Here is a 245,478-nt window from a genome sequence, read left to right as displayed (position 1 = left end):
TTCGACTTATAAAAAGCCTTCGTCGGACTGGTTCCTGACCAAAACTGAAAAACACAGCTTATATACACTGACATACAGAGGAGAAACATTCTTTAGCAAACATAAATGTAATTAGATGCCTTAAATCGGGAAACATGAGACTAACACAAGAAACTAAGTTTATACATTGGTTCAAAACTGTAGAAGTTGGTTTAAACAAGGACTCTAACTTCTTGTGCTGGTACGATGGGTTTTAAATGCCACAATTCTTTACATTTAAATTTTTCTATCTTTTCATTCATTTTTGTGCCATATGCTGTGTAAGATGGAATTCACTGTCACTATTCATTTTATTTGCTTTCAGGTGCTGGCTTTAAATGCCACAATTCTCTTAAGCTTAGAATTAATGGTGCATGTAACCAGGCCAGTCACCATTTGAATTCGGAATTTACGATGTCTCCCCATCACCAGAGTCTGCTTTATGTCATGTTGAGGATTCTATTGATCTTATCAGTTTAGATAGGATGCCTGGGAAAGCCTCCTCAGTAACAGTTAAGGCATCTAATTACATTTATGTTTGCTAAAGAATGTTTCTCCTCTGTATGTCAGTGTATATAAGCTGTGTTTTTCAGTTTTGGTCAGGAACCAGTCCGACGAAGGCTTTTTATAAGTCGAAAGCTCACTGTTTATCCATCTCTAAGTTAGCCAATAAATGGTATCATCCTGATTCAAAACTTCTTGCTCCTAATAATGAACTTAGGATGTTTGAGACCCTATACTACGCCTCTCCCAGGCCTAAAGGTCTTATCTCCTTGCTTTATGCCCTTTTGCTTAGGCGAAACTCTGATGAGAAAATGTAATACATGAGAGCTTGGGAACAGGAGTTCGGTATTCAGATTTCACAATCGGATTGGTTGATTTCCTGGGCCTCAATTTCTAAGGTGGTCAAATCTAATATTGTTAAAGACACTGCAGTCAAGCTCCTCTTTCGAAGGTATTATACCCCTGCTAAGTTACATAAATTTTACCTTACTGTATCTGCTGACTGCTTCCGTACTTGTGGAGCTATAGGTAAACTTGTACATGTTTTTTGGGAATGCCCCAAGGCCAGTTGATAGAAAAAGATGTTCTAACTCTGCCCATACTTCTTAGTCATTTCTGCCTTTTGGGTACTCTGTTTCACCTAAACTGGCTGCCTCCGTATCCCTCTAACAAACAATGCCAGTTTCCAAACTTCTGGGTTGTTGCTCTGCCTCTTATACTTTAAATCGGGATTGTCACCATAAAAATCAAAGTACAACAGCAACTGGTCTGAGTGTGTTAAGTGATATAGATGGTAATCCTGCATTCAAAACTTTTTCTGCTGTCATTGTTTGGAGTTATCACATACCTTAGGAGCACTGACCCTTTAATTGCCATTGCCAAACAGTTGCATGCTGGGGGGTATTTTTAGCTATAAAATATTCCATCTCATCCCTGTATTTCCCCCTCGTAATGACATAAGACAGTGCACTTCCTAGTATAGACCTCAGTGGAAGTGTCTGAAGACTCTGGGAGAAGGGCAGATAATGAAGACACAATTAGCAAGAGGAGAAAAAAAAAGAGTGAGGGAGGAGATAAGGTCAGGAGGTCAAAGTTAACCAAGATGGAAACTGCCTAAAACAGGATTTTCTGCTTTTCCTTTATAAAATTCACAGGAATCATAATGTGGACAGTGCTGCAATACATCTGTTATGTAAGTAGAACTAGTATTTATCTACATATATGTGTTTTTTTTATTTCTAGGTTAGCATGGGTGTCACTTGTTCTTTAAGTATCTGTCCCAGAATGAGTATACAGATCAGAAGTTTTGACTCTGGTGCAACTCCCCTGACTCCATGCCTGTTACAGGTGTGTGACTCAAAAACAACTACACCTGGCTGTCATGCTGAGCTTTAGGCTTTAAAGACATCTTGAGCTGCCATACATCACAGGGCTGCATGTCCAATGCCCAACACTAACCCTACCCCCCACCCTATGCACAACACTGCCCCCCCCCCCCCACACACACACACACACAGTGCTGGAACAGGTCTATAGGAAAGCATGCGTTCTTTCAACATGCCCATTGGTCAGCTGTTCTCTGCTCTGCAGAATGGTCCAGCAGTGGACCTAGTTTAAACGGAGCCTCTGTGTACCAGAAGACTAACACCACGAAAATCAATCTACATGATTGAACAAGCTTGTGTTTTATTCAGTTTGTTCACTTATATTGAGGCCCCCTTGTTCAGGTCTTTGGTTTTCCTCCATAATTTCAACTTATGTTAATAGACAAACTCCATTTTAAAATGAATCTGGTGGTTTAATAACAGACAGACAAGAGTTACAATTTGCACCCAAGTTGAATAGTTGGTAAAACTTTTTTTTTATAACATATACCTTTTTTATTAAATATGTAAAAAGATAAAACGCAAGTTATTCACATATTCATAGACAAAAAAGCTACTCTATCATGCGACAAGTTGTGTGGATGGCAGAATGAGTGTGATACATCCAAATAAGACTCCTTCCATCTAATCAGGACTTCATTACCTGTCTATTTATATTTAACAATACATATGTGTACATTCCTTTCAGTTTACATTTCATATAGAACTTTTTTTTTTTATGATGTGCTACCCAGTAAAAGAAATAAAAGAACATAAGGACATACTGAAAGAATGAGGATTTGTTACACATTAAATATACAGCAGTACAATCCACAGAAGACTGTCTCACTTCATTGTCAGTTTCTAACTCAATTTCTCAACTTCTCATGGCTGGTGTAAAATATTCACATCTTTACTGTGTTCATTCCAAATTCCACCTAAATACACAACCTTAGAGCAGCAATTTCAGGGACAGAACATGGTAGAATTCTCAGTTCACCTCATAAATTGGCATCTGCGATGTCTCTCATATAAGCTGCATTATTAGTGATAACCATTTAGTAAACCAGTTTTACTAATTAGTCTCCCACTCACATGACTTTGTTCAGCCAACAAAACAACCTGTAATATCATTGTAGAGCACTGCTGTGCAATAAACAATAACCAATCACAGGCCAAAATGTAAATAAAACAACATTTGCTCCTTTTGCATTTCATCTAATTGGGTAAGTATTTTCAAAGAAGGATAGTAGCCACCGGCAAACATTTTTTCTAAATGTTAAAATTGTTAAAAGTGATTATTTGGCTCCTTGCCAATAAATTTAACTACTTCTTTGTCACTGAAAACAGGCTCCACCCCTCGCCCTGCCAAGTGACGTGTTGGCCAATAACATTTCTTACAAAAGATTTGGAATACCCATATCCAATAATATTAAAACGGGAGTCACATAATGGTAATATTTATATCAGGTGATCGATGTCAAGAAACAGGTTTGCATCTGTAGCAGCAAGGAGACTTTCCTAGTATACTGGGAAGGTGTCGCTTGACTCCTTACCAGTTCACCAGGTAGACCCTACATGGTAAAATGGAATGCCTCTAAGCAATTTTCTTTATCTTCCCATTTGCCAGATCTGCTGCCAAACCCAGTTTCAGGAGTAATTGGCTCAACATTAGATTTGGCTAGAACTGTGTTTGGTAGTTTTAGGTTATTGCACAACATGTTTTGCACCGTCCTCAGAAAAGACCCGCCATTTCTTCCTAAACTGTGTGTAGACAACAATGCACTTTAAAGCTGCTGGACTAAGTTTCAATCCCTTTGATACGCCATTAGTTATTAGAGGTAGTATATGCATGGGAAAGAATACATTGTAAATGTTGATAGTATATGCTACAGCTCATTAATACTGCATTCAGATAACTATAGTGCACTACTATTGCCTTGTAAAAAAAAAAAAGCCGCATGATATTGCTACTGATATAAATATTAATTACAGTTTGAACACTAAGCCAAGTGAGATGTGTCTTTGTAGAGGCCTTTTTAGTGTACTGCGTTGTGTCTCCCGTTATTATAGTGCCGTGATTACCGTTTTCTTGAGGGACCCTGACAGTGAAGAATGGTGATTTTTGTCACTATGTGGTCAAGCTTTGTGTCATCAGAACAAAGATTTTGTAACATACAGACCGGTTTTCATGAAGATCTCACAAAACAGCGTTCACCTTGTACATAGATGGCAAATGTCCACAATATGGGCATAAGATGAGCACCCTGCTTGACCCAATAGCGGCACTTACCTAGCTATATTCTAAACAAAAATTAACCTGCTAGGTGAACTGCAATTGGCAACTTTGCAATTCAGCAACAAAATAGAAATGCAGTAAACACTTAAAAAAAATATTAATATGCATTTTTATCAAAAAGAAAAACAAAACAAAAGCAAAATAAAAAGCTATATGTCCTGGAGGGTGTCACAATTAGGAGTATAGTATTTGCAGTTCCCAGATTAAAGGCAGCTTACTGCATAGAACAATCCCCATGTTATGGAAGACCTAGAAAGCAAATACTTTTCCTTGCTAGAGTCAACTGAACTAACTGAAGATTGGTTGGAAAGGAGAGTTGGGTTGTTGCCCGTAGCAACTAACCAGATACCTCCTAGTGCAGGAAGTGGAGAGATGTAACCTGATTGGTAGTTGCTGGCAACAGCTCTACTTCACTGTGCTCCCATGTGTTTGTTCTTCTGCACTGCATACTGATAGGGAAATCAGTAAATATTCATATAACATATTCAATGTACATTTTGGTGGACACAGAACTGCATATTGACTATATGCACCCTAAAGAGATAGCATGACTTTTATTTCACAAGTGTACTGTACATACAAAAGGGAAAACACTATCAACCCTTCTAATTCAGATAAACATCTTCTCATCTGCTTTCTAGTCCTCCTCTCTGCTCAGCCCAATAGGGTTATAAAGGATAAAAATGTATATTTTTATGACCTTTCACTGTTACATTCGTGAAACGTGGAAGTGACATTTCCTAATCATGAAATGACTATATAAATATTGTACGATATTACAGTTAGAAGCAAGCAGTTGGAAAACAAGGAGATAGCCCACTTACAAATAAATAAAAAAATATGGGAAAAAAAAATTCTGAAAACAATCTGAAAACAGTCAAGTGGTACAAGCTGCTGCCGAGTAGCCCCACAGTTTCTCAGTTTTTCTTGGGCTGGGATACAATGTCTGTAAACACGTCTTGGGGAAGGAACTGGTACAGAATGCAGTGGTTGGCTGGCGCTCACTATAGTACATAACATGGTAAGGGTGTGCCGAGTGTGACTGGCCACACATTGCTCTCCTGGAAGAAAGTCCCACGTGAAATGACAACAGTGAGGGGGATGCACGGATCAAGGGTCAGTACTCGTCCTGCTGCTGTGGATCCTCCTGAACGTGGTCATTCTCATCACCATCATGGTGGTCTGTGTGGCCTTCCTGCAATTAAACACAGATTATACAGTTACAGTTCACATCTTTACTCAGATTTAATATCATTGGTTTTCTGTGGACAATGCCGCGATGGCGTAATTACTACGCTATGGCATAATGTTCTAAGGTAGAGGGAGAGGAGTCATGTCTGTTTATAATAGCTTTGGCATCGGAGCTTAAAGGGTGTCTGAACTCTGGATATCGTAAAAACAAAAGGAATGGGTATGTTATTCTTACACATGGTAAAACACATACTTTACTTTGTAAATGTACAGCACCATTCACTGGTTAATGCCGCTTCATCCCTCGTTGAGTCTGCACAACACTAGGGAAATGGATGTGATGACTTAGCTCTTCTACTGCCAAGTCCGTGAGGTATGTACATCATGGCAGCCATGGAATCAGCTAGAGAACAGTACAGTGAGGTATGTACACCATGGCAGTTATGGAATCAGCCAGAGAACAGTACAGTGAGGTATGTACACCATGGCAGCCATGGAATCAGCCAGAGAACAGTACAGTGAGGTATGTACACCATGGCAGTCATGGAATCAGCCAGAGAACAGTACAGTGAGGTATGTACACCATGGCAGTAATGGAATCAGCCAGAGAACAGTACAGTGAGGTATGTACACCATGGCAGTAATGGAATCAGCCAGAGAACAGTACAGTGAGGTATGTACACCATGGCAGCCATGGAATCGGCCAGAGAACAGTACAGAGAGGTATGTACACCATGGCAGTCATGGAATCTGGCAGAGAACAGTACAGTGAGGTATGTACACCATGGCAGTAATGGAATCTGGCAGAGAACAGTACAGTGAGGTATATACACCATGGCAGTAATGGAATCATTTTTATTGATGGGCAGATTTTGTTTTTAAATGAATGCCCAGATTTGTTTTTCAATAAAACTTCAAGCAGGTGCTGCTGTACATAGAAGAGGAAGCAGCACAGGACCCATATACCATATCTGGATAAGGGGTGGAATGAACAAAAGGAATGATGGTCCTGTTGAGCTTTGACAGCAGTTGCATGCTCTGCTATGGTTATACTTATATTCTTGTCCAAAACATATTGCTAAAAAACTGCTGGAGTCTTCAGTTTCCAAAGGTAATAAAACTAGCTATATGGCGACATCTAGTGATCAGAGGAAGTAATGCAGTTTACAGACAGCGCCTGTTGGGTTACACACAAAACTGAATAGACTAAAATCTGAAAGTTAAATAACTTCCATCTTGTTCACTGGAAGATTTTTGTGTGAGATTCTGTAAATACTTTAGAAAAGCCAGTCTGATGCTCTTAGGTTAAAAGCATGGTAGGTAATGAGCATAGCACACAGTTCATAACTATACATAATACAGGGAAGTACTTACAGCTCTGATGTGAAACATCTGTGCATCCAAAACCGTATACAAATCATGTTCTGTGCAACAAACATGAAAAATTCAGAAGCCTGAACATGATTGAGTATTTTTCAGACTCAAGATAAAGGTGTGGAAACCCCTTCTCTGCCCTCATCCTCTCAGATGATCAGTAGGTCTCTGTATGTTAACATATATATGCTCACTCTTTCCATGTGGCCAGGCAACAATTAGCAGCAGCAGTCATCGCTATAGCCAGATATTTTGATGTATAAGTATTTGCAGGCTTCATACATGCTAAACTGGACATTTCTAATTTTGGTTGTGCATTTTTTTATTTTTATTTTTTCCCCCCATCGTATGCGCTTCTCATATGTAGGTTGTAATCTTTAGTCACACATCTTGGTTCAAACATAAATCTTTACATTTCCGGTCCTATCAGTTTTCTATTACGTTTACATGACAGGATTGGAACTGCACACCTTTTATGTGTGAACACAGCCATAAGAAACTTATACAAAACTGACAGGACTCAACTGAAAATGTACACTTTTTTGTGTGAACTGAGCCATAGAAAAACTCATACAAAACTGATGTCAACTGTCAAAAACTGACAGGACAGGACGCATAGATGAAATAAAGGTGCCTGGAAAGAAAGGTGCAGGGGATTGCTGCTATTTTACTACTGCTAAACCTAACTCTAACACATAACCCCACCCCTCAGTGGTGCCTAACCCTAACCCCCCTGGTGGTTCCCAACCCTAATACCCCCCCCCCCTGGGTGATGCCTAACCCTAACCCCCCCGCCCCAAAACCTTAACCTCCCCCCACCAGACTTAAAGCATAAGTAGGAGGCGCCCAATAAACGGCAAGCATTGCAAATATCTGCACCCAGAGATGCCCAATAAAGTTGGGGGCGTTGGGGATTTGTGGAAATGAAAATTGTGGCATTGCCGGTAATTAGGCACCTCTTGGCACCAAAATGTAACATGTTCGCTGCAGTGTAAAAGCCACAATTTGTGGCAAAATGGTAAATTTCAGCGCCCACAGGCACCAGATAGCAGGCCATGGGCCCAAATTTCTATTGTTCTGACGCTAATCACAGTTTTTATCATAGGCACTTATGGCAGCGCCTTTTTTCCATAAGGACTCCTGCACCCTTTTTACCTGATATGGGACAGGACACCTTTTATGCGTGCACTCAAATGCATTACCCAGTTTGTTTTCTGAATATACTGTAAACACTCCTAACTTCCTATAATAGCTAGAACAATAGGAATCAGGATAGTGGGGAGTGCCAGTAGTGAGATAGTTTTTTTTTTTTTGTTTTGTTTTTTTAAATTTGTACGGTGACTGGTCTACAGTTTAAAAGGAAGTATTTATGGCAGATTATGAAATGAGAGAGGCGCAGTGAGGACACAGGAGAGTCTGACCATAATCACAAATACATATATGATATATAATCATTTCATCTGGGTAATTAGGAGAGGACTGAATTTAGATTTCAAAAAGCACAAAGCCCCACTTGTATACTAGATGATTGTTTTCAAAAGCCCATGTCCTTGTACCAGGTCACAGCTCAGCAGTGATGGCCAAATCCAGAGGTATTTTATTATCTGGACAGAGAAGAATCTTCAGCTGAGGAGAATAATCTGCCCTCCAGCACAACAGGACTGTCTTCCAGCAGCAAGATTATAGTTACTGTATAATGGGGAGGATCTGGCCACGCGATGGAATTCAGGTTCCAGCCTCATTCAGAAGGGAATAACTTGCTTTACACCATCTTTCATGTACAAAAAAGCCTTATTTTTTGGGGGGTTTTGTGGAATTACTAATAAAAAAAAAAAGACTATTAAAAGCACAGACTAAAAGTTTTAAATCAGACTGTATACAGTGTAACTGGTAATGACTGGTTATAGGCTTTCTATGCAGATGTTTTCATATACAGCTGCACAGATATAGCTATGACTGCATGTCAGGGGATACACTAGAATGTATACAGTTGGCTATTGTACTCATAGATCAATTTGTCACGTGAATGTAAATTATGTAGTCCAGTTTAAGGCTGTGGAGAAGATCCCAAAACATACTTTTTTTATCAAACTTTAAAGCAAAACCGGAAGCGAGAGGTGTATGGAGGGGCGTTGCAGGGGGAAGCCCCAGGTAAGTCCAAATTGCGATTTTAGGCAGAGCTCAGGGCCCCTTTAAGTGTGTATGGCTAAACGTATCTGAGGCAGAATATCAGGACGACAGCGAGGCTATTGGTATTGTTAGGAAATATGTATGGCAGCCTTCGTATCCCTCTCACTTCAGGTTCCCTTTAAGTTGCTTCAAGCAATACCTTTAATGAAAAACTGCAGGTTTTTGAAATCTCGCAACAAAACAAAGTTTCCTCTTTAAGCATAATAGATAACGGGATGTTACAAACACAAATTTATGTGTAACAAAATTATCTAGTCATGAAAGGTAATACCTAAAACAACTTATTTCGTTTTGACAAAACATATGTTTGTATGATCAATCTAAACGGTAAATAATTATATAAGACCCCTGCTAGGCAATGTTAATATGCCCACCATAAAATGTATTTAGCATAAAAAAAAAAAAAAAACAACAACTGTTGCACAGGAAAATCCAGTAGAGGCTTGGTCATAGCACACTGTATAGAGATTAATTAACTGCTGACTTGATTGTGTGTGGCCACAAATGTATTCCTGTGCACCGCCCAGTACAAGTGCTGCACGTCACATGATGTGTCATTAGGTGCGATAATGCAGAGCCATCTGGGAGAGTGTGGCACAAGACTTGAATGCACAACGTGAGATCATCCTTTGTATCAGTGAACAGGCTGCTTTCACCATCACTGATGGTCATGAATATTCATATCAGATCATTTTACGACAGAACTCTGCAGCCACTATAATCTGTGTTGTCTACACAAGCTCCTACCAAGCTACTACCTTAAGGGCTGGTTCAGACGGACGTCTGCGTGGCGTCGCGTCTGGGGGCGTTGCGGCGGCTGCGCGGTCAGGCTTTTAGTAGCCTTCGGTCGCGTCGTGATGCGGTCGCGTTTTTTTCTTCCCCTAGGGGAACATTAGCCGTCGCGGTTGGCCGCTCCCTGGAAGCAACATGTCGCTTCCAGGGGCAGCCCGAACGCTCGCGAAAATCAGGACCTGAACGCCGTGTTCGGGTAAAAGCGCGCAAAAGCTCGGTGTAAACGCTCCCACTCGAATGGGAGCATTTACCGCGACGTTCCGAACACTTGCGGTAAACGCTCCGCAAGCGTCCGTCTGAACCAGCCCTTAAGGAGAAATTATTTTATTAAATAAACCCCCCCCCTCCTTTTTTTATTCTATTTTAATTGCCCGCAGTTCTGATTTAAAGCCCAGGGTCGGGGTTGCGTTTAATGCATATAACACTTTTTAATACTGACAAAATAGAATGTGCATTTTAAATTTATCTGCAACAATTATCCAAATTGCAACATAAAAAAATGGATATACCTAATGCAGTGGAGCACAGGTTTCCAGCTACTTACCACCACCAGACTGGCAGTAACTTGGCTCCCTACTTCTCTGCAGTCAAAACTCAGCCCAGCCTTCAGTCGCTTGGTAACCGCAGTGAGAGTCCACATAACATAAGGGCAGGTAAGACAAATTTGTGCCACAGTGATGCCTCCCTAATGTCTAACACTATTCTATGGCCTATAGATATACAATTAGCCACTAGATAAGGGTGGCTGCAGCAAAGATTGCAGTCTTACTTGTTGCTACATGGACCACATTACTTTTGAGGGCCAAGTTTCATTTCCTAGGGCTGGTAGTAGAAGAAAAACAGTAGAAACCTGTTACAATTATAAGCAGCCACTCACCTGGTCATCTGTAGAATACAAGACGTCCATTAGCCGCTGTACAAGGTCATCACCTTCTTGACCATGTTCCTGGCAGAGAAGTTCAATTTCCCTTAACTTTCCAAAGTAGAAGTCTCGTTCTTTTTCCACCCCCTCAAGGGCAAGCTTTAATGAATGCACCTGGAATTAGGTGAAAAAAGATGATTGGGAATCTGGAGTTTTGCTTTAGCTTAGATCTATCAGTCTCCCTACTGCTGGAAAGGCGATTATAAGGTAACCATTAACCGTACCATTTTTCCTTCAGATTTGATCATTTGACGCAATTTGAATGATCATAACTAATCAGAAGGCAATTATCAATTGTTCATCAATGGAATCATGGATCATAAAATCCAAGTTTTGGATTGATTTTTTTTCCCCCTTTTCCAATCAACCACAGAATCGTATCACGTAGATTTTCACTACAAACAGCACAGTTTTCTATACAATTTGGTCATAGAAAGTGTGTCAAAAGAACAAATCTGAAGGAAACATTGTACCCTTAATGGGCACCTTTACAGAGATGGACCAAAATGCACTACAGAGAAGATGCTCATCTTTGTATAGCTGTGGTTTCATCAAACTCATGAGACAACTGACCCTTCCAAAAATGTACACACTTGAAATACCAAGAAGTTTTGAATCAGGATAATACCATTTACTGACCAACTTAAAGGGAACCTAAACAGAGGGATATGGATGTTTCCTCTTAAACAATACCAGTTGCCTGGCTGTCCTGCTGATCTCTTTGGCTGCAGTAGTGGCTGAATCACAGACCTGAAATAAGAATGCAGCTAATCCAGTCTGACTTCAGTCAGAGCACCTGATCTGCATGCTTGTTGAGGGGCTGTGGCTGAAAGCATTAGAGACACAGGATCAGCAGGAGAGTCAGGCAACTGGTATTATTGTAAAAGGATAAATCCATATCCTTCTCAGTTTAGGTTCCCTTTTAAATAATAAGAGTAAGCAAGCTTTGGGCTGTGTAGCCTTCATCAGACTCAATCCTGAGATGGTTGAGTCTGACGAAGGCTACACAGCCCAAAGCTTGCTTACTCCTGTTCTTTTAAGTTAGTAAATAGTTTCATCCTGAATCAAATAGTCTTGATTTTATTTATGGCTAACATGGTACAATACTCTACTACTATAGAAATACATTATTTATACAAAGATTTTCTGGATTCTGAACAGTTTCCTTTCACAAAAACGAAAGAACTTCCAATCTCTTAATCAGGACTATTTTTATTCGCCAAGCACGGCTGGACTTGTATTAGGCACAATACAAGACTCAAGTATGATATAGGACACACAATATACAACAGAGTAACACATTCACAAATACAGCAGAGTGGCACAACAACACAATATATGGCAGTGTAAATGCCAAAAAGCCCTCTTACTAAAAAAAAAAAAAAAAGCTATGCTAAATATAATTTTGTTTTCTTTAAAAAAATAAAAATCCAAATCCACTTACCTGGGGCTTCCTCCAGCCCGTGGCAGGCAGGAGGTACCCTCGGCGCCGCTCCGCAGGCTCCCGGTCTCCTCCGGCGGCGCACCCGACCTGGCCAGGCCGGCTGCCAGGTTGGGCTTCTTGTGTGCTCCAAGATGCGCCTCACGGCGGCGCGCTGACGTCATCGCCTGCACAGTACAGCCCGGAGGACGTCTGATGACGTCAGCGCGCCACCGTGAGGCGCAATTTGGAGCACACAAGAAGCTCGACCTGGCAGCCGGCCTGGCCAGGTCGAGTGCGCCACCGGAGGAGACCGGGAGCCTGCGGAGCGGCGCCAAGGGCACCTCCTTCCTGCCACGGGCTGGAGGAAGCCCCAGGTAAGTGGATTTGGATTTTTATTTTTTTTAAGACAGACCGTGAACCTTCCCTTTAAACAGAAGGTATTTGCAATAATTCAGCTTTAAAGGGAACCTAAACTGAGAAGGATATGGATTTTTCCTTTTAAAATAATACCAGTTGCCTGACTCTCCTGCTCTGTCTCTAATGCTTTCAGCCACAGCCCCTGAACAAGCATGCAGATCAGGTGCTCTGACTGAAGTCAGACTGTATTAGCTGCATGCTTGTTTCAGGTGTGTGATTCAGCCACTGCTGCAGCTAAAGAGATCAGCAGGACTGCCAGGCAACTGGTATTGTTTAAAAGGAAACATTCCTATCCCTCTCAGTTTAGGTTCCCTTTAAAGTCTCTTTTGGCCCCTTATACTCTCCTAGTGTTTCTGGGTCACCATATCTGGACATTCATATGTAATAAAGGCATATTTTAAAGACTAAACTGAAGAACCCTGCTTGTACTCAGGCCAGGTTTTCCGGTCTGCAATCTGGAAGGATTTAGGCCTCTCATGTTGCTGTACAAGTTCTGTAGGTAAGAAGCCTTTCCATTTAGGACTATAGAAGGTGAATTACCTGCTCATTAAGATGTGCAACTTGTGATTCCAAATCTTTGTCACTTTTTCCTGAAGAACTGGGAGCTGCTTTCTTTGCAGATGATGGGCGAGATGATGTGGAACCTGGTTTTGAGATTGGACTTGGTTTTGATGCTCCTGAAATAAACACAAACAGTTATTGCAATGCATTACAGAAAAGAAATCAATTACAAATACTAGCACGTAAAACTTTTTGTTACCTATAAAAATGTGCTCATTAGCGGATACCTGTTTTTCATACATACAAAGAAGCTCCATGTAATGATTCCTTGCATATTTGGCATGACTGGTATCCACCAATACAGCACCGAGTAACTCCACCTTCCATGTTTATAGATTACAAAACATATCTTTCACAGTATATACTCTTCCTGGTAGGAGCAAGCAACCAATGGATCTTCCTTTGCTGCAAACTAATTGTTGTTTTATAAGAAAATTAAATTACAATGTGGCTTGAATAACCATGACCATTATTTATTAGTCTGTGCTGCAATTCATAGAAGCCAAAACGTTTGATCAGCAGGAAACAATGGGTTCGATACACAAAAAAACCCTAGGAAAGCTATGCATGCGCCATCATGCAACATAGCGTGCCTTCCTTAGTTACACGCGATGCTTACATAGCAACACGCGCGCATTTAAATGCCAGCCACTGCTGTGAAGTGTCATGACCTCCATACTTCATTAGCGCAGCTCCTACTATGTTAATTAACAGTTACTATGTTACTGTTGCTGTCACTTTTTATGACGGCAGAGCTCTGTGAGACGGTCAGACGCCAATTTCATTGGCTCTTGACACCGTCAAATGTAAGCAACTCCCATTGTCTTACATTGATCACACGGTCAGGAGCCAATGAAAGCGGCTTCTGACCAGCTCACATAGCTCTGCAGTCATAGAGATGGCAGAGTGGGGGGGCCTGAGGAGATGGATGTGCGGCGTGGACATCGGTAACGGATAGGTGTGGTGATTCATCGGTGTTCGGTACCAGCAGTCTCTGGTCCTTAAGGGGGCAGAGACCGTTGGTACTGAAGTGGTTAAAGGAGCGTGCATGGCCGCGCATAGCATGCATAGCGCTTCTAGGTTGTTTTTATTTTGTGTAAGTCAAGCCCAAAGTGCCTGAAGGAACATGCAAACTGGCTGCTAGGAGTACCATCAGCACATTAGTATTTTTAGTGTTTAAATGTTGAAGGATTCACATGCTGAAACTCAGGAGGGCCAGAAAAATGCATCTTAAGACTGAAAGAGAAGAGTATTTATTTTTCTATCATTGATTGGACTTCATTTACAGAGGTTCTCTCAGCTGGGAAATCATTAATAGAGTTTAAACAGCTAAACTGGCCTTCATTTATAAAACAAATTGTGTACATATGCATGTGTTCACAATTTTTACCTGGATCATGGCAGGACCAGTTAGGGCTACAGCTAGTGAATGAGAAGGTTGTGTGGTTATGTGATGCACCCACAAATAACAATGGCTTCTAAATTCATGTCAGGATTGCAGCACCACTTATATTTTCACACGATCTCCAACCCAAGACAATCTGATTGCAAGTGGATGGTTTAGGATTTCAAAGCTTAATGCACATCTCCCCAGCCACCAGCATGCATGAAGACACAGTGTGGTTGGTTGGTAGGATCGTGTACAACTAAACTGCCGCTTGTTAAAATGGGCTTCGGGTGTTGATGCAGAATGTTGGCAAAAAAAGCTGAACCATGGCACGCATTAAATTCCATACAATCAATGTCTGGAGCTCAGCTATATTATAGCCAAGCCTCAGTGCAGAGATCTAGAGCTGGTTAAATATATAAGAGCCGAGCCCCAACACCTACATCAAGAGCTCGGCTGTATAGTTTAGCTGAACCCCAGCGCCTGTTAAATATCTTGAAATGGAGCTCAGCTATTTAGCAGCCAAGCCCTGACACCTCAGCCACACATGGGCTTTATAGCTGGGACCAATTATTCTGTAGGATCATTTCACAGAGTGTCCTTGATTACCTCTCCAGTTGTATGTGCTCTGTCACATACAGGGCAAGGGAAAGCCAGCTCCGGTTCATCCATATGCTCAAGGCAAATCTCTAGAGAAATTCCCTGACTTGTTCCTTCAGAAGCTACAGAAGCTCTAGTTTAGTGTTTCAGAACAACGTATAGGGCCTGTTTGTAGAAGAACTGTGGTTTCTCCTGGAGGATTGGAACAACCAACTTGCCATATTCCTCAAACTGTGTGCAAATTCACCTGGGAGAACTGATGTGCTTTAAAAGTAAAAGGAAATTACGGTAATGTTGAAGCTCCTGTCAAACAACGTACATTGCCTAGTTGTTCTGCTAACTCTCTGCCTACAATACTGCAAGTCACAGATCCAGAATAAGTACGCAAGTCAAGTTCTGTAACTTATGTTTGGCCAGAAAAATTATTCCTTGCCCTATTTTGGAAAAGCTTTCTCACGGCATAGTTTGTCTCACGAGTGCCTGCACAGTACTGCATATCTAAAACATTTCCATTAACTGAATGGCAGAACTTGCTGCCTTCTGTAGCAATGGGAATAGTCACATGATCATTTAAGCAGCCACCAGGAACATTTGGTGACTTCTTATATCTCAAATTAGAAGCTGGTTAATTAAAAAACATACACTACAAACAAATTATTAGTATAAAGACGGTGTTTTCCCCAGAAGTTTTTTCCAGCAGGGTGGAATGATATAGTAGCTGGGTGTCATGAAAAAGTAGCCGGGTGGGGCGAGATGAGAGAATGCAGGGCCGGTGCTTCTGTGTGCAACTCTGCTAACATAATAGGAGGAGGTGAGCCGATTACAGCCGGGTGCTCACCAAAACTAGCAGGGTGGAGCACCCGGCTAGAAGATCCTGGGGAGAACACTGTAAAAATATCTTAAACTGACTGCTGAAAATAAAGTAAAAAGCCTATGTACATTATGCAGTGTTATTAAGCACACTCCATGTAGTACAGAACTTTTGTTTATTTGGGTGAAGAAAGTGGTAGCTTTGCTTTAAGCACAATTACTATAAATGTAATCTCTGCTCAGACTAGTGCTAAGCTGCTACAAGCTTAGTGACCCGCTACCCACAGCCTTCACTGGCACTCAAAGCAATGAAAAACGATTACTGGTTAGTCGTCACGGGCAGATTGCGCTTTGTCTGAAAGAAATGAGGGCAGGAACCTAGCTTACGGTCTGAGCACAGGCAAGACTGCCCAGCACATGTATTCTCATTAACATCCTCTGTGCTCAGCAATGCATCCCACTACATCTGGCTATTTCCTCACATCTCTTTTGATGTTGGGTAATGTTACATTTGGAAATTAAAACATGAACGTGAAATACGTTTTGTGGCTGCGCTCAGGGCTTTCCGAAGCTCAAGGGAAAACCTGACCTTAAAAGAAACCTCTTCATTTTGAAAATGTGTTAAGCACAGAAGAGGCATGTATATATTCCTTTAGTAGGACTGCAGTCAGACATTATGTTTAATAAGAAAATCCATGAGCTGGATTGTAGTAGCCCCTGGCAGCCAGTTGGATTTTACTTTGCAGCAATGCATTGTTTTACAGTTTATTCTCTGATTGGCTGCTATGGGTTATACTGTAGTGGCCATCAACCTTTTAATTTGGCTAATAGAGTTGCTTTAATGCACTGAAATTAATACACATTTTACTGAATTTCATCTCACTGCACAAGTGGCAACAATGAAAATTACCCAATATGACTATCAACATTCTGCTGTTACGTAGCTTAGATTAGCATATACACATACATATCAGAGATGGATAAAGGGGTTTGATATTTGATGCCCAGTGGCAGGTAATACATTTCCTCACCGCCAGTGTGGGCAGACAGTAATGATCAGGCATGAAGATGTAATCTTTGCCTAGTCAAAAAACTGTAATCCCTATGTGTCCCAGTGAAAGGGATTTCCAATCACAGACACCCATCTTTAAAGGTGCGTACACACCTGTGATGTATGTCGCCCATCGGGTATCAGGACCTGATCCCCCTAGGGCGACATTGCAAAGCCAGCCAGTACATACACGCGTGCCAGCTGTGTAGTTGACAATGCGTACTGTTGTGGTGCATGCCTGATCTCACGCAGCGGGCAGGGGAGTGGCTTCTTCAAAGGAGTTAGCCATCCATCAGGTGAGTTGATCCGCCAGGTGGATCACATGCGGGTTGGAGTCAGGGCTGCTGTACACATGCTTGATTATCGGCTTGAGTCGATTGTTATCAGCCACCTCAGCTGACTTCAGTCAAGCGTGTGTAGCTGGGGACACTAAACGCAATAAGAAAAGAGAGGGGTGTGTGGGTGTGTGTGTGTGTGTGTGTCTCATGTATGCAGTTTCAGAGCAAAAGATAAATTACACTGAAACCAGTCATGTAGCAGTCATAAGATAGCCATCTGTAAGATGTTTTTATGTTTCCTTTACGTCTTAGGATTTAGACATTGGTTCACTTTAAGTGGTGTAGATAAACCAACTATTCTTCCAATTTAGACATTCTCACGGGGTGCAGAGACCCAAACACACAGGGCTTTCTGCCAACATTATTTTTCCCTTTTAAGCAGTAGGTGGCTATTTTTAGCAATGCTTTAATGCAGTGGCATTTTCCAGACACTGAGTCATCCTTCTCCCACACTATACCTTTGGTGAGGGAAAAGAACACTGTACCCATCTTCAGAAAAATAATCTCCCAGCGCACAGCAAGAGAAGAATTTGTTCTATAACTGACCTCTGTATGGCCTAGTGCACACCAGAGCGGTTCTGCTGCGGTTTGCGATCCGCTTTCGGGTGCGGATCCGCCAGGGTAATGTATTTCAATGGGCTGGTGCACACCAGAGCGGGAGGCATTTTGCAGAAACGCATACTCCCGGGCTGCTGCAGATTTTGGATTGCGGATGCGTTTCTGCCTCAGTGTTAAGTATAGGAAAACCGCAAACCGCTCTGAAAAACGGCACTTCAGAGCGGTTTGCCAGGCGTTTTTGTTATAGTAGCTGTTCAGTAACAGCTTTACTGTAACAATACATGAAATCTACTATACCAAAACCGCTACACAAAACCGCAAAACGCTAGCTGAAACGCTGCAGAAAAAGAAGAAAAAGCGTTTCAAAATCTGCTAGCATTTTGCGGATCTGCTAGCGGTTTTTGGTGTGCACCAGGCCTATGTGATCTTTACAGAAAAAGTCAGTTACTAATTTATACAATCTTAAGTGTTAAGCTAGGGAATGAACGTAACAAGAAGAAGATACACAACATAAAAAGATATTCGCTAGGTCTGACCACTTTCACTAGCCTGGATTACAACGGGTCTCTGTCTCTGTGATGGATGATGCCAGTTCTCCATGCCACCACAGACAGATCTTCACCACTGGGATACTGCAAGAAATACTGCACTAGACTAGTGATACTGCAAGAAATACTGCACTAGACTAGTGATACTGCAAGAGATACTGCACTAGACTAGTGATACTGCAAGAGATACTGCACTAGACTAGTGATACTGCAAGAGATACTGCACTAGACTAGACTCAGCATTTTATAATTAAAAGAGTACCCAAAGGTTGGTGAAAAGTACTATCAAATTTATTTTGAGTATATTCTTGCTTACTGGCGGCTTAAAAGGCATTTTATGACAAGTTGTGAAAATATCACCTAGGAGAAAACTCAGGAGAAAGGGTTAATTGCACATGGGCGAAATAATTGTATCCGTAGGAGTAATCCTAACCAGAACTTTGCTGGAGTCTCCGAATCTTCTTTTGGGTTTAAGGGTTGACAATCTCAGTCTGGAGTCTGAGCCATGTTTAACATCACACATTCTTGCTGATCATTTATCTCCTACATGGAGAGGTGATGAATTACTGAACTTTTATTCACCAGGCTGCTATCAGGACAGCCACACAAATGTTTCTGATGGCTTCAAATACATAAAAGAGGGCTACAACTGCAGTCTGACTGTAAACAAAAAAAAGTGAACCCAGGCTAGTTCTAAGTAGGACTAGCAATATACAGTAGAGTCCCAGTTAACTAAGAACCCGCACCTACAGCAGGCCATACATGCCTCTTTCCCACTAATGCAGAGCAGCGTGCAGCACAAAACACATACCAGTGCTTCAGGCACCATCCTCTTCAGTTCTTGCAGATGCCAGCTGATCTGTCGCATCCGCCTTAGGCTTTTGATGGGTCACCTGACATGCATCAGGTCATGTGCATGCATTGGGAGCCATACAGAGGATGCAGCAGAGCAGCCGGCAGCTGTAAGACGTGAAGAGGACCGATGTCCGGAGCTCTGGTATGCATTTTCCCCTGTGAGGGCATCTGCATTAATGGGAGAGAGGGCTCTGCAGAGGGTAAATTGCCACACTGAGGCCCCAGTTTTTTGAGCAACTAGAATTACACATACAGTGGAGGAAATAATTATTTGACCCCTCACTGATTTTGTAAGTTTGTCCAATGACAAAGAAATGAAAAGTCTCAGAACAGTATCATTTCAATGGTAGGTTTATTTTAACAGTGGCAGATAGCACATCAAAAGGAAAATCGAAAAAATAACCTTAAATAAAAGATAGCAACTGATTTGCATTTCATTGAGTGAAATAAGTTTTTGAACCTCTACCAACCATTAAGAGTTCTGGCTCCCACAGAGTGGTTAGACACGTCTACTCAATTAGTCACCCTCATTAAGGACACCTGTCTTAACTAGTCACCTGTATAAAAGACACCTGTCCACAGAATCAATCAATCAAGCAGACTCCAAACTCTCCAACATGGGAAAGACCAAAGAGCTGTCCAAGGATGTCAGAGACAAAATTGTAGACCTGCACAAGGCTGGAATGGGCTACAAAACCATTAGCAAGAAGCTGGGAGAGAAGGTGACAACTGTTGGTGCGATTGTTCGAAAATGGAAGGAGCACAAAATGACCATCAATCGACCTCGCTCTGGGGCTCCACGCAAGATCTCACCTCGTGGGGTGTCAATGGTTCTGAGAAAGGTGAAAAAGCATCCTAGAACTACACGGGAGGAGTTAGTGAATGACCTCAAATTAGCAGGGACCACAGTCACCAAGAAAACCATTGGAGACACATTACACCGCAATGGATTAAAATCCTGCAGGGCTCGCAAGGTCCCCCTGCTCAAGAAGGCACATGTGCAGGCCCGTCTGAAGTTTGCCAATGAACACCTGAATGATTCTGTGAGTGACTGGGAGAAGGTGCTGTGGTCTGATGAGACCAACATAGAGCTCTTTGGCATTAACTCAACTCGCTGTGTTTGGAGGAAGAAAAATGCTGCCTATGACCCCCAAAACACCGTCCCCACCGTCAAGCCTGGGGGTGGAAACATTTTGCTTTGGGGGTGTTTTTCTGCTAAGGGCACAGGACAACTTAATCGCATTAACGGGAAAATGGACGGAGCCATGTATCGTGAAATCCTGAAAGACAACCTCCTTCCCTCTGCCAGGAAACTGAAAATGGGTCGTGGATGGGTGTTCCAGCACGACAATGACCCAAAACATACAGCAAAGGCAACAAAGGAGTGGCTCAAGAAGAAGCACATTAAGGTCATGGAGTGGCCTAGTCAGTCTGCGGACCTTAATCCAATAGAAAACCTATGGAGGGAGCTCAAGCTCAGAGTTGCACAGAGACAGCCTCGAAACCTTAGGGATTTAGAGATGATTTGCAAAGAGGAGTGCACCAACATTCCTGCTAAAATGTGTGCAAACTTGGTCATCAATTGCAAGAAACGTTTGACCTCTGTGCTTGCAAACAAGGGTTTTTCCACTAAGTATTAAGTCTTTTATTGTTAGAGGGTTCAAAAACTTATTTCACTCAATGAAATGCAAATCAGTTGCTATCTTTTATTTAAGGTTATTTTTTTTCGATTTTCCTTTTGATGTGCTATCTGCCACTGTTAAAATAAACCTACCATTGAAATGATACTGTTCTGAGACTTCATTTCTTTGTCATTGGACAAACTTACAAAATCAGTGAGGGGTCAAATAATTATTTCCTCCACTGTATCTGGCAACAGGCAATCCCTGTCTCTACCAGATAACAGAGATTCTATTGCATGTTCATGTATTTGTCATATCACTTCAGGTACCCTTTAAGCTTGGCAACCTTGGGTGACATCAGGACAGGAACAGAGCATTCTATTGAGCAGATTGCACATGCACATTCCTTTAACATGTACCCAGCTCTAGGAGAAAGAAATACGTTAGGAATGACTGGGAATTGTAAGGTACCTCGTAGAACAAAAACCTTCAATTTAAGATCTACTTGTTTTAAAAGGAGAAATGCATAATTATGAGATATGTGGAATTAAATTTCAGACAAGTGTCTTACAGCTAAGGCTTTACACTCTATATGAATGTTCAGAATTCTCATGTCTTGTACAGAATTCTGCCAAAATGATTTCCTTCATAGAAGACAATACACAGGATCTGTAACAGCCCCACTAATGCCAGGCTGCCTACAGTCATGATGGCTATAGCTAATAGCTAAGACCTGCACTCTCACAAGAAGAAAGTGATGCATGTAATTGGAACTGGAGCCTGACAGGCTAACAGTATTAATGATTCAGGAATCACAGATGTTAATTTAATTCTGTTAAACAGTGAAAGTCAGAATTGCTATGGAAACAGTTTCTTTCAAGATATGAAGTCTTATTAACCCAATTAAATGTGTATTCAGTGAATGTACAATTTAAAGGTTTCAAGACCCTTGCATTATTTTTTGTTTCTTTGCTAAAGCCAAACTACACACAACCTAACTGTCAATTATTGGCTTATGAAAAAGTGGAATACACCACCTTTGAACGCACCAACATTAACGCACCAAGAGGGCTTGTGGTAGCAGAGTTCCCCAACTCAGTCCTCTAGGCCCACCAACAGTACATGTTTTGCAGGAAATCACACACAATCACAGGTGGGGTAATTAGTGTTGCAGTAGAGCTGATTAACTACCTCTGTGGATTTCTACAAAACATGCCTTGAGGACAGGGTTGAGGAACACTGTGGTAGAGCATTTATACAGTGAGCCTGATTTGCTATGGTTCTCCTAAACTGGTGATAAATGTTATTAAATCCAGATCAGTGTTTCGGGATCATCTATATCCTCTGGCAATTTGACAGTGTTTTCTTTATTTAAAAAAAAAAAAAAAATCTATATCATAAGGTCAATGAGCATAGAATGGATGCAGATGGATTCACTTCACAGAAATCCGAACAAACTAGTGAGTAAAGAAAGATTTCATAGGCAGAGGCCTTCAAATACCTTTTTATTACTTTGCTAAAGCTGAAGTACAAGGCATAGTGACATTGTGTCCAACCTTATGTCTCACCCTGGAGGAAGCTGAATGGCTGCGCGTTCTAAAGCCAAGAAAGGCAACTAAGGAAGACCTTACTGTTATGGCAAGGTCAGCAAAGCACAATAACAGAGGAAGCTAACACATCTGAAAGGAAAATGTATATAAATTATAATAAATATATATATATATATATATATATATATATATATATATATATATATATATATATATATATATATATATACACACACACACACACACACACACACACACACACACACACAGTGTTCTCCCCAGAGCCTTTTACCAGGGCTGGCCGCCCGGGTCATCTTCCCCGAGCGCCGGGCTGATAGTATCAGCATTCTGTGTGCTCATTAGTGAACAGCAGCGACTGTCTCATTGCAGCCAGCTGCTGTCACTCAGGGACGCTGCCTCCGCCCTCCTCCTCAGCTCCCGGCAGTTGTGTGGAGGGGCGGGGAGTGCAGGTGACGTCACGCAGCTCAGTTGAGCAGAATATCTGAGAGGAAGGGACTGGGAGAAGATGCGTGGCTCAGTTCTCTGTGGAATGTTTAGCCAGACGGTCCTGTCCTCCTCATCTCCCTGTATTCATCCCGCTGCCAGCCATTGCATGTTTGTGTGCGTCTTGCTGGCTGCTGCTGAAGGAGGGGGGATGCTTGACCCTTTGACCTCCTGATTGCCCTGCCCTGAGACCGAGTCCCACGGGCTCTGACTGATGCCAGAAGTGTCACAGGTGTGAGGGAGCTGCAGCTTGAGGGGGAGATAGGAGATGGTCACAGACTCGCAGGGCAAAGCCAGACAGCAGCAGAGTGATTAGTGAGACACCCTGGCCCCTTGACAAACATACACCCAGCTATATTCCGTGTGACTGACTAAATTTGAAAATGAAACTACCAAGATTTTTTTCCCATGTTTCCTATATACATGGGTAGTGTAAGAGGGGATATCTGGTGCCATAGCATGATATTCATAAGCTGCCTGCTTATTAATATCATGCCATGGCCCAGAAATCCTCTTTTCCACACTAGGACCACCCAGGTATATATGAAAAGCTGCTAGTTTCATTATCAAATCAGTTAAAGAGTAGTTAAAACTTTAAAAGACACTAATAAAAGAAAATGGCCAGCTACTAACCTGGGGCTTCTTCCAGCCCCTAAAGTTGTTCTTATTGCTTGCAGTCATTCCGGGCTGCTTTGTTCCTCTGCTGACCCCTCTGAACTCTGCATGCGTGGCCACTTGCCACTTACCTCATCCATAATGTTCCCGTGACCGGTAGCATGCTGCACTTGCACAGTAACTAAAAATTGCTACTGTGCATGTGCAAAACGCTCCCACCCACAAGAGCATGATCGAGGAGGTGCGGTGATAAGGAACACAGCAGCTTGGAATGGCGGTGAGGGAGCAGGAGGTGATTTCTGTACAAAAGACAGAGCCTATCCTGTCACTTTAAAGGTGTGTGTGTGGGGGGGGGGGGGGGGGGGGGAGTGATTCCCCACCTAGTAGCACCCAGAGTGTCCATCCCCACCCGGCCACTTTTTCATACCACCCGGCTAGAAAAAAATTCTGTGGAAAACACTGTGTGTGTGTGTGTGTGTGTGAGTGTGTGTGTGTGTGTGTGTGTGTGTGTGAGTGTGTGTGTGAGTGTGTGTGTGAGTGTGTGTGTGTGTGAGTGTGTGTGAGTGTGTGTGTGAGTGTGTGTGAGTGAGTGTGTGAGTGAGTGTGTGAGTGAGTGTGTGAGTGAGTGTGTGAGTGAGTGTGTGTGTGAGTGTGTGTGTGAGTGTGTGTGTGAGTGTGTGTGTGAGTGTGTGTGTGAGTGAGTGTGTGAGTGAGTGTGTGAGTGAGTGTGTGAGTGAGTGTGTGAGTGAGTGTGTGAGTGAGTGTGTGAGTGAGTGTGTGTGTGAGTGAGTGAGTGTGTGAGTGAGTGTGTGAGTGAGTGAGTGTGTGAGTGTGTGAGTGAGTGTGTATGTATGTGTGTGTGTATATAGATACACACACACACACACACACACACACACACACACACACACACACACACACACACACACACACACACACACACGGCACTTACAAAAGAGCAAAAAACAAAAACGAGCATCCAGGCAGTGGTGAAGTGGTGGCAGTGGTGGTACACGGACACCTGGGGGTACTTGGACTGGTTTTGGAAGATATGTTAACTGATCACAGTCAATCTTTTTAAATTAATTTGGAGGTTTAAAATCTATAGCAGGGGAGAACCCCGATTCAGAATAAAAAACTACATATGAGAATTTTTCATTGAAATAAATTATTAAGTGCTCATTTAAGTTTGCTTTTGCATTTCAGAGAGAAGTGGACTGCTTGTTTGGCCATAAAATGGAGCTTCTTAGAAAACGTAATGGATCAAGAAATGGACTATTAGTGTCTAAATTAACCAATGAGAGAGGAAGAACAACAATATCAGTTGTCTGTGATTGCCAAAAGAGGAAATTCAAAATGTCACTATGAAGTTCCTCACATAATTCTTGGTCAAATAGCGTATATTGGGTGAAGACATCCAATTTTGGACCACTGGAGCAGTTTCATGAACTTTTCAGTGGCAGTGCTGTAGACCGTACTATACAATAGTTGTAGGAAATATTACGGTAATTATTGTTGCATCTAAAGACAGCATCAGAGAGGAAGAGCCCCAGGCTGCAGCATTGTGCAAGTGGCAGTCTTATTACTTACTACTGCATCGTACAACATAAAGCTACAAGTGGTGGCAGCACAATCCATATTAGACATTACCATTTACTTGTTCTACCATTAATTGACTAGTATCCCTCCCCCTTTTTAGTTTTACCTTTTGTAAATCTTTCATATAGACTTCTAATCAGAACATCACATCATCCACTTACTCACCTTCATGTCATTTTGTCTCTTTTCAAACGTTGCTAATAAAAAATATGCGCCAATTTCCTGCGATCAGCAAAACAGGATGTACAGTGTATAGTATATATAATAGAACAATGTTTCTCTCTAAAAGTCCTGAAAAACTTATGAAGGGTTAGTTATATTCAGGACTTCATTTTGTAAATAGTTTTGTTCATTTAACTTTCACTAACAAATGAGACGCTCCATACTGGTGTATTTATGCTGCTTATCACAGGAAACATGTTAGAACTAGAAGGCGTCATTTGCAAGGTGTTACAAAGGGACAGCTATTCTCCTGTGCGATTTTAAACATTACCTTAGCTTATTAAGCAGCTCATTGAAGTCCCGTTCAATCAAGTCATCCCTGATAGAAAGTACGGTATATATAAAAAGTTCTAGATTTACAACACACATCCTGACTGCCAACTATAATAGGTCAAGTAATTTAAATGAAAAACAGCCCATGATCTGTTACTATCCAGAAGTGAATTATCTTATTGAGCATGGTCAGCAGCAATGTATAAAGCACAAGAATGCATTAACTGCTGTTGGACAGGCACTTTGTATCTGGACAAGTTCCAGTTCACATGACTGTATGCTTTTTATACGATTACCTCAGACACTAAGGTATGTGTAACTAGTTCTTTCCCACCATCTCCAAAACCCCCAATTATTCTGTTCAACTAAAAATATACATCTGACATGGTGATAAAGTAAACTATAACCCTGCTGAGCTAGGATGGGGCACGGAGGCTGGCCATTTTTTTGTTTCATTTTTGGTGTTTTAATTAGGTTAAAAGATACATACTTTATAATAAAATGAAAACCTAATTCATTCAAGCTAATATAAAGATGAAATGATGTAGTGTGCCTCAAAGAAACATTAAACTAATGTATACCATGCAGGATTAATGAGTCCATGTTTGCACTATTCCTTTCAACTGCAGTGAGTCGCCCCCCCTCCCCCCAGTTAAATTGGTAGGGAAACCCAGACATACCCTAACTACATCACACAGAGACTTGTCGGACTCTGCACCAATCTCAACAATATGAGAAGTATGATGTGGTGGCAAATATAATCTGGTTCCAGACTCAACTCTACTGAAAACCTAACAACATTTTCTACTTTAAGCATAAGACAAGTTTGATTTAATTCAATAAAAAAAAAATTCCAAGAGCACTGTAATAATTTTTTTTTTTTTTGATAGGCCTTTTTTGGAGTTCTGACTTGCATCATACAACTCAGTTTGGTCTGGTACACCGTATATACGCAGTACAGTGAGACATTCAGGACAGGGGTTATACATATCACACCGAGTGTAAAAGTCCCAGTTTTGTTCATACATTAAAAGTAGTTTATTTTCTTTAACTATAGAACTACAACTATCTTGAACACAGTGTTTCCTAAACATAACCGGATGCATAAGGCTTGTGAATAACATGGAATCTTGATTGTACTCATAAATGTAGTGATCGAGTACTAAAGGTAGCAGATTAGTGACCTGGCCACACGTGGCACATCATTGACATTTTTTTTTTTTTTGTGAGGAGTTTTTTTGTAGCTTCTAACCCACTGTGGTGAATAGGTAAGGGGTCATAAATTACCGTTTTATTTTCTATTAACTAGGGTGGAGTGGTTATTTAGTCAATCCATTACTAAGAGAGAGCACCATATGTGCCCACTCTATTATCCCCGCAATGAAAGCAATGTGACTTGGTTATAGCTCTGGTGAGGATGTAACATGCTTGCCAACTCCCCCTCCCCCCCTTCCTCCTGGCTACCCAAACTGCATGGATGGAAAAGGCGCTAATAAGGCCATGCAGAAAGGAGGCAATCTTTTTACACTTTATAATTTCATCATGAAGTTGCAATGCCATTTAATAACCATTTTTCCTTGACAATGTATGGTTAAAAAGTAGCACCAGATACGCAATAGCTGTAGCTATTGCATGTAGCAGAAAGTTCTACAGCAATGGCCTGGATATAATTCATATATATTACCAAAGTGGCATTGAGGGTACGCTCATGGTACTCATTTGTTAATAAATGCATGACTGGGATTTTTTTTCCCCCAATCGTGTGTCATCACCACTTTACATGGGAAAAAATAAATAAACCACCATCTAAAGTAGATTTCTGAAAGCTTGATTTAGGTACCCATAATGTGCTTTAACCCCCCTGGCGGTATGAAAAATTCCGCCAGGGGGCAGCGCAGCAGTTTTTTTTTTTTTAAATCATGTAGCGAGCCCAGGACTCGCTACATGATAGCCGCTGCTCAGCCGCTGTGACACGGGATTTCCTGGAGGGCTTCCCCCGTCGCCATGGCGACGGGGCGGGATGACGTCACCGACGTCAGGACGTCATTGGGAGTCCCGATCCACCCCTCGGCGCTGCCTGGCACTGATTGGCCAGGCAGCGCACGGGGTCTGGGGGGGGGGCCCACGCGCCGCAACGGATAGCGGAGATCGGGCGCGGGCCGGGGGCGATCAGTGTCCTGGCGCAGCTAGCAAAGTGCTAGCTGCGTCCAGCAAAAAAAAATTATGTATCCTGCTTTGGGGTCATGGCTTCGTCTTCCCGGAGGCGTTTGTGTGACCAGGAGCTGCTGGATGTCCTGGAGGGAAGAGACCGTGAGGAGGAGCTCGTTGAGGAGTCTACGGACAGCGAGGTTCCCGGTGACCTGTCTTCGTAGTCGGAGAGCAGTGACAGTGAAACAGAGGAGCCAGTGAGTGTCTCACGCACTTGGTGTGAGCTGGAGAGCCCCACTCAAGCTCCGCCACCCAGGTTCCCTTTCACAGACGCACCTGGGCAGAAGATCGCATGCGACCACACTCCGCTGTCCTACCTGGAGCTATTTCTTACCGATGAGGTCATCCGGAAGATCGTGGAGGAGACCAATCGGTATGCAGCGCAGCAGCAGGAGGCTGCTTCTCTACCCAGGTTCTCTCGGAGCCGGAAGTGGGAACCGGTCACCTGTGAGGATATCTGGGTGTTCCTGGGTCTCATCATCCTCCAGGGATTTGTCGGTAAGCCGCTGCAGAAGTGGTACTGGACCACAAACAAGATCCTCAGTACCCCTTTCTTTGGATCCGTTATGACCGAGCCCCGCTTCACCCTCATCATGAAGTACCTTCACTTCAGCAACGATGAGTTTGATGAGGCCATCCACACCGCTCCCAAGCTGAAGAAAATTTGGGAGATCAGCTGATTGTTGCTAATTTCAAGGCTGTGTACGTTCCGGAGAGAGACATCACCGTGGGCGAGAGCCTCATGGCGTACAAGGGGAGACTGAGCTGGGTGCAATTTATTGCATCCAAAAGGGCACGCTTTGGGGTGAAGTCCTTTATGCTGTGTCAGGCAAAGAATGGCTACATATGGAACTCTGTGATATACACAGGTAAAGGCACAAAGTTTGCACCTCAGTACAGGGAGTTTGGGTGTGCTACCTCCTCTGTGCTAACACTTATTGAGCCTTTGCTGGATCAGGGGTACTGCCTTACGACGGACAATTTTTATAGCTCCCCGGAACTATTTGGCCACCTGATCCAGCACAAGATAGATGCATTTGGTACGGTGAGGGCTAACCATCGCCATATGCCATCGGCCTTTACTGCCAGGAAGCTGAAGAAGGGGGAGGTTGTTGCCTGGCAGAAGGGCAAAATTATGTCTCTGAGGTGGAAGGACAAGCGGGATGTGTGCATCCTCAGCACTGCGCACAATGCAGAGATTGTCCGCACCACTACCAGGAGTCGACAGGAGGTTGAGAAGCCCAAAGCCATCTTGGATTACAACGAAACGATGCGGAGTGTGGACAGGGCTGATGGGGCAATGTCTTTTTATCCCGCTGTCCGCAAACAGCAGCAGAAATACTACAAGAACATTTTCCGCCACCTGCTGGAACAGTGTTTATGGAACTCTTATGTGCTATACAAAGAAAAGAGCGACAGTCCTGTGCCCCACCACAACTTTATCTGGAAGCTTACAGAAGCCATCTGTGTGAAACACCCCCCACAGGAGTCAGCAGCTAGACCGGGGCGCAGGACGTCATACGTCGTGAACCTGGCACGACTTTCTGGACGCCACTTTCCTGAACATTTGCCACTGACCGCACTGAAACAAGCCCCTACAAGGAGGTGCGTGGTCTGCTGCAATGAAAAGGGCAAAGACGGCAAAAAAATGCGAAAGGAGACCCGTGTCTATTGCCCGGACTGTGATGTAGCACTTTGTGCAATACCATGCTTCAAAGTGTTTCATACAAAGGAGGTGTTTTAGGAGTATCTGTACTGTATTTTTTATCTCTTCCTTAAATATTTATTTCTGCTTATTTCTGCATATTTCTGCATTGATTAAAAATGCAAGCTATTTCTGTTTGTCATTAATACATTTTATTTTTGACAAGAATTTGTGTTTGACACTTTTATTATACTCATAATGTATACTAAACTCTTGCTTGACCCATTTTGGTAAGTTACAGGAAAAAGGTTCTGAAAATTAATTGTACCACTTTTTGCACGGAAATCCTGGGGAATCAGAACGCTGAGGTGTTTAAAAAAAACCAAAACAAAACAAAAAAACCACACTGAAACTTCCTGACTTGATTAGCCACTTCGGTACCAGCAGCCTCTGCCCCCTTAAGGACCAGAGGCTGCTGGTACGCTAAAACGCTGCATCCCAACGAATCGCCTAAAAAATCCGCCAGTCACGCCGATCTGTCCCCGCCGCAGGCTGCGCTCTTGGCCGTCTCTATGACAGCAGAGCGCTGTGCGCCGGTCAGGAGCCGCTTTCATTGGCTCCTGACCCTGTCACTCAATGTAAGCCAATGAGATTGGCTTACAGGAATGACAGGGCCAGGAGCCAATGAAAACGGTTCCTGCCCGGCTCACAGTGCTCTGCCGAGGGCTGCTAATTGCGGCGGGTGGAAAGTGGCGAGGGCGGCGGTGTCAGGCGGGGACGCGCTGTGAATGGGACGTACAGTTTACATCCAGTCAGAACCGCAGCGCCACCCGCCCGACGTAGATTTATACTGCGGCGGTCCTCACCTGAGGATTACAGAACCTGAGGAACTCTAAACTATATGTGCTATGATGTGACAGTCTATGAAAACCCTGAATTCCAGGAAGAATGGTCATCAGGCACTCCTGCATCAAGGCACCCCTTGGAGGTAATGCACAGCCTTCCCAGCTGTGACATCAAGAAAGAAGAGGTTATGAAAATTATGCTTGGTGGATAATAAAGTGAGATAGTGTTGTCCTGAGAGGCATTAAAAAGTTGCTAATCCAGATAAGTTTATTCTAATGACACCTTTTCCCCTCTGTCAGAGATGGAGCAATTTGGAATGAATTTAACAGTCCAGCTGAATTGACCAGCATTATCCAATTAAGTTCTTCATTATTCAAAAACATTTAAACTATTCAAGTTTGAATTACAAGTTTCATGAACACAACTCTCTTGTGAATTTGTGGAGGAAAATGATCGGCCTCATGACTTATTGCAGTAATGTTTTAAGACAAAGCTTCCTTTCTCATGTTGCTAAGTAATATGGGGCCCAATGTAATGCCATTAGGATTCCTTGAAAGAGACTCCACCACACTAATAAACAAGGAGGCCCGAAAAAAAATTGCAGTTTGTTAGTAAATGCATTGGTTAGTGAAGACACCAGAAATATGCTTTTGCTGTGGTTTCTCTAATCTCTGCATAGTACTATACAGGGATCCTCAGCAAAACACAGCTGCAAAACTGCTGCATGTGCTCCCCATTGGTTCATTAAACTGACCAATGGGGAAGTCATATGTCACGTTGTACAACTTCTCTTTGACTGGATTCGGAGCAGTTTCCTGGGGATTTTAGGACTTCAGATGGAGTTCCAGGTCAAAGGTGGATACTATGAATAATTAGTCACATTATTCAGTGTACTCTGCAAAATGCTACTAAAAAGGTGAGTACTATATATACAAATAATTAGAACTTTCTCAATCACTTATATTACAAGTCTGGTGCATACACAACTTTCATATCACAATAGGTACTAGCAACTAGAGATGACCAAAAAAAGGGAATATTGTTTACAGTTTGATTAAAATTTAGTTGTACTGAATGCAATTTGGAGCAGAGCCAATTCAAACCAGCAGCAATAGAACGGGCCAATTCAAGGCTGCACACAAATAGCAACAAAATGTGCATCAACTCTGATAATGAGAGTTTCTTTGATCATCTCTGCTAAAAATATCAGCATACATTTAAAATGGACGTGGGCGAATTTGGGCATCTGTAACGTGCATGTGTAACCACTGACCGGTAGTGTATAAACCAGCAATGTGTATGTGCTACAGTGCTGCAATCTTTCACCCCACATTACAGGGTAATTGCTGGGTACACACTATGAGATTTTCGATTACTTCCAACATGTCCGATCTGCTTTCCGAGCATTTTCCAATTGATTTTCTATTGAAGTGAACGGAAATCGATCGGAAAATGCTCGGAAATCAATCGGAAAGCAGATTGGACATGTTGGAAATAATCGATCTGACAGTAAATCAGCAAGAAAGTCTCATAGTGAGTACCCAGCATTAAATCAACTGTACATGTTCTGGATCAGCAACATCCAAAATAATATATCAATCAGTAACAAGGTCTCTTATTAAACTGACAAATATAACTATTATTTTGCTGAACTGAAAACGTACACAAATTTCCCATTCACAGTTTGACGGGGTGACATAATAGAACTATTATATAACTGGTATATTATATAACAGGTATAACTGAAGAGACCGTGGCCCTTATCCTTTTTTTCTCTGAGTTTTCTCCCAGGAGATCATTTTTTATCTTAAAAGAGGCACTCCAGTGAAAATAACGTAATGATAAAAAAGTGCTTGACTTGTACAATAATTATGTATAAATGATTTAGTCAGTGTTTGGCCATTGTAAAATCTTTCCTCTCCCTGATTAACATTCTGACATTTATCACATGGTGACATTTTTTTACTGCCGGCAGGTGAAGTCAGTGGAAGTAGCTGCTGATTGCTTCTTTGGCAGTTGGAAAAAGCTGTTATTTCCTGCAATGCAACAAGGCTCCCACAGTGTGATGCCAGCACCTCAGTGCTGTGAGGTGCTGACATCACACTGTGGGAGGGGCTTCACTACATTATCAGCCATACAGAGCCCCCTGATGATCCGTTTGATAAAAGGAATAGATTTCTCATGGGAAAGGGGGTATCAGCCACTGATAGGGATGAAGTTCAATTCTTGGTTACGGTTTCTCTTTAACTAAACATTTTCAGTATGTTCTTGCGTGTTTAAAGCTTTAAATATATGTTATTGCTAAGGCTGTAAAATATCTCCTTGAAGAAAAGTGAATAGGATATTGACCTGTGTCTCTGCAGTCTGTTTATACTGCATTGTATCGGTGTGAATAAGCAGTGTGAAAATAATAATTTTCCTCCTAAGCTTTCCCATAGATCATCATTTTTCATCTTCTGTTTGGAATAACTTTTCAGCACTCTCCTATTGAAAAAGCAACAACAAGCAGATGAAGTCGTATGGTCAAAATTATTCTGAGTATTTTCTTGCTTGACACCTTAAACGGCATTTTATTGATAATGTGAGAAAACTTAAGAGGAAAAGTGTATTGAAAGGAGCAACCACTGCTGGTTGCTAAGTAATGATAATATCTGTCCCACAAACCTAGGGTGGTGAAATGATCTGCTATAGTTGGTGGTGAGGAATGTCCCTACCTAGGAATTTTTTCTTCCTTTCCTTTCAGTAAAACACTCACTGGTAAACTTTTACACCATATTGTTTTATGCCCGATTAAATAAAGCATTTTTTCCTTATTTGACATTGTGTGGACTAGCCCTTCACTCTTTGCCATTGTGGGCCCGAGCAGCCCGATTCCTGCACTCGATAGGATCTGAGTTAGAGTGGAATACCACCTACTTTGTCATATTGCTATACCAGCAAGACTGATTATTCCAACAATCTGATAGCACAGGAAATGCAAGTATGCAAGAATCGGCACAAAAAATAAACTTAACAAAATGCACCAAGTTCCTGACTTTGATGAGGGGTTATATGAGGATGAGAGACCCTGAGGAACTGTAAGCTATATGTGCCGTGACATGACAGTCTATAGAGGGACTTTACTGAAATTCCATCCATTTCAAGGAGGGATTGTGCTTGCAGCAACATACATTCTTCAGACATTATCACTCACATGCAATTCCAGGCCCAATGGCAAAAAAGCACATGGCTAATTTTAGACAGCTCTGTACCACTGAGTGCCCTTCTACAAACCAGCAAAAATATGTCCTTGTGAAGGTCTCTAGTTTCAGTTCAATAATTCATTACAATAAAGCCTAATGTTTGATCACAGTTTGATTAATGTTTGAAGTAAGAGGTTTTCTGCTTTTGATCCCAGCCATACCTGCTGTTGGAGAATTGGCATGATGAGACTTTTTTGGCAGGTTGAAGATCTGTTCTCCGGGGTCTGGGGGTGGGAGGGCATCCTGCCCTTGCCTGGCTTCCATGGGGTCATACTCCTTCCCATCGTAATTGGCATCAAAGAACTTCTTAAACCACTGAATGAAATCCAGGTTGTCTTGGAACCGTCCTTTAACTAGCTTTTCCACTGGGATTACCTAGACAGAAACCAGCAATGAGTCAGTTGCAAGTTAATATTCCTTTTAAAGAGCTGTTATCAATTACATTTAAACAGCAAGGTGAAATAAAGAAAATAAGGGCAGCAATAGGCATACATGTCCCTTCTTGCCCCCTCAAGAAAATGTACACATCACAATAAAAAATCCTTTCAGTTAAAGTGGATGAGAAATGCGATTTAAGGCCTGCACCCACTTTGTATTTTTTAAAGCATTTTTTCCGACAACCGGTTATTTCTTGAGCGATGAACGATCGTTTCTACGATCTTGCATTATGGATACAGACCACGATTATGGAGGCTTAGCGATGTGCAGTGATAACGACTATCACGGTGGATCGGCTCTTTAGGATCCACAACAACTCCCGCGCAAAGTACTGTAATTGTTTGTACTCTTGTTTGCGCCCATGTTGTGCTGTTGCGTATACTCGCCGACAGGACTCGCCAACTGGGGAGCACTCATCGTCGTGGGACATCACTGGGATCCATCTTCCTGGGTCACGAGAGGAGTATTCAGCTTAACACTACTACTATCAGTTTGTGTTGCGGTTTGTGCTCAGCAGTATTAGAGCTCAAATAGCATGTTTTCCAGTAATATAATCCACAAGTGGCTAAAGCGCACACACACACCTGCATCACATGCAGCAATAAAAACACTAATGCTATTTAAAATGGAGAATCTTTGCAGAACACTGCAACATTTTGCCATTACAAGGAGTTCTCCATGGTATGCTGGTTTGGACAAAATACTGCAGCTATTTATAAACTAAGCAAGCAGGACGAGGGGATATTCTTACAACAATTAGTGTTCGATTGTGTCAGGATTTTTAATAGATTGGATTTTAGCCTGGTCACAAAGAAAGCAACAATGTCCTATTTCTGTGACTAGTGATATATATAAAAAAACAAAAAAAAACAGTGTACCAGAAGACAGCAGACAAAACACTATTAGTTATCGTCTATGTGCTAGATAACAGAAGAGCCATGTTAGCAAGCGATATTGCCACATATCAGCAAGCAGTGTATATTTTGGGATTACAGGCCGAGTAGTAAGCAAGCTTATCTGCTCATTATGTCACAATATATTTATATGATGAGAACCCCATGGAAATACTAAATTTAAACATATGTCCCTGATTGCCGATGCGCTGTAATACACAATGTAAATATAATGCATTATCTAGTTTTCCCATATCCAGCTTTCCCTACTAACTAGGGTCTCAATGTGTGGAAGGTGTACCCCAGGGGTACTTCTAATGGGTACAGGGGGTATGTGGGATTGATATATTTAAGTATAACATTTAGCATTTCAGAAAATGACAAAACCTATATAAACAGCACCAGACTAGTAATAAATAAAAAGCAATAAAGTAATAAAAAGCAATAGTAAATGCTTGGAAACTGTTTCAAAACCATTACCGTATATTACTTTTAAACATATCTGTATCAAGGGGTACTTGAGAATTATTACCATACCAGGAGATACTTGGCCAGCAAAGGCTTTAAAAGGGGTACCATACACATGAAATGTTCAAGCGGGATTGTCAGCCATAAACTCACATTCCATTTACCCACTGCTCCGTAATTACAGTATGTAGTCTACATCCTGACCCTGCATTGCAAGCATTCCAATATAATCATATATGTTTCTGCTGTAATGAATCTTATCTCAGTCAGCCTGACCCTATTATCATACATTGCTGAGGGGAGAGAGGGAAGCTTGTTATCTCTCCTCCCACATTCCTGCACCTAGCTGATTGGCTGGGAGCAGTTCAGTGTGACAGGAGGCTGAGAAGGGAAATACACTTTACCCCTCTGCAGAAGCTGCTGAAATATGATCTATGCTGTGCTCAAATTTGTTTACAAAGTAAGGCAGGAAATGACAGCAGTCTTCGCTTCAGACAGCAGCAGTAAAGATGGAAAATGCCTAGAACAGTTTTGTTTTTGTTTACTATGTAAAATTCACTGAAATAAAAATGTGGACAGTACAATACATATGTTAAGTAGAACAAGTATTTATCTACTTATATTTGTGTTTTTTATTGCTCAGATAGTATGGCTGTCCCTGTTGCTTTAAGAAACACTACCCTACTAGATACAACAAACATTAACAAAAAAAGAAAGACCTAATACTGAGAAATGCGAGCACTTGGGAAATGACTTTAGGACCTTAAAGCACACAGTTACTGCATCTTCATTTTTAATTATAAGAAATAAAATAAAAAAACATTTGTAAAAAGGGTAATCAGACTTGAAAAACTGGAAGCTGACTAAAAAGTGGCTAGTGAGTTAAATCCCAAATAGTTTCACAAATAAAGGCTGAGGATATAGAACTTTGAAAAGATGAGGCAGGGAACTCCGCTGCAAAGGATCAAGCTAAAATTGAGATTTTAACCACTTCACACCTAGGCCTGTTTTCCCTTTATGATGTTTTTTACCTATGTCCAGATTTAATCAGCACAAAGTATCACTTCGTATGGGGTTTTTTTTTCTAGGACAAACTAGACTTTCTTTCTGATGCTTTTTTTTACCCAGGAATTATTGTGACACATTTTAAAGGGAAAACTCGGTTTGCATTCATTATTGCTTTAAATAAAAAGTGCTAATATAAGACGTGCTATGATAAAAAAAACAAGAACAAAAAAAAAAAAAACTGAATTTGGCTATTGATACCCATTTATCATAAAATTTAAGTTCTGCTACAATATATGGTGATATCTGATTTTAAAATAAAGGTATGGTTTTCTGTATTAGGTACTTGTTTTTCCTGGTACTGCAATCAATCATAAAATCAGGTCTAAATTTAAAAAGGGACTGTGAGGGGTGTGTCGCTTGCTGTTTTGCCTTGAATGTCATATTAGGCAGTTATGGGTGGATGAACCTCACCCCATTTCTGCTCACACACCTCTGATCTGTAAAGGCCCATACACACGGGCTACAAATGTTGCTGGAAACACATGGTGCGCGCATGTTGTGGCAACAGGTCCTCCATGTGTATGAGGCGCGCGCAAGCAACTGTTGCTAATCAGAGCTGTCTCCAGGCGATTGACTTGTTCAATCCCCGGCAATAGCTGTTGCAGCAACCGTCCCTAGTCTCAAGTCGGTGCGGTCCTGTGTATGCTAGTCTCTAGCAACTCTTGTGAGTCCGACAGTTAATTGAACCTGCGACAGAAGTTGCTGAGCAACAGTTTCCGCTATGTTGCAGACAGGTTGTTGCCGCGTGTATACAATAGTTGCTTGTATACAACTGTTGTTGCTGGAGACTTTCAACTGTTGCTTGTCTCTATGCAACTGCAGACATCCGTGCCTCGTGTGTATGTAGCTTAACAAGGCACGTAAGTAAAGCAGAGTTGCTCATCTGTCTCTTCTGTGCTGTGGCTGGAGAGCAGATGGACAGGCTTCACTTCTCCCTTATTTAGACTGGTGCACTCCCTCCCTGCTTTCAGCATGATCAATGACTAGAAGTCATTGCTATGGGATCTTACAGTAATGAATCACTTGTTTTATACACATCAGATAAGCAGACTCCAGGAGAGCTGACTAACTGCTTTACTATACATACATAAAAACTGGCTGCTGTAAATGTATGTTTTCCATTTAAAGTGGAAGGGTTTGAGCTTCTGTCAGATTTATATTGCTGTATGAGTTTTACTTGGAAAAAACTCCTCCCTTCACCTCCCAGTGAGAGGGTCACAGTGAACAGAACAAGGAAATAAGAAGAAATCGCTCCACTCTGGTCACAGACAACAAGTAATAACTTATTAAAAAAACAAAAAACAACACTATGTTTTTATATTTATAAGGGGTGCCCGGTAAAATGGGAGCAAGGAAATCACAATAGAGTAGCAGCAGAAACTGACCGTCAGCAGCACCAGACTATGACACAGGAAAACAAGGCGGCAACCTAGCCAGTCTAGTAAATAAAATGTAATGATGCAAAAATGGTTTATGTACATACAATATCCACTGCGGAAAAAAAAACCCCAAAACCATGCCCGTGAAATGAAGCTATAAAATGTTCTCCAAAAATTCTGTTTACTTAAAATCGGCTGAACTGTATTTGATATGAGCCAACAAAAACACTATGTGCAGAATGCACTAACCAATATCTGATAATCAGATTTAAGCCAACTAAATGATACTTTGATGAATGGCTATACTTGACTGGTTTATAAGAGGTTGATACTGGAGAGGTGGGAGGTCAGCCACCCTGGGGAGGTGTTAAGCCACTGCATATGGGTGAAGATACTGCAACTACGCTGATGGCTTTGCACAGAGTTTGACACGTATTACTGCACTATATAACAGAGGGCAATGACTGTGTAAGTATAGTCAACATACTACATTTGGCTTGTTTAGTTCACACAGTATAATGAAACTACAGGTTCCCTTTAACAAGAACTGCATATTAATGGCCTGTCTGGTAAAAAGCCGATTCCTCTTTTCTTATTTGTGGGAGAAAGGTTTCCTGTGCCCTTACTGAGATGCAGATCCTAGTGAAAGAATAAGTTATAACTACATGAATAATATTTAGCACTGTCATTCATCTTCAAAAGAGAACCTTACATTTCACCATGCAAAATATTCTCATTCCAGATGAGGGAAACTAGGATTCCTATGACCACTATGATTCATGCTTTGCTATCTTATTTGTAGAAGGAAGCAGGATGTATGCTAGTAAAGGACACTTCCTCTTATCGGTCTTCAGCCACAAGCTTCTGTGTGCTACTATAATGGAGTTTCAAGCCCATCTAAACTATTAAGAAAAAAAAAAGAAAACAAAAAACACTGCAAAGACAGTCAACAATGAACTGTATCCAGATAACTTTAAAGGGAACCTTAACTGTAAAAAACATAAAAATGAGTTTTACTTACCTGGGGCATCTACCAGCCCCCTGCAGCCATCCTGTGCCCTCGCAGTCACTCATTCCTCCTCTGGTCCCCCGCTGCCAGCTAGTTTTGTTTCTGCCGACTGGGAGTCGGCCAGCCGCCATGCGTACGTTTTTACGCATAAAATTTTACGCATTGCAACTGTAACGCGTAAAAATGTACTTGTTGATGTCTGTAATAGCTTCCTGCACCAGCAGGGATGCGTAAAAACGTACGCATGGCGGCCGCCCGACTCCCAGTCGGCAAAAACGAAATTAGCTGGCAGCGGGGGACCAGAGGAGCCATGAGTGACTGCGAGGGCACAGGATGGCTGCAGGGGGCTGGTAGATGCCCCAGGTAAGTAAAACTTTTTTTTTTACAGTTAAGGTTCCCTTTAAGGTTTCCATTAAAGAGGATCTGTACTCTAACATTTTTGCAGCAAAAAGCATACCATTCTATTCATTATGTTCTCCTGGGCCCCTCTGTGCTGTTTCTGCCACTCTCTGCTGCAATCCTGGCTTGTAATTAACAGTTTTAGGCAGTGTTTACAAACAAACTAACCAGCTTCTGATAGGCTCACATAAGCACCCCTGGAGGGGGTGTGTATAGCTTCTACCAATCACAAGCAACCCTGCACATTCCACACATTCCAGCTTTAGCCCGACTGTGCCGACAGAAGGAAACAGATTAGATCATATAACAGAGATAACACAGCCACTGTGCAATTAGGAAAAGCTGCAGTAAGCCAGAGCACATTAGAACAGGCAAAGGAACTTATAGTAAGGAAGAACTAAGGCTGAAAAGTTTGTTACAGAGTTTCTTTAAAGATCCAATTTCCTCTCTGATAGATTGAATATCATTGTTGGTACTGATCGAGAATGAATAAAGACTTCGTGATCATTCCATTGATTCATTGTTTGGATGAACTCCTCTGCCATTCATCAGATTGATTAAGTTTTCCTTGCCATTTGTGGACCCAACCGGCAGGCACGTGCAGAGAAAGGGGGGGGGGGGGAGTGGAACTGGGGGGGCTCTGGGTGTTCAAGCACCCCCCTTTTTAAATCCCCATAAAGAGGCCCTTTTGGCTGCAAAACTAAGCTCCACCTCAGAACATGATAAGCTCTGCCCCCTTCCAATTGGAAGACCTGCCAACACCCGCAGGGAGCTCCTCCTCATCTGGGACACTTTGGAGTAAAGAAGTCCCATACAAGAATCCTAGTGTAACCATCCCCACAGCTGTGTGGGAGCAAGTAAGATGGTGTCTCTCTGACAGCAGTGACCTCTCCCTCAACCTTGCACCCGAAGGGACCTCTCCCTACACCTAGGACACATACTGACTTCTCCCTCCCCAGCATTAGCACTTCAATGATTCTCCCTCCCCAAGAACCCACACTGACCTCTCCCTCCCACAGCACCCACATTGACCACATTTACCTCTTCCAGCACCTAATCTGACCTCACTTGCATTTATTGGACTGGTCGGTTGATTGTTCAGGAAATGTAATCATTAATGGGCGCCTTTAGGGAATTTACTACAAGACATAATACCTAAATTACATTCTGATATAAGACATTTTTTAGAGCTGCTTGGCATAAAACGGACAATGCAGTGTCAAATGCCTAACTGACTTGTCAAAAAGAGACAACTAATCACTGCTCTGTAGTAAGCCAGAAAACACTACATACAGGGCCCTTTTCATCTAAACACATCCTATGTGAATAAGAAGTACTCCATGAAAATCCGATCACATTGCAAGTTACATGTGAACATGCTGTCCACCTGCAACAGTCCACCAAGAGACCCCCACAGATGAGTGTTGGAATTTCTGAGCCATGGATGCTCATGTAGTACTCCCGGGTTCCAGGTCTACACAATGCTTCTCATACCTGAAAACTTTCCTTTCTATCCAGCCATTGCCAGCTTTCAGAGAATTTTCCTATAAATTATTGTATATTTTGTCTCTTGTCTAGCCCTGGGACTCTCCCTTTATAGAACTCAGTGATCATTATGTAGAACTAGACTATTGCTGTCACTTTTTGGTGGGGACTCCAATATCCCCCCTCCCTCCCCCCAGAAATACATCCTGGGAGTGGTAACACAGTTTGCCTCAGCTCAGGAAGTTGAGAGGTTTGCTAGGTGGGCAATGTTTAGCTTGAATAGAATAGGAACCCCGCTAACAGTGATTGTATCTTTTGGGGGATTTTACCACAAATTCCAGATACATTTAAAAGAACATTACAGGTACCTCTCAGTATACTTATTAATCATTACTGTAGCCAGGGCCGGGCCAAGGCAGAGGCGAGCAAGGCTGCAGCCTCAGGGTGCAGTGTAAGAGGGGGCACACAAATCACTCAGCTATAATTTCCCTATTGTGTTTGAAGCAGAGAGAAATACTAAAAGGGGATACATGGCAGTGACTGCAAGCCAGATAACTAGAGATTAAAGAATACCCGAAGTGACATGTGACATGATGAGATAGACAGTGCCTAGCACGCAAATAACTATGCTGTGTTCCTTCTTTTCTTTCTCTGTCTGAAAAAGTTAAATATCAGGTATGTAAGTGGCTGACTCAGTCCTGACTCAGACAGGAAGTGACTGCAGTGTGACCCTCACTGATAAGAAATTCCCCTTTTTATCGCTTTTTTGCTCTCAGAAGCCATTTTCTGCTAGGAAAGTGTTTTATAGTTGGAATTTCTTATCAGTGAGGGTCACAATGTATTCACTTCCTGTCTGAGTCAGGACTGAGTCAGCCACTTACATACCTGATATTTAACTTTTTCAGGCAGAGAAAGAAAAAAAGGAACAACATAGTTATTTGTGTGCTAGGCACTATACATACACATGTCTATATCATCATGTCACTTCGAGTATCCTTTAAGGTGTTGGGGGTCCTGGAATGCCTATTTTTCTAATATCAATCAGTGTGTGACGGCTGGGGTGGGGGGACACATTTTGGCGTCTCAGCCTTGGGTGCTGGAGGACTTTGCCCTGGCTCTGAGTGTAGCCTTTAATAAAACAGGAATTAATTATACAACCACTGACAAAAAAAAAAAAAAAAGCAATTATAGACCCTATAAAGGTCTAATATCTTTTAAATACTGGACTATAAATCCTTTCCAGAACACAGGAAATTCCAATTAGACTTGCCGAGCATCTTGTTCTGATCTGAGAACTTTAGACCACCACCTTGCTGTAGGAGCCGTCACAGAAATCCCTGCGGTAACTATGTGAGTAATCTGTGCTACCAGACTACAGACTACTACAGGGGAAGCAGTCCTTGGGGCACAAAGCCATGCCAATGTTTAGGATGGATTGTAAAAAGGGAAATTTGTTCTACTTGAGTAATTGGGATGATCAATGAAATGCACATATCTCCGAGTTCATGCAGATTAATGTAAATTTTTATGCATATATTTGCATAACGTTTTACATAAATCTGCATGAACTCAGAAATATTTGCATCTCAATCATCCCTATTGATGAACCACACCATTCCTGATTAAGTGCCATCAAATAATTTGCGCTGTGCCAAAAATTTGTGAGGCGCTTGAGGACTGGGGTTGGCCAGCCTTGACCTATAGTGATGCCACTCCCAAACCATGCAGCACAGAATCATCCTGCTTATGAAGAAGGGTACTTTGCTCCAGAAAGATTTTTGCTAGGCATTAAAAGATACATTTGTACAATACCTGGGATCGCAGTGCTGCAACATAAGATTGCTATCCACTAGATATGACCATTCTCAGAAACTAGGCCTGCTTCTGTTTTAGTCAATTGTCTTAAATCTTTAAACACACAGCAAGAGAGAAGGAATAAGACTTTTAGTGTAGCAATGTCCTACCTTATCGACATTCATTCTTTTAAATGAGGCTTGAAGAAGTTTGAAATTGTGAATGTACTCATGCTCCAGCTTGGCTTGAAATTTGACCTTCTTTAGACTTATGCACCCTGGGAAGAGCATGTCCATGAATTGGCAATAGGCAGCACCTGCGGAGAGAAGCCAGAAGAGTCATGCGATTGCAGTACTACCAGACTGGAACACAAGAATACAGTCATCACAAAGCAATATTTATAGAGAGTAACAGCAAATTGAAGGTTCAGTATAGCCATATGATCTCTATGCATACTATGCTACTAAATAATAAAACTTTTCACAGCGATTTTTTTAAATGGTAAAGAAAAAACTGATAAGTAGTTTGCAGACTACAGCACTCAGAGGTCTGGGACCCTCTTGCAAAACGCTCTAATAAATGCTGCCCTTTTTAGAGAGGGATTTTTCCACTAAAAAGCAAAATAGTTTATACAAATGCATTTAATTTAAAAACAAAAACACACATGTGAGGTGAAAGATGACAAGCACTATTAGATTAGGGTAGAGTAGGTTCTGCCCTAGAGTCATCTACCTTGGTGTTGGTGGGCAGGTTTAAAATCTTTTGACCGAAGATCTTTGGGTTATCTGCAGCACTTAAAGGATACACAAGGCAAATGGAAGAGAAACGCTTTACTCACCTGGGCCTTCTTCCAGCCCTCAGCAGTCTAACCAATCCAGCTCCAAAATTCGGCTGTGCTTGAGGCTGCCCATGTCCCTGTTACAAAATAGGACAGCAGTGGCCTCGAGCATGGCGGAACTTTGAAGCTGGAACGGTTAGACTGCTAGGTGCTGGAAGAAGCCACAGGTGAGTAAAGCATTTCTCTGCTTTTTATCTTATGTAGCCTTAAAGGTGCCCATACACTTGCCAATTTTGCCCAGCAGATACAATCAAAAAAATGATACTGTGTAAAGCCCCCTTCTTACAACACAAGGGGAATAACAGGGCTATCGGTTATATAGAACTCTTGGTGTTCCAGCACGTTAGGATTAATTACTATAAAAATATCAAAGCGCTATAGCTAGTTAATTGAGTCCAAGTCCGTGCGGAGTGCTATTTGAGGTTACATGCAAGACAAAGGTGGGAAGCGAAGGTGACTTAAAGGGATATCACTAAAGTGACACCAGGATCCTGAAGCACCAAGGCTCCTGGATTTGTGCATGATTGGCCAGTCTAGCACTGGTCAATACATCTGGTGAGTCTGAATGCTGTTGGGTATCCATGGTGGAGGTGATATACTGGGTCAAGACACTGTACATGTGGACTGTTTATAATACCAGGATGTGTGCTTAAAGTTTTTATACTACGTTAGGATTAATGAATCCAAACCATGAAGCCTCGGGTACCTTTAAATTGCTGCCATTCTTGCACTGTTAATGGCAAAGGCCTCAAACCTGGTACAGATGGTCATTGGGTGACTGGGGTTCAAATTCCGAAAATGGGGTGGAGCCACAAATCAGATTTGTTTCATTTCAATGGGAAAATACACAATTGGTGCCAAGGACCACAAAGCTCATAAACTTGGTCAGAGTGACTGTGTGTCAAGTTTAGAAAAAGTAGGCGGAGCAAACAACCAAATACTTACCCAGGCGCGCACACACGCGCACACACACACACACACACACACTATTGGGGGACCACTAGATGACGAGAGAATACCACTGGGGGACCACTAGATCAGGAAATGTTATGGAGGGATGGACCACTAGATGACCAGGAAATACTATGCGGGGTGGGGGGACCACTAGGCTATCAGGGACTCCCATCCAACCTGGAATCAGGACAGCCAGCCTGTCCAGCAGTAAGCCAGCCCAGCACAGCACGCTAGGCAGGTAACTCTGCCTAGTTATGTTTAAGGGACACTGCCTACTTATGATACGTAGCATATTTGTTTTTTTGGGGTGTTCATGGAGAGGGTGCTTCATCCAATATTTTGCTGAGCAGGACTACTTAGACTGCTGCTAAGGTCATGTAAATTTGGCTCCACCCATGGCCGCACCTACGTTCTGGTGCCTGGTCACGTTCATATTTCGGCGTAGGGGTGCCTAAAAGTACCCCAGATCTTTGGATCCTAGCAATGCCCCTGCCAATATCATACAGATAGGTTTTCCCCAAGACTACAATAGGAATATATGACAATGGATGACTATGGTAGGTATTATTAGACTGAGGGACAGTTTGTGACATGAATGTATACACCATGTCAAACACTACAGCTGTCAGCGCTACGTAAATACACAATACTAATAATAATAAAGCTCCTGTCACAATTCTACACCATAAAACAGAATGCTGCTGTCTCAGCTCCTGTCACAATTAAATTACTATAGCAGTGTTCAGTATGGGAACTTTATGACTCATATTTTCCTCCACTTCCAGTTGTAAATTCCAGAAAAGCTAAGCTCCCATTGCTGAGTGAGAACAGTCCTCGTGTACCACATTCAGGGACTCATGAAAAACAGACGGAGGAGAGACACACCATCTGTCTCTGTTGTAGACAATGAAGGGGCTCCTTTTCTTATACATAGTGTGATACTAGTGTGGCTGCTGCCCACTAATGTAAGAACTCAGCACAAGTACAAGAAATAAATTAGTACACCAGTGATTATACTTTCAATGGAACTCACAAATGTCCGTTGTCACACACACCGAGGAGAGAGACAGCAGACACATACTTCCTCTGAATTACACATGGATAAGAAATGCAAATCTCAAAAATGAAAATCAGACAGGCTAGGCATATTTTTTGTACAAGTTCACTTAAAGCTGGGCCTATCATAAACACATTGTTTTTGCTGTTACACTACAAATATAAAGTGAACTTGCGGTGTAAGAAGTATGGAGGCTGCTTTATCTGTTACCATGCCTGGCTGTGCCACAAGTCCTTTGACCCTAATACTTTCAGCAGGGCTGTGGAGTCAGTACAAAAATCTTCCAACTACAACTCCGACTCCTCGGTTTATGAAACCACTGACTCAAACTCTGACTCTAGGTACCCAAAATGGCTCAGACTCTTTAGTCTAATACTTACCAGGGCTGTGGATTTTGTACAAAATCATCCGACCCCGACTCCTCAGTTTATGAAATCACCGACTCCAACTCAGACTACCCAAAATTGCTCCGACTCCTTGACTCCAACTCCAGAGCCCTGACTTTCAGCCATTGGTCCAGAATGAGCATGCAGATCAGGTTCTCTGAGTAAGGCCTCTTGTACACTACATGTGATTCTGATTTTTTATAAGATCAGATTTTTGCGTCAGATCAAAAAAAATGTAATTGAAATAAAAAATTGGATCGTATAAAAAAACAAAAAAACTGGAATTGCATGTAGTGTGCAAGAGGCCTAAGTTTATCACTAATCGCATGCTTGTGTCAGGTGCTATTCTGACACTACGAGCAAGATCGAGCAGGACAGCCAGGCAAATGGCATTAACAGATATAGATTAAAAAAAATGCAATACTTAATTTACCTGGAGCTTCCTCCAGCCCCCCGTAGCCCATGAGGTCCCTCGACATCCTCTGGGTCCCCTCAGTTCTCCTGCTGGCACCTCAGTTAGCGAGTCAGTCCGCCTGGCTCAATCACGTGCCTGTAACCGTGTTCTGTGCTTGTGCGGGCTACAGGGGCTGGAGGAAGCTCCAGGTAGGTTCAGTATTGCATTTTTGAGGTCTGTTCAGGGTCACTTTAATAGGGGGAAAAAATATGTCAGCCTCCATATCTCACTGCAGAGTCAGGGCACGTTTAAGCTGGGCACATATAGTCAGGTACAGTCCTGCCCTTTGTCTTCATTTTATAGAGAAAAAAAAAATATAGCTGGAACCCTTTCACCCCTTTGTTAGCCTAAATAATACTGAAGTTGGCAAGACTAAAGATGGCACATAGATTTTTCCAGCAGATTTGATCAAACAGCATCAATCAGAACATTGATCGATTTGCTGTAAAAAAAAAAAAAAAACCTCTTCAAATTATAAGGTGGAAACTTTTGGTCATTCAGACACAAAGGGGTAGTTCAACATAGCGTATCAAACAGTTGTAGTTCAACAGATTTTCAATAGATTACATGGTGAAATCTATTGAAAAATCTTTGTGCAGGGCATGCGGGGATCCGATCCCTCTTTAGTTAATCCCGCTCTGATCTGAATTTGATTAGCTTGCCACAATGGGTGGCAATATAAACGTGTATGGAAACCTTAATTCCGTAGCAGTTCAGAAGCATAAATAAGGTATGCTACAGCAGTAAAACCATAAAACCACTGGCTACTTTGTCACAATGACCTCTATCAGGTGATGGATGTAATAAGCAGCAAGTAAATCATCAGTTTTTGAAAAATGGTGTATAAGTATCTGTGCAGCTCTGGCAAGGACCAAGTGGGAATGGATAAAAAAAGTAAAGAACTCCTCTTCAAAGAGTGTATGTGGTTTTACTGTGTAATGCCTCGTACACATGCCCCACTTAAGTCGGCTGAGGGGGCTGATGGCAACTGCCTCAATGGATAATCAGGCGTGTGTACAGCACCTAGCAAACCCCAGCCCGCGAGCGATCCGCTGGGCAGATCCTCTCAACTCCAGCTACGCCGATTCCCCCGCCGATCCCATTGTTCCCACTGCTCCCCCGTCCACCATGTAACATCAAAAGGTATGTACACACATTTAAACTGATCCTAAAGGGACATGTAACATAAGATAAACGTGTATGTATAGTCCCAATCGAAATTAGAATTAGCCCGTGTGTAGCCCTTGTTTTTTTCTCTTTTTAAAGCCCTATACACACGCTTGATTAAAGTTGGCTGAAGTGGCCGATAATGACCACCTCAGACAATCACAAAACAATAAAGAATTGCACACCACTGTGGAGGTGCTGGACCGGTGTAAAATGCAATACAATCCAAAAGGTCCGCACACTCAATGAACCAAGTTCCAGATTTATTCGAGTATTGTGACACAAATCCACTCCATACACCAACGAGTCGTTTCGGGGCCCCGTAGGGTCCCCTTTGTCAAGACAACAAGATACATTCTGTATCTTGTTGCCTTGACAAAGGGGACCCTACAGGGCCCCGAAACGACTCGGTGTATGGAGTGGATTTGTGTCACGATGCTTTAATAAATCTGGAACTTGGTTCATTGAGTGTGCAGACCTTTTGGATTCTATCAGACAATAATCAGGCATGTGTTCACTAGTCCGCAACCTGCAAACGACCCGCTTGGCTGTTCAACTCACCCAAGTGACAGCCAATTCTTTTGATCATGCTGCTTCCCTGCATCACGTCACAGACGTGCTGCTCTGTTGTCCATCTGCCTACTCATATTGCAAGAGAGAGTGTTCCCAGCCACACACACAGCTGACCACTGTATGTGCAGCCCGGCCCAGCGATGTCACCCAAGGGATCAGGTCCCAATCCCGGACTGGCAACATCCATCAACAGTGTTTATGCATCTTTAGACAGGGTTTACACTTAACAGGATCATATATGTTTTCCCTGCATGCAAATCCGCATTAGAACTGACAGTTTATGTAAATGAATGGGCTTGTTCACAACTAATGCAATTCCTTTACATGGGAAAACACATACATCATGCAGCAGTACTTTACACACCGCTTTCTCATTTATAATAGCTATTAAAGCGGATCCGAGATGAAAAACTAACTATAACAAGTAACTTGTCTATATATCTTATGTACAGTTTAGATGGTTTAAACAGCAAATCTGTCTGCATACTGCTTTAATAGAACATGATTATTTCTTCCTGTGATACAATGACAGCAGCCATGTTGTTTGTAAACATTACACAGAGGCAGGCTTACCTGCACCATCAGCTCTCAGACTGAAAAAAACCTAATCCCCCCTCCTCCTCCACGCCTATGAAATCTCTGGCTAGTAATACCTCCCCCTCCTCCTGCCCAGACTGAGCTCCCATGAGCCCTTGCTACTGCCGAGGCTTTCTGAAAACTGTGGGTGGGGCTTATTTCGTTTATAGGGAATTAGAGTATTAAAACAAAAACAAAAAAGTATTTGGCTTGAGGAATGCCCTATAAACAATAGGAAAGGAACACAATTATGCAATGTGTAAAAGTTCATCTCGGATCCACTTTAAGCAAAATGTCACACATTGTAACAGAGACAACCATGTAAGATGTATGGGAAAATTACATCTTACATGGTGTGTAGTGTGTTGTCTGGACACTACAAGCGTGAACCCTGTCTAGGTGTTATGAATCCAGGACACAAATGTCTCTTAAGTAAACGGTCGGTAGAGTAAAACTCCTGCATCGCTGAGAAACAATTCTAAGCAAAGCAGGATCATCCACTAGGCAACCTAGGCAAGTACCTGGGCCTAGTGAGTTTCAAGGGGACCACCTGCCACCTTCTTTGGTCTCTCTTTACTTCAGCTTACCAAAAGGACCACAAGGGGGCCGCAAATCTACTACCTTGCCTTGGGCCTCATTACATCTTAACCCGTCTCTGCTTCTAAGTGCAGGGAACAGAAAAAGTTCAATAGTTCAAGATTTCTCTTGCCCAAGGACACTTTACTAAATAGGTACTGCCAGGATCCCAACCCTAGTTTCCTGCAGCAGAGGAGGTGCTCTTAACCAGTACACTACCCAGCCACATTTTAAACACATTGAATGGGGCAGAGCTGCAGACTGTGTTCTAACACAGCTCCGCAACACATAAGTGGGAACATCTTGCATTGCTCTCTGTACAATGTATGATATCCTTGCATATAGCAAAGTCTACATCTGCCCAGCAACATATACACTAAGAACAAACCTAAACTTAATTTATAAAGTAAACATACTACCAATGGCTTTGTAATCCTGAGAATGTTATTCAATCCATTATATTAGTGCAGAATGGTGTATGGATATAGTTAGAGACAATCATGATTGTGGTAGAAAAATGTACACAAAGAAAAATTGAGATACCAATATGATGAATCACAGAGCTTAGAGAACCTCCTTTTCCTTTATAGTCATCAACCGAAAGAGAGCCAGGCAACCCATACCCGATAGCTCTATCTCTGTAATATAGTGATTTGTTTAAAGTGACTCTAACAAAAATTACAACGTTTTTTCTACCATCCTACAAGTTCCTAAACCTATTCTAATCTGTTCTGGCTCACTGCAGCACTTTGTACTATCACAGTCTCTGTAATAAATCAATGTATCTTTCCCCTGTCAGACTTGTCAGCCTGTGTCTGGAAGGCTGCCAACTCTTCCGTGCTGGTCTGTTCCTCTATGCACACTCCAGTGTGTGTTTGATTTACATAAGCCAGCAGCTTCTCTGCTATCTTATCAGTGATAGAAGAGAGCTGGATAAAAATCCTCCTCTGTTAGGCTGTGAAAGTAGCTGGCTGACACATACTGAGGAATTACAAACACAGGCACAGGCAGAGCTGTCTGCAGGAAGCCTGTAATGTTCAGTGCATGAGAGAAGAAGGGGACAGAAGGTAAACACACAAATGATCTTTTGAGATTCAAATGGAAAGCTGTATATAGCCTGCTTGTGTATGGATGTATTTTCTATGTGTGGACATATTGTACATCAATCTACTTCCTGTTTTGGTGGCCATTTTGTTTGTTTATAAACAAAACTTTTAAAAACTGTTTTGACTACTTATAATGCGGCGGGGAGCGGCGAAATTGTGACAGAGGGTAATAGGAGATGTCCCCTAACACACTGGTATGTTTACTTTTGTGCAATTTTAACAATACAGATTCTCTTTAAAGAGACTCTAACAATTTTAAGCCTTATTTCTTTTATCCTATAAGTTCCTATACCTGTTCTAATGTGGTCTGTCTTACTGCAGCCTTTCCTAGTTGCACAGTGGCTGTATTATCTTTGTTATATAATCTAATCTTCTTTCCTTTGACGGCTTTGTCAGGCTCAGGCAGAAATGTGCGGCTCTGCTTGTGATAGGATAGAAGCTATACACACCCTCTTCATGCCCCCTGCCTGCTCTGTATGAATCACAGACTGAGCTCTTCTGAGCCTATCACAAGCTGGTTAGCAGCAATGTCTTGTTTGTAAACACTGCCTAAAACTGGCAATTACAAGCCGGGATTGCAGCAGGGAGTGGCAGAAACAGCACAGAGGGGCCCAGGAGAACATAATGAATAGAATGGTATGCTTTTTATTGTAAGAATTTTAGAGTACAGATTCACTTTAATAACTCCATCACTTACATATCGGACTAACTCTTGCTGTGTTCTTGAATTTAAGAGAGTTGGAATATATAGCATCTATCTGGACTCCCGTTTATTAAAAGTCATGCAGAACACTCTCCTAAGGCAGTCCCAGTCTAGAATAACTACAGCAGGAGACGTGAGATACCAAGATGAGAGGAGGACAGTCAGAGACTATGGTAGAGATGATCTCTCCAGATCAAACCAATGATATCACTTTGCTTGTGGTGGTTCTGGTTGCTCCCTCTGGCCACAGCATTGTTTTGTGACAGCTTTTCTATTATAAAGCATGTAAAGCTGTGCACAAAGCAGCTTGTAAGTGACAATCCGCCCCTCAAGCTGTGAGAAAGCAGCTGGAGCACATTTAGAGTAAATTCTAGCTGCTAACATCTAGGCTTTCAGCGCTCAGAACAAGATTATTCACCTTCCGGTACCAGGGATGAATGAGTTAGTTTGTGTATGGTTATTTGGAGAGCCTGCACTCAGCTTTTGGATAGGCAACGCAGGTGCTTTGGCAATACTGACGATTTCTAATGTAACAACAACAACTATAATAATAATATTTATATAGCCCTTTTCTCCCTGGGGACGCAAAGCGCTGTGACCCTGCATTATGTAGTCTCAAAGGCTAGGGAAAAGAGGTGAGTTTTTAGCCTTTTTTTAAAGCTGTCCAGAGAAGGAGCCTCTCGTACTGATTGTGGAAGTGAGTTCCATAGAGTAGGGGCTGAATAGGAAAAGGCCCGAGCACCAAATGTTAAGTGTGTCCTGGAAATAACCAGCTTCATCTTGTTGGCAGAGCAGAGGGTGCATGGAGGGGCATAAAGTTCCAATAGATCCGCTATGTATTTGGGTCCCATGTGGTGTAGAGCCTTGAATGTCAGCAGGCAGATCTTAGAATGGATTCTCCATTTTACTGGCAACCAGTGAAGAGTTAGCAGTACTGGGGAGATGTGCGAGCTGCGGGGGGCATTGGCTAGGAGCCTGGCTGCAGCATTCTGTACTAGCTGTAAGGGGCGCAGAACGTTTTCTGTAGGTCCGATGAACAGGGCGTTGCAGTAGTCTAGGCGGGAGGATACAAATGCATGAGCCAGGGCAGGTAGGTCTTCAGCTGGGATAAGGTGTTTGATTTTCGCTATATTTCTTAGATGGAAGAAGGAAGACTTGACGACAGCTGATACCTGCTGTCTGAGTTTTAGATTTCCATCCAGGATAACCCCAAGGTTTCGCACAGAGTCTTTATACTGTACAGTATCTCCCCCAATTGCTAGTTTGAGTTGGTGAGCGTTTTGAACTTTATCCATCATGTGTGGACCACCTACCACCAACACCTCTGTTTTGTCAGAGTTCAGCCTCAGCCAGCTGGTGTTCATCCAATTTTGTAAATCCACTAGACACGCATTTATGGATGCTGATGGGTCTTGGGTGCCAGGCTTGAAGGACAGATACAGTTGTGTGTCATCTGCATAACAATGGTATCCTAGGCCATAGTTCTAGATTATTTAGAAAGGTGCTAACATAGGAAAGGGGGGGGGGGTAATGTTTGGGGGGTGCAGAAGGTTGTGATGGAAGGTTATGATGGGGGGGGGGTATTGAAGGAAGGGGGGTATAGAAGAAGGAAGGGGGTGGGGTGGAGGTGTATTGTGTTGGGAGTTTAATAGTATGCATGACAAGGTTATGGATTGGTGTCAGGAAATGGTCAACATTGGGAAAAAGGAAGGAAAGGGGGGCGGATAATATTAAGCAGGTAGGTTAGAGTTATTAGAAATTATTCAAGATACCCTCTTTTACTTTAATTATCCCAGTTTCAGCATCAGAAACACTTCCTATATCTATATATTGCTGTATATCAGTATGTAACCTCAGAGATTCACTTGCCTGGGACTTCTCCCAGCTCCCCTGCAGCTGTCCTGTCCTGCGCTTGTACTCAAAGATCCTCTGGTCCCCTGCTGCAGCTGTTTCTTCACCGCTGACAAGTTGACCACTGCGCAGTGGAGGCGACCAACAAAAGAGAAAGTAAGCCGCGGTGGGGGCCCGGCGGATCATTCCAGATATGCGCCAGCATAGGACTGCTGCAGGGGGCTAGCAGGAGCCTCAGGTAGGTGAAACTTTTTTTTTTTTACGCGATCTTCAGGTCCACTTTAAGCTATGCAAAGCATTTTGGGAGACCAGGTATTATTTCCACTGGCTTGGGAACACAGAGTAAACAAACATTCCGTAGCAATGCGTCTGACAGCAGTAAAGCGGTTACCGTGAAAAAGGTTAGAATGTACAACATGATGAGAAAAGACTTTACACTGGGCAGACATTGACTAAATAATTTATAAATAAATAAAGCAATTTTATTTATTACTTCAGTACAATTTTTCCTTAAAGGGAACCTGAACTGAGTACAATAATTTAAAATAAACACATGATTTATCTCCTCTCAGAATCTCACCATTTTCTTCTCACAGTGATCCCTTCCAGTTCTGACAATATTTTGTCAGAACTGAAATATACCAGTTGCTATCAGTTGTAGATCAACTGCTATCAGTTACAACTGATGTGCAAGGAAGGTAATGTTCATGTTATCCCTATGGCTCAAGTGGGCGATGTTACAGTTTAACAGTGTGCTGACCAGGAAGCTGTTATGGGGTAATGGCCATTTTCAAAATAGAGGTTGGAGAATTCCATTGATTACAGTGGACAAACAGGACGCGGGAGAGGAGAAAGATTGATGAGTAGACTACACAGGAGGTGAGTATGACCTGTGTATGTTTATTTTGACTTTTAATTTTCAGTTCAGGTTCTCTTTAAAGGCCAGCGTTTTTCATGTACACTTTACCTTCAAACTCCAACTGCAGACAAAGAAATAAGTGAACCCTCATGACTGTTTCTAAATTCTGAGTCCTGGACAGTGCATCTTGTGCCAGTGTTAATCGTGCACTGGCAATTTCTTCAACTTATTCAGCACTGCTCTTCATAACACAGCTATATACTTTGCGCACACTGCAGATGACTGAAATGATGGTTTGTGGTGCTTTTGGGTGACAAACATGAACATGCAAGTTTTGAGTGCCGAAAATGCAGGGGTTCTACATCAATATAAAGTGGGACACCACATGCTTGTCCAGTAATCAATTATTTAAAGGGACACTGTAGGGGGGGGGGGGGGTGTCGCCTGAAGATGGGATGGCCTGAATGGAGTTCAAGAGCTTGACAGCAGTATAGGGGACGAATAGTAAACTGTCACCTAAAACACTCATAGGATCATTTCAGGTGAAAAATAACTTCGTAGTTACGAAGCTGTTGCCAATTTCCAGATTAAAAACAAACAAACATAAATACATATAAATACCAGGAAAATAGCATAATTTACTATGGTTGAGTATCATATTGGCTTACATCTGCAGCTGTGAAGATGGAATGCTATAACAGATAACTTCTTTGGAAATTTAAATCTGACCACAACTATTATTCATGATGGAATATTTACTTTGACCTTTAATTTGCTTGGCAGTGTACATAAGCCTGCTGGTTATAATAAAGTGAGGGTGAAAGGAATACAACTGCAGCCAGAAATTTTCCCAAAACCAGGTTTTTGCAAACCATACACAATTAATAAATAAGGATAATATTTGTGGGAGCGTTTTTAAAACAAAACATCTGGGTTAAAGGTTCCATAACAATTTTATTTTTAGCTCAAAATAGAGTGGGGGAGGATTAAAACCCGTCAGAATTGTTTGCAGCCAGTTTCCGCGTACTTCCCACCCTAGAGGCACAAATAGAAATGCGAAGAAAATCTACCTGAAGGGGGAAGGAGTAGGGTAACTCTGGATTGCTGCATCTGACACAGACATATTCAGTGAAACGTGTACACCAAGGTCCTCCTGTAGCATCAACTGTAAAGTTATCATATTGACACCACAGCCTGTTAGCATACATTTAGATGCACCACGTTAAATTGGGCGCAAGATCTACCCAATAGTAGAATATGTGAAAGAGTGTGTGTGCTTAAAGGGAACCTAAACTGAGAAGGATGTGGATTTTTCCTTTTAAAATAATACCAGTTGCCTGACTCTCCTGCTGATCCTGTGTCTCTAATACTTTTAGCCACAGCCCCTCAACAAGCATGCAGATCAGGTGCTCTGACTGAAATCAGACTGGATTAGCTGCATGCTTGTTTCAGGTGAGTGATTCAGCCACTATTGCAGCCACAGAGATCAGGCAACTGGTATAATTTAAAAGGAAACATCCATATCCCTCTCAGTTAAGGTTCCCTTTAAGAGCCACAACATTCCTTATGAAAAGCCATACAAACACATGGCACATTAAAAAAAAAAAAAACAGTATTAAAGGAAGGTAATAGTGCTTATAGGGAACAACACATACCTTAAACTTTCCATGTACTTCTAAGCGTTCTGAAAATGTATTAACCCTCCTGGCGGTCTATTAGAAACCGCCAGGGGGCAGCGCATGCACTATTTTTGAATTTTTTTTAAATCATGATAGCTGCTGTACAGCGGCATCCCCCCGCTTCGATCGCCTTCAGCGATCTTTGATCAGGAAATCCCGTTCAAAGAACGGGATTTCCTGAAGGGCTTCCCCCGTCGCCATGGAGACAATTACGTTACCGATGTCATGGACGTCGTGACGTCTAAGGGAGTACCGATCCACCCCTCAGCGCTGCCTGGCACTGATTGGCCAGGCAGCGCACGGGGTCTGGGGGGGGTCGGCACGCCGCGGTGCTAGCGGCGATCTTGCGCAGAGCGGCGGTGATCGGAATGCACACGCAGCTAGCAAAGTGCTAGCTGCGTGTTACAAAAACAAAATGATGCAAATCGGCCCAGCAGGGCCTGAGAAATCCTCCTGCGCGGCATAGCCCGAGCTCAGCTCGGGCTTACCGCCAGGAAGGTTAATGTCGGGCTCTGATGCATAATTATAAGGATCACTCCTGTCGGTTGCAGTAGAGCTGCAACCGAGCAGTTTGATTTGGTTTCTCTGCCTTCATTTTGGTTGCTTAGTTTTGATTGCATTCACAACGAGTCTCATTGCAATCTGCAGTCACTCTGCAGTTCAGAGTAGCTCAGGATGTTGTCATGAATTCACCTATGGCTTGCTACAGTTGAACTGCAGCCAGACACCTGTGGATTTCTTACATGCATGTGGTTGCATAATCTGGCATGCATTTGTAATGAGAGTTCCTTCCATTCACAGGCAGCTTTGTAGCCTTCAATCAGTCTACACAAGATTGTGTGATTACCATTCAGCTGCGTAGGAATTGGCTGATGTCCATAGAAAAGCCTGCTTCCCCTCTCAGACCTGCCCCGACATAGCGTTCAGCTTAGCCAAAGTTGATTGCTGGGTTCCTGGTGTGAAAGTTGCATTGTATTGCATTACCCGCGGGGGTACAGTGAAGTATTTTCCCATCCTAGTTATGTTCCCGTGGACATGACTGTAGCAGTGGTTGCTATTAACAACAATAACAATATTATTTATATAGCGCTGTTCTCCCTGGGGACTCAAAGCGCTGTGACCCTGCATTATGCAGTCTCAAAGGCTAGGGAAAAGGTGAGTTTTTAGCCTTTTTTTTTTTAAAAGCTTTCCAGAGAAGGAGCCTCTCGTACTGATTGTGGAAGCGAGTTCCATAGAGTAGGGGCTGCATAGGAAAAGGCCCTAGCACCAAATTAAGTGTATCCTGGGAATAACCAGCTTCATCTTGTTGGCAGAGCGGAGAGTGCGTGGAGGGGCATAAAGTTCCAATAGATCGGCTATGTATTTGGGTCCCATGTGGTGTAGAGCGTTGAATGTCAGCAGGCAGATCTTAAAATTTATTCTCCGTTTTACTGGCAACCAGTGAAGAGTTTTCAGTACTGGGGTGATGTGTAAGCTGTGGGGGGCATTGCCTAGGAATCTGGCTGCAGCATTCTGTACTAGTAAGGGGTGCAGTTACGCTCCTACTTGTTTGTCTTGTCCGTGTCAGCGTGGATGTTTGCTATCGCTGGGGCAGCGATTAGATTGGCAAGCATTCCGTCTGTCTGTCTTTATTACTCAGTGTGCTGGACATCAGAGGCTCAGTGCTGCGGTCGCACTGAGCAACCATTGTGTCTTGTTAGCTGGAAAGCATTCCATCTGTCTGTCTTGGTAATCAGTGTTGTGAACATCAGATGCTCAGTGCTGCGGTTGCACTGAGCAACCATTCTTGTTCATTTGTGGCAGTTATCGGAAGCTCAGAGCTGCTGTCGCTCTGAGCAATCTTGCTCCCTTGTTCATAGCTCCTAGTGTGATCTGTGTAACTTCCTCTACAAAAGCATTCTGCTCTACTACCCAGTTGCATAGTCTTGTTTGCTCTGGTGGAACTCTGGCTTTCTCAGCCTCAGTCGCTATACTTTGCACGTTAAGACCTGGGGGTAACCGAAGTCAGGAGACATATTCAGTGTCTTGTTCAAGTGGGCGCTTGTCTATAGGTGAAGATGTGGGCCGAGCTCAGAGCTACGGCACTAGATTGGGGTACAGTGACTGAAAGAAAGCAGGAGATCTGCCAGGCATTACAAAATATAATGCACTTGCATAGTTATCCCCTTTTTGAAATGTCGTGTTGACACGGTATGTTACTGTATGAACTGTTAACCAGGTGCCAACACTGAATGTAAAGCAGCAACAGTGTGTGCTACTTAGCATAGGCCACCAAAAGCCACCTTGCTAGAAAATAACTATATAAATGTTCTGTTCTGAAAATTCTGGAATATTGTTCTATGGATGTAGGAGTCCAAAACTCAATTATTTGGACAACCAGAACAGAGGACATGTTTGGCATAAAGTGACATAGAAGCGGAAAAAAAACATGATATAAGTAATTGTATGTGTAGTACGAATAAGGAATAGAACATTAGTAGCAAAGAAATCCGTCTCATTTTTATTTTCAGTTATATAGCATTTTATATAGCATTGCATCATATTGTCATATTTGCAGTTTGCTCTGTCTTATAGTTTAAAATACAGAGTGTGGTTTGCAGAGCTGATGACCCTTTGAACGTCTCTTCTCACTGAACCTTATCTGAAGCTGTCGGTCACTGTTTCTTAGATGTACAGTGCTCCAGAAATCAATTGGTCGTGGAGCTCAGATAAGCTCTTTTGCATAGATAACTGAAGTAAAATTGAACTCTTCTTGTACTAGAAACAATATATAGACGTGTTTCTTTGCCATTAAAGGGTGTACAGATCTGGAGTCCTTCCTTCACTTGGGAAGTGTGGTCCCCTTTTCTGTTGAGAGGGAAGACCGGGAACCCAATAGTGCAGTATCGTTAGTGTCGCCTGATGGCTTGATTTCAGAAAAGTGAATACTCACTGTTATAATTTAAGTAGGCCTCAGTTATTTGGCCTGAGTTTAGGTAAAAGGCTTGGTTTGCAGAATATACCTTTAAGACTGGTTTCTCGCAGAAGCGATGATACAGTCAGTTACCAGGAATATGACCCTGGTGAAAGGGCATAGGTCTGAGCTGCCACAGTCGACAGAAAGGTAAACATAGCCAATATTTACCAAACATGGCATTCCTTGTATGTAGGTTAGAAAGCACTCGGAATATTAATTAAGTAGGTGTGTGTCATGACACCACAAGGGGTCTGAGACAATTGTAGGTTTGGGGGGATGGCTCAGATGATGTCCCATTTAACTCTTTGGTGACCGGTATTAAAGGGGGTCACAGGCTGAAGAAAGACACTTCTCTTTGCTGGCTTTCAACAACCTTTTACTCTTATTTATGTTTTGTCATTTTATAGAACTGTATGCTGCATAGAGGACACCTGATTCCATGCAAGGGAATCAAGAAGCTGCAACACAAAAGACTTACTACAGAATAACCTGCTTGGCTAAAGATGTAACAAACTGTATCGGTATATCTGTTTACTGAATAAACACCTGAAACTTTGAAGACGCCTAAGAAGTTCTATCTCCTATACTGCTTGCTGTGCTGAGAGTCGAGTTCTCACACTTCCTGTGAGTTGCAGCTCTAAGGAGTTGCTGGTGCCGAACAAATGTGTTGTGTTGTTGCCCATAGCAACCAACATATAGTTTCTTACACTCACAAACATGGGTTGCAGTCCTGCAACCACCATATAGGCCTGCGGGAAAAAAACGTTCCCGCTCGGTATCCCAGACTGTTCAGGAGCCGGGCGGTCACATTCCTCTTCGGGTCCTCTACTCGTGAAGGAACTAGTCCACCGTGGTCATCACCTCCGTGGGTGGTGTAAAGCAACTGGATCAGGGTTGTGAGGAGGCGCCCAATAATATGCAGTATTTATAAAAACGGTATCTGTATATTTATAAAAAAGAGTTTTCTTACCTCTACAGAAGACTCACGAGAATAGATTATCAGGGAGCCTTTATTTAAAAAAATGGTTATACTGTTGACAATGCGTTTCACGGGACCAGGCCCGCTTCCTCAGGTCAAAGAACAGTCAACCTTAAAAGAACCGTGTAGTGTGCAGGCGCCGTAGTAAAAACACGTCCATATATTTAGAGCTGGAAGAGCGGGCGGACACGTTTTTACTACGGCGCCCACGCACCACACGGTTCTTTTAAGGTTGACTGTTTGATGACCTAAGGAAGCGGGTCTGGTCCCGTGAAACGCGTTGTCAACAGTATAAACTTTTTTTTTTTTTTTTTTTTTTTTAAATAAAGGCTCCCTGATAATCCATTCTCCTGAGTCTTCTGTAGAGGTAAGAAACCCCTTTCTTATAAATATACAGAAATACTGTTTTTAAAAATACTGCATATTTTTGGGCGCCTCCTCACAACCCTGATCCAGTTACTTTGCCATTAATGTTCTATGTCTTAGCTGTACTACACATACAATGTATTATTTCATAAGTTTATTTTCATTTCAGATTCCATATAAACTAAACATTTCATGAAAAGATCATCATACATACTGTGAAGCATGGAGGTGGAAATGTCATGCTTTGGGCATGCCTTGCTACAGCAGGACTTGGCTGGTAGGCCAACGAAGAATTCACCATGAATTCTTCCAAGCATCAGAAGGTGCATGAGGAACATGGTGAGATGCATCCTGCAATACGACAATATACCCAAAACCTAGTGGGGCAAACTTGAGTCCAATGTCAGACTGGTAGAGGGCTACAAAAAGTGCCTCACTGCAGATATTTCAACAAAAGGGGGAAACAACAGATATTTAGGGCTAGGGTATCCTAACTTTTTCCCTAGAATACAGATTTTTGTTAATTTCTTTAACAATGAAATCAAGGTTTACTACTGTTGCTTACCTTCAATTAAATCACTTTCTTTTTCAGAGTAATTTTTGCACATTACTATAGCTACTGTAGCAGTGGCTGGATGGTGTACTGGTTAAGGGCTCTGCCTCTGACATGGGAGACCTGGGTTCGAATCTCGGCTCTGCCTGTTCAGTAAGCCAGTAATTCAGTAAGGAGTTCATTGGGCAAGACTCCCTAACACTGCTACTGCCTACTGAGTGCGCTCTAGTGGCTGCCTCGCAAGCGCTTTGAGTCCGACAGGAGAAAGGCGCTATACAAATACTGCCATTATTACTGACTTGTCTAGAAAAACACTATGAAACAGCCTGGGAATTGGCTCTCCACAACCAATACAAGAGCTGGGAATAGAGTAAATGAAAGTCCCCAAGGAACGGCTGTGGGTGAAGGGCATTTGCAGCTATAAATCCTTTTATGGAGTCATTTAAAAACACTTTTGGTTTTATTTACTCTAAATAAATGGTTTCCTGTCTGCATATTTGTAAGGTTGATAAAGCCAGACTAAAGTAGAACAACTCCAGGGAATTAATTTAGAATAGATACGATCTGCATATTCTTCTGTGGGACAAAAGCATGAAGAATGAAGGTAGCTGAAAAGCTAAAAGTGCTTATCAAGCTGTATTCTTAAAGCAGAACTACACTCAAAATGTATTTTCTGCTCCAAAAAATTAGCCACACTAAGAAATACTTAAAAAAAAATATCTGAAGGGGTTAGTAGTCTAAAGCTGTGTATACATGCTAGATGAAACTCAGCCGATAATGACCGCCTTTGACAAGAATCTAGTGCAAGCATAGCGCCCCCCCCCAAATAGCTCGGCCAGTGATCAGTCTCCGCCCCATCCCCCAAGTAACAACACAGCCTGGAGGATAGCGACACCCCTGTGAAATGTCAGCCGCGCACTGTTGCCCCATGGACTGAGTACAGACTCCTGCTGACCAGCTTGCCTCATACACAAGACTTCAGTCTCCATCTGTGTCACGTGTCCGGATCATTTACTTGCAGTTAAACAATGGATGGGAAAGGATGAGGTGCCGCCAATAATGGCTTGCATAGTGGATGCATCGCACCAGCATCAACTTTAATGGCACGTAAATCAACTGTGCCTGCATTTTTGTGTGGTTAAACAGGTCTCATCAGCAGATTGGTTGAATAAATCTGCATATACACTGGCAGATGGTCAGCAGATTCGATCATCCGATAGATCCAACTCTGATCAGAGAGGGATCTTTTGCTGTCAGTGTAGTGCAAACTTCCAATAAGGTTCAGTATAATATGTATTAAGAATTTGTGCAGCGCAAATTTGGACAGAGGCGCCAGGCAGGTTAAAATGATCTAAAAACAACTAAAAAGGAGGAGTACAGGTGGACTTACCTCCTGAAATGATGGACAATCAAGACTGTTCAAATCGCAAATAATTTATTTTTGCACTCCGCAACGCGTTTCGCAGGTATAACCTGCTTCATCAGGCAAGGAGTGCAAGCTCAAAAATGTCCAATAGTGGCAATGCGCCAATCTTGATTGTCCATCATTTCAGGAGGTAAGTCCACCTGTACTCTTCCTTTTTAGTTGTTTTTAGATCATTTTAACCTGCCTGGCGCCTCTGTCCAAATTTGCACAGTATATAGTCCACCTTGGGTGGAGGGGACTGTCCCCTTCTTTCTATCTACAGCGAGCGACTTCTTAAACCTGAGTGGGGTCAGGTTCTAATGCTCCCCACCTGCATTTCAAGTGGTTGCCTATGTGGTAACCCGGGTTTGTGAGTATACCCACATCTGTTAATTATTTCGCCAACAATTGTTAGACTTACTGCACTATATTGGGCTCTGTTTTTTGTTTTGTTTCATGTGCAGCGCCTCTGCCTGCCAGGCCCCCCTGGTCTCCAGCATGGTGTACCCCTTGGTCCCGCAGTGAGTATTGAAGTCTCAACTGTCCGGTAGCATGCCTCCTGCTGTGTCTTTCTCCATAGCCAGCGTAAGCACCTGTACCCCATGACCCTGCCGCAAGCGCATGACGTCAGTAAATGCGGTAGTCACATAATACAGGCACCCCCTATGGAACAAGAACACAGGATGAGGTGCACCAGGGGACAGGCGACCCTGGGCTTACTTATGTGAGGGGGGGGGGGGGGGGGAACAGGCTGGGGGTTGTTGGGAAATCAAACTCAACCCCCCCTACTGACACGCACCCAACCGAGCCCTTTCCAGCAAGATCTGTCCAGCACGCCAGAATTCAATTGAAATGACAATCGGGCTACCACGTTTCAGCATCACTCTCTGCCAGTTTTGATCATTATAATAGAGTTGCCCAGATATCGATGCTGTAAATCGAGTAATGTATGGCACCGTTACAGGAATACTTCAGAGACAAAGGTTGGCTTGCAGGTGTCTGCCTCCCATCAATGATCACTAGGATATATCAAACACAAAAAGTTAATGGTAGCGCATTTATTAAGAGCCCAACCAGAGGCCTGAATACTCAACTTCTGGCCCACAAGTGTTTGTGAACCGTGAGGGGGCACATGTGACTGATACAGCCAGTAGGAGCCCAAGAAGAGCAAAGAGGACATTTTTGTACATTGACTATTGCATACTGCAACATTTGGAGATATTCGCAAAAACAAGCAAAGAATCAGGTCACAGGGTTTTTTTTGTTTTTTTTTTAATAGTCCAAAACATCTGCAGGGAGCACTTTATTGCCATTTTATAAACCGGCTCCTTTATTTAAAAAAATAAATTTTATAATTATTTTATTATTTATTACATTATAGATGAGTAACACTTAAAGGGCAGGTCTGAGCAATTTAAAAAAAAAAAATCCAGCCCCTGGCAGCCGATATGTCCCTCGCTGCCGCTCTGGTGTCCCAGGATCCCCACCCTTGAGGATGCCAACCTTGCCAGGTCGGCATCTTCTGTGTCTGCACAAGCGCGTGGCCACGCCGCTCGTGAACATGTGGTTTGGAGCCAAACTACTACAGGCCACGTGAGCGCAATTGTGAGTGCTCCGGCCACAACTTGGCGTGATCGGCATCTCCAACGAAGGGGATCCCAAGACTCCGGAGCTGCGGCGAGTGACATATCGGCTGCCAGGGGCTGGATGAAGCCCCGGGTAAGTATTTATATTTTTTTTTTAATTGGTCGGATGTGACCTTTAAGCTGGCTATACACTTCTAGATTTACTCCCAATGTTCCAAAACGACCAATTCCTTTCAATTCAGAATTGATTCCTGCCATACACTGCACATCAATTTCCAATAGATTCCTGCAGGGAATCTATTGAAAATAGATCGAACTGCAGAGTTGCACTGTTCAACGCAGGGCAAAGGTATAGGCCATCGATCTGCCAATGATCTTGCCCCACACCGATTGCTTAAAATTTTCCATCCTGTCTGATTGATTCTTTAAATTGATTTTTAGACAAAATCAATAAAAAAAAAACACATCGATCTGAAATTTTGGGGAATCGATTCCAAGCATATTATTCAAATTTGCAAGGAATTGAATGAGAAAATAGATGAGTGTATGGTATCTTTAGATTAAAATAAAATAGAGGTCAGTAAAGTTCAGAAAACAAGGAAAACCCAGTCTAGTGTGTGAGGGTTATTCTTGTTAGAAGAGAGTTCAGCTTTAAGCAGCAGTGCTTGTTCAGAAGCAGCCAACATGTGGTTTTTCCATCTGTACCTAGCACACAGCCAACCTCTGTCTGAGGTACTGGCTGGGCTCCAGGTACATCTGCACTTGCTACTATTATACAGGTTTTCCTCAGATATGTTTTCCGGCACATTACATGACAGCATGCCACAACACTAATGTGAAAAACATGAATCAGAAAAATTCACATAATCCACTGTGAACACTGTGCACATTACACTGTATCATTACCACACCTTGTGCTATTGCAGCAAGGCCTGTGAGGTTTTCCCACATACTTCAGCGCTCAGCTGGGCATCTGCAGTGTCAGGAGAAGCCAGGCACGCCAATCTGTGCAATACTGCGCTAGGTTACAGGCCCATATGGCTGAAGCAGCAATAAAAGTGTACAGTATGTTCTCACCAGAGGAATGCTTATACCAACACATTCAGGAGGAATGAGTCTGTAATAGCCACAGCTGGAGGGCTTTCATAACAATGTAGTAGATATGAATTTGTCAACATCATCTGTGTTATTGTTCTTAAATGTGCCTAAATTGTTAGCCTGATAAGCGATGCAGCATAGCAGTATTATTGATCCTCTCCCTTTTTAAAGTGACACTGAAGCGACCCCCCCCCCCAAAAAAAAAACCTTATGGATACAATTAATGCTTTGTGTAGGACGTATAATTATTAGAACATTAGTAGCAGTAGTAGTCTAATTTTTATTTGCAGTTATATAGTATTATTTCTATAACATTGCATCATTCTCTAATATTTGCAGTTTGGAAATTACACTCTGTATAAAGCTAATGACCATTTGTTTAATGTTTTTCTGCCAGGAAGTTAAAACAGTGAGAGACATGTTACGATAAGTGCTTCAGAAAATAGCATTGCTCTGACTAAATTAGTCAGGGAGCTCAGAGAAGCTCTTTTGCATAGATAACGACTGAAGTTTCTTAACTCTTCCTGTACTGGAAACAATATTACTCATATCGATGTTACTAATGTTCTATTTCTTAGCTGTACTACACATACAAATCACTATCTCATCTGTGTTTTTTCACTTCAGAGTCCTTTTAAGTTACTGCTATTCCAACCCCAGTATGTATAGCATCTATTCCTCTAGCAGCAAAGTCCTAGAGCCACAATGTGTATTGATATTTGTAATCAGTGTTTCTAAAATATTCTCACTACTTTAGTTTCAAATATCTCTTTATTGAAATATTCAGTAGTCACCAAGGAGGAAAAAAAAACGCAGAGCACCAAACAAATTTAGCGAAAAATACAAATCCGAAAAGTAATAAACAACAGGATAAGCAATTCAACATAAGTCATCCAAGAAAATGGACAGTGGTATCGGCTTGGCCTGATATGAAGTTACCGATGGTTCCACAAATGATGTTCGGGTACCACAAAGGATACAATAGAAATATCAAAAGAAAAAAATAAGTGAGCGGTTATGATGGAGAACCTAGGGGGTGAGGACATTGCAATGTATTGGGTCAAAATGAAAGCGCATACCTAGAGGACTGGGTATATTAATTAGACCATGTCAATAGTGAAGAAAGTGTGGATTGCTTACATCTCTATAATCAATCCAAGGGGATCATGTTGGAAGGAAGATTTCCACTTATCTTTTCAGAAATCATGGTAGAAGCAATTTAATTAATAAGTGGCTTAAGCAAGAGGCGTTTTGAGCACCAGTTAGCTGCAATATGTGTTTTAGCAGCGTTTGCTACGTGTTAAGCCTATGCTCTGGGTGTTGAAGCGCTGCCAATTCACGCCCTAAGAGGAGAGCCCAGGGGTCTTTAGTATATTCTCACTACCTTTAATGTACTCCTTATAGGTTATAAATGATTTGTCTCCACTACGTATTACCCTTGTGCAGGTGTTATCAGTACTCCAGTAAATACCAAGTACTGGGTTTCAGACTAGTGATGGGTCATGTCATGGAAAATGGGAGTGGCATGTTTCTATGTTAAAACAGAACTAAATCCAGTAATGCATGTACTAGGCCTTCAAATCTGCTATTGCATTATTGATCAGTCTCACTGCAAGTATCGTGCCCGTTTTTTACTTGTGCAGTGCAAATTAGTCGCTGAAACCGCAAAACGAATTGGCACGCGTATGCAAATTTTACCGCAAATTCGTGGGCGTTTTCGCATATGTTAGTAAGTATGCAAATTTAACCATGTCAGTCCCTGTGTGCTTTTACATTGATTTTATGCGAAAACGCATGCACATTTCCTATTAAGTACATTGTATGCGAATGGCATAGCGGTATCAGAATTCTGCGGGGTCTACCGTGCAGATTTTTTCTGCACAGAAAAATGCTCAGAAATCCTGACAAGTGGAAACAGGCGCATCCACTTGTATTGTCTATGCGAATCTGCATGCAGGAAACGCATGCAGAATTGCTCTAGTGGAAACGGGCCCTAACACATTATTGATCAGTCTCACCAGTGGTGGAAAAAGTCAGTGGAAAAGAAAGTGGGTCCCTGTGCTAAACTAATGTAATGGCCCCATATAAGTGGGTGTGGTCATAACAGATCATGGGTGTCAACACAAAGGTGTGTGAACCAAGGCTGCATTCTGAAAGAATTGCATCAACCACTTGATGACTCAGCCTTAACCCCCCCCCCCCTTGAGGACCAGCGCTGATTTCGCTGATCTGTGCTGGGTGGGCACTACAGCCCCCAGCACAGATCAAACACCAGGCAGAGCTACCAGATCGCCCCCCTTTTTTCCCCACTAGAGGGATGATGTGCTGGGGGGGTCTGATCACTCCTGCCTGCGTGTGGCTGGCGGGGGGGGGGAGGGGCACCTCAAAGCCCCCTCCACCCTCCCTTCCCCGGAGATCGGAGGCTGCACAGGAACGGATCTGTCCTGTGCAGCCTCCAACAGGCTCCTGCCTGTCATGTGACAGCGATCCTCGGCCGCTGATTGGCCGGGGATTGCTGATCTAGTACAACACTGCTACTGTTAGCAGCGTTGTACAAATGTAAACAAAGCGGATTATTTCCGCTGGTGTTTACATTTAGCCTGCGAGCCGCGATCGGCGGCCCGCAGGCTATTCACGGAGCCCCCCCGCAGTGAATTGACAGGAAACAGCCGCTCGCGCGAGCGGCTGTTTCCTGATTAATTAGCCTGCAGCCGGCGACGTAGATCTGCGTCACTGGTCCTGCAGCTGCCACTTTGCCGACGCACGTTATGAGTGCGCGGTCGGCAAGTGGTTAAAACGGACCTGAACTCAGAATCTCTGTTCTATTAAAAAAAAAAAAGTGACCCAATTAATTTTCATAAACTTTTTTTCCTGTAACTTGCCAAAATGTGTCAAGAACGGGTCTAGTATACAGTGCATGAGAGTACTGATGTGTATGCACGTCAATACTGTTCACAGCATGTTTTGTATGGATGTGTATAACCAACAATGCCGCTACGGAGGTTAATAATCCATTTGTTACAGCTTACAGAAATCCAGCGATAAATCTGCGTTGTGTCTAGATCCCGCTTTCATGGAAGCAGACAAAGTGTTAACCTCCTGTGTTTACATATTAGCTGTGCCTGCCAATGCTGACACAGCTGAGAAATCAAATTACACTTACAAAATACATGATTACGTGAAGAAGAGGTGGGTAATTATACAAGGAAAACAGAGAGAAAAGCACCCGGTGTGTTTTTAAAGAGAAGAGCTTGAGTCCTGTGCAATAATCCAGGTCCACTTTAATATAGCACATGTTTTCTACCTATTCCTAATGTCTCATACATCAGTGCTTTTCAACCCATGGTACCCGTACCATTAGTGGTACTTCGCCTCTGGCCAGGTGGTACGCTTGGGAAGATGAAAAGGAAGTGTCTGTGGACTGCAGGGAGATCAAAGGTAAAAGTAATTTAGGGCCGGTCCAGTGCCTGGTGTTTTCAGGTTTGCATTTGTATAAGACAATGTGAATCACTAGGTTAGCTGATAACACAATTACAGAGCAATTAGAGGGTGGGCAGGCTGGTAAATATACACAGCATGATGCAGAGCTTTCCTGGAGGGTCCATGGGAAAAAATATCTGTCTGGTCTCTCCCCATTGATATAATGACTGTATGTACGGATAAGGTGTTAAACAGGTTGAAAAGGTTTTGACATTCCCTAGGACTCTAGGAGGGCTGTGGGCAGCTTGTGTGAGAGACTGGCAGGGGCAGGAGTCCTATTACAGGCACGTAGTCTCTATGTGATGTGGGACTGCAATACAGATAAGCTATCTGCTCCATCTCAGGCTATTCTCAGTCTCTATCCACTCCTCCTCTCTTTGGGCTAGTGTGTGCCAAAATCGCAATAGCAATGGATAGCAATTTGGGAGTGCAATTTTGTGAAGCGATTTTCAGAGCGATTTTTGAATGAATCGCTCCAAAAAATGCTACATGCAGCGTCTTTGCGATGTTGAAAAAATCACAACGCTGCTGTGAGAACACCCTCATAGGGGAACATTAGCCAAGTGCTTTTCAAATCGCTGTCGATTTGAAATACGCTCAGAAGCACTAGGTGTGCACCAGCCCTCCCTCATTCAGAACTTATGCTGGGAATACACGGGTTGTTTTTTAGCTGATTAGATGGTTAGATAATTTCCAACATGTCCAATCACCGCTGAATCGTTTTGCCACTCGATTTGTCATTGAAGTGAATTAAAAAAAAGATACGAAAAACGAGCGGAAGATAAGAGAATCGAGTGGGAATCGAGTGGCAAAACAATTGGCAGCAGAGTCGAGAGCCAGAAACGACCCGTTTATTCTCACTATTACATATGCAGTGCTAGGAGTGGAGTCACTGATGGGTGACTGCTCTGCACAGCAAGCAACAAGATTAGAAGCTCTCTGCCTCTCCCCCATGTCCTGCTTGGATAAAGAATTAATTCACACTATGATGGGGGCAGGCAGCTCCATTTAGATATTCATTGAATGGTGAACTTCTAAGGGCCCGTTTCCACTTGTGCGTTGCGATTCCGTAGCGGAAAACGTGTCAACGAATCTGCATGCGGGTGCGGATTTGTTCGCGTTTCCATGTGGATTTTCACGTGGAATCACTCGCGGTTTGCGCTATGCGATTGTCAATGCCGGCAAGCATTGACATGGTTTTTTTCAGTGGAATCGCACGCGGAAACGCCGGGTAAACCGCAAGATTAATACGCTTGCGGTTTTCCAATTACATTATATTAGCAGCGATTCGCGTGCGGCATGCGAATTCTGACGGCTCTGCCGTGCAGATTTTTCTGCACAGCAGACCGCACAGAATCCCGCACAAGTGGAAACAGCCCCATCTACTTGTATTGGTTATGCGAATCTGCATGCAGAAAACGCATGCAGATTCGCTTTAGTGGAAACGGCCCTTAAGGTAGCCATACATCTGAAGATTATGTACAAAAAAGTGGGGTTTACCATGGAGCTATAGCTCAATCGTGCAATTACATCTATTTATTCTGCTGCAATTTACAGTGTTACACAAATGCATACATTTCTATGCTCTGTAGTTTTTGCTGCTGAACTAGTGGCTGTATTATATTTTCCAACTGTAGTAGCTAGCTATGTGCACGTGTGTGTGTGTGTGTGTGTGTGTGTGTGTGTGTGTGTGTGTGTGTGTGTGTGTGTGTGTGTGTGTGTGTGTGTGTGTGTGTGTGTGTGTGTGTGTGTGTGTGTGTGTGTGTGTGTGTGTGTGTCTCTATGTGCACGTGTGTGTCTCTATGTGCACGTGTGTGTCTCTATGTGCACGTGTGTGTCTCTATGTGCACGTGTGTGTCTCTATGTGCACGTGTGTGTCTCTATGTGCACGTGTGTGTCTATGTGCACGTGTGTGTGTGTGCGTGTTAAGATGAAGAATTATTGTGACATGAAACTTAAATGTAATTACCATACCTGTTCGGGTAATATCAATCGTATTTCCCTTGTGATTTTAATTATGACTATAGTGTTGTTCTGTTAATAACGCAGTGTGGTCTGTGATGTGTACACTTTTGTGCTCTAGTTTATTAATATGAATGGTGCTATGCAGTGTTCAGTGTTTGGATCTGTGCAGTGTACTCTTGGGTGTTTTATTATTGCATGAGCAGTGGAGAAGACTGCAAGAAGGGTTGGCGTGAGTGGACTCCGAGCTCTACAACAGGACTTAGTGTCTGCGGCTGCACAGGTAACCAAGTGCCCGCAACTCCAATAACAATGAACAATTCGGTATATAGTGTAATCAAAAATAGTAATACTTTATTAATATCAAAATAGGGGATAGGGTTGGGATAGGGTAATTAAAACTACAGAAGGAAATTTTGCGGAGTCAGCATCAGCAATATATGTGGCCGGCCATACAGTTAATCACACAACACACACCACGCACTCATATACTCCCCCATGCAGTTTAATATACTAACAGCGCTGTGAGAATGATAATGATGGAACCATGGTTCAGAGTCCTAACCAACTTCTCAAGTCTCTTCAGGGTTAGTGGCATGCAGATGGTTAGTCAGACTTCATATATATATATAGCAGCTAGTAGCAAACTTCAGCAGTTTAATAATGCATGCATAGCGTAATGTAACATGGGTAGATCTCACCAGTGTCTTTAGAAGCTTCAGCAGCGCTGCTTCCAACTGCTATTAGATCAATGGGGTATATGTAATCATCAGGAGCTACTCTTCTACCAGGTCATCATGTCGGTAGCCGTGTGCAGGGCGCAGCGTGGAGATTCGGCTGGCCGGCGTCCCAGCTCAGCTCAAAGTGTACTCTCCGCGAACTTCCGTATGGAGCGCCCGTCCTCTGCCCGCAGTGGTTCCTGGGTAGGGTAGTTCTCGTGGGTAGTTCTGGACGGCCACACGTTGCACTGACTCCGCCCACCGACGCGTTTCACGCTGTGGGCGTTTCTTCAGGGTGTACTTCCCTCCTTTGTGTGCATCCATTTATGTCGAGCCCCAGTTTCCTTCCTGGCAGGTCATTGGACAGCATTTACTATGGCAACAGCCGCGGCCAGGATTCAGCAAAGGCAACCATGATTTCAGGAAGTGGCAAATGGGCACCTTTTTTACTGTATTTTTCAAACAGACATTGTTCATAGTGTTCTTTTTGGCAATTCGAATCTCTCCTCAATATCATTTCCGCTCCCCAGAGGGTACAGAGTCCATCTCTACTGAGAATTTTTTTAGATTTCTTCATATTGTTAAAAGTATAGTCCTCCTTTGGCTGCACCTCCATCGCATATCGCCCCTTAAAGGGACATTGCACAAAATAAGTCAAGTTTCTACCTTTTTAACTTTTTAAACCTTTTAAACACTTCCAACAGAAGGGGGATGGGCCAACGCCACATCCAACCTCAGGATCTTTAAATTAACCGCACCTCACACACGCACATTGTCACGTATACGCATTCATGCGCAGAAATGCTCTCAGGTCCAATTCCCTATTGAGGCCATGAGGATACAAGGTATTGAGCCTATGTATCCACATGGCCTCTTTACAATATAGGACATCATCGTAGTCCCCCCTCCTACTCGAGATATTCAATCTGTAAATGCCCTTTACTTTAGTACCGGCCAGCTCACTATTATGGCATTCAACATAATGTGTAGCCAAGAAACTTTTTTCTTCATTCTTATTCTCAATTAGGCACAAATGCTCTAAGACTCTGTCTTTCATCATTCTTTTAGTTTTCCCTATGTACTTTAGTCCACACGGACATTCAATCATATATATGACTCTTTCGGTTAAACAGTTTATATGCGATCTAATTTCATATGTGTTCTGGCCAGAACTATCGCAAAAGCTCTTATTGTCTCTACGGTCTATGAAAGGACATAACTTACACCCAGAGCACCTGTAGGTCCCATCTGGTATATGCTTATCCAACCATGTTGTTGTATTTCGCTTGTATTCGCTTTTAACTAATTTATCACGGAGATTAGGTGCTCGTTTGGCTGTCATAAGGGGTCTAGGCCCAACAATTTTTAGAATTTCAGGAGAGGCGGTCAGAATATTCCAATTTTTTTCTAATACAAAGCGCAAAGGTTCCCAGTGGGATCCAAAGGTGCTAATCAAACGCAAAAAATCATCCCCTCCATTCTTTATGTTTTCTCGACACTCCAATAGATTAGTTCTATCCACATTCCATGCCTTCCGCAGAGCCCTGCGTAGGGTGCGATGTGAATATCCTCTTTGTCTGAAGCGATCATACATTGATCTAGCTTCCATACGAAATGTCTCATCACTGGAACAATTTCGCCTTAACCTAATAAATTGTCCGTATGGCACTCCCCTGATCAAAGGGGGGGGATGGTGACTGGACGCATGAAGCAGGCTGTTGCCTGCTGTAGGTTTGCGAAATGTAGAGGTAGATATTATTTCTCCCTCAATTCTTAACTGTAGGTCCAAAAAGCTCAACACTTTATTACTTACACTATAAGTCAATTTGATATTTTTATCATTTTGATTCATTCTTATCATGAATTCCTTAAGTTCTTCCTCACTGCCAGTCCAGACCAGGAGCACGTCATCAATGTAGCGAAGCCACAGGGCGGCATGTGCCCGGAAACCCGGGTCAGAATATACACCCTGATGTTCCCATAGGCCCAGATGAAGGCAGGCGTATGCCGGCGCACACGCCGCCCCCATTGACGTGCCCCTGGTGTTCACTTTTGTGCTCTAGTTTATTAATATGAATGGTGCTATGCAGTGTTCAGTGTTTGGATCTGTGCAGTGTACTCTTGGGTGTTTTATTATTGCATGAGCAGTGGAGAGGACTGCAAGAAGGGTTGGCGTGAGTGGACTCCGAGCTCTACAACAGGACTTAGTGTCTGCGGCTGCACAGGTAACCAAGTGCCCGCAAGCACTGTCCATAACAGAACAACTAACTATCCGTTTGTACTCTTCTGTGGTACGGTGTGTGGCATCAACAAATTACAGCAGCATTTAGATGGGGTCATCATACAGGTGTGTCACAGGAATCTAAAAAGTGTTTTTATGTTAAAACCCTGTGAGTCTATCATTGGGGAATTTTTGGTTGGTTACAGTTACAAATCCACAGGTTTTGTTTATGGTATTGGGGTGAACCAGAATCACAATGAGGCTGTTTTTCCTAGAACATTGATGTTTCCTACATTAATGACTATATTCTACTTAGAGAGCTGCATTAAGTCTTACACTAACAGTTCAGACAGAAATAACTTAAGAGTCAGGCTTCTGTAACTTCCTACACGGATATCTGCTGTCCTAGACTAAATATGTCAAAACCAGAGCTATGATTTCTACTTAACTGACCCGATCCCTCCAATTAACATAATTTGTTGCCAAACTTGAAATACGCGCATAGGAAGAACTTTTATTATTCCCAAACATTGTAATGGCTTCTGTTATTTAAGGAGACCCTAGCAAACCCAAACTGATATGTATGGAGTTCATGCGGCTTTATTTTAAACAAGACTTCTAAAAGCTATAGCAAAGTAAACTTAAAGTATTTGCTCTTAGAGGCGGTGAATAAACCATTCCAGCTGTGTACTACCATGTATGCTGCTAAAGGTAACTTCAGTAGCTAAGATTGTTCTCATAAGAAACAAAATAAAGTTGGTAACCTAGCGCTCCCAGTCACTCAATTTGGCAATATAGGGTCCAAGTCAACCTGTTCTCCTTTTGTGTCCTGCTGCTGTCAGCACTGCAAAAAAAGGCCTATGCGAGAACACAAGCAAGCAGATGGCAGCTGGAGAATGTTACCAAACTGCGTTGAACTGTACCTCGCCATTCTAGAGGTAATACCACACAAAATGCAAAGATTGTTCTTAAAGTGAATCTCAAGTGATTTTAAAAAAGAAAAACAGATACTTGCCTAAGAAAAGGAAAGTCTCTGCGTCCTAATGAGCCTTCCCGTTCCTCTCACGGTCCCCACGTTCCAGCTCTGGCTCCAACATTCAAATCTCCCACTGCAGGAGGCTTCAAAAGTCTTTAGAGCACGAGTGCACCTGAAGACAGGCACTCGGTACTGCGCATGGGCACGATACAGCGCGCATGCGCAGTACAGAGTGGCCCGTCTTCAGGAGCACCGACAGCGGCAGAGGGCAGTCTCCAACCCATCGGTCAGAGACTGCTAACGAAGTATCCAGCGCTGGAATGTGGGGAGCAGGAAGACTCTGTGGGACCCAGAGCCTTCCCTCCCAAGTATCCGTTTTGTTTTTTGTTTTGATTTTTTTTAAAAATACACTTCAGACGCTCTTTAACCTCCGGAGCGTTACGCCGCTCAGGAGGTTTTGCAGCCTAGAGTCCCCCAGGATGACTTTAGCTGATCCTACGGCTGTAACAGCTTTAGCTAGCACTAGGCTAGCTAGTAGAGGTGGCCGGCATCCCCCCGATTACTGATGATGCCCCCGATCGCCTGCTAAATACATTACCCAGCCTGGATCCAGCGATCAGCGAAGCCTCCCCGGACAGCTCCGCTCTTCTCTATGGGGAGGCTCACACATGACGTCATGCGCAGACTCGATCCTCCCCATAGAGAGGACCGGAGATGTGCAGGGAGGCTGAGCGATCGCTGGATCCAGGCTGGGTAATGTATTTAGCGGGGGATCAGGTGGGGATCATCAGTAATCGGGGAGATGCCGGCCACCTCTACTAGCTAGCCTAGTGCTAGCTGAAGCTGTTACAGCCGTAGGATCAGTTAAAATCATCCTGTGGGACTCCTGGGGACAGCCGGTTGAATGCCTGACACAGTGTCGGGCATACCGCTAAGGAGGTTAAGTTCTTTTAAAAGTAGAAACCTGACATAACACTGGCAGGCCTATTCCCAACACACCCAAAAGACAGACATCTGATCATTGCATTTTAATAGATTTCAGCATGATATTTATTAAAACTCAACAGGTGTTCCCCTGCTAATACTGCTCCCCCCAGGGCCCCTGCAGGTTGTAAGTGCAGCGGGGCGAAGCAGGGCTGTGGATTCGGAGTTGGGGTAGAGTCGGAGCAATTTTGGGTACATGGAGTCTGAGTTGGGAACAAAATACACCGACTCCTAATAAATTTAAACTGTAATTAAAAGAAAATATGATAAAATGTTCTATTTCTCATATAATAGTCACCGTCAATAACATATATACAGTAATAACAGTGCTTAGTCCTCAAAAATTAAATATACCAATAAAACAACAAGTTACTTGTGCTGCTGCAATAAAGCAGCCACCATATTTTTAATATCAGATATACAGTACCTAACTGATTGTGACTATATACTATATTTGTGTACACAGGAATCTTTTATATATAATAAAGAACATCTCTGCTGTAAGAATACAGCCTGATGTTTAGTTGTGTCACTAGTAGGAATGGTCAATGAGATGCAAATAATTCTGTGATGATGCACGTTTATGCAAATTTATGCACTCCCTTTGCTCACCAAATCAATTAATTTGATATGTTAAATTTGGGGTTTTACAGTAGTGCTATACTCTACACATGCACTCCCCGCAGAATCCACTGAGTAAGTTGTACACATTGAACTCAGAGGTGTTGTCCATCACCCATAAACCAGGTTCAGCATGTGCAGGAAGAATGTGTAATAGAGGAAGAATCCCTCCAGTCTCCCGCAGAGTACCTGCACATCACTCTTAGACGTACCAACAGTTAGATTCCCTAGAGTCCGATCTATGTTATTTGTTCCCGTCTGTACTCTCTGCAAGTACTCTTACCAAGGACTACTTTTGATTTCTATTTAACAATTACTCTACAGGTATATCCTAACTTTAGTTAAAATGAATCTCTGTCACCTCCTGAGCCATAAACTAATGTTAATCTCCAGGATGGAATCTGTGAGCCCCCAACACCATTCCCCTCTTCCCCAGCTTTTCCCCTCCCCCTCCCTTTCTTCTTTCCTCAATTTCCTTTTTTACCCTTTTCTTCTATTTACTACCTCTATCTTAACTTTTAGGGCATCTGCCCTCCAAACTGTATGAGAAGACAGAACAAGTTGGTTAAGCTGTGCCTTGCTGTAACATATTACGTTATTGTTGGATGAGTTGCCTTGGGCTAACCTAACGAGGCTTTTATTTTTAATTGAAAGACTCTACTATACTTGAGCAATGTCTTCTTGCTATATTGGTCCATGACTATTGTTGTATGTATCTATTTTTGAAAACTCAAAAATAATGAAACAGAAAATTAATCTCTGGTGTATGTAAAAAAATAAAAAAAATAAACCCCACAGAGATATGCTAATGCTTAAACGTTAACATGTCCCAACACATTGGCCTCAATTCACTAATGCCTAGTACACACCATACAATTTTCTGTAATGCTAGGAATACACAGTACGTTTTGTACCGCTGAATCAAGCCGCTGATGGCTCGATTGATAAAATCCAACATGTCCAATCACCCGCCGGATCGATTCCACGCTCAATACCGCGGACAGGACAATGGAAGAAAACAAGCAGAAGATAAGGAGCGCCCGCGGGGACGAGCGGGAATCGATCCAGGGGCCCGCGGGGACGCGCCGGAATCGATCCAGCGGCTCGCTTCAGCGGTACAAAACATACAGTGTATTCCTAGCATAAGATTTTCTGGTAAATTTACCTGCCAGATAGATAATTTCCAACATGTTGGAAATTATCTATCTTACCATCTATCTGCCTAGCAATTAGGCATTGTTCTACTCAGCAGGAGATAACCAGAAGACAACGCACCAGTGATACTGACCAGTCTTTCCAGAAAATAATCTAATTACAGAAAATCTAACAGAAAAGTGTATGGTGTGTACTAGGCATTAGATCATGCTGGAAATAATAAGGCGAGAGAAAACTTACCACCACACAGTGAGAGAGTTATCTTATCTCTCCATTCCTTAAGATACCTCCTCTGTAGTGATTTTCAGAATTCTGGAGTTATTTTAAGGATTGACAAGTTAACTTTAGAGATCTCACCTTAAAGGACTACTATCAATGCCCAAGTGTTCTAAAATGACAAATGTACAAATAATGTCTAAGTAGCTGTGTAAACATTTTCCTACTTCTCATGTTAAATATCAGAGGCAAAAGCTTTAATTTATTAAGAGTAGGATTTAGCTATACTGGGACAAATCAATTGCAGAAGGGGTGTCTGCTTCAATGCACAGCCAGTGTTGCATATCATACTACAGAATTTCTTTCTCAGAAAGCAAAAACAGTATGAAAAGCTGTGACAAAAGCTGTGAGCTTTCTCTCTCTCTCTCTCTCTCTCTCACACAGAGTTACACACAGGGTTAACTGATCAAGTGTGAGGGGAATTTCCCCTCTTCTCATGGCTCAGCCTGCCTAAAGTTTGAAAGTATTTTGATAACAGTAAACAAAGAGGTTGCCAGTGAAATGTATACACAAGTACTTAGCAGCACTTCCCAAACAATTCCTATCTCAATTGAAAAAAATATGTAGATTGATAGTGTTCCTTTAACTTCAAGACAGAAGAGTTAACTTTAGGTTTGCCTGAGGTTAAAGGTTTCCTGAATACTACATGCCTTATCACCATGGTGATAACTCCATGGTGAAACAATTTATCTCAAGCAAACCTAAAGTTAACTCTTCTGTCTTTAAGTTAAGGTGAGATCTCTAAAGTTAACTCTTCAATCCTTAAAATAACTCCAGAATTCTAAAGTTAAAGACAGGCTTTTAATTAACTGCATGTGAAAAGAACTACAGAGGGGGTAACTTAAGGACTGAAGTGACGAAATAACTCTCACTGTGAAAAATTACCTGTGCACCTTAATAAGGTAAAATCGATGTGTGGTGGTAAGTTTTCTCCTGCCTTATCTCCAGCATGATCTTAATGAATTGAGGCCATTGTCAATATAAGCCCTTATCAGCTGGATTCTGGTGCATAGCTCTGCTTCCTTGCAGAAAATGGCTCTGGCCTTTTCTACATCAGATATAGAAGAGGCAGCGGCCTTTTTTGTGCAATGTGGCAGGGCTCATGTTGGAACCCAGCAGATATGGGGCTCCGATGCATCTTATACAGATGACATGCTGGAGCATTCACGTTGGCAATGATGGGCTGAGATGGCCGACAGGGTAGAGAGAGCTTCCTAACCAGTAGATTTTTGGTCCCAAAAGAAGATGCCATCTTACTACAACTTTAAAATTCCTAAGCTTTGGCAGCAATGAATTGCCTTTTATGTTACATACAGTCATACAATAAAATTGTTATATGCAAATTAGAGGAGTTGGAGTCAAGGAGTCTGAGTCAAAGCCGGTAAAATCAAACACTGAGGAGTCGGATGTTTTTTGTACTGACTCCACAGCCATAGGGCGAAGTCACACTCTATCAGTCTGGTGCTCACCCTCCTGTCTGCTTCCCTCATCTCCCTGGGCCCGTACTATGTGACTCAGTGGCACGTATGTACTCACGCCAGGTCAGGGAGTATGGGCTTGTGACATTGCTCCACTGTGTTTTTTTTCTTCAGAGGCCTCTGAAGCATTATTAGTGAGGAGACACCTGGGAGGCCTTCAACGGCTCCATGCCCCTTCACATAGATATTGCTGCTCCCCCACCCCCTTCAAAGACCAAGTCGGGTGGCATGTTGGGGTAACAATGCTCTGCAGATTCAATCACAGTAATCTAATCTGCCAGGGAATATTGCATAGTGCATGGGCACCTTAAGTGTCACTGCCATCGGGGTAAGTATCCCATTTTTCTCCATATTAAACGTACAGGTTTGCTTTAAAGAGAGTCTGAAGCTTTTTTTTTAAATCTCTTTTTATTGAGCAGCCAGTTTCAGCAGTAAGATCCAAGCTGATTCGCCTCATCTCTGTGGCAGAACAAAGTATTTAAGCCCCCGAAATACCCGGTCAAAATTCCACGACTTTTTAAGTTGCAGATTTTGCTGCCTGGGAGAGGCAGAGCTGTGCACAGTAGCTCTGCCTCTTATCTAGTCAATATCTGCCTCTCCCTCCCCCCCTCGCAGTCTTCTTTCATCGAGAGGGGCGGGGAAAGGCGGATATTGACTGGATAAGAGGCAGAGCTACTGCGCACAGCTCTGTCTCTCCCGGGCAGTAAAATCTGCAACTTAAAAAGTCGTGGAATTTTGGCCGGGTATTTCGGGGGCAAGAATACCTCGTTCTGCTATGAGGATGCAGCGAATCAGCTTGGATCTTAATGCTGAAGATCATGACTGCTCAATAAAAATATTTTAAAACTCTTTAAGCATTCAGTCACATGTATATATCTCTTCTACACAATCACAATTGCCGGTAATGCATTCCACATGAGTCAAACCCTGCTTTTTTTTTTTTTTTTTTTTTTTTTTAACGTGTTAGTTGTAAACTGTCATATGCTGCCTGCTAACATCTCAGTTATATACAGACATAACCTGTACAAAACATTTATGTGTCATATGTATTGCTCATTATCAAAGGATATGTTATTTATTTCACTTGCATCATTGTACACTGTTTAGATTAGCACATTGAAGGCAAATGCACATAATTATTAACTTTTCTCAGTTATATTAGGCTGTACACATTCTTAAGAATTTTCCATTATGTGATTTCCAATAAAACAGCATGTTGTGAGTGTAAAATCACAGTGGCTGTAAAGGAAATATTTTGAAGGAAAATAAATGTTCATAGCACGCACATCGGCAAGCAGTCCACAGCATAGACAGTGTTCACATGCAGAGTATGTCATACCTGAGCAGAGCTGCTCCACCTTTGTGTAGTTTAAGCACAGAATGTCATTGACCCATGCAATGATGTCATGTCTGCTCATAGTCTCCTGGGTTATCGAGGTAGAGTACACATTGACCGCCATTCCCCAGCTGCAAAGAAAGAGACATCACATTAAGGACAAACTCAGCAGATCAACTATGACAGTCAATCAAATCCTAGGACAGCCACAGACACCAATTTTACTACTAAGAATCTCATGAGTACAAGTAGTATTTCCAGAATTGCATTGCCGTTCTGTAGAAGAGCATGACAGCGGCGTAGCAATGGGGGATGCAGAGGGTGCAATCGCACCAGGGTCCCTGAATCAGAGGTGCCCCACAGGTGGTTGTTCTTCAACCACTGTATTAGCCCATAATTAGTGCTATGCTGGTTATTCTCACCTCTCTATGTGCTTTGATTAGTGATCATCATTTACAAACTGCTCCCTTTCTGTTCTTAAACCCTCTCTGACACTGCAGTTGCCTTTGGGAGGTTTTGGTGCTCCAAATCGATTATGTAGAATGCTTAAAGGGGCACTGTAGTGACATATATGCCATCCTCTGCCTTCTCCAGCTCCGGTACTGGGTCCCATAACTTCGGCCAGTCGCAGCCAGTCTGACGCAAGAGAAGTGCGCTCTCTATGCATCTCTCTGGCGGCGGCCAGAGATATGTAGAGAACGCACTTCTCTTGCGTCAGACTGGCTGAAGATATGGGACCAGATACCGGCGATAGAGAAGGCTGAAGACTGCGTCGTGGGAACTATCCGTTAGCATGGGGCTGGAGGAAGCCCCAGGTATGTATAACATTTTTATCTTTTATCGTCTCTGGTACGCTTTAAAGGACAGAGGTACACTGAGGTACGTACACATTAGACTCATACAAGCAAGCATTCTCATGGAGGGTGGGAGAGGGGGATACCCCTCTTGCCAGCTGTTAGGGTGATGGACTGGAAAAAAAACAAAAATCACAATTCAAGAGCAAAACTAAATTTAAAGGTAGGTCAGGGTCAGGGAGAGACAAAAGGACAGGGCATGCAGACAACACCAAAGTTTCCCCATCCCACCAATAACAATTAGTTGGTAATAATCTGACGTCTGTACAGCTTTAAGAGTCCCAAACCATGTCAGAAAAGTGCCTGCATACATGTCAGCCAAACTCTTCCCAGCATTAGCTGACATGCAGCAGGAAAATGACAGCTGGAATCTGACACAACCATTTCACAGCACTACGCCCTCACAATAAAAACATGACCAGAATGTGGGATAAAATGTATGAAGCAACAAATAAAAATATAGACACAATTGAATGGTTGTTCCTGTAATTGTTAAGAGGGAACAGATGACCTACTAATTTACTAGGAAAATGAAATTAACCAGTTATAAAATGTATGCGAACAGTGACTGCCTTTCATTTAGCTACCATGAGAGTTTTCCATGGAGGGCAAAATGTACTTTAGTAGCATCACAAAAGCCCATTTATTACTACACAGCCTGTGCTATCAACAGCATACAGAGCATAGTCTATGTTCTAGCATCCTATCAACACACAGTGCTGTCACACTGCTGCGTCACTACACAATGCAAACAGTTTGTGTCTTCTAAGCTGATTCCTAGTCTATCATCAGAGAGCAAAAGGAACACCATATACACTGCACACAAGCACTGTGCATTACACTAATGTGCTGTATACAAATACCTAGTACACGTAACCAAAATTTGTGTGAGCATACACTCTATACGTGTGTACAGGGCTTTACTAGTATTATTATTATTATTTAGTATTTATATAGCGCCGACATATTACGCAGCGCTGTACAGTGTATATATATATATATATCTTGTCACTAACTGTCCCTCAAAGGAGCTCACAATCTAATCCCTACCATTGCCATATGTCTATATTATGTAGTGTAAGTACTGTAGTCTAGGGCCAATTTTTAGGGGGAGCCAATTAACTTATCCGTATGTTTTTGGAATGTGGGAGGAAACCGGCGTGCCCGGAGGAAACCCACGCAGACACGGAGAGAACAAACAAACTCTTTGCAGATAGTGCCCTGGCTGGGATTCGAACCAGGGACCCAGCGCTGCAAGGCGAGAGAGCTAACCACTACGCCACCGTGCTATATGCACACACACTATACACCTACCTACACAACACTGTGTGCATACACTGACCACTTAACGCACAGTATGCGCAAACACTGTACACTTATCCTCACGATGTATTGGATTTTCACTTGCCCAACAGGCACCAATTTTCTAGTATATGTTAAGTCTTAATGTATCAATAGCAAATCATGTATTCACTTACAGCCTACCACACCCATGCTATGCATCCTAATGACAATTGCTTATTACTGTAAAACAAACACAAATGGCTTTGCCGTTGGCTCAGGGGCTTCACTTCATATAACTTAGCACCTGTCAATCTCTACACAATATTCTACTACAAACATTTCTTAGCTAGTTTACATTCACTTTCCTTCAGGCATATATGCCTCTTTCACATATTCCCCATCCTCTGACCTGCCTGTGCCCAACAAGCACCATTTTTTATTGTCTCTAACAATGATTCAAAATAGGATTTTTACCATTCTGTACTGTGAAAACATGCTGTTGGCCAGACAACAGCTAAATTGGTTTGCTCTTAGTGTTTGACTTCTATCAACCCATTGTGATTGTATATGCTCTGTATTTTCTATTAATGCCATGGAAGATACTGGTGCTACATAAATCCAAAATAATAAAACTCTGAAGATAGCTGATCCTGTCATATTGCTAGTAAAATGGCTTAGCAAGATGTATTTAGTCCTTTACCTTATTTTAGAACCTTATTTTATAAGAATTCTGAATCTCCAATAGCCACAGACCAAACTAAAGAAACATTGCTGCTTCTAACCCACCATAGCAATCAGACACTGGCTGGCAGTAGGCGTTGAATCTCTTGTGCAGCAAATACAGTAGTGATCCTGTCTATCTGTACAGAATGATTATAACAGGATTAGGTCAACTACAGGGCAGAATGCTTAGTACCTTATTTTAAGCTCTCTGAAGAGATGGGCAGTATAGCATAGTTCAAACAAAAATTTTGTAATTCAATTTTTATTGAAAGGTTTTTTGTAAATGCATTACTGAATGCACATCATTCCTAAATTCCTACGTAAACAAACATGACACATCCTAGTAATTCACAAGCATATATTAGTATGTCATTTAACTAGCTTCAACCCCCGAGGGTGTGGGGAATGAGGCTAAGTTTGTGATCAGTAACGCTAATATCTAATCACAAACTGACCACCTAACAACATTAAGATGGTCTACAACAATAAACAGTATAAAACGCTCTCTCAAACCGACTTGCACTACCAAAATGAAAAAAACTACACACATTGTACTCCAAAGCCCTTCCAGATCATACTCCCAGCCCCAAGGGGTTCTCATAGTTCATGTCCACGAAATCCCACGCTGCAGCCAAACTCTCCGTCCTCTCATGGGTCTCAAAACTTAAGTGCTCCATAGTTCTGACAAATCTAATGTCCTCGAAATGTTGATTTCATGATATACAATAGGTCAGCTACAGTTGTGTTTTTTCCCCCTAAAAATACTAGCAGCCTTTGGGGGCATTTATCAAAGCTAGTGCACAAAAAACTGGAGCAAAAGTGAAGCAGATGTGACCAATCTGAAAATAAATTTGCTAAGTTTTTAATGCATTACGCCAGTGTTGCTCAAACCTGTCCTCATAACTCCCCAAAGGGGCATGTTTTGCAAGCAACCTCACCTATGCACAGATGGGGTAATTAGTTTCTCCCCAGGTGGATTCTATGTAGCTGAGACACTAATTACCCCACCTGTGCATAGGTGAGGTTGCCTGCAAAATATGCACCGTTGGGGAGTCACGAGGACAGGTTTGAGAAACACTGCATTACACATTACTTTTAGTTTTTGTGAGCTGCCTCATTCATCATGGTAAATGGGGTCAAAGTCACAACAAACAGCACCACTGAAGGCCATGCAATACAGGTATAATGCATGATCACACCATACCCATAGAGTGGATTAAGTGTTTGCAGTATAACTTGAGAAGTCAACTCTAGAGCACACATTTCCAGGCACAGGTCAGGCTAGTGAGCAAACAAAGGTCAGGGTAAGCAGTAATGCAAATGAGGGAGGTGGAGGTGAAAATCATCTCACCTTGTAACCTTGTCTACCAGCGTATTGAATTTCCTGTGGAATAGGCAAATTGCTAATTTTTGATTTTCAAGATCAGTAGAGTATGAGGCCATATGTTTGCGCATATGTGAAACAGCATAGGGAGTTGATGAATCCTCCTGGTTTGGCTGATTGAAAAGTGGCAAATAGACATATGAAAACTGGTTCTCTGCAGAGCTGGAGTAATCTATTCCACACAGAATAGAGAAGTCCAGGCTTCCAGAGAAAGGTTACCAGTTTATGCACTGTGCAGGCTTTATATGCTCTTATATAAAGCAGTAACAGGATGCCAGATAGAAGGCGTACTGGTGAAAAAGGATATAAAGCCATGGAAGAGGATCTGATCGAACTATTTTCTCTCTGTTGGCTCTTGTATAAAGTTTGGCAAGTTTTATGCTACGTATCAAGAGACGAACCAAGCAATGTAGGCAAGTAGTAGAAGAACCAGCAGCAAAGAGAGTAGCAAAGATCAATTCAAGTAAACTTCTTACTTCAGTCTACATGAAACAGACTGTCACAGGAGACCGAGCCACGGGGATATTAGATTTTAAAAGTGATCGAAGGGAGAGGAGAAGGTCTCTGCCAAGACTGATTTTATAACAATCCCAGAATGTAGGCCAGCAGCTTAGGTTGGGCCTTTTAGATTTATTTTTTAGCTCTGCTTTTCTGTAGTCCTGCCATATGACAAAGCTATAGACTTGAGCTACGCACAGACAGATTTGTGGGTTCATGTTCATGACACTTATTTTTGTGATGGCCTCATACAAAAAACTACCACCTGTATAGTTGCTTCACAATGTTGATTAGTGATCAGTTATGATGGATCAAACACACCACTAACTTACTTGACGTTCTTACTCTTTTCTCCATATAAACAAACACAAAAAAAAAAAAAAAACACTGGCTGCTTGGCTATAGCTGGGCAGGGTGACTGTACTGTGATGATCCCTAAAGCTACAGACCTAGCACGGAGAATCCCACAACATGCACAGGTAGTCTCCAAGGAGCATCAGTCTAAATTATCAGAATAACAAAGTCTTCTTATCTAATGATTGCAACATGTGTAAGCTTTATATGACGCCTAACATTTTGGTAGCAAAATTGGAAAATGATGGCTTGGTTTTTTTTGCTCAGCTACACATTATTCTCCAATCCTATTAGAGATCTGTATTTTCAGAGAACACAACCTTTTTTCTTTAGTCAGACATTATAAGCCTACATTATATGCCTGAGTAAACATACAAACATACACATGCAGACAGCATGTCAAAACTAGAGATATGTGCAACATAGCCAGAGATAAGAGGAAACCAAACATTTCAACTTTTAAACTCTCTGCACATCAACTCAGCTTACAGAGCTGTGTGTGGTGTTCAGCTCCACAATCTGACTGACCATTTCAGGATTTAATTTGGAATTACAATCTCTGGATGCTTCCCATTCATATTTCAAAATACAGGATTATTTCTGTACATTTGCAAGAGACACAAACATGGTGGGCACTCGAGCAAAAGTGACGAAGCAAATCTAGCTTGCACCAACAAAGCAAATCTAGCTTGTACCAACATAACAATTCTATCGGAATAGCTTCTATCCGTGGTTCTAGCCCGTTTCATACAATGTACCGTAGCTCTTTGGCCCTGCAAGAGAATTAAATAGATCCAGACATATTACGAAGCACACAAAGACCATTCTAAACTTAACTCTCGACCCCCACTTCCTCCAAATGATCATCTCCCCTTTTCAGGGCACTATATGTATTAGCCTTTCCAACATTCTCTTTGGGGACCCACCAGCAAGTCTCCAAAAACAAACCTGTGAAAATGGCATCAAGCATTGCATCACTTCCAAGTAGGGATGATCAATGAGATGCAAAGGATTCTTCAACTTTCAAATGTCAGATAAATAATATGAAGCTTTAAATTGGACCAATAAAATTGACAGGAAGTTATTCTGATTGGTCCAATTTCAAGCTGCAAATAATTTATTGGTACATGAAATTTGTTTTCATTGATCATCCCTGGGGCATGCCAAGACTAAATGGAGTATTGACATTCTAAAAAATTGTACAACCAAGTTGCTGTTTGTGCAGAGAAGCTATTACTTGTGAATGCAAGGGCAGGTAAAATGTAAGGTACCAGAACCAGCATTCATAAAATCGAGGATTTGCCAGGAATCAAGATACCTATACGGTCATCAACTGACTTACACTTTAACCGAGAGATGTGCAAGCCATAGTCCATGAAGATAGGTATACTGAACTGATTGTAGTTTCATTCTGTAATCACCTATGGATAGCTAGTGCAGGGCACAAACCTTACATCTGAATGTGTAAATTTGGGCTATAAGGCTTATACAAACAGTTCATTCAATTTACATTTACTCTGCTTACCCTAAACTACACAGATTTGGGCACATCTGCACAAATACTGTAAAGTCTGTAAATAACACAAATAAGCAAACATTTCAGCTCCCTTCAAAGCATCTCCCAGCACAGCCTCACAGAAACATGCAAGCTAAAGCCCTTTGGCACACTGTTTTCCAGGAAAAATACAGCAGCATTACAGTGTGGCTGATTCACCAACACATAATACTATTACAGTTTCTTAGGTGGTCTGTCAGTATTTATTTGGCAATTCCCATGAATTACTTCAAAAAGAAAAACACTTAAACAGCAGTATGTGGGTGTCCCCAGCATTATAATTATTTATAGTTCTTTGGCTGCAAAATGCTTTCCTGCTCTGTTCCATTTATAGTTCAGTTTCAGTTTAATTTACCATTTCCTTCCACAAGTGAACGGTTTGGAGCGTGCATCACAATGCTTATCGGTGTTGTGCCAAGTACATAAAAAAAAAAAAAAAAAAAGTGTACAGTGATAAAAACTGATCAGGTGGACACTCCACAGCATTATTTATAGATTACTGTTCAGGTTACAGGGCAAAAGCACTGATGAGAAAGTTGATAAGATACTTTTAGAATCTTTAGAAATACTTCTACCCTATGTAAGAGTTTAGGCTTGTATAGCAGTATATGTCCCACTGCAGTGTAATTCTGTGCGTTCTCATCGCCAATAGCTAGCAGCTGCATGATACATCATCACTGACTATTCCACTGAATGCTGTCATACAGTTTACAAAGATATACCGATGTTGTACTGCACATTTTCTGTTTGAAGCGCATTCATTTATTAATTTATTTTTTTAATTATTATTGATTTATAAAGCACCAACATATTCAGTGGCACGAATATACAGTAAGTTGGTGAGTAGAAAGGATGCTGAAGCAGATCTATATTAAACAATGTTTACAGAATGGACAAAAGTTTAGGTCATATTTCACTAAAGAAATAGCTCCAGAAAGTTTGGTAAATTATTTTTAACAATACTGCAATCAGGCAATGGCTCAAGATTTATTTTAGATGCACCCACGATGAAGGTTTACTGTGCAAGAATGTGCATTTGATTACAGTAAAGAAACAGCAATTCACTAGCTGAATAACAACCATCACTACTATACAATATAACTACTGCTCCAAATGTTCCCACTGCAAACCACTACATCACTTTAACATACATAGTTAACATGTCTTCACTATACAGATGACTATGTAACTGAATGCCATTAAATATTTTATCTTTAGCTACTATAACCATTTCAGTAAACGTGTTAGAAACCATGGCAACAGCGGGTGGCTTGGTGGTAGAGACACCAAGCAGCATCCTGTCTTTGTGCAAACTTATGAAACCGTGACAAAGATTGAAATACACTTTTTGCATCCTTTTGTGACAACCTACTTTGCTGGGTTTTCTGCACTAAACCACAGCTCAAAGCAAAATGAAACATACTAAGCTAAAGTGTGATGGCCTGAGAAAACTGCAGTAATCAGAGATATGTCTTTACAACATGGATTTTTTTTTTTAGGGAAAATGGAGAAACACTGCTAGACAACCTCCATATATTGAGTCTTTGCACATTTTCACTGTGTTTATGGAGGTATCAAGCTACTCCCACTAGTGTGGTTTCTGTGTATAGGCCATGTAGGGTGCCCATAGTTTTCCAGTGCCCCCTGTAGTTTATTGCCGAATTTCCAGGCTCTCCTGTAGTGTATTCCAGCTTTTCTAGTATACCCTATAGTACATTTCGGACAGTTTTCCGGAGTCCTCAGCAATATAATTAAAGCTTTCCAGTGTTCCCTACATTATATATCAGATTCTCAGTATCCCCCTGTAGTATATTCTAGCATCCCAGTGACCTTGTAATGTATTCCAGCTCTCCATTGTCCCCAGAGTGTAATCCCTAGCCAAAGCATGTGTGAGTGTGTAACCTTGGCCCAGAATTTCAACTGGCTGCAATAACTTTGTATATGTTGGCCAAAAAGAAAATATGTGATTTTAGAACTTACCATTCTAAATATAAGACTAGCTAATCGATATAAAACATTTTTAAAGTGCCAAAAAAATTGTTCCAAAGAAGAACGTGGTCAGCCCTAAGTGAGTTTTATGAATATAAGCTGATTACAACATGTGACAGCAGCTGGCAGCACTATTCTAGAATTGGATAAGTCATTCAGCCATTCCTATAGTCATAACTTGGCTAATCTACCAATTGACACAGTTTGTGCTTCCAAGGACTGATAACTGGTATTGTTAGAAATAAACACCAGCTCAAAACGGAACCGATTTGCATCTACTACAAAGGAACACAGAGAATAGAATTGGAGAATTGCTATATTTTTTAGCAAGTGAATATATGAGAGTGTGCAAGACAGAGGTGGGTGGCCAATACAGCCTACAGCAGGGTAGTCAAATTCAAATACAAAGTGGGCCAAAACTGAACAATGGTACCAAGTTGCGGGCCAACCTTAAGTGGTTAGTGGCCCCCTCCCTCCTTTATAAAGTCCCCTAGCATCTAGTGTTCCTCCTGACTCCTATACAGTTTATTTGGTGTCCAGTGGGTCTTCTCTTTCCTATAGAGTTCATTTGTGTCTAGTTCCGCCCCCCCCCCCTATACAGTTCCCTTGTGTCTAGTGCCCAATACAGTTTCTAGGTGTCTAGTATATTCCCCCATCAATTCCCATGTGACCTTCCTGGTAATCTAATGCTCCACCTCCAATATGGCTTCCTTAGTGGTTTACAGTGTGCAAAACAAAATGCAAAGTGAGGAAACCATGGGCTGGAGTTTGACCTGTATGGCATAGAGGTAAGTGGTTCCTGCTTTCTATGTACCTTGACTTTCATCCACTGGCACTGAACTCTGTTCTCTGTTGGTAGGGATCATAGGCAAACAAAAGTTTCTTTGGGCAAGTGTCCACTGGTGATCCTCTTAAAGTGGAATAAAACTGACTAAACATTCAATAAAAATGTGTTTTCCTACTCTGTATTACCCATGCAGTTACCATATTTGCTTTTGTGCACAAGTAATATTGTTTGTTTACAAATTACAAGTTCCTAAAGTACAGTTTATCTGCTCTGAAAACGGTCATTGCATTTTATGAATACATTTTAATACATATACAGCAGCTATGTAGTGATAATTTCTCATATGTCCCTGCTTGTCAGCTTCCCAACAGTTCCTTTTGCATGTGGCTGGCTGTGTAACTAATTGTAGCAACTGAGGAATGTAAACACAAGATACTATTATCTCCACTTCGGATTGGATCCTAAGCTGAAGGGGCTTTCCATGGCAGGACAAAGTGCTGTGTTTATCTGTTTGTATGCTGTTCTTCTACAATTTGTTTCCTGGTAGTAAGTTTAAGGATGTAAGTAATCTTTTAGAGCAAAGAACAAATGCGGAGTTTCAGACTACTTTGAAATAAAGAGAGGGAAAGGAAGATCAGAAAGAGTGGTAGAGTTTCTGAAGACGAGTGAGAAAAATTAATGCAGCAATTTCCTGCTGTTCGGCACAGAAGGGAAACTTAAAAATAAAGATAATGTACTTGTAAAGTTGTTCAACAAGCAAAAATGTTATTACAGCAATTTTAAGTCATAGTTACACACCAACGTGCCATGCCTGGTCTGTCCCCGAGAATTCAAAATGTTACGTCAACAAGTAGGAGCAGTAACAACTGATTTACTAGCATCCAGGGCCTGCATTTGCATCTCTAATGCCTATAGCCACAGAAGACCTGGTGCCTAACACTAACCTACCACCTGACATAATCTGGGACGATTTAACTGCCACCTTCGCTGCTGCATACCCTCTCCGTTAAGGTAGCCATACACTGGTCGATTTGCCATCAGATCCGACCAACAGATAGATCCCTCTCTGATCGAATCTGATCAGAGAGGGATCGTATGGCTGCCTTTACTGCAAACAGATTGTGAATCGATTTCAGCATGAAACCGATCACAATCTGTGAAACTGCCACTGCCTCCCCCCCTTCCCCCGCATACATTACCTGCTCCGGCCAGCGCGTGTCCCCTGGTCTCTGCTGTCTTCTTCTCCGTGCTCCGCTCCTCCAGATTCGATCTCCAACCCAAGCAGCCTGTGGCCCCAGCATCCCAGTCAGCTCCAGACTTCACGGCATCCGCGACGGAAGACACCCAGCGCCCCCCAGCGGCCAGGGGCATCCCCTCTCTGACCGCAGTACAGGAGGAGGATGTGCTACGATACCTCCGCAGACTCAACCCCAGGAAAGCCTCGGGCCCGGATGGGGTGTCCTCACTCTGCCTGAGAACCTGCGCAATCCAACTAGCTCCCATCCTCACTTCCCTCTACAACAGATCCTTATCAGAAGGAAAGGTCCCCTCCTGCTTCAAAAGGTCCACAATCATCCCAGTTCTCCAAAAAAACAGGGAACACGGAACTCAACAACTTCAGACCCGTGGCCCTGACCCCCATCACCATGAAAGTATTCGAGAGGTTAGTGCTGGCCCACCTGAAGCACTCCACCAGCACCCTCCCCTTGGCAGTCGCATCTCCAGCGAGAGAACCACCAACGTCGGTGCCCCGCAGGGCTGCGTGCTGTCCCCTCTCCTGTTCTCTCTGTACACTAACAATTGCACCTCAGCCTCCGACTCTGTCAAAGTTATCAAATTCGCAGATGATACCACGCTTATCGGCCTCATCGACAGAAACGGGGAGGACGCTTACCGAAACGAATTTGCGAGGATCTGTAAGGGCCCATTTCCACTATCGCGATTTCGCATGCGGTTTTCGCATGCGAATTCGCATAGCAATACAAGTGAATGGGACTGTTTCCACTTGTCAGGATTCCTTTGCGTTTTTCTGCGCCGAAAAAATTCGCATGGCAGAGCCATCAGAATTCGCATACCGCATACAGCTATGTGAATCACATACAATGTATTTAATAGGAAATTCGCATGCAGTTTGGGTATGCGAATTTTCATGCAAATTTGCATAGAAACAATGGAAAATCACACCAGCACTGCCATGGTTAAATTCGCATACATCGTCATCCATGCGAATTCGCATGAAAAGTCGCATGAAAATTCGCATAGTCCCGCATGCAAAATTCGCATCCACATGCAAATTTTTCCCGCAACGTTTCCCACCGCACAAGTGGAAATGCAGCCTAACTGGTGCAAGGACAACAATCTTGTTCTCAGTACAGCAAAGACCGTGGAACTTATTGTGGACTTCCGGAAACTTCCTCCGACCCCACTACCTGTGTTCATCGACGGGTCCTAGGTCTCCCGGGTCCAAAGCGTACGGTTCCTAGGCTCAACCCTAACAAGCAGCCTCAAATGGGGGCAGAACACCACCAGAACCCAGAAGAAAGCTCAGCAGCGGCTTTTCTTCCTACACCAACTGAAAAAATTCGGAATGTCACGGGATCTGCTCACCAGCTTTTACTCTGTGACCATCGAATCCATCCTCTGCTGCTCCATCATCGTCTGGTACGCAGGAGCAACCCCCAAAGACAAATACAAACTCCACAGAGTGATAAAAAGAGCAGAAAAGATCATTGGCGCCCGCCTGCCCTCGCTAGATTTCCTCTACTGCACGAAAATGAAGACAAGGGCCTCCAAGATCTTACTCGACCCCTCCCACCCGGGCAGACGATACTTTGAGACCCTTCCACTGGGACGCAGTCTCAGATCCATCCCCACCAAGACCACTAGGCGCATGAACACCTTCTTTCCCCAAGCAGGCCTCCTGCTGAACTCACTGAACTCAAAACTCCCCCCCCCTCCCGGCCTACATCTCGGGGACACTCCAGGCCCAGGCATCCCTTCCTCTCAGCTGTAAACTCTGACTGATACGCGGACTATCACAGCAGCAATCACTAACCCCCCCCCAGGGACTCTATTTAAGACTGAGATGCTCTAAATGTACTTGTATGTATGCATGTCCTGCTTGCCTTTGCTATGTCTGCCATGTGTTGTTATAGGTTATATGCCATGTGAACTACAAGCAATTCCGGGCACACCACTTGGTGTGCTTGGCGAGAATAAAGATTCTGATTCTGAACTTCCTGCCGGGGAAGTTTAAACAGTAGAGGGCGCTCTACTGTTTAAACTTCCTGCCAAGACAGGAAGTTCAGTGAAGCTGGAGAAGCCGAGCGCAGAGAAGTGACAGCGGAGACCAGGGAACACGTGCCGGCCGGAGCAGGCAATGTATTGCCGCTAGCGTTGGTCGTCGGGCATTCGAACGCCGCAATCGGCACACTCCCGACCCGCCGGCGATCGAGCGAAATCTTCAGCACGGACCGATCGACGGGAACGATTGATTTTGGATGGAAATCAATCGTTCTGTAAGCGTTTGTGCAACGATTTCACAGCAGATTCGATCACAGTGATCACAGCGAATCTGCTGTATATCAGCGGGAAAATCGTTAGGTGTACGGGCCCCTTTATGCTGGGAATACACCATACAATTTTCTGTTAGATTCTTCTGTTAGATTTAAGGTGGCCATACACTGGCCCGATTTGCGGCAGTTTCGACAGCAGATTCGATCACTGGGATCGAATCTGCTGCCAATCGTTCGCGCAACACGCACCCGCCGATCCGATTTCCTCCCGAAATCGGATCGGTCCGTCGATCGCGCCGTGCGGGAAATTACCCTCGATCGCCCGCGGGTAGGGAGCGCGTCGCTAGCGGCGGCCGATCCGATCAGGTATACATTACCTAAGGCTGGCTCCCGGGCATCCCGTCCGTCACTGCTCCCGTCATGGCACCTCCGGCATCCTCGTATAACTTCCGCTGTCATGCCAGTGACAGCGGAAGTACAACTAGAGGGCGCTCTATTTGAACTTCCGCTGTCACTGGTGTGATAGCTTAAGTTCTATGCGGATGCCGGAGCCGGAGGTGCCACATGACGGGGACATCACGCCCGGGAGCCAGCCTCAGGTAATGTATACCGGCGGGGGGAGCGGCGGCAGCACCACCACAACAGATTGTGATCGGTTTCAGGCTGAAATCGATTCACAATCTGTTTGCAGGAAAGGCAGCCATACGATCCCTCTCTGATCAGATTCGATCAGATAGGGATCTGTCAGCTGGTCGATCTGATGGCACATCGACCAGTGTATGGCTGCCTTTACTGTTAGAATGCATAATTAGAATATTTTCTGTAGAGAATGTCCATTATCTCTGGTGCATTGTCTTCTGTTTATCTCCTGCTGAGTAGAACAATGCCTAATTGCTCGGAAGATAGATGGTAAGATATTTACATTTCCAACATGTTCAACTTTATCTATCTGGCAGTTAATCTAACAGAAAATTGTACGGTGTATTCCCAGCATAATGCCTAGTACACACCATACAATTTTCTGTTAGATTTTTCTGTTAGATTTTCTGTAATTAGATTATTTTCTGTAAAGTACTGGTAGAAACTGGTCATTATCTCTGGGGCATGGTCTTCTGGTTATCTCCTGCTGAGTAGAACAATGCTTAATTGCTAGGCAGATAATTTCCAACATGTTGGAAATTATCTGGCAGGTAAATCTAACAGAAAATCTTACAGAAAATTGTATGGTGTGTACTAGGCATTACACTAATAAATGGGGGCCAGCAGCCTAATATCAATATTTATCGGCTGCCACTGGCGCCCAAACTTCCCATAGCTCTGCAAGAGCCGCAATTAACATTGTTGTCTATGCAGTGCCCATTTAAACAGAGCACTGGCAGCACCCAAATCAACCTCTTTTTTTGTAAGGGGTTAAACTTCATGGATATTACCTTTTCAGCCTTGTGGATCTACAGTATACTTTAACAAGAACAGTAACTAAATGGAAAAGTCAACCCCACCTTATGTAGCATGAGTGATATGTCATGAGAACCTAACTATTTCAAAGTTCTGCTCATGACATAATGCTAAAACTAAGCAGTGCAGAGTTACTACCCCTGCCAAGCATGAAGGGAAAGCAGATGTCAGTGTAACCACACATAACCCCACCCACCAAGGGGAATTATGTGAGAACATATAAGACTGTATCAAGCATTGAAGATTTAGGTATAATGTATCACACATTTGCAAGACTTTGTAACAAGTCACTAGAGGGCAGACTTTGGGGTATATAGCCAAAATGTAAAACTGCTCTAGTCTGCAAGTGTAAAAACCTGTCTAGGTGCAAAATGGTTAAACAAAACTCCAAATGAACCAAATCTATGCTGTACATTTTTATGACAAGACACTAGAATTCGCGGAAGCACAGAAAAGCCTCATGGAGCCCATAGAGGAGAGGGAAACGCCATCCAAGGCTAAATGCTTTTGCAACTGTTTATTTGTCACTGCTTAATTACATTATACTATAGTTTCCAAGTTTTTTTAAAATGGTTATTTGACAGAGGCTCCGCATTTCCTGTGAATGCCACATAAGGGTGTGGCAGAAATTGCTATACTATGAGTAATTCTGCTCCGAATTCTTTCATCCTGCACATCACAATTTAGAGAAACTGCTGAGCAACCTTACTAGTTCAGGAGAACAGCACCTGCAGACATGACATGGCAGATTGTGGGTCACACTGAGGGAAGGTCACACCTTTTCAGGTTTCCTGCACAGACACCAGCAGTCAGCTGCCTTCAGAGAGAAAGCAATCACACAGGTTAGGTTTTATTTTATTTCAGCTTGCCCATTAGCTGAAGGCATCTATACACTGGCTCTCCCATTTCATCTCTGTAGCAAAGTATGCATCTATAATATAAAAGCGGATTTCCACAGAGGTTTCTATAATATACTGCATTCCTGCCTATAACTGTACCTCAAAGCTCACAATCCATTGTCCTTATTGCAGTGTTTTGTTAATGTCCCTATCAAAGTCTAGGGTCAGTTTAACCACTTGAGGACCACAGTATTAAACCCCCCAAACGACCAGGCTTTTTTTTTTTGTAAAATTGGCCACTGCAGCTTTAAGGCCAAGCTGCAGGGTCGCACAACAGCACACAAGTGATTCCCCCCCCCCCCCTTTTTCTCCCCACCAACAGTGCTGTCTGTTGGTGAGGTCTGAGCCCCCAGCCGACAGCACCCCCCACCCCCGTGTTTATTTTATTTTTTTATAAATATTTATGTGAGGTTTCTCTTTGTATTTTTTTTTTTAATTTTTAAACAATCCCTCCCTCCCTCCCCTCCAGCTGGCCAATCATGGCGATCGGCTGTCATAGGCTGCTGTCTATGAGAGCCGATCGCTCTCTTGTCCCCCAGGGGGACAGCCGTGTCACACGGCAGTCCCCAGTACAACAGTTTTGCCGTCTAAGTCTCCAGAGCGGCGATGACTGAAGGCGGGGCGGAGCTCCACCCCCCGAGCAGGAGATGCGTGCGCAGCCTGTGCGCAATCTCCTGCAAACTACTGCCCCAGGACTTAACGTGATCGGCGTTAGGCGCAGTCGGCAAGTGCACTCGGCCACGCCCATCGGCGTGACGCAGTCGGCAAGCAGTTAATATTTTTATAGCGCTTTTCTCCCCGAGAACTCAAAGCGCTGTGACCCTGCGTTCTGCAGTTTCACTTGTGGAATTGTGTTCCATAGAGTGGGGACTGCATAGGAAAAGGTCCGAGCACCAAATGTTTTTAAGTGAATCTTGGAAATAACCAAACTCCAGGGGGGATGCAAATTAACTGTCCTGTTTATTTTTGAGGAAGACAACCTTCTTAAATCAAGATATTGTGAGATGCAAATCCAGGAGACCTGATTCTATTCTGAAAATATATCTAGGTGAAGTCATAAACTTTCTTTATGGAAGAAACCCTGTTCAGACTTACTCATGTAAGTGAAATCAAGAGCAAGGACAAGGTTGTATGGCCAGACAGGTGGTAAGGACATGTTCATATCAAGCATGATGTGCTTGCATATGCAATATTTGGCAGATAACCGTTCTCCTTTCTGTCTGAAAATGGATCAAAACCTACAACACATTTCATCGAATTGGGAGTAATGTTTCCCCATTTCAGGTGACGGGTCAGACGTGAGCTATTTGCCTGCTCTATACTGTGCACGACATGCTAGCACATACTAGGTTTGCACTACCAGTCAGGAGTCATGACCTCTAGAAGCACGGAGCTGCTCGTTGCTTCATTCAGGCTGCGCTGATCAGTGCATAGGCTTTCTCTAAGTGTGCATGTACCTTTATCTTTTTTCTATATTCATGTGTCAGGCTCTTAACTGTCATGGAATAAGCAAATGATGTTGGATGAAAAGTGATAAAGCACCATTGTGGTCACTCAGGATCTGTCACCATTATGACGGTTGCATTTACACGAAATGCATGAACTCATGATTAATGGCACCATAGATGCCATTAAACATGAGTTCTCAGTCCATGAAATGTGTACAGAAGTACATTGGAGCTACTCACTGCACTGAATAGAGATGTGAGACCCCCCTCGTCTAACTCTTAGGATCCAGTCCACTACATGAAACATATTAAAATGCTACACAATGCGCTTTATTTTGCTGAGTAACCTAAATAAGCAGGAATTCTTTTAGGTCAATAATTACTATAATTTTACACAAAAAAGTATGACATTTCCTTCCCAAGTGCAATCCTCAGTTCCAGTGCTACTAGCACAATGCACAAATCGTTCCCTACTATGTTCAATTGGGTCATTGTTACCAAACATTCCTAAACAGCATTGTGGAGTGTCAGGGGAAATGAAGAATTTCACTACATCCACTATCTGAGAGTTCTGCCATGTCGTGGGGGGGGCTCCTTCCAAGTCATAAAACATGTGTTTCATCACACCGGCCTGGTTATGTCAAAGGAAGGAAATACAAGTCCCTTTTCTCTGGCATTAGTACAGACACAATTAAAGTGCTGAAGTCACTGACCTATCAATGCCGGATTTCACATTTACACTATGGGCTGCTGCAGAGGCGAAGCAGTTTTCCTGCAGCAAAAATGAAGAACGCCACTTGTGGGACTTCATTTAGCAAATGTGGAGGAAGGGAAACATCTGTCAGTAACGAACTCAATAGCCGATTGGGAATAGAAAGCTTAAATTTGATGGGTCATTTGGTCAACAAAGTCCATTCCATGTTTTACCACACACACCAGATGACGCTAGACTAGCACTTTTAAACAAGACATTAATTAACACGGCACTTACTGGTCAGAAATGTGGTATAAAGTAATAAAAGGATTGAATTGCTTTCCATATGGCCATGCTGATCTGATGACCTATCAGCACACAGGAGATGTTGGCACTATATAAATCCTAAGTAATGATACCAGAAATTGTTTTCACTATATCCTGAGTTACAGGTGCACAATTGTTGAACAAATGCCCTATTTCCCATTGCCTGACCTGCAGTCTACATTCTAAATGATTTTGGACGGAGGTGCAGAAATGCACATCCAAGCCCAGCCCTCCTATGAGTGTTCTCCCTCAACTCTACCATTCCTCTCACACCACAGTGGTGAACAGCAGCCACAGTCCAGGTGTCAGATGGACTACCTACCTAGGATGTAACAAGAAACCACTGACTATGCAGATGGCTCTGGTTTTTTTTTATTGCAATTGCCGCTCCTATCACCATGACTATATTGTAATGTTTCATGTATCACAATGTTCTTCATAAAGCAACAGAGTTAACATGTTCACTTATTGGTAAGTTAGTGAATAGAGCAGTGCTGGACAACTCAAGGAGTAAAGAAGCCACATGGCTAAAGCTCAAATTATTGCTGCCAAACTTTTGGGTTTGTTTTCATTTGCTGGAAAACAAAAGCTTGTTTTCTTAAAACAGAAAGAATTTGCGCTAATACAGGTTGGAGTGAGCTCCGAGATGTCTCCCAGTGCATCACTGCTGAATATATGCAAATTAACCATTGTCGTCCTTAGAACCTAAACACACCTCCAGATCCACTGGAATGCAATGATGTGTCAGCTTGTAATTAGTACAGAGCCATAATAATCCAACATGCATACAGACTGTTTTGGATTGGTTGATCCTCATCAGTGCATGGCATGGATTAATTTGGCTCTCTCTTCAATTGCTGGTACCTAAAAATATTCCACTGGCTCTTGAATTCCACAAAAATTCTCCCACTGCCAGAAAAGAGCTATGAGAAACAGCAGACAATAGGTATGGAGAGAAGCAGACACAAATCAAGTTACCGACTGTTTTTGTTAAGAGCAAAGTTGGAACAATTTTGATATGAGAAACTGTCCATAAACTTAAAGCCTATTCAAACCACAGCAGAACAAGTCTTGCCCAGACTTATTAATGACTGGACAAAACTAGTTAAGACAGGTTTTACCTTCGTTGGTGACTACTTTTAGATCTGTTGAGTTATTTAGTCTCTTCTTAATATCAGCTTCCCCTTGTTGGTGCAAATCTGAGAACCTCTAGTGTTCTGGTGGCACAATATAAGTGAAAACAATATAAGAACTTAACACCCCAATGTAGCAGGACATCCACAGTCTGGTCTTTTCCTTCAGTAAATACATCTTGAAAACTCTTTAGGAAACTCAAAACTTTGTACAACTCTTTTCAGCATAAACACCATCATCTTACACAGGCCAGACATTCATAAATGATAATGGCCTCAATTCACTAAGATCATGCTGGAGATAATAAGGCAAGCGAAAAAAACTTACCACCACACAGTGAGAGAGTTATCTTATCTCTTCATTCCTCAAGTTACCTCCTCTGTAGTCAAGTTACCTCCTCTGTACTTATTTTCACACTGAGTTAATTAACAGCCTGTCTTTAACTCTGGAGTTATTTTAAGGATTGAAGAGTTAACTTAAAGACAGAAGAGTTAACTTTAGGTTTGCCTGAGGTAAAAGGTTTCCTGACCACTACATTCCTTATCAGCATGGTGACCACTCTAGAAACGTTATTAAAGACAGGAGATAAGCTTAGTGAATTGAGGCCATTGTGTGGATACATTAGATTCTTTAATTTCACAAAAATAGAAAAGCATAACCAGTTAAAAGCTCACACGGACTTGTTTGAATTTCTTATTAAACATGTGGCTTTAGGTTAAGATGGAAAAATCGAGGTCATATTAGGTTTTTTTTTTTTTTTTTTTTTTTTTTAGCCAATACATTTTACAGATAACTGTCAATTCCAGCAAAAAATTGGTTAGACCCTGCGCTCACTTTATGTACTAGTAGGATATGACAGACGCTATAGTATAGTCACATATGAGAAAAGTCAGTGTACACAATAACAAAACAATTACTCATAAAATGATCATTCATAAAATGTTCATAAAATTGTATAGTGACTCAGCCGATACTCCAAGGCTGAGGCACTTAAAATCTGGAATTGGTCCAGTCAAATGTCTATAATACTTTTCCAATTCAATATTAAGCTAGAAAGTCCCCTGACAAAAAAGCTTTTGCTTCGCTGAAGTCTACAGTAGGCGAGTTTGACCTCTTTTTCATACAATACTTCAAAGTTTTGACCAGCGCTGCATGTATTCATATGTCACTCCCACCACCAGCACCACGTGGAGAGCGACTCACCCTTTACGTTGGACCACAAATTACAATGGTCAGGAAACGCATCTGGGGCATTCAAGGCTCCCCTCACCTATAGACGCTATCCCTCCCTTGTTGTAGTCACCAGCATGCAAAGGGTCCCAATTGGATTCAGCTTAAGTTTCCTCGAATAAAATACATATCACTCATAGCGCAACATTGCATAAAAACAACAAGCCTTTATTACAAGTATGCACTCACAGGTTCCAGGAGGTTAGTATCGCTCAGAGTTTGTCCCGCGGGCTCTCCCCCGCTCGGCCTCCCGGTATGGCTGAAGGTGTCCTCAATCCCTGCGTATGCGGGTCCACTCCTTCCTCCCTCCTATCTCCTGTGCATGAAGAACGCCGTTCGTAGCTCCGCCCTATCGATTTCGTCACATCACACGTGACTCATCAGGGGCACAGAGCTAGGCCGGCGTGGAGCTCCTATGAACTGTACTCGAGGAAACTTTTAAAGCTGAATCCAATTGGGACCCTTTGCATGCTGGTGACTACAACAAGGGAGGGATAGCGTCTATAGGTACAATACAATACAATAACATTTCTATAGCGCTTTTCTCCCATAGGACTCAAAGCGCTTAGGCTCTCTCAGATTCAGTAATTAGTAGGATTAAGTATTCACACAACAAAAGTTATATTTCTGCAAATGCCAGACTGAACAGGTGGGTTTTCAGTCTGGATTTAAACACGTCCAGGGATGGGGCTGTCCTGATCTGTTGAGGTAAGGAGTTCCAAAACGTAGGGGCAGCATGACAGAAGGCTCTGGGACCAAAAGTTTCCAAGTGGACTCTGGGTATGACTAGATTATTAGAACCTGTGGATCTGAGAATGCGGGGATTGCTACGCAGCTGTAACATATCTTTCATGTATCCAGGGCCTAGATTATTCAGGGATTTAAATGTCAGTAGGCCGATCTTGAATAGGACCCTCCATTCTATAGGTAGCCAGTGAAGGGAATGCAGGACTGGCATTATGTGGCAGTGACGGGGTTGGTTGGTTAGCAGTCTGGCAGCAGTATTCTGTATCAGCTGTAGGCTGTACAAGACCTTTTTTTGGAAGGCCAGTGTAGAGAGCATTGCAGTAGTCCAGTCGGGATGTGATGAAGGCATGGACTAAGGTTGGCAGATCTTCTGGGGGTATGAGGTGCTTGATTTTTGCAATGTTCTTCAGGTGAGGGGAGCCTTGAATGCCCCAGATGCGTTTCCTGACCATTGTAATTTGTGGTCCAACATAAAGGGTAATTCGCTCTCCACGTGGTGCTGGTGGTGGGAGTGACATATGAATACATGCAGCGCTGGTCAAAACTTTGAAGTAATACATTTTACAGAGTCACACCAATCCAAGATACATACAGCATGTTTTGTACTTATTGGTCCTCATTAGTGTATGGTATGGATTGATAGGGTCCCATGTGAAAACTGTTTAAGGGCTTGTTTAGAATGACATTAGGTGGAAAAACATTTAATTTGAATAGACATTTCATTTGCACTTGAATATGTGTCATTTGCATTATGAAAAACACAATGCAAAGTGTCATAAGAGAGAGCAAATGGAAAAGTCACTCCAGATTCAGACAAGCTATACTATACTTGTCCAAGGCAGCAATTCGTGGCTACCTCACCTGAGAAACCAGGATGTGCACAGGTGCCCTGAGTTTGTTTAAACATCCACAACTTGATTTTGAAATGAAAATAATCCCCCCCCCCCCCCAAATGACAGCGACCCTTACCCTTCTCGGAAGTTAATTGGCCGTGCACCACATCTGTTGCAGCAAAGAGTCATCTGTACAGTGCTCAGGCACTGAACAAATGCCTGAGAAAGTTGTGCAAATGGAAAAAGCAGCAGGCATGCAGAAAAGCACTATAACCCCCCCCCCACACACACACACTCTTAGTGGGAATAAGTCCCAAGGTGCTAACAAGCCACACCCGCATGGGCGGTTTTGAAAGATAAAGTGTTTGAAGCAGCTCTATTTTTGTCATCTTATTTCTCATGTCTCTGTGGTGCTTTGTGTCATGCATAAAATGTGTGTTATGGACATTGAGTTCTCATGCACCATAAGTACTCAAGTCTGAAGGACAAAGCAGATGTTTCTTCTCTAGGGTAGAGCTGATACAATGGTTTATACAGTCATGAAAGAACTACTGAAAATGCAGAAAATAACTGTGCTATGATCACAAAAACAAACATGCAAAGCAATGAGTTTCAGAGTGGTCCCGAGTTAATATTATTATTATTGATTTATAAAGCGCCAACTTATTCCGTGGCGCTGTACAAACTAAGAAACAACAAAGTAAGAAACAAACGTGGGGTACATAATAATACAGACAATGGTGTACACCAATATACAAGATACATAATTAGTGACAAAATACAAAGAATGATACAAAATACAAATTATCGAATTGGTAATGACAGTGATAAAATTAACATGATGAATAAAATGTATAATGGTTACCAAGACAAAAGGGGGAGAGAGCCCTGCCCTTGCGAGCTTACAATCTAAAGGGAATGGGGGGGGGGGGGGGGGGGAACAGGAGGAGGGGTAGTAATGCAGCAAATATATAGAGGCTTTGTGTTTTAGGATACCTAGTAGGAGTGCAATTTGGTCTTAGTACAAAGGGAAGTGGCCTAAGGTAGAGCATATGCTTGTCGGAACAAGTGTGCTTTTAGAGAGCGTTTAAAGGTAACAAAGGTTGGCAAGTGACGGATGTGTTGTGGGAGGGCAATCCAGAGGAGGGGTGAAGCGCGTGCGAAGTCTTGTAAACGTGAATGTGAGGAGTTGATTCTAGAGGAGGACAACAGAAGATCACGTGCCAATCTGAGATTGCGATTGGGTTTGTATCTGGAGATTAGTGAGGATATGTACCGGGAAGAGAGATTGTGGAGAGCTTTGTAGGTTAGGGTTAGGAGTTTGAACTGAATCCTCTGGTTAATTTGCAGCCAGTGAAGAGCTTGACAAAGAGGGTCGGCAGAGGAAGATCGAGAAGAAAGATGAATAAGACGAGCAGCTGAGTTCAGTACCGACTGGAGCGGGGCCAGTTTGTTAGACGGTAGTCCACAAAGTAGTACGTTGCAGTAGTCCAGACGAGAAATTATGAGAGCATGTGTTAACATTTTAGTTGTGTCTTGAGTGAGAAAGGGACGGATGCGAGATATGTTTTTGAGTTGGAGATGGCAGGAGCTGGTTATGGAGTGAACATGTGGAATAAAAGAGAGAGATGAGTCGAATATCACCCCCAAGCACCGAGCTTTGGGAACTGAAGTTATGGGAGTGTTATTAACATTTATTGTAACTTCAGGCAGGGAGGTGGACAGACGGTGGAAAAATTATTAGTTCTGTTTTACTCGTATTAAGTTTTAGAAAGCGAGAGGACATGAAGGAGGATATAGCAGACAAGCAGTCAGGAACATGTTTAAGGAGGGAGTTAAGGTCTGGGGCAGAGAGGTACAATGTACGCAGATGTCCACAGTTAAAGAAGAAGAAAAAAAAATCACATTACACAGTTTCAGGCCCTTGTTGCACAGTCATCCACTTGACTGTTCACAAAAAGAATTTCAAGAATAGATAAAAAAAAAAAAATCTCTATGCATATCCAAGAGTTTTTCCTGGAAGGATTCTTGGATATTATTGGTTGCACTTAGACACACAAGTCCCTAATCAATTCACTTTTTTCTGCCAAGTTTTCTCCTAGGAGATAATTTTTCATCTTGTTAAAAATAGCTTTTTAGGATTTCACAAAAAGTTAAATGCAGAATTAATTATTTCATGAGTAATGGTATATTGACTAGATAATCATAAGGAGTTCCTGAAAATATGGCACCCGTGGAACATTCTTTGATACAGGATTCTGTTTAGACCCCCCTATCTCTCTTCTCTCCTCCTACACCGCTCTATTTCATCTCAAGGTTTTCCATGATTTTACCACAGTAATCGTCCACTGGACCCACAAGTGTCTGAGAGATATGCATTATTCAGGCTTATGAGGTCAACCTCAGCTGGAAGATTGGGCCTAAAACGATAACCACCTCCTGGGCCCTTTTTGGGAACCCCAGGGATTGTCAACTAAATCTCCTTGATCCAGATTGTTAGCACGGTCCTCTGGGTTATTAGGTCAATGGTGCAGATATGCATGTTCCTTTATGTGTCAATTACAATACATTAATGTACGATTATACTTTTGTTACATATATGACACCTGTTGAGCGTCTTCTGATGTAAAAACTTGTGAGAAATCAAACTTTGAAACACAAAATACGTTTTTAGCTCTCTGCTATGGAAAAAGTACTAAAAAGTAGGAGAAAAAAAGTACTGTCAAAATTATTCTGAGTATTTTGCTGAAATTTATATGGCCCACAGCACAAGTCTTCAGGGACTGAAAACATCTGACATTACTATAAAACTATTCAAAATTACCTTTCTGCCTCTTTCACACTACCTCTGTTGTGTCTCTCAAAATATGTGCATGGTGACACAGAAACCTGTGGGGCCATCACATTGATCATAGCGCAGTGTGGCAGGTACTGACACTAACTGCATGCAATGCATAAACAGAACGACATGCATGTTTCCAATGGAATGGAGGCATACTCAAATGGTACTGTATGCCTTACTGTATGATCACATCTCACCGTTAACATGCGGTGAGACCTTTTCAGACCTTTGTGGAGAGACTGAAAAACACTTGCATCACAACGGCAAGTAATAAGTGTGAAAGCAGGGCGGGGGACGGGGAAGTGGGGGGGGGGGGGAGGCTCAGACAAATAGTTGTAGCCTAGTTTGCCTTCATCCTAGGAAGTGCATATAGGAAATGGACAGTAGCCAGAAAAAAAACCCAAAAGGCAAAGCATATGTCTCAAGGAACAACAATAATCAATGAAAAAGGCCAAATCTATTACTTTCCAAATGGCCCGCTGTGATCTGCGCCGGGAGCTGCATCTGGATGAAAATAGGTGCACCGGAACCATTTGCTTTTTACAAATGTCTCACAAAATGAAATTTGGTAGCATGTTTGTATAAGCAAGATCTTCAGACAGAACTTTGCACAAATAAGGTGAATGCGCTTATCCGGTTCTTTGTCAGGTTTTCTGCAAAAGACAACCACCTCCACACATGGCTTTCTGGAAAGGCCACAAAGGCCCAGGTCTTAGGTGACTGCTACCCAAGGGGCACCAGGATGTGTAAAGAGGAGTGGCTTCATGCAGAACAGGAGACTATAAATGGAAAAGGGAGACTGCAAATGGGTAATACCAGAAGGAAGAAGGGAGCTGCTGCCCAATAGAGCTGAACATAAAAAAAGGACTGCTTTACATGAAGATTATAAATGGAGGAGGGGGCTTTGCATGTAATGGAGTGATAGGGTAGCTGTTACTCACAGAAGGGGAGCCGCAAGAAAGTTGGCCTAGTGGCTCAGAAAGTATAAATCCGCCCTCGTCTCCACAGTACCATGAGATGAACCATTAGTGCTGGCACAACAGAAAGTACTGTATAAATAATACTGAAAGACAACTTGCAAGTGAAGCATTTAAAATATGAAAAACTGGAAGAAAAAAAAACGTTAAGTGATTTATAGAGCAATTTCATCGAAGGCCATTGCAAGAAGACATAAAAGAATAAAAAAAAAGTGCTAAGCTGTGGAAGGCATGTAACGGAGGTTGGCAGTACAATGTAACATGCTGGTTAAAGAGGAGCTGTCAGCCATACTATCTCAGACAAAAAAAACCAAATATATATATGTAGAAAAATCACTAAAATCAAAACATAGACAGTGCAATACATATGTTATATAAGTAGAGCAAATATATATATATATATATATATATATATATATATATATATATATATATATATATATATATATATATAAATATTTGCTCTACTTATATAACATATGTATTGCACTGTCTATGTTTTGATTTTAGTGATTTTTCTACAGTAAAAAAAGAGAAAGTCCTTCTTCGCATTTCCCATTTTAAGTGGGGCTATTTTGAAGCCAATCCTGATGTAATTACTCTCCTCAGCCTGATTGTGCATATTTTGCGCTCCCTCCACTATAGAAAGTACATTGTCTCAGCATGAGAAATACTGGCCAATCAGAGAGGAACAGATGTGTGGGAGGGTTAAACAGGAGAGAAAGAGGCTTCAGCCAATCAGGCTGCATTAGTGAAGTGAGGGGAAGTAGGGAAGCAAAAAAGGACAACCCAGCATGCCCTGCAACTTCCTTTTTGTATACCAAATAAGAGAGAGTCCGGTAAACTGAGAAATGATCATTTATCAACAAGAAAAATAATAGAGATTTTAACTTTTGGATTACCTTGTTAGCATCCTTAATACTTGTTTACCAGATAAAAGTAAAGAATTGATTTTTGATTTTATGCCCAACAGTGACACTTTAACCTTCCTGGTGGTAATCCCGAACGTAGTTCGGGGTAAGCCGCGCAGGAGGTTTTCTCAGGCCCTGCTGGGCCGATTTTCTTAATTTTTTTTTTGCTGGACGCAGCTAGCACTTTGCTAGCTGCACCAGCACACTGATCGCCGCCGCCCCGTGCCCGATCGCCGCTATACGTTGCGGCGCGCGCCCCCCCCAGACCCCGTGCGCTGCCTGGCCAATCAGTGCCAGGCAGCACCGAGGGGTGGATCGGGACTCCCAATGACGTCACGACGTCGCTGACGTCATCCCGCCCCGTCGCCATGGCGACGGGGGAAGCCCTCCAGGAAATCCCGTTCTTTGAATGGGATTTCCTGATCGGACGGGGGGATGCCGCTGAGCAGCGGCTATCATGTAGCGAGCCCTGGGCTCGCTACAGGACATAAGGAAAAAAAAAAAAAAAACTGCCGCGCTGCCTCCTGGCGGAATTTTTCATACCGCCAGGAGGGTTAAGGTGAACCTTAAGCCAGGGAAAAAAAAATGAGTTTTACTCACCTGGGGCTTCTACCAGCCCCCTGCAGCAGTCCTGTGCCCTCGCAGTCACTCACTAATCCTCTGGTCCCCCGCTGCCAGCTAGTATCATTTTTGCAGACAGGCCTGACAGGACTGGCCACGCGTAGCTTTTTCGCATACAAAAATACGCGTTGCGCATTACGCACAAATAGATATGCGGCAACGCGTATTTTAGTACGCACTGCAGCCTGCAATAGCACTAATTACAGTCGGGAATGTGGAAAAAGCTACGCGTGGCCAGTCCTGACGGGCCTGTCGGCAAAAACGAAACTAGCTGGCAGCGGGGGACCAGAGGATTAGTGAGTGGCTGCAAGGGCACAGGACTGCTGAAGGGGGCTGGTATAAGCCCCAGGTGAGTAAAACTTTTTTTTTTTTCTGGCTTAAGTATCTCTTTAAGAAAACTGCCTGCTAGTGGAGTCAATCATATGCAAATAATTCTGCCTGGCATGTAAATTTAATGCCAATTATACAGAGCCGTGAAGTCAGTACAAAAATCATCCAACTCCTCAGTTTATAAAACCACCGACAGACTCCAGGTACTCAAAATTGCTCCGACTCCTTATTCCAATTCTTACCAGGCCTTTACAGTTGCCACAAAAAAACGACTCCTTCGTTCATTAAAACTATTGGAGTCGACTCAGACTACAGCTACCCAAAATTGCTCTGCTCTGAATCTTTGACTCCCACTCCACATGTACGAGAGATTTTCGGCGCGGGAGACTTGGGCGCAGGATACAGCCGGTATATGGCTGATCCTGCTGTTGCACAAGTTCCTGGCCGTTTAAATTACTATTCCCCCTCCAGGCCACCATGGATGGTGGGGAATGAAATAATTCGGCTTCCAGCAATTGCTGGAAGCCAAATTAGGTCCCTGCACACTGCAAATCAGTTTTGCAATTCAGATTCAGTTTCCGATTTGCAATTTCGATTTTCCCTGAATGCAACGGAGGAAAAAACAGCATGCAGTAACGATTAAAAATCGGAATCCGATGTAAAAAACAATTAAAAATCGGAATCACATGCAGTGTGCCGGGAGCCTTATTGTGTTTTAAAGGTAACTTCAGCTCAGTCTTATGACGGTGCCGAAGTTACTCCCTGTGCGCTGCTATAGCCATAATTCCTATTACGGCCTCTGGTGGCACCGGCTTCGCCCAAGTCTCCTGTGCTGGATTAACAGTGTTCACACTCCACAGCCCTGAAATGATATGTACTGCAGCTTGGAATTGGGCCAATCACAATTAGCAGGAAGCAAATCTAGTCCAATTCCAAGTTGCATTCAATTTTCAAAAAATTTACATGCAAGTTGCGATGATTTGCACATCACTGACCATCTCTAGCTGCTAGTGTATAAAGCAGTGAGGGGCGGGGCAGGTGTGCACGGCTTCCAGCAGGTGGAGTAAGTCACAAATTGATGCGCTCCTCCATCAGTGTTCGAGCACCAGCTAGCAAGATCAATACACAATATAACAGGATGATTTTTCTAAATTCTCAACAGATCTCCCATGTGTTTTCTAGCATGTGTAAGTATTGGTAAAATTATTTGCTTATTTGCATATTCTATAACTGGAGTTCAAGTTTAGTTTCCCAAATGGCTCCAAGACTACAACTTAAAAAATAGAATGTCTGGAATGTTTTAATTAGACAAGGGCTGTACAGAAGCAATAAGCAAGCTGCATGTAAATTCCTTCTGTGCTCCAAGAATAATAACAGAGTTAGTATGTAAACCAATAAACTACAATAAATAACAGAGTAGACTGGCTCAGGTAAATATCTGGAGTCAATCCTTGCTTTATCACAAATGCCTGAAGAGAACCACCACAGTGTTTTTTTCAGTCCGCTTATCCTCTGCTTGTCACCCCCCCCCCCCCCCCCCTTCCTTCCCACTCCATAGAGTAAAGAGGGCTGCTCAGCTGCAGCTGTAAATGAGCAGCATTGTCTGTACAACATTCCTTCCTCAAATGGTCCTCTGAAATGATGAGCATCTGTACAGGTCTTCGTCAGTGGAGAAGTATAGAGGTCTCACTTGGTCAGAATGCGGCTGAAATTCTTACATCGCTGGACTGATTGCGGTACAGCTCTTACCTGGCACGAATAAATCACATTAAATCAAGCTGAGTGGCATAGACAGCATGCTGAGCTTTCAAAGCGCTGCGCCATAACACTGCACCGTGCGATTAGCCGTTTGTGAAAAGTCAAAGTGTTTACCGATTGGTTTTAGAATTTTGAAAAAAAGTAAATCAGACTAAAGTGTCTTCTTTGAAAATCCACCGAAACCTTACACTGTACAGGTTAAACACAGCCAAGGGGAATAGCCAACAGGCAGGAGGCCAGTTCATAAATTGGATTTTTCAGGAAAAAGAAAGCTTATAAAAGATATATCCATGGGGACCAGTTCTGTATTTAGCATTAGTAGACAAAAACATGAACCTTCTGTGAATGAATTTAACAGACTTCACAGCTAAGCCAATGTAAATGGTTATACTTTACTGAGGAATGTACTTCCTCCTACCTTTTGCAAAGAACAAGTTCACCAAAACTTGAATAAATAAAAAAAAATAAAAAAAATTGAAAAAGAAGAAGCTATAATATTTAACTATATTATTTCAGTAACAGTTCTGTGGTCCATTCTGTTACACTGAGGCTAGGTTCACAATGGGACGTTGCAGTGGGACTTTATGGGGGCATCATAACGCAAAAAGTCCCACTGCAAAAGTAACTCTGGAACATTCACAGTGCATTGGGATCCAACGCACTACAGTATCCCCAAATGCACTGTATGCAGTGTTACCGCCTAATGTGTTATTTAACAGAGGCAGTGAAGCATACTTTGCATTGACTGTAGGCTTTACTGTATGCCACATAAAGGTCGCATAATATATGGTGGAACTTTTTTGTTCTGTTGTGTTCCTGTTAAAGTTTCCTCTTTCACACGGTAGGTGGCAGTGAACACCCCCTGTACGCTGCACCCGTGCACCGACTCGGCGCTTGGTGCTTGGCAGCACATTAGTCACATCAGAGCGCGGCTGCATTCATAAGCGTCATGACACTTTTTTTTGTGCAGCTGGGTAATTGCACTGTGATGGGGTCACAAATGCTGCAATTCAGCCGCATTAAAGCAAACCTGTTAGAAAAAAAAACAAAGAAAATAGATTCCCAAGTTTCTCTACCCAACACTGCTGCCTAAAACCCTCTTCTTGTTTGCAGCCACGCTCCTATCCTTCTATAATCACAGCTGTACTGCGCATGTGCGAATACGTTCCGTGCCTCCACAGAGGACAAAGCCTTGTAAGAGTGGTTTAGTGCCATGGGACAGGCACAGACCTTACTAGAGCATGCTTGTACATGGACGGAAAACTGCCAAGAGACCGGATATGGTCAGAGCGACCCTACATGGGAACGGGAAAAGGGCAGGGGGTTCAGGATGATACAGCAATCAAACTGGAAGCCTGAAGATCCCCTGTATTTACATTCTAGTAGCAGTGGAGTATTATACCATATTAGCCATCAGTAAAAGACAGAAGTTTTGAAATTAAAATTAGCTAGCATCTCTGTGAGAGACTCTCCTGATGTTATAATGAAGGATTCCAATTGCATTTATTTAGGTATGTAAAACAAAACATCTGCTTTTAAAGTGTACCCGGGTACAAAATCGGATACTTACCTAAAGTGAGGGAAACCTCAGTATCCTATTGAGGCTTCCCTCTTTATTCTAAGGTCCCCCGTTGCTGGGTGCTCCCCTCCCCCGGAAGATTAGTGACAATATAGCGTCGCTAATCATATGGGGGCCGTGCAGCTGCTCTTCCTGATTCATGGGCACGCATTAGACGTACGGGACCACCCACGCATGCGCAGGCAGGTCCACACGTCTAATACACGTTAATGAGTCAGGAAGTGGAGCTGAGTAGCCCCAATGTGGAGGGGGGCGTGCTTTGCAACAGGGACATTGAAACAAGCGATGGAAGCCTCAATAGGATACCGAGGCTTCCCTCTGTTCAGGGTAAGGGATAGTTTTGAATCCGAGCCGAAGCCCGGCTTAACTTTAATGTCCAGAGTATATAAGCTGTGTGTTCTACATGTATGGCTAATCGAGGCTAATGAAGGCTTCATACCCCGAAGCTTACTCCTTTTCTTCTAAGTTAGCCAATAAATGGTGTTATCCCAATTCAAAACTTCTGTATTTATGATTGTGAATCCAATTGCATTTCATTGCGATCTACTCCCCCCCCCCCCCCCAAAAAAGAAAATTTGCGCTGTGCTTAAAATGCTTACAACAATGTGTTTCCATAATGCATTGCTACGCACCACTTTACTGTGCCCATCAAACAGTACTTTCTATGCATTTCTCTTAGCAGATTGCACTGCCACATGCGTTGCGGAAAACAACAGCATAATCAGTGTGCTCCAGCCTTTAGGGTGCACCAAACGCTGATTACTGCTATAATTAATCAGATCACCCCTGTATAAACCCTGAGGCACGCTATCTGATCTTCCTGTTGATGGGTGCTGCTCTAAACCCAGTGTGAAGTCTGTATAAACCCTATAAATAGTCAAACTATATCAGTTCCAGAATACATATTTTAGTGTACAAAAGAATAAACTGTTCTCTTTAAAGGTCAACTGAAGTTAGAAGGATATGAAGGCTGCCATATGTATTTCCTTTTAAACAATACCAGTTGCCTGGCAGCACTGCTGATCTATTTGGCTGCAGTAGTGTCTGAATAAAACCAGAAACAAGCATGCAGCTAAACTTGTCAGATTTTACAATATTGTCAGAAATACCTGATCTGCTGCATGCTTCTTCAGAGTCAATGGCTAAAAATATTAGAGGCAGTGGATCAGCAGGACAGCCAGGCAACTGGTATTGCTTAAAAGGAAATGAATAGGTCAGCCTCCATATATCTCTGGCTTCAATTGTCCTTTAAGTTTTTGACTGCATGAAACCAAAATGCTGCTCCAAAACTGAACAATCTGACAATGCGGAAGTCATTACAGAATGGCCAAGCTGTAAATAACCCACTGCATGAATTATTAATAGAAGCATGACCATGAAACGCCGGGCTTGGACATCGATCTGCTTTCAGGTTGGGCTGAAGAAGTCCCAGGGCCAGATGTTTTCTCTCCATACTTGCGAGTGAGCAGCATGCTCCGGGTCACTTTTTATTTTCCTAGTGCAGCAGTGTCAGACCCCTAAATAAATCCTGCATCATAAAACATACACATTGATAACATTAACACGTTTGGGTCAAATGTTACATCTGTGAAGATGCCTCAGAAAGAAGTAAAAACATTACAGCCCAGCGGCTTCCTGGAGAATTTATCAGCAGTCTTAATGCACAGACTGACGTACTCAGATACATTTACTGATAAAAGCTCTTGTCATTCTTTTAGCTAGGTGAGCTCATCCATCTCCATACTTACTTCCTAATGATTTAACATCTGATACAGAGAATAAGAAAGTGAGCATTATGCTGAATTGATGGGCGAGGAGCTGCCTGGGACTCATCTGCTAGTACCAGATTCATCTACACAAAAGCAGTCATACAGATTTCCTAGTAAAACAATTACTATTCATACTACAAGCAATGAAGAATACATTTTTTTTTAGCCCCGCTTGTACCTAAAATTGCTATGTTATTTCAGTGTTTTCCCTAGGTACTTTTAGCCAGGTGCTCCTCCCGGCTAATTTTGGTGAGCACCCGGCTGTCATCCGCTCACCTCCGAACCCTCTTCCTATGCTGTATGTAAGCAGAGTTGCACAGAGAAGCACCCCCTTGCATCCCCCCCCCCCCCCCCCACACACACACACACACACAACACTATGTCCCATCCGGCTTTTTCATGCCACCCGGCTGGGAAAAAAAAAAATCTATGGAGAACACTGTATATGTACCCTAATCGCCACTTCTGATCCACAGAAATGCAAGCAGATACAGCTTTAATACCTATATCTGGGGTAAGAGAAGAGGGTGCATTCCTAGCCCCAGAATTTTTTCAAGCTGGGTGGCATGTAAAAGTAGCTGGGTGAGGCACGACAGGAGATTGAAGGGCCAGCAGTGGCGTACCTAGGGCATTTGACACCCGGGGCTGGGTATTAAAAGACACACCCCCTCCCACCACCCAAAAAAGGAAAGGAGCAAGTGTAGCATGCTAAGTGCGCCCACGGCAGGTAATGCCAGGTATAGGTGCCCCCAGTATAGGTAATATAGTTGCCCCAGTATAGGTAGCATATCCCCCCCCCCCCCCACAAAGTTGGCCTAGTATAGATAGTAAAGTTTCCCCCAGTTTAGGTAGCTACTATAGTTTCCCCCAGTATAGGTAGTACAGTTGCCCCCCAGTGTAGGTAGTACAGTTGCCCCCCAGTGTAGATAGTATAGTTGCCCCCCAGTGTAGATAGTAGATAGTATAGTTGCCCCAGTGCCTGTATAATTGCCTCAGTATACCTAGTATAGTTGCCCCCGATATTGGGGAAACTTGGAAGGAGGGGCAGTGGGGACACCAGCGGGGAGGGGGGCCAGACCCCCCCTCACTTAAGTCCCCTCCTTCTTGCACTTCCCCCTCTAGATTAGTGTCGACAGACAGGAGTGGGTGGAGAGGAATTACTCACCTACTTCCCGCGTTCAAGGCGATGGCGTGCGGTGTCATCGTCACGCAACACTGGTCTCCGCCTTCTCCACCGGTCACTGTGCTTCTGCTAATCAGGAAGCACAGTGAGCTGTGGAGAAGGCGGAGATCAGTGTCACGTGACGATGACGCTGCCCGCCATCGCCTGGAATGTAGGAAGCAGGCGAGTAATTCCTCTCCATCCACTCCTGTCTGCCGACGCTAATCTAGAGGGGGGGGGGGGGCGCAAGAAGGAGGGGACCCAGGTGAGGGAGGTGGGGGGGGGTGGAGGAGGGTCTGGCCCCCCTCCCCTCCTTTTGCTGCTTTCCCCCTCCTGCAATATTGCCTCTGTAGGAGGCCTTGGTGACACCCCGTCCTGTCTGTCACCCGGTGCGCTCCACCCTCCTGCACCCAATGGCATGGCAGGAACGCCACTGAGAGCTAGTGCTTCTCTGTGCAACTCTGCTTGCAGCATATAAGGAGACAAGCTGCTGACAGCAGAGTTCTCCCCAAAATTAGCTGGGTGGAGCACCTGGCTAAGAGAGCCTGGGGAGAACAATGGGGTGATAGCAAGAACATGGTTTTTGCGGCTTTGTAAGGAGGTGTACTTATGCCATGCTTATCAATAAGCAAGGAGGTGGAATCTGATTTTTTTTTCCTTTGAATTTAGCCAGTTTTCTTCCTAAGCATACTACAGCTGAATAGTATTGAACCAGGAAAATATAATCAGCTCCCATGATGCAGTTTCTCAGTGCTCGGCTATATATAGCTCTTTTGATGATCTGCATGATGCAGTACAAGAGCATGCATGTTAAGTCATTATATTTAGAGGAAAACCCCAGGCTGCTTAAAGGACTTTCAAGGCAAGGGGGCTTAATGAGAACCAGAGGCGGTTCGTGAGGGGGTGGGGGCAGATGGGACAAAGAGGCATGTTCTCTGTCTCATGACATGCCTTTATCTCCCCCTACCGCCGATCTCTGCCCCCCCCCCCCCCACACACACACACACACACACACACTGCCCTATGGCTGCCCAAAATTAGCAACATTATTTTTCGCCATCACAGAGGTTAACATGGGGGAGAGGAATTCCCTGCTCAAAACGCCCACTAGGGGCAATCCTGCAGGCTTTCCAGAGCTGCCATTGGACAGCTCTCTCCCTGGCCACGCCCCCTGCTGCTCCCCCACAAGCTGTAAATGAGAGACACAATCTCTCCTTCCAGTGTCGTGAGCCAGAGGTCACAAAAGTGAAAGTGGGCCAGTGCGGCCCACAGGTGCGGTGGAGAGCGGTGGTTTTGGCAATTACCTGATCCGCTCAGCCCCTGGATCAGGTTTATGAGCCCACCTTGGGCTCTCTTTAAATAAATTTTACTCACCTGGGGCGTCTTCCAGCCCACAGCAAGAGTCTTGTGCCCTCACCACAGTAGTTGTGCGCAGGTTCCTTACGCGCCAGATGACGTGGACGTGTGCCTGCTCAGGCGCAGAAGACTCAACCTGCCGGTGGGGTAGTGGTCTTCACAGGCAGCCAGCAAGACAACATGGAGGACGGGGCTGCGGCACGGGCCTGAGACGTCTGCTATGGGCTGGAAGGAGTCCGAGTTGAGTAAAATCTTTTAAGGAAGTCCATTAAGGCCTCTTTTCCACAGACAGCTGAACTGCTCGTTCTGTAATCACATACAACCCAATGGCCTCGTTTAGTAACACTTTAGTAACACCGTGTGCGTCACGTTTGAGACATGGCAGTGTTACCCAGCGATAGAAAAAAAAAAACATCTCATGCCGCTTCTGAGCATGGCAATCACTGTGCCCGGATGGGACTACATGGGGGGGAATGCTGTCCATGACCTGTGCTGAGCATGTACCCAGCCGGTGGGTGGGACCAGATAACAGGCAATGAATGAATTTCTTTCAGCTGCTTGTGGAAAAGAGGCCTAAAGATTCAGTAAATGGTGTACCCAAATTTACTGATGATTAACTTCAGAATTTGCTTTGTTCTCAGCATTTTAGTTTTAAATTAGTAAATGTGGAACTGAACTTTTGACATGAAAAAAAAAAATCATTGAGCATCTATGCATCTATCTGTACAGGCTTCAGACCTCCTGAGTGAGTTTTTTATGGTTGCCAGAGCGGAGGTCTTAAAACTGGTCACACCTACTTGCTATGAATTACAAAGTAGACACATGGTTTCTTTGTAATGCAGGGAATCTGGGAAATTCAGTCTTGCATATTTTCTACCTAATCTGAATCACATGATCCTGAGCCCTGCTTGACCACTGTAGATAGAGAGGGGAGGAAGTTAAGGCGCCCATTCATGATACAATCTTGATTGTACAATCTTACCACTTCTATAAAATATGAGGAACTGCCTATAGTATCCATTCAAAGTATCTTCACTCAGCTTACCCGGCTTACTACATAGATTTGGTAAGATTGTACAATAAAATTTGTACCATTAGTGGGCGCCTATATACTATAGTTCCAAGCACATAATGCCTATGAAACAGGTATTTTAAGCCCCTAAGAGAGGGTATGGGCCCCTGCGATACTTGTGGTGCAATCCTCGGGATGTTGCTTTACTATGGACCCGGTGCAGTGTAGTATCACAGTTTTCCACACTCCATTTTACTACTGTCTAGTACATTTGTATGCTGCTCCATTCAGATATGCACTTTAGTGGGTTTAGGTTGTATGTTTAAGTATTTTATGTATTTGGTGTTTTCCCTTTTGCACAGAATGTTTTTTTTTTTTTATGGTTTGCACTAAGCACTTTTTGGCTCTATAGGTTTAACTACCTTCTTATTTTATGGACCTTGAACCCGGGTTCTATAATTGAAGCGGTCCTGATTGAACCGCGGATGTGATATAGATGTGTTTATCTGTCTCCCTATCTATCCATCTCTATACACACAGAGAGCCACTTTCATTGGCTCCTGACCCTGTCAATCAATGTAAGCCAATTGGATTGGCTTACAGTGATGACAGGGTTAAGAGCCAATGAAATCCGCTCCTGATTGGCTCACACAGATAGACGTCATATAGATGGCTGGGCGCGTGTATTGCAGCGGGGAGGGAACGGCGCGATCGGCGTGACTGCACGTCGACGATTGTTGAAGTCCACGTCCTGTCAGAGCCGCACAGCCACATGCAGGATGTAGATTTCAACCAACTCGGTCCAGAAGCAGTTAATAGATGAAAATTCAATACATGTTGTACACAAAGACAACTTTATATGTATGGAACAATTTTGTAAGTAGAGGACTGCCTGTAATGGAGAATTACCAGCTGCTAAATGTAACCCACATACCGTAGCTTTTATTTTTTCCCCAGTTCTAGTATACAAGCTGCATGATAGATTTCAGAAAGCAATATGGTGTAATTTAGTAACTTTTGTCTGGAAATGTTTAGGGAGTGCAGATATTGTAACAAGTTCAAATATTTGGAACGAAATGTGCTGGAGGATGGAAGGTCGATACTTTTACAAGCAATAATGATTACAAAATGTTATTTCACCATTGCAGGTATGACAAAAATCTCATGAAGAAACAGAAAGTGCTCTTCAAAAACTACACAGCAATAAAAAGTACTGAATTCCAGCACAATGCCAAACAGCACTTGTCAAACTTTCTTAGTATTTTGGTGAAATATTCCTCTCAGGACTGTGTGTTAAGCAGCTACCCCCGAGCTGTGTTCCAATTCACCTCAGAAACGACTTCAGCATACATATATTCTAGGAATGTCTCATGCATACAGTACATAAGCTTTAGGGGGGAAAAAAACCTCCCTGTTCCTGGAATTCTTTATATTTATTTTAGTCTTGGATAATGTGAAACAAAAGGTGGTAAAGAGGAACTGTAGTGAAAATATAATTATTAAAATTGCTTATTCCTTACAAAATTAATTTATAGATTGTTTAGTCAGTGTTTGCCCATTGTAAAAACTTTCCTCTTCCCGATTCACATTCTGTAATTATTCACTGGAGGTGACATCTTTAGTTCTGCTAGGTGATCTGTATATGATGTTTTATACTGTTTGTTACAGTTCTATGCACAGAGGGAGATATTGCTTGTTTGGCAGTTGGAAAAAAACAGTTTCCCACAGTGCAATGAGGTTATTGTTATTTTTTATTTATATAGCGCCAACATCTTCCGTAGCGCTGTACATAGTTCACACACAGCAAGATGTCAGGTCCTGACATCACACTGTGGGAGGGGTTTTACCACAATATCAGCCACAGACTCCCATGATGATCAATTTGAGAAAAGGTATTTTTCATGCGGAAGGGGGTATCAGCTACTGAATGGGATGAAGTTCAATCCTGGGTTAAAGTTTCTCTTTTAAACGTTCTCCAGTATGGACACAAAATAAATAACAACAATGACAACAACTCCTCCTCCTGAGGACTTTCATGGTGCTTTGAGTAACAATGGCAATCCCTGGGGACAGGAAAATGGCAGCAGCAATAAATACTTCCTTGGGATTCTCACAATTTAGGCTAGGTTTTCAGTGGCAGATGTGTAGCATTCCCTATAAAAGCAAGAAAGAAAATGCAACGTGTAATCCGTGCATTGCATCACATACAGTGAAGTATATAGTCAATGAAAAGTATGCTTCACTGTTAATGAGCGCATTTTGCTGTAAGGCACCGTATCCACATGCTGTTATATTGCATTGCACCCGTGGCACTGTGAACATTGCATAGGTGGTGCATTGCAGTGTGCCAAGCCACATTACAAAGTGGCTGTTATGCCACACCACTGTGAACAGCCTTAAAAGGTATAGGTTTCATTTGCGGTCATCTGTCATTTTTTAAGCAAATTCACTTATCTGTATGTTTTTGGGATGTGGAAGTAAGCCCACACAGACACGGGGAGAACATACAAACTCCTTGCAGATGTTGACTTGGATGGAATTAGAACCCGGGGACCCAGCTCTGCAAGGCGAGAGCGCTAACCACTACGTAAAACACAGGACTGCAGTAAAAAACAACTCCCAAAAGAGCTTCTAATCTCTCACCACACTATCCAGGACTACAATATATATTTTCCTGTGAACAAAGTTTTAAAATGCTGACTAATTAGCCATTTCAAGATCATGATGAAAATAACATTCCACAATCACCAATTCCAGCAACAGATTTCCTCTACCAGCTGTACACACTGCTGGGTACTACACACGGCAAAATGCAGTCCAACATGATGGAAATCAATGGCAAGACAATTAGCCAGGATCGGTCTATAAATATCTGTGTTACAAGGAGAGTAAGAAAAAGCTAACCATAATACAAGATATAGCTGCCTTTGTAACTCCAATGTGAGGATCCAGGGCAATGAAGGTCTCTGGCCTTGCATGCTTTGCTCTGTGCTACCGCCTATTCAATTTAGGCATTGCTCAGCAGCACATAACACTAATTAAGGCGGAGACTATGACTTGAGAATGATTTGCTGCCTATTACGCCTTACGATGAACCATCTACAATGATATTGAGGATTCACAGTATCTATGGAAACTGTCAGAAAGCATGATTGTCACCCTGCTGAGCATTGTATACAGGACTAGCTAAACTGTCAACATAAAAGACATCTTTGAATGAAGAATCAAGGCACTGCATCTCAATCATCACTATTCTGGTAGATACAGCATCACAAAATAAGCCAAACTGACATACAAAACAAAAATCATAATACAAAAATTCCATAAATCATACACACCATCCCTCTCACAAACAAAATGGCATTCTCAATGTGAAACCTTAAAAAATCGCTTTCACAAGAGAGGCTGAATGCGGTGAATTCACCGCCTGTCAGCTGCTAGCACTGAGTGCTGGCAGTGAAGAGTGTGGTCGCGCTCAGATGAGACAAGTCGCGGTTCTCTGCTGCTGGGTAACACCACCGCGGGTAAAGTGCTGATATCCATGGTGTTAAAAATGCTGCCATTCAGCTGCATTTAAATTGCACTCAAATTGTGCAATTCACTCTTGTCAAAGAGGCCTTTAGGAGCCACCTTTTAGCAGTCTCTGCAAGTCATTCTTGAGAATGTGTAATCTTATGAAACCTGAGTTGCGCTGTTTAGACTATACTCGTCTCCTGCAGCCATATAATGATGCAGTATATCTAGAAAGTAACATCTCCAGCTCTATTACGATACTGTCACAGCAGGTATATCCCTTTTCTTTCAACCTAAAAGACTGCTGTGAGTCGAGCATGACATAACTAGTGTTATCTGTCAAGTTTACAATGTGTCCTCATGTACATGCTACGGATTCATGACATGCGCAAGTCTCTACAGGTACAAACATTTAAGAAACAGTCAAGAAGATTTATATGGCAATTCTTGCTTATTTCAGGGTTGTTAATTTGTCCCAGTTATCCCTTGACTTGCCCTGATTGCTGAATAATATGATGGTGACTTACTGGAAGCAATAAAGAAAATACTAACGTACGAAAATTATACATGATTCATACCCCTATAAAAACTCTTGAGTTATATTTATATTATAAATCTACTGTTAAATTACGCTGGAAATTAGGACAGAAAGAACAAACATTTAAAACATACAAGATATATATGGATTTCAAGGACCATGGCCTACTGAAGACAAGAATAATACTCACAAGGAGGAAACTGGGAATAAAGTGACATTCCAGTCAAAAAAGATGATAATCAGTACATAATTTACGGTATACTTTTCATTTGGGCACATCTTTGCCAATTTCAATAAATCAAATTTCTTTGTGGGATGTGTGGCAGGAAGACAGCATGTCTTTTTTTGGACATGGCACGCACCTATAATCTTCACATTTGTATAGCGTTTTTCTCCTGTCAGACTCAAAGCATTTAAGAGCTGCAGCCACTGGGACGTGCTCAAGAGGCCACCCTGCAGTGTTAGGGAGTCTTGCCTTGTACTCCTTACTGAATAGGTACTGACACTAGCCAGCATTCAAACCCTGGTCCCCATGTCAAAGGCAGTGCCCTTACCCAGTACACTATCCAGCAACTTGTCCATTGACACCTACATGGAGGTGAACGAACAGCGCAGTGTCCAGTAAATGCACACAGACAGACACACACGTAAAACCAGAAATTCAGCCTATAGGTGCCTATGAATGATACATTGTTGACACTCTTGTATAATCTTTCCACTTCTGTGTAATATGATAGACTCCCTAAAGTATCCATTCAAAGTATATTCACTCAGTTTACCTTTCCACTACATACTGTAGATTTGGGAAGATTGTACAATCATATTTGTATCATTTATTGCCATCAAACGTGTGTCTGTGTGTTGTCATAAGGAAGTGACATCACTTGTCTACTTACAATGAACATCCTCCAGTCAATGCATCTCCCATGTAAAGAGAACTATATGCATCACATGCCAGGGAACTTTGTAGGTTTTATAAGAAAGTCACCCATAACGACACATACATACATCCTCCATGTACAATACGTACGTACATAGATAGATACATACATACCCCTCTACAATAAAAGGTTCTATATCACCAGATATAATGGTCATTACCGAATAAAGAATTTGAGAAAGCTCAGAGCAGCAACACATTTATACACACTACATTTAATGAAAGGGGGGAGGGTGTATGGATTAAATCTAGGAGAGGTTAATATTAACCCATTCAGGTTCCGTCGTTTTCACGTGAGAAATGTTCACCTCCCATTCATTAGCCTATAACTTTATCACTACTTATCACAATGCACTGATCTATATCTTGTTTTTTCCGCCACCAATTAGGCTTTCTTTAGGGGGTACATTTTGCTAAGAGCCACTTTACTGTAAATGCATTTTAACAGGAAGAATAAGAAAAAACGGAAAAAATTCATTATTTCTCAGTTTTCAGCCATTATAGTTTTAAAATAATACATGCCTCCATAATTAAAACTCACGTATTGTATTTGCCCATATGTCCCGGTTATTACACTGTTAAAATTATGTCCCTATCACAATGTATGGCGACAATATTTTATTTGGAAATAAAGGTGCATTTTTTCCGTTTTGCATCTATCACTATTTACAAGTTTAAAATAAAAAAAATATAGAAATATTTCATCTTTACATTGATATTTAAAAAGTTTAGACCCTTAGGTAAATATTTACATTTTTTTTTTTATTGTAATGTTTTTTTTTTTTATTGTAAACATTTTATTTGGGTAGTTTTGGGAGGGTGGGAGGTAAACAATAGATTTATAATGTAAATGTGTGTTAATTTAAAATGTTTTTTTTTTTTTTACAGGTGTAGTATTACTTTTTGGCCACAAGATGGCGGCCATGAGTTTACATGACGTCACTCTAAGCGTAACATACGCTTACAGTGATGCATCGGGAAGGGAATGGCCAGAAAAGGCGCAGCTTCTGAGAGAAGCTGTCGCTTTTTTCAGCGGGGGAGAGGAATCAATGATCGGGCACCGTAGCCCGATACATTGATTCCCTGGCTACCGAATCCGCGGCCGGGAGTGCGCGTGCACGCGCCCGATCGGCCGCGGTAGCGCGCATGGTTCCTGGACGTAGAAACTACGTCCAGGAACCAAAATAGGTTAAGGTGGTCATTAATAATACAATTTGCTGAACAATTGAGTTTGAACAATTCTTCGTATGAACGATCGTAAATGATCATTTGGGACCACTAATGGACATAAATCTTCTAACCAATCCGATCAGATTGACGGAATTGAACTGAAATTCGGATTGATTTGGTTAGGAGATTTTTGTCCATTATTGGTTCCAAATGATCATTTATGATTGTTCATACATAAAATCGTTCGTTATCAATCATTCAGCAAATTGTATCATTAGTGGCCACCTTTAGGTGGCAGAAAGATTGCAAACAAGAAACAAGCAGAGCAGTAAAAGTAAGAATTTCAGTGGAGGACAAAAATCTCCGCAGTAAGTCAGACATGACAAGAAACTGGTTAGAAATAACTCAATCCTTCACATTAGTAAATACCATTTTCTTCATATAGGAGACCGCCAACACATTCTATAATCTGGCCAACAGGTGTCCCGTCTGTCCTTGCTAATCTTAATAAGATTACTACAAATATTTTGCCATGTGCGTACCGAGGATGGTTTGAAACTATAGAAGGCATGTAGCTGTCAAAAGTAAAGCAGCACTGGTTTAATGCCCTGTTCCAAAGCTTATTGCTATATGTGATTAATCCTCTTTATTGCACGCTAATCCTACTATTACAGCGCTCTGATTACCAAACTAGAATGATACATTATAAAAGCATTAGCGTATCTGTTCAGGGCTTTTGTAATGAAATATGAATTTTTATAGGACTCTCTCTGAGATCATAAACAAACTGGAACTAATGAGCAGAAAGATTATTGAATATAGCAACAATAAATGACTATCTGCAGGAAAGCTTGACATGTGGCCGGCACATCAACTAAGCAACTGGAAGATTAACTCCTTAGTCAATAGACCTCAGAAGTTAACTTTTTATCCAAGGGGGTCTTATTAGTTAATTTTCTAGCATGATCTTAATAAAAACATTGTAAAATGGTTGCTGTTTAATACATTGCAATATGAGGGATTACCCAACATATCAATTGAAAGTACATTCACTCAGTTTACCCTTCTACTACATACATTTGTTAAGATTGTACAATCAAGATTGTAACATTGGTGGGCACCTTTATAGGGAACCTGAAGTGAGAAGTATATGGAGGCTGCAATATTGATTTCTTTTTCAGCAGTACCAGTCGCCTGGCTTTCTTGCTCTTCTTCTAATACTTTTAACCATAGACCCTGACCAAGCATGCAGCAGATCAAATCTGGAAAGATTAACGGCATGCTTGTTTCTGGTGTAATTAAGACAATACTGCAGCCAAATAGATCAGCGGGGCTGCCAGGCAACTGGTATTGTTTTCATTTTGTTTGACTTAAGTGTCCCTTTAAGCTTTGCTGGAACAATGCGTTTGGATCCTCTAGGGAAATTGATTTTTGTATCTTTTGTGAAAGTTGAATAGAACAGGTCAAAACCAAAATTCACCAAGATACATTATGCCTGCTATGCTTGGAGGAGAGCAGAAAATTGTACTGTGTGAGTTTTACCAGTTACATGTTGTAGCTGTGAATACAGTCATTTGCATATACAGTGGGTTGCAAAAGTATTCGGCCCCCTTGAAGTTTTCCACATTTTGTCATATTACTGCCACAAACATGAATCAATTTTATTGGAATTCCACATGAAAGACCAACACAAAGTGGTGTACACATGAGAAGTGGAACGAAAATCATACAGGATTCCAAACATTTTTTACAAATAAAGAACTGCAAAGTGGTGTGTGCGTAATTATTCGGCCCTCTTTGATCTGAGTGCAGTCAGTTGCCTATAGACATTGCCTGATGAGTGCTAATGACGAAATAGAGTGCACCTGTGTGTAATCTAATGTCAGCACAAATACAGCTGCTGTGTGAGGGCCTCAGAGGTTGTCTAAGAGAATATTGGGAGCAACAACACCGTGAAGTCCAAAGAACACACAAGACAGGTCAGGGATCAAGTTATTGAGAAATTTAAAGCAGGCTTAGGCTAAAAAAGATTTCCAAAGCCTTGAACATCCCACGGAGCACTGTTCAAGCGATTATTCAGAAATGGAAGGAGTATGGCACAACTGTAAACCTACCAAGACAAGGTTGTCCACCTAAACTCACAGGCCGAACAAGGAGAGCGCTGATCAGAAATGCAGTCAAGAGGCCCATGTTGACTCTGGACGAGCTGCAGAGATCTATAGCTCAGGTGGGAGACTCTGTCCATAGGACAACTATTAGTCATGCAATGTACAAAGTTGGCCTTTATGGAAGAGTGGCAAGAAGAAAGGCATTGTTAACAGAAAGCATAAGAAGTCCCGTTTGCAGTTTGCCACAAGCCATGTGGGGGGCACAGCAAACATGTGGAAGAATGTGCTCTGGACAGATGAGACAAAAATTGAACTTTTTGGCCAAAATGCAAAACGCTATGTGTGGCGGAAAACTAACACTGCACATCACTCTGAACACACCATCCCCACTGTCAAATATGGTGGTGGCAGCATCATGCTCGGGGGGTGCATCTCTTCAGCAGGGACAGGAAAGCTGGTCAGAGTTGATGGGAAGATGGATGGAGCCAAATACAGGGAAAACTTGGAAGAAAACCTCTTGGAGACTGCAAAAGACTAGGGCGGAGGTTCACCTTCCAGCAGGACAATGGCCTCAATTGACTAAGCTTATCTCCTGTCTTTAATAACTCTTCTAGAGTTGTTACCATGGTGATAAGGCATGTGGTATTCAGGAAACATTTTACCTCAGGCAAACCTAAAGTTAACTCTTCTGTCTTTAAGTTAACTCTTCAATCCTTAAAATAACTCCAGAGTTAAAGACAGGCTGTTTATTAACTGCATGTGAAAATAACTACAGAGGAGGTAAAATAACTACAGAGGAGGTAACTACAGAGGAGGTAACTACAGAGGAGGTAACTACAGAGGAGGTAACTACAGAGGAGGTAACTACAGAGGAGGTAACTACAGAGGAGGTAACTACAGAGGAGGTAACTACAGAGGAGGTAACTACAGAGGAGGTAACTACAGAGGAGGTAACTTAACTACAGAGGAGGTAACTTAAGGAATGAAGAGATAAGATAACTCTCTCTTATGTGGAGGTAAGTTTTCTCTTGCCTTATCTCCAGCATGATCTTAGTGAATTGAAGCCAATGGCCCTGAACATAAAGCCGGGGCAACAATGGAATGGTTTAAAACAAAACATATCTATGTGTTAGAATGGCCCAGCCAAAGTTCAGATCTAAATCCAATCGAGAATCTGTGGCAAGATCTGAAAACTGCTGTTCACAAACGCTGTCCATCTAATCTGACTGAGCTGGAGCTGTTTTGCAAACAAGAATGGGCAAGGATTTCAGTCTTTAGATGTGCAAAGCTGGTAGAGACATACCCTAAAAGACTGGCAGCTGTAATTGCAGCAAAAGGTGGTTCTACAAAGTATTGAATCAGGGGGCCGAATAATTACGCACACCCCACTTTGCAGTTATTTATTTGTAAAAAATGTTTGGAATGATGTAGGATTTTCGATCCACTTCTCACGTGTACACCACTTTGTATTGGTCTTTCACGTTTAATTTCAATAATATTGATGCATGTTTGTGGCAGTAATGTGACAAAATGTGGAAAACTTCAAGGGGGCCGAATACTTTTGCAAGCCACTGTATGTTTGATCAGACAACTTGTTTAGCAAGGAGTTCCACATATTAGTCTTTCCTGGTGAAGGAAGGTCCCCACTCAGACAAATAGAGGATTAGGCGGAGGCATAGTTCATGCCCATTCCAGCAGATGGCCTTTTACATTGTTTTGTCCTGCTTATTCCACTGCTAGCCGCCCCATTTACACAGATTTTCGAATTCGATTTTTGGCAGCATCACTCTGATCAAATCGGATTGGACTGGATTTCTTTAAAATGTCTGAACGATTGATTTTGAAACAATTTTGACCAAAAATCTATTAAATGCGTAGATGGAAAAGGACCAAAAATCTAGGTCAATTGTGGGTGGAGCTAGAGTGGTGACAAATCAATGACCCATATCGTTACACTGCATTGCACTGTGCTTGCTGGAATCTACTCTTCACTCTCAGCACTGTGTGCTCATTACACACTGGGTCTGTGTGGCAAACATCTGGGATGGATTAGTGATGGCAATTCAGAGGGAAACTGCTATCAAAATAAAACAAGTTTGCCTTCTTACTTTAGAAGGTGTTTGCCATTATTCAGGTTGGCGTGAGCATATGAAGTCTCCCACAATGCTTCACTGCTGAGTATGCAAATAATTCCTTTGTTTTTCCTGTGGCTAAACACACCTCCTCTAGATAGTAAGCTCGCAAGGGCAGGGACCTCCTCCTAGTGTTTCTCATACTGCTGTCATTTTAACATATGTACATGTACCAACTACACATCAACTATGTATGTATTTGTATTTCTACTATTCAATGTCATGACTGTACAGTGTCTTGTAGTTCTTATGTATATTTGTTTCCCTTTATTTGTTTGTACTATGTACAGCACTACGGAAGATGGCGCTATAAAAAAAAATAAAAAAATAATAAAAATAAATATATATATATATATATATATATATATATATATATATATATATATATATATATATATATATATATATATATATATATATATATATATATATATATATATATATATATATATATATATATATATATACATACATACACACACACATATATATATATATATATATATATATATATACATACACACTTCCAAAACTGCTGGAGTGCAAAGCTGTGCCAGCTTGTTAATTGTGCAGAGCCATACTAATCCAACATACATATAGACTGTTTCAGACTGGTTGGTCCTCATCAGTGCATGGCATGGATTATTATGGCTCTAGGAGGCCAGCAAGCTCATGATGAACCAGAACTCATATGAGTATGTAAAGGGCTAAAAAGGATCAAAAAGCCCTTTTACGTAAACCATTTTTTGATCCTTTTAGCCCCTTACACACTACTAGGTGTTCTGATTCACCGTGAGCTTGCTGTCTGTAACGCTATTGAAAAAAGAAGCTGTCAGTATAATTCCTTATTTTGATGCAGTAATCGTTACATTTATCACTCCATGTGCTGAGATAAGCCTGATGCATGCTGCTCCACATGAGCTCTAGCTGACACAATTGGTAACCTGTTTGCTTTAGAATATCTAATAAAGACACTGTTTTATTTACAGGTCAATTAATCAAAAAATGCCATTTGCCGACTACCAGCCGATGAGGAACTACAAGCTCCATATACTTTACTAAGCAGCTGGAAAATCATGGGTAGGTTGGGATCACCCAAGCAATGGATGCAGCAGTTGTATTGAACTAACAGAATAGGGAGGCCAGACAATGACAGCAGAAGAAAGAAAAGAAGGCTGCAGTGGGGGTGGGGTACAATCTGTATTAGGACAAGAAAGGAGATCATGGAGATGGATGGAGAGGACCAAAGCACAAAGGACAGCAAACAAGGTACATATTCAGACAAGTATTTCAGGTTAATTATTAAACCATGACCATATAGGCTGCTATGGGGAGCTAATCCTTTGTCCTGTCTGATCATCTCTAAATTCAATTTACAAATAATCGCTAATGGTTACTGTTGAAGACAAGATACAAGAGTAGGGTGTATATTTAAAATAGGCGACACAGGAATTTGGACGCTGGAGATTGCCATGGGTATCAGTAAATTACGGTTATTCTACTCTCAATAACTGGGTAATTCCAATAGTAGAATAGGCGTTATGGTCACCAATATTTTACTATGACCTAACATAACTTTACCCTCAGACAAGCTCTCCTTCTCGATGCCCAACCCTAACTGACAACCCCCCATCCCCACTGATACAAAACCCTATCCAACCCTTTCCCCACAAATGCATAACCCTAACCAACACCTCCCCCACTCATTCCCCTGATGCCTAACCCTAACTGACCCCCTCTATGCCAAACTAACCGCTCCCATTACAATATCTGCCAATGCCCAACTCTAACATACCATGTGAATATCTATCCACCACTGAACACTTTATCTCTTTATGCTAACAGGCGCCGGCAGCTTAATCCTGCCACAGACACCCAAATCACCCTCTGAATGCCGCAAGAAACATTTAAACCATGCTCATTTTAACTGCACCGCCTAAAATTAGCTATTTTAGCCATTATTGGTTTCTAAAGTAGACTGCTGAAAGGCATTCTACTTTCTGATTTGAGAAACTTGGAAAAACATAGGTTCTGTGCACATCCACAGGATGACCAGATTCTTCGGTTTTGAAAATCCAGTAAACAATTACAACAGACTGACAATCACATTAGCATCTACTTTAGACACTCACTGCAATGCTTTCCACCAGTATAAGCACATCAAAATAACACAGGGATCTGGAATGAGGTCTCCCAACATCCTTATACTGTATGGGGCTCACCTGTACAGGACTGCTCAGCCCTCAAAGCAATTCCAGGGAGCTAATAAACAAAATGCTGATACAACAAATAACTTATTATTATTATTTTTTATTTATAACGCGTCAACATATTCTGTGGCGCTGTACAATGTAAGAAAACAAACAAGGGATACATAATGATACAGACAATGATATACATCAAATATGAACACGGATACAAGATACAGCACTGCTGATTACAATTTGATTTAACATGATGACTAAAATGTATAAATGTCTAACAGTGTGCAAGCAATTAAATTAATAACATTCCATGACACAAAAGGGTGTGAGCCCTACCCTTGCAAGCTTACAATCTAAAGGAATGGGGTGGAAACAAAAGGCCACATAAGCTGTCTAAAATGATTATTTTTTTTAAATGAATTCTTCAGTATAAGTATACAGTCAATTTTGGTTTTCTAAACCATGGCAAGGGGAGAAAAAAAATGTCTTTGTGCTTATTGGTCTGCATGAAGAAGCAAGTCTTTTGGATACTGTGCATGAATAAGTAAAGTGAAAGCTATCCATTATTATGAGGCTGACAGCAATGAATCTCATCTATTTTTCGGACTATAAGACGCTCCTGACCATAAGACGCACCTAGGTTTAGAGAGCAAAAAGGGGAATCTTGTGAATTATGACCCTTGTACCTCATGCCCCTTGTACCTCTTGTGTCTCCCTGTGTCCTCCTCTGTCCTCCTTGTATCCTCTATGCCCCTTTGTGTCCTCCTATATGCCCCTTTGTGTGTGTGTCCCGTGTCCTCCTCTGCATGGGCACAGTACATGGAGTCCCCGACATTGCAGCAGGTTGGAGGTTCCCATTGGCAGGCATTCACAAGTCAGGAACTCTCTGCTTTTGGACTATAAGACGCAGTGACTTTTTCTCCCCACACTTTTGGGGGAGAAAAAGTGAGTCTTACAGTCCAAAAAATACAGTATATGGTATAATTCAATTGTACATATTAAGAGTTGTCAAGGATGCAGTATTTGTCGTGTCACAGGTCCAGGATTACTTTCTCCCATTTTAAACTCACTGCAGCAGCTTTTGTCAAAACCTGTGGAGCTGCAGTAGGTGTAGTAAAGTGTGCAAAGATCACCGCAAAGTACATATGTAGCTGAACTGGAGGGTTTCTTCATCAGTGAAAGCGGATTTACAGTTTATCTATTTATGCTAAACCTATGCTTAAGTCAGCTGGCTGCTTAAATGAAATGCTTTCCTTTTTACAAAATCAGTGATCCTGACACATCCACCGGCTCTATGATTGGCTTCTTGCCTGGGATTCACTCGTCTTGACAGGCATAAAGCAATGGACAGCCGCCTACAGTGAAAGGTGCTGCAGTACTGGAAGGGACAGGAGCAGGGCAGTGTAAAGATGACATCAGCGATGCTAGGAAAATAAGATGCCAGATGGATGAAACCATCGTGGGGAGCTAAGAAGGAAAACCAAGGACAGCCTGGAGGACAGAACAGAATGAAATAGGGTGACATCAGTGAGATGACAAGTTGCAGCCATCTTCAAAGAATGAGAACTGCACTAGGCAGGATCAGGACTTTGAAGGTGAAGACGGCACTAATGGAATAATGCCAACCTTTACGCTTTCATTTCACACTTAGACTTTCTAAGTAGTTAAATCTGAATGTCACAGCTGGACATGGATGAGAATGTGAAAAGCCTGCATATGAGTCCCTCCAAGCTATAACCCAGACTGTGCCTCTCATAACATCCAACATGCTTGGCAGTTCAGGACCATATGCATTCATTTCATCATACCATGTAAGCTGCAGATCACATACTACTATTCTGTACCACAATGACCACGTGGGTCGGACTAGTAAAAGTACTGTGAAGAAGGTTTGCTGTCTAATCTGAGTACAACTGTCAGTCTGGTAATCTGAGAATAAGTGGTCGATATTCTTCAGAAGACAATAAGGCAGGGGTCACACTTGAGAAATTCGACAGCACTTTGCTGCATAAAAAAACGCATATGGAGTCACAAATGTTTATGGTGCACAGCGCATGCGCTTTGTCATTGAAATCAACTGCTCCTATAAAAAAATGCATGCATTTAAAACGCGCCCCAAAACATATAAATGTGCTGCAAACCACTTGCGAGGAGTCATCTGTGATTCCTGCAGATACAAGTCTGCTCCCTCCCTTAGGCTCCCTGCACATTCCGATTTTTAATCAGTTTTTACATCCGATTCCGACTTTTAATCTTTACAGCATGCTGCGTTTTTGACTCAGTTTTTGTGTTGATTGCATTCAGGGAAAATCGGAATTGCAAAACGGATTTGCAGTGCACAGGGAGCCTTAAGGTGGCCATACACTTAAAGATTTGCAGCAGATTCGACCATCTGACAGGAATCTGATGTGGGCCACACACTAGGAACAGATTTACAATAGATTTCAGAATGAAATCTATTGGAAATCGATCTAAATGCATTATTGGACCATTAGATCCAATGCAACTCTATGGGCCATCGATCTGCTGCCAGCAGCAGATCAACCTAGATTTTCTATCCTGTCAGATCAAATTGATCGAAATCGGCTGCAAATCAATCGAATCGATTTCTGATCGATTCTATAGAATCGATCGATTGCTGAAATCGACCAGTGTATGGGCCCCTTTAGACTCTGTTCCCTAAAGTATTTACAGATCAGGCCAGTTATAGTTGGCTTTTTGAGACCATCCCCTCTTTTTAAAGCCCAACTTCAAACTCAGTTTTTCTCTATCCAAAACAAGTTGGACAAGTTGCTGGACATGAAGCCATACACCCTGTTCCAGTTCCAACAGCCACCAGGGCTGTAACGGGGATGCTGCTGATCACCAGTAAATAAATGGAGAACAGCACAATTATGAAGTACTCCTACAAAAACAAACAATGAAGAAATGAATATCTCACTCTCTCTATATATATCTATGGTATCTATCTCTCTCTATCTCTCTCTGTATATATATCTCACACATATACATACACACACTAAAATATATATATATATATATATATATATATATATATATATATATATATATATATATATATATATATATATATATATATATATATATATATATATATATATATATATATATATATATATATATATATATATATATATCACGTTTTACTATAGATGTGTTCTCTGCACTGGATCATAGCAATGGAAACAGATGGTAACAATAGGGAATTAAATATTGCTGCATACTTCTGGACTGATTGAGCAGCCAAAATTTACTTTGCGCAGCACGATTTACACGCAGCTCCCACTGCATCCTTTACCATTAAAGAAATATGAGAGCCTTGAATTGGATGCTTATTTGTAGCTATGCAACAATCCCCTGAGGACCTCCGCCTTTATTTGTGTATCGGTTCACATGTTAAAGATTTAGTGGCCAAGGAAACGGGGTCATTTATGTGCAGGAAGGGACTCTATGTATGAGCGGTCCCTGTCCACCCCCTTTTACCAGACTGCCCAGAACAAGCATGAATGTGTGTAAATGGATAGCAGATGTTTACCATTTCACAGGTCACATCTGTGGCTGCATACGCCATATCCAGCCAGCGCGCTCTGCTATTAAAAAGAATTACATAAACATGTTGAACTCCATCTATCAAAGAAAATCGCACAACCGAAAACAGACCAATCCCACATGTGGCGAGATACAAAGCAGCCAATCAAAAGAGATTTGACTTCCGTTTCTTTACATAGATTTTTTTTTTAATTTCTTCTGATCTCATCTAATTGGACCCAATAAAAAATACTATTCAGAAGCATGTGGTTCTTATTTCCTACTTTGAAAATAAAGATGGAAATTACCCTCACTCTAGTTCCAGCAATTGAGCAGATTTCAGCAGGACCAACACCTTGTTTAAACTATAGATTCCTGCTCATGTTTGCAAATCATTAACTTGGTCTACAGCAAGCAGGTAATGTCCTGGAACAGTTAGCAGCATGTAGGGGAAGGTTTAGTAACTGGATATATAAAAAGAAAAAGGGCAAACCACAGATGCAGGCTGGAGATGTCATCACTACAGGGCCAGGATATTGCCCACGTTTCATCATTGTACAATAGTCTGCTAGGGGTGACTTAAGAATAAATGCTTCTTTTGATGTGGTAAGCCATGTAGACATGAGGGAGAGAAGGTGAACAACTGATGATACCAACAGTGTCAAGCCTGAACCTGGTCAGCTATGGCGATTCATGTCACAGATAGCAATAAGAATGTCTAAGCTATATATCCACAAGGCCTATTCCATTAGAAAGATTTGTATTTTTCTTAGGTTAATGTGATACAGTTAAATCAACTAAAGCTGAATACTTTCCACAAAGATCTGCATTTCTACAAAGATCGATCGTGAAAGATGGATCGGGAGATATGCAGTGACGAACGATCGTTCCTCGATCCATCTTCTGCAGTTGCGAACATGAGAACAAACAAAGGGTACAACAGTGTTGTTGAACGATGCAGTAATTAGTGCAGGGGTTAATGACAGAACGAGGATCTACAATTGGGTCAGTCATGAAGATTGTTCAAAGCGAACCATTAATGCGCGCAATCGGCCGTCGTTGATCATAGTTTAGTGAACCTTTGTTAATTGCTGTTGCACAGAAAAGAAAAAAAAAAGTGTTCATTGGTGGGATTGTACAGGAAAATCGTTCGGTGTGTATCAACCTTAATGGTTTCATATCTTTGGGATCTTGGGGAGATATCATTGTAGTTCGATTTTTCTCTGCCTCCTCCAGAAATTGACGTGAAATCCACAATCTGCCATTATACAGCATAATGTAAATGTGACCCCAAAGAAGCATATTTCAAGAGATCAGCACAAAATGAGGGTGAAGTTTAAATCACATGATTTAGCGCCCTTTAGAAGATGTACAGATGTGGCAACCCTTTGGTAAGTGGTGTTTGGCATTTATATATCCTGGACATCTTTTGCAGCACTGTGCAGAGTACATAGTCTTGTCATTAACTGTGCCTGAGTGGGGCTTACAGTCTAATCACTACCATAGTCATATGTGCAGATCCATATCTGTTGGGATGTGGGAGAACACGCACACGTGGAGAAAATACAAACTCTGTGCACATCTATAATACTAATCCACAGGTGAGTATGCACAAACCCAGAAGCTGAGAGATCACCATGACAACCTGGCAACTGTCATCTTCTATGGTACAAGGATTTTGACCAGTATTAAAGAGGGAACTATGGCAAAAAAATGTAAAATGTAAAATATCTACAAACAAATAAGTACATTTTTTCCAGAGTAAAATGAGCCATAAATTACTTTTCTCCTATGTTGCTGTCACTTACAGTAGGTAGTAGAAATCTGACAGAAGCGACAGGTTTGGACTAGTCAATCTCTTCATGGGGGGATTCTCAGGGATTTATTTATTTTCAAATGCACTTAGTGACTGGCAGTTGCTCTGATTTCTGAGCAGGGAAGCTGGTCACCATTGTTTAAATCCTCTTTAGGGAATATTTGTATAAAGCATAAAAGCCTTGCTGAGAATCCCCTAAGAGATGGACTAGTCCAAAACCTGTCACTTCTGTCAGATTTCTACTACCTACTGTAAGTGACAACAACGTAGGAAAACATAACTTATGGCTCATTTTACTCTGGAAAAAAACGTACTTCTTATTTGCCTAGGTTTGCACATATTTTAAATTTTAAAATTGTTCACCATAGTGCCCCTTTAACTCAAACTCATCCTATATACTAACCAAAGGTTGTGAATATGCAGAGACCCAGAAACACCTGTGGGCGGAGACTGAATGTGGGCAGAAGCTTACTGTGGGTGGCAACTTAGTGCAGTAGTTGTGACGTGTGCACTCCACACAATTCTTTTAAGAATCTGGGGTTTCTTGGTAGTGCAGAGATGAAAATGACTTTTTGGGAGCAATAAGGCAGTGCCATATATGTAATTACGCAATACCCAGACCATTAATTTTCCCTTATGCCTTACAGAAACCGTAATATTGGGCTAGTTGGTTGATAACATTAGCAATACAATGATTCATGTGGTCAAAATAGAAAAACAATGGAACTGAAGCTATGGTGATATTTACAGACACACCACCACACAATAATTCATCTAAGCACACATTCATTTTAGAAAATTAGAGCATTGCAATGAAGTTCCTCTCCGTTTGGAACATGGAGGAAATAAAGCGATCTTTGCAGTAATCCATATGTAGGTGTAAGGGCAACAAAGACATAACAATTGTGTGTTCAACAAGGCTAAATATAAATTTGGTGAGAATATCACAGCATGGTTATTGACCGATTTACTCAGAAATGCAATGACAAAGAAAACCACAGACAGAGCATCTAGCAGACCTTTCACAAAATAGTCATAACTTGTATGCAGGAAAGATCATGTCTGTTAAACAATAAATGTTTTGTACCAGATGAGAACAGGTCATCTGCAGAGCAGCATGACTGACCTTTTCACACTTCACAAATCTTGTCTTTACAGAAAGAGAAAATGAGACTTGGACTAAAAATAGTTCTCTATATACCTGCTCATCAGCTACAGAACTTCCACAATCATCATATTACAAACGTTTAAGATTAGTAGGCCACATCCCAAACAGTTACAAAAGAAATGCTAAGAATATCCAATTCCCTTGTTCAGATTAAGAACTGCTATAGCAAACACTGAGATTCTGCTCCCATTAGAGCAGTTTCCACTGCAAATTACTTTGTGATTCTAATTGCAATTAGCAACAATTTAAAAATGTAGTTTCTCATGCATTGTGTATTTGTGATCTACCATAGGGTATACCTAAACACGATAGCATGAAAACTGCAGGAGGCAGTACGAGTGCGCTTTGGTAAAAAAATTGCAAAGCACGCAATCGTCACGGTGGAAAAGGAGCATGGCAATAACCGTGGAATTCCTGGTGCCCCTGAGATTTACAGAGCATCGGAAACGTGTGTTTGATCGGTCTTTGGGCTCAGAATGCAGCTAGTAGAAAATGGCTCTTAAGCCCCATCTACACCATACCATTTTTTGTCCGATTATATTAAATTCGATTCATTGATTCGATTAAATCAGACATGTCTGATCGGGATTCAATTCGATTCAATTTGCTATTGCAAAACAATGGCTAATTGCATTGAATCGGATCCTGATCGGACATGTCGGATTACATTGAATCGAATAAATTAATCGAATTGAACCGGACAAAAAAAATTGTATGGTGTAGATGGGGCTTTAGTCATTGTTAGAGTAGCTTATTGGTAGAATAAAAACGCTAAAAACTGCTACTTTTCCATATCTGACAGCCCCTCATCTGTCATAGCTGATGATAGGGACAAGGTTTTTACTTTAGACTTTACTCTGTCTCTCCCATCTGACAAAGCTTTCAACTGTCATAACCTCTTAGCACACTGCTGCTGATCGGTCAGCTACTGCAGGGAATTAATGGCTGCCAGAAGCACATTTGGGAGTGGGTTTGTTACACTTGAAGTGTACCCGAGGACTGTGGCCTCCCTAGTCGTCCTGTTCAGCCCGCTCCTAAGGATGTGCTGCGCACCTGGTGGTAGCTGCAAGTGTTCAGCATAGGTAGCTCAGTAGTGCCTCCAATGTATAACATTGGAGCGGTGGGAATCAGCTGCAAGTATTCATGCACTGCTCTACCTATGCTCAGGCCCGAATTTACATCACAGGAGCCTATAGGCCCAGATGTCCTGGCACCTTAGACTTTGCCCTCCATGGACCCACAAACCCCACCAAACTTCACCGCAAGTGTGTGGGCTGTCCCTTCTCCCTTACTTCCCTTGCCCATCATACGTAACTACAGATGTCCCTTAATTTTGAGGGTACTTCTGGCTACCTAATACTAAGTATCTAGAGATGCTCCCAAGTATTAGGTAGCCAGAGGAACCTCAGTATTCAGTAGCTAGAGGTGCCACTGACTGAAGGGAGATGATCTCAGTGGAATGCAGAGAGCAGGGTTAGGAACCTCTCATGTTCTCTCTTCAGGACTTTGCATAGGGGAGGAGTGAGAGAGGTGCTTAGGGAGGGGAGTGAGCTGCCTTCCCATCAGGTACCTGAAGGCACATGCCTCCAGTGCCTTATGGTAAATTCGGCCCTGCCTATGCTGAACAATGTAGGGGGTAGCAGCTGCCTGCTAGCCATGACATGCAGCAAATTTCTGCTGCAGTCTACCCATACCACGTGTCAACTACTGATACATGTGTGACTACTTCCATTCAGCGGAGTTACAGTGCATCCAAAAAGTATTCACAGCGCATCACTTTTTCAAATTTTGTTATGTTACAGCCTTATTCCAAAATGGATTACATTTTTTTTCTCAGAATTCTACACACAACACTCCATAATGACAATTTGAATAAAGTTTACTTGAGATTTTGTATTAAAAATAAAAAAATTGAGAAAGCACGTGTACAGAAGTATTCAAAGCCTTTGCTGTGAAGCTCAAAATTGAGCTCAGGTGCATCCTTTTTTCCCTGATCATCCTTGAGGTTTCTGAAGCTTAATTAGAGTCCACTTGTGGTAAATTCAGTTGATTGGACAGTATTTGGAAAAGCACACACACCTGTCTATATAAAAGGTCCCACAGTTGACAGTTCATGTCAGAGCACAAACCAAGCATAAAGTCAAAGGAGATTGTAGACCTCCGTGACAGGACTGTCTCGAGGCACAAATCTGGTTAAGGTTACAGAAACATTTCTGCTGCTTTGAAGGTTTCAATGAGCACAGTGGCCTCCATCATCCTTAAAGGGACTCCGAGCAGTGCAGAAACTATGGAAAGATGCATATCATTTTAAAGCTCTCTTTCTCCTCTTTCCAATGATATATAAACCGCCGCCATACGCCTTTTAGTTTTCGCTATTTCGCGATTGAAATTGCTGAGGCCGCGATTTCAATCGCGAAAATAAAGAAAACTAAAAGGCGTAGGGCGACTATTTAGGTGTCGCCAGAAAGAGGAGAAAGAGAGCTTTAAAATGATATCCATCTTTCCATAGTTACTTGTATTACACAGGACGACACTTTCCCCAGTGTCAGCAGCTCCATTCAGCAGAAAAAGTCGGCCTGTGTAATACAATGTAACTATGGAAAGATGGATATCATTTTAAAGCTCTCTTTCTCCTCTTTCTGGCGACACCTAAATCGTTGCCCTGCGCGCCTTTTAGTTTTCTTTATTTTCGCGATTGAAATTGCGGCCGCGGCAATTTCAATCGCGAAAATAGCGAAAACTAAAAGGCGTAGGGCGGTGGTTTACCTATCATTGGAAAGAGGAAAAAGAGAGAGCTTTAAAATGATATGCATCTTTCCATAGTTTCTGCACTGCTCGGAGTCCCTTTAAGTGGGAGAAGTTCAAAACCACCAAGACTCCTCCTAGAGCTCACCAGCCATCTAAACTGAGCAATCGGGGGGAGAAGGGCCTTAGTCAGGTGCCCAACAACATGATAATCACTCTGTCAGAGTTCTAAAGGCCCTCTGTGGAGAGGAGAAGGACAACCATCTTTGCAGCAATCCACCAATCAGGCGTGTATAGTAGAATGGCCAGACGGAAGCTCCTCCTTAGTAAAAAGCATGCATGCATGGCAGCATGCCTGGAATTTGCCAAAAGGCACCTAAAGGACTCAGACCATGAAAATAAAATGTGAACGCCTGGCATCATGGTTGGAGGAAGCCATGGACCACTCATCACCAGGCCAATACGATCCCTACAGTGAAGCATGGTGGTGGCAGCATCATGCTTTGGGGATATTTTCAGTGGCAGGAACTGGGAGACTAGTAAGGCTAAAGGGAAAGATGACTGCAGCAATGTACAGAGACATCCTGGATGTGAAAACCTGCTCCAGAGCGCTCTTAAACTCAGACTGGGGCAACAGTTTATCTTTGAGCCGGACAACGACCAAAAGCACACATCCAAGATATCAAAAGAATGGCTTCTGGACAACTCTATGAATGTCCTTGAGTGGCCCAGCCAAAGTCCATATTTGAATTCTATTGAACATCTCTGGAGAGATCTTAAAATAGCTGTGCATTGACGCTTCCCATACAACCTGATGGGAGCTTGAGAGGTGCTGCAAAGAGGAACGGGCATAACTGGCCAAGGTCAGGTGTGGGCTGAAGAGCACAGGTAAGTCGCTTTATGTATAAAAGAGCTACTTGCTTAGAGAGAAGGAACAAGCGTATCAGGTTACTCCTCAATAGGTTAGAAACACTTCTCATAAGTGCAGAGACCAATATATAATGTGGAGGTCCTTGCTAATCCCCCACTAAAAAGATTGTGGTGTAGCTATTCCACATAGAGGTCGCACATAAACCTACTGCACTATACAGGCGGTAAGCTCAGGTGCAGGCTTAATAACCTGCATAGAGAGCCCCTTAGTAGTATGGTATATGCTGCAAAGTGAAAAAACTGAAGAGATTGCAGAGTGGATATGAGGTGCTATTTACAAAAGTGCTGCAATATGGAACTCTAACATGTTTCACCCTACGGCTTTTTCAAAGAGTGCTATACATATATACAGTAATTATTTACAAAGTGCAAGCCCCCCCCCACCAACAGCAATTCCCCCAGCAAACGCCCAAGTCAGAGCTGAATTGCCTTCTGAGGCACAGGTTTTTATACTGGAGACTAGTGAGGGAAACACCCAAAACAGGGTGTGTGCACGCATTACATTCATGCTCGTTACAGGGTGGGTGCAACTCATGCATCTATCAATGAGGGGAGGGAGCTACCCACCCCTCTGTGTATGTCAGAGATGAAGCTATTTGCATGTGCTGGTCTGAATTTGCATGCAACGCAAAGTACGCATCACCTCCTGTCATGCGTACTAGAGGTAACCAGATTAGCATGCGGCGCTATGTACGCGTCACTAGCGGACATATCAAATTTGAATGCGACGCAACATACGCATGACCTCAAGCCATGCGTACACAGGAACTTCCGCTATAAATATTGCAGTGTTCCGTAGTCGTGACAACCACACGTTATGTGTGCATGTTGTCACTATGGCAACAGTGGCCATTTTAATTTCATAATGTAAATAAAGTTTAAAAGGGGGAATATTACATAGAAGAATATGTACGTCCGCATCACATGCGTACTAATAATCCGCATGTGACACGTTAACGTACGCATCCCAACGTGAAAGTTGAAAGTATTGTATAACAGGACTTATGAATCCCGCATCACAAGCGTCATAACAGTCCGCATGTGACGCGTACAAACAGACGTGTACAATGGTTACATAGATGCTATTCAGAGAAAGTAGTCCTACACCACAATCTTTTTAGTGGGGGATTAGCAAGGACCTCCACATTATATATTGGTCTCTGCACTTATGAGAAGTGTTTCTAACCTATTGAGGAGTAACCGGATACGCCTGTTCCTTCTCTCTGAGCAAGTAGCTCTTTTATACATAAAAGCGACTTACCTGTGCTCTTCAGTACGTATAGGGCCTGTCCCTTTGGACTTAGTGTTAGTTCTATATTTCCCGGTACAAATATCCTCTCGGTTTGTGTTTGCAAGGTCAGGTGTGCAAAGCTTGTGGAATAAAGCCACTTGTGGCTGCAATTTCTGCCAAAAGTCCATCGACAGAGTATTGAGCAAAGGCTGTAAATGCTTATGTACATGTGATTTCTCAGTTTGTTTGTTTTTTTAATACATTTGCCAAAACCTCAAGTAAACGTTTTCACGTTGTCATTATGGGATGTTGTGTGTAGAATTAAGAAAAAAATGAATTTAACCCATTTTGGAATAAGGCTGGAATGCTGGGAATACATGGCTCTATTCTGAGCCATTTAGATAACTCGATAGGTAATGTCTGACATGTCAGATCTCCCGCCCGATCATTTCGCGGCTCGATTCTGAATTGAGGACAATGTAAAAAGATAAAAACGAGCGGGAGATAAGAGAATCCCTGCAGAATCAAGCTGGGAATCGATCAAGAGGGAGAATCGAGCAGCAAAATTGAGCCGTGTATGCCCAGAATAACATAAAATGTGGAAAAAGTGATACGCTGTCAATACTTTCCAGATGCACTGTATATTGCAACCAGATGGCACTCATTGCTGGGTTAATCAGCAGCTGAACTGTGCATTCATATGAAAAGATACACAGAAAAGTCATAAAGAACTGAGGAGAGAAGAATATGGAGGCTGCCATATTTATTTCCTTTTAAATAATACCAGTTGCCTGGCTGTGATCTTGTGTCTAATACTTTTAGCCACAGACCCTGAACAAGCATACATATCGGGTACCCTGACTCAGGTTTAACTGGAATAGCCATATGCTTGTTCCAAGGTTTTAGACACTATGTACGCCAGACAATCAACAGGACTCCCGGGCAACTGGCATGGTTTACATGGAAATAAATATGGCATCCCTCATATCACTCTCAGCTCTGGTTCCCTTTAAGATATGGAAAAGGGAAATTTCTGAACAGCCAATCAGCTGGTATTAGCTCACAATAAGCTAGGAAGTTGAGTTGATCATTTTAATGCTGGTCATAAGGCATTCAGATCGTTTTTTTTATTATACTTTGAATTACAAAATGAAAAAAAAAAAAGTTCATTTGCAAGAGAGACATGCAAGCCAGGTTCTCCAGGTAATAAAAGCCCCATCCACCCATTCTCACTACTTATTTACTTTATTATTATGCTCCAGTGCTTGCCAGGAAAACGAGAGGGCCATGAAACATCTGTGCTCTCTGCCAAGAACAGGAAAAGCAAATATGCACATAAAAATCCTTGGTGTGTCTAGTATCGTTTTCTCTATGATATTTGTGTATTAAACGGTCTAGCCAGGAAGATGCATGGCATACACACAGGCGGCGGGTTAGAGGATTGCCACAAGATGTACAGAAATAACAAGCAACTCTCAATGTGGATGTCATATCACAGCCAACACTCAAATTTTTCTGCAGAAATTTACACTTGACATGTGTGTGAAAATGAATATATTAAAAATACAATGGCATGGCCAATTTGTTTAGTTCTCATCTCATGATTGTTTGGGGGGTTGGTCAAGGGTGTTCATTAACAGTTTGTAAAATGCATACATTACACTATTGAGGGCTGTGCATTCTATCTTGTACACATAAAACATTTTTACTTGTGCCCTAAACAACCTGCAAGTATTAACTCTGCAGAACTACAACCACTGCATCAGGGTCTATTTACAAAGGCAAACAAAGATATCCATGAAAGCACAAAGGTTAGTAAATCAAGTACGGTAATCAATTTTATTGGCTACCACAAACTCAAAACCTATTAAAAGAATCCTCAGAAGAAGCGATTGTGTCTCGTGAAACAAGTCAGGTCTAGTTGGTAACGGACCTTAAACATTCATGATGTATTTTGCTTTGGGGCTCCTTGCTTTGCTCATTGCTGCTAATGCACCTCTGAGTGGGTCTGAACTATTCGCTTTTTTCCTCATAACCTCAGCCACATAAATCTCAACTCTGAATTGGGTATAATCTATAATAAGTTTCTAAATTTTGGCAAAACCCCTGGCCAACCTATTCAGACAGTTATTCCAAACAACTTCCCAATTTATAAGGCATTGTCTGGGAATGACAAATCACTGTACACATGTGTATGATGGGTCTTCTATAAAACATTATGCTCCCAGTAAGTTAGTGGTTTTACTGTTCCCATCATATTGTATCAGTCATTTTGCACACCCACAAGGCAAGATGTGCACATGATTAATCAACGTTTACCACTATGTTCTATTGCTTAATGGTTGATCTAGTAATTTTTATTGGTAGTTTCAGATTCATTGGTACAAAAATTAACTTCATAATGGACAATACTATTATTTTGACAGAATCATTCATCATTCTGTATGTACAAGACCTGGTTTTGCTGAATTTTTTTCAGCATTTTTAGGTTGCAAATATGCTGTACTTATCTACTGTAGAGTGAAGAGACTGACTTATCAACTCCAGGACTTTCCATTTCTTTTCTTTCAGCTAGTACTTAGAGTCTGGAGTATTTAGAGGAATGTGTATGTTCTTTATGTTGCAAGGTCCACTTTTAGCTGAGTTTTACTTATCTGGCAGATCTCAAGGTGGGTTCTGTGTCAGTGGCCTGCCCCATCCTGGTGCTACAGTGCAGGCCTACCCCAAACATTTCCTCACTGTGCTTTATGGAGGATATAAAACATTTTTCTAGTAAATGGTTATTGTTCAACAAACAGGGTTTGTAGATTTAACCTGTATATACTGTAGTTTATTTGTAGCACACCCACTTAAATCATAGAGAACTGGAAACACTGGGATTTTAAGGATGCTGAATATTTGCAAATACTTTCTATTTTAAGAAGGTTTAAAGGAAGCCTGCAGTGAAGTGCCACAGAAAGTGCCGGCTGCTTACCTGGTAGCAGTGTTCCGGCGAGTCCTCCAGGACGGCCCCTCCTGAGATTGTGTAAGTCCCCCCTCCCAAATCGGAAACACCTTAAGAGAATTAAAATAATTAATTGATGCAGTATAAATCCCACCTCCTCACAATCTCCCACAGTTTATGCAAAGAGAAGAATAACGAACCACACTCCCCTTATAAATAAAAGGTAAAAGTCAGGGTTGGGAACTAGGCGGCCGTCCTGGAGGACTCGCCGGAACACTGCTACCAGGTAAGCAGCCGGCACTTCCTCCCTTCGTCCTCCAGGACGGCCCCTCCTGAGATTTAGCGAGAAATTTACCCTAGGGTGGGATGACTGCTTGCAGAACTTTACGACCAAAAGACTGGTCTTGAATGGAGAGGAGTTTAACTCCGTAATGCTTAACGAATGTCGAATGCCTGGACCATGTGGCAGCCCGACAACCTGTTCCAAAGAGACTCCCGACCTTTCTGCCCATTACGTCGATAAAGATCTGGTCGAGTGTGCTGTAATATGAGCAGGTGCTATTACCTGAGCTTCTGAGTAAGCAAGAGTAATAACCTTTTTAATCCATCTAGACACCGTAGCTATAGAAACCTGAACTCCTGTTCTAGAACCTCCGAAAGCTATCAGAAGGTTAGCTGAATTTCTCCAGTCCTTGGTTCTTCCCAATGGGACATGAAGTCTAAGATGCAATATAAGTACTACCTCCTACCTATCCTGAGTGCATTGAATATTACTTTGAATCAGTAGGAGATTTAGCAATGGATTTAGGTGGGTATATCCATTTGTTGTGGAGGCTACGTGGAAAACCAATTACCGGTAACCATACTTTTTGGCTTCTGCTTGCCTCCACCATAGGTGACCAATGAGAGTTAGAATATAACCTCTTCTCAGGATAGGACCACTCCAAGGATTGATTTCTTGGTAGATCCAAAACGATAGAGCTTTATGAATGTGACATAAGAGGCCCATGCGGTAGCTTCACCCTCATATCCAGTGAGCTTAATTTCCCTCTTTTTTAATTGAGAAATTAGCACATAAGGAAGAGATAAAGATTCCCTGATCCTTGTGGAAATCAGACCTAAGTTTTGTAGAAATAAGAGCGGTAACCTGAAATCAATTCTATTCTTCAGGACAGACATGGATGGTGGTTAAATGTATAGGGCCTGTATTTCTCCAATACACCTGGCCACCGCTGTCACCACCAACAAACATCTAAGGACTAAGTCTGTATAGTGATAGCCTTACTAATTCAGACGAATGACAGCCTCACTTTAGGATGAGCAGACTGTTGTAATTTAAGTATACTTGAATTCTAGTCTCAGGTACTGAAGTCTAGAAAAGACTTGAGATACAGGGTCTCTTTAAAGCAGAGTTTCTCAGAGAGAAATGATACAGTCATGTACCAGGAACATCTTCCTGGTGGAAGACCACATAATGGGTTATCAGGTCTAACTGCCCCCGACAGTTAGACGACGGACACCGTAAACAAAGCCGATATTTACAAAACATTGCATTCTTTGTAACTAGGTTATAAAGAAATGGCTTATTAATTAATGAGGTGGGTCTGGGTCACATGCCCATGCCAACACAAGATGCTTAATAAAGCCCTTTAAAAGGTGAAGAAGGCTGTCTCCGCTCTATCTCCTGTATGCTGATGAGTTTCTGGTGCTGGAGCAAAAGGTGTGTGGTGCTGTTGCCAATGGCAACCAGCATATAAATTCTTACACAGACCATGCCTTCAGATATCGAGAGGCCACTATAAAATGGCCTGACCCTGCTTCACAAAGATCAACCAAGATCTGCAAGAACAATGGCACCTTTACCAAAGGTTGGGCTACAGCAGATGCCTAACCTGTTTTGGTCAGTCTGACGCAAAAAGAATACCTGTGGTCTGATCCTACATCCCTTTTCGCAGTACCCCTCAAGAGGGAAAAAACAAAAAAACGTATGCTCCCCCCCAGTGCCGCAAAAAAAGTGTTCACACAAAAAAAAAAAGAAACAACATTGTTCCAAGCAGAAAACAGGTAGCTGCAAATTGTCAAACATATTTGTTCGGATGCCAGTTCTGAGATGGTTGTTTGCAACTCAACCTACATGCTAGAATAATATCCCTTCCTTTGAGATAAGCTGATCTCAAGGAAGCACCTTGTTCACTGCCCAGCAGAATGTCTGAGCATAGGAAGTTTAAGATTATGGGTGGACTATAAGTCCCCCTTGTTAGTTTAAATTGAGTCACAAGTGTAATTCCCAGTGTGAAGATTCACAAATCTGTTTTCCAACCGATTCTCTCATTTCTGGAGAGTACTCCAGACTGCCAGTAGATTAAAGAGAATATTTTCTCCAGTGAAGCACACCTGTCATGCATCTAATTAAGATTCAGATGCCCTGTACAACTCCAGAGTCTTGCATCTGTCGTAATAACGAATGGATTTTATAATCCATTCGATTGCAGATTTGGTTGAGAAATCCATTTTTAGGGAGAGTGTCACTGGATCTGACATCCAGATCGATTTCTCTATCCAACCACTGACATAGAATTGCTGTTTGAAATATTTTGTAGACAGCTTGTGCATAAGCAACAGCTGGAATACAGGCAAAATGAAAGACATAGCTTGTCTGTGACCACCTTTGCTCTGAAAAACTATCAGAGTGTTTTTGATCCAATCCTTTCTGCAGATTCATCCTAAATACTCTACAGTTGTAAAACAACCTGCATATTATCTTAGGTCTTCCTTTATTTTCACAGCTAGGTAAAGCTAGAAAATATCTTCTGTATACTCAGATTGCTGCTATTAAAATCATTCTTTCATAAAGATCCTGGGAACACTTGTAACCCATCAATGAAGTACTCAGGACTGCAAATGAAAAAGACTTGTGATTGAATCCTGAATTGCTGCCTCAGCATTTATGTTGCGCTTCTGACCCGACGGACGGAAGGCGTCTGAGCTGCAGCCATTAAGGTACGCTCAGTAGGCAGTAGCAGTTCCAAAGAGCCTCGCCCAAGGACTCCTTACCAAACAGGTGTAGGCTTTCTGAACAGGGAGAGCTAAGGTACTAATCCCAGTCCCCAGTGTCAGAGGTAGAGCCCTTAACCACCACACTAGCCACTGTCACTTTAAACATTTTTTTTTTTTTTTTTTTTTAAACAAACTTGCCATCAGAATAACTTATGCATCAACCTTGCATCTATTTATATGCAAAAAAGTGTTGCAATTGAAATGTCTATGTGCAGAATCCCTGCACATAATTAAGTAAAAACACATCTGCTAATAGCTTGACTCCTGTGCATATTCCCTGCACAAAATGATCTTCTGAAAGCACACCTGCTACCAGCATCATTATCTGAAAAGAGCACTTGCTATTGCAAACAGAATGTCTGTGTATAATTATTACACACCATTGTTATCTGAAAATTAGCTTTGCAAACTAAAGGTTTCTGTGCATATTTGTTGCATGTAATTCTGCATTGCATTCAGAACCCTGCATTCAGACTATGTGCCAATCCCTGAATATAATATCTGAAATACACCATTGCATTCAGAATATCCATGTGCTAAGTCCTGCACATAATTATCTGATAAGTAGCATTGCATTCAGGATCTGTAAAGCACACCTGCTGGCAGATAAACTAAGCATGCATATAATTGTCTGAAAATGTATGCACACAAATCATTAACAGAAAACCCAAACTTGTTATAACATTTGTGCACAATTCATTACATGAAAGTATAACTGCTTTCAGAATATTATGGCCAACCAAAATATGTATGCATGTATTTGCATAATCCGCACCACACCATTCATTGTAATCAGCCATGCTTCAATCAAAATACTCAATCCCTGATTGTGGAAAAATCTACTTTGAGACCCAGATTTAAATGATTCCAACAATCAAGCAATTGATTAGGTATATGGCTGCTCCCCTGTGGTATGAACGCTTGAATTTGAGGGAATTGCCAGAACAAAAAGGTGTAGCCTGCATAGGGCAAGAGGGTAAAGCTGCCCTGAAAGCTGAGAAAGTTGTAGCCATTTCCTGCTTCATGGGTTTCATCAGGTCAAATAAAGCTACTGTGGTACTTTCAGGTCTAGGAGCATAAGACTTAGACTTGATATAACTGACCAAACAAAGTCTTAGAGGTTCCTTCAGGCAACTTGCAACCACATTTAGTACATCAGCTAGACTTCGAAGTGCTTTTGAGTTTCTGTAGTACTCAAACACCAAGAGTCTTACTAACATGTACCCATTAACAATATGACAGGAGTCTGCAATAAACACTGCAATGTGTTTGCTTACCGGTGGATGTGACCTGACTGCTCAGTTTCACCAGTTGCAGCACTCTCCTGAGCTTCTGTGGTGGGCCCACTTGACTGCACCATGACCCCCTCAGAGCTGTAGCGTCTGCGTGTATAGCGTGGCCATGGCGGTTTACAAAACTCGCACTTTCAGCCGTCTAACACGATCAGTACGCATGACGTTTTATGCATGACGCAGTACGCACCACGCGTATCCAATGATGCATACATGCGACCTATCATGCAAACTTACGTCATATTCGGGCATGCGGAAAATCCGGCATCTCTGCTTACCGCCGCCATGCCCGCAGAAAGTATAATGAAGAGAGGGAACCTCTCCAGTCCCCTTCATTCAAAATAGGAAAAAACAGGTAACCACCTGCTTAGCTTCCTATTCTAGGCTGCACACCAGTAACAAGCCTAAATTATACTTTACAAAAAAAATAAAAAAACAAAGAAAAAAACAATAAAAATGGTGCAGCAGGTGCCAACAGGCTCCCCTACTGAAAGGAACAACCTTCCCTGGTGCTTCCGTGGTGAGGTCTGGGAAACAAACAAAAAACTGTGGGAGATTGTGAGGAGGTGGGATTTATACTGCATCAATTAATTATTTTAATTCTCTTAAGGTGTTTCCGATTTGGGAGGGGGGACTTACACAATCTCAGGAGGGGCCGTCCTGGAGGACGAAGGGAGGAAAGTTGTTTGCCAAGTGTCACATTATGGAAGCTAGAACCTCTGCAACTATGAAAAGAAATGCTGTTACAACTCTCAATATTGGCAGGTGGCCAAGAAGAGAAGGAGGCTAAACACCCCACTGCAATGCCTGAAAGGTGGCAAGGGACAAAGAACATTGCAAGGTGTCACTTAACTAGTCAGCACTAACCTTTACATGGATAATTGGTGCGGTGTCAAAGGCTTTAATAAATGTTGCCAACCACTGATCCAGAACAATATAATTCAGGTATTCGGATTAGGGATTGTCAATAAGATGCAAAGCATTCTAAATTCATACAGACTTATGTAAATTCTCTATACAAAAATTGACCAATCTAATTCACCATGGCAGGAATAAATTGGTCCATTTTGAAGCTGCATAGATTTGCAGACAGAATTTGCATAATCCTGTATCAACTTGGAACAATTTGCATCTCATTGACCATCCTTCGTTCAGACTCCCTAATTTGCATACTATTTCCATTGTGTCACAAATGTGCCCATACATCACTTGATTTGAGGAATTTGGCAAAGATTGATGCCGCAACATGGCCACCCAATCATCATTTTGATTGATGTTCAAATATATGGTCAAGACATGGGCACACAATACGTGGGGGAACCTGGAGGGCCTGATCTTGTTGACGATCTTGTTCCCATAACATGCGATCACAAGTATTTTGTGGTGAGCTATTTTCTTAAGGAGACTAGTTCACACAAGAGGCAATCACTGTGTGACTTTGCAGACATGAAAATAAAAAGCCTGCCAGCTCATGTGTCAAACATAAGAATGGTTTTCAAAAAGTTAGAATTCGTGCCATAATTCTAGTCTCTAAAAGGGCTCCTGAATGTCTGGCTTTGCCAAAAATACTGCTACAGGCATTGTGAAGGCGTACGTTTTGTTCTGGCGTCAGTCAACTGGGGGTGGGGAGAAGCTGAGAGACAGCTCTCCCTGCATGCGGCAATGTAGATGAATACAACAAATCTATTACCCTACTCATTGCCTAGCCTGACCTCTAATGTCATAATGTGGGGTCCAGCTATTGCCGGCACCACAATTACAGTTACAAGACATACACAGCCAGGAAGCTATAACATAGCAATAGCGGCACACAGGTCTGGCACTTCGTGGCCTCCCGGTGCTGAAATGACCGGTTTCATTCTAAAGGCCCATTCTATAGCCTGACTATCTCTGAGGAAGGCCCTTAGCTGAGCAATAAGAAGTATATAAAAGGCTGAATGTTTGTTTTTCTAGGGCATCTCTACAATGGTTTTAATACTCCTTGTGGCCCAACACCAACACAGATAAAAAGCCCTTTAGTGGTAATAATGTGACAAAGCTTTAAAGGTCATTCATTAAGAAGAGAAATTTTACAATGCACCAGACAGATAAAATAGTCTTGTTTACAAACGAGTTGCAACTTGGTCCTAATGATCCATATATTTGACTTGTATGCCAATAAACTCCTGTCAAAAGGCAGAAGATGATCTGTTAGGTAATGCCTTCTACCCAATGGAAGAGGTTAATTTGCATACAGGTGAAAATTCTTTTTTGTCATCACTACTTCTATGAAGACTACAGTTTACAGTTCCCTGTTTATTATATATAGTATATCATCTATATCTCCCAAATACTCCATTACAAGAGTATACTGAGATTTGAGATGCACGGGCAATCTGGAACAGGTTTATGGGAAGTAACTGATTTAGATGAAATTCTTTTCTAAGAAGGACCAAACCACTTCATATGGCCCCAAAATGCTGGAGCTGAGGTATATTAGTAGCCTGTTCTTTCAAACAAGTGTAAAATGTTGCTTGACATGTCAAATGCATGGCTCAAACGAATAAGTAGGACAATCAGCAATACTAAATCAATGTCAATCCATATTCTAAATATTATATTAGTGATCATCATTTACTGAAAAAGTAACCTCAATTGACCTATGAAAAAAAGCTGAATAATGTCTGCTTCAGAGAAATATTGAGTGGAATATAGCGACTCTGACCTCTATTCCATGTAAAAATATGCAAACAGCTTAGCTGTCCTGCTGATTTTTTGGCTTGCATGCATGGTCAGTGTGAAAGTTCAGTTAAAACATCTGATCTGCATACAGCTAGCATCAAACTACAGTCAGGACAGCACATCTGCATACAGACAGTATCCATATTTCAGTCAGGACACCAGATCTGCATACAGCAACTGCCAGACAGTCAGGACACCAGATCTGCATGCAGCTAGTGTCAATCAGGATTCCAGTCTGCATACAGCAACTGCCAGACAGTCAGTACACCAGATCTGCATGCAGCCAGTGTCAATCAGGACTTCCAGTCTGCCTCAGCAACTGCCAGACAGTCAGGACACCAGATCTGCATGCAGCCAGTGTCAGACTTTGGGCAAAATATCAGATATGCACAAAGCTACTGTCAGACTTCAGACAGGACACCTTATCAGTACACAATGTTAAAAAATTAGGTTTTAGAAAAATTAAACTGGCCAATAGCATACTTAGCGGACAACAGCCATCCTTTCTAACATAATTGTGGTTGTAATATCATTAAAACCTAGCTAATTGGCTGGCAGAGATATATCTAGATCATTTTACAATTATAAAACTCTGCATATGTACAGAACCATAAGTTGGGTTTTAAGGCCTCATTGGTTTTCTGGAGTGGAAAACTGCCCTTTCAATGACTATTTATAAACATGGTGTTAAAACACGTTTTACACTTCAGAATAGAGAAGAATCCTTAAAACCCCAGTTCTGCTTGTATGTGTATGTTTTTACTATTAAGTGGAGTGGAGTCTTTTCTCTAACTGCTTCTCCTCGATGTTTCGATCTTTCACAATTATGCTTAACATACCATTGAGAAGACTACTGTCCTGTGGTTACATACCAATGTTGTGGTAACACGCTGAACACAGGGAAGCAGATTTATAATACCATTAGTTCTTTTCAGCTAAACTATTTCCAGCAAGCTTCTCTGTGCAACATGTTACAGTAAAAAGCCCCACTTCAGTTTATGCTGAACCCAGCAATGTGTACACCTGAGAAAAGGGGAAATTCTCAATATGACGTTAACAGGAAGCGCTACGTGTAGCCAGAATAATTCTGGGCCCCGTATCATTGTCATACTTTCACTATGACCAGACCTGCTCATAACAAATTCCTATCACAATGCCCCTCAAATAGCACATGTATTAATGTGCATCATGGAAAGGATTGATAAATGACCCAGTTAAAATGAACCTTCTCAACTCAAGCTCTTTCTAAGGTGCAAAAACTAGCACAGAGCTAATTTATAAGACACGGAGGAGATTAAACGATGTTTTGGGATGGCCCCTAGCAACCGTATGCCATTTTCAATTTTTAACCTGCACAAGAAAATGACAGCTGAACTGATGAGTTGCTATAATCATCCTTATTTCTCTCAGCCCTGAAGTGACCAGAGTCTCCATCATGCTTTTCTGCTAAGTATTTGAAGCTGGCGGGACAGACTACTGTACAGAAATGGAAATGGATGTGAAAAATACATTAACCACCACTTAAACACATGTCATGTTAGAAAGCCCTGCCCATGTTTCTGTATTGTACATTGCGTACAAATTAATCCAATTACAGGAGAGGTATTAATTTGTACATACGGCATCCAATGACGGATAATGTGAATGAGCTAATTGCTACTGTATATCCATGTCATCAAAGAGGCTAATGCAAATTTCATCAAAACATGGCCTGCAGCAGCAGCGCAAAGGAAGCTGCCTCCTGTAACCCCTCCGAGATTCCATACCACACTGACAGGCTCACCTTGCTGTGACAATCACACCACCAGCCAAACAATATGTAGTAAAATAAGGCTGCCTAGAGGGCCAGCTCCCTTCACAGAGCCACTGATGCAATTCATTCTTCTACAACAGGAATGCAAAGCCAGCCACAAAACAACACACTCAGATAATTAACCAATGCTTAAAAAGAAATGATCCTGTGCAGCAATAAATATCAATACTGTTACAAGAAGGGGTTAAGTAAATCCATGACCCTCTGACCTCTACAACATGAGCTTCCACCAATCAGAAAGCTGGACCTTTACAAAGCTCTATCAATCTGCAGCTCTACGATGACTGCAGCTTAGCCCAGATTCTTGTGTTTTTTATGAACATCAGGGCAGGCACAAGCCATCTCTGCCTCAGATGCTCTCATTTCCTTCCGTTCAGACAACAGCTAGATCAAGCAGAAGAGCGAGAAAAAAAAAAAAAAAAAAAACATGGCTCCACACTGCCAGCGAACACAGCCTTCAGATGGCAGACCCTTCCCTTTATCACATAAAAATCCAGACGTCAGAAGGATTATTAAATCAACAGCAGTAATCCTGACATTGTGATTATCCTCACCATCAACAGATTCACAAGTGATGTTTATGTATAATCATCATCATCAGTGGGAATAAAAGCAATGTTTATTTATACACACTAACGTGTATAAATCTCCAGTCATATTTTGCCCACTTGATAGACATGCTTGTGAATTGGTGATTCAAGGCAACACACTGACCTCAAAAATGGCTTCTCTGCAATGTTATATAATTGCCAGAGCACATGAGCATTGCAAGGTGCAAATCACAGCTGTCTGTTTGTAAAGGCTGCTCTGCTGGATGCAAACACCTTTCTGGTTACAGTTACCCAGGCATCTCATGCTTTCCAATTACATAACCTTCCAGTTACACCAAGGCAGCCAAATCTAGCACACGCCTGATGAGGGTATTTAAGCCCCCGCTCAGCAGACACAAACACCTACACATTGCGTGGCGTGGAAAGGCTTATTCTGCTGTCGCTGCAAGCACACTCGCTCTTTGGCACAGATCACACAAATTGTATAAAGAGAATGCATGACACAAGGGTGTAAAATTCAGAGGAAAAAAAAAAAAAGTGCTGTTGTCCAGCAATAACAATCCCTCCCAGCCCTTCCTCCCTTGCTCATACAATGTACACCAGCCCCCATTATTACCTGTAGGAGCGCTCCCCTCGCACTGTGTGCTTCCTAAACGGGATGATGCTCCCGTTATCATGGATGATGTCGTTGTTGTTTTCTCCATTTGGGGACAGCGTTTGGGTCGGACCCGGCATTGATGCTGTCCCAGTAAAGGGGGAATAATGATGCTATGAATCAAGAAGGAAATAAAATGCAGTCTTGAAGGAGCTTGTAGAGATTTTTCAGCTTCTGATACAAGCCAGTGAGCGACAAGCAGGCTGCTGCTGCTGCTGTGCCACGGATTGCTCTTCCTCCCTCTCTAGCTCTGTCTACAGCTTGACGTCAAAACAGCCTGGAGCAGCATCCTGATCACATGACTGGGTCCCTCGCCATGGCAACCAGCTAACTCATCAGATCCCTTCAATTTGCACAGAGAATCCACACTTGCTCAGTTACTACACAAATGTATCAAAAATTATTAATAACTGCAATACACATGCAAGGCAGATGAGTAGAATAGAAGAGGAAACTACTGTATGTGGCATGCAAAGCAGCACCAAGCTACTGATAACCAGACTCCCCCTCCTCCTCCTTTCCTCCCATCTTTTTACACACCCCTCCAGCTCTTCCTCCTCCTCCTCCCTCTCTGCTGCAGCACTCAGCCTAGCCTACTGAACAGCTTTTCCTCTGTCCATTTCCTTTCAGCTCTTTGATATGCAGCTGTGCACACAAAGATCTATTCAGTAGAAGGCAGTGCTGGAGAAGCATACTGCAAGCTGGCCTGGGACTGGTTTACATGCTATGGAAAAAAATAAAAGGAGGTAAAAAAGCATCCTACACACGAGTGCTTCCTCTGTTACCTAGAGCAAATTAGTGCACAGATACCTAGAGCACATTCATCTAAAAGATACATAGTAGTAAATTAACAGACAATAACCCAATTTAATCTGAAAAAGATATAGTAGTAGCATGCAATCTTTTATTGACCTGAACATACATTTAAAGAAGCATGCTTTCTGTGGAGCTTAAATCCCCTTCCTCTGGCGATGTTGTACATCTCCAGCATTGGACATGCATGTAAGTCCGGAATTAGAGGAAGATGCAAGTGACCAGCAGCTCACAACAAAGTTCAGCATAAACAAAGCTTTCATTGTAGAAAGCACAGTACACAAAGGCCAGTGTCCTGTGGCTTTTACTTACACTACTGAATAAACAGACAGTCAGATACGATTTCAAAATGTCAGATATGTAAATAAAAGCAGGCGGAACAGGAGATAAGGCGGAGGAGCTACTGTCGCTGGCAGGCAGAGTATTTGGCTACAATGATTAATAGTTTCACTAGAAAGCTCCATAAGGCAACAACCGATGTAATGTAACAAATGAAAACTTTAAGCAAGTCATTCAAAAACCTAAAGATCTGATCTGTCAGACCTACAAGACGTACAACCAGCTGTACAGATTACATCCAATCTGGTATGTAGTTAGGTTGAGTTTCACGCTGCCTTGGGCTCAACACACACCATACAATCTTGGTTGTTCAATCTTACCACTTTCATGTAGTATAAGAGCTTATCCAATCAATCATACAAGGCATTTTCAATCTATTGGCCCTTATACTACATAGATTTGGTAAATCTGTACAACCAAGATTGTATGGTGTGTGTTGAGCTTAAGTCGAATGTTGAGCAAATCTAGGAGAGGGGCAGGGAATCTTACTTCTTCCTAATCATACACCATACAGTCTTAATTTTTCAATCTGATCACATTTAAAAAGGTACCGATAACCTATACAATCTTGAGTGCATGATCATATATGTAGTACAACCTTGAAGAGATATTCTAGGTAGTGCCTTATACTTTGCAGGCTAGCAATGTGTTCTTGCACTTTGGAAGGCAGTGAAGAGGCGCACGACATGGGTGCAGAGCAAGGGCGAAAACAGTAGCACCAGGCTGCGTTTGGGTGAGATCTGCCATGCCAGATCTCTCGCAGATGTACCTGAGCCGTCATATACACACTAGATTTTTTTTCTTGAGGTAGTCTTTAGCAGATGCCTTGGCAGAGTTTAAAATGTGTGCAAACCTCAAGGCCCCGTTCACACTGCACGCGTTTCCAGACGCGTTTTGGGAACAAGTGCAGGAGGCCGACACGCACGACATCAGACAGTCTGATGTTCACACTGCATGCGTTCTGGACCAGTGCGGTCCAGGAACGCATGCTGCACAGATTTTTTACAGAACCGCATGGCTGACCCAATTACTACAGTGAATGGGATCAGCCACGCAATGCATACAAACGCGGATGGCATGCGTTCATATGCGTTGCATTCCGAATGCACGGCCGTCCGCTTTTGTAATGTGAACAGGGCCTAAAGGGAACCCAAGGTGAGTAATATGGAGGCTGCCATATTTCCTTGTAAACCATGCCAGCTGCCTGGCAACCCTTTTGATCTTCATATAAGCAGTGTGAGTCAAAACCCTGGTACAAGCATATGGCCAATCCAGTAAACCTGAGTCACCGGAGTCAGAGTAACTGATCTGCTGCATGCTTGTTCAGGGTCTATGACAATAAGTATTAGAGACACAGGATCAGGACGACTGCCAGACATCTGGTTTAAAAAGAAAAAAATATGGCAGCCTCCATATCCCTCTCAACTCAGGTTCCCTTAAATGGCCTTTTTCCACAGACCGTGATTACCTCAAATTCCCAGCACACGATTTCAGAAGCATAACTGCAGCTTGTTGAAATCAACAGGCTGCTTCTGATTCATATGCAGGGACCAACCTGATCCATTTTTTTCATCACATCAGAATCCCTATTGCCATGCATTAGCACTCCAGGGGGATTTGGATGCGGATTCGCATCTGCACGGGTTTTTAAAAATGGACGCAGCAACCTTGTGGAAACATGGCCTAATCTAAAGTGCGTACAAACATACATTCATACCATTTCAGCTGCACTGCAGAAAAAATTTGAACGTGAACTCACTGCCTTCACAAGTCTATGGGTCTGTTCACACCTCTGCAACTCAAATGATCGCGTTATTCTAACTCGCTCCATGCAGGCTTTGAATGGACGTTTGTGTTGTAACATGTGCAATGCCCATTGCAGTTCACACGCATATTATACATTTATATACATTCACACACATTATACCTTCTTATAATAACACTAACAACCCCACTGCAAATCATATTTTGGGTAGTCTATGCTAACAGGTGTTTTCTGTGAGTTTTTTTTAATGCAATGTCCTGTCTACAATAAGGCTACAAATTGTAAATTGTACAACAAACCAGGAGGTCGCAATAGCAGCATAGGGGGCGATATACAGGCTGGGAACGCGAACAATCACTCGCGTTCCCATGCCTGTCGGCCGGTGACGGCGAAACCGGAAGTAGTCGCCGGCGGGTCCAGAGGCATCGGAGCGGAGCTGCGAGGGCAGCAATCGGCTGCAGGGGGCTGAGGGAAGCCCCAGGTGAGTTCATCTCATATTTTTTTTTTTTTGCCTTTAGGTTCACTTTAACCACTTCACTACTGAGGGGTTTTACCCCCTGAGCACCAGAGCAATTTTCACCTTTCAGCGCTCCTTCCATTCATTCGTCTATAACTTTATTATTACTTATCGCAATGAAATGAACTATATCTTGTTTTTTTCGCCACCAATTAGGCTTTCTTTAGGTGGGACATTATGCCAAGAATTATTTTTTTCTAAATGTGTTTTAATGGGAAAATAGGAAAAATGTGGGGAAAAAAATAATTATTTTTCAGTTTTCGGCCATTATAGTTTTTAAATAATGCATGCTACTGTAATTAAAACCCATGAAACGTATTTGCCCTTTTGTCCCGGTTATAAAACCATTTAAATTATGTCCCTATCACAATGAAATAAAGGTGCATTTTTTTCAGTTTTGCGTCCATCCCTAATTACAAGCCCATAGTTTATAAAGTAACAGTGTTATACCCTCTTGACATAAATATTTAAAAAGTTCAGTCCCTAAGGTAACTATTTATGTATTTTTTTTAATTGTAAATTTTTTATTTTTTTTTTAATTACAAAAAAAAAAAAATGGGGAGTGTGGGAGGTAATGAGTTAATTTTATGTGTAAAAGTCATTTATTTGTATGTGAAAAATGTGTAGGGTGTAGTTTACTATTTGGCCACAAGATGGCCACAGTAACTTTTTGTTTTAATGCGACCTCCAAGCTTCCTTCCGGAAGCTTGGAGGAAGTATAATGAGCATGGACACGTGAGTTTTTTCTCACAATGATCGCGCTGCCCATAGGAGAGCAGCTGATCATTGCGGGGCTTAGATCAACGAACGGGAATGGATTTTCCCGTTCATTGATCTCTGGGCGAGCGGGCGGCGGCGGTTTTACTAGCGGCGGGCGGCGTGTTTACGAGCGGGAGCGCGGGCAGCGTCGGGAACGCGGAAAGTACGTGTTTTTCCGTCCCTGGTTTTTAAAGGATGGAAAAAGGGGCGGAGAAATACGTACGCGCGGGGGTAAAGTGGTTAAGGACCAGCACTGTTTTTTTCAGATCTGTGCTGGGTGGGCTCTACAGCCCCCAGCACAGATCAAGTGACAGGCAGAGCGACCAGATTGCCCCCCTTTTTTCCCCACTAGGGGGATGATGTGCTGGGGGGGTCTGATCGCTCCTGCATGCTGTGGGTGGCAGGGGGGGGGGGGGCACATCAAAGCCCCCTCCACCGCAAGATTCCCCCACTCCCTCTCCTCCCTCCCTGCCCGAGAGATCGGAGGCTGCACAGGAACGGATCTGTCCTGTGCAGCCTCTAACAGGCTCCCCGCTGTCATGTGACAGCGATCCCCGGCCGCTGATTGGCCGGGGATCGCTGATCTACTACAACGCTGCTACTGTAGCAGCGTTGTAAAAATGTAAACAAAGCGGATTATTTCCGCTGGTGTTTACATTTAGCCTGCGAGCCGCGATCGGCGGCCCGCAGGCTATTCACGGAGCCCCCCGCCGTGAAATGACAGGAAACGTCTCCTGATTAATTAGCCTGCAGCCGGCGACGCAGACCTGCGTTGCTGGTCCTGAAGCTGCCACTTTGCCAACGCGCTTTAGGAGTGCGCGGTCGGCAAGTGGTTAAGGCTCATACACACATCCAACTTAATGCACAACCAACCACCCAAGTCGTTTACCTGATAAGTACGTACACACAGGCCAACCAACTAAACAACCAGCTCACTTAAAGGATACCAGAGCCCAAAAACACATGAGTAACGGGGGAGCAGGCATGTATGGTGAGCTGTCCTGATGCTCACTGCTCCCCCCGTTCTCCTTTCTGCCAGCTCATTTACCTGCAATGGCCCCGTGGTCCCATCTTCTGGAGAGCTGGGTCTGGAGCATTGTGGCTTTCTGGCTGGGCTGCACGTGTGCTATAGCACACAACCTCTGCCAGCACGCATGCATCAGACAGGGAACCCCCAAGCTGGGAGCACTCTGTGCTTGCATGTGACGTTACATGCATGTGCAGAGCGCTCCCGGCTGGGGGTTTTGTACTGATGCACACGTGCCGGCAGAGGTTGCAAGCTATAGCACGCGTGCAGCCCAGCCAGAAAGCCACAATGCTCCCGGCCCTCCAGAAGACGGGACCACCGGGCCATTGCAGGTAAACAAGCTGGCAGAAAGGAGAACGTGGGGGCGGGGGGGGGGGGGGTTTGAGCGGTGAGCATCAGGACAGCTCACCATACATGCCTGCTTCCCCTGTGTCTCATGTGTGTTTGGGCTCTGGTATCCTTTAAATACTATGTGTGCAAGCTAAATGACACACTGCACAACACGTCCGCATTCAAAAACTACAAAGTCGTTCAAAAAGACTTGTACACTTTTGGCTAATCTGCCTTATAGTTGGGCAGGTTGATCCACTAGTTAGATCTTGCAAACAGCCTGTTATTAAGTTGGGCGTGTATACTGCTGGTAAACAACCAGATGACCAACTATCTTCCACAACAGGCAAGTTTAGAAGATAGTTGGACAGGTTGTTGGTACGTGTGAGAGCCTTTGGGCAGATTTCACATTGAATAGCAACTGGCTAAATTCACCCAATACAAAATACTGTTGCAGAGGCAGTGTCAGAGGGCAGCAGGATATTAGTTAGTGACCCATACATTGTACCACATTTTTAAATAAATAAAATGTTTGATTCAATAACATTAAACTTAAAGAGACACTGAAGCGGAAAAAAAATTATGATATTATGATTTGTATGTGTAGCACAGCTAAGAAATAAAATATTAAGATCAGATACATCAGTATAATGGTTTCCAGTACAGGAAGAATTAAGAAACTCCAGTTATCTCTATGCAAAAATGCCATTAAGCTCTACGACTTTCAAAGTCGTGGAGAGGGCTGTCTTCTGACTTTTATTATCTCAACTGTAAGTAAACAGTTTTCTTTGTATCTGCCAGAGGAGAGGTCATTAGTTCACAGACTGCTCTGAAAGAATCATTTTGAATGCAGAGTGTTGTGTAATCTGCACATATTAGAGAATGATGCAATGTAAGAAAACACTATATATACCAGAAAATTAAAATGAGAATATTTTCTTTGCTGCTAATCTTCTAGTAATTATTCATAGCACACAACCAATTCATTATATCATATATATATTTTTCGCTTCAGTGTCTCTTTAATGAAAATCTATGAAAAACCAAGGGCCTGTATCTGATCTTGCAAGCAGGAGCAATACTACATTGAGCAGTACAAAGATAGCAGTGGAGTGATTAATTTTAGAGCAAATGTCTGTTACAATCTAATGAATTGTTTAGTGGTGCAAGGTGGTAGGCAGGCACATGTAATGGATATTACCTAGATATCAATTGTTTACCTGTTCTAATGGTGTATAGCCACCTAGACATGTATTGTATGTACAGCAATAACAAGGGTGTAACTATAGCTCCAGCAGATTGTGCTACAGCCAAGAGGCATATCGGAATAGTCCTTGGTTTTAATATAATAAAGGTACTTGAATAGCATCAATACATCTTACAGCAATACAAGATGAGTGACTTGCTGCTATTAGCTCAGTGAGCAATAATGAGCAGTATTTGGAGGGGAAAAAAAATGATGCCATGAAGAGCAGCTGAATAAAAAATGCCCTGCTTTGAATGCTAAATGGTACACTGCTACATAATTGCTTACTAGGATTTAATGAATAGTCACATTATTAGGCCACCTCCCTTTCTGTCAATAAACCTTGTATGTTGCCTCCATACTTACTGACATGCCCCACAAAAACATATGGGAAGGGGGGTGTGGCCTAGACATAAAAGAAAAAGCCCTAGTGGTCAGATGACTGCGGTCTAAAATGAACCACCGAAGCCATAGAAATCATGGTTATGTGCATGCTTGTCTTTACCACCCCCTGGGAAATCATAAGGAGCATAGAGTGCACACTTAAATACAGGTTTCCTGCAGTGCGAGATGGTGTGATCCAAACTTCCACAGTTTTAGGGATTGCCAAAGTGTGACATCCCGAAGTAGACCAGTCCATTGGTCTCATCAGCCTACTACCGTGTCCTCCACAGGCTCTTTTAGCCGGGTGCTCCACCCGGCTAGTTTTGGTGAGCACCCGGCTGTTATCAGCTCACCTCCTCCTATGCTTTAAGCATAGAAGCGCCAGCCCTGCATTCCCTCATCTTGCACCACCTGGCTACTTTTTCATGCCACCCAGCTGGAAAACAAATTCTGGGGAGAACACTGTACTACTATAGTATGTTTTGGAGCTAGAGCACCTTTTGGTAACCCACACAAACATGAAGAAAACTGTAAGTTTATTGTACCTCTGGACTCAGAGAAAACATAAAAATATAAACAACCAAAACCTTCATTGAGAAATGACTGGTAAAGAAAGTACACAGAAAAAAAATTGTATTTGCAGGTGACAAGATTTGCTTGACTATATTAAGGATGTCAATGTGCTGAGACAGTGCATTTACCCATTAGTTCAGTCTCCTGTTGTGGGCAGCCATGTGTGACCATGAAAAAAAAAAAAAAAAATCATGCACAAGTTCACGTACGATATTAACTGATGGCAGAAAATATTTCACCTTTTTAAAGTCCAATAAGAAACTGGTTATAATTTGAAGAGGACCATGTGTTAGTGTGGTCATCTCCAATTCCTCCCAAACTGCTGACAATGTTGCAACAGGCACTTCCAGTTGTGGTCATTCAGTGCTTAACACATACTAAACTAAACTAAAAAAACTAAACCAATCAAAGAGCTCTCAACTATGACTCAGGCTACATGCCAGACAACATGAGGCTTTGTGGATCTGCTGAGTTATCAGCTCTGCTGCTTTGCTAGGTCTTCATATTCATAGGCCTTGCTGAACAGATATACAGACAGCCCAGGTGTGGCAGAAGTTAGGGGATGTTATAGCAGCACTTAGTGCCAGGGATGCAGCTATATTAATTTCAACAGAGTGCACTTGTTTAGTGTTAATTATGAGGAACAAGAAATGCCTGGCATGACTCCTAAAAAACAAAAACAAAACAGCAACGCATTGGTCAGAGGTTTCTTTTTCTGAAATTGAGGGGTACAAGCCATGAAAGGCCAGGGAGGACTACACCAGCAGGAGATCTCACTAAACGTTACAGTTCTGCTCCCACTGCCATAGCTACTACACAGCGATTAATAGTTTTTTTTAGACATTATGATTTAGGGGGGGGGGGGGGGGGGAAACACACCTACACTGGACAAGTCCATCATACGTCATAGCCTTGTATTCATGCTAGATGGTTCTCAGCCAAGGGGAGCTGCCTCTGCTGGGAATTTAGTGTGTACAGTGGCTCCAAATCTCTCTCAGTGCCTTGGCCACTTGCCTCAAAAAAGCAGTCATTGGTCCCCTACTCATGCCACCCACTCCATGGTGCACTGTGCCACTGGCCCCCCTTCTCCCCTCCAGAGCAACAGAATGTGTCACTAGCCTGTAGTCTAGCAACCCATCTGCACAGACTTGACACTTAACTGTTGCCCAAGAGATTAGGCCCCAATCCGTTCCATGCAATAATGCTCATATGTGTGTACAAGGCTTGTCAGGTGGGTTTTAGATCAGGCAAATGATAAATATCTGACCGATATCACTAATTTACCTAGGTACTAGCATGCATCACTGTTGCTTCTGTCAGATGTCTGTAGAGATCTGGTGGAATGTCAATATTCCCAGTGAGACAGCAAGTACAGTACAAAGCTATAGGAAATGTTGCCTTAATGCCATGTCTGCCTGCTCCCCCTGCATCCAACTACCGTTTGTCAATCTGAAAAAAGAATGGCTTTCGTTGATCAATGGAAGGTTATGTCAATCAGATGTGCCCTGGTTTTCATAAAGTTTCTTTAGATTTGAGGCTTGTTTATGGAATCTAACAGTTATCCTATTAAAACCAACTGATATTGTGGGCTTAAACACATTACACTTCTGGAAAGCCTCCCCACTGGAGTTTTCAGTGGATACCTAAATATACTTGTTATTTGAATGAGGCAAAGACAGTTTGCATTGGAAACAAATTCTGTAATGTTTACTAAATATTATCAGTTCCAGACTATGAGATAAAGATCTTGGAACAGCAATGACCATAACAAGGCATGAATGGAGTGTAACACAGAAACGCATTAAAATCTTGTGCTTTGCAAATCTATTAAGCACAACTGCTAAACACTTTTAAAGAGACTCAGAGACAAATACAATAATACATTTATACATACCTGGGGCTTCCTCCAGCCCCATCTGCACGGATCACTCCCATGCCACCGTCCTCAGCCGTCCCTATTGCCGGTACCAGGTTCTATCACTTTAGCCAGTCAGAGCCAGTCGACGCAAGCGCAGTGTACTCCCTCTGTACTGCGCAGGCGCTTGCATAAGGCCGTGTCTGGCGGAAGTAATGGCACCCGGTGGAGAAGGAGGAGAAGGCTGAGGACAACGGCGTGGGAGTGATCCGTGCGGATGAGGCTGGAGGAAGCCCCAGGTATGTATAAATCTATTATTATTATTTAGCTCAGAGTCCCTTTAATGGGTAAGATGGAGGCGTCCAATGAATGTGTGTTCTATTTTAGTATTTCAAAATACAAATAAAAAAATTATATAATAAAAGGAGAGGCAATTGCTTACCTCTCCAGAAGATATAGACACCAGTTCAACTAGAAAAATGTTTTTATCCAAAAAAAAAAAATCTGACAACGCGTTTCATGGGTCATGGCCCGCTTCCTCAGGTCAATACAAAATGAATAAGACAATAAATGGGTATATATACACACACACACACACACACACACACACACACACACACAGATAATTATAATTTACATACACTTTAGTTGCAACATTATGATTGCATGTAATTAAGAATAGTAATAACTCCACTTGGGATAAAAAAAAAAATCCACTTAAGCCTATCTGGACGAATATGTTCGTCCAGATAGGCTGTGCACCTTCCAGTGTGCGGTGCGCGCGATCGCCGTTAGCGCCGCCCCCCGAAATCGGCCAAATAGTAAACTACACCCACATATATTTTTTTGATAAATACATTAATATTACATTTAACCACTTGCCGACCGCCCACTGCACATTGGCGGCGGCATAGTGGCAGCCCCAGGACCACATAACGCAGATTGGCGTCGGGTCCTGGGACACTGTGTTGCCGGGGATCGCGCGCTGCAATGAGCGCGCATCCGCCGGCAATAGGCTCCGCCCACCCGCAACGACAACCCGCCAGCCGTTCGGAAGCGCCGGCGGGTTGTTAACCCCATGATCACCGCATACAAAGTGTATAATACACTTTGTAATGTATACAAAGTGTATTATACAGGCTGCCTCCTGCCCTGGTGGTCCCAGTGTCCGAGGGACCACCAGGGTAGGCTGCAGCCACCCTAGTCTGCACCCAAACACACTGATCTCCCCCCCCTGTCCCCTGATCGTCCACAGCACCCCTCAGACCCCCCCTGCCCACCTCCCCAGACCACTGTTTGCACCCAATCACCCCCCTAATCACCCATCAATCACTCCCTGTCACTATCTGTCAACGCTATTTTTTTTTAGTCCCTAAACTGCCCCCTAGGGACTCCTGATCATCCCCCACCCCTCAGATTCTCCCCAGACCCCCCCCCCCCTGTGTACTGTATGCATCTAGGCCCCCTGATCACCTGTCAATCACCTGTCAACCACCCATCAATCACCCCCTGTCACTGCCACCCATCAATCAGCCCCTAACCTGCCCCTTGTGGGCAATCTGATCACCCACCCACACCATCAGATCACCTGCAGACCCGCCGTCAGATCACCTCCCAAGTGCATGGTTTACATCTGTTCTCTCCTCTAAACACCCACTAATTACCCATCAATCACCCTCTGTCACCACCTGTCACTGCTACCCATCAGATTAGACCCCTATCTGCCCCTAGGGCACCCAATCACCCGCCCACACCCTCAGAACGCCCTCAGACCCCAGCCCTGATCACCTTGCCAGTGCATTGCTTGCATCTACTCCCCCCCCCACTAATCACACCTTGAGACACCCATCAATCACCTCCTGTCACCCCCTAGCACACCTACCCATCAGATCAGGCCCTAATTTGGCCCGTGTGGGCTCCTGATCACTCGGCCAAACCCTCAGATCCCCTTCCGATCACCTCCCCAGTGCATTGATTGCATCTATTTTCCCCTCTAACCACCCCCTGAGACACCCATCAATCTCCTCCTGTCACCCCCCTAGCACTCCTATCCATCAGATCAGGCCCAATACAACCTGTCATGTAAGAGGCCACCCTGCTTATGACCGGTTCCACAAAATTTGCCCCCTCATAGACCACCTGTCATCAAAATTTGCAGATGCTTAGACCCCTGAACAGTCATTGAGACATTTGGTTTCCAGACTACTCACGGTTTTGGGCCCGTTAAATGCCAGGGCAGTATAGGAACTCCACAAGTGACCCCAAAAAAAATGAAATCTGCCACGGACTCACTATGCTCCTCTCTGAATACCTTGAAGTGTCTACTTTCCAAAATGGGGTCATTTGTGGGGTGTGTTTACTGTCCTGGCATTTTGGGGGGTGCTAAATTGTAAGCACCCCTGTAAAGCCTTTAGGTGCTCATTGGACTTTGGGCCCCTTAGCGCAGTTAGGCTGAAAAAAAGTGCCACACGTGGTATTGCCGTACTCAGGAGAAGTAGTATAATGTGTTTTGGGGTGTATTTTTACACATACCCATGCTGGGTGGGAGAAATATCTTTGTAAATGACAATTTTTATTTATTTATTATTTTTTTTTAATTTTTTTTTACACACACAATTGTCCATTTAGTGATATTTCTCCCACCCAGGATGGGTATATGTAAAAATACACCGCAAAACACATTATACTACTTCTTCTCAGCACGGCAGTACTACACGTGTGGCACTTTTTTGCAGCCTACCTGAGCTAAGGGGCCCAAAGTCCAATGAGTACATATATAGATAGATAGATAGATAGATATATGTGTAATTACTGTATGCCTGTCTGGTGATAAACAAAACGTTCTAACGTAAATTTCCACTGACCTATCGGGAGAAAGACATTCAGACAAGACAATTTACATTCACATTGCGCTTTTCTCCTGGCAGACAAAGCGTTTGAGCTGCAACCACTAGAATGCACTCAATAGGATAGGCAGTAACAGTGTTAGGGAGTTTTGCCCAAGGACTCCTTACTGAATAAGTGCTGCCTTACTGAGCAGGAAGAGCCAAGATGTCAAACCCATGTCGCTTGCATCAGAGGCAGAGCCCTTAACCATGTTTGAGCTCAGGGAGCTCTGTATATAAAAAAAAGTTATATTATTTAGCCCCAATGCAACATTCCTCCTTTATAAGGCAATCATGTAATACCATTACCGTGCTCCTCATTATACTGTCACCATATTAGTGCCTTGTATTTTTTATTCTTCAAATGTGGCCTATTGCACATTTGTTAAACCCCACCGTTCGGTGCTCACGTATCATTTGACAAAGTCACATGACCATTGTGTCACTGGTGAATAAGCAGAGAGGCTGGACTTTAGGGTGGGTAGGCAACGTGTGAAGAAGACAAAGAGCATCCAACAGGCCACATTTGAAACACTCTCATTCTGCCACATGAGCAGACAACATCCTATGTCCTGAAAATGCCAGCAAACCGTGCAGGGTCTACATTGTGAGGGGGGGGGGGGGGGGGGGGAATGGAGAGGTGTAGCGGTACTGACTACAAAACCACCACTGAAAATAGTGTAGCTTGCAAGAGTTATGCTAGTGCTGCAAGAGGAGTTCCGTAATATAACAACTTATGAGCACGGTAATAGAGTGTTAAAATATAAAGACTGTATACCAAGGTGAAGCTAATTTTTCATAAGGTCTTTTGTACTACTGCAAAAGAAAAAAAAAAAAATGTTGTTGCAAGTCCACTGTTAGAACAATAAAAAAAATCAATACTTGCTTGGATGATGTTCAAAAATATCTAAGTGTTTTTCAAATGAATTTATTGCACAAAAGGACTTATATTTATGCATAATTTATTGTGGTAGCAAAAATAGATTATCGTATTGCAATCCAGGAAAATGTGCTTCTCCGGAGGAGCAGATGCCTTGAAGAAAGGTTACATCATGAGGGTTCAACTTTCAAGTTAACGTGACTGCATGATTTTCTTGGTTTGATAGTTTTGTCACTGCTGGGACTTTGCCAGGACTGATAGAGAACTAGATGAATTAGGAAACTGGAGATAGCAGGGCTGTGGAGTTTGTACAAAAATCCTCTGACTCAAACTCCTCAGTTTATAAAACCACAGACTTCGACTCCAGGTACTCAAAATTGCTCCAACTCCTTAGTCTAATTTTTACAAAGACTATTGCTATGGTTCAAAAATCATCTGACTCCTCAGTTTATTGAAACCACCGACTCAGACTCCAGGTACCCAAAGTTGCTCCAGCTCTGACTCCAGAGAGATGATATAATTTATTTGCTGATCTTGGTAGGAGGTGTATTACAACAGTACATAAGCTAGCCCCTAAATCATCAGTTTGTAATAAAGGGACTGTACTGACTAATGAAAGTGCACTTACACACATACAATTAACTCGAAATTGTTATTTAACCTCCTTAGAGGTAATCACGAGTTCAGCTTGGGGTGGAAAAGACATGCAAGGAGTGGTATCCCCCAGCTGAACTCGTGGTAGCTGCAGGAGGTCTATGCAGAGCAATGCGCGCAGCGGGCATTTTAACTTGCCTCCCGGGGGATCCCAACATCGGCCGCCATTCTTCCTCTTCTTCTCCGAGGCTCTGCTTTCCCCTGGTGAGATCGCATTCTGTCATCATGATGTCACTACAGCCCCACTGGAGGAATGGAGGGAGAACTGCAGCGCTGGATGCCAGGGAGGAGAGTGAGTACTGGGCTGCTGCAGAACTCCCTAGCAGCATGATTTTCCCAGGTTCTAGGATCTAAAAGCATGGGGGAAAAAAAAAAAAAAAAAAAGGCACCGCTTTTGGACCCTAAAATACTTAAAGAACCATAACGCCAAGAGGGTTAATCAATAAAGTATAAGGGCCTGTTTCCCCTACACGCAGATTGGATGCAGGAAAAACTGACTCCAATGAATGCCTATGGGCCTGCTTCCACTAAACGCAATTTTTCTGATGCAGATTTTCCCATAGGCATTCATTGGAGTCAGTTTTTCTGCATCCAATCAGTGTGTAGTGGAAACAGGCCCTTGTTCACAATGTGAAATACAGATGGCCGTGCAATCGCATGCCATCTGTGCTGCCATGCGTTGCGCTGCTGATCCCATTCATGAAATAGGTGCAGCAGTGCGATAGCGCATCAAACTGCTGCGCAGTGCATAAAGTGTGATCATACAGTGCAGTCTATACACCTCTGATTTGATTTGATGTTACTGCATGTCAGCACACCATATGCATTGCCAAAATGCATACAGCAACGCGTATAGTATGAATGAGGCCTAAATGATTATGGATTTTTCTCTCCTAATGAGATACAAGGACTCTGACAGTTTTTTTTTTTTTTTAAACCTTTGCATTCTGTCAGCAGTGTGCACACTACATTCAGTGCAAAGTTCTAGGGCAAGACTCCCTAACACTTCAGAGAGGCTTACTGAGCATGCCCCTAGTGGCTGTAGCTTAGAGATGGCCCAAACTGTTCACAGCGAACGGGCCATGGGGAATGACCTTGGGGTCATTTCCACATTCATCATATTACGCATTACTGCGCAGACGCTTTCCCAGTGCCCGTGCATCCTTGATCGCACGCCTGCAGACAGGAGCATGCGTGATGTCGTGCGCATGGCACAACTCTATAGTCCTCTCATTTTAGGCTCCCTCTACAGCTAAACCGATTTAATATTATGCATAAAATCTAGCATTTGACCTCCCACAACAGACAACTCACGACAATTCTCATTTTTGTAGCATTTGTCTTGTATAGTCAACACATTTTTTAGCATCTTTCTACAACAGTATGCAACTCACTGACCACTCACAGGAATGTTCTGGCTTTTGAATATTGAAACATGAATTCAATATAAAAGTTTATGACTTTACTGTGTTTACTAAAAGCAGCACAGGGAAATTATAGTTTACCACATGTCTGTCATTCACTGTTTGTGAAGATAAGGATTGCTAGCTTGTGTAAATCAGTTTCACCGCAGTCTTCTTAAATTTGTGCAGAGTCAATGACTGCCTCATAGTGTCAGCGCTGGATCTAAACCATTCCTTACAAACTGCTTTCATTTGGCTCTGCTACTTGTTACAGGTCAGTAGAAAGCCTGACATTAGCTGCAGACTGGTGCTGGGATCAGACGAAGACACATCGCTCACGCGTGTAACACTAACATGAACACTGGCCACCAGACGGCATGAAGAAGTCTCCTCACTCACTGAATTTGGAGAAAACGGATTGGCACCCAAAATCCTGTTTTCAACTTCTTCACTAAAGGCTAACTTCAGGTAAAAAAAAAAAAATATGAACTAAGTCTGTTTAGGAACATTCGGCCTCAACTATTTTGCATCTCACTGCCCATCTAATAACATGCCGAATTGCCAGACTTTGCAATAATTTGGATCTCATAACCCTCTCCATGCCATAGTCACAAGTTTGCTATGGCTTAGTGGAGGTACACATCTATAGAGCTGTGCTACTGCCTGAGGCCCCCTGTGCTCCGGCCGTCTGATCTCCCACATACAAGCCTTCCCTGGTCAGTGTTCGATTGATAAAACAATTGAACAATCAACAAGGGTACTCTTTTTTTATATTAGATTCTATTAAAAAAAAAAAACACAAACTGTTTGTTGTTGGGGTCTGATCCCCCCAGTGCTTATTTATTTTTTTTTATAAATACTTGTGTTTTTTATTATCCATTGTATTTATTTTTATTTTTTTTAAAGGAATACTATAGATTCACATATTTTTTCAATTGACACATGAATTGTTTGGGAAGTGCTGCTAAGTACTGATGTATACATTTTAGTAGCAACTTCTTTGTTTACCGTTATCAAAATACATTTCAACTTTACTGACGCCAAAACTGACAGCTGACTGAGCCATGAGGAGAGGGGAAATTCCCCTCACACTTGGATCAGTTAACTCTATGTGTAGCTCTGTGTGTGACAGAGAAGAGAGCTCCCAACAGCTGCAGCTTCTGTGTCCTGTGTTTCTAATTGACCTATCTGAAGAGAGCAAAGGAAATGTAACTAATTGTCACAGCTTTTTCATACGGTTTTTGCTTTCAGAGTTTGAGATGTTTGATATTTGCTTTCTGTAGTCTGATATGCAACTTTGGCTGTGCATTGAAGCAGACACCCCTTCTGCAATTGATTTGTCCCAATATAGCTAAATCCTACCCTCAATAAATTACAGCTTTTGCCTCTGATATTTAACATGAAAAGTAGGAAAATGTTTACACAGCTACTTAGACATTATTTGTACATTGTCATTTTAGAACACTTGGGTATCGATAGTATTCCTTTAACAATCCCTCCCTCCCCCAGCCGGCCAATCATGGTGATCGGCTGTCATAGGCTTCTGTCACACGGCTGTCAACAGTACAGCGCTGCTGCTGATCGCAGCGCTGTACTAACAGTAAAGACGGTGGTTTCACCATCTAAGTCTCCCGAAGGGGCGATCGCCGCTTGGAGACTGAAGGTGGGGCGGAGCTCCGCCCCCCAAGCAGGAGATGCGCGCAGCCTGCGCGTGATCTCTTGCAAACTGCTGCCCCATGACTTTACGCTGATCGGCGTTAGGCGGTCCTGGGGCTGCCACACCCATCTGCGTTATGGGGTCAGCAAGCAGTTAAACACAGAGGACATTGAGGCGAAAGATGCATTGTTTACATCCAACAGTTAGAACCCATCATATTTTACTGCCATGTCCCTAGTGGATACATTTCCCCTCACTCCCTGTGGGGTTAAAAGTAACCAGGGCATGAGAAAGAGTTCCCTATTAGAGGTAAAAGGTTACCTGTAAGAGGTCAGACTTTAATGTGGTCTGTGTCATAGTGAAAAACTATATAATATCGTCCCATGTTTATCTAAAAGCAAGCCTTTTTGGCCCTTTTCAATTTAGCATTTGTGCATTGTAACCTGTGGTCTCAAACTGGAGGTTTATATGCACCCAGTTTGAGCCTCGCTAAATCGATCAGGATATATGGGCATGTCCATTTTCCATATAAAGGGAAACGAGAAGAAGAATATCCTCTGAGGTGTGCCACAACACCCACAGAGACTTTATACCAGTACAAGGATATGTATATCAAAAATATTGAAGAAACTTAAATAATTTATATGCAAAAAAAATACAAAAAAAGTCTTTATTGAAGACAACACTTGTGCAAAAATGTTCATAAAAGGTATCCTTCAGGAAACCTTTTCCATAGCAAAGAATGGCGAACATATAGCAGTGATTAACATCAAGATTAGTGCAGTTGTAAATATTGAGGCGACAACGTCGACTTGTTTCGGGATAGACCCTTCATCAGGCCTCCACATATAAAGACAAATTTGTATAGTTAACACATGTTCTTAGACATCTGGACGGACAAAATGAAGCCATATTATAACCACCTAGAACGTATAATCACTCATCCAATTTTCAAACACAGAAACCGTACATGGCAGGAGCTGGAGGAGAATGGCACTAATCTTGATGTTAATCACTGCTATATGTTCGCCATTGTTTGCTATGGAAAAGGTTTCCTGAAGCATACCTTTTATGAACATTTTTGCACAAGTGTTGTCTTCAATAAAGTCTTTTTGTATTTTTGCATATAAATTATTCAAGTTTCTTCAATATTTTTCATATACATATCCTTGTACTGGTATATATAGGCATGTCCAGTCAATCAGCAGCAGGTGCACATGCATGCGCTCCTACCACTCGTTCACGGTGGGATTTATATGAGGGTAAATGGTGACTGGCAACATGCGTACCTCTCAGCCAAATTGCCTGTATATAAATGAACATGACTCCAATCAGGAGCCATGATCATTCATAAAAATGACAGTAAAAGTGATCATTAAATAATCGAACACTTCCTGGTAACCCAGTATAGTGTGTAGGGTCATCTTGTGGCCAAAGAGTAAAAATTAAAATAGAAATACATTAAAAATAAAATTTACTATAGTTAACAGCCCCTTCTATTTCGGGGTAAGGATTTCCAAGTAATGTACTCTCACCATGCTTTGTACTAGGAACATAATTTAAATGTTTCGATTGCCAGGGCAAATTTTGCCACACCAACATGGGTTGACTGTTTCATGCAATACAAGCATTATGAACCTGCAGTGATTTTAAAGGGAATCTGAAGTTACATAGTTATTTGGGTTAAAAAAAAGACATACGTCCATTGAGTTCAACCAGGGAACAACGTACAACACCAGCCTGCTCCCTCCCATATCCCTGTTGATCCAGAGGAAGGCGAAAAACCCTTACAAGGCATGGTCTATTTAGCCCCAAAAAGGGAAAAAAAATGCCTTCCCGACTCCAGATGGCAATCAGATAAAATCCCTGAATCAACACCACTGGGCATTACCTAGTAATTATAGCCATGGATGTCTTTCAATGCAAGGTACGCATCTAAGCCCCCTTTAAATACAGGTATAGAATTTGCCATAACTACTTCCTGTGGCAATGCATTCCACAGCTTAATCACTTTTAAAGGGTAAAGAACCCTTTCCTAAATAAATGGCCAAAACATTTTTTTTCCTCCATGCGCAGATCAGGTCCTCTAGTCCTTTGAGAAGGCCTAGGGACAGAGAGCTCATCCGCCAAGCTTTTATATTGCCCTCGTATTTATACAGGTTAATTAGATTCACTCTACGGTGTCTTTTCTCTTGAATAAATAAACCCACTTTATCTAACCTTTCTTGGTAAGTGAGACCTTCCATCCCACGTATCAATTTTGTTGCTCGTCTCTGCACCTGCTCTAAAACTGCAATATATCTTTCCTGTAATGTGGTGCCCAGAACTGAATTCCATATTCCAGATGTGGCCTTACTAAAGAGTTAAGCATGGGAAATATTATGCTAGCATCTCAAGTTTTTTATTTCCCTTTTAATGCATCCCAAAATTTTATTAGCTTTAGCTGCAGCGGCTTGGCATTGAATATGATTATTTAACTTGTTGTCGATGAGTACTCCTAAGTCCTTCTCCAAGTTTGATGACCCCAACTGTATCCCATTTATTTTGTATGGTGCTAGACCATTGGTACGACCAAAATGCATGACTTTACATTATTCAACATTGCATTTCATCTGCCATTTATGTGCCCATATAGCCATCCTATCCAGACCCTGTTACAACATGTCACTATCTTCCTGAAAGTTGATGACTCTGCACAATTTTGTATCATCTGCAAAAATAGCAACATTGCTTTCTACTGCATCTACTAGGTCATTATTAAATAAATTGAAGAGCACTGGACCCAGTACAGACCCCACTGCTAACAGTCACCCATTTTGAGTATGATCCATTGACCACAACTCTGTTTTCTGTCCATTAGCCAGTTCCCCATGTATGCACACAGACTCTTCCCCAGTCCTTGCATCCTCAACTTCTGCACAAGACTTGTGGGGAACAGCGTCAAAGGCCTTTGCAGAGTCCAAGTATATCACATCTACAGCATTCCCAATATCCATATTAGCATTCACTACCTCATAAAAGCTGAGCATGTTAGTCAAACAGGACCTGTCTTTAATAAACCTATGCTGATGCTGAGAAATAAGATTATTTTCTACTATGGAGTCATGTATAGTATCTCTTAGTAACCCCTCAAATAGTTTGCATACAACTGATGTTAAGCTTACAGGTCTATAATTTCCTGGATCTGATTTTTTGCCCTTCTTAAAGAGAGTCTGAAGCGAGAATAGATCTCGCTTCAGACCTCATAGCTAGCAGGGGCATGCGTGCCCCTGCTAAAACGCCGCTATAGCGCGGCTTAACGGGGGTCCCTGTCCCCCCAAACCCCCTCCGAGCAGCGGGGGAGCGCTTCCTGGTTGGGGCAGGGCTAACCGCCGCAGCCCTGCCCCATGCGCGTCTGTCATACGCGTACCTCCGCCTCTCCCCCGCCCCTCTCAGTCTTCCTTCACTGAGAGGGGCGGGGGAGAGGCGGCGATGCGCGTCTGATAGACGCGACTGGAGGCAGGGCTGCAGCCATTAGCCCTGCCTCCAGGAAGATCAGCTCCAGCGACCTTTTTCCGACCCAGGTTTGCGGGGGGTGGGTTGGGGGTGAAGGGACCCCCGTTAAGCCGCGGGATAGCGGCGTTTTAGCAGGGGCACACGTGCCCCTGCTATATATAAGACCTGAAGCGAGATTTAGTCTCGCTTCAGTGTCTCTTTAAATAATGGGAAAACGTGGGCTGTACGCCAATCCACTGGGACTCTGCCAGTTGAAAGAGAGTCACAAAAGATAAGATAAAGGGGTTTATCTATAACTGAACTTAATTCCCTTAGGACCCGAGGATGCATGCCATTCGGGCCAGGTGCCTTGTCTATTTTTAATTTATTTAGTCTTACCTTCACTTCTTCCTGCGTTAAGTAATATTACAATTGGAAGATTGAGACTCTTCTGCATCTGTTATTTGCAACAGTGCTGTTTCCTTTGTGAAGACAGAAGCAAAGAAAGCATTTAATAACTCTGCCTTACCTTGGTAAGGCAGAGTGAAAATAAACTTATGATCTATTTTTCTGCTGTACTACACATATAATTCATTATAACACTAATAGCACATATAAGAGTCTGATATGGTTTCCAGTACAGGAATATAGTTAAGAAACTTCACTTGTTATCTATGCAAAAGCACTTCTCTGAGCTCTCTGACTAATTTAGTCAGAGCAATGCTATTTTCTGAAGCACTTATACATCAAAGAAACAATGAAAGACAACTTCAGATAAGATTGTACTGCAGAGAAGTTCAAAGTGTCATTGGCTCTGCTCTGTTTCATAGTTTAAAATGCAGAGAGTAGTTGGTAAACTGCAAATATTAGAGAATGATGCAATGTTATAAAAAAGCTATATACCTGAAAAAAAAAATTATGACTTTCCTTTGCTACTAATGTTCTACTTATCCATACTACACATACAATCCATCATCTCAGAAGGTTTTTTTTTGTTTGTTTATTTGGGGGGGGGGGGGGGGGGGATTCGCTTCAGTGTCACTCTAAGGCTCCCTGCACACTGCAAATCTGTTTTGCGATGACGATTCAGATTTTTTATTCCAATTTTCCCTGAATACATTCAACAGAAAAATGGATCAAAAAATGCAGCATGCAGTAAAGATTAAAAATCAGAATCGGATGTAAAAACCGATTAAAAATCAGATTCGGAATCGCATGCAGTGTGCAGGGAGCCTAAGGAACACATTGCAAGCTTGAATGCAACATGTAATGTGAATAATACAACAGATTTTAATGGAACATTGCAAGTTTGTGCAAGCTGCTAAAACATCCATTAAGAAAAATAAGAGAGAGAAAAAAAAATCTACAGTGTAACACAGGTAACACAGCCTCAAAGTTGAACTCCAGTGGCATGTTTTCAGAAAGGTTATGGTAAGGGTAAAAACACCAAGGCCCTTTGTACTTTAAATTTAGAATAGTGCTTCAAGTCAGTACTGTAAATGTCAACCCAGCCTAGTAATTTGTTACATAATCTCTGGCCAATTCCCTACAATTACTGGCTCGTAAACTACATCAGTTTTCAAATGTTCCATTTATGAAGTAATTTGGGTGGTGCTTTGTCTGAGATTTACAACTAATGGGAGTGAGACTATTCTCAAAACAAACCTGTTACTGACTACACCTTTCATTTCCTAAAAAAATAATAATAATAAAAAAAAAAAAAAAAGTCATGTTGTGTGTAACCTAGTTTTCTGCTCTAGAAATCATTACATTTAGCTTTTGCTCCCACTAACACAGACCATAACAAATGACAGCCCGAGTGACAAATCAGAGTACACCGCTATAGGCATGGGGATTAAGGGGTAGGTGCCGCAGGTTGGTGTTAGGCATCGATAGAGGAAGGGTTAGGCATTGCTAGAGGGAGGGTTAAGCATCAGAAGGTTCTGTGTAAGAGCAGGTTAAGTCATAGTACAACATTGGTAAATAATACTATTTTACTATGGTAATTAAGTATTAGAAGGTCAGTAATTTTACCAAAACCCCCAAATCCACTCTGCTGAGTCCGGGGAGCGCTTCCTGCTTGAGGCAGAGCTTAGGGCTGTAGCTCTGCCTCTTTGCACGTCAATCCCTGCTAATCGCTGCCTCTCCCCACCCCTCTCAATCTTCCTTCACTGAGAGGGGTGGGGAGAAGCGGAGATTCGCAGGCAGATTGACGCGCATGGAGGCAGAGCTGCAGCCCTAAGCTCTGCCTCCATGGGCAGCAAAATCAAGGACCAAGAACGTCGTGGATTTTGCACAGGGGATTTGGGGGCGGGGTATAAACCCCTCGTTTTGCCCGGAGGATGGGGTGGTTTAGCAGGGCTTATAGTGCATAACATTAATAAAAAAGTGGATTCAGACTCGCTTCAGAGTCTATTTAAATGCACACAAGAATAGTTTAGCAGCCAGTGCCACGCCCTCAATTTTTTGTGTCTGCTCAGCTGATTAATTTACAGATTCCCAGGTACTTCAGAATCAGAATAATTTATTTCGCCAAGCATGAGGGGTCATGCCCGGAATTGTTTTTGGCACAATACAAATAGCTCAGGAAGAGTACATAGAAAGAGACAGGTATCAGATTAACATTACATTGTAAACACATCACATTCCCAGAGTGTCACTGAGATGTCTAATAGTTAGTCTTGTGGGCTAGTCAGATGTGCGGCAGTAGCACTGCCGGCCCTGCCGCTCGTTGAAGCTTGCTTTGATGGTAGAATGTGGAGGGAGTTAAGGAGGCTGACTGCCGAGGGGAAGAACGAGTTCCTGTGTCTCATGGTTTTAGTGGAGATGGCTCGTAGCCTCCGTCCCAAGGGCAGAATGCTGAAGTAGCGGTGGCCTGGGTGAGAGGGATCATTTGCAATCCTCAATGCTCTGGTTTTTAGTCTTTTGTTGTGCAGTAGGGCAAGTGAGGGTAGGGGGCACCCAATGATCCTCTCTGCTGACCTGATGACCCTCTGTAGTTTGTCCCTATCATTTACAGTGGCGCCAGCATACCACACCAAGATGGAGGAGCAGAGGATCGACTCAATGGTGGCGGAGTAAAAGCTGGTTAGAATTTCTTGAGTCATGCCGAACTTTCTCAGCTGGCGGAGGAAGAAGAGTCTTTGTTGGGCCTTCCGTTGGGTGGCAGTGATGTTGGGCTTCCAGCTGAGGCCACTGGAGATGGTGGTACCCAGAAGCCGGGCGCAGGGTACTCTGGTTACCTCATTGCCGCCAATGTAGATTGGAGGTGGGGTGGGAGCGGCCTTCCTGAAGTCGATGATTAACTCAACGGTCTTTGCAGTGTTTAGCACCAGCCTGTTCTCCTTGCTCCAGTTGCAAATTCTCTCCACCTGCTGACGGTACTCATGGACATTATACTTGGTGACAAGGCCAACGATGGTGGTGTCGTCAGCGAACTTGATGACCTTGACAGAGTCTGCCTCAGATCTGCAATTGTTTGTGTAGAGGGAGAACAGCAGTGGTGGCAGTACGCAGCCTTGAGGAGCTCCTGTGTTCGTGGTCGCAGCTTGAGAGTGGATGTCGCCCAATCTGACGACTTGGGACCTATTGGAAAGAAAGTCTGTGATCCAAAGTTGTAGACTTGGGTGGACTCCAAGTGCAGCTAGGTCCCTTACTTTATGGAGAGTATTGCATAATCCCGGTCATGGACTCTCCCTCATTAAAGGGCAACTGTAGTGAGAGGGATATGGAGGCTGCCATATTTCCTTTTAAAAAAAATACCAGTTGCCTGACAGTCCTGCTGATCACTGGCTGCATTAGTATCTGAATCACACCATAAACAAGCATGTGGCTAATCTCGTCAGATCTGACATGTCAGAAACACCTGATCTGTTGCATGCTTGTTCAGAGCCGAAGTATTAGAAACATAGGACCAGCAGGGCTACCAGGCAACTAAATTGGTTTAAAAGGAAATATGTATGGCAGCCTCCATATTTCTCTCACTTCAGTTGTCATTTACGGCTCATATTTAACAATTAATAGTTTCTGATATGTGGGAGGAAACTGGAATGCCCAGAGAAAACACAAGGAGAATATACAAACTCCATGCACAGAGTCCTGGCTGGAATACAAACCCGCGACTCTGGCACTACAGAGCAAGAATGTTAACCACTTAGCCACCACATTTATTAGTAGTCTCTCCTCTGAGCTATACCAGGTTTACACACGGCATACAAATGTCTGTAGCTGCAAAGTAACAACAACAGACAAGCAACAATTCGGGATTTTACAGCAGCGACAGTTCGGGCTAGCAACAGTTGTTCACACGTGACAACAAAAGGGGTAAAGACTCTGCTAGCCAGAGCCAAGAACCGGATGTTGCGTAGACATCTGTTGCTAGCAAGTCTACTGTCTGTAGAAGGCTGTAGAAGACTTCCATACACATATGAGGACAACGACAGCCCCTGCGACAGAAATCAGGAGCGAGTCACCAGTTCAATCACTCAAACATGGCCGTTTCTCCAGTCTGCTGACAGTCTTTGTCTCTTTCCGTGTCCACGCGAACGAACCGTCGCTCAAGACGCATCTGTACAGACATTTGTATGCCGTGTGTATGGGCCTTTACAGCAGACTCTGGTCAGCCTTGCTTTAACGAGCTGGTGACCCAGAAGAAGCATGTATATGAGGGCCTTCTTGGTGCTTGATTCAGGTCAGAAAATTACTAGCATAGTGAGCCCATATGACATAACTGGCAGCAGCAGCTCCTATGTGCACTTTACATAACCAAATTGACACTAACATTTTTCATTATCATCAAAATAATAGTGCATTGAAACATCATAGAAGCCCATTGATAAAAGCTGCAAATGCAAATTCAGAATGCAAAGTTACAAACATGCACAAGCTTTAGGACTGAGAAGCCAGGAAAAAGCCATTGTGTACAAACTAAAATATCTAGAAAACCTTTCACAATTCAACAGCCTTACTTCAATGTAAAAGATTCAACCTGCATTTCTATTATATCGTGTTGCATAATTAAGCAATGAAATAGATATTAAAAGCTCCAGGTCTGGCTTTTGTGAGAAATAAATGCAATGGCTGATCTCCCAAAGCACGGCAAAATAAAAGCACTCAACACAGGGATGATACAGGCAGTACAGAAGGTGGCACATTACTAGCAAGCAGTTCAGGCACAAACCGTGCAAACATGCATATTGCCAACATGTCAACTGTTTACACACTGTGGACTGGCTAGTAACATGCCATGGGCATAGCAATCACTCCTGCAACCCCTGCTATTGCCCAGAGGCTTTGGGGCTCCTCCACCTCCCCAACCACAAGTGCTGCCAGTTAGGGAAAAAAAATCCTCCCTATTTGCTCACAAAAACCTGTGTGCAGGAGCGTGTAATTTTTTCCTGCTTCCAGGCATTGCTTCACAGCAGAGCACTCTGTTGCCGTTCACTGGCTCCAGATCATGTGACCCGCAGCGACCAAGGGGGCCCCATACTATCATTTTTGCAGCGGGGCCCTATTAAGTCTAGTTACGCCCCTGCAACATGCTGCTGGGTATGCAAGGATAACTGTACCCAAAGACATAAGTAAAGAGTCACAACTACTCAGGCAGGAAGAGGAAACTACTCTAAGCAGTTTGCACTGAAAAGTACAGACTTCACATGTACATAGAAGTACACACTACTTACTGGGTCACACCACTCCAGCATTTTTCTCCATCTGGCCTACCTAAAGTCCTAGGGTAGTGAGCTGGTCTAATTCCATCACCAATACGGCCCCCAAGGCACAGCAGCTAATGTGATCCATTTGGGGGTCTTCTGTGTTCTGAAAGCCACAGGCCCCAGCATTGCTGACCAAGCAATAAGATGAGGACAAGATCAGACACCAAGAGTTTTAGTCTACAGTACTCTACAGTACTCTACAGCCACATAACGCACCACAACTGACCAGAAAGATCAGCAGAACTGCCAGGCAACTAGTACGGTTTAAAAGGAAATACATATGGCGGCCTGCATGTTGTTCTTTTTAAAACTAACATTATGTTGTTTCACTGAATCCTCAGTATGGTCAGATATGATCTAGACAAAGGCTACAAACCATTCCCACACACAGTCAGGGCCACTCATTCTCATGTGACCGTCAGCCTTGGAAGAACCTTAGTAAACCAAGCTCAGTCATTTTCCAGGCTGTATTACACAATTAAATACATATCAGTTCTAGCAGAATACTACTAGTTACTACAACAATGTGTTCAGAAGGAAAGAGTGGTAAAAAAAGACAAAAGAAGCAGCATGAATCACAAGACATTTCAATAGTGAGCATTGTGATAAAAATGTAACTACGCTTGACAGTTTACAGCCATGTAACTGACTCATACTTTACAGAGCTTCATAACTGCATTTACTGGCCATCATATGGTAGTGATTGTAACCGGTTTCCAGAGTAACTATGTATACTCAAGGTAACAAAAACTTAGCACTGTCATTGAGGAAAATATGTAACCCACATTCTATGAGCACTGAGGGCGAAGCCAGAAGGCAGCCATGGCAAATCTCAAGGCGGTTATGGGCTGGAGCCCAGTAGGAGGCTCAGTACTTTCCAGCTACATACTTATTCAGACTCCAGGAGCATCTGTCAAAATGTGTGGATAAAATGTATTTATGGGTGTTAAGGAAACAAAACAAAAAAACAGCTTTGGAGCATTTACTATAGTTTTCTGTAGTGTTTGGCACTGGTCTATTATAACAGTTTCACTATGGCTGTTGAAATTGAAGCTATGGTCAATTAATTTTCTGTATGGGTCCCATGACACCTGTTTAAAGAGAACCTGAGCCGAAAATAAAAAGTCAAAACATACACAGGTCATACTTACATCCCATGTAGTCTGCTCATCAATCTCTTTCTCCTCTCCTGCATCCTGTTTGTCCACTGTGATCAATGGAATTCTCCATCCTTTTTAAAAAATGGAGATGATCCTGTAACAGCTTCCTGGTCAGCACACTGTTAAACTGTAATATCGCCCACTTGAGCCATAGGGAAACATGGACATTACCTTGCACATTCAGATGTAACTGACAGCAGTTGATCTATAACTGACAGCAACTGGTATATTTCCGTTCTGACAAAATATTGTCAGAACTGGAAGGGATCATTGTAAGCAGAAATAGGTGAGTTTCTGAGAGGAACTGACAAGTGAGGCAAGTATGTAATATTCATTTGCAGCTACATCATGTGTTTATTTTAAATAATTTTACTCAGTTCAGGTTCCCTTTAAAGCAAAATGGTGTCCCTTTTAAAGTAAAGTAAACCAGCCAGAGACAAAATATGGACACTTGTTTATTACTGGCTTTTTAACACATGCTATCTTCCTGGCTGCAATTATTGCTCTTGTTAAAGGGAAGGTCCAAGTAAAATAAAAAAAATGAGTTTCACTTACCTGGGCTACTACCCGCCCCATGCAGCCATCCTGTGCCCTCGTAGTCACTCGCTGCTGCTCCAGTCCCCCGCTGGCAGCATGCCGACCTTGGAGGTCGACGGGCCGCATTGCGTAAATTTTTACGCATTCCCGCTAGTGCAGGAGCATTATTGCATACATTTTTACGCGCAACTGGTTCAATGCGTACATTTTTTACCACTTATGCGTAAAAATGTATGCGATAATGTTCCTGCATTAGCGGGAATGCGTAAAAATGTACGCAATGCGGCCCGCCGACCTCCGAGGTCGGCAAGCTGCCAGCGGGGGACTGGAGCAGCAGTGAGTGACTACGAGGGCACAGGATGGCTGCATGGGGCTGGTAGAAGCCCCAGGTAAGTGAAACTCATTTTTTTATTTTGCTTGGACCTTCCCTTTAAAGGACAACTAAAATGAGAACAATATGAAGTCTGTCATATTTATTTCCTTTTAAACAATATCAGTTGCCTGCAGCCTTGCTGATCTATTTGGCTGCAGTAGTGTCTGAAAAACACCAGAAACAAGCATGTAGCTAATCTCGTCAGATCTGGCAATGTCAAACATCTGATGTGCTGCATCCTACAGCAAAAAGTATTAGAGGCAGCGGATCAGCAGGGCAGCCAGGCAACTGGTATTGTTTAAAAGGAAAAATAAATATGGCAGCCTCCATATCGCTTCAGTTGTCCTTTATGTATTCATAATTCAGTCACTGTCCCCATCACACATAAAGGTCCAGAATTCAGATTTGAACTGCTTGCATGTTTTTGGTCAGATTAGTAAAGTAGAAACAGCTATTGAAGTGGGAGTGGCAGCGAGAGTGGGGTGGGCATCTGTAGGAGCCTCCCTCCGTAGAGTAATAAGGCTTCTTTATATAGATATACAGATAGAAAATGGCATCCTACTAATTTAGTCACTTAAAAGACTTCTGGCACAGCCCCACAAAAAATGGACATTAGTTAGTGCTGCGTTTGATGCTGGGCAATGTAACAAAATAGTAGCTACTGGCAGGAGTTTAAGGTCAACAGAACTCACACCAAACCGCCAGATAATTTCAGGAGCCTGGCATGCTTGCTCTAAATGCCGCCTCCCCCCCCACAAAAAAAATGCATGGTTTGCCCTGTTGTGATGCATTATGGGATTGGTTGCAGAACATGTAGAAGTGATGACAACAGGAAAGTCTTACCACATCTTTGTGGAAACTCTCTATATACAGCATTTCATTAAAACATGGTTTAGTAAATAAACATTAAATGCAGGGTTAAGCAACACGCAAGCTTACTGAAACACAAGTAGTTTGTTGCCTCATGAAATGGTCAAAGCCTACACCGATGCCCATGTGGTCTTTCCATAAATCTAGAACTACCTCTGTCTGTTCCAATACCTCTATCCTAGCTGCATACTATAAAAAGCTTCAACTTTCTATTTTTATAAGGACAATATGTTCTTTTCAGTTGAGGCACTCACACGAGTAAAATATAAATATATAAATGGGAGCATCTCCCAAATTCAATCTCCTCTAAACAAGGATGGCTTTTTTTCCCACAAAAATGTGATTTATCTTTATTTGCAGTATATGAGGTCTGGCTAAGCATACAGTTCTGTGTTCCTATCTTACAGAGACATTCCAGATGTTTCATGATCAGGGGATATTTCACTTTTCTTCAAGACTAAAGTTAACCACCCACTGAAAGAATGAGAGAAAAGTAGCTTACAGGAAAGTGAGAAAAATATGGCATTCCCACTAAAAATGCAATAAGGCAGCTTTGTTCAAAGCATCTTGTCGCATTTGAGCACTCCAGATTCCGTTAATACAATATGAATTTTAATATGCAAAAAATTAAACAAACAAAAAAAATAATAAATAAATTTAAAAAAATACATGCGCGCCAATTTATATCCAATATCTACAAAGTTGTCTTACAGTACCTAAAGGGAATCTGAAGTTAAAATAAACTTATGATACAATGAACTGTATGTATAGGACAGCTAAGAAATACAACATTAGTAGCAAATAATAGAGCCTCATATTGTTTCCAGGATAGGAAGAGTTAAGAAACTTCAGTTAGCTATGCAAAAAAAAAAAAAAAATCTTCCCTGAGCTCTCTGACCCAACTTAGGTCTGAGACAATCCTATATAAAAACTGATTACTTTTTACTTTGCTACTAATGTTCTATTAATTATCCGTACTATACATACAATTTAGCATTTTTTTCCGCTTTAATATCACTTAAAGAATACAAATATTGCAAAAACTTTTCATAGCCAAACGATGCATCCAGAGCAGTTTTTTTTTATTTTCTAGAATGTTGGGAAAACCTCAGGAATAAACAGCGTGGTCCTGCCTTCCATAGACATGTCATCATGCACGCGTATTCATCCTCAGAATTTGGGTTTTAGATAAAAAAAAAAAAATAAGTAAATAAGCTTTTTGCACATGATATTTTGCTCTGTATGTAGACAAATCTTTTCAGCAGATTAGTAGGGGCTTTAAGGCCCAGCTTTGTAGTGCAGAAAGAGAACAGAAGCTCAGTATGTTTGAACAACTCTGCAATAAAAAAAAAAAAAAAAAAAAAAATTAGATAGAGGAGCAAGTTAACTCCATCTACCTCACAGCATCAGGGAAATAGATTAATTTATAATTTGTCATATTCTTCTCCGTGTTTTTTCCCCCATTTCTATGGGCGTTCTGGTTCTGGAAACAACTAGGATGCATCAGAAATGTAGAATCACAAAGTAGTAGTATGTGGCAGTTTTTTCAGTGTCCCTCATATTTTGCCGCAACTATTCTAGACCCCCGTTGCCAGCTTTCCATTACCCTGTAAAAGTGTTGAAGCCATAGCCCCTCAATTTAGAGCCATAAGAATCAACAGTCCATAGATGGGGCTAGCCCATTATGGTTTAAAAAATACAAAAAAACATTTTCTGAAACTGTATTTGTTCTCTGGTTGAAAAGAGAGATTATTAAAACGTAAAATGCTGGAGAAAAAAAAAAAAAACTAACTAACAACAACACAAAACAAGAAGACGCACATGCCTTAAATGCATGCTTTTCTGTAAAAACAAGAATCGCTGGTTACCGGACGATGATTAAGTCACAAATATAATAATAATAATAATAATAATAATAATAATAATAATAATAATAATAATAAATATATATATATACACACACACACACACACACACACACACACACACACACACACATATACACAGTGGAGGAAATCATTATTTGACCCCTCACTGATTTTGTAAGTTTGTCCAATGACAAAGAAATGAAAAGTCTCAGAACAGTATCATTTCAATGGTAGGTTTATTTTAACAGTGGCAGATAGCACATCAAAAGGAAAATCGGACGTCCGCCGGGCTGTACTGCGCATGCGCAGTAGTTCTGCGCATGCACAGTACAGCCCGGCGGACGTCCGATGACGTCAGCGCGCCGGCGTGGGACGCAGAAGTCCCAGGAAATGGAGCGCAGAAGAGCCCGACCTGGCAGCCGGCCTGGCCAGGTCGGGCACCGGAGACCACCGGGAGCCTGCGGAGCGGCGGCGAGGGCACCTCCTGCCTGCCACGGGCTGGAGGAAGCCCCAGGTAAGTGGAAATTTATTTTTATTTTTTAATCCCCTCCCTGAACCTTCCCTTTAAGATTATTTTTTCGATTTTCCTTTTGATGTGCTATCTGCCTCTGTTAAAATAAACCTACCATTGAAATGATACTGTTCTGAGACTTTTCATTTCTTTGTCATTGGCCAAACTTACAAAATCAGTGAGGGGTCAAATAATTATATATATATATATATATATATATATATATATATATATATATATATATATATATATATATATATATATATATATATATATATATATATATATATATATATATATATATATATATTTGTGATACGATTTTGCCTGATAACAAATGTCCTGCATGCTGCATTTCTCTTTGAGTTCCCAGCTTCCAGTGACATTTGTAAAACGCCAATACAGAACTTGCATTGTAAAATCGCATTGTGTTCTGCGAAGTTCATTGTAAATCATCCCTCCACTTTAGGTTGGAAATTTTCCTAAATACTGCTATAACAAAAGTTTTTGTTAAGTGAAATAAGACACTTTAATCACTGTATAACAGGATCATTACAATTTAAATAATTAATGTTAATATCTTCACTTCTGCTACTGGCAACAGACCTGTCAACAAGCCACTTCCACTGTTTATGACACTGACAGGATTTATAGGATGACCCTTGCAGGTTAAGCCAGATAATGGAGCATAGTTCTATGAATGACACTAGGACATGCCTGCAGCACCATGTATACAGTGCTGATGTAGTAGAATACTAAATGAGTTGCGAGGAGGCCACCTGCACTCAGCAAAGTATCTCTGAGAGACCATGAGCCAGATGTGTTCTATCATCTCACAAAAATCCCACCGCTTCAATGTACAGCATGGAACCACAGTAACATACACTTCATAGTTGTGAGCAATGAATACCACCCATGTATTTGTGTGCTGGTGTCTGAATCAGTGAAATAAACCTATTCAGGCTCAGATCCTGGCTTCTAACCAAGCAGCCTGGGTCAAAATGCTGCTGAATTCCTCATTTTTCTGTTTCTGCACTTTGTCAGGCTGTATTATTTAAAAAAAAAAGAAAAAAAAAAGCAATAAAATTAAAATGAGCAATGTAATGGTCTCTGATGGCAAGTAGTGAATTTAGAAGAGGAGATTCATGTTACCAAATGGAATTTATAGATGTTTACAAAGCCATACTTTACAAACTCCCACGCATACTGGAGTATAAAATGCTACTAATTGTTCACATCTTTATAACATTTGTGAAAATCATCAATTGGATTCTTAAATTATTTGCAATGTACATTAAAAGAATAACAAAGACAAAGACCATTGACGAGATTTAAGCTGGCCATACACGTATAGGTTTCCACCTAATGTTCCAAATCTATTGATTCCTTTCAGAAAAAGTGATTTAGAAGGAATCTATTCCTACCATACACTGCAAATCCATTTACAAACTTATTTTTTAAAAAGGAACCAGAGGTGTGAGACCTATAGAAGCTGCCAGATTTATTTAATTTTAAACCATACCAGTTGCCTGGCAGTCCTGCTGATCTCTCTGGTCAGCAGTCTGAATTACACACCCAAAACTAGAATGCCACTAATCCGTTCACATATTTGTCAGAAACATCTGATGTGCATGCCTGATCAGGGTCTACGGCTAAAAGTATTACAGGCAGAGGATCAGCAAGACAACTAGGCAGCAATGCCCATTGAAATAAATATGCCAGTCTTCATATGTGTCATCTCTGCTTCCCTTTAGGCCTCTTTTACACTTGGACACTTTTTTGAGTTACCTTTTCTGCATGCAGGGTAACGCAACAGCAAATAAAAAGTGTATGGGGCCCAGCACACGTAGCGTTGTGTTGGTAACTGATGTTGCCAACCCGCTGCAAAGTCAACAGCATGTTACAGTGCGAGTTCCACAGAGATGACGTGGTGGCACGATTTATTTAAGTCAATGGGTGTTGCGGAAATTAAACATTTCTGGGCAGCGGTGGTGCGAATGTGCGCAACGATGCAAATACGACAGGAAAGGCAGGAGTCCAGGAAGCGGTATACTTCCTATCAAGAAGGGAGTAGGACACTGGGTGAAGGGCAGCTTCATGCGACAAAGTGCGTGCCAGGGGTGTGTGCGAGCCGCATGCGGGGTGGTGGCACTATGCATATGACCCTCTCACCGCACTCTGCCGCAGGGTTATATGAATGTTTTGGCATGGCAGCTGCATGGGGGTGAAGACTTGCAACGCGCTGGCCATGTATAAAACAGGCCTTATGCTATTGGCTATCCTCAGGCTAATAAAAAATGCAACTGGTTATTGTGTACAAAACTACATACGTGACATGGGATTGTTCCATTTACTATTTTGTTACTTTCTCCTGCCTTTGTATAAGATGTAATCTGCAGTCTGGTAATTAATACTACATTCCAAACACTACAAGTCCTAGCTTTAAAAGGACAACTGAAGCGAGATGGATATGGAGGCTGCCATATTTATTTCCTTTTAAGCAATACCAGTTGCCTGGCTGCCCTGCTGATCTTCTGTCTCATACTTTTAGCCATAACCCCTGAACAAGCATGCAGCAGAGCAGGCGTTTGATGTCAAATCTGACATTAGCTGCATGCTTGTTTGTGGTGTGATTCAGACACAACAGCAGCCAAAAAGATCAGCAGGGCTGCCAGGCAACTGGTATTGTTTAAAAGGAAATAAATATGGCAGCCTCCGTATTCCTCTCACTTCAGTTGTCCATTAAAACAGAACACTAACCAATTGGATAAATGTAATGGTGAAACTGCAAGGACCAGGTTTGTAGATCACATATTTTACTATTTACCACCACATTTTTAGTACAATATTGGAAAAGTCATACATCAAATCCATAGATTGTTGCCTTTGGATACCCAGCTAAACCGGATTGCATTCTATGGCAGCTGTGACTTGCCTTCTGACATTACACTAGGATAATAAATGCAGATGGGAGTCACAGCATTCATAATATACCAGCAGGAATCTACGGTACTTAATCTCTAACAAACATATGTGAGATCCTTAACTGTTTTAAGCATTGGAAGCAAGTGCTTATTTCTAATTATAATTTTTAAATTACAGCCCAGTCCTACTGAAAAACTAGTCATACCTCGACTTACTAGTTCTCATTTGCTAAGGCTGTTCAAGATTGCAAAACCTCAACAAACCATGGCCTGGGTAGAATATACTGTACATTTACTGCCTTTAGGTCAGAACGTTGGTGTGTGCCACCTCAAGCCCCAGCAACATTTGCTAAAGGGTTATTATAATATTGGCTGTGTATTTATAGCTGCATGTACACAGAGTGTATTTATAGCTGCATGTACACAGAGTCCGTGAAATTTCCTTTTGCAATACATTAAGCTTGTGCTGGATTAATTAGAAGATGTCATCTCTACAGGAAAAAGCTGATAGAATATTGGGAAAATTACTGATATTGTACTAAATTTTTTACTATGACCCAACCTAAACCTACTCACTCACACACACAGGACCCTCTTTCTAAATGCCAGACCCAACACCCTCCCGGTAGTGCAAAACAGGACTGTTAAGACTAACAATCCCCCCCCCCCCCCCCCCCCAGGATGCCCAGCCCTATCCACCAGTGTCTTGGTGAAAGGAGCACTTTTCAACAGGACGCATCTTACGCCGATTTCAACTATTCAGGGATGGATTACAAACACATGCAATATACAGTAACCACAAATCTTTACTATAGGCCAGGGCTGTTCCTAGGCATAGGTCACCTGAGCATGTGCCTTAGGCTTACATAACCAGAAATGCATGTCACAAGTTTGTAAATGTACAGCACTAAGCATACACTGCAAACACTTACTCTAGTAGCACAGTGTCTAAGTAGCCACCAATTTTTTCATGTAGCTCTGGGTAAAATGATCACCCCCAATACAGCATCTACATAAAGTTTGTATCTTCTACTTTTGTTTTGCATACATTACCTACTAGTGACCCAAACGGGTAGATATCCAGGAGTCTAACTGAATGAGCTATACTCTGCGTGTATGTTTCTATCTACACTATAAAGAACTACCGTATGTGTAACATTAGCTCTACAGAAAGACAAAAAAAAAAAAAAATGAAATGATTAGGTCAGGTATTTTTATTTTTCTGAAGCAACACTGACAGAAAAGCTCCAACAGATTGTGTTTAGGAGACAGACGTTACTAATGTAGCCTGACGACCTGCCCAAGGGCAGCAGCTGCCCCATTACCTCTGTCTCCATTTGCCCATACTAGAACCTATCTGGCAGGTGAGGGCATTGTTTCAGGATCAGACATGTGTGCTACACCACCAATGCAATCCATAGTCTTGTCTACTGGAAATAAGGCAATATAAGGAGTTACACTGATCCAGAATGTGTCTGTTATCCTTTAAATCCTATATTTAAAAAAACACATTCACAAAAGAACTGGGCTTAAGAATAAATCTAAATTAAAAACACCTTAAACACTTTGCTAGCCAGCACATTACCATAACAGCCAACTTAAGAAGATATGTAAAAAACAAACACACATACGTTTTAAATATTTTGATTTAAATTTAGACTTTGTTTTATAAATTGTAACAGATACTCAAATATAATAATTTGAATCCGAAAATGGACATGCATTACAGATAAATCAGATGGGAACCTTTGCCAGAAATAATTGAAAACCATTAATGATCCTAATCACTTAAAAATTCAGTAAAAATCCTACTTTATTCTAATCCAGCATCATCCAGACCATGCAGTTCTCTAGGAAAGATGGTTTCAAGGTTTAGAGCATGTTGGATGAGGTGTGGAAGAGAGTTCAGAAGAAGAGGTGAAACTCCTGAGAAATCCTGGATATGAGAATGAGAGGTGGTGAATAAAATTGGGAAAAGGAGGGATTCATACGAGAAGCAAAGGCTGTGGATAAGATGGTATCTGGAACTTAGTCAAGAAATTTATTGAGGGGAAAACGTTTGGAAAGCTCTGTAAGAAAGGTTTAGGAGTTTGCCAATCTCTCCACTGGAGCACCAATTCAAACAAGAGCAGAGGAGGGAGAGGAGGAGAAGAGCATGAGATAAAAGCAGAGTAAAGTGTAGAAAATAGCCATTATGTTTGCTGGTAAACTATGGCCTATGATGGTGCAGTAGTGGCGATGGAAAATAGGGCAAGTACAAGAAGTTTACTACATTTGTGTGAGTGCATATTTGGGATATTTTTTATGAAAGTAGCAGGAAGTGGTGAATGAGGTAGTATGAGGATTAAATAAGAGCTCAACGTCAAAACAGATAGCAAGCATTAGGAGCTGTAATTGTTGGGGTGCCCTCTACAATTATAGCCACTTCCTCCACTGCTACAGTATATCTACGTCAGCTGTGGCACCCTCCAAGCCACAAGGACGTAGATATACTGACCTGTTTGCAGACCAGCTGTGCACGATCGGGTGCGCTTCAGAGCGCACCCCCGGCACTGTCAGCTGCATTACTAATTGGCGAAAGGGAACATGTTCCCTTATAGCCAATTAGCCCACCCCCCTCCCATGAATGATCGCTGCAGTAGTCAACTGCAGCGATCCTTCACCTGTCCCCCTCCCTGCATAAATGGTTAAAAAAATCCTCCAGCAAGCAGCCTCACTCACCTTACCTCATTCCTGAGACTATCCTGAAGCCCGAGCCTCTGATACCCGCTATGCCGAATATCCGGGTCCCGGCTTGATGACGTCATCAAGCCGGGACCGGATATTCGGCATAGCGGGGCTGACTGCAGAGCGGGGATCAGAGGCTCGGGCTTAAGGATAGTCGCAGGAACGAGGTAAGGTGAGTGAGGCTGCTTGCTGGAGGATTTTTTTAACCATTTATGCACGGAGGGGGCTGCCTGATGGGGGGGGCATCTGGCTATCGATCCTGGGGGAGGGGGTGGGTATTTAAAAGGGGGGGGGGGAATGTTAAGATCACTGGGAGACATCTAGCTAACTGGGGGGGGGGGGGGTTGGGAGTGTAATAGTAAGGCACATCTTGTTACCGGGTGGGGGGGGGGAATCTAATACCGGGGGCACATTTGGCTATGATGGGGGGCCGGTGTTAATCCTGGGAGCATATCTGGCTAAAATGGGGGAATGCTGATCCCAGGGGCACATCTGGCGATAATTAGAGGCACTATTCTTAGGGGCGCATCTGACGATCTATGCTGGGGGGTGGAAAATGCAGGGGACACATCTGACTATACTGGGGGGCTTCTATTGGGGACATATCTGACTATCCTGGGGGGGCTGATACTGGGGACACATCTGGCTATCTATTCTGGGGGACATAATACTAGTGGCATGGTTTTTATGACAGTAGCACTTTTTATTTTTAAGCTGGAACCGATAAAAACTGAGAAATCATGCATTTTTAATTCTGCTTTTTCCTCTTTTTTTCCCATTAAAATGAATAGAAAACTGTTTTCTTTGTACAAAATACCCCCCAATGAAAACCTAGTTTGTCTTGAAAAAACGGTGTATACAGTGGTGTGAAAAACTATTTGCCCCCTTCCTGATTTCTTATTCTTTTGCATGTTTGTCACACTTAAAATGTTTCTGCTCATCAAAAACCGTTAACTATTAGTCAAAGATAACATAATTGAACACAAAATGCAGTTTTAAATGATGGTTTTTATTATTTAGTGAGGAAAAAAACTCCAAATCTACATGGCCCTGTGTGAAAAAGAAATTGCCCCCTGAACCTAATAACTGGTTGGGCCACCCTTAGCAGCAATAACTGCAATCAAGCGTTTGCGATAACTTGCAACGAGTCTTTTACAGCGCTCTGGAGAAATTTTGGCCCACTCATCTTTGCAGAATTGTTTCAATCCAGCTTTATTTGAGGGTTTTCTAGCATGAACCGCCTTTTTAAGGTCATGCCACAACATCTTAATAGGATTCAGGTCAGGACTTTGACTAGGCCACTCCAAAGTCTTCATTTTGTTTTTCTTCAGCCATTCAGAGGTGGATTTGCTGGTGTGTTTTGGGTCATTGTCCTGCTGCAGCACCCAAGATTGCTTCAGCTTGAGTTGACAAACAGATGGCCGGACATTCTCCTTCAGGATTTTTTGGTAGACAGTAGAATTCATGGTTCCATCTATCACAGCAAGCCTTCCAGGTCCTGAAGCAGCAAAACAACTCCAGGCCATCACACTACCACCACCATATTTTACTGTTGGTATGATGTTCTTTTGCTGAAATGCTGTGTTACTTCTACGCAAGATGTAACAGGACACGCACCTTCCAAAAAGTTCAACTTTTGTCTCGTCGGTCCACAAGGTATTTTCCCAAAAGTCTTGCCAATCATTGAGATGTTTTTTTTGCAAAATTGAGACGAGCCTTAATGTTCTTTTTGCTTAAAAGTGGTTTGCGCCAAGGATATCTGCCATGCAGGCCGTTTTTGCCCAGTCTCTTTCTTATGGTGGAGTCATGAACAATGACCTTAATTGAGGCAAGTGAGGCCTGCAGTTCTTTAGATGTTGTCCTGGGGTCTTTTGTGGCCTCTCGGATGAGTTTTCTCTGCGCTCTTGGGGTAATTTTGGTCGGCCAGCCACTCCTGGGAAGGTTCATCACTGTACCATGTTTTTGCCATTTGTGGATAATGGCTCTCACTGTGGTTCGCTGGAGTTCCAAAGCTTTAGAAATGGCTTTATAACCTTTACCAGACTGATAGATCTCAATTACAGTACTTTGTTCTCATTTGTTCCTGAATTTCTTTGGATCTTGGCATGATGTCTAGCTTTTGAGGTGCTTTTGGTCTACTTCTCTGTGTCAGATAGCTCCTATTTAAGTGATTTCTTGATTGAAACAGGTGTGGCAGTGATCAGGCCTGGGGGTGACTACAGAAATTGAACTCAGGTGTGACAAACCACAGTTAAGTTAATTTTTAACAAGGGGGACAATCACTTTTTCACACAGGGCCATGTAGATTTGGAGTTTTTTTCCTCACTAAATAATAAAAACCATCATTTAAAACTGCATTTTGTGTTCAATTATGTTATCTTTGACTAATAGTTAACGGTTTTTGATGAGCAGAAACATTTAAGTGTGACGAACATGCAAAAGAATAAGAAATCAGGAAGGGGGCAAATAGTTTTTCACACCACTGTAGATCATTCAAATGTCCTGAGTAGGGATAAAGTTATTGCTGTTTAACTAGGGTCATGGCTAAAACATCAAAACGGCTCTGGTCCATAAGGGGGAAATAATGTCTGGATGCAAAGTGGATAGTGACTACATGTAGGGGAGTGGACAGATGGTAGGATGAATAAATGAATTGTGCCAAATTGTTTATGGAGTGACACTCACACCTGAAACATTCATTGTGCCCACCATTTCCTCCCTCACTAAGCTGCTCCAATTGGCTGACTGTCATTAGATCAGTGCCCACTTATTCGCTTGCCAACAACACAAATGGTGTAAGTTGACCAGTGGAAGCAGGTTAATGAGTGAGGGAAGGGCTGGCGCAATGTAAAACTCAGGCTCGAGTCTCACTCCATTAAAGTGGATCCGAGATGAAAAACTAACTATAACAAGTAACTTGTCTATATAGTTCATCTAAAGTTTAGATATAGTACAGTATATGATTATTTCTTCCTGTGATACGACAGCGGCCATGTTCTGTTTGTCACATTACACACAGGCAAGCTGTTGTGCATCTCCAGCCCTCAGCCTCTCCACCGCCCCTTGCCTCTGAAATCTCTGGCTAGTAACACCTCCTCCTGCCCAGACTGAGCTCCCATAAGCCCTTGCTACATCTGTCTCAAAGTGCCAAGGCACTGGAGAAGCTGTGGGTGAGGCTTGTTTAGTTTATAGTGTATTTAAAAAAAAAAAAAAAATTGGCTTGAGGAATGCCCTATAAACTATGTTAGAATTTAAGTAGGCCTCAGTTACTTGGCCTGAGTTTTATGTAAAAGGCTTGTCCGCAGAGTATGTCTTTTAAATAGAGTTTCTTGTGATGCAGGCAGAGGCATCTCGGTGTCTGCTTGAATAAACAAGCAGATACTGAGAACATCAGAGAACATGTTCCTGAAAGAAGGCCACAGGCCTACTCTGACCTCAACACGTACACCACAGGAACAATCAACATAGGCCATGTTTACCAAAATACCCAATTCCAGTAAGTAAAGGAAAGGTGACATTGAATTTTAATCGAGTAGGTGGGTATTATGATACCACGAGGGGGCTCAACCAATAGTCTGGTCTAGGGGAGGGCGAAGATGATGTGACATTTAACTCTTTCCTAGTCGGTATTAAAACCCAGGTGGGCGATCAGAGCTCACTCTGCTTCTTACTTTCACACTAGCTCTAAATGCTGACTAGGACCTCTAAGTATTTTCATTCTATATGTAATCTGATATAATGTATGCTGTACATAGGTAGTCTAGTGTAACGTAGTTTAGAAAGAAGGTACCCGATTGACTTCAGCAGGAAGTTTAATCAAGAAGCTTGGAACGCAACATGAAGATTGGCGTGGCGAGGATATGATGAACTGTATCTATCTGTATTTCGGTTTCCTGAATAAATAACGTGAATATTGAAGAAGCCTAAGGAAAAAAAAAAAAAAAAAAAAAAAAAAAAAAAAAAAAAAAAAAAAACTATCTCCTGCTTGCTGTGATGAGTCGTGTGTGCAACTCTTGCTGATGAGTTGCTGGTGCCGGAAAAAAGTGATTAGAACAGTTTATAACAAACTATATGGAAGGAAGATAATTATGCAATGAGTAAAAGTTTATCTCGGATCCACTTTTACATTTTGCGAAAGGTCCATGTTAAAGTTCAAGGAAATGGGATGAAATTAGTGTAGACATAACAGATAGGCAATCAGGAACTCAAAAATAAAATTAAAATAGAAAAACGGGATAAAAAGGAGAGGAGATAATAGATCTGGGTGTAATCAACAAGGAAGTCACGCTGGTAGGTTACCCTTTCCCCAAAAAAATGTGTGTCCACCAATCTAGTCGCCATCCAGCGACGGTGAACACACATCAGCAGAAACAAAGTATGAACGCAATCGCAAGACTGGCGAATGCCAACAGTGACACAAGACCGAGCAGGACAGAACAGGAGAGTAGCAAAAGGCACAGCAAGCAAGAACAATCAGAACATCAAGGAAAATAAACGCTAGCTAAACTCGAACCCCGCACTCATTCGCAACAGCGAACGAGTTTACGACACGATCACCGCGCGTTAGGCGCTCAGTGATAAGCGTGCCACCCTAACTAACCAATGAAACACAAACATGAAATAGAGAACGCGAACGCTTGCCAAACGGTTACCTCACCGAGCCTACAGCAAGCGCTCGTACCAGACAAGACAGACAGATGGGGCTACCAGTAGCAACCGCTGCTCTGGCTAGCACCTCTAAGGCAGAATACAGAAGGAACCACCGCTGCTACCGCTAGAGCGGATGCGATCCAAACAGACAAACAGATGGGGCTACCAGTAGCAACCACTGCTCTGGTTAGCACCCCTAAGGCAGAATACAGAGGGAAGCACTGCCACTACCACTAGGGCGAATGCAATTCAGACAGATGGAGCAGCCAGTAGCAACCGCAGCTCTGGCCTACACACCCAGACAGAACGATTTCCTGTCGACCTCCGCTGGCGCCAAGACAATCGAGACAGAGAGACAGAACAAGGCAATACAGATAATACAACCTGACTGCACTAGAAGGGATGCCTAGTGCAGTCCCCAGGAATTACTCTAAGATAATCTTAGCAAACAACAGCAAGGCTGACACTCGGGGAGAGTTTGCAGGAACAAACCATCATGACCAGCAAGGGATTCTGGGAGCAAAAGGTATTTATACTGCAAGCCATCAAAGGAGGCAGCTAGGCAATTTGCATGACAAGTGTATGCAAATTCCTCAGCAGAGTAACTCTGAAACTTGCAAAGCAAAGACAGGTCTCTTTTCCAGAGACCTGCAGCCCCCAAACCTAAAGAATGGACAAACAGCTGTCTGCCCGTGCAGACAGCTGAGCAGATCGTTACAAATAGTAAGCCAATTTTCTCAGGTTAGACAGCCAGTCTAACAGGTGTTCTTCATTCTGACCTCAATATTCCTCCCCAAAAAACAATTCAGCCCAGGTTTCTGGTGCTGGAGAGGGATTTGAATGCAACAGAATGCTTTCTAGATTACTGGCCAGGAAAACACAAGCCAACCTTTGCATACCATGTAAATGTACAACGCAGCCCAACATTAATTTATAGCATTTGACCGATGTTTAGGGCAACATCAGTAGAGTTTGAACATGGCACCAGAATATCTCAATTGAATTGGCTGCAGGTCAAGTACTAGACTAAAGAATGTGTATCACATCAAACAGTACAAAACCCTGGCAGCAGAGAGATTCTACCAAAACAAATTTCTGCTGAAACCTGACAGAACTCAGGATGAAGTGTGGAAAGTATAATTTATGAATAAAACTGAACTCCAGTTGCAATACAGCCAAGTACTCTTTGAGAACCCTGCACCAATTCTAACCACTTGGAGAAAAGACCTGCATCAGGTACATCTGCATGCTGCGTGAACAGTTGGCCCTTCAAAAATTGTCAAGCATGCTAGACAGTTTGTGGGATCTGTAACAATATGCCAACATACCCAATGCAGTTCTCCACTTCGTGTGACCAGCTTTAGCGCATGGTAAGTGGTTAGTGAGGCAAGTGGCTAGATGTCCAAAGACAAGGCTTTATGGTTTAACATAAAGCAGACTTGTTTTCTTCTCACGTCAAATTATAGGAGCAATGTATCTATTTTACCCATAAGGAACTACCGGTACCTTGAAAGTTTAGTGTGTAGACAAATTTAAAATTACATTTATCCTTTAGGCATTTTCAGGACAACCAATACCTCAGACATTAGCAAAAGTCTGGAAAGATAAAATATTTGCTCTACCAAATAAACTAAACTCTAGTCTATTTTTACCACACAAACTAAAAACTAATATTCTAAAAAATAAAGCCACTTCTGTGAAGTAACAAAAAACACAAACAAAAAACCAGCCTCTAAAAACCAGAAAAAAATGCTTTAAGCTAGAATTGATTAAAATGTGGGTAGGATGGTTAAGACTGACTTAATCTATCAAGCTTAGTTCAAGATCCAAACTCAAAACAAATAGAGCAGGCTATAGACTTCAGAGCAGTTACTCTTTGGTGGTCCATACTATTTTTAATATTCCCCAAGAACATATAAAGTGTGTCTTTAAAGACTGTATCAAGTCAGAGCCATCAACTATCCCAAGATATTTTGTTGGCATTTGCATACAAATTTGAAGCCAATATATAATTTTAGAACATCTCCAATACTTGGCCATGTTCCCCCTTCAGGTTGGAAGCCAGCTTGAAAATTGAAAACAGTTTAATTGGCTCAAGCATGCATTACAGATCATTGTGGCTATTTAAAACAATTTGGAGCAAACAGATGAGATATACGGTACAACCCAGGAAAAGTATATATAGTCCTAATGCACATGCAATATGTTTAGTTTGTTCCAACACCTGGAAAGTTAACAATGACAAAAACCACCAGAAGACTGAATGACCAAAATGTAAAATAAAAGCCCAAAATATTTGTTAATGTACAGTACAATTTGCATATGGCAAAACAGCAAAAGGCAATAGCGCTTCCCAGAGGACAACTTCATGAAAACTACTTGAAGGGTTAAGCCAGTATAGTATAGGAATCACCACAGAAGCCATTTGGTCACTGAATGTAAATAATTACTGCCATTTAACTTCAGCCTGCAGTTACTAAAACATTATCTCCCTGAAATAGAACATACCTACATATCTACATACCAAAATGCATGTGTGATGGGGGTCAGCTATAAAGAACAACATTTTCAGAATTGTCAAAAGTTAGATTGGGCACACCAGACATCACCTCTAGCTGTGTCCTGCAAGGATGCATGACAATGTGCATTAGTAAAATAACATTACTTAGATATGTAGAAAATAACAGAGATGAGATCAATCAGTGGCGTTGCTAAGGAGCTCTGGGCCCCAGTACTCTGTATATAATTGATATAGTGCACCAACTCCTGCCAAGGACAACCAGTGTCAGAGGTGCAAGGGGATGGAGAACAGCTTGTTAATCATCATCGTTCAAACTAAGCATTTATAGAAGTGATCATTACAAGCATAGGACCAATAAACCACTTGAAACAGTTGAGGGAGAGCCCTATAGGGCCCCTCTAGCCCAAGATCTCTGCAACCCCTATTGCTAACTTGATCCCCTATGGATCAAGTTAGACAAATTTTAGTTCAGATTTGCTTTAATGCAAGTGGCGTTTTATCAAGAAGTAGGATTTGGTTAAAATGGCAACATCCATGTCTCTCCATTGACACTGTACCGAATGTCTTCTACTTAGGCATTAATGTATACTTTGTTTGTGTTTAACCCTCTGGGGGATAATCCCGAGCTGAGCTCGGGGTAAGCCGCCACAGAGGATTTCTCAGGCCCTGGTGGGCCGATTTGCATAATTTTTTTTTTGTTGCACGCAGCTAGCACTTTGCTAGCTGCGTGTATATACCGATCGCCGCCGCTCCGCGCTGATTCGCCGCTACCCGCCGTGCCGCCCCCCCCTCAAGACCCCATGCGCAGCCTGGCCAATCAGTGCCAGGCAGCGCTGAGGGGTGGATCGGGACTCCCTCTGACGTCACGACGTCGTTGACGTCATCCCGATTGTCGCCATGGCGACGGGGGAAGCCAAACAGGAAATCCCGTTCTGAACGGGATTTCCTGTTTGCTTTGATTGCCGGAGGCGATCGGAGGGGGTGGGGGGATGCCGCTGCACAGCGGCTATCATGTAGCGAGCCCTGGGCTCGCTACATGATTCAAAAAATAAAACATTTTAAAAAATAGTGCTGCGCCACCTCCTGGGTGATATAATTGTATCCCCCAGGAGGTTAAATTAACGTTATGAAGGCTGCAAAATATACATACAATCTAAACATGTTTTATTCTCATACAGAATTAAGTTGAAGTCAGTGTTGTGTTTATTTGGAAAATTAGGTTTCAAACATGCATTAATGTGTGCAACTGCATACAAACATGACCAAACGGGGTACAACAAGCCTTAAAAATGCCCAGATAAATGCATATATATCCATCGTGAGCAAGAACCATAATCCGTCAATAAATTGTTAAAATTAATAGTAATATATCTTTAGTTACGGTAGGTGTACCTATGCCCAAAGGAGATCATCTAACCTTTAAAAGTTCTGCAAATCTTTTAGTTATACTGTACAATATGCGTGCCAATCTTTCTAACAAGGACATTGATGTGCATTGTTCATTTGCTTTTGTGCATTTTATGTGACCCTTTCTACAGAAAGGAGGGAAGGGCAACTATGTAGCATACATTTATGGAACATACACTAAAAATATACATGAAATGTATATGAATTTCCATTCATTCTAAATGCAGACGTGTTTTAGTTATGCCTCCTGTAATATTCACAGTCATACCATATTAAGACACATTCATGTATACAGGGTCATTGAAAAGAAGGGCCAAAAAATGTCATTGGATTTTATAGTTCTTAATAGTGCACAGTGGTAAACCCCTATCCAGTATAATTGTCTGTATTTATCCTGTTTCAGAAGGGGAGGGGGGGGGGCAAAGAGCTGAGGATTTGCCTCAAGAAGAAAAATCAGTAAAACCACCGATATTCTACTAAATTCCGTAAATTCCGATAGTAAAATACCTGTAATCTTTACCAATATTTCACTACTCTCACATAACCCTACTCTCACATAGAACCCTCCCTCTACCAATGCCTAACCAAGACCTTCCCTAACCCTTAACGGGGAACTTCACCCTAAGCAAACATACAGTACTGTCATTTAGTTACGTTAATTAATAATCGATAGGTAATATAATCTCTTACCCACCCTGTTTTAAGGGCCCACTCACACTTGTTAAACGCAAAACGCTAGCGCTTTTGCTAGAGTTTTGCTATGTCGATTTCCGGCAATTAATGTGAAAAAAAAAAAATCGCTATTCACACTTGGCGATTTTTTCACGTTTGCGTAACGTGACCGCCAGAAAATCGGCTGAAAATGGTGCAGGCTACATGTTTGCCAAGTGAGAACAGGCCCATAGGGTATTGTACTAGCGATTTAAAAAGCGCTAGCGCTTGAGCGTTTTGCCGAAATCGCCGGCAAAACGCTCTAGTGTGAATGGGCCTTAAAAGAACAGGCAAATGTTTGTGATTTCATGGGAGCAGCCATCTTCTCATGGGGCAGCCATCTTTTTGGTTGAAAGGAGGTGACAGGGAGCATGAGACAGTTCCAACTGTCCTGTGTCCTGATCACCCCTCCCAGCTGCGTGCGCTAGGTTTCAAATCTCAAATTCAAAAACAAACAAATAAATAAATAAAAAATATTGCACCAAAACAGCAGAACGAGAACAACATCAGAAATCCCATCATGCTTTGCACAGCATCAGGGGGCAATGCCGGGACAGTTTTCTTCTGTGCAGCTAAAAATGAGGCTTGGGTAAGAAAAACAAAGCTCTAATGCTGTGAAACACCAAGTCTTTTCAGTGCTGCCGAGTAGAGGTTTAGTCAGGAGGTTCACTTTAATGCCCCCCAGATGGTGCCTAACACTTAAAGAGGAACTTCAGCCTAAACAAACATACTGTCATTAAGTTACAATACTTAGGTAATATCTCTTACCTACCCAGTTTTAAAAGAACAGGCAAATGTTTGTGATTTCATGGGGCAGACATCTTTTTGGTTGAAAGGAGGTGACAGGGAGCATGAGACACAGTTCCAACTGTCCTGTGTTCTGATCACTCCTCCCAGCTGCGCGCTAGACTTCAAATCTCAAATTAAAAAATATAATAATAATTTGCGCCAAAACAGCAGAAGGAGAACAAAATCAGAAATCCCATCATGCTTTGCACAGCAGCAGGGGAAAATGCCCAAACCGATTACTTTGATGGGGCGGAGCTTAGCTTCTGTGCAGCTAAAAATGAGGCTTGGGTAAGAAAAACAAAGTTCTGATGCTGTAAAACTGTTAAACAGCAAGCCTTTTCAGTGCTGCAGAGTAGATTTTTAGTCCTGCGGTTCACATTTACCTCCCTGTGGCACCGAATACTTAACCACCCTCCCTCCTAACATTAACCTAACCCCCTCCACACAGCTGTAATTTGTGGCAAAGAAGGGAAAATTGGGGCGCACGGATGTGCCCAATAAAATTGCGGGCACCGAGGCTTCTGGGTATTCAAATCGTGTCATTACATATCTTTGCTGCAAATTGTAGCTTTTATAATGACCACTACGGCAGCACCCTTTTTTCCGCAAGGGCTCCTGCGCCCTTTTTTCCTGTTCCTTTTCCTGTTTCCCCCCCCCCCCCCCCCAAATATCCACCACATCATTATTTAGTCAAACACCCTTTAAGGGGTTCTTTAGCGAATGAGGACAAAAATAAAAAGTAGTTTATGCATAAACTATTAAACATCCTTCTAAAATAGCGTAAAAAGTTTAAATAAAAAAAAAAAATGAATGGTTTCATCAATACAACATGTAATGTAAACAGTGATGGATGACGGACTGGGAGGCTAATCCATTATTTAGGGGTGTTTTGGTTTTTTTACTTTCATGTCACAACCATAACTCCTGCCTACCTAGTTTTCAGTGGTGTAATCCACTGCTGGCAGGAATCGCCGTTAAAGCTGAGCTCCGCTGAGCTCCTCAGTATGAGTTTACATTGTTGCTAGGCAACCAGACTCCCAGTCTGTGCACAGTCGTTTGTGCAAAGAGTCATAAGCTGCTGGGAGAATCAGCCCCATCTACACCATATGATTGTTTGTCAGATTCAATTTGATTGGATTCATTGTTTCGATTTGATGGTCTGATTCAATTTGATTGAGACTGCCAGGTCCCCACACCACATAGTCCTGTCATCAGTAAATGACTGGATGTAATCCTACGCGTGATTAATTTCAGCCAGTAGCGGCTACACAGCAATATAACTTCTCAAAATGATACTAGCCCTGCACGCTAAAGGAAAGTGTGAACAAACATGATATATCTCACTACCTCCATCTGCTGTCAGAAATCTGTAAAGCACCCATGCAGTATAAGTTCTTTGCACGGTTCTATTATGAAGTAATGCTCTGATTCTATTGCCAACAACCTGAATGTCTGGCTCTCACCTAAGATTGAATTCCTTACTTTACAATGACACCAGGATTCTGATCTTGTTGGTGAGGTTGGTAACAAGCAGCAATGCAAGACTACAGCTCGAAAGTGAAGAAACATTTCACTCACATGGGCTCTCAGATGTTATCATGGGGATCCCAGGGGACCACATTTATGGACAAGGTGTGTCTGCTTACCAACTAAAATAAAGCACTGATATAGCTTGTGCGCACACTGTATTCTTTTTCCCTTTATGTTCAATAATAAGACTTTTCTATACTATAGAGCACCTACCTGCATTTTAGATGACCCTTACTGAAGTCTTCTTGTGTTTTGTTTGCCTTCTTGCCTTGCACCGCTACAGTCCAAGTTGGAATACCACATGGGGCACTAAATGCATGGAGTTTGAATGTTCTCTTATGGTAGGAACAAACTAGGCAGAATCGCATATGCGTTTTCCAGTGCGTACATTTGAAATCGGCGCCGGTGGACTTGGGCGCAGGATACAGCGGTATATGGCTGATCCTGCTTCTGCACAAGTCCAGGCCGATTTAATTACTATTCCCCGTCCAGGCCGACATGGATAGTGGGGGAATGAAATAATTCGGCTTCCAGCGATTGCTGGAGGCCGAATTATTATGTTTTTAAGCAACTTCGGCTCGGTCTTCTGACGGAGCCGACGTTACTCACTGAGCACTTCAATAGGAATGATTCCTATTGAAGTCTATGGAGGCGCCGGCTGCGCCCAAATCTAGCAGCGCTGAAAAGCACTGCTCCGTTTTCCAGTATGTGCTATGGTTGCTGCTTGCTGTTTGAATTCCTGCTGGTGTCACATTATGGACTTTACATGAACTTCCGCCATCCACCAGCAGAGGTCTCATCTCTTGAACTCTGAACAGTCACCTGACCATTGTGCAGTATTTAAGGCTGCCTCTAGCAGAAGAACATTGCTAGATCATTTTGTGCTGTAGGCCCTGTGCTCTGGTCACCCGTCTTTGCTCCTAGCTCCTTTCCTCCTGTATTTGTATTAATCTCCCGGTATTGGCTTCTTGCTTTGTCTGACTATTCTCTTGCCCACTGTATGTATACTTCTGATATTCTGATCATTGATCCATCCTGGCCTGTATGACTATTCTCCTGTGTGCGGATTCTGCTGATACGTGTCTGTATATAATTGTATATATTGTGTGATCTGGGTTCCGGGGGGGGGGGGGCGCTATTGTGTATATATTGTGTGACCCGTGTCTTTGCATATTCATTGTAAATATTAGTCAGGGTGATATCGGGACATGGTGGTCATATTGTACGATTGCATGCATAGTGTTTGTATGTGTATATATGTTAATTTGCACTTCTGTAAATAAACACGTTTATTCACCTTCAAATCCAATCTGTGCAGACCTCAGTATTTCCTTGCAAGTGATCTCTTATTCCTGTTTTGCCTTGATAAGGATCTGCATGCCCAGATCCTTACACCGCATATATGTAATTCTGCCTAGTGTGTTCCTACCCTCACTGTTTATATAGGCTTCCTCTCACCTGGAAGACAGAAACCCAAATTATAACAATACTACCACCACCTTTTAGGATTAACAGTTTCCCTTCAGAAACTAACCCTATAGTATGAAAGTGACTGTTTATGAGACCCATTGAGGGACAGGCAAGTATGTGAATTGTTTTCTATACTCTTTAAAGTGCTGCATAATATTAGGATTAAAATGTATAGAGCACTAACATATTATGCAGCGCTGAACAATAGATATGGGAGACTTAACAACATTAAACAATGTTATGCAAGGATATTGGAGCGTTAAACAATGGATCACATAGTAATGTAACAAACAATGGTGCACAGATTGCAATGTAGGGATCAACATAGCAGATGAGTCACCCAGTTCATGTGATGGCAGAGCTCATGGTGAAGAGGGCCCTACCAAAAAGGCTTACAATCTAAGGGGTAGGGTAAAGAGACACATGGGAGGGGGGCGTTTATACCGAAGGGAGAGAGTTGGAGCAACGAAGATGGTGGGTAGGCAATGGCAAACACGTGTCTTTAAAGGACCTCGGTCATGAAAATCTTAAAATTTTAAATCCATGTAAACATATACATATAAGTAGTAAGTTTCTTCCAGAGTAAACTAAACCATAAATTTCTTTTCTCCTATGTTGCTGTCACTTACAGTCAGTAGAAAAAAAAAATCTAACATTACCAGCAGATTTTGGACTAGCTTATCCTCTGAGGAGGAGGGGGGGGGGGGGGGTTCTCAGGGTTTTCTTCATTTTTAAAAGCACTTCGTGAATGGCAGTTGCTCCATCCAACAGCCAAAAAAGTGTGCAGTGAGCAGAGAGGCTGGCATCTTTGTATAAGTAGAGGGTGCTCTGGAGAAGTCCTGGAGCCTAGCGAGTGAGCAAGTGATGTGAGGAGCAATGTGTAAGGCTTTACAAATACAAAAATTAAACATTTATAAACAAGGGAATTGGGTCTATTTTAGCTTCCTCTGCTTTGTTTTTCCAGTTTTCATATACAAATCTGAATGGGTTTTGTTCAGTTTGGAGAAAATCAGGCAGTTCTTAAAGGAGTACTGTAGGGGCTGGGGAAAAAAATTGAACTTACCTGGGGTCTTCTAACGGTCCCCCGCAGACATCCTGGGCCCGTGCAGCCACTTGCTGATGTTCCAGTCACCGCCGATGGCTCACTTCGGGAATTTGCGACTTTAATGTCGCAAACCACTGCGCCTGCGTCCTCACTCCCGCTGACGCCACCAGGTGCTTACTGCGCAGGTGCAGGCGCAGACTAACGCGGCCATGCAGGCGCAGTGGTTTTGCAACATTAAACTTGTAAACTCTGGAAGTGAATCCACTGGAGGGAAGGAAGTGATCCCACTTGAGGGATGTGATTTTCTAAAAATCACATTAGCAAGAGTTTTACATATCACAAGTGCTTAGAAAAGTGTTCCTATTGGGTTCCATGCCTCAGGGTAGATTGTGAGCCCGACACGTGTTAGTTGTTCCTGTGAAAGCACTGTTAATTTGTCTGACCGGTTTCAAATAAAAAGTTTCTGCTTTTTAGTATTCCATTGAGTTTGCAGATCTCGTTCCCTGTATGTCCATTTTCTGCTGCACTAACTTAATCTCTCTCAAGTCTGCTCATAAAAGTTTATAGAATCTGCTGTCTATCGGCGGGAAATCGCGTGTATGGGTACCTTTAAACCAAACATTTATCTGTAATAATTTATACAGTAATTATACAGTACAGTAAAGAATTTTTATATTATTGCCTTTAGAATCAAAGTATGCATGCTAAAATAAATTATTCCTTACAGTCAGGGCTGGATTTACATCTCAGAGGTCGGTAGTCGCAGGCGACGCGGTGCCCTAAACTCGGCCCCTGAAAACAGGCTACACCCCCAAGTAAAAATATTCTGAACTCTAATCCCTGCCTTATTTCACCAATTGTCCTTAGAATCTTACACTCTAATCACTGTATCATATCATCCTTAGTGGCATGAGACAAGGATTAGGATATAAGTGCCTGAGGGCAGTGATATGAGGCAGGGATAAAGCTGTAAGTTCCTGTGGTCAGTGGTCAGAGGGGGAGGGGCCGCTTCTCCCACATAAGGCGCCTACAGGCACGTGCCTACTGTGCCTTATGGAAAAGTCAGCCCATACAGTTATTGATCCCCTTTCACTGTATTCTTGTGTAGTTAAAGCAGTATTGTGCTACCATGACAAGTTTATCCCTGGCTACTCCTCAGGCCAGCAGTAATGATGGAATATGTCAGACAGAAAGGAAGATAAAACACAGATACAAGCAGGATGAGACACAGACACAAACTATGTTAATCTCGCAAAAACAAATATAAACTTACAAAATATTTACAAGACGAAGGAAATTTAATCCGTACCAGAACCCTGTTTAGTAAATATATTTTGAAGTGAATTCCCCCGAAATGGAAAAAATAAGAGACATAATTGCCAGGATGGTCTGTAAGAATGTAAAATTGGACAACGCTCTTGAATCTGCTATATACAATCATTACTTCAAAACTCACACGGCATAAAAATAACCACAAATCAAAATACGGATTAGTCTGCGGTACGAAAAGCCTTCACATGTCACATCTGTGTAAAATAGAGCATGACTCCTTACTGGAATCCTTTTAATCCACTTAACTCAAACATTTAAATCAGTTATATTGTGTGAAAACATCAATAACCACATAAAACCCTGTTGCTATAACAGTAGATCATGCCTGGCATTTGAGTTAGACTTTTCCACATGCCCTGCTTCTGCCATTTATAAACAAGGGGCATAAAAAGAGCCCAGTGACAAAGCACAGAGACAGGGGAGTTGTGTGCTGGAAGATATATTGCAACAATACAAATCTCAGAAGACTGAGCTCCAGCCCAGCAGCTCTCATTCTTAAATCAGAGCTCTTAGGATGCCATCTGCTGGACTAACTGAAATAATGGTGTATCCAGTTAAGAATGATAAACCTGACTACCTTATTGGGAACAGCAACAAAACATCTGAGAAATATTTCCAGTGTTACACTCCTAGTGCCTTCATTACAGAGAGACTATTACAAGACAGGGTGCACTGCACAGTGGGTAAGTGACCAGTATCGTGCAGCCGTGTCTGGGTCTGCGCATGCAAGACACGTGCAACACATACATATTTTTACATGGCTCGTCACACAAGTCCACTCCCAATGCTATCCACCGCAGGGAAAGTTTTCAGAAGGCAATGCAGCAGGGTGAGTTTTTAGAATGTTTGCATTTATCAAAATGTATGCATTAGACCAGGCATTGTGTTGAATGCATAGGCATCCACAGCATACGTTAAAAACGTACCTGAACAGTGACATGATGAGATAAACATAGGTACATATAGTACTAGCCCTCCGGATAATGTGTGCCTTTTTATTTTCCTGCATAGGAAGTGTAAGACTAGCTTTGTGATCTATGCAAATGAGCCAGCCGAACACCAAGTCGAACACAGTCCATGTCCTGAAAAGTAAATAGAAGGCAAAACTCTTGTCTGGCTTGGAAAACTATGCAAATAGCATTTTAGTGCTGGAAAGATTAAAGGGTCATTATTTATTTTTACAACTGGATGAGGCAGATTTTGCATCAGACCGTCGTGGCCTCTGTTTAGAATTCAATCTTAAAAATGCAGCCGACTCTGCTCCATCATAATGATGTTCTATTAATCCTTAGCACTATACATTACAAGTAATGCTCAAACCCAGTGAGGGACTATTCACACTACACACGCGTTGCTGTATTTTAACACACTGCAGAGTGGAAGAACAACACACTGCTAATTGTCCTATTCTCTGATCTATGCAACCATTCACATTTGAGTGTTGTAAAGCAGTGTGCATGTCAATGTATAAGCTATAGGTTACACCAGCAAGATTTGCATATTCAGGAGTAATGCATCATGGGCAACTACAGTTGCTCACTTAAAGCTGAATTATCGCAAATACCTTCCGTTTTAAGAAGGCAAATTACACTGTTTTTTTTAGGAGGGCTTTTGGATCTCTTTCAGTCCTATACTTTCCCACTGTTTCTGGGTCACCATGAGCTGTTTGGGTATTCTGTTGTGTGGAAAGTACACGCAATGGTGATGCCCGCAAGTATTATGTATGTTTTTGTTGGAGTACAGAAAACACCCAAATGAGGTGTATGAATAAGTAGCTCCTAAAATAAACCTGAAGTGGGATTTCACAGGCTCATCATTCACCTGAAAAAATGGCCGGACAGCATCACTTCACTTTTAGATCCTAACTCCACTGCTTTGAAGAGCCAATAGTTATCAAGCGATATCCTAAAGCATGGGCGTAGCAATAACCCCTGCAACCCCCGCCATCACAGGGGGCCGAGAGGATTTTGGGGCCCTACCTCCTCCTCCCCCGTCCAATCACATGTGCTGCCAATTATGAAAAAAAAACCCTCCCTGTTAACGCACAAAAACCATGTGCAGGAGCATATGTAATTTTTTCATGCTTCCAGATGCTGCTTCACAGCATAACACTCTGCTGTCATTCGCTGGCTCCCAATCACATGACCCGCATGGGGTTTGGGGACCAAGGGGGCCCCATGCTATCATTTTTGCAGAGGGCCCCTATTAAGTCTAGTCTCAAAGTCAGAATATAGTGTTCCCTGCAATGGTCACCTGGTGACAGCACCTAATATAACAATGCCTAATGAAGGTGCGTAACTAGACTTAATAGGGCCCCTCTGCAAACATCACATGGGGCCCTCTTTGTCCCTGAACCCCATGCAGGTCATGTGATCGGGAGCCAGCAAGTTGCAACAGAGAGTGTACTGCTGTGAGCAACGTCCGAAAGCAGGAAAAAAAAAAAATGTACACACTTAGTCCCACTAGTGGCTACTCTCCATGGCGGGAGGAGGTGGGGACAGTTTAGTGAGTGAATATAATTGGCTGCACTTGCAGAGAGGGAGGAGAAGGGCCCCCAAGTCCCCCTGCGATGGCAGGGGTTGCAGGAATGATTGCTATGTCCATGGTCTAATCAAGTACTTGGGGTCCTGGACCTTGGGGGGGGGGGGGGACTTAAAATGAAAGTGGCCCTTTTTCTTATTTTAAAAGGTTGATGAATTTAATTGTTGTAGATAAAAACAAGAAAACATCTAAACGGAAAAGTTTATTGAATCAGGACCAAAGCCTTTCACATCCCATAATTATTGTTCGATTAGTCCTTAGGATTCAAAGTTCACAAAACAAAACAGTAGCTCTGTAAATATTTGTTAGGGCCTTTTCCAATTCCATTAATTTTATTGAAAAATTTTGACAAATACAGAAGAAAAAGTTAAAATGCTAGCGATTTTTAAATCGCTAGGGTTGCTACTTTATCATAGAAATCATGAGAAGTATTTTCCACTATAGTGATTCGATTTGTAAATCACAGTCACTTTCTGGAGCGATTTTAAGCGGGATAATGTAATGCAAATGAAAAATCACAATCGCATGACAAAATTAATGAAAAATCGCAATCACTGGCATTTGTGATTGCGATCGCTAGTGGAAAAGGCCCCTTATTCTGGTTTATAACCACCCTGACAGCTGCCAGTATAACTAACTCCATTTTTATTTGCATCTAGTTACAGCACTTAGGCCCAGTGCACACCGAGCGGTTTTTGGAGCGATCCGCCGGCCGCATCCGCCTCTAAAAACGCTTGTCTAATGTATTGCAATGGGATGGTGCACACCGGCGGTTAGCGTTTTTTGCCAAGCCGCAAACGCGCCTCCTGCTGCGCGTTTGCGGTTTTCGGAAGAGTTTCATCCTCAATGTAAAGTATAGGAAAACCGCCGAACCGCTCTGAAAAACGCTAGTTCAGAGCGGTTTGCCAGGCATTTTTGTTACAGTAGCTGTTCTGTAACAGCTTTTACTGTAACAATATGTGTAATCTGCTACACAAAAACGCACGCAAAACCGCTAGGTATGTTTAGAAAACCTCTCTAAACATACCTAGAATCGCTCTGAAATCAGCTCCCAAAACCGCTAGCGTATTGCGGATCTGCTAGCGGTTTTGGTGTGCACTGGGCCTTACACCGTACACCAGACATTGAGGCCTGGAACCCACTGAAATCAGCAAACGCAACCGCTAGCGTTTTGTCTGAGCGGTTTGCAAGCGGATTCATGTGCGTTTTTGGTCATGTATTGCAACATTGTATTTTTTTGCCCAGCGGGTGCGTAGCGTTTTGCGTTTTTATCCCGATTGGTCCTGTGAATTATTTTTCATTTTGTTACAGTGTGCTGAACCGCAAAACGCTAGCAAAACCGCTCAGTTTAGGTTTTGCTGAGCGTTTCCGCTAGCGGTTCAATACTTTACATTGAAGCGCTAACGCTCCCAAAATGCTGCAGGTCCTGCGTTTGCGTTTCTGAGAAACGCAAACGCTCCTGTGGAAGTTGCCCCATCCATTAACATTAGCCCAGCGTTTTGGCAAACTGCTAGCGTATCGCAGTGCTGCCAAAACGCTACCAAAAGCGCTCCTGTGGGTTCCAGCCCTCACAGTCTTGGTATAATGTCTAAAGGTCACATAGCTTTCTTTACCATTTAACCTCATACATTGAAATACATAGCATTTTCCATGATTTTGTTATTTATACACCAATAATGAATAAAATTAACACATTTCTTTACCTGTGAAATTTCACCTTTGTGACTTCTCACGCACAAAATGCATGTGTGTCGTGGAAACTTAGGTAGAGTTTACACTTAACAGTGCAGAAACCGCAAATATTTAGCGCATGCGCATTTTTTTCGTACACTACACGCATTCATCTGCATTTTTTCCACAGTAGCTGATGGCGCAAAAAAAAAAAAAAAAAAAAAAAAAAAAAACACATGCTGTGTGCGATTTGTACTGCAAGATGGATGTTTTTTGTACCAACAAAACATATGCAATTTAACAGAAATGTGAATCTCCATTGACTTACACTGTATGTGCGGCAATTGCTTTGTCACAAATTCACTATCTGCACATGATGTTTGACAAGTGTGAACACTAGCCTTAGTTAGAGAGGGATTTTGGACACATGGAAATGTGTGCAGTCTCAGAGGTACATCCTAGACCTAAAGCTGAAATGTTACTACTAGTCTAGGCAACTTTCTGTTAGAAAGCCTGAAATATCTGGAATTCTCAACAAATGTTCAAGAAGGCTCATCTTGCTGACTGAAACATCAGATTCCTTTGATTAGATAGAAAGTAAGAGCATCCAGTATCGGTAAAAATTTATTTAAAAATTTTGATTGTGTCTTTTGTGAGTAGTATTGCCATCTATAGGATAGTTTTCAATTTATTGCCAACCTAAACCTGGCATACAGGAAGCAGGCAGCTGAAGGTTGCAAAGGAGAAAAAAAATAAAAAATAAATAAGGGCTGAGGATTGGTGCACCCCCCCCCTTTTATTTGGGGGGGGGGGGGGGGAGGAATCCACCCTTTTTATTAGAAAAAAAATGTGTAGTTAAAGTACTGTAATGACAGAAAATAAAGAGAGTTTAACTTGCCTGGGGCTTCTACTGGCCCCCCACAACCGTCCTGTGCCAGGACAAAACAATTCCCTGGTCCCCCGACGTGGCTTGCTTCCGGTATTTCTTTTTCTTATTCCCTTAGTTGAAGACACTCCTTTTTTCTTATATCGATACCCATTTTTATCACCTAAAGCCCTGTTTAACACCGAAAATCACTGCAAAAATACCCGCTATTTTGCCACGATTCAGTATGCGATCCTCGTTCAGGGAGTAATTCTTGTCGCAACCACAAATGCCTCAATGTTCAGTGTGAAGCAGACTTGGATTTCACACTATTTTCTGCCATTTCTCTGGAATATATATTCTATATATATATGGAATATATATGGAATATATATGGAATATATATTCTATATATATATAGCTTCACTTACCTGGGGCTTCTACCAGCCCCATGCAGCCATCCTGTGCCCGCGTGGTCACTCACTGCTGCTCCAGTCCCCCGCTGGCAGCTTACGCATTGCGTACATTTTTACGCATTCCCGCTATTGCAGGAACATTAACACATACATTTTTTCGCATTACCGATTCAACGCGTTAATTTTTACGTATTGAACCAGTAATACGTAAATATGTATGTGTTAGTGTTCCTGCACTAGCGGGAATGCGTAAAAATGTACGCAATGCGTCCCGCCGTCCTCTGAGGTCGGCAAGCTGCCAGCGGGGGACTGGAGCAGCAGTGAGTGACTACGAGGGCACAGGATGGCTGCATGGGGCTGGTAGAAGCCCCAGGTAAGTGAAGCTCTTTTTATTTTGCTTGAACCTTCCCTTTAAGGTAATAAAAGTAATATTGAAATAATGTTAATTAAGAACAACTTACTTTGAGTGATTATTTTGCTTGAAAGGTTATTTTTATCTAAAAGGTGAGAAGTCATTTGAGAAGTTTTGTGAATAGAGCCTATAATCTGTTTAGGTAATCCCCCAAAAGAGCATTATTTGCATGTAGTTATTTTTGTAGGACCCTTTAAGTGACAACAAAGTGGGCTGTCTTCGCGGGGTGATGAAATTATATTAAAATGACTGCAGGGGTGAGACAAGGGATTTATATGGCTGGACACAATGCAATAACACGTTTTTAGTCTAGGATGGAGCTGACATAATGATGCCATGGCACAGAAAGAAAAATAAACAGCTTTAGAAAAAAAAAAAAAATTTCTACATCTGAAGCATATGGTTTTGGTTTCAGCAAACTTTGTTCTAAGAAACAAAAGCAGATTACAGAGGGGTCATCATGCAAGAGAAGTGTTACACAAGAAATGCCTGCCCTGCAGATGAGATTTATCCATTTTGGGGGGACAGATTTACAAATCTATTGCTATGGAACACAGGAACTGGTAGTCACAGAGGACTCAAAGGTACAGTAACAGTCCTCAGCAAACATAAATGTAACGTAACAGCCACGCACCAGGGATGTTTCAGAGGCGTAACGTAACAGCCACGCACCAGGGATGCTCCAGAGGTGTAACGTAACAGCCACGCACCAGGGATGCTCCAGAGGCATAACGTAACAGCCACGCACCAGGGATGCACCAGAGGCGTAACGTAACAGCCACGCACCAGGGATGCACCAGAGGCGTAACGTAACAGCCACGCACCAGGGATGCTCCAGAGGCATAACGTAACAGCCACGCACCAGGGATGCTCCAGAGGCTTCGTGTGTCCTGCTGGAGACCACCACTGCCATCCATGGGACAAATCCCACAAGGGCATGTTGTATGTGTTTTGTGGCCATGCTCCCTGCTGTACATGTGCAGGTCTATACTGCACCTGCGCAGTAAGCAGAAGCCGCTTGTCCATGAGCTACTGTGAAGGCACGGCCATAATTAAAAGCTGAAATAACCTGCCTTTAGTATATGACCTCAATATTACTGTTTCTTTGTGTCAAATTAAACAGCAGTAAGACTGCTCCTTATGCTAGGTATACACCATACAATTCTCTGGCAGATTTACCTGCCAGATTGATTATTTCCAACATGTCCGACCTGAATTGCGATCAATTTTCTCATCTTTTTTAATCTTTTTTTTTTTGGGGGGGGGGGGGGGGGGGGAGGGAATCGATGATTGTTCAGTTTTATAAAAAAAATCGATAAAAAAAAAAAGAAAGCGTTTGAAAAGGATAAAGGGTCGGAAATCGATCAAAATTCAGATTTGACATGTTGGATATAATCGATCTGGCAGGTAAATCTGCCAGAAAATTGTATGGTGTGGTGTACCTAGCATTAGTCTGTCTGGGTAGACAAAACAAAACTGAGTTTCCTCAAATACTTAAAAAAACAGCAACAGCATTTTAAAATTCTATAAAACTGAAGATCAGCCAAAACACTCCAACACACAGAACAGTTCATACATAAAATAAAGCGACACAGTTACTATTTTGAGTTTGGCTGTCTTCCTGGTAATATTTGAATGCAGTAAGAGCAGCTCAGTCTATGAGTGTGCTTGTCACAGCCCAGTCTCCTACTTCACAGATTGCAAGGCATGTGTACAGAGCTTGCTAGAAAAAATCCATGTGACACAACCATGTACTCCCATTCTAATAATTTACACCCCGATACATTTTCATCATCCAAGAAAATTGGCTTAAGTGAAAATCTAGTGCAAGTACAGTTGTCTCCATGACACTGTTGGCTTCCCCCATACTGTGAACCACCACAATGGATGTGTCTTGGCTAACGGTTAGATCAGAACAGTCTGCTAGGCTGAGGGTCAAGCATCATCACTATGCAACAAAAGCAGACCTAAACTCAGAACGTCCTCTCTGCTCCAAAATATAAGAGACAGCATAATAAGCAGAAAAAATAAGTTTGTTACAACCTATAGAACTCCTACAATAAACCTGCAGTGTTTACTTCCTCAACAGAAAGGGTTAATCTTCAGCGTTTACATGTTAGCACAGAACATTAGCACACAATGGTGCAGCTGACAGTCCTGATTTACACTTGCTGATAAGAGGCTGATAAGACAGGTTCTTCTCTCTAAACACACACAAAGGCCTGGTGCACACCAAAAACCGCTAGCAGATCCGCAAAATGCTAGCAGATTTTGAAACGCTTTTTCTTCTTTTTCTGTAGCGTTTCAGCTAGCATTTTGCGGTTTTGGGAAGCGTTTTTTGGTGTAGTAGATTTCATATATTGTTACAGTAAAGCTGTTACTGAACAGCTACTGTAACAAAAAACGCTGAAGTGCTGTTTTTCAGAGCTGTTTGCGTTTTTCCTATACTTAACATTGAGGCAGAAACGCATCCGCAATCCAAAATCTGCAGCAGCCCGGGAGTATGCGTTTCTGCAAAACGCCTCCCGCTCTGGTGTGCACCAGCCCATTGAAATACATTACCCTAGCGTTTCCACATCCGCAATCGGATCTGAAAACGCTGCTGAACCGCTCTGGTGTGCACTAGGCCAAAGTAAATTTTTCAGCAACTATGTGTTTTCCTTGTGTACTGTGCAATAGTTTAGGTCCACCTTAAGAGATAGATAAACAATTCAGGTGGGTTGAGTTATTTTGATGCAACAGTAAATTTACACTGTTTCATAATATACACTGACTACTTTATGCCTCATACACATGCAAAAGGTACCTTAGCCAGAGCAGCCATTTAGACGCCTTCTCAGCTGAGACTCTAGCATGTGTACAGCAACCCACCCACCCCACCTGGCATCTAAGGACTCAGCCCACCACAAAATAACCGAGACGGTCAACCTGGGAATTTACTTCTGTGAAACTTATTGTGCCTTTCAAACTAATAGTCTCCCTCCACTATTGTATCTTGGCATTGCTGTATTTGCCAACTGAACCATTTATGTGTATACTGTTTGATCAACATTGCCCTTGTCTGTTAATAGGTTTATAAAATATTGATTTATACAGCACCATGGAAGACGTTGATGCCATATAAATTAGTGGCATCAATGCTTACTATGGAAGCAGGAGCATATAACCACCTCAATGCATGCTTGGATTACTGCTTCAAGTTAAGCCCTTAAAACATACCTGAACCGACATAAGATAAACATCGGTACATCAAGTACTAGTCTTACTAAGAAAGTCCTTTTCTAATTTGCTGTCTTGCAAGTGTTAAAACAAACAAAACAAAAAAAAGTAGTGTGGTCAGGGGCGTAACTAGGCCCCCCTGCAGATTTTCAGAGTGCCCCCCCCCCCCTGGGGCCCGCTTGGGGCATTTTTGTGGGGGCTGGAGGGTTGGCAGCATGAGGGGAAAGCCGTGGCCACAGTCGACGGGGAGAGGGGAAGTTCCCCCCCCCCCCTCTCCCTCACCTCGGGGCTCTCCCCTCTGCGCTCCCCTCCAGCTTAAAGAAGTGTCCGTGGGCAGCACGAACAGCGGCGAGCAGCAAACAGATACATACCTTCCTTGCGCTCCTCTCACTAGCCTCTGACGTGGCTTCCTGTTATACCGGAAGTCACATCAGAGGCTAGCGAGAGGAACGCAGGCTGGAGCGCATGGAGGGTATGTATCTGTTTGCTGTCGCCGCTGCACAGGGACACACATTTAAGCTGGAAGGGAGAGCCTCGAGGTGAGTCGTCTCCCCGACGACTGTGGCCACGGCTTTCCCCTCATGCTGCCAACCCTCCAGCCCCCACAAAACGGCTCTATGCTGCCCCCCCCCCTGCGGGAGCAGGGGCTGCAGGCCTTATTGTTACGCCAGTGAGTGTTGTTATCTATGCAAATAAGGCAGTCAGAATAATGCAATAAGCGGTCACTCCACCGCCATATAACACCAAATAATATCTTTTTCGTAAACTGATCTCTGAGTGGAGCTAATGAGATCTGGCTGATAAGAAAACCCTCTAGTGTTCTCAAGACACTTAAAGGGGTTCTGTGGATATAAAACAAAAACTGACACTTACCTAGGGCTTCTACCAGCCCCCTGCAGCTGTGCTGTCCCCTACGATCCTCCATTCCCCGCTGCCGGTCACAGTCCAATTAATTAGTCTAACTAGACAGATACAACTGTGCCTGCATGGCCGTGCGCATCCTCGCTCCCACTCGCGTCTCTGGGAGCTTACTGTGCAGGCACAGTACGCAAAAACTTTGTACTACGCCTGCGCAGTAAGCTCCCGGAAACGTGAGCGGGAGCTAGGACACTCGCAGCAGCGCAGTTGTATTCATCTAATCAGATAATAATTGGACCGTGACCGGCGGCGGGGCACAGCACAGCTGCAGGGGGCCGATAGAAGCCCCAGGTAAGGGTCAGTTTTTGTTTTTAATTATAGCCACAGAACCCCTTTAAAGGGGAACTTCAGCCTAAACAAACATACTGTCATTAAGTTATATTAGTTATGTTAATTAGAATAGATAGGTAATTAATTTTTTACCCACCCTGTTTTAAAAGAACAGGCAAATGTTTGTGATTCATGGGGGCTGCCATCTTTGTCATGGGGTAGACATCTTTTTGGTTGAAAGGAGGTGACAAGGAGCAGGAGACACAGTTCCAACTATCCTGTGTCCTGATTATCCTTCCCAGCTGCACACGCTAGGCTTCAAATGTCAAATTCAAAATGTTAAAAAAAAAAATGTGCACCAAAACAGCAGAACGACAGCAACAACATCAGAAATCCCATCATGCTTTGCACAGCATCAGGGGAAAAAAGCCCGGGCAGTTTTCTTCTGTGCAGCTAAAAATGAGGCTTGGATTAGAGAAACAAAGTTCTGATGCTGTGAAACTGTTAAAGAAACACCAGGCCTTTTCAGTGCTGCTGAGTTGATTTTTAGTCCGGAGGTTCACTTTAAGCCTCGTATACACAAGCAGGGATAGCTACCCGACTCCTCAGTTGACATTGCAGGGCCGACACTGTACAGACGTGCTGCTAGCCTTCAGCAACATGTTCAGTTACTATGCGGGGGAGGGGGTTATGGGCCACCTTGGCAGCATGTGTACGAAGCTTTCCAAGCTGTGCAGTGTCACAACAGCAAATGTGACTCCACTGTAGTACATTTAGCAACTGCTACTTATTAGTATCAGAAGTCTGGCAGTTTGGATCAGGCAACAGTTGAGGCATTGGAAAACCAATGAGGACATTATTATAGTATTGTCACAAAACCATACAAACATTTAACAATACTGACAACAGATGTACATTTCGTATTTGAAGCGTTTCTGTCAAGACTCGGCAGATACCAGCCTCTTACCTTGTGCATCCAGCTAATCCACAATATGACAGAAAAATAGGTCTCTTGTATAAATTCACCCTAAAATAAGAAGAAGTGTGTTTAGCTGTGTTTGGAGTTAACAGTAAAACAGGGAGCATACATCATTATTATAATGACAGTGTTTACGACATAATTGAGTCCACCGCTGTGCCAATTAGAACATCTACCTACCCTGATAATTTTATTGAAACAAATCTAAATCTGTTTGTTTAAACAAATAGCTTTAAGTTTAAAGGGCACCTGAAGTGAGAGAGATATAGAGGCTGCCATATTTATTTACTTTTCAACAATAGTTTCCTGGCTGCCCTGCTGATCCTTTGCCTCCAAAACTTTTAGCCATAGACCCTGAATAAGCATGCAGATCAGATGTTTGACTAAAGTCTGACTGGATTAGCTGCATGCTTGATTCAGACACTACTGCAGTCAAAGATCAGCTGGACTGCCAGGCAACTGATATTGCTTGAAAATAAATAAATAGGCCTGAGCAATTTTAGGAAAAAAAATGAATTGAGCGATTTCTGTCCAAAATCATAATTTCGATTTGATTCACGATTTCCTTCAAATCAGTCTATGTTCCCACTCTGTGCCTCTCTGTCCCCGTCTCTTTCTGTTCGAAATCACAATTTCGACTCAATTTACATTTTCCTTCAAATCAAGCTTTGTTCCCCCTCTGTGCCTCCCCTGGCTCTCTTTGTGTACCCTCTGCATCTCTCTTTGTGCCCCCTTTGTGTCTCTCTTTGTGCCCCTTTTGTCTCTGTGCCCTCTCTTGATCTCTCTCTTGCCCCTTTTCACTCTGTGCCCCCTCCAGGTCTCTCTCTGTGCACCCTCTGTCCCCCAAACTGTGTCAGTGCTGGACATACCTTCCAGGACCAGTCCAGCGATGCCCATCTATCCACTTTGCCTCCTGCAGGCTCTAATGCACACCATACTTCCTGTCATGTGAACCAGGAAGTTTGCCATGCACAAGAGCCAGCGATAGAGGATGGACAGCGTTGGACTCGTGCAGACGGTATGTCCAATAGTGACGAAGCTGCGGGATGCACGCACCGGGACTTGGGGGGGGGGGGGGGGGGCTTAGGAAGTATGAAGCCACTTCTTCAAACTTCCCCCATACAAAGATGACGTCATTGTGGAAATTGCCGCTTTGCAGATTCCAAAATCGTGATCTTGGTGATTGTGATTTTGGTTTAAATTGGATTTATTGTCCAGGCCTAGTAGTCTCCATATCCTTCTCAGTTTCAGGTGTATGTTAAAGTAGCAAAGACAGCTATACTGTCCCAGGAAAAACAAACAAAAAAGCCAACAAAAAACACCACCACATATATAAGTCGATAAATACTTGTTCTACTTACAGCACATTTTTACAGCGCTTCACACTAAACTGCCCTCAGCCAATCACTGAGGATCAGGTATGTGAGAGGGGAGATAACAAGCTTCTCTCTCCTCTGCAATGTACTTAATAGAGCCAGGCTGACTGAAGATTTATTACAACAGAAACATTTCTGATGACTGTATATTGGAATGCTTGCTATACAGGGTCACTTTGTAGAATGCATAATAAACACAGAGCAGTGGGTGAATGGAATTTGATTTTATGTCTGACAATCCTGCTTAACTTAAAAAAAAAATGTAAAACAAAACAGTAAAACAGTGGAGTGGAGTGGAACTCGCAAAGAAAAAAAAAAAATGGTGACTGGTGTGCCCAAGCCATAAAGATTTAACATAAAACAATGACAAAAGAAAATAAAGTCCAATGGGCCATTAATAGCATTATACAAACAGCACATCATAGCGATTTACTGCCCAATCAGCTTGATGCACTAATCCGCAGTAAGATTGCTCTGCACTGCTTACGCACAGCAATTGTACCATTGCCAACACTGACAGCATAGCACGAGTTGTCCAATTAATGTAAACCACGTTACCCAAGTAAAGTGAGCATTCCTGGGGTAATGTGCATTGTAGCAGTGATGAGAAAAGAGCCAATAAAGAAGTCATGGGAAAATATTAACAGCAAAGCTACATTGCATAATGAGGAAAATAGGTGGGGTAGCAGTATAGAGGGTGGTCACTGGTCAACGTAGAGCACAAGCCAAATAAAAATGGGCTGAGGGAGTACAACTAAAGCCCCGGAGCTAAATACTATACATAACATCAGAGGTGTAACTAGTGGACCAGGCTACACCTACTCCCCCCTCCCCTCGCAGAAAGCTGTCGGCGGCCTCAATATCCCTCTCGCTTCATTTGTCATTTAAATAAAGCAGAGCAGCATATAGCAAAGTCATTGTAACTCTCAGGGGTCACTTTATAAAGCACGTTTTAGTCTCTTGGGTGAACTGTAGTCTTCAGCCTGCTGACTTCTGTCTCCTAGAGATGTGCACTAAGGCCTAGTGCACACCGAGCAGTTTTTGGAGTGAATCCGCCGGCCGCATCCGCCTGGAAAAACGCTTGGCTAATGTATTGCAATGGGATGGTGCACACCGGCGGTTTGAGGTTTTTGCCCAGCCGCAAACGCGCCTCCTGCTGCGCGTTTGCGGTTTTCGGAAGCGTTTCGTCCTTAATGTAAAGTATAGGAAAAACGCAAACCGCTCTGAAAAACGCTAGATCAGAGCGGTTTGCCAGGCGTTTTTGTTACAGAAGCTGTTCAGTAACAGCTTTTACTGTAACAATATGTGTAATCTGCTACACAAAAACGCACCCAAAACCGCTAGGTATGTTTAGAAAACCTCTCTAAACATACCTAGAATCGCTCTGAAATCAGCTCCCAAAACCGCTAGCGTATTGCGGATCTGCTAGCGGTTTTGGTGTGCACTGGGCCTAAGTCAGGCATGTGTATTTTGCTTTCACATATGCCTGCTTGCATGATACGGACATACATGCTAATCTTGGTGAAGGGCTGCTTCACTTCACTGCTGGGAATTGTGAGCACTAATTATATTACATTGCTGTTTGTATATTGTTTTTTGCTGCTGCAATATCTGGTGGATTGTCTGTTGTGGTTCATCTGATATTAAGCAGCAAGTGTCAGCTTTTAAAAGTACAATTTTTTTTTTTCCCTCTAGTTTGTTTTGCAGCAGGCAATTGGCTAGGGGGAGGGACTAGCTGCAACAGGAGGTATTTGGTCAGCTTCAGGACTCAGTACTGAGCTTGCTCACTAAGTGGCTGCGACACAAGTGGCATAGGCGTTACAACACAGGCACAAAGAGAGTGGTGAGAGGAAGTAGGTAAGGACTAAAAAAAAAAAAAAAAAAAAAAAAAACCCTCAATCAATATTGCGTTTTTTTGCATTGGTTAGAATGTGCTAGGCACGCTGTGGTGTAGTCTTTAAATTTTGAGGACTCCACCCCAACTTCACTCACTCCACCTCCACCCCTCCCACCCCTCCTCCCCCTTCTCCTCCCCTCACTCCCCACACTCCCCAACTTTACTTACTCTCCCTCTCCTCCTCCCCAGCTACACTCAATCTCCCGTTTCATCTTTTACCGCCACAGTTTACTTTAACCACTTTACCCCCGCGCGTACGTATTTCTCCGCCCCTTTTTCCATCCTTTAAAAACCAGGGACGGAGAAACACGTACTTTCCGCGTTCCCGACGCTGTCCGCGCTCCCGCTCGTAAACACGCCGCCCGCCGCTAGTAAACACGCCGCCGCCCGCTCGCCCGGAGATCAATGAACGGGAAAATCCATTCCCGTTCGTTGATCTAAGCCCCACAATGACCCGCTGCTCTCCTATGGGCAGCGCGATCATTGTGAGAAGAAACTCACGTGTCCAGCCTCCTTATTCTTCCTCCAAGCTTCCGGAAGGAGGCTTGGAGGTCGCAATAAAGCAAAAAGTTACTGTGGCCATCTTGTGGCCAAATAGTAAACTACACCCTACACATTTTTCACATACAAATAAATGACTTTTACACAAAAAATTAACTCATTACCTCCCACACTCCCCATTTTTTTATTTTTTTTTTTGTAATTAAAAAAAAATTCAAAAATTTACAATTAAAAAAAATACATAATTAGTTACCTTAGGGACTGAACTTTTTAAATATTTAAGTCAAGAGGGTATAACACTGTTACTTTATAAACTATGGGCTTGTAATTAGGGATGGACGCAAAACTGAAAAAAATGCACCTTTATTTCCAAATAAAATATTGGCGCCAAACATTGTGATAGGGACATAATTTAAACGGTTTTATAACCGGGACAAAAGGGCACATACATTTCATGGGTTTTAATTACAGTAGCATGCATTATTTAAAAACTATAATGGCCGAAAACTGAAAAATAATTTTTTTTTCCCCCACATTTTTCCTATTTTCCCATTAAAACACATTTAGAAAAAAATAATTCTTGGCATAATGTCCCACCTAAAGAAAGCCTAATTGGTGGCGGAAAAAACAAGATATAGTTCATTTCATTGCGATAAGTAATGATAAAGTTATAGACGAATGAATGGAAGGAGCGCTGAAAGGTGAAAATTGCTCTGGTGGTCAGGGGGTAAAACCCCTCAGTGGTGAAGTGGTTAAATAATTTTTCCCCACACAAAAGTCATCATGTTGGACGATGCTGTGCAGTGTACATCCTGCAACATGTATGCATGCCTTGATCAGCGGATTGAGGGTGTTTACTGTTGCCCTGGGTGTGTGCGTGTTGCTCAGTTAGAGGCGGAAGTCGCAGAGCTAAATAAGCATCTCGCAACACTGAGAAGCATACACAACATGGAGAAGAGCTTGGATCTCACGATCCAGACACTGGATGGAACCGTTGAAGATGAGGAGGGTGGAGTACAGCCGGACCAAGAAGCAGAGGCAGCCGCTAGTTGGGTCACAGTTAGAAGGGGTAGGGGAAAAAGTGGCAGGGAGGCTAGTCCCGAGTTGTCCCTCACTAATAAGTATGCTTGTTTGCGTAATATTGGGGAGGATGATTCAGGAGTAGCAATGCTGCAGCAGGATGTGCTCCTTAGCAATTAAGGGGCAGACTGCTGTAACGAGAAAGGGAATAGGAGTGCAGCTAAGGCTAGACAGGTACTGGTGGTAGGGGATTCAATTATTAGGCGCACAGATAGGGTAATCTGTCGAAGAAACCGCGAATTCCGTACAGTCTGTTGCCTCCCGGGTGCTCGGGTTCGGCATGTAGCGGAAAGAATTGACAGATAACTGGGTGGGGCTGGGGAAGACCCGGCTGTCATGGTACACATTGGCACCAATGACAAAGTTAGTGGGAGATGGAAGGTCCTCAAAAAGGATTTTCAGGTACTTGGAGATAAACTAAGCAAGGACCTCCAAGGTGGTGTTTTCTGAAATACTGCCAGTGCCACGTGCTACATCTGAGAGACAGAGGGAGCTTAGGGAGTTAAATAAGTGGCTGAGAAATTGGTGTAGGAAGGAAGGGTTTGGGTTCCTGGAGAACTGGGCAGACTTTGCAGTCGGCTACAGGTTCTACAGCAGGGATGGGCTGCACCTTAATGGGGAGGGTGCAGCTGCATTGGGGGAGAAGATGGCTAAACGGTTGGAGGAGATTTTAAACTAGGATCTGGGGGGAGGCGGGAGGATAAAGTCTCAATACGTAGACAAGATGAGGTAAAAAGACAGTGGGAACCTATCATTATGGAGGGTGGAGAGGGGGGTGGGGACAGTGTAAAGATTAACCACTTAACGACCGCCCCCAGCCGATGGGCGGCGGCAAAGACCGGTCCCAAACGACCGCAATACGCCCATCGGCGGGGGCGGCTGCGGGAGTGGCTATGCGGCGATCGCGTCATTCGTGACGCGATCAGCCGCCGGGGACTGGCTCCGCCCCCCGTTCGCCGTAACCCGCCGGCCGTTCGGAAGCGCCGGCGGGTTACTGGCATCCGGATCGCCGCTGCAACAGTGTATAATAGGCTTTGTAATGTATACAAAGCCTATTATACTGGCTGCCTCCTGCCCTGGTGGTCCCAGTGTCCGAGGGACCACCAGGGCAGGCTGCAGCCACCCTAGTCTGCACCCAAGCACACTGATTTCCCCCCCCCTGCCCCCTGATCGCCCACAGCACCCCTCAGACCCCCCCCTGCCCACCCCCCAGACCACTGTTTGCACCCAGTCACCCCCCTAATCACCCATCAATCACTCCCTGTCACTATCTGTCAACGCTATTTTTTTTTTAAGTCCCTAATCTGCCCCCTACTCCCTCCTGATCACCCCCCCACCCCTCAGATTCTCCCCAGACCCCCCCCCCAGACCCCCCCCCCCCCCCCGTGTACTGTATGCATCTATCCCCCCTGATCACCTGTCAATCACCTGTCAATCACCTGTCAATCACCTGTCAATCACCCGTCAATCACCCCCTGTCACTGCCACCCATCAATCAGCCCCTGATCTGCCCCTTGCGGGCAATCTGATCACCCCCCCACACCAATAGATCGCCCGCAGATCCGACATCAGATCACCTCCCAAATCCATTGTTTACATCTATTCTCTCCTCTAAACACCCACTAATTACCCATCAATAACCCCCATCACCACCTGTCACTGTTACCCATCAGATTAGACCCTAATCTGCCCCTTGCGGGCACCCAATCACCTGCCCACACGCTCAGATTGCCCTCAGACCCCCCCCCCTTATCAATTCGCCCGTGCAATATTTACATCTGTTCTCCCCTGTAATAACCCACTGATTACCTGTCAATCACCCATCAATCACCCCCTGTCACTGCCACCCATCAATCACCCCCTGTCACTGCCACCCATCAATCAGCCCCTAACCTGCCCCTTGCGGGCAATCTGATCACCCACCCACACCAATAGATCGCCCGCAGATCCGACATCAGATCACCTCCCAAATCCATTGTTTACATCTATTCTCTCCTCTAAACACCCACTAATTACCCATCAATCACCCCCATCACCACCTGTCACTGTTACCCATCAGATTAGACCCTAATCTGCCCCTTGCGGGCACCCAATCACCCGCCCACACCTCAGAACGCCCTCAGACCCCAGCCCTGATCACCTCGCCAGTGCATTGCTTGCATCTATTTCCCCCCTCTAATCACACCTTGAGACACCCATCAATCACCTCCTGTCACCCCCTAGCACACCTACCCATCAGATCAGGCCCTAATTTGCCCCGTGTGGGCTCCTGATCACTCGGCCAAACCCTCAGATCCCCCTCAGACCCCCTTCCGATCACCTCCCCAGTGCATTGATTGCATCTATTTTCCCCTCTAACCGCCCCCTGAGACACCCATCAATCACCTCCTGTCACCCCCCTAGCACTCCTATCCATCAGATCAGGCCCAATACATCCTGTCATCTAAGAGGCCACCCTGCTTATGACCGATTCCACAAAATTTGCCCCCTCATAGACCACCTGTCATCAAAATTTGCAGATGCTTATACCCCTGAACAGTCATTTTGAGAAATTTGGTTTCCAGACTACTCACAGTTTTGGGCCCGTAAAATGCCAGGGCAGTATAGGAACCCCACAAGTGACCCCATTTTAGAAAGAAGACACCCCAAGGTATTCTGTTAGGTGTATGATGAGTTCATAGAATATTTTATTTTTTGTCAAAAGTTAGCGGAAATTGGATTGTTATTGTTTTTTTCACAAAGTGTCATTTTTCACTAACTTGTGAGAAAAAATAAAATCTTCTATGAACTCACCATACCCCTAACGGAATACCTTGGGGTGTCTTCTTTCTAAAATGGGGTCACTTGTGGGGTTCCTATACTGCCCTGGCATTTTAGGGGCCCTAAACCGTGAGGAGTAGTCTAGAAAACAAATGCCTCAAAATGACCTGTGAATAGGACGTTGGGCCCCTTAGCGCACCTAGGCTGCAAAAAAGTGTCACACATGTGGTATCGCCATACTCAGGAGAAGTAGTATAATGTGTTTTGTGGTGTATTTTTACACATACCCATGCTGGGTGGGAGAAATCTCTCTGTAAATGGACAATTGTGTGTAAAACAAATAAAAAAATGTGTCATTTACAGAGATATTTCTCCCACCCAGCATGGTTATATGTAAAAATACACCACAAAACACATTATACTACTTCTTCTGAGTACGGCGATACCACATGTGTGACACTTTTTTGCAGCCTAACTGTGCTAAGGGGCCCAAAGTCCAATGAGTACCTTTAGGATTTCACAGGTCATTTTGAGACATTTGGGTTCAAGACTACTCCTCACGGTTTAGGGCCCCTAAAATGCCAGGGCAGTATAGGAACCCCACAAGTGACCCCATTTTAGAAAGAAGACACCCCAAGGTATTCTTTTAGGTGTATGATGAGTTCATAGAAGATTTTATTTTTTGTCACAAGTTAGCGGAAATTGATATGTATTGTTTTTTTTTTTTCACAAAGTGTCATTTTCCGCTAACTTGTGACAAAAAAAAAATCTTCTATGAACTCACCATACTCCTAACAGAATACCTTGGGGTGTCTTCTTTCTAAAATGGGGTCACTTGTGGGGTTCCTATACTGCCCTGGCATTTTAGGGGCCCTAAACCGTGAGGAGTAGTCTAGAATCCAAATGCCTCAAAATGACCTGTGAATAGGACGTTAGGCCCCTTAGCGCACCTAGGTTGCAAAAAAGTGTCACACATGTGGTATCGCCGTACTCAGAAGAAGTAGTATAATGTGTTTTGGGGTGTATTTTTATACATACCCATGCTGGGTGGGAGAAATCTCTCTGTAAATGGACAATTGTGTGTAAAAAAAAATCAAATAATTGTCATTTACAGAGATATTTCTCCCACCCAGCATGGGTATGTGTAAAAATACACCCCAAAACACATTATACTACTTCTCCTGAGTACGGCGGTACCACATGTGTGGCACTTTTTTGCACCCTAAGTGCGCTAAGGGGCCCAAAGTCCAATGAGTACCTTTAGGATTTCACAGGTCATTTTGCCACATTTGGTTTCAAGACTACTCCTCACGGTTTAGGGCCCCTAAAATGCCAGGGCAGTATAGGAACCCCACAAATGACTCCATTTTAGAAAGAAGACACCCCAAGGTATTCCGTTAGGAGAATGGCGAGTTCATAGAAGATTTTATTTTTTGTCACAAGTTAGCGGAAAATGACACTTTGTGAAAAAAAACAATTAAAATCAATTTCCGCTAACTTGTGACAAAAAAAAAATCTTCTATGAACTCACCATACAACTAACGGAATACCTTGGGGTGTCTTCTTTCTAAAATGGGGTAATTTGTGGGGTTCCTATACTGTCCTGGCATTTTAGGGGCCCTAAACCGTGAGGAGTAGTCTTGAAACGAAATTTCTCAAAATGACCTGTGAAATCCTAAAGGTACTCATTGGACTTTGGGCCCCTTAGCGCAGTTAGGGTGCAAAAAAGTGCCACACATGTGGTATCGCCGTACTCAGGAGAAGTAGTATAATGTGTTTTGGGGTGTATTTTTCCACATACCCATGCTGAGTGGGAGAAATATCTCTATAAATAGACAATTGTGTGTAAAAAAAATAAAAAAATTGTCATTTACGGAGATATTTCTCCCACCCAGCATGTGTATGTGTAAAAATACACCCCAAAACACATTATACTACTTTTCCTGAGTACGGCAATACCACATGTGTGGCACTTTTTTGCGGCCTAACTGCGCTAAGGGGCCCAAAGTCCAATGAGCATCTTTAGGCTTTACAGGGGTGCTTACAATTAGGCACCCCCCAAATGCCAGGACAGTAAACACACCCCACAAATGACCCCATTCTGGAAAGTAGACACTTCAAGGTATTCAGAGAGGAGCATAGTGAGTCCGTGGCAGATTTCATTTTTTTTTGTCGCAAGTTAGAAGAAATGGAAACTTTTTTTTTTTTTTTTTTTTTTGTCACAAACTGTCATTTTCCGCTAACTTGTGACAAAAAATAAAATCTTCTATGAACTCACCATGCCTCTCACTGAATACTTTGGGATGTCTTCTTTCCAAAATGGGGTCATTTGGGGGGTATTTGTACTATCCTGGAATTTTAGCCCCTCATGAAACATGACAGGTGCGCAGAAAAGTCAGAGATGCTTGAAAATGGGAAAATTCACTTTTGGCACCATAGTTTGTAAACGCTATAACTTTTACCCAATCCAATAAATATACACTGAATGTTTTTTTTTTTATCAAAGACATGTAGCAGAATAACTTTCGCGCTCAAATGTATAGGAAATTTTACTTTATTTGAAAAATGTCAGCACAGAAAGTTAAAAAAGTCATTTTTTTGACAAAATTCATGTCTTTTTTGATGAATATAATAAAAAGTAAAACTCGCAGCAGCAATCAAATAGCATCAAAAGAAAGCTGTATTAGTGACAAGAAAAGGAGGTAAAATTCATTTAGGTGGTAGGTTGTATGACCGAGCAATAAACCGTGAAAGCTGCAGTGGTCTGAATGGAGAAAAAGGCTCTGGTCCTTAAGGGGCGAAAAGACTGTGGTCCCGAAGTGGTTAAGGAGGTTGGTAAAAATTCAAGTAGCCAATTTCATGTAAACAAAATTGGTAAATGTGGTGGTAAAAATATAAAGTGCATGGTAACCAATGCTCGGAGCCTTGCAAATAAAATAGACGAACTAGAGTTCATTCTGAATGACAAAGGCTATGACATTGTGGGAATAACCGAGACATGGATGGATGAAAGCCATGACTGGATAGCTAATTTAAAAGGATACAATGTGTTTAGGAGGGATAGAACAGGGAAAAAAGGTGGAGGGGTTTGTCTCTTTGTTAAGAATTCTCTTACAGCTGTCCTCAACGATGAGATGGAGGAAGATTGCGAAGATGTGGAGTCCGTTTGGGTAAATATTCATGGTGGAAATAAAAGTTGCCAATTGCTTATTGGGGTATGCTACAGGCCACCTCTTATTAATGAAGCTGCAGAACTGCGATTACTACAGCAGATTGAAAAAGCTGCAGGTAAAAATGAGGTCATAGTTATGGGCGACTTCAACTTTCCAGACATTGACTGGGGTATTGAGGCTACCCATTCTGGTAAAAGCAGCAGATTTCTGGCAGCACTACAGGACAATTACTTGACTCAAATGGTAACTGAACCAACTAGGGGGCATGCGTTACTGGATCTGATCATTTCTAATAGACCAGATAATGTATCAAATGTGCAGGTTCAAGAACATTTGGGAAATAGTGATCACAACATGATAACGTTTGATCTGGTGACTGATAGGCCACGGGGCAGCGGGACCACTAAAACTATGAATTTTAGAAAAGCAAAGTTCACTCAAATTAGGCAGGCACTAAGTTTGGTGAACTGGGATAATGTACTACAAGGGGAAGACACTGAAGGGAAATGGCAAGCTTTTAAACTTATACTCAATCAATACTGTAGTATGTATATCCCATATGGAAACAAAATGTCTAGGAATAAAAAAAGGCCTCTATGGATGAATAGAAAGGTTAAAGATAAAATGAAGAGGAAAAAGAATGCCTATAAGGTCTTAAAACAGGAGGGGACCGAGGCTGCACTAAGCAATTATAAGGAGTGCAATAAAAATTGTAAAAAAGAAATTAGGCAGGCAAAGATTGAAGCTGAAAAACAAATCGCTAAGGATATCAAATCTAACCCAAAAAAGTTTTACACGTACATTAACTCTAAAAAAAGAAAGGTTGACTGTATAGGACTCCTAAAGGATGAGGATGGGAACTCAATGGTGGATGACCAAGGTAAGGCAGAGTTATTAAATGCTTTCTTTGCTTCTGTCTTCACAAAAGAAACAGCACTGTTGCAAACTACAGAGGCAGAAGAGTCTCAATCTTCTAACTGTAATATTAAATACTTAACGCAGGAAGAAGTGAAGGCAAGACTAAATAAATTAAAAATAGACAAGGCACCTGGCCCGGATGGCATGCATCCTCGGGTCCTAAGGGAATCAAGTTCAGTTATAGATAAACCCCTTTATTATTATTATTATTATTATTATTATTTAGTATTTATATAGCGCCGACATATTACGCAGCGCTGTACAGTGTATATATATATATATATATATATATATATATACCTTGTCACTAACTGTCCCTCAAAGGAGCTCACAATCTAATCCCTACCATTGCCATATGTCTATATTATGTAGTGTAAGTACTTTTAGTCTAGGGCCAATTTTAGGAGGAGCCAATTAACTTATCCGTATGTTTTTGGAATGTAGGAGGAAACCGGAGTGCCCGGAGGAAACCCACGCAGACACGGAGAGAACATACAAACTCTTTACAGATAGTGCCCTGGCTGGGATTCGAACCAGGGACCCAGCGCTGCAAGGCGAGAGAGCTAACCACTACGCCACCGTGCTGCCCTTTATCTTATCTTTTGTGACTCTCTTGCAACTGGCAGAGTCCCAGTGGATTGGCGTTCAGCCCACGTTTTCCCATTATTTAAGAAGGGCAAAAAATCTGATCCAGGAAATTATAGACCTGTAAGTTTAACATCAGTTGTATGCAAATTATTTGAGGGGTTACTAAGAGATACTATACATGACTTCATAGTAGAAAATAATCTTATTTCTCAGCATCAACATGGGTTTACTAAAGACAGGTCCTGTTTGACTAACATGCTCCGCTTTTATGAGGTAGTGAATGCTAATATGGATATTGGGAATGCTGTAGATGTGATATACTTGGACTTTGCAAAGACCTTCGACACTGTTCCCCACAAAAGTCTGGTGCAAAAGTTGAGGATGCAAGGACTGGGGAAGAGTCTGTGTTCATGGATAGGGAACTGGCTAATGGACAGAAAACAAAGAGTTGTGGTCAATGGATCGTACTCAAAATGGGAGACTGTTAGCAGTGGGGTCCCACAGGGGTCTGTTCTGGGTCCAGTGCTCTTCAATTTATTGATTAATGACCTAGTAGATGCAGTAGTGAGCAATGTTGCTATTTTTGCAGATGATACAAAATTGTGCAGAATCATCAACTCTCAGGAAGATAGTGTCATATTGCAACAGGATCTGGATAGGATGGCTATATGGGCACATACATGGCAGATGAAATTCAATGTTGACAAATGTAAGGTCATGCATTTTGGACGTACTAATGGTCTAGCACCATACAAAATAAATGGGATACAGTTGGGGACATCAAACTTGGAGAAGGACTTAGGAGTACTCATTGACAACAAGTTAAATAATCGTACTCAATGCCAAGCAGCTGCAGCTAAAGCTAACAAAATTTTGGGATGCATTAAAAGGGAAATAAAAACTCGAGATGCTAGCATATTATTGCCCCTGTTTAACTCTCTAGTAAGGCCACATCTGGAATATGGAATTCAGTTCTGGGCACCACATTACAAAAAAGATATTGCAGTTTTAGAGCAGGTGCAGAGACGAGCAACAAAATTGATGCGTGGGATGGAAGGTCTCACTTATCGAGAAAGGTTAGATAAACTGGGTTTATTTAGTCTAGAGAAAAGACGCCTTAGAGGGGATCTAATTAACATGTATAAATACATCAGAGGGCAATATAATACCTTGGCGGATGAGCTTTTTGTCCCTAGGCCTTCTCAAAGGACTAGAGGACATGATCTGCGCATGGAGGAAAAACGCTTTAACCATTTATTTAGGAAAGGGTTCTTTACAGTAAGAGTGATTAAGATGTGGAATGCATTGCCACAGGAAGTCGTTATGGCAAACTCTATACCTGCATTTAAAAGGGGGCTTAGATGCTTTCCTTGCGTTGAAAGACATCCATGGCTACAATTACTAGGTAATGCCTAATGATGTTGATCCAGGGATTTTATCTGATTGCCATCTGGAGTCGGGAAGGAATTTTTCCCTTTAGGGGCTAATTGGACCATGCCTTGTAAGGGTTTTTTCGCCTTCCTCTGGATCAACAGGGATATGTGAGGGAGCAGGCTGGTGTTGTACTTTATACTGGTTGAACTCGATGGACGTATGTCTTTTTTCAACCAAAATAACTATGTAACTATGCCTACAGTCCACCATCAAATTAAAGTATAATGAAAAAAAATTGTAAAGTTTAAAAACCACACATATAAAATGTATATTTACCCTAGAGTAAAGTGTGCTACAAATCACCTTTTTCCTATGTTGCAGTCACTGTCACTTACAGTTAACAGTAATAATAGGACAGGTTTTGGACTAGTCAATCATCTTATGGGGGATTCTCAGGGTTTACTACTTACGGTAAGTGACTGCAACATAGGAAGATAATTTATAGTACATTCTACTTTGGCAGAAATGAGCATATTATGAGTTTACATGCATTTTAAATGTTCAAGGCTGAGGGGCTTGAACATCATTTGTAGACAAAACAAGACATTTATTAATGGATTGTAGCTTCATATGAACTATCATATGATAGTTCATATGAATATCTATTATTCATATGATTGATATTCATATGAATGATAGTTCAGTTAAGTCACCATTCCAAGCACACATGTTCAGCTTTCCTGCAAGTAATATCAGTTCTGAAAAGTCAGAATGCCAGCCTCTAGCCTTCTCACCTAGGTATATTATTAAGTTGCATGTTTGCTTTCAAGGGCAACTGTAGTGAGAAGAATATGGAAGCTTTCATATTTATTTTCTTTTAAACAATACCAGTTGCATGGCGGCCCTGATTGTCTATTTGGCTGCAGTAATGTCTGAATCACACCAGAAATAAGCATGCAACTAATCCAGTCAGAAATGCCTGATCTGCATATGCTTGTTCAGGGTCTGTGGCTAAAAGTATTAGAGGCAGATGATCAGCAGGATAGGCAGGCGACTGGTATTGCTTAACAGGAAATATTGCAGCCTCCATATACTTCTCGCTAGCAGCTAATTTAACCTACAAATACCCTGTCACTAGATGCTTACGTAAGTAAGCCTTTTATAAACAAAATTACATAACTTAATAGCATCATGCTACAAATAGCGCTAACGCTATAAAATAATTTACATCCCCAGAAAAATGAACAGAATTTTTTAATAGTGCATGGCTCTATTTGAGAACAGAACAGACAATAAAAAGATACCACAAATGATACAGACCTCAGATACTGGAAGAGTGACTGTGACTTTAAAATGAGCTCCTTCTGCCAATCCCCGCACCCACCTCCTGTGTATGACAGTCCCTCAGTGCCAAGCTGAGACAGCCCTGCTCTAGACAAACACCAGCAGGAGGGGGCTGCGAATTGTGCCTGCATGGACTGCTAAGCAAACAAATAGAATAACTCAGCAACTGAAGTCATCTCTCCAACTCCTCAATCCTGAGTACCAGAACAAGCCTGCTAAGAGGAATGTGAAATGGACATCTGTGACCTCCACATTGTCCTACAGTGTACCACCCTGCCTGGTCACGCAATTACTAATAATTATTATCCAACTCTGACAAGCCCATAGCCTTCAGCAAATTCACTGCCCTACTTTCAACTGCCATCTTCCACAGTTGTACAATATGGTAGCGCAATCTTATTAATCAAAGAGACGTGTAATCTTGCAGGTAAGTGAAGTATTAAATGACAAGTGTAAATCTAAATAAATCATCTCTGAATCTACCCTGAAAATTAATGCAAATAAGGCTTGGTAAGATCTACTCTCCTGAAAAGATCGGTGAAGTGAGGACACCTTAAAGGACAACAAAGTGAGAAGAATATGGAGGCTCCCATATTTATTTTCTTTCAAACAATACCAGCTCCCTGGCAGCACTGCTGACCTATTTGGCTGCAGTAGTGAGTGAATAGTGAATCACACCAGAAACAAGCATGCAGCTAATCGTGTCAGATCTGACAATGTCAGAAACACCTGATATGCTGCATGCTTGCTCGGGGTCTATGGGTGAAAGTATTAGAGGCAGAGGATCAGCAGGATAGCCAAGCAACTGGTATTGGTTAAAAGGAAATAAATATGGAAGCCTCCACATCTCTCTCATGTCCGTTGTCCTTTAAGCTGCCTGTGTACCTCCCTTTTTATTATTTAGTATTTTTATATTGTGCTGACATCTTAAGCAGTGTTTTACAGAGTATATTGCATCTTCTAGCTTCCCCTGCCGTCCCCTCTGTTCAGATTTTCCAACCGTGTGTACCTCTGGCCGTGCACCCACTGGTACCCTCTGGTGCCCACTGTACAACCCTCCTGCAAACAGAACCATCCGGATGGAGTAAGTACCTTTCACGTTTGCTCATTACTGCACATGTTCATGTGTTTTGCTTCATGTAATTCACGCTGTCTGTTCCCTCGGATAATTAAAGTGACAGTGCCAAACTTTTCCTCAACTCCGTTGGTTCTTTTTGGATTGTGTTCTGTTGTCTTGAGCATGTCGCCAGGTTCTGTAGTTTACAATACGCAGCATTGTGACTCTTGATCTACTAATACGTTCAGTGCTTACAAGTTCTTTTGTTTACACTTTGTGTTAAATGGGAAAACTGATGTGAAAATTCACATGCGTAACCAATGACTTATTTATTGCAATTCACATGCGGGGCAATGAGTGGTACGGAATCTGCAGCATGCAGGCCACATTTTTTTTTGCATTGCACCGCATTTTAAAAAACCGCATTCAATGGAAACTAATCCATTGAATTGCATTGGTTTCATCGTTAATACAAAAAATGCATTACAATTTCACATTCAGAGGAACCAGGCCTTTATACAGTTGTGTAGTTATTGACAATAACATCCTATGAATGGTTTAAGGAGCCCATACAATTATTGATTTTCCCATACAACTTTCTGCAGATTTGATCGCAGTGGCTTGATTACCCAAGATGTCTGTTCAATCAACCTTCAGTCAATTTTGACTGAAGATCGAAAGAAAGTATCAGACAGGACAGAAGATCTAGGTCCACGTAGCATTACATCGAGCAGTGCTATCCTGCAGTTTGATTGATTTTCAATAGCTTTCTTGCTGAAATCTATAGAAAATCAATGTGCAGTGTGTGCAAAGAATCTATTCCTTTAAAACAGGAGTCGATAGTATGGCCACATCGGGTGTGTATGGCCTGCTTTACTCAAAGTAAGAAGACAGCCAATGTGTTCGCTAGTTCCCTGACTGACATTTATGCTGAGACTTCATTGCTTTGCAAATCACTGACAAGGTTTTATGTACTGTACAGCATGCTTGTTCCATTGTGCAGTAGAGGATATATTATCAAAGGAACCCGTACTGAAAAACAAATTGTTATTCCCCCTCATAGGTATGAATTTTAGTGCCAGAGATTTTTGGCACTGACACATTGGTAAAGGAACTGGCATCTGTCTATTGGGGGAGGGGCGTTAACAATGGGCACCAAAATTCAGCTATTCTATAGCTGAAATGTCAGCAGTTTAGGGAAGCAGGGAGTTAAGCTTTGATCACATCTAAAATCAAAATTGCTGACTGCAGCGATTTCCGTGTTTTTTGCACTTTTTTCACCTCCTGGCACTTAGCTACACACTGCGATTTTGTATAAAGCGCTTTCCAAAGCGCTTTTGCAGAGTGATTTGTTTTTTCACTTCATGACGCAAGTGAGGAAGTGAACTCTTTGACCCGGAAAAGAATACAATGCATTTATTCTTAACCTCCTTGCCGGTTATCCCGAGATCAGCTCAGGGTAACCTGCGCAGGAGGATTTCTCAGGCCCCGCTGGGCCGATTTTCACAATTTTTTTTTATTACATGCAGCTAGCACTTTGCTAGCTGCGTGTATATCCCAATCGCTGCCGCTCGCCGCCGATTCGCCGCTACCCGCCGCGCCCCCCACCCCTCCAGAACCCTTGCACAGCCTGGCCAATCAGTGCCAGGCAGCGATTAGGGGTGGATCGGGATTCCCTCTGACGTCCAAGACGTCATCTCGCCCCGTCGCCACGGGGGAAGCCGAGCAGGAAATCCCATTCTGCACGGGATTTCCTGCTTGCAAAGATCGCCGGCGGAGATCGAACTATATAGGAGGATGCCGTTTGTCAGCGGCTATCATGTAGCGCTAGGCTAGCTACATGAATTAAAAAAAAATAAATAAAAAAATAAATAATAAAAAAAAGTGCTGCGCCGCCCCCTTGCCGACAGAATTGGAACGGCAAGGGGGTTAAAAAGCGCTGGGGATATCGCTATACAAAGCCTTTTTTCAAGCACTTTGCTATGTCCCTATACCTTCCATTGAGCAAAATCGCTCAGAAAATGGTACAGGCAGCAAAACCCGCTCAGATGTGAATACTCTCATAGTGAATCATTGCACATGCTTTTTAGGGCAATTTTTAAAATAGCAGGCGCTTGAAAAAAGGGCAAAAAACGTCCTAGGTGCGAACGAACCCTTTTCCACTAGCAATCGCTAGCGTTCACGCTGAACGCTAGCGATTGCTGAATCGCAAAATGCAGGAAAGTTCCGGCGATTGTGTTCACGATTGTGCTATGCTGTAGTGTGCATAGCAAAATCATGGCAAATATCGTTTCGCAATTGAGCCAAAAATGAATCGCGGTAGTGGAAATAACCTATCGCGATTCCTATGTTATTTAGCAAACCGTAGTGATTTAAAAAAAAATCACTAGCGGTTTGTGATTTTGCGATTCAGCATCGCAAACGCCGCTAGTGGAAAAGGGCCCTTAAGGAGAGTATCAGTGAGGCTAAGTTCACAGTGGGACGTTAAAGTCGCGCGTTAAAACAGCATTTAACGCAGAATAACTCACTGCAATGAAAAATCAATGCCCTGTTCACAGTGCACACGTTGTGTTGGTGTCTAACGCTGCACGTTAAGTAAAAGTACTGCATGCAGTGCGTTATACACGTTATTAGCTGCGTTGGACTGTTTGCACATGCTCAGTAATGACTTGGAAGCATACTTTTCATTGCCTGTATTTTGTACTGTATCTGCTGTATGCGACGGTAACGCTGCGTTGCCACTTTTTGGGCGCGTTGCATTGTAAGCTTGCGGTGCGACTTAACGTCCCACTGTGAATCTAGCCTGAGTGTTAGGAGTCAAAGATATTGGTTTTATCAATAAGGGTAAAGCATTTGAAAGGGGTTTTGTCAGGCGTTAATTAGAGGGATGTTAGGCATCATGTGCAGTGTGGAAGAGGTGGGTGAGAGTTAGTCAATATGAAGGATTAAAGCGGGATTGTCACCATAAAAAAAAAAAAAAAAAAAATCACATTTCAACAGCAACTGGTCTGAGTGTGTTAAGTGATAAAGATGCTAAGCCTGCATTCAAAACTTTTTCTGCTGTTATGGTTTGGAGCCATCACATACCTTAGGAGTACTGGCCCTTTATTTGCCATTGCCAAACAGTTGCATGCTGGGGGTCTTTTTATATCTATTATATATTCCTCCTCTTCCCTTTAGTTCCCCTCCTAATGACAAGACAGTACACACCTCAGTGGGAGTGTTTGAAGACTGTGGGAGGAGGGCGAGTAACAAATACACAATTAGCAAGGGGAGAAAAAGAGTGAAGGGGGAAATGGTGTCAGGAGGTCAAAGATAGCAAAGATGGAAACTGCCTAAAATAGGATTCTCTGCTTTTCCTTTATAAAATTCACAGTAATCATAACGTGGACAGTGGAATACATCTGTTATGTAAGTAGAACTAGTATTAATCTACTTATGTGTTTTTTATTTCTAGGATAGCATGGGTGTCACTTTTTCTTTAAGTGCTAAGGAGAGATGTTTGTTTTTGTTTTTTAAAGGAAGTAGTTAACATCAGGGGAGGTAGGGTTGGCATTAGAAATGATTAGGTTTAGAAGTCAGAAAGGGGCTTAAAGGGAATCTGAAGTGAGAGGAATATGGAGGCAGACATCTTCATTCTCTAATAAAAAAAAAAAAAAAGTGCTGGTTCACACTGTAAAAGCTATAAGTGCTTGTGATTTGAAATGCTCTTGCTAATGCAATGCTATGTGTGATTTTTTTAGTGAGAACATACACATAGAATTACATTAGCAGGAGCTTTTAAAATCACAAGAGCTTAGAAAACGCTCTCGCAGTGTGAACAAGCCCTTAGGCCCCATTCACACTTACAAAACCGTTTTGCAGGAGTGATTTTTCCACGATTTCACACGAAAAATCACTGAACACTGCAGCGATTTTGGTTGGTAACAGGAAGGCAACTGGCATTGTTTATAAAGGAATTAAGATTGCAGCCATTTGCTTTTAAAGGAAACCTGAAGTGAGAAATTGACTTCAGGTTTGATACTTAACTAAGTGAAAAGGAAGGCTCTGGACTGGCCTGTCGTTCCTCCGCTGTCAGCCAGGAAAACTGTTCCACAGATCTAGGAGAAACCGGTGAATACTTACTTAACCAAATGGATGCTAAACTTGTCATCTGTGACATTCCAATGTTCCAGACTTTTTGCCTTTTCAATAATTTACTATTACATTATGAGAATGTTAATAATTCAGGAATCCTGTGGCCATGCATACCGTACAGATGTGCTCCCTGAATGTCTGCACTCTTTTTCTGCACAGTGACCCAGACAATGACTCAGAGTGAACAACGTAACACAGAGCTTAACCAGTTACACCGCCAGACTTTATTACAGGTTCTAGGTAGGTTCATTAAATACTGTACATAAAAATAGTTCTTGCAGGGATAATACATACTGGTAATTACTGATCATTTAAATAAACCAGCTCCAGAAAGCTTTTATTTAAAATAACATCCCAGCCAATACTTTTATTACTGTCTGTGCCCTCATTGAATACTATTTCCATAACTTTGGGCCAAGTTCACCTCTATTACCTACAAACTTAGTAAGGAAAAAAAAAACACTTCAGCATATACATATATGCCAAATAAAAATATAAAGCTTAACTCAATGCTTAAAGTGAAATTTCATCTTTGTTGAGAAAACAAAAAATGGTAATCCCTTCAGTTCAGCTTTACAAATTCCTTGGGCTAATGTGATGTGCTATATCATACTGCATACCTTGCATATTAGAAATCAGATGGCAGTAAGGGCTGGAACCCACAAGAGCGTTTTTTTGAGCATTTTGGCAGCGCTGCGATACGCTAGCGTTTTGCCAAAACACTCAGCTGATGTTAATGGATGGGGCAACTTCCACAGGAGCATTTGCATTTCCCAGAAACGCAAACGCAGGACCTGCAGCATTTTGGGAGCGTTAGCGCTTCAATGTAAAGTATTGAACCGCTAGCAGAAATGCTCAGCAAAACCTAAACTGAGCGGTTTTGCTAGCGTTTTGCGGTTCAGCACAATGTAACAAAATTAAAAATAATTCACAGGACCAATCAGGATAAAAACGCGAAACGCAAAACGCAAAACGCTACACAACCGCTGAGCAAAAAAATACACTGTTGCAAAACGCGACCGAAAACGCGCATGAATCCGCTTGCAAACCGCTCAGACAAAATGCTAGCGGTTGCGTTTTGCGTTTGCGGATTTCAGTGGGTTCCAGGCCTAAGAGTTTGAGCTTCATGACTCAGTTTGTAGAGTTGATAAAAACAAGCAACAATTATTGCTTGTCTGTGCAGCTACTTGTTCCTGCAGGAAGTTGGATGTAATTGGGTTGTATGTACTGTAAACTGCTGCAACAGAGTACAGCCTACAAGACAGATATATAATACAACTCACATTTAAGGCCTGAGCACACTAACACACTTCTGTCTGTTTTTCAGCAACACTTCAAAGTTACAGCCTTATACTCCTTGTTGAAAAAAGTGGACAGAAGCATATTAGTGTGCTCTGGCCCTTACTGTCAGGCCCAGTGCACACCAAAACCGCTAGCAGATCCGCAAAACGCTAGAGGTTTTTCAAAGCGATTCTAGGCATGTTTAGAGAGGTTTTCTGAACATGCCTAGCATTTTCTGGAGCGTTTTTGTGTAGCAAATTTCATATATTGTTACAGTAAAGCTGTTACTAAACAGCTACTGTAACAAAAACGCCTGGAAAACCACTCTGATCTAGCATTTTTCAGAGCGGTTTGCGCTTTTCCTATACATTGAGGCAGAAACGCTTCTGCAAACCGCAAAAGTGCTGCAGGACCCATGTTTGCGGTTTGCTAAAAACCTCAAACCGCTGGTGTGCACCAGCCCATTGAGATACATTAGCCATGAGTTTTCAGAGGCAGAAGCGGTTTGCGAAACCCTTCAAAAACCGCTCGGTGTGCACCAGGCCTCAGTTTTGGAAAATCAAAGCCAGCTGCAAGCTGAAATGGAACAGTAATATTTAACTAGCTCAGGACCTCCGCATATTAAAATACATCACACTTGTGGTTGCCTAAGCCTGATGCGCCGTAGTTTTAATGCCAGTGGCTCCCGAGTACCGTACAGCGGTCAAAATGTTTAATTGGCTTCTGACCTCCTGATCACTGTGAGCCAATCACAGTGATCAGGAAGTACTGATTTGTAAAAAAAAAAAAACTCTAGTCCTTAAAGTGTACCTCAACCAATTGCTGAAAAAAAGAGTTTAACTTACCTGGGGCTTCTCCCAGCCCCCTGCAGCCATAGTTTCCCGCGCCGGTCGTCTACGATCCTCCATTCCCCTGCAGGACTCAGGAGTGCAGACGGGAATGCAAGCGAAGCTACGCATGGCGAGGGCCACACAGTGGCTCTCCGACTCCCTTAGCTGTGGCGGGGTCAGAGCCAGCCGTTCCAAATCTGTTAACAACAATGAACTGTAAAAACTGCTGTGCTGCACTACTAAATGTTCATTCATATTGTAAAGGGTTGTTTTTTTTTAAGCAGGAGTGGTATTTTACTTTAAAAAGCAGCACAAGTTCACATTAGGATACACAGTACTTGGAAGTATGAATACCCACTCTGAATTTGCTATCTAGCTTTATCAAATGTCTCCCAGTGGATTTAAATCCCATTCATGTTTAATACAGAGACAAAGTGCATGGCTGTCTACTTTTACTAGTCCAAAGGGATATAGAAATATGATTATGTAAACTTCAGGGTTTCGCCGATTACCAGTCTTATGGCCTAAATCAGACAAAGCAAGACGAAGAGCACTAAGGTCAGAGAGCAGTAAGCCAAAACAATCAATCAGCATGCACAGTGCTCACATGTATAAAATGGATTTTGATTGGTTGCCACAAATGCTACACTTTGCAGTAATGCTTCACTTGTGACTAAAGTCTTACGGTATTCAAGGAGTACAAATGTATGCCACACAGACTTTCATAGCAAATAGCAAAAAATGTAGCCATAAATAACCTTGCTTTACACTGGTCTTTCAGAACTATGACCACTGGTAAATACATCATGGGTTCCAATTCACATATTGCAATGGATGGAAAGAACATGCTTAGAGGGTACCTGCAGTGGCATGTGACAGGATGAGATAAATGTGTATGTGTAGTGCCATTCCTGCATAGAATTAGGCTGTGTTCCTTTTTTCTCATTGAAGAGAGAGGTATATGGAGGCTGCCATGTTTATTTCCTTTTAAGCAATACCAGTTGCCTGGCAGCCCTGCTGATCCTCTGCCTCTAATACTATTAGCCATAGTCCCTGAACAAGCATGCAGCAGATCAGGTGTTTCAGACTTTAAAGTCAGCTCTGACAAGACTAGTTGCATGCTTGTTTCTGGTGTTCTTCAGATACTACTGCAGAGAAATAGACCAGCAGGGCAGCCAGGCAACTGGTATTGATTAAAAGGAAATAAATATGGCAGCCTCCGTATACCTCTTACTTCAGTTCCCCTTTAAGAGTTCAGGTATTAAAATGAGTTTCTCTCAAGTCAAACCTAGTTGGACTATAGTGCAACTCTTACTGATAACTAGTTATAAATCATGAAACTCTTGACTGCCAGAGAGAAAATTTTGAGTGCAAGGGGAAAAAAAAAAATGTAAAAAAAATAAATAAAACAAAATCAATAGCTCATAGTTTGTGGCTTTGGAACACGCATTACCCGGTGTCTATTGGCATCACCCCCTCCCTCATACAGTATACTTCATGACTAGCGGTGCCCCTCCCTCCCACATACAGCATTCCCTGGTGTCTAGTGGTCCTCCCTCCCCAATAGAGCGTACTCAGTATCTAATGGTACGCCTCCCCTATACAAAGTACCTGGTATCCAGTGGTCCCGGAGCAGTGCTTTCAGCGCTGCTAGATTTGGGCGCAGCCGGTGCCACCATAGACTGAAATAGGAATCACATCTATAGCGGTGCTCAGTGAGTAACGTCGGCGCCGTCAGAAGACGGAGCCGAAGTTGCTTAAAAAACAAACAAACATAATTCGATCATTCCCCACTATCCATGGCGGCCTGGAGGGGGAATAGTAATTAACACGGCCCGGACTTGTGCAGAAGCAGGATCAGCCTTATACCAGCTGTATCCTGCGCCCAAGTCTACCGGCACTGATTTCAAATGTATGCAGTGGTCTCCCCTCCCTCTCCCACACACCATAACCTGGTGTCTGCCCTCCCTCCCTGTATCACCTAATCGCAGAGTACAGGCTGCAGAAGAGCAGCTCACCTGATATGGAGCTGCACAGGTTTAATATTTATTCATTTCAGAGCTCCATTACGGCTTTTTAAATGGCGCTGTGTATTGATCTGATGAAGGGGACTGTGATCCAAGAAATGTATTCTGTCTAGTGTTGAAGTGAAGAAAAAAAAAAAAAAAAAAAACTTGTTTACATAAGTTTCTTTCCTAATTTGAGGTAAGCAAATTTTCATTATTTTATCTAATACCTACAATCATCATTTTTGAGGTGCCTCCTCCCTCCCAGGTTTCAATAATAACTTGTCATGAATTCTAAGGGCCCTTTCACACTCAGGGCCATATGCAATTCTCTTTTTCACCTGAGTTTTCTCCTAGGAGATAATTTTTCATCTTTGATTTTAAATAACTTTCCAGTACTTTTCAACTAAAAAAAGTACCAACACGTTGGGGGAAAAGTAATAAAATTATTTTGAGCATTTTGTTTCCTTCTGGGGGCTTAAAAGGCATTTTATTGACAAGTTTAAAAATATCACCTAGGAGAAAACTCAGGTGAAAAAGTGAATTGCATATGGACCCCAGTCTGTTGCAGTGCAACCACCAATATAATCACAATGCAATGATGTTCTTATGGGGATTTAACCACTTCACCACTGAGGGGTTTTACCCCTTGAACACCAGAGCAATTTTCACCTTTCAGCGCTCCTTCCATTAATTCGTCTATAACTTTATTATTACTTATCCCAATGAAATGAACTATATCTTGTTGTTTTCGCCACCAATTAGGATTTCTTTAGGTGGGACATTATGCCAAGAATTATTTTATTCTAAATGTGTTTTAATGGGAAAATAGGAAAAAAATTATTACTTTTCAGTTTTCGGCCATTATAGTTTTTAAAGAGAATCTGTATTGTTAAAAATCGCACAAAAGTAAACATACCAGTGCGTTAGGGGACATCTCCTATTACCCTCTGTTACAATTTCGCCGCTCCTCGCCGCATTAAAAGTGGTTAAAAACAGTTTTAAAAAGTTTGTTTTAAAAACTAAAAAAAGTTAAATAACTAAAAAGTTAAAATAAAATGGATTAATAATGAAAATAATGTCATTGTGACACTAGATTGTATGACAATACAACCTAGTATGGGAGGGTTGACTACCACAGAACTGTTTAAAATGACCTGTTATACTAAGGATCCTGGAAATACTACTCCCAAATAAACATTACAAAAACAAAGCGTTTGTACAAATACACACAAGCACATTATTGAAGGTTTGCAAAGCAATTAACATCTAGTTATCTCGTGCTCTGCTGTCCATGGTACTAGATGCTTGCACCATTTTTACAGTACCACTTGCTGCCTTGCACTGGCCTTGTATCACTAGGCAATGAATTTTCAAGAAAAGACCCATAATGGATTTCTTTCAAAGCTAAATTATGAGACTAGAACAATGCTACTAAAATAAGTGATAACTGTGTAGTTGTGAAACAGCCTGGCCAGTTACAGTCATAATGAACATCTGATAACTAGTTTGACTTTTGAGCTTGGATTCCTTAGTTCAAAACACAAACATGCAAAGCTAAATACCGTACATCTAACAAGCAGTCTGAACAAATCTGAGGGCCTAAATTTATCCACATAAAGTTTTATATTAAAATACTTGAGGATTTTACCTAATCTTAATAATTGCAATCCCATCATTTTGTAGAAACATTACATACAAATACAACCACTTGAAAGTATTGAATAATGTGCATTTACACAAAATTAGATGGAGTGAAAATGAAGAATATATGGATGATGAAATGTATTTGAGCAAGCTTAGTATGGTACCTGACTTCCTGATCCTGAAGAGGTTCAGTAAGTGGTTGTATATTTTGTGCAAGTCATCCTGCCAAGAGCTCATTTAGATTAATGCATGCCTGTTTCCTACATTAGAAGTGCAACCGTTTCTTAAAACAAGAAAAGAAACATTCATTATAAAAAGGGACACCAGAGAAATATTATGGAAAGCTCTTCTTTGTATTGTCACAGGGAGTATTTGACATCCGCCTTTACACAAGGCCTCCCCCACGATCAAAATCAATCCTTAAAATGTGCCTAATCATTGATTCAGCGCATACATTAGTGGTTCAGGAGAGCACGCAGCTGGGGGATGGAGATTAGTCTCTGGGGGCAAAAAGGAGATGGTCCTGAAAGCACTTCAATAACGCTAATTATTAAGCTACTAGAGAGTAGCTGTGCTTAAGGGGAGAATAGGGCTAGGGAAAGAATGGAAGGGGAGAATAGGGCCAGGGAAAGAATGGAGGTTAACCAGCTGCCATCCTATTCACATTTAACAATGAAAATTCTGGTGATCCCCGTTAAATATATTGGTACTGACACAAGACACTGAAGGGAGTTGTAAAATGTGATCCTGTTTATATAGTGAATGTGGGAACCCACAACTGAAATTAAATGAGGAGTCCTGATTTAACCTCCAGTAAGTTATTTACAAATCACTCCAGCTAGGACAATAAATATCTCCGTTAACTGGAGACAAGGGAATACCACAAAGGGTTCTATTATACTCATGAGTCTAGTTCATGCCCAGCATGATTGTTACTGTGATGAGCACTACTTTTTTTTTCTGGGCACACAAGCCCAGCTGCAGTGATTGGCACAGGGCACAGCCAGCAAGTCTGGAGTCAATGAGGCAGTGCTGGTGACACTTCCTGGTCATGTGTCAGGGAAGCAGCACTGCTCATTCCAAATACATACATAGTAACAGAGTTTCATAAGCAGAGAGAAACTGCTGACTATTTCTGGCACAGCACACATCTGGAACATTAATCTGTACTCTGTGTCAAAATGGAACTAGCAGTTCCCAGTGACGGCACAGGGGCTCTTTGCACATAGTTAACCATTGAACGATAAGAGCGTCATGTTGAAAGCCAGGTGCATAAGCAGCTCCCACGGAGGCATGTGCTGTTCTCGCTGCGTGGGTGTGGTGTGAGACTACATAGCCAGCTAGATACATCTTTACACGGAGCTCAGCTGGTGCACTGCCTCTCCCCAGTGGCTGCACATCCTGTGTCATGTGAGGAATCACACTGCTATAGAAAAGTCACAGCTGGGAAGTAGGGAGGCAGCGTTTCCGCTGTACAGCCGTGTTTCAGTAGCAGTGCTCGCTGGGAAGCAGCGGCTACCTGGCACAGGCAGGTTACAGGTGTGCTGTATGCAAGGCATGGCACTGGACTCACCTGCTGCTGCTCCACCGCCTAGCCTGACTCCTCCAACTCACTGACAGCTCCTACCGGCTCCACCGCTTTGTTGTTTCCCCTCCCTCTCTGTCAAGCGCTCCTGTCACGCCCATCCCACCCTTCCCTGCTGTCGCGTCACATGACCCATGGAGCCACACCCACCCGGCACAAAATGCTGCATGTCTGGGGAAGCCGTCTAGAAGGGGCGTGGCTGAAACAAATGTTTGGGCGGGTTAGTAGAGATTTGCATGGTGCTCTCAGTTCCCAGCTGGCGTGGCGATGCTGTCCATGCTGGCACGCATTTACCGGCTAGTGTGCTTGGTGGGGGTTGCGGGGCTCGGCTTGTCACTTGTCACAGTCACAGCGCGCTGTCATTTAGGAAGAGAGAACCAGGGATGCCATGTGTCACCTTATATTGACATACTGTTTTATATAGTATCACATATCCCCAAGCGCTGTACGCTCAAATGCGAAGTGCACCAACAAGCAATAGAAAATACAAATAGGACCGAACACAAGTGGGGAAAAACATAGGTTGTAATTAAATAGCTCCCAACTGTCCCTCTTTTGGAGGGACAGTATCTCTTTGGGAGCCCTGTCCCTATGTCCCTCGTTCCTTCTCGTTTGTCCCTCTTTCAGGACTTTGTCCCTCTTTCTATGTAAATATATATATGTAAATATATATATATATATTTATATTTCTCTACTAAAAATGTGTTTAATTTACTGTAAACTTTATTCCCATCCTTCAAATTGATATAGTACTAATTCTAAAATGTTAATAAGAAAGGAAAATGAGCCAAGCTAGAAAGAACCAGTGTGGTTTAAATTATAAAACAACATATTTTTCTTATGAAATCTTTATGGTATACGTGACTAGGGGTGTGACAGGGGCAGGGCTTAAGTGTCCCTCTTTCTCATCTCAAAAAGTTGCTAGGTATGTGTAACTTACACATTAGAAAATCAAAACATCTCAGTAAATGCCTATAGTAGGAGAGAAGCACTGCCCTTGTCAGGTTACTAAAGCTACTAATGGAGAATGGACTGTGATGATTTATTCTGGAGTACCAAGATCAGGAGAGCGCACAGCCGCAGCTGTAGCTGGACCCGATGGTGACAGTGACACGGGCCAATTTGCAATTCACTTTTTCTCCTAGGTGATATTTTCAAAATTGCCAAAATGCCTTCTAAACCACCAGCTACCAAAAACATACTCAAAATGATTTTAAGGTACCTTTTCACTTACTTTTTGGTACTTTATCATTGAAGTTGAAAAAAATATAAGTTTTCTCCTTGGTGATATTCCCACACCTCGTCATAAAATGCCTTTTAAAGAGAACTCAAGGTGGCATAACTTTTTTTTCTTTTCTTTTTAAACTACTATCGGCTCCATGCCACCTCCTGGATGCATCTGCACCGCTCTTCGTGGCCCCGTTCATCCTCCCCAGCC

At 42.4% G+C, this 245,478-nt stretch overlaps 1 protein-coding gene across 3 annotated transcripts; it reads right to left on the bottom strand.

The window, feature by feature from the left end:
- Positions 1 to 2,299: 2,299 nt before the first annotated feature.
- Positions 2,300 to 244,127, bottom strand: MAPRE2 (microtubule associated protein RP/EB family member 2). 3 transcript variants are annotated; one of them, XM_068237353.1, is made up of 9 exons: positions 244,029 to 244,127; positions 216,475 to 216,534; positions 173,456 to 173,538; positions 79,395 to 79,522; positions 42,632 to 42,777; positions 33,690 to 33,903; positions 13,035 to 13,171; positions 10,610 to 10,768; positions 2,300 to 5,380 (listed from the first exon to the last, which is right to left on the bottom strand). In XM_068237353.1, exons 4-9 carry the CDS (start codon positions 79,513 to 79,515, stop codon positions 5,303 to 5,305), a joined length of 855 nt encoding a protein of 284 aa, XP_068093454.1. In that variant the 5' UTR covers positions 79,516 to 79,522; positions 173,456 to 173,538; positions 216,475 to 216,534; positions 244,029 to 244,127; the 3' UTR covers positions 2,300 to 5,302. The 3 variants fall into 3 exon arrangements, with proteins under 3 accessions (XP_068093454.1, XP_068093453.1, XP_068093452.1); XM_068237352.1 differs by lacking the exon at positions 173,456 to 173,538; XM_068237351.1 differs by lacking the exons at positions 173,456 to 173,538; positions 216,475 to 216,534; positions 244,029 to 244,127 and adding an exon at positions 152,457 to 152,806.
- Between the last annotated feature and the right edge of the window lie 1,351 nt (positions 244,128 to 245,478).

This window comes from Hyperolius riggenbachi, chromosome 5 (genome assembly GCF_040937935.1).
Source record: "Hyperolius riggenbachi isolate aHypRig1 chromosome 5, aHypRig1.pri, whole genome shotgun sequence".
Taxonomy (NCBI): Eukaryota; Metazoa; Chordata; class Amphibia; order Anura; family Hyperoliidae; genus Hyperolius; species Hyperolius riggenbachi.
This window is presented reverse-complemented; position numbering and strand designations above follow the sequence as displayed.

Bases quoted from the DNA above. Each gene is read 5' to 3' on its own strand.
- MAPRE2 (XM_068237351.1), bottom strand. From the start codon at position 152,575: ATGCCGGGTCCGACCCAAACGCTGTCCCCAAATGGAGAAAACAACAAC. The intron at 79,523-152,456 runs GTAATAATGGGG...CTTTCTTTGCAG, and splicing joins CGAGGGGAGCGCTCCTACAG to CTGGGGAATGGCGGTCAATG. The intron at 10,769-13,034 runs GTAATTCACCTT...ACCTAATTCCAG, and splicing joins TTGCACATCTTAATGAGCAG to GTGCATTCATTAAAGCTTGC.